Source organism: Thermobia domestica, chromosome 3 (genome assembly GCF_964235325.1).
Source record: "Thermobia domestica chromosome 3, izTheDome1.hap1.1, whole genome shotgun sequence".
In the NCBI taxonomy this organism is placed as follows: domain Eukaryota; kingdom Metazoa; phylum Arthropoda; class Insecta; order Zygentoma; family Lepismatidae; genus Thermobia; species Thermobia domestica.
This window is the reverse complement of record NC_137456.1, coordinates 122,028,295-122,290,540: the sequence shown is the minus strand read 5'-3', so window position 1 is coordinate 122,290,540 and position 262,246 is coordinate 122,028,295. Positions and strand designations below refer to the sequence as shown.

Sequence of the window (262,246 nt, the reverse complement as noted above, 5' to 3'; positions counted from 1 at the left end):
CTACCGTCATATATCTGTAGATATGATGCACATATATGATTAAATTTTGTAAATATTGTGCCCCGTTGATGTATTTTGGCTACTGCGTAGTGTAATGCTAATATAAATAAGGTCGTTGAAAGTCCGTCTCCTTGCTTAACCCCGGTATTGATTCTACCTTGCGCTTGTGAGTTTCTCATAGTCATTTCTATCAATATGATTAATTTCTTTGGTATTCCCATTCTGGTCATGGCTGTGAGTAGCATTTTTCTGTCTAAGTTGTCGAATGCTTGTTTGTAATCCACAAACAACATGTACAGATCTGTGTCATGCTCTATGTATTTTTCTATCATCTGTGTCATCACAAAAATTTGGTTTGTAGTACTCCTATTTGGACGGAACCCACATTGGTATTCTCCCGCTATTTTCTCTTGTGTACCTTCATTCTTTTGTGTATTATTCCAGTCCAGTATTTTGTATGCTGTGTTTAGCAGTGTTATTCCTGTGTAATTTTTACATGCTGTTTTAACTCCTTTCTTAAAAATTGGGCAAATAATTCCGGTTGTCCAATTTCCAAACATTCTTTCATCTTGCCATATTTTTACTATCAATCTGTGGATCGCGTTGATTATGGTGTGCCCCTGTATTTGAGTAGTTCTCCCACTACTTCGTCTTCTCTATTCTTGAGTTTATCTATGCAGTTCTGTACTTCTTCTCTAGTTGGTGGGTGTGGGTTACCTCTTGATTCCCCTCATTCTTATCTTATCTTATCCACTATTCCCTTGCTTGTTTTGAGGGATGGAATCTGGACCATTATCTTTGCAATTATGTCTGTATAGTCTATTTTATTGTGCAAAAGCCTGTGTAGGAAAAGGAGGTCGTTCAACGTTCATCTTTGTTCAGGTGTCTGAAGTGTAAAGTCCCAAGTAAATTATCATACCGTTCATATTTGGGGGTGAAATACGGTCCTTTTGTATGTTACAAAACATAATAATTTGCTTTGTATCTGCTTCATTTGTTGACGATGTGTTTTCACAGAGGTGTTCCAAATAAGTGAGACATATTCAAGTTTGAATCTTACGTAAGAAAAGTAAAGCGCTTTCAAAGTGTTACCATTCATAAATTCTTTGGTTGCTCCGGTAAGGCTTGTTTCTATATGTATCCTTGGTTATAGTTGCCATATGTTGCAAAAATGTTAATTTTTTGTCAAATATCACACCAAGATCTTTAATTGTATCTAATTCTCCTAAACTTATTCTATTGATCGAGTAAATGAAGTCATACGTTTTTTTACGTCTACTGTATGTCGTCGTTTTACATTTATTAATATACTTCAAGTCTATTGCTAGCACACCATTTTAGTATATTGGTCAGATCTTGTTACAAGAGTAGACAGTAGGGTGGAGCGAAAAAAACTTTTTTTCACCAAGCAGAACGCCTGGGGTCCAAAAAGTTGCGTAGTGGCCTGTTGACAACGGGTGTAAAATATTTCCTTGATCGGTTATCTTCAGGTTGCGCATGCGCACTGAAGTTTGGCGAAAATGAGGGAAATTTGAAAAAATAGGATATTTTAATTTATTTTCTTTTTTTGCCACCAAGCAAAACGCCTGGGTCCAAAAAGTTGACAACGGGTGTAAAATATTTCCTTGATCGGTTGATATTTTCAGGTTGCGCATGCGCACTGAAGTAACATCCTTTTTTGCTTTACCAATAAATGCTATTATTCCATTAAACCCAATTCCTGCACTGAAGTTCTGTTAGCAACATTCATGTATTGTTTGTAAGAGTAAGTTAAAAAGCAGTTAGTTAGTTATTCATTAATTAATTAATGATTAACAGGGGCGAAAGTCTTTCTTAGTTTCAAACTTCGGCATCAGGAGCCGATTCAGAAGACGTGCCCGGATGAAACCATCGCGCCTGTCCTGTCCACAGACTTGAGTTACAGCTTCTGTCACCACACGAATGCATCGTTCGACTGCTTGCGTATGGCACGGTAGATCCTTCCACCACAGATTTTGAAGTTGATCTTGATCCAGGCTATCTTCTGGCAGTCCAATAACGAGTGGCGGTTCGGTGACAGCAAGGTCTTGCCAAAAGATGATGTCTGTGTAATCCTTGGCGCTGAAGTTCAACGGCGGAACTTCGAAGGTTCGAATCGAGCCGCCAGGACCAGGAGGAGTCTCTCTTGCCTTCAGGATTCGTTTCTTGGCCAAAGTACGAATATGAAGTCTCTCGTCATGCAGCATCGCCAGTAGGAGGTTTTCGGGATGTGCGGCGAAGGCGTTTCTCTGCATGGTGTCGTAAACGACCTTCTTCTGTTCCGGATCGAGGTACTGCGACAACTGCATGGAATGCCATAGATTCTTTGGTGCATCCGTGATCTTCCAATGGCGCTTGATATTGAACCACATTGGAGCGTACACGCGGACCATGAACGTGGACAGGATGACTAGGTTTTCAGGTGGGATTTCACTCGCCACATACAGCCGCAAGATTCGATTTGCAGTAGTCAACCATCGTGAATGGGACAACATACCAGGACTTCTTCCTCCCAGCCCTTGCGGGAATTGCCCGGTTGCGACAGCCCGACAGATGTCGAGTAGATACTGCTGGTCGGTGCTGAGGTCTCGGACGATGTCGGGAAAACTGCCTTGGATAGGCTGGAGCTCCAGGACAGGAAGGTTCTCGCAAATATGAAGGTTCTTTGCGAGTGGTCCCGTATACCCTCGTGGGCTACTCGTAGGTCCCTCTAGATACTCGATTAGATGACGTAGGGTAAGCTCATTGAAGTGGAGTTGACAGGCTATCCACTGCAACGGCTTTTTTTTTTTTTTTTTTTTTTTTTTTTTTTTTTTTTTTTTTTACATTCGCTCAGTCGCGTTACTCTTAGTCGGTTACCTAGAGCATTCGAAAACCGACGAGTTATCACCATTGCGAATGATTTCTATAGTAGTTTTGTTTTTTTCTTTATTTCCATAAGTGAAAAAAGAAAAAAAATAGGAAAATTTGGGAGGGAAAGGATAGGGAAGGAAAAGAGACCAAAAAAAGGAAAAATGCAGCGCTTTTAATGAATAGTTCTGTTTCCTCCTGTCTTAGTTTTCCTGTTTCTATCCGTGTTGTAATTGATACTGAACTATTCTCTTGCGAGCCACGGTGGCTCAGTGGTAGAGTTCATGTCTGGTGTATAGGGTCCTTGGTTCGATCCCAGCTCACGCCAGGTGAGCATTTATGGTGGACAAACACTGCGTGGGTTTTCTCTGGGTTCTCCCGTTTCTTTCCACTTTCTTCATTCCACCACATTATTTATTTCTCATCATCATCGTCTCACAAGTGGTTTGAATAGCGAAAAAGGCGGACAAAAGAGGAAGGAGTTCTTGAAATGTTTTGAAACTGTGTATATGATGGTTTCCAAGGTTGGTGATATGAATTTGATATCAAAAATGAAGAATTCAAAATGTGGGTCCAATGTGGTGGACCAAAAAGTGACAGATCCATGTTATGGATCTGAAATTGGGTACAGAGGGGTTTGCACGGTCACAGATAACGAATTTAATAATAAAATTGTAAACTTCAAAATGAGGGATCCAATATGGCGGAAACAAATGTAAAAAAAAAAAATGCAAGTTACGGAGCTGAAATTAGTATGAGGCAAGTACGAATTTCATATTATGTGTAAAATTAAAAATAGAGGATTCAATATAGCGGAGCAAAAGTAGAAGTAGTTGCAGATTCGTCATCTTGTGTTTTTATTTTCAGTAATGCAATCACATCCTGAGACAGCTTCTTGGTTTTCTTCTTTGGGACTCCTATCAAGGTGGAAATTACTGGATTCGAATTTAACACCAGCCTTTGAAAGAGATCCGAATTACAGGCTGCTCTTGATGTTTTTCGAGTGTTGTGTTCTTTGTATTTCCGCACATCCTTGGTCTAGATTCAAGGACCTCGTTCTGAAAGGTCCCGAATCGGTAAAAGAGTTACCTGCATAATACTGATCTGTGAATAAGAACTTTGTGCACGGTAGGTGGCATGTAGTACTATGGGTATAATCGCACAAATAACTGAGCAGTTTCGATGCAGTACGTATTGAATTTTGCAGTACCTATGTCATGTTTGCAGGAAATTGTTATCAAGATAGTTCCGAAACGCATGATTAACTGCTGATCCACACCTGTTATCTCCGAAGCTATTTGAGGAATTGCAAAAAACCTGCTGGCGATATTGAAATCATTGGTAGTTCCATAACCAGGCTTGGGAGTTTCCACACTGAGGCCTAGTATACTTATGAACCCCTCTTGGATGATTTGTTTCCTGCTTTTCGAACATTTGACGGGTTTTATCTTTCGCACTCGCTTTTCACTTTTGAAAATCTAATCTATAGGAAATGTGCAGGATACACTCAAAAAGTGGAATGTATGCATGGAGGATGGAAAGTCTGAACTCCAAATGGGATAGATCTTGTGGCATGTGTGTCATTCTCTCAAGTTCATTCATTTGTGAAATTTTCGCGCCACAGATATAACATTTCTGGCTTGTTGTGTTTGTGAAAGCATTGCATATTTTGCCATTAACCATTGATAGTACGAGGGAATAGTGTATGGTCACGGTATTGTTTCTTAATGGCTGTAAGCTTTCTATCTGTTTGTTCATATAGTCCCTTTCTTCCTGGGCAACAGTAGTGGTTTCATGACTCCAACGGAGACGAATCGGTCTGCAGGAGCGTCTTGATGATGGTCTTTCATTTCTCTACATGCACTTCTCTTGTTTCATTATCAACCAATCGCAAGGGAACAATCGTTGTCATAAATAAACTTGCCTCACTCATGCCACTTTCAGTCCATGTCTGTTTGTATTGTAAGTGGCCAGAACTCCCGTCGAAACCCCACTTGCAATACAATATATACGTTTTGTCGCTTAATAATGGCTCATGGACCGACAAAAGTTGCAATATTCTGTTTGCGGTATGGTCTAACAACGCTTAAACTTTCACTTCACATTTACTTTCACTAACATTTATATTTTTCGGATAGGTTGCTTCTTTTGCTTGCAGATCAACGTAGTAGCTGGGATATAGCGTGTGACTATGTTTAATTGCCATGATTCTAAATGTCTGATATTGGTGTTTACTTAAATTTGCAGAGACACAGTCATCGATAACGCTTCCTCGTCTGATAGCTTCGTTCCTTCTTGTGCTTTTACCCACAAGTCACGAATTCTACTGCCTCTAGTCGGTGTTGTACTTACTTTGCAACCATTTTGCGGTGTATTCATCCCCGTCAGATCGCAACTTCATCACCGTAGCATGTGCAAGTTCGGGCTTACTTGCATTACTTCTTAATGATTGCGTTTTCGTCCTTTACTTCTGTCACACACTTCGTGAATTCTTTGGAAGGACGACAAAGGGGTGGAAGGAATATCCGTGATTGGAAGGTGTACTTCTTGCTTCAACCAGACCGAATATTTACATAGAAAATAACTTATTCCAGCGTCAATAATATGAAGCAAAGAAATGCGACCTCATTGCATGATACGATTTTGTGTCTTGGCTATCTATATCTAATCCATTGTTCTTACACTTGTCTTCTTTCTGTTTTCTCGTATTTTATCATGCAACTCCTGACACGATACATGTATATCCATTGTTTACTTCGCCACACTACACAATGCTGAAACACACACTGCAAACACTCGACAGCCTTGTGATAACTACCGTACACACGGCTATATCGTTTCCATCTCACACCGCGTGCTTCCACGGTCAAACAAACACAATCGTGTATGTGCTTATCTCCTGTTTGTCTCGCCACCTCAGCCAGACACGTTCAATGGCATGATTCCAAGGTCATATTTCCAGCAATAGACGGAAATAGACAATTAAACTTACACAGCATATTGACAACTATCGACTGTTATCTGTGCTTAAATTTCGTGGTGTACATGTGTATCCTTTTTTTTAAAAAAAAAAAAATCTACAAGTAGTCTGTATTGGTCCAATACACACGAGTACTAATATGTGTATTTATTATAACTACTATGATGCAATACACATTGCTCACTGTGTCACGTACACAATACTATACCCAGTGTATAATAATTACAATATTGCCCATCGTTCTCATGGTTGCTCGGAAACCAACAATTTCCCAAACTCAGTTCACACATTTGCTATTTCCTGCAACGAAACTTCCGCCGCCGCCGTTTTAGGACGTCTGCAATTACCGGCACTATGAGATAATTCAGTCAATATCTCGTGTCATTCTCATGAGCTGATTCTCGGACAATGACTGTTACAACTCTTTTGCGTCTGTAACTTGCATTTCACAAAACGACTTTTGTCCACTTTTTTCGCTATTCGGACCGCTGTGCGTCTCCTTTAGCCTAGCCGGCATAACTGTGGGACGTAAAACTCTAAAACAAAATTCATTTCATTTCAAAACTCTCTTGAGTAATTAACTTTTTTCTACGTTTCTGTGCACCGCTTGCAGAAACGCGTTTTCTTCTATAATTGCAATTAATCAAATAACACGATAGCAACAGTAATTTTACACTAGACCTTAAGAGGCGTGTATATAAATTTGTAATTTGTCAGACAGTAATGTTTGCTTTTTGTAGGTTTTTTTTTTTTTTTTTTTTTTTTTTAAACTGCTCTTTGGCCATGACAAAACACTTTCTACTAAGAATTCTATCGCTTTTCGTGCTTTGTGTGAAAGCAGTCTCGTGTATAATAAAATAGAAATGACTGGATTATTCTTTTGTCTGAGGGAGGCAGTAGCTTCAAGTAACTTCATATATTGTTCTGCTTCATTTTATCTCAAGGTTAAACGCGAACGTATCTCTCTTTCTCCTCTCAAGCCGTCACTGATATTTGAAGCTTCATTGTGTGCTAAATACATGTATATTTGTACGTTCAGGTTCAAACCTTTACCAGGTTCTGCACCAAACTACTAAAAACTGACATTTGGAGACAGATTTATTTGAAGCAGACCGTCAAAGGCTGAAAATTACAGTTGGTCAGAAATCCAATACCCTAAGGCCATTGCATATAATGGTTTATATATGGTAGACTATACCCTAACCTGTTACGTGGCAATATTTTTCATCCCTTGTTTTCCCAGCATCCTAATCTTCGTCATTTTCAATACTGAATATGTGCAAGTGTACAATACATACGCACAATCCCATGGTTCGGCGCTCAATAGTTCCGGAAACCTGGTGAATGAAATGAAAATGAAAACTTCTGTTCCTGTCTTAAGGATCTCATTTCGCGAACTCCCGTCTAATCTAGAGCCTAGGATGCAAAGAGAAAATTTATAGAAAACTTCAAGGCTTTTCTCCTGACACTTTTCGGAGATCTGGCGAATGGCAAAAAAAAAAAAAAAAACATTCAAGCCCATTTCAAAGAAAGAAGAGAAAAACTTATTTGAGGCCTAGATGCAAGAAGAATATTTGTATAAAATTTCAAGATATTACCTGGTAATTGCGGAAATTAGTGAACGCCAAGAAACTCATTCAAGCCCTCCTACTCGTAGCATTTCGCAATACTCCGACTTATCTACTGCCAAGAGTGCAAGGACATCATTTATATAAAATGTTAAGTCTTGCGTATAATAGTTTCAAAAATCTGTTGGTGAGTGAGTCAGTGGATTTACTCTTTTATAAATGTAGATTACGTAAAAGGAATCAATTGGACTTGCTAGGTTACTTCAAATATACTGCTATTTGTGGAAATTCCAAGATAAGAGAGATGCGATTGGAATTAAATTATGCCACTAACGTATCTCTACGTAACGTAAAATCATAACATGAATATAGGTAAATTTCAAAACTGTACAACACTTCTAACTAGGTTAGTGCAATCAGAGACTTTACATATAGAATAAATTGCTGTTAGCATGTTCCTAAGGAATTGTCCTACCCTGCTGTGCTTGGTAGAGGACCGCGACAAGGTGTTGACCAATCATATCCACATATGTTCAATTATAGACATTCCACTTAAAGGAAATAACGGCACCATTTTTTTCATCGAAAAAAGCTTTCACATTCCACGGTGAATGTGACCGAACACTACCCTGAAATAATTATTTGAAGTAAAGATACGATGTCAACCTCTTGAGGTTTAAGAAACTGGTAACTGGTGAGGTTGCCCCAAATGCATAGCAGCGAGATCACGTATTGCATATAATGACTGAAAACATTATTACACTTACCATTCAGTCAGCAACGGACGTTGGCAAATTTTGCTCACCACCATGGCATCTAAAGCGTATTCCACCGTCACGTTAGGACATTGAAGCGCGACGATCGTCGTCTACCACTCAACAGCCAGCAACGTTCATAAGCCCTTTGTAGTTCTGAGTTAATGAAAGCCGACGCAAAGGGATGCGTACCGCCAGTTCTGCAGACACCGTCGAACTATCGTGTAAGTTCATACCTGTCACCGTGCTCAAACATTGAGCTAAAACTGTGGACGACGCGGGACGATCCATGCGGACAAGATGTCCGTCATCCTGTAGTGAGGTCTCATTTGGGCAGTGCACTGCCTCATCGTTGGTGCATATGGTTCTTTTATTTCCATAATGCATCAGTGTCGAGTCATGTCCTACATAAGTGCCAGTTTTTCGGTACGACAAGCCACCTTCCCAAAGACCGACCTTGCAGCCTATATGAACGCAGTCATTACACCCTTTGACGTCAAGAAGATATTGGCATATGTCCACACATTTCTTTTTCCCTTGTCCACACTCCATTATTTGACTGCTGTGTAAGCCGCCCCTAACGGTACTACGCCACCCACCGAATCGATGTTACTCTGTACCCATCGTACTCGTTGAAGATGTAATCGTTACCCCCTACTCTACAAATCCTGTTGGCTTGAATGCATTCTCTTAATTTGTTCTTGGTGAAATTTTCACACAGAGTATAAAGAAATTTATTTTCTGCCGATTAGCTGCAGTTCCATGTTTTAGTCCTTCTGCCTATTCATAAGTTTTATGTTGTGCGTGTTTCTTTCCTGATGTTGAACATACAAAAATTTTGTATAAATAGTTTTGTTGATTGTCAAGGAAAAATTCGAACTTCGTAATCCAACAACTGCTGATTTAAGTTCTTTGTTAGTTGCTATAAACACTGACTGAACTGTCCTATTACCATTTGAGTCAGCTTCGTCTCCTTCCTATATCTGTCGACAAGATTCTGTCGATATCTTTCAGTCTTCTTCTATGTTATGCTCGCTAATTTTTAACTTTTTGTGCGATCGGTATTTGGGTACCTGCCGTCAGTAGTTTTCGTAACTGTCCCTTTACTTGGGCCAAAAACACTTCCTTTACTAAAACATAGGAAGTCGACCTTTGTAAAGCGAACATTCCAATTGGAAAACCATTAATAAAATTACTTGATACTACGTGGAAGTAGAATATTGTTTTCTTTTCGCTGCCACGTGCTTTCATATACAATAAAAAAGGAAGTCTAAATATGATATAGTATTGCGATCTCAATCGAATAAAATTACAAATCTTAGTTCTAAAGTATGGTATTCACACTTTCTCTGGCTATAAAAGTTCCATATAAAAATGCATTAGTTGGTACAGGTGGAAGACGCAATTAATTTTTGTTTAATCTAATAAATGAATCGCGTCTGTAGAAATTAATAGACCTACACATTTGAATAGCATGTGGTCAAAATCGTAAACATGTCATTGCTTGAAATTTATATTCTAAAGTAAATCTGTTTTTAAAAATTGCAATTCAGTAGCAATTCTGGACATCAGAGAGTTCAGCAAATTCCGGATGGGTGAATCTACGTAATATACTAAAATAATCCATGAACCTTATTCTTGTGGCAGATTTTAAATTTTAGTGTACTCTTTATTGGATTGGATTTGATTTTAGCGTCACTTTCTGCAGTGAGATCATTTGAGACGTGGACCTATAGCTTAACGTTGAATCGGAACTCCTGCCGGCAATCAAACCAGGTCTTCCGCCCCAAAGGCGCGTATACTAATTACATAACCATGAAGGAGTTTTGATAGAATTCATGTTGCTAAATATGAAGTAAGGGAATTATTATGTTCAGTGACTTGGAACTGAAATTGCTTCATACAGAAGAGCACAAGGCTGTTATAACAGTAGGTTAAGTGTTGTTACACATTAGAGATGGATAGGCATTCAAAGAAATTATTAAATGGAGTTTTTATTGGTAATAAATAAAATACCATTCATTCCAGTTTGTATCTTTTGACTGTGAATTTGCCGAAGTTGGCTACTTGAACATGGATCTTTTTCGCATCAAAATTGATAGATATGCACTACATGTACTACAAGCTAATCATAGATCTGCTTGTAGTAAGTGAATTAAAGTGTTTTCTTCTTTATTTATCCTGTGTTTAAAAGTACCTTGCTGGAACAAAGATTTTTTGTTGTTTTCTTCGACTGTATAATGGTAATATGTAACATCCACTCCTTAACATGTTGCTGCTTCTAATTCAGTGAGATATAAAATAGGAAATCGTACAAAAGATATTAAATATCTGTTCAAAGTGAATTAAGACAACTGGTCACCTAAAGTCATTAACTGATTAATTGAAATTTCGTTCACGTTATTACAGTATAACGAGAACAGCAACGTAGATTCTTAAATTCAATATATGTTTGTGCTTGCTTAGTGTGATATAGGTTATCGCAGATGTGGAAGTAATCGGTTATATCAGTAAACATAATAAAAAGTATTATTGTTTCTGTAAGTACAAAGCAACCACTTTGACTGCGCGCCGTTTATAGGTTATTGGAACGCGAAAAATGCCTAGGTAAGTGTTCCGAATTTATGTCATTGTGTTAGATATTATATATATCACTGTAAGTTCTTCGTTTCCAATATAGTGAATTCAAAAATACTCCTGTAAATGTTAAGTTAATGCTAGACACAGTGCCAGTTGTTACGCAATTCCCAGTCTAAAGATTTCTGAAAGGGAATTAGTAGCATATATAAACATTATATGTATGTATGTATGTGTGGTGTGTGTGTGTGTGTAAAGATATAATTTACAGTTATGTAATATTTTTTTAATATTGAGTTAGTTGTGTCATAGTTAAGTTTTGAGAAATACATTAATTCTGCTAAAGAACTTACGATGTTTCTAAAGAAATACAATAAAAATGACGTCCGTTTATCAAATGAATCTCCTGACACTTTAGTTCCTAGTAAAATACACTTTTTGTTTTATAAGCTCCATGCTGGGTTATGGAAACGATAGTTACTCCTGTGCGTGAGACAATGAATTGACAAGTATGTACAAAATCTTAATATATATTATATATACACATTAAAGAAAAGGTAACAAGTAATATAACGTATGTAAAACATTGCCATAGGATAATTTATTTACGTTTACCGAACAAATTTCGAAACGACAAAGTATATTTAATTTTTGTGCTTTTTTTTTTAATTTGTTACAAAAATAATATTTGTGACATGATGTGAATATGTGTTCTTAATGTAAAGAGGGACACTGGAAGTTCAAGTTTGCCGTAGATCTAGAAAGCCACTGTTTTTGAAGAATCTGAAAAATAGACCAAAATTAGATTGAACCCGGGATAATTGTCATCTTGTTTAACATCGAAAGTTAATTACTATCTGCTTGTTCACATCGAAGTGTATCCTTTTTTTTCTGGAAATCAATCAAACTTTGTTATTATTTTAAATAATAGTTTAAAACCATATACTTTTTACACACGAAAACACTAAATACGTTCTATGTTTCAGATTACTGGGTATAGAGAATGTAGTCATTTCTTCGAAGACATTGAATCAAATTAAAGTATACAATACTATTTATGAAATTATTGATATTGTTTGTTGATTTCAGTGTGGAAAATAAAATACTTTAAAATCTGTGGCAACTTTGAAGTATTTTATAATCAATTATTGTTTTTTCTTAAATGCTTTTTTATGGAATAAATAATAATTCTCTATTATTTACAATCGTATTAACATACAATGTAAAACTGGTAGAAAAAATTAACATACGTACACCATTTTTCAAATGTAAAAATAAGTTGAGAAAATAGAATTAAATTAATTGGTATTAATCAATCGAAAACTAGTTATTGTTGATACATATATAGTATATATATATATAAATATATATAAGAAGTAGAGGATAGTAGTTAAATCATTTATACAAGAGCCAAATAAGAGTAGTTGAAATGCTTTTTTAATATATATATCTATAATTTATAGTTATTAATTTTTTTATTTTGCAGTTATTTCTTTTTCTTGAATTTAATATTTTGTTAAATTTTACATAGAAAAATTGTATTTCCTGCTGTCAGTATAACATACAAAAAATTTAAGCTGGCACTACTGTAAGCTTTGATGTGTGCAATACCTTATGATCTAGAACAATTAAATGTTAAGTTAAAGAATATAATGGTAGAAATATATTTTAAAATAATCTCTATCTTGTTTATATTTAATGTCTGTTAGTCACAATACTGTAGTAAAAGCTTTATGTATTTTGTTCTTTGTCCAGTGGCAGAATGTGACATTTTTGTGGCTGCAAATGAGATTGTATGATACTTAATATAATGTTGTATTAAAGAAAAGTACTTAAGTGTGTATAGTTGTTTATTTTTTAATACCAAGATTTGCACTTTTTAGGTAACAGAACAAGTGTAAAACACTTAATAGCGTAAAATTTCAGGAGGGAAAATACATTTCATGAACAATATTTAATTTCAGGAAGGAAGTTGTAAGGGAAAATAATGTTCTCGTGTCACTTTATTTATTAATCTACTTCGATTAATATTGTTCCGGTGTAGGTCATTATACCAAGGTCAGTTCGTAATAATAGTAAAGAGATAACAAGATCCAGTTTTCTTGAAATAAAAGCTATTATTCTTATTGTTCGAAATTAATATATTTTTTTATATATTAGAGGATATTCAACGTTTCAATAGGACAGCCTACGATAATAGGTGCATATCCAGAATGTAATTTTAAAGATTACTGACAAACATATTTTCGGTATTGACACAAAATAATCAAATAAGGAACAAAAGACAAATATGGATATACTTCTTTCCATTGCCAATACTGTAAAAGGGTATGCCCTAATAGAGCTGCAGAGAACTTTGCTATTCATTGCTTAACACTCCCAAGTCTCCCAACACCACATACTAAAACATTTTATAAAGTCTTTCTGTGTCATGAAATTATTACAGATATTGCAGTATACCAGTGTTTTTATCTCTGCATTGATTTACATATGACAGAAGTCTTCCTCAGTGGTGGCTTTAGTGGGTAGGCTCGGGCCTATCCAAAAATTTTGAAAAATACATAACGCTAAAAGATACAATAAAGAGTAAATATATTTTCCACTAGTTATATTAATGGTAGATGATTATTTAGGAAATAGCATCAACCACTTCTGTAAAAATAACTTCCTACTGTCATTAATCAATCAAATGTATCAATTATATGTATCCATAATTAAAATCTTCAAGCCGCCTCTGGTCATCCTATCAAAGAATGTCATAGTGTTTAAATAATACGAAAAATTGTGTTAACTTTGATTTCTAGCCAGTTACATTCAGTCTTGTTGGTTATGCAGTATGCCTCTGGAATTAATAAGACTGGCACCACTGTTGCGCGTAGGCGAACTTAAGGAACCGGTGATTGGAGAAGGAAGACGCAACTTTTAGTTGTGCATTGTTGGCACGTTAGTTGATAGGAAGTAGTGAGAGTGAGTCGACATCCGGTGAACCAAATCTAGATGCGAGACCTGCGTCGCGGAAACAATGGAGAGGAATGTAGAACAGCATTACATTGCACGGTGTCTATCGGTCACGAAAGAGAAGAAAAAATCACAAAATTTAGCTTTGAGGTCACGATTTTTTTATTTGTACAAATAAAAAGTACAGAGTGGAAAATTTTCTTCTGTAAAACATCAAAATTCACCACCAAAAATTTATATGGTCGGCCTTAGACGCTACCAAATCGCAAGCAAAGCACGCTTCTATCGCATGCATGAAAATTTGGCCTAATTCGCACCCAAATTCATTTTTGAGAATGTTAGGAAATTCTATGGTTTGGTAAAGAAAAAGTTACGAAATTTAATTTTTGAATTTCAGTAGACACCTTGCATTGTCACGTTTTGCGTAAAGCTCAACAAATCAGAATCGGGAACGGAGGAAATGATAAATGCAGTCTGTGGTAATGAGTGCATGTCCATAGCGCATATTTAAAACTGGTACAAAATATTTAAAAGGAATGAGTAAACGTGGAGGACAAACAGCGACCCGAGCAGCATGTCACACACACACCAAAAAAAAAAAAAAAAAAAAAAAAAAAAGGAAGAAAACATGGATCGTGTGCACCATTTGTTGGATGCTGACCGACGCCTAAACATCCTTTTAACAGGAAAGCAGTTGGGTATCAAAAAATAACAGTTCACATGATTGTAACCAGTAACTTGTTGATGCAAAAAGTGTATGCAAAACTTGTGCTCAAGGTTCCCTTCCCCTTTCAATTGAGGGAACGTTTGAGGATTTTTGTGAATTGTTGGAACGTTTCACAACTGAACCAAACTTTCTACAGCCTGTGGTTACCTGAGACGATACATGGGTCTTCCAATACAAACCAGAAACAAAACAACAGTGCAGAGTGGCACACATAAGAACCACTCCATCCGAAGAAAGCAAGAATGTCCAAATCTAAAGTGAAAACCACGTTGATAGCATTCCGTGATTCTAAGGGGATTGCCCATTAAGAGTTTGTGCCATAAGGATAGACAGTAAATTGATATCCCTTTTCACAAGGAAGACCTGGAAATACTAAGAAAACGCGTCGTCCGCGTCAGTCCTGAGATAACAACGATGGGTCCTGCTTGACAATATTTTAGGCATAAATTTTAAATTCCCCTACCCATTTAGTGTTCCCTTTAATCAATGAGACAATAAAAACTCTTCAGACAAGTACTACCTATATTCCAAAATTCATTCCAGTCGGGTAAGCTATATTCTATGTACAATCATAAAAAAGACAATATCAATTCAAATGTGGGGGAAGATATAGAGATTGCCCTTTTCTCCATCATTGAAATCGAAATTGTGGAAAATAAACAGTAAAAGGCACATTGAATAAGATGGAATTGCTGCTTTGGATCACCTGTTCAAATGAGGTCCAAATTATATGTAGCTTCAAATTCTAACCTTGTAAAGAAATTCAAAATAGTTTTTCAGGATTTCTTGCAGATAGGACCGAAAGAGAACTATAGTGTCATCGCTGACGTTTTGAAAATTTGATTTGAAAACTCGCATACACTTAGTTTACTAGGTGTATATCTGTTCCTAAGGCGGTTAACTTATTTGCATTTCTATTCTACGTCCCTCCAGGTTGGATCGATTATAATGAATTCATTGAGAATAGGGAAACGTGATGCGTTCATGGTAAAAGGTAAAAGTACAAGGATATATAAAAATGAAAAAGGAGAAAGTAATCTTGAATGGACCTTCCTACAACATGGAATAAAATGTTTGTATTACTACTTTGTGCTAATATATCATGATCGAGAAAAAATGAACGAAATAAGTGGTTTAATTTTCGATTAAGAATTAAAAAATGTTAATTTGCATAATTCTTTCTCATTTTAGTATTCTTGTTATCAAAAAATGAATTAAAAACATCTTAGTATACAGTTCATATTTTAAAAACAAATGTCTTTTAGTTTTAAACCTTTATTTCATAAAATGTTTACAAAATTTGGTTTACTGTTTTTTTGATTTGTAACTGTAAATTTCCTTCAATTTATCTGTTTGTAAAAGAATTACCTGTATGTAAATTTTTGTTTGGGTTTTTCTTTTGCTTCAATTTTTCATACCTTTAAGATAAAATTTTTAATGTAAGAAAGTTCTTGTCTACATAGAAACTTTATTTTGAAAGTTTAATTGACAATTTTTTGGTTTTACGAATTATTATGAGAAAATACCTTAAGAAAGAGTCTACTAGAGTCTTAAATACTATAAGAAATTCAAATTTTAAGGCTTTCTCAAGAAAAATACATTTTAGACAAGGAATAAGATATATCAAACACTTAAAGAAAATAAATCAAAAATTAGTATTATATATCAAAGAATATAATGTATTAAAAGATTGAAGCTAAACTTGCCGTAAAATTGTTGGATGTATTTAGAATTTAGTTTTTTATAAACTGTTAGAAGGCTTTTTTATATTTAGAGTTAGTGATTTTTCTGAAATGAAAAAATAAAATCCAGAAATTACCACGTTGAAATAATATTTCACGACTGATTTTTAATATATTCGTTTCGTTCACTAAGAATTTGTTTGAAATTTTCAGTTTCACAAATTTTGTGTAATAAACTTTAGTTTGTAGATTAAAGAATTTACAAAATAAATGTTTTTGTTTAAGAATTTGTTTCACAATTCGAATTATAAAATGTATTAGGTACACAAGTATTTCTCATTTAAATCTTTTCAATCACTTTTTAAATTTTTAACTAAACGAAACTTGTATTGAAGTATTTTCTATGTTAAATTATTGCTAAACAATTTAGTTTGCCAAAAATTACCTATAACAGAAGTTCGCTCAAGTGCTCTTAATTTTTATAATTTTTTTTATTTTCATTATAATTTTTTTCTTAATTTTTTCTCAAGCTTTTGTTTGACTTTATTACACTTCTTTTTAAACGTGGTATTTTGTTTCCATAAAAGTATTATTGCAAATTTTTAGTTGATACACATTTTACAAATTGTTTAAGCATGTGCTTCAATTTGTATCAGATTTAGCATATAATATCTTCCAATTAAATCTTAAACACTGTAAGACGTTTAAAATTAACGGTTCTTTCACAAAAACTAAATTTGAGACTTAGCAGAGACTTCACTAAAATGAAAGTCAAAGGTTAACTTTGTATCGTAAAGAATTAAGTTTATTGAAACGTTTGAAACTTAACTTACCAGAGAATTGTTGGATGTCTTTATTAGATATGGTGCTTTGCAGATACACTGATTGGAAACGTTTCTCTTATATTGCAGAATTGATGGTTTTGATAAAACTAGAAAACAAAATCCATAAATTAATTTGTTGTCGATTACGGAAGAGATTTGTGAAGGTTTATATTTAGAAATGCATTGCGGTTATTTTAAAATGTTTACCGTCAATGAAAGGTTTCCAACCTGTTGTTCCTATTTTGCATTATAGCGACAATAATGAAATGTATTATTATCCCTATTTTCGTTAAAAAAAAAAAAAAAAAAACTATTTCAATGCTCGTGAAATACATGGTCTACTGCTACCATTTAACATCGCGAGAGTGAAAGATGTGTAAAAGTTGTGGGCCTTATGCAGAATCGTTCTCACGCGTGATTAGTGCCATACTAAAGAGATCGACTAACATAAGGCCAGTTTTAGACGAAAGTATTTATCGTCGCGTTTCTCGTAGCAGATGTGCCGCCAAAAATCTCGTATAATATTCTATGGCATCAAAAGTATATTGTTCTTTTACACGGTAGCATTTTGATAAGCATTTTGTCGTGACGTAGCAAACAAATCACTGGAGAAGAGCGCAATTATGGCTCCAAAACTAAAAACAGATATTTCAGTCACTATTTCTTTTAAAGCCCTTTTTTGCATATGCTTATTATGACACAAAGGACTTTTAACGGTGCAGTTATACTATACAGATCCATAGATTTTAAAATTTACAGAAGAAATTTCTAATATTTTAATAGAGTAGTGTATAAATAATGGAAATGTGGTGTGCACTTACATCTGAGATGCGTATTTACGTGGAAATATAGAAATTAAAGCAAGGTGACCAGACGTCCCGTTTTAGCCGGGACAGTCCCTTATTTTCAACCGTTGTCCCGTTTTTTTCTGATTCTCAAACGGGACGCCTAAATGTCCCGTTTTTAAGCAAACATGACCAAGGTGTCCCGTAATTATTATTCAAAATATAAATGGTCAATGCTAATACTACACTCTTCCGTACCAAGACTCATTGCTAAGGTTCAGCCGTGCCTAGAATTTCTGAATATTCAAATGGGAATTGAGTTGTTTGTGGTTCAAGTGGGAATTGAGTGGGAATTCTGAGTGTTGAAGTAGTTAAAAGTATTCTTGGGTAGTACTTAAGTTAGAAACGCTGTGTTATCATTCTTACTTGTGTATTTTGTAAATTGAAAACACTGCTGAGTCCCAAAATGCAATGTGGAAATCCTCCCCCCTCGTCGCCGATTCGTATGCGTCCCGTTTTTGAAAGTAAAAGTTCTGGTCACCTTGAATTAAAGTCGAACCTGAAATGCACGTAATCTTCAATAAGCTGCCATAAAATTATGGCAAGTCTGTAATTTACCCATTTTGTATCGAGAACAGAACCCAACAAACCCCTTCGGGGCTTCTAACCCGTTCCCACTGCTGCTACTACTACCACCACTACTACTCCTACTCCTATTCCAACTACTAGTACTACCCGTTCCTAGTCCTACTCCTATTCCTACTACTGCTACTACTACTACTCTTACTATTACTACACATACTGCTATTGTTACTATTACTAAGTACTCCTACTTCTACTCTTACTACTACTTACTCCTCCTCCTACTACTACTTACTTCTACTACTATTACTCTTACTACTACTACTCCTCCTACTACTACTACTTATTCCTCCTCCTACTACTACTACTACTACTACTAATACACCTACTACTTATACTATGGATCCGTATAGTAAAACTACACGTTGCCATCTGTTAAAATGAACCTGCACCGGAGATTGCAAGAGCACACCTCGGAAATGACTGCTGAAGGTACAATAAATGAAACGAAAAGTATTTTTTTAAAAAATGAATTTCTGTGTGGATCCGTATAGTGAAACTGCACGCTTTTAACTTTGTACAAATAAGGATGTTCCTCATATTTTTTTAATCAACATAATCATAGTATCCCTACTCCCAACTCATTTTTCTTTACTACAATTCAATTTCCCACACAAAACAAAGAGCATGGATATTTGACACAAAATATTTCGCTTCCTTTTAACACACCACGGCGCTGCAATCGGAGCAGAAATGCTGGGGAAAATGCTACGAAATAGAGCAGGTTCTATCGACAAGAAATGCCATAGGATATGCCATGGCATGGGAAATGCTATAGCATTTGCTACTTTACACAGTAGGATACCGATGATACGATTTTTGCTACGATAAATGCTTCCGTCTAAAACTATCCTAAGTTTCCTGCAATAGTCAGGTCTTTAGTATGACACTAATCATACGTCAAAACGACTTTGCATAAGGCGGTACAAGTCCAAGACACAAAAGAAAAATTTCAACTAAAACATGTTCATACCTTCTGTTTGAAGGAAAAGGCGATAGCCTGCCTATCCACTGATGTTAACTGCGCAATTACTGAGATGAAAACGTTTATCACAATAGTTGACTAGTGAATGCCTTTGATCTGAAAGGGCTCTCTTATATAATAGCTCTCGAAATTTTGCATGGTAAAAGAGGAAATTTCATGAAAGGTTCACAAAATCGCCTTGTTCTTCAAAGTTCGGTTGCCTGATAGGGTCCTTATTTATTGAGAAGTGTAGATCAGTTATCGAGAGTAAAGAGTACCATCAGCAAGGTAAGATATGATAAAATATAATTTCCCGATTTTTCCGTTATAAAGCGGTTTCAATGCTCGGGAAAATACATGATTTCTTGGAGCTATTTATCTTCCTGAAAATAAAGAGAAAAATGATGTGTGAAGAAATCTAGCCCCGTAAAGAAAAAGCAATCTCGCATGCAATTTATGTTCCGTTCAAATGATCCTATTTATAGAGTCTAAAGAAATTCCCATGTTATTCAAGTAGGCGTTTTGTTGGGATTCAAATTCTTACCTTTTAGATATTTGAATTACGAAAAGGAACTTTAAATTTGATAGAATTGTAGATCTAAGAGGTGCGAGGCCATAGGCACAGCAATCGCGGGGGTCTAAGGGCGATGTCCCCAGCTAGCCAAAGGCTAGTTGTCTAAGTAAAAGTAGTAGAAATGCTCGCAATTTATGGTGTATTCAATTTATATCTAAAAATTCAATCTTCTTACTCCCTCGGACAGCCTATAATAAATTATATTCTATTGGTGATTTTAGCCAAGAATGGAAATTTACTATAACACCGCCAGTGGCGTATTTACGATTTTGGTTCGGGGGGCTTAGCTAAGTTTATTCGTGGAAATTATGCAAGATATTTCATTACCTTTAAAATACCATATAAAATTTCGGGGGCTTAAGGCCGGATGCTCCCTTAAATACGCCTCTGCCGCATACATTTAAACAAAAGTCACGAATTATAAATTTGTTATTAGCCATTTTAAATACTTGTATATCTATAGCGTATTGATAAATAGATGGCGACATTTCGAATGGATTGTGTATGAAAACTATTATTTATCCGACGAATTCTGATCCATTTTACGCATTCACTAGTTTTACGTGTAAAACTCGTGATTGAGATTTCATTATATTATATTCTTATTCCAATACATTAAAAGTTGCAACTAGGGTTCAATCATTGGATAAATATTTTTTAGCAAATGTCCAAGAATTATGAAGATGAGTACATTCAAGAAGAATATTTAATTTACATTTAACACACTGCACGGGATGATTAGGTAAGTATGCATTTATAGTTTTAAACAAAATCCACTCTTCAGTACGTAAAACATAGTCCAATACCAATGGGAGCACAAAACATTGTTTTAAATCCGTATCTCCTTACTCCATTTCAGTCATTGAATACAAAAATGCTTTATAAAGTTTATTTATTAAAGGTTCAGTAATGTGCAACTGTGTATAAACGTAAAATAGATAATCCAAACTAGGACCTAATGTACTCGATGCATTGATTTCCCAAAATTTTGGATTTAAAAACATACAATTATTTGTCCCAACTTGATAAACTCTAAATGTACATCAATCACATATTAATGAATATTCAAATTCTCATCTATCAATTGCTTCCTTTATACAGCCAACATCTTCATAATTTGATCTACACTTACAAGTTATGCTTAAAAATATTTTTGCATACGCCTATGGTAATGGAACAAATGACGCGATTTCTCGAATAATATTAATTTCATCTTGGGTTGATATAAATATTTGTTTTCGAAAATTTTGCAATTCTGTTCTTTAAACTGTCTATGACTATGTTACACATATAACAATGTTATTTTAAGATGATCATACGATTAGAAACAAAATTGACATATTTACGAAATGCTCTACATATTTAAGTTAGCAGCTTTCTTCTATGGTAAACTGTATAATACTTCATGCACAGATCAGGAGCGTAATTTAGGGGCCAGGAGAGGGCAATTCTCCCCAAGAGTATGAAAAATATTATACTTGAATAGATTGTCTACTAATATACTAGTACGAAACATGAAAGTCTTATGTCATTGGTGCTGTTGTCTCCCTCACGCGAAGTCTGAAATGACGCCCCAGCTACAGATACGCCTTCTCCGACAATTTTAATTTGTTTGTTCTCAACACTCATACAGTACTGATGTCTTATGATGATGCACGTACATTATATATATATATATATATATATATATATATATATATATATATATATATATATATATATATATATATATATATATATATATATATATATGGGGGGCGTGAAACGAATATAGAGCTTTTTATATATCTCCATCTGTTTAAATAATAATTGTAATATTTTATTCACGTTCAAAATACAATTTAAATTTAAAAAAAAATACTTATGTACCGTAGATGCGGGCTACTTGGACCCAATTTTGCAATAAATTCGTTCTTTCGGCCTGTTTTCATCCACGAAAACTCGAAAGTTATTGTCATAACCCATCTTAAGTGGAACTACAGGCTTTATTGTACATATCGAGGATAGTTTTAGTTACATATATTAAAAACAAAACACAGGCGATTATTGTAAAAAATGGGTCCAAGAAAGACTCGCGTTAGGGCTACTTGAACCCACCCCCATTTTTTCCTACAGAAAACCATTAAAATCTGCTCTGAGACTAAGTAGGATGTAGGTGTTCCATAAACAACACTTTTTATTTACTGCAAACCACAAAGAGAACTTGTTAAGAGATACTATCAAATATAATGATTGTAATATCTGATTACGTTTTCTTCTACAGCTGCACGAGCCCTATCTATATTAGCAGCGAATCTAGTCGTTGACTGGAGGTGCAGTTTCTAAAATAACTTCACCTAATCTCGACTGGAAAGATTGTCTTAGAAAGCAATGACAGTTCTTCCGTGCATGGCTAAATAGGACTTCACAATATATCTGAAATCAAGTTAATCAACGAGGAATCCGAAATCACAAACTTTATCAAGATGACTAGCGAAGGCTAATTTTTCTTCTACAGTGAACACTTTCAGATGGCCCGGATTCTGCCTTCATCTGTTTTTTAATCTTCCTTCTATGGTGGAATGACTTATCTTGAAGTGAGCTTCTGTTTCTATTTGCGACATTTCCCCCGACTGAATTGCTGCTAAAAATTCTTCAAGCTGTTATGAAAAATCAGTATATTTTCGACTTCCAGGCAATCTTTTATATTGATGTACCATTTTGTGACAGTATCCTTAAGGAAACAATGAAAAGTCCTTACTTGTGTGACACGTGACAACAGACCTCTACTTTTCATTGATAAAGATAACAAAGGATGAGGTGGGACAAAATATCTATGTTTTCCAGGTCATGTGTACACACTTCATAAATAATGCAATTACGCACACATCTTACTGTATATGAGAAAGTTTACCATGTCAGTTTCATTAACCTATATGTAACTACTTATGCGTTTGCTTAGCATTGGTTCCACTTCCTTGCAAATAGTGTCCACACCTAAAAGTTTGGCGGTCAATAAATACACTCTTTTTGTCAACGACCTTTGTCACCAATGCTGCTCCTTCGTAGCCTACCACAGAACTAGTTTCAATGTGTGCACACCTGCATTATGATCCCATCTAATGGATCTAACTCTGAACTCACTCAATATTGCATTGTATATGGCACTTTAAACGAGTTTTTTTGTATGGGTCCAAGTAACCCGCAATTACGGTACTTCTATAGTATTCACAAGTTTTCACTTATAATTAATACTAAATTTTAAAGATGACAAGACAATTTTAAAACTGATACAAAGCAACTCCTAAAAAGACGATGCAAGTAAAAATAAACATCACAATGTGATTTTAGATTGACCTGGCGTACATCTGGTTACTACTGTCACCGTCAGCTACCATGAATACCAATATGTCCTAAGGGCATAGCGGTATTTGCCCGGAATTTTGAACATTTTTCTGTTTATTACTGAACTGATTTGTCAGTTCTACGGCAGATTCTGGAAGTGCCCCCGTTATGATTCAATGAATAGCAGTGTTGCCGGGTGCATGTGAGTAAAAGTTTTATCACGATAATTTTAAAGTTTCTTTTTCATGTTTTCAGGAATTGCATAATGTAGACAGATCCTTAACACACCTTTTGATGTACAGAGGCATCAGCACTGTTGCCAATTCAGAATGTTAATTTATGAAAGCCACGTTTTCCCTAGTAACTCCTTACAGAGGCCTCATCCGATTAGTTATCAGTGGAAATGAAAAATTCTTTTTCCATTCCATAGTTTCCAAGCTACTCCAACTATACAAACTGAAAATTAACGACAGAACATATATACGTATGAGTTATGAGTCAGTTTACGTGACTTGTAAAAACATTATTTGCACCTTCAGTTACATCTGGCAACACTGCGTGGTTCCTGGTGTACTTCAATCGTTGCTTCCTAGTTTAAAAATGTATGCATGAACAAGGATTCATTTTGGTATAACCATTATTTGTGTGCCGCTTCCGGTTCAAAAGTTCTACTATCCCAAACTCCGGGTTGCATTGTGTATTGGACACCCTGTATAATGAGTTTACAGTGCAATATATGTGGGTGAAACGTGATGGGGAAGAATGTCGGAAGAGTAGGCAGAAGCGACAAAACGATTGGGGTGGTCAAGTGGAAGAGTTTTCAGATAGAGGGAAAAAAGCAGAGATAGAGGGCAAGTGACGAAGTTAAGATCGTAGTTGCGGTCGATGTCCATTGTGTCCAGAAGTAGAGGATGTCTTTGCTGAAATCGGGTGGTAATTAATTTGAGCCGTAACTTTTCTATGTGATGAAGTATGGTAGAAAAAGTTACGCGGTCATACAACTGCGTTGGACTCGGAAGCTTGATTCTGTAAGCTGAGCGGAAAGCATGGCTTTCGAGTACTTTCAATTTGTCATAGAAGAAAGGCAAAGCACTAACCCAAGCAGGGTGGGCATACGTCAAGATGGGACACAAAAATACCTTGTAGGTATTCAGGACTGTAGTAGGCTGTAATCACCATGTGGTGCCAATAAGACGTTTAAGTATATTTAGACATTGGTAGGCCTTGCGAATGATTTCTTTCAAATATGGCCACCAAGTTAGATGATGATCGATAATGAGACCTAGGTAAGTGACCTGTTTTGTGGGTTGAATTTGTGTGCCGTCAACTCTGATGATAAGAAGATTCGAATTTTTCTGTACTCGAGAGCGCTTGCGAGGTGGAATAGACTATTGTCTGTGTCTTAGTGGAGTTGTGTGGAGTTGCCACTTATTGCACCATCGAAAGAAGGAGTCAATCGCTATGCTAAGAGAAGAATTAATCTGTTGAATGGTCCGGGCTGTGCAGAGGAGAGCAGTGTTATCGACATATTGAAAAGTGTGCACATTGAGAGGAAGTTCTGGCATGTCAGCTAAAAACAGAAGATATAATAGGGGTGAGAGAGCAGAGCCTTGGGATACACTAGAGTGAATAAAAATCGGATGAGAGAAGGAGCTATTGACGGGAACATAAGAGAGGCGGTTAGAAAGAAAATGAAATATGAATCAGATAAGAAAGCGGAAGCCGGAAGCGGTGTAGCTTGAACAGAAGAGCTAAATGCCAAACTTTGTCAAAAGCTTTTCCGAGATCGAAAAGAGTGAGACAAGACGGACGAGTAGTATTTTAATGATTCGTAATGAGATTTAAAAGTCTGAGCAGTTGGTCATTGATGCTAAAATTAGGTTTAAATCCTGAAGCACAGGTAGCAAATTATGGGTAGAGAGATGGAGATGAAGTCTGGAGACAATGATGTGCTCAAGAATTTTACTAAATACGGAGGTTAGCTGTATTAATCGATAAGATGCAACAGGTTTGTTAGGTTTTAAAAACATTAGAGTAGAGGGTGTTTCCCAATCTGGGGGAAGTAGCCGAAGAATAAATGTATATATATATATATATATATATATATATATATATATATATATATATATATATATATATATATATATATATATAAGAAGAAGAAGAAGACAGTTAAGGTGCTTCTTTGATGTGGCGGTAAGTTATCCGATCGAAACCAGGAGCTGTATTACGCTTGCAATTCACGACAGATGAGATATCGACAGTACAGATAGGAGCCGTGAGAGGACTATTATCGGGAACGGTTTTAGGTAAGGTACTGATAGGTTAAGATGTCCGTAGGATGCTTTCGGGGAAAGTCTGCTGAAAAGGGGTTGAATGTAGTTTGCAGGTGGTCGGCAAAAGCGTTGGCTTTCTCTTCATCTGTATGGAGCGGACAGTCATTAATAAGAAATGTATAAGGCGTCCGGGTAAGCTTGCCCGTCAGCAGATTAAAGTGCTTCCAGTACTTTGGAAGTTTCTGCTAAGGTGTTGCAAGTCTTTACCCAGTTCTGGAGTTTATGTGCCTTGACATAGTTGCGGATGTGCTGGAGTTTGCGATGATGTAGCAGAGCTTCCAAATTCCAAGTGCGCGGAAACTCTCGGTGTATAAGAGGTAAATAACTTGATGGTAGGCGTCGTTGGTATCGTGAGGTTTCAGTGGTTGGTATATGAAGCTCAGACGCATGTCGGATAGAGTAGGTGATGTCAGAAATGCAATTATACAGATCTTCTTCTGTGGTAGGCCACTGAAAGTTTGCTAAATCGGCAGTGATTCTTAAGCGATAATCATCCCATTTTGCTTGGTCAAAACGTGGGATACGACGAGATTCTGGTAAAATTCGAGGAGTATGAACCTATGGTTGATCAATGTGAAGTTTGATGGGTAGATGATCGCTTCCAATGGAATCTAGTACCTCGAGAGTACATCGTTGTGAAAGGTTGACAGATGAAACCACTACGTCTGGTGTGATTTCAGTGATAGGTGGAGTAGGCTTTGGTATATCAAAGACATGGCCTGTGGTGTGACTGGTGATAAAGTTAAGGAAACGTTGTTTCTGGTTATCCGAACGGATATGAATATTGATATCTGCCATGTTGATATAATATTTAAAGTTATTAGAGATATACTGGAAAAGGAGAGGAGGTTTGGGTGTCCAGGGCACACATATATGGTGGCTAAAGTGACGTAAAGGGAGTAAAAAAATAGAGGGTGATAGTGATGTGCTCTGGTATATTATGTAAGGCAGGATGATACTGGCGATGACTAATGGAAGGATGACTAATGGTCACTCCCCCATTCGCTCGGCGTGTTGCTACCATAGAATCACAACGAAGTAATGTATGTCTAGGTATTTTGAACGACATAGATGGAGTGAGATGAGTTTCGTTAATGAGGAAGGATTGTATGCTTTCTTCTAATAGAAGCTGTTCAAAAAGGGTATACTTAGTGGCGAGTGATCGGATATTAACAAATAATAGCGAAATACCCATGATTAAGGTGCAGCAGAAGTCTTGGAAGTTTCGGGGGATGCATGTTCCTCAAGTAGGGTGACATGAAAATATACGTGCGAGCCATAATAGGTGGCTTGAAATGAACATTTAAACAGGCGAGCAGAGTGGTTGACCACTTCGAGAATGTGTTGGCGAAGAAAAGGATGAATGTTTTGCATAGCGATAGTGAAAAAAGATAGTAGTTGTTGGATAGTAATAGTTTCGTCGGTAGTTGGTGCTGGTAGAGGTTTCTAAGCTGGCGGTAAAACAGGTCGCAACGGAACAGTTAGCTCCGGACTTAGAGGCTCAGCTGTAGGCTTTATTTTGCAGCGATAGCTATAAGTCGGGTGTTGCTCTGGACATGTAGAACATTGAGGTGGCTTAGCTAAGTTAGTGCACCACTACATTGTGGGCACCACTACAGTAGCCACATTTGCTAGGTTGTTTACATTTTGAAGTCTGATAAGAGTTTACGCTTGACAGAGCTCACATCGCAATGGTAAAGGCGAAGGTGATTTGGATGTCTCTACTCGATGCAGTTTTTTATATATGAGAGCGCCATAAGTTAGCAATTCATCAATGGTAATTTCAGAATTGGTTAGAACTCGTACCATGTATGTGGCTCCATGATCACTTTTAATGCGAATACATTTAAGTATGGAGTGACCCTCGAGAGTGGGTTCTTCCTGAATCTCATCGTCTGTTAGGGAAGGATCTACCCCCCTAATAACAACTGAGAGAGCCGGTGGTTTTCCTGGACGTAGTGCCTGTTTAAACGCTTTCGATTCAAATCGCTTCATTTGAGCATGCTTGCCAAAAATTTCGAAACTACACTTGGCACGTACAGTGGTTAAGAAGATGGAATCGTAGGACTTGAAGATAATCCCATTGTGTGTACGAACAATTTGCGCGACTGAAGCGCGTGGTAGGTACCTGATAAGCTGTTTGAAAGCCAGCTCAAATTTGGCTGTTCTCAAATTTGGTATCGAAATCGGTAAGTAAGGGAATGGGAAATGGCGGAAACTTCATAACGAGGAACTACATAATTTATACGGTTTACACAACATTGTTAGGGTTGTCAAGTCTAGGAGGCTTAGGTGGGCAGGTCATGTAGCTAGAATGGAAGAAAGTAGAAACGCTTTCAGTCTTGACTGGAAGACCTAGGCGCAGATGGGAGGACAATATTAAGATGGATCGCAGAGATAGGAATACAAAGTAGAAACTGGATCCAATTGGCTAAGAATAGAAGTCAGTGGAGAGCTTTTGTGAACGCGGCATTGAACCTCCGGGTTCCATAGGCCATAGAGTTAGTTAGTTAGTTATCGGTAAGTAAGAATGGATGAAGACGAGTTTTGGAGGACTCCTGTAAAGTTGGAAAATCATTAGCGTCGTTGTGGTTCATGGATGAAACAGACTGTTCCGATCCACGAACAGTGTGATGACGCTTAGGCGGCGGCTGAGTTGAAGAAGCGTTATTTTTGTCCGGTGAGCGTGATCGGGATCTACCAGTATTTTTGCTTTGAGTAGCAGATGTGTCTTCGGACAGTCCCCTCGCCCACCGACGTTGGGTTCAGATACGGCTCAGGAGGCGGCTGAGGTAGTCCCGGATGTCCACCTGACTATCCAGATGGATACAAGAGACTGAGACGAAGAGTATGGTAATATAACCGCCACCAGGTTATAGAAGTATTTTTGTGGACGCTCTGTATATTTCGTAAAGACAGTAATTATTTTTCGATTTATACTTCATTCTGCGACGCAAATAACTTCTTTCTTCGATGGGAACTGTTTTTCTTCTCACGCAACAGGACAAAGAAGTCTTTTACCGTTTATATAAACCTGATTGCTTTTTGGAATGAATTGCCAACATTAACCGGGTGATCAGTGCAGCTCGTATCTCGAACCTCTGAGTTCGAGGAGTGTTACTCCATATTTCGAGGCAGCAACCACGTACGTTGCATCGGGCTTCAAGCATAATGTCGTACTAAGGGGCATACGTTATTAGCCAATCAAGGACCTAGTTATGGCTAGCCCCAATCAGTGAAGTGCCAGGCTCACATACCTAGTGCTTATTAGTTGTAAACGCGCCCTCCAACATTCTCATTCCATTTTGGTAACTACATACTTTTGTTGAACACTAACGTCGACCTCTAAGGACTTTTTGGATAGTGTTGCCACGAGACGAGACGAGACTTCAGGCTGTCTCGTCTCGTCTCGTGCAAAGCATGTCTCATCTCGTGTCTCGTCTCGAAAAAATGTGCTCGTCCCGTTTCGTGTCTCGTCTCGAGAGGTTCTGTCCCGTCTCATCTCGTCTCGTTTGTCTCGTTTTGTCTCGTCTTGTCTCGTAAAAATATAGCAGCATACCATGGGAACGAAAGTAAAATGTAGCAGGCTGCACCATGCTAATCAAGATACAACTAACAAGGGAAGAGAGGGAGATTATATATCGAAGTGGAAGATGGTTTATATATCAATCGAGAGCACTAATGACGCCTATTACAAAACTGTAATAAAAATTTTCCGAATGCATATACTGTGCGAGTTATATGAATATACAGGGTGTCCAGAAAATCCATTTCCACCCCTTGAAATCGCAAACGATGAGACAGATGCCAAAACTGGAAAACACGTTCTTGATCATTATAAAAGTACAATGTATCAAAGCAAACATTGTTGTCCCAGGGCCACCCGCAGAGTCCCAGGCAGGATCCAACTCAAAAATTACAAAAGGTAAGGGGGTCAAGTAGTATATCGTTCGAAACTTCTTGGGAAATGAAAGAAGACGAACAAGTCCCAACTCTCTAAAATTACCCTGTGCAAAATGGCGGCCGATCAAACTGTCAGCAAAAACGTCATTGTAGAGTCTATGACCACCCTCCAAAGAAAGAAAAAAAAAACTGAAACGGTAAGACAGATGTCAAAAAAGAAAAAGATGTGTGTCATCTTTTCAAAAGTACAATGATTGAAAGTAAAAATGTTTGTCTCAGGGTCCTCCACAAGGTTCCAGACGGGATCCTACTCAAAATTTTCAAATGGCAAATATGGTCAAATAAAGCTGTTGAGAAATAAAAGAACACGGAACAAGTCTCGATCCTCTAAAATTACCCTGTGTTAAATGGCGGCCGGTCAAAATGTACATCTTCATTTCGATTTTCTGAGCACGTTCACTTTCCATTTTGCAATCGGCACTTGTATTCATTCTGAGACATTTGTACGTATTTACTCTTCCTGGTGCAAGGAATTCTTTCGTTTGAATCATTTTATAATTGATAAACTAGAGAACGAGCATAAGTACCACTGTTGTGCAGTCATAAACATAAATAAGTAGAGGTAAGAGTCTTTACTTCTGATGGCTTCAACCTCTACTTATTTATGTTTGTGGAAGTACATTATATGTTAACTAGTCAGTTCTATACTTAAAGATGTCAAATGTTGTCGTTTCTTTTCTTTATGTCTTAATTTGCTTTTATTTTATTTTTTCTTTATTTAGATATTATTGGGCTCAAAGAGCAGAATCTCACAGTAGGGGCATTTCCTTTCTTTCCGTTGAGTACAAGAATTAAAGTGAAAATAAACTAAAACCCGGTTACAGAAAGAACAACTAAAATGCAAGATGTTTGCACAGTATTATCGTAGAGCGTCCATACTTGTTCTATCTGCTTTCATTTAATAACAGCTTTAAACGATGTGCTACTTGACCTCCCTTGCCATTTGAACAATTTGAACATGACCCTCCTGGGACATTGTGAAGGACCCTGAGACAAATATTTTTACTTCCAATCATTGTACTTTTGAAATGATGACACACATGTTTTCCTCTTTTGACATCTGCCTCACCGTTTCAGGATTTTTTTGGGGGTGGCCATCGACTTTACAATTACGTTTTTGCTGACAGTTTGACCGGCCGCCATTTTGCACAAGGTAATTTTAGAGTATTGAGACTTGTTCCGTCTTCTTTCATTTCCCAAGAAGTTTCGAACGATATACTACTTGACCCCCTTACCTTTTGTAATTTTTGAGTTGGACCCCGCCCAGTACACTGCGGGTGGCCTTGTGACAAGAATTTTTGCTTTGATACGTTGTACTTTTAAAATGATCAAACACATGTTTTCCAGTTTTGGCATCTGTCTTATCGTTTGCGATTTCAAGGGGTGGTAACGGCTTATCTGGACACTCTATATATCCATATAACTCGCACAGTATATGCATTCGAAAAAAAAAATTATTACAGTTTAGTAATAGGCGTCATTAATGCTTTCGATTGGTATATAAACCATCTTCCACTTCGATATATAATCTCCCTCTCTTCCCTTGTAAGTTACAAGTATTACCCAGAACACACAAGACAAGAAATGTCACGGTAGCTACACCGTGAAGCCTTCACCTCTGGTGTATATGGTAGTCGGTTCGATCTCGGTTAGTGCCATGTGAGCTTTGTGGTGGACTAACATTGAATGTGTGTGGGGACTGCGGTGGCTCAGTGGTAGAGCGTTCACCTCTGGTGCTTCGGGTCTCGGGTTCGATCCCAGCCCCGCCAAGTGAACTTTGTGGTGGACAAACACCGTGTGCGTGGGTTTTCTCGGGGTTCTCCCGTTTCCTCCCACTTTCTTCATTCCACCATTTAATTCATTACTCATCATCACTATCTCCTTTAGCCTAACCGGCATAACTGTGGGACGTAAAACTCAAAGATTTCATTTCATTTCATTTCATTTTTCGAATGTGTGTGTTTTCTCGAAGTTGTCTAGTATCCTACCACTTTCTTCATTCCACTAATTTTCCCATTATCATCCATTCGGCCAAAGTTACCTAAAGGTCTTAAAAATAAATTCAAATAAGCTCACAAGGCAAGGATAAATAGTTTACAAGATAATATATCTCTGCTGTTAGTTGTCTGAGGCTTCTCGACCCTGGCTTCTTTTTATTACATTCTAAAACATTGAAATTTGTTTCACCAGTTTCAATACATGAATATACAGTAAATTGCTCATAGGTACGTCGAAGATGAAGACACTAATGTTAAATAATGTTTACACGACAAGCAAAGTTCGATGTAAAGGTGTCATCATCCCCGACACTATCGTATACTATCAGCCCACTTGCTTTATAGTGTCTGTATATATATACAGAGAGAGAGAGAGAGAGAGAGATGGAAAGATATATAGATAAATAGAGAGATAGATATGTGTGTACACTTTGATTTCATATATTCCAGCCTTTAGGTTTCACAGTGTTAACCCATAACAATCCAAAAACTACTTTCCATTTTAGCATATTTAGATTTGTTGCAATTATTTTTTTTTAAAAGCTCGGAACCAAATAATTTTATTGAGTAATGGAAAGTATTTGATTGAAATTTTATATGTTACTGCACACTAAGCTCTACTTAAAGTGCCATAGTAATGGGAGCTGAACGACACATCGGACGAAAGAATGCTTGAGGCCAGTCTTCACCTCTATGGTTCAAATCTGTTCCCATAACTGCGGGGTGTGTGCTACTATGTGGTGCTTGCCCCGTTTGTGTAACAAACTCATGACAGTACACCCAGATTAGCTAATGTCTAAAAAAAAAAAAAAAAAAAAAAAAAAAGGCAATTTTGGATTAAAGTTCCTTATATTGTCGGGATCTATTCTCAATCATACAACGTACATCTTCATACCAAGCCTAGCGGTCTGCGGCGATAGACCATCGGCTTGAAGGCCCCGGGTTGAGTCCCGGAAGGGTCATGTGTATGGATTTTAACAACATTTGTTTTTTCGTACTGTGTCAGGGGGGGGATCGTACGGGATAAAAGGATTTCAGTCTGAAAAAATGGAGAGAATATCCTCCCCACCCAGGATACTTTCATGGGAGTAAGGAATTAGTAAAGATATAGGATATACATTTTATAGCAGGTTTAAAAATATGGTTTGGGTATCCTATTTCATTTCTGTTAATTATGTTCTTCCTGTCCGTGTAACGTGGGTTCCTGTCACCACGGCATGGCGCGTCCTCAGGTTGCGGATCGAGGAGAAGGCCTCTAGATATAGAGGTTAGCTGCGAATATACTGAATAAGCAGTCGCGGACAGACGACTAGGAGTGGTCCTCCAGCTTGGGGGTTTGGGTAAGGCTAACACCCTCATTCTGTAAAAAAAGGTACTTGTTCAGAAACATTCACAAAAGCCTCGGACAAGGACTGATAACTTGGCACGACATCAGCAAAAGAAAATGGACATGAGATTTGGAACATGGAATATTAGAAGTCTTTATAGGGCAGGCGCGTTAAAATCTGTAACGAGTGAGTTAGAGAAATACAGGATGGACTTAGTAGGAGTTCAGGAAGTTAGGTGGGAAGGAAATGGATCTGAGAATTCCGGAAATTTTACGTTCTTTTACGGGGAAGGAAATAAAAATCACCAGTTAGGAACAGGGTTTTTCGTTCACAAACGAATATTACCAGCAATTAAACGGGTTGAATTTGTTACTGACAGACTTTCTTTTATTACTCTTAAGGGACGGTGGTGTGATATTATTGTTTTAAATGTACATGCTCCAACTGAAGATAAGGGTGACGACATAAAAGATTGTTTTTACGAAGAAGTGGAACGGATATTTGACCAACTCCCGCGATACCATATGAAGATTCTATTAGGGGATTTCAATGCGAAGGTAGGACGAGAGGATATTTTCAAACCGATTATAGGGAACGAAAGTTTGCATAAGGAAAGTAATGACAACGGTGTTAGACTCGTGAACTTTGCAACATCCAAAAACCTAATCGTGAAGAGTACAAAATTCCCACATCGCGACGTTCATAAATACACTTGGACATCACCAGACGGAAAAACACATAATCAAATTGATCACGTTTTAGTAGATAGAAGAAGACAATCTAGCATAATTGACGTCCGGTCGTTTAGAGGGGCTGATTGTGACACTGATCACTACCTGGTAGTAGCGATAATACGGGAGAGATTATCGTTGAATAAAGGTAATATTCAATGTCCGAAAACGGAGAGATTTAATTTAAAGAAATTAGAAGAGAGCCACGTAAGAGAGGAATACCAGATCGAAGTTTCGAATAGATTCGCGGTTTTAGAAGACTCGGAGTGCACTAGTGTTGAGGATACTTGGATTGAAATTAGAGATAGCATTAAAAGTTCAGCAATAGAAAAATTGGGACACGCGGAAATACTTAGGAACAAACCATGGTTCGACCAAGAATGCATTAAACTAGCAGAGAAGAGAAAACAGGCAAAATTACGGTGGCTACAAAATCCGAATGAAACAACTACACAAAATTTCGCAGATATCAGGCGGGAAACTTCCAAAACTTTTAGAACAAAGAAACGGGATTTTTTGAAAGCTAAAATTAAGGAACTTGAAGATAATAGTAAAAATAAAAATATTCGGGACATGTATAAGGGGATCAGCGAATTTAAGAAAGGCTATCAACCTCGTGCTTATATATTAAAGAAATCTGACGGAACAGTTCTCACCGATACGGATAGCCTCTTAAATAGATGGAAAGATTTCTTTGACGATTTGCTGAACACGCAGCCAAAAACTAATGTGCGTGGAGAAAAGGAGATACACACCGCAGAACCGTATATTCCAGAACCCAATCGAATAGAAGTGGAAGCCGCTATAAAGAAATTGAAGAAACATAAATCTCCGGGTGTAGATGAAATCCCGGCTGAGTTAATTTTAGCTGGAGGCGAAAAATTGTGGAACAAGATACACAAACTCATTCTCCTTACCTGGAACAAGGAAGAATTGCCACAAGAGTGGAAAGAATCAATCATTGTTCCAATTCACAAGAAAGGCGACAAAACTGACTGTAATAATTATCGAGGCATTTCTCTTCTGTCAACATCCTATAAAATACTTTCAAATATTCTGTTAGCAAGATTGACCCCATATGCAGATGAAATTATTGGAGATTATCAGTGCGGATTTAGACGAAATCGATCAACTATCGACCAAATATTTACCATTCGCCAAATACTCGAAAAGAAGTGGGAATACAATACCCCGGTACATCAACTATTTATTGATTTTAGAAAGGCGTACGACTCGGTTAGGAGAGAAACATTATACAACGTTCTTACAGAACTTGGAATACCGAGAAAGCTAATTAGATTAATTAAGATATGTTTAAGTGAATCCCAAAGTAAAGTCCGGGTAGGAAAATTTTTGTCCACGAGCTTCCACGTCGAAAATGGCCTGAAACAAGGAGATGCGTTGTCGCCATTATTATTTAACTTTGTGCTGGAATACGCTATAAGGAAAATCAAAGATAGCAACCAGGGCCTAGAGTTGAACGGCATTCACCAGGTTATGGCATATGCTGATGATGTAAATTTAATAGGGGATGATAGGAGAACAGTAGAAATAAATGCAGAGATCTTATTAAACGCTTGCAGGGACATGGGTTTAGAAGTAAATGCAGAGAAAACTAAATACATGGAAGTGCGTCGGGACCGTAATACGGCAAATTGTGGAGGCGTTAAAATATTAAATAATGCTGTTGATAAAGTGGATACTTTCAAATATTTAGGATCAATATTAACAGACGAAAATCATATTCACGAAGAAATTAAATGTCGACTAAAAGCAGGGAATTCGTGTTACTATTCGGTTCAAAATCTCTTGTCGTCGCGAATTCTGTCGAGGAATTTGAAGCTTAAAATATATAAAACTATAATCATGCCTGTTGTTCTGTATGGTTGTGAAACATGGTCGCTTACTCTGAGGGAAGAACATAGACTGAAAGTATTTGAGAACAGGATCCTGAGAAGAATATTCGGACCCAAGAGGAACGAGAATGGGGAATGGCGGAAGCTTCATAACGAGGAACTACATAGTTTATACGGTTTACCCAACATTGTTAGGGTCGTCAAGTGTAGGAGGCTTAGGTGGGCAGGTCATGTAGCTAGAATGGAAGAAAGTAGAAACGCTTTCAAAGTCTTGACTGGTAGACCCATAGGAAAACGACCATTAGGAAGACCTAGGCGCAGATGGGAGGACAATATTAAGATGGATCTCGCAGAGATAGGAATACAAAGTAGAAACTGGATGCAATTAGCTAAGGATAGAAGTCAGTGGAGAGCTTTTGTGAACGCGGCACTTAACCTCCGGGTTCCATAGGCCATAGAGTTAGTTAGTTAGTTAGTTATGTTCTTCAATGTTCGAGTTTTGATCATTCTCATGATATTTTCTGCTTTCAACGGAGTTCCATGAATAGTATACCAAATGTTCTTTACACTTATCAAGTTCGAGAGGTTTTATGCGCCTGTAAGGAACAATTTCTGAAGATAATTCAGGTCCTAATGAATATTATTCACTAGGAAAGGGAAGTATTCCCCTTCTCTGAACATGAAAGCAGAGGGCAATTTCGCACTCTGGTCAGATCAAACATTTCCGCGTAACAAAACGAAGGTCCCCCTGTAAAACTTCTTTACCTAAAGTGTTATTATTAGTATCATAAATTTGCTGAAAGCAAACAATTTGAAGGGTTCGTCGATAATATCTTTGCTTCCTTTGTCGTCCGCCCGCCTTCCAACCGAAGAGGTGAATTTTACAACATGACTGCTGTATAATAAGTGAGCGATTGGTAAAATGGTAAAAGTGTGTTTTTATGTGTGTGTGTGTGTGTGTGTGTGTGTGTGTGTGTGTGTGAGAGAGAGAGAGAGAGAGAGAGAGAGAGAGAAGACAAAATTTTAGTTGCAAGATGACATACTTCAATTGCCGTTTTCGGTTCATATAGCAAAAGAATACCGCCACCAGAGAATAAAGACAAGTGTAGACCTTACCCAGTTTTCAAATTGAATAGATGGTAGTGGTAGTTCGGTTTCTTGACCTTGTAAAAATCTTCCCTGTCTTTGATTTTGTTTGTCATTATTCCAGCCAGAAATAAAAAAAAGAAAGAGAATTCCTCAGTTTACAGCAAGGGGAATTGGGGAAAAGACATTAAGGATGATATTTCTGGAAGCTCATGTATCACGATTGTTTCATTCAATAGACAGAGGACACTTTTCTATGAAGGCTTTTCAACATGTTTTCTCACAAAGGGGATTTTCCTTTTGCAATCTATATGACCACTGGCAATTTCAATCTTGGCCATTCCCGCCAGCGTTTTCATTTTCGAGACACGAGACAAGACGAGACATTTCACGAGACGTCCCGTCTCGTCTCGTGTCTCGTCTCGTTTTCGAGACGGGACAAGTAGTCTGTCTCGTCTCGTGTCTCGTCTAAGAGGGTTATGTCTCGTGTCTCGTCTCGTTTACGAGACGAGACGATACGACACACGAGAAATGTCTCGTCTTGTGGCAACACTATTTTTGGAGCAGCAACCATACTACTTCGTTGGATCATCCCGATGTTACTCCCACAATGCTAATCCCCCATGTGCATTAATGGTGTGAGGAAAATATCTATAGTGAGATCCTAATCATAATCTTCCATACAGATATATAAAAGTAATAAAGGGCTATAGTGTAGTGAAAAAGCAAAGTATGATTTTATTATTGAAAATAATTATATATATTCAGTGTTGAGTGTTGTGATTGTTTTCTAATACGTTATTTTTTTAAATAGTATTTTAAAAAATAAGCATAATGTCTTTTAATCCAGTGTGTTTTTGTTACATGTATGAGTAATGTTTGTGTGCGCTGTGGTCTGAGTGACCTCCGATCGGCCGTGAGGTTTTCGAGACGAGACATCCGAACCTCTCGGAGTCTAATGCTCATCTCGTTATTGAGACCGGCGGGCAATTTGGAATGGAGATGTCCTTCAACATCTTACCCAGGTAAGTATAAGTCTCCTGAAAATACAAATTGGCAGGACAAGGGAGGACAGGTCCCGGAAAGCGGTTGTAAGATTTTTGGCGCCCGAGCGCCTCGAGCCGAAACTGTTGGTGCTCGAATACTTATAAGATCAATATTCTAATACATCATTTCTCTTTCAGCTTAGAACCCCCAGACAACGCCTATAGGATTTTTGGCTCCCGAACTAGCGAAACGAATCGAGACTGTTGGTGCTCGAATACATAGTGAATACCCTTACAGATTATATGACATCCGAATTAGCAACACGAGTCGAGACTCTTGATGCCTGAATATTCACAAGATTCATATTTCAGTATATCATTTCTTTTCCAGATTAAAACCAGTAATCTGAAAAATAATAATAATAATAATAATAATAATAATAATAATAATAATAATAATAATAATAATAATAATAATAATAATAATAATAATAATAATTTCTCTTTCAGGTAAATTTGGTCATAAGTTTTAGCGGTAGTTTATTTCATTTTGTTCAAGATGGCACACGAGGAAGTAGATTTGATTAGCCTACTGAGATAAATTTATTTTTAAAAAAGAACAGTGTTGAGATTAAAGCGAGGCTGGATAGATTAGAAAAATAAAATAAAGAGACCCGTGCTGAGAATAAAAATAATTTTGTTGAATTAAAAAGTGAATTAGGTCAGAAATTAAATGCCGTACAAAAAGAATGCCGCGAAAATAATCAAAGATTAAAACAAAGTAGTAGGACGGTAGAAGCCGAAAGTAAACGTAGGAACGAAATGCTCGAACAAAAATATGATGGCATAACATTTAAGATTCATAGCAAACTTGTAATGTACCATTACAGTAGGGGTAATGAAATTTTTGTTTGGAGATGCCCAATATTTTTTGAACGTACTGTATAATATAGACTTTATATACATATTCTTCGGTCCATGTAGTATATTCATTTGTTCCTTATTCAAACCAAAATTAATGTGGAAGCTTTGAATAACCCAGTAGGAATTATATTTTGGGGAATAATATCTTTATACATTATTTTAATGTAAACCCTGTATGGGCATTTCAAATGGATGAGTATTGAAATTATACACTTTAATACTATACAAAAACATATGCCCGCAATTGGATAGAAATTCTTGAAACTATCCACCAATCTGATATTTGGCAGAATAATTTGGACCTCCTTCGTCCCTCTGAGATGTCCATATCCTCCCACAAATCCGGTTTCATCCAGTTTTTACTATTTTCTATTCGCTTTATATTTTCCTCCACCAAAACTCTTTGTTCTGATTGGTACTATTTCCGAAGCTCCAGTGTTAAGGCGCGCTTCTTGTCACTTTTGCTAACTGGAAGGCATGAAGCAACAACCAGCTAGTCTAGCTTCCGAAATAGGAGTCTGGGATAGAAAAGCTGTAAAATCAAGGTAAAATTCAAGTATCTTATAAAATAGAGGATCTGCCCTTATAACAAAATCTTGAAGCCATACGTCACAGTTTCGCCACCCCTACTCTGGTCACCCCGCCCAATAGGATCACAATGTTTTGAGCCAACAATCATGGCGGAAACGAAAATAGCCAATCAGACGATGGCAGAAACGAGAGTAGCCAATTAGATGTGCCGATGCTTGGTTGTTTTTTTGGCTTCATCGATTTAATAGGATGATACATATGGGCAGATCGTCTATTTATAACATCCTTGGTAAAATTAGTCTTATTTAAGAAATGAAACATCCAGGAAGTCGTTGGGAGTCTCACAGTGTTGAAATTTCATTCTAGACAGTCAGAAAACCTTAAAATAGGAAGTTTAAGTCAAGAATGCTATGTTGGTGCATATGGATGGTGATGGACAGGATTTACAGTGTAGTGTATTAATTCTAAGTTGCAAGTGATTTTCAAATGAAGTTTCAGTGATTTAAACATTTAGAATATCCTTTCTACCCCTCCAAATTCGCGTTGTGTCCGATAGGCCTATCCACTTATAGTTCTGTATGTGTAGTATAAGTGACATGTAGGTAGTATAGTATGTGTAGTGACATTTTTTTCTATTAGTAACATGGTGGTAGGTGTAGGTTCCTTTATAGTTAAATTGAATTTCACATTGTCCGTGTAAGTTAGACATGGGACTCTCACTTATTCCTGAGCTGATCACGGCTTCCAACACATTATGGACTAAATAAAGGATCAAAAATGGACTCTTTTCCCTTCAGGAAAAGGACCCTTACCATTAGTAGCTTGAATGTGTCCTTTCTGGGGCATTGAAAGAAATTGGAAAACCATGATTTAATTGGTAGAAGGGCCATTGGGCTCTGATTATTCCTTTCTTTTTCATAGTGCATAGAGCCGGTTTAGGATAGTGCTTTCAGTAATTTGTTTGATTTGTGTGCAGTTGAACTGGGTGATCAGATGTTTTAATATGTGTAGTGATGTGTATTAATATTTGTGTTCTTGGTCTATGTGGCATGTAGCATGTATGTGTGTGTGAGAATAAAACGCCGGTCTCCTAATAAGGAAATTGGTTAAGCACGTATACGTAGAAAAGAGTTTGATCTTCAACTGAGGTATATCTTAATTAATATGAACAGTGTTTTATCCAATATTAATATACTTTGAATAAATATACATAAGAATATGAAAAAGTCGTTTATATTATTATAGTTTTTTTTTCTAAAATATATAATTACACTTGATATAGTTGTAATTTCCCTAAATACAACTCAGTGTTGCCACAGTCCTGGCTCTAGAGTGGGCTGAAAAATAGTACCAAATTTATTTTTTGTCAAAAAGTAAAATATTTTTGCCTACGTATGATCGTCGCTGATCTAACTTTAGGCTTATACATAAGGTTTGTTACAACGCGTCGATATACATCTCTAAAACGCAGAAATGTTTTGGTATTTTTATATTCGTCAATATGGCGTCACTAGTAAACAACTTAGCCCGGTAAGCCGGCAAGTAGGTCAATGTATTTTTTTGTGCTACACCATGCCGTTGGGGGGGATGGTCCCGGGCGCCGAAGTAAGGAGGCGCAAAATTCGGAAGGAAAAAGTAATATATATATAAAATTGAAGGAAAAAGTAAGAAAAACTGCGCAAAATCAAGGAAAACCAGGGTTTACTTTTTAAAATTTTATTACGCTTTGCGCCAACCATAGTGGCGCTTTGCGGCTGGTCTATCGACCTGTCATATGTACGGGGACGCCGTCGTATATTCTCGCCCTGGCGCTGATTTTCCACGGGACGGCACTGGTGCTATTATTGTCTTGATGTTGCATAATCTTTTCAACGACACATAAATTATTGGCTTACTTCAGCACCCGCTTGTCTTCAGAATATGCAACACTTGATTCAACGTGTGTGTACTTAAAAAAGAAAAAAAAAATCAAGCTAAAATTTCCACCACACTGCTTCTTTCTCGTCTCCTTCCTGCGCGGCCCGGATGCACACATCTAGCGTCATTTGTTTCCTGGTATAGTTCGAATTACAAATTTTCCACGTGAAGTTTGCAGCGTTATGCGGTGCCACGTCACAGAATGAATGTTCACCAGCATTTCTTAAGAGTCCAACACAGTATGAGTAACGAGAACTTTTGAAAATATGACAATATTTGTTAAATGGTGCTGAATTGGTTAGAATTGTACCAACTTTTTCACAAAAGGGGCTGAAAATGCCATCGTGGTACCAACGGGCCGATGAATGACAAAAGGTTGAATCTGGTACAATTGTACCAAGTGTGGCAACACAGATACAACTACTAAAGGCGCTTTTGATAACAGAAACGCTTGAACTGGAGAAGAACGCTCCACTCGCACAGTTCGCATGAACAATAGCAACATTTTGTGACCATTCGTACTCACGGACTTCGCAATTCGCAGTCACATTTGGACGGAATGGAGGCATCTCCTAGTATATTTTGTCAAGTACTGTACATTTTATTTATTATTCCAGAAATCCCATCATTTCAGACATTTCGCTAAAATATTCCCTCAATCCCTCTCTGGGCCAAAAATTTCCCTCAATCTTGTCACATTGAATATCTCAGGTTGGCGGGAAATTTTGCTTCTACTCTTTAAATTCGATTGCATTGAATCAGTGTTACCAATCTAAAGTAAAAATCGCTGAATGTAGGATATTCTATTTCCTAGCTATCGACATTCATTTTTTAAATTGGCGGTTTTCTAATGATGATTTTGCTAGTTGTTTAGGTATCTAGCGACTATTTTGCTGCGAATAACTCGTCCTTCTGTAATCAACCATTACGTCTAATTATTTCGTAACAGATTCTCCTTTTTTTAAAATTCATTTTAATAAGGAAAAAAAAAAAAAACATTCGCCGCGATCACTAGTCAATCTTGATTTGTTTTCCATTACCTTTCTCCTTCTAATAGAGAATAATCCCAACCTTCAAAGTTCCTTAATTAACACTGTTTCCGTTGGGAGACAAAGTAATGCAGCTTTAATAGGAAGAAGATTAGCTATAGAATGTAAAGTGAAGTAGATGTCACCGGTACGTGTTAATTTTTTCTTGGTGGACTTCTAATTTTTGTGCAATTAAATTTAAAAACATTAAGAAAATACAATATCATACCATAGCAAACACGTATTACTAATCTGTATTATTGTTTTGGGAATATATTATTTTCTTCATCAGAGATATTATCAAATATATTTACAAAACTGTAATACAGAGTAGTAATAATGAGTGTTTGCTTGCTCACATTTGATTTTCATTTAAGTTATACGTAGTTTCAAAGCTAAAATGACCAGCATTATTTGAATTGTATAAGTACTCTATGGTGTCAATTTTCTTTGGCAGTACTATGATTGCGATTTCTTTGTCGACTTTTCGACCGAAATTGTAGTCGCTTCATCTCTCATTTAGAGGCTTTTCCTGTCAGGCATTGCGTACACTGCTTGGGGCGAGAGATTTGCAGCTACAAAGTTGACAAGACTAAAGCCTGTATTGTTTTGTGCCGCGTTTGAGTAAACTAAGGGGTACATATTTGTGCACTCGCTTTGATGTTTTTGATTCTTTGATTATTAAGGAAGCCAAAATGACGCTAGATGTGGTTTTGGTTAGCCAGCTCAGATCTCGAAAAATTGGTAGTGATTATGAAACATTATGCAGATTCTGCTTGTTGCAAACAAGCATGAAAATTAGTTTATTTTCCGAGGAAAGTACACGGCGCAAAATTCCAGACTCGCTAATGAGTTGCTTGTCAGTCTCAGTAAGTGTCTGTTCTTGAGTTTAGCAGTTATATTTTATATTGTGCGGTATATACATTTGTTAAAGAAGTGTTTGCTCTGATGGATAACTTACGTAAAGTATAGTTTTTAGTGTGAAAGCACTGCACTCACGTTTTACTATGTGTAAAGCACTGCAGTCACGTTTTACTAGGTGTTTACTTAAAGTCCCAGTAAAGCTTCAAAGCTGACGTTCATTTACAGTTTATGTGAGATTCATGTATGTAAATTACAGGCATCGAAGCCGACGTACAGGTTAAGAATTCACGAACAAATGTATGTAGCTGAAATTCAGATTTCTCAGCAGGGCATTTGTTCCGAAATGGTCATCCGCCTAGTTCACCGAAAGCCCAATAAAAGCTATAAAAATTCTAAATTTTTCAATTTTTACTTTGTTTACTGACTTTCTGTTCTCTGTCGTTGCCTCGTGAGGTGAGGGGAAAGGTTAGCTCCCGTTTGGTTAGGTGGGGAAAATTCTAAAATATAGGTTAGTAGCTAGGTTGATTCCTTTCTGGGATTGAGTATAGCCCGCTCCTCCCAGTGATTTTTAACGATTCATAGTGATTCTAACGATTCATATTAGTTCATAATGAATCGGAATCGCATGTTATAAAGATTTACGATGTAAATCTTGTGGTGAGGATGCTTCAGTATAAGTAGTAGTAGTAGTAGCTGTAGTAGTAGGAATAGTTAGTAGCATTAGTAATAGTACTAGTAGTAGGAACGGGTTAGAAGCCCCGCAGGGGTTGGTTGGGTTCTGTTCTCGATATTAGTAGTAGTAGTAGTAGTAGTAGTAGTAGTAGTGACGACTCTTTCAATTCCAGTGACAAAGAACTGGGGGAAGCGGGCTATACACAAGCCCCTTTCTGTACCAAACTTTAATTCACATAGTATTGCCGAGAGAGCGTTAGCGAGTGAAGACGTGTTAGAGCCCCGCAGGGCACGTTGTTTCCTGTCTTTATTACAACTAAATGGGAAGGGAGACATTGAAAAGTATAACTTTCCCCAAGCATCTTCGCACTTACTTACTTATCACATTTTCTGCAATTTGTTTTTAGATCCATTAATCCAAGGTTTAGTAGATTTTTCTTACTAACGCATTGCTTTACAAGTTCTATTACTGTTAATCACAGCCACAGCATGTTGACAATACAAATGCTCGTTACTTTACCACAATGCAACTATTCGGTAACCTTGCGTGAAGTAGTTCCCTCCGCTTGCCAAAGAGTTACATGTTTACAACCGCTTGTATATAAGAAACAAAATTTTCGATTTCCTTATATATTATCAAGCACACAAACGAACAAATTATCCATTTCTTTCCGGTAAATTTTGAAAATTTTGCTAGAAACGAACGTCCAACTTTGGATCTTAACCTCTCAGCGGATCGTGTTGGCACATGCCAATACCCAGCATTGAACAGGTAAAATTGTGAGGCGCCACAAGAAATAATTCAATTTAAACCTGTTCACTAATTATGTCTTAGTGACTTCTACAGTCGGTCTTTTGTTTTTATTATTGATGCCTGCACACCAACTGCGTAAAATTGTATAATATGCATATACACTGCATGTTATAAATACTATGTATACAGAACTAGCAAGCTTACATGGTTTTAAAACGGGGGAGCTGCGGTTGCTCAGTGGTAGAGCGTTCCACCTCTGGTGTTTGGGGTCCCGGGTTCGATCCCAACCCCCACCAAGTGAACCTTGTAGTGGACCAACACCGTGTGCGTGGGTTTCCTCGGGGTTCTCCCGTTTCCTCCCACTTTCTTTCATTCATTACTCATCATCACCGTCTCCTTTAGCCTAACCGGCTTGCCCGTGGGACGTAAAACAGAGATTTCATTTCATTTTTTGGTATTAAAACAATTACTTATGAACACCTACCTTTGCTATGTGGTAACAGCAAACATAATGTAAATATATTTTGGTTCAGGTTGGCTGGAAGCTGGTAATTTCCAGCGAGGGTGCGTCCGTAGGGAACGCGCTAAACAAAGACAAATGTGCGCGTAGAGGAAAAACTGGGAGGAACTCTGTGTTCGTGTCATTCCACTCTTTTGAACACTTCTTCTTTGATGGGTTACGTTTTCGCGTCCAGGTTCACTTTAGAAAGGCTTTTAGTATAAATACAGCGTAAAGACATAGGCACCCCATTCAAAATATTACGAAGTTTATGATTTTAAGATTAACGTCCCTTTCAGCAGCGAGGGTGGACATTCTAGGGGCCTTGTGGAAAGTTGCCTGGTATAGCAGTATGGTTGTAGATATCGCAGATGTGAGTACTGTATGTTGTTTGTAATAGTTTTCGGCTGGTAAGACATGCATGTTGATGCGCTATTATTTCATTACAGATTGAACCATAGTCCGAAAAGGGATATGGCGTGTGGCGAAGGGGAGATATTAGGTTCTGGCGTGAACATAGGTATACCCTGCGGGAGGTGGCGCAGTTCGGTGGCTTGTCCAAATCCACGGTCAGTACTTCCAGGGTTTGAAACAACCCGGGCTTTTTTGAAAAAGCCCAACCCACCTGGGCCCATATGGGTTTTTTGGGGTTTAATTGTGTTTTTTCGGGTTTTATCGGGTTTTTTCGAAATCTTTCAATGTCTTTGGGGTAAAAGTGTTAAAATAAGATTTATATTTGTGGTTTATATTTCAAGATTGTCATTGTCACAACTTGCAACAATTTTCTACTCACTGCCGTTTTGAAAAAATGGCCGCCATTTTGAAATTTTACATTCGATCGTCGAGAAAATCTATACAGCAAAGTTAGCATATCTTGTGCTTCCACCGTCAAAATATCAACTTAAAAGATTGAAGATTGCGCTTCGTAGCGTAAATACTCGCTGTTTTGAAAAAATGGCCGCCATTTTGATATTTTACGTTGGTATGCCGCCGAAATCTATACAGGAAATTTAGTGTCTCATGCTTGTACTCTGAAAATTTTAACTTAAAAGGCCGAAAGTTGTACCTGTAGTGTGTGTGGTAGAGGCAGACAAACGAGTTGAGTTGATCTTGTGTTTAACGTCCCTTTCAGTAGCGAGGCTTTATGATACGGGACTTACTGATTAAATTTGAATCTGAACCACATGAGCTCCCTCCGGGAAGCAAACCCAGGTCACCCACGCCGAAGACGAAGGAATAGGAGCTGCTGCAGGAGTACAATGCAGGATGTAGTCATCAAGTCTCAATGAGGGATCTCTGCGACGAGAACTTATGGTGTAGGCATATTCAGTCGCGTTGGCATGATAAGCCCCAGGCTGATTGCCAAGCGGAAGAAAAGTGCTTGTCGTGGGCGAGAGAACACCGCCACTGAACTCGAGACCACTGGCGACGAATCCCGATTCTGCCTCTATTCCAATGACACCCGGTTCAGGGTGATTCGGCGGGCTGGAGAAGAAGCCTACAAAGCGGGAGAGTGTGCAAAGGGTTGTACAGAAAGAGGGTGGTAGTGTCATATTGTAGGAGTGTATTTCGAGTACTGGTGTGGGGCCCTTCATAGAGGTGGCCAATTTCATGAAGGCTATGAATTACGTGTCCATTTTGGATAAGGAGGTGTTGCCATTTGTCTAGTTTCTGCGAGTTGGTTACATCCGAGAGTCCCAATATCAAGACAACTGCATCGAGCCAGGGGTTTTTGAATAGTTGCTGAACATGAAGTAGATACTCTACAACTCACCTGGCTCGCGAATTCACTTGGTCTCAGCGTTATCAAGTAAGTTTGGAACGTGTTGGATGGGCCGTGAAGAGGAGACATTAACCTCCTTTTACGGTGGCCGCTTTGCGGGACCAGTTCTTCCAGGAATGCGCCAAACTGGAGTTCAAAACGTCATCCTCTCCCACATTTACAGCATGCCATAGAAAATCAAAGCTGTAATTCGCGCTCGCGATGATGTAACTTTTTGTTGACCAATAGTATATGTATTACATATTTTTTTGCTAGGGGTGCTTCTGGCAAAAACTACGGTGGATAAAGCACGAGCGAACGTATAGTAAGTGATCACTGAAAAGCACAAATGCGCGCAATTTATAATTCTAATTTCAGTTTTTGTGACTCGTTGAATATTAGTCTTCATTATTTAAATTTAGATTTTTGTGGCGCTTTTATGAACTATATATATGCCAGTTTGTTTTGAATGTTTTTAATGCTTAAACATCCAGTTTCTTAGTTATCATGATATTGGATGAGCGTCCGGTCTGAAACAAGGTTCCTACTCAGGGAGGTGAGATTACTAACCATTTTAGCTAAGGGACTTAGAAAAGATTTGCAGAATTTTCACTTTTACGTAATTCTGGTAGCGGCCAGGACGTACATAGCATACGTTCAGTAGCGCCAGTGCGTGCATCTTTTTAACCACAACTTTAAAAACGAATAATATTTGAAGTATGAAGATTCGAGCTTAAAAAAAAGTGTAGATTTTATTTTCGGCTTCTCATCAAATACAAGGTACCTTTATCTGGGGCTTCAGTGCAGGGTGAAAAAAAAAAAAAAACATTTTTTTTTTTATTTAAATCAAATCTTTCTCTTCGTATAATACAGTCGTGAACTGAAGAACATTAGGAACTACTATTAAGTGTTAATTATGCCATTTAAGTTAAAGTATTGCGGTTGAATTTTGAATTAATCCCCAATCGTTATCCTATTTCAATCCCACACAATGTTTCTTGAGCATTAAGGAAATAGTACAACAACTTTTATCAAGACGACACTTTTTTTTTTCTCTTCACAAAAGCTACTGATATTTGGCAGGGACATATTTTTAAAAAACCGAAACTAGCTTGCGGCACGAAATACCTATAAAATGTAAAGAAATTTTAAGTTTCGGAGAAGGGGTCGGACCCCTCTAAATACGCCCCTATTGTCTGGGAACAAACAGACGCGCACACAAATGAATTTTCGGCTTAAATGTTCATGTTGATTTCCCCGTTCGAATAGTTAACAATTTAAAAACCCTATGTTACGAAGAGAAGAAGGCAGGATTCCCCCGTTCCCGTTCAAAATGCGATTTTGCCCTAATCATCTACATAACACTCGTTTTCATACTGTGCTGTACATACATTTGAGTCTCATTTGATATTCCATAATGGAAATAACAGAAACGGGATTTTAGTAATTTTCACTTTAATTTAATTTATTTCGGAGTTAAGTTATTTGATTTAAATCAGCAATTTTTCTTTAAAAAATCAAGCAATTTAAATCAATCCACCCTGGTGCTTGGGTTTTTCCGGGTTCTCCGATTTTCTTTATTCCACCAATATCTTTCATTCTCATTATCATCTTCTTCTGTAGCCTACACGGCATAACCATGGGATGTAAAACTGAAAGACTTCATTTTCAATCTAATATAGACTGAAAAGGTGACAGGTTACCGAAACTCTTGACTTTTACGGAATAAGAGATAGGTTATTCACAGTGTAAATTTTACTGCATATTACTGTAATTAAATTCCTAGCGCAATACAGGATACAGAAACTTACAACTCATCTTAAAATAACGTTAAAAGTTTAGAAAATCATTGACAGTAAGCTTACTTTTGCGGATTATATAAGCACAATATCTTGTACTGCTATGAGAAAACTGGGACTCCTTTATCGCTTCACTGACATAAAAAATCCTAATTCCTCAAGCTTGTTCTATAAGTCATATGTTGCTCCCACTATTGAGTACTGTTCTTCTATCTGATCTGTGGCCTCCCTACTCATTTAAAAACAATTTCTTTTTAGCCATTGTATCCTACCGAGTACCTCACCTCCGAACACTTCCAAAAAATGACGTTTTAAAGTCCCTCAATATCAAACCTCCCCTAGTGAGAGACAAAATTTCTGACCTAATATTTTTGCAAAAAAATGTAAATGGTCATATATCATGTGAACAGTTAAGTCAGATCAATTTTCGCGTACCCACTAGAACAACACGGTCTAGTGATCTCTTTTACACTCGAGCTGCGAGTGTTAATATTGTCCAAAGGTCCCTTCTAAACCGAATTGCCACTGCTTATAATCAGTTACCAGAAACTGTTTTTTCAAATGAGTATGCTTTCATATCATCTACTAATAAACTGTTTTAGTAATGTCGCTGTTGTGTTGTACCATCTTGAGCTCAAATTGTTATGTTACCAAAATGTTAAAATGTTTCAGTGTAAAATGGCCTAGTGCTGTATCTGAAACCTATCATAAATAATCCAGTATTCAAACCTGAATAAATGACTGGTTCTTTGTAGAAAAAAAATCTTGTGATGCTAGTCTGCCTTACACTTCTTTCGTCTTTCGTGGAGCTTCTTCACGTAGTCACAGATACCCAACTTTGCTACTTAAAGGGCTGTGGAACTTCCGTGAGAAAAACAAAACCTGTCATCAAATTCATGACACAATTGCAAGAATTAATGCCACAAAGGGAGAGGAACAAAAAATGAAAAACATAAGTGTCGTAACGAATCTTTGAAGAGAACAGATAAACATGCGGTCATTCATACATTTAAACATATACTGTAATTACTAATTACAATAATACAGTAATGCAGAGGCGGTTCTATAATGTGGTTACAAAGTCATGTGCCTTCCCAATTAATACAAGGAATAATAGTTAGGAAAAAATATGGACATTTATTCCTACATTCGAATGAGGAGTGACCGAACTAAAAGTTCAGTTATTTTAGTATGGAGTTCGCAACCGTAGTTGTCTAAGAGATTTGACAAGTTAGTGTAAGTCGGGATGCGTGATGTTACTCTGTTCACGTGTTCTCTCTTGCTTGGCTCTTTATAGCGATCGCCTGCCTCACAGAACAGCCTCTTTATGTACAGTGTAATTACATTTTTCGTGAATGAGAAAAAAAATAGCTTTGGTTTGCAAACCTTACTGCAAAAGAAGAGGAAATAGGGCGGAGCGTACGGCTCTGACAAACATTAATAGGAAAGAGTGGTTCAAATCAAGAACGATAGGAATCCACAGTGGAATTTCAAATCATTCTTTGCGACTCTTGTATAGAAATTATTATGAAGAAAGGAAGAAAATAATATATTTTAGAATTTCGGAATTTATTTAGTATTATCAATACGTGTTTAAGCTTTTTCGTCGCAGACATTTGAAGAACTGTTTGCACCGTACAGATGTTAGAAATTATTAAACTCCATCTGTTATTTGACCACCACATTATTTCAAAGAACCTGCTTGACCAGTAGAAATCATTCAGCGACTTAAAAAAAAAAAAAAAAAATGTGGTCGTCGAGTTATATGAACTGTGGACATCTCGGGAGGCGAGCTAGCAGGATTTTCCTGTACTGTAATTAATGTTTGTACGGACTGACATGTCTTACTGTTATAAATATTATTTCATAGTGATCATTTCTGATGAATGCTACTGAGTACATGATGAAAGAACTCAAATGTAAACACCTTCTTTTGTATCGAAATAGTTGTACTTCAGTCAAAAAGTTGTCGAAGACTCCTAATAGTCGCTGAACTGGAAACATAAGTGAATGTTTCTGCCTTTTTCTAGAACCTGACTAAGAAGAAGAAAAACATACAAAGCATAGTGACTTCTTGAATAAAGTAACATGCACAAAATATAACCTCATGACTGGTTTTAATTTATCTTCCTTCCTGTAAGCAAAAATTGAAGTCAAATTCCTGATAAATTATAATTCATTTTTCGGCCAGTTCAAAGCTGTGATAGTCTTCTTGGAAGAAGTGCGATACATAATTAATGGACTTCTCATTGTTTTTATTGGCTTTCCTCTTTGTGAATAAAAACTGGAATGAATTTCTAGGTAACTGTGATTCGATTAACCGCCATTTGTAGAATGAAGTTTTTTTTATTTATTTTAGTTTAACATTGTTCTTATTTCACATTTTTTAAACATTATGTTTCACCTGAAAATTGGGGAAGCTAGTTTTATTAGTTTTACACAAAAATCTATATATCAGGTTATATTATAGTAAAGTCAACCTCTTATTAATTTCGAACGACGATAGGTGACAACAAAGTATGGGAATTGTGAATAAAATCGATTTTAGCGAAATTTACGTGTCCTATGGCCTCCACATACCGAGAAAGTTATTTTTAGGAGCCTGTTCTTACAGATGTTACCGTTTAACTTTTCCGGACTGAGTTTTAAGCTTAATTTTTGAGATTCTCCAGCAGGGGTTTTTCGAACTTACTTCCCTTCCTACTTCCAAAAATAAAGGTAGTTTACGTAAGGGTGAGAATAAGAAATGTGAATTTTTTTGGAACTTGCTCTATTTCATATACGAATATTTCATTAACATAGTGTGACATAAGTCATTTTTCTAAAAAATGAGAAGAGTAGTAATTCTTGGAGCTAACAGTAGAAAGAAATGCGGAGGTCTTATTAAACGCTTGTAGGGGTATGAGTTTAGAAGTAAATACAGAGCAGGGTTGGCAAAAACTATGGTCTTTATTGAAAAAACCCGGTTTTGTTTGTTTAAACCAGTTTTTTTTTTTTTTGGTTTAAATAATTTGCTCTATGTATTTATATCACATATGGCCAGAAATAAGTTTGTTTCGCCTTGGTGTTATTATGCAACAACCGGGTTATGCTGGAAGAGGTCACATAAGCTTAAAGCGGCATCCAAACCGCTTCTCAACTTACATCCGAGAAAAATTGTTCTCCATTTGGACTCGAAACCGGGACTAATTGGCCACAAATGCGATACGTCTGCCGACTCACTCACTCACGAAGGACTCCTGATAAAGATACGTTGTACTGACCTTTACATGCTTGATAATATAATTGTCAAGAGTCATTTCAGAAGGACAAAAAGATAAACAGTTGCACAAGGGAAACCATTACACAGAATTAGCGTATTTACAATTTCAAAGTATTGCAGAGTACGGAAGAACTAATTTAGTCCAAGTCAGTTCACTACGACTTTTATTAGTTTAAGTTAAAGAAATGCGACGACTTAATTTGCATATTAGTAAGAAAAGTGAATAAGGATACAAATTATTTAAGTCCACTTCGGCTCTGACTCATTTATACATAAATAGATACCAAAGACATTTCTGATTTCAATGTCTCTGCGGGGTCTGTATGACCCTCCCTCCCAAAAAAAATGTACGGCATTTCGATGCATTTTATCAATAGTAATACAACGAAACAATATTTAGAATTTTTCTTTGATTGCAACGGCATAACAATAACAAACTAAAAAAAAAAAAATCACAAAAGAAACATTCATAAACTTCTATAAAGAAAAAAGTTGCTTTTGTAGTATAATCTCTTTGAGTAGTGAATGGGGAATTTAGATCTGAATATAATGCGAATAATATAAGGGAATGAAACGTGATAACTAATGTCCGAATTTGTATGTAATTACAATTTTTTCCTTCATATGTAGGTTCGTCAAATCCTTAAATGTTTGATTCACACCTGTAGGGTGCTTCAACTCAAGTTTCGTATTACATACTTTTAAATATTTTGACCAATATTACATATTTCTATGGTTTCTACATATTTTTACATAAAACTGTCTTAAAATTTTGCGTTTACTGAAATTTTAATTTAAAATAAATAAAGAAAGAAATAAACTCCAACTGTGTAAGGCTTGCATCTAGATTCAATTCTGTCATGTCTATCTTTTCGTTTATTTACCGAAAGAGAAATCTTTCTTTTTTTTTATTTTTCAAACCATGTTTCACAGAATTTTCGCCGATAACAAAAGAAATATAAGAGGAAACAAGTAAAAATCCTCCCTCCGGGGTACATTAGCAGCGTCCTGTATTCTCAATTCTGGAGGAAGACAGGCGACAGATCACGTGCCTGACAGGCGACTGGCCAGAAAATTCCTAAAATGAAGTCTATTTGATTGTTATCGGAGTTTGGGCGGGGAGAAAGATGATGCAAATCCTGTAATTCAAGTTAAAATTGTATGGTAGTATGCTTTCAGGAGTTTACTGCAAGAGTTCGTTCCAAGAAACTGGCGACAATGGCAATATCATAGCAGGTAACCTGAGCTTTCAAAGAACTTCGCTTATTCAACTGAATGACAGGAGGACAGTACTCTTAATATTGCAGTTGCAAACGCACGTGTTCTGTAATGACCGTCGAAGTTAGAAATGGCTCCGGTTGCCTCAACTTTATCCGCGAAATTGCGGTCGTGGGTAACTATCGATGATGCGTTTACTACGGACGGTAAAGTGGTGTTGTGCCAAGTGTGTGATAAAAACAATTGCCTGTTCAATGAAATCTCAGAACAACATGTATGAAGTGCACTCCATTAAAGAAATAAAAATTTGTGAACTGCAAAAAAACAAACCCTCTTGACATAAATGCATCAAGATACTTCAGTGAGTGAGTTAGCTTCAAGCAGTGATAGCAGCTAACATTCTTTGGAACAAAGTTCAAGTGCCAAAATACCGTGCTTTTCTGGAGAAGTACTGCGGCCGTCGAATTCCCGACGAATCAACTCTTCTAAAGTGTTATCTCGAAGTTTGTTATAGGGAAGCTATAGATAGTTCATATATTTGGATTTCTGTGGACGAAACAACTATGTAGCAAATTTAGTGATTGGAAAGTTAAGTGAAGATGCTCCATCTAAATCCCATCTTATTGCGAGTAAATTGCTGCAATGCATGAATCATTCCACATTTGCTCGCTTTGCAAACGATGGTCTTAAAGTGTTGTGGCCGGGAGGAGTTCAGGAAGAAAAAGTCCTTGTTCTCTATACAGACAGTGCAGCGTACATGTTAAAAGCGGCTAGGGCACTTACAGTTTTTACCCTCACTTAATTCATTTCACCTGTATGGCCCATGCTCTTCAGCGTGTTGCTGAAGAGGTGAGAGACAACTTTTGCGAAGTAAATCAACTAGTTTCTTCCACGAAAAAAGGGTTTGTTAAGGCGCCACAACGTGTTCAAGTTTACAGAGATCAACTGCCAGACGTGCCACTTCCTCCGGAGCCTGTGCTAACGCGATGGGACACTTGGGTACTGGCAGTACATTTCTACAATGAACATTTTCAAAAAGTTAAGCCTGTTGTTCATTCATTTCCATCGGAGTCTGCTGTGTCAGTTGGCATTGCTCAGAAACTGTTTAATGACTCAAAAGTAGCTTGTGATATCGCATACATAGACAGCAATTTTGGTTGGCTACCTACAAGCATTAAAAAGCTAGAGACTGTTGGGCGGCCTCTTAGAGGATGCAAAGAGACTGCTGCAAGGTGTGTGTGGAGATGTAGGAGAAAAAGTTCGAAAGAAACTAAATGCAGTGCTGGAAAGAAACTCGGGTTACGACAGCCTATTGGCAGTGTGTGAGATTCTCAGTGCTGAAACAAGAACCCCCCCTAAAGATATTTCCCCCAACTACATCCCCTTGTTGAAATACGCCCCTGTTACCTCATGTGATGAGAGATCATTCTCTGCTTACAAGAATATTTTATCCGATCGCCTATAAAATTTTACTTCTGATCATTTGGAAATGTACTTTGTAACCCATTGTGCAACAACACACAGTTGAACTGCAGGCACATCTTTTTTAAGTACTTTATTTCAAATTAAAAATGTTCATTAGTGAAAATATTCTTCAATCTTAGTTCAGGCGGTATTGTTTAAAAGATATAGGATTGCTTTTCCCTGCTTGAAATAAATATATATAAGAGAATACATTTCGTCTTAAGTTGCTTTTAGTATTTAAATTTGTATATTGCGTATAATTCATTTCAAGATTGGGCCGTGGTGACGGATGCGCATTTAGTGTAAAAGGTTTCAGATTTGAAACGGGACCACCTACACATGAGATTTCTGACGTACATATGCCGTATGCATTGCTTTTTTCGGGGCTTTCCTGTTTCTAGCCGATTCACATCTCCCTTCATTCGCATCTGATTTTTATTATCCTGCAATCAGTCACGTGAGTGACGTATGGCTGTCTCAGCTGTTCAAGCATTTCACTTCATTGGGGGACTTGCATTAAGCAGGATAAAATGTAGTAGATTTTCCTTTTTATTTTCATAATTCGTTAAAATATTGCATACTCATACGCGTGTTAATATTACGTTTTCATAAATATGTAACATATGTAATATTACATGTTCTTATATAATGTTACATATTTCGTACATTTTTAAGCGATTTTTGTTATATATTTATGTACATATTTAGGGGGTTGATATTACATAAAAATCCATACTCTAGTGATAACCCACAAATGTATGTTCATCAAGATTTTACGAACACACACTTTTACGACCATTTTCGTTTTTTGGTTTAAACCAGTTTTTTTTTCTTTTTGAAAAAAAAAAAAAAAAACAGCTGGTTTAAACCAGCCAATCCTGATGCAGAGAAATCTACATACATGCAAGTTTGCCAGTATCCTAATACTGCAAGTTACGGACGAGTCAAAGTATCAAATAATTCTTTCGGCAAAGTGGTATACATTCAGATATCTGGGATCAATATTAAATCAAATCTATTTCCACGAAGAAATTAAATGTCGACTGAAAGCAGAGAATTCATGTTATTGTTTAGTTCAAAATCTTTTGTCGTCGCGAATGTCGAGGAATGTGAAGCTTAAAATATATAAAACGATAACCATGCCTGCTGTGTTGTATGGTTGCTATGGTCTCATACTCTGAGGCAGGAAAGCTGACCGAAAGTATTTGAGAATAAAATCCTGATACGAATATTCGGACCCAAGAGGTTCGGAAACTGAGAATTGCGGAAACTTCATAACGAGGAGTGCATAATATATACCGTTTACCAAACATTGTTAGGATTCTCAAGTCTAGAGGTGCGGATGGGCAAGTCATGTAGCCAGAATGGAAGAAAGTAGAAAAACTTTCTAAGTTTTAACTGGAAATCCAATCGGAAAACGAACATAAGGAAGACTTAGGTTCAGGTGGGAGGACAGTATTACGATGTATCTCGCAGGAATAGGAACACAAAGTAGAAACTGGATCCAGTTGACTAAGGACAGAAGTCAGTGGAGAGCTTTTGTGAACGCGACATTGAACCTCCCGATTCCATAGACCATAGTCAGTTAGTTATTATTATTAATTTGACTTAGGCCATTTTGTTCGTTTCATTAATTGCCTTATAACCTTGTATAACTTATTGTTTGTAAAAACTGGACAAGTCCCCTTGAGGATGAGTATTTTTCTGTCCATTTTCTCATACTCTCATGCAGTTGTGTTCATATATCATTAACAACCCTAGAATATGGCATAATCATTTCTCATGAAAGAAATATTTGTTTATTCTTAGGGGGTCAGACTTGGTCGAAAACGCTTACATTTTTCATATTTGGTAAGTAAATGTTTCAGTAATCATTTCAGCGTGAATTATTTAATTTAAGAAATCAGAACGAGAACGTTTAATATGATGGCCTTGTGAGTTTTATTTATGTTTAAGGGATTTCCTTCTGCATTTTAATTTATTTCTCGTGGCAAATATATATATACACTGCATAAAATTTCTTGCAAATGTCTAATTGATCAAATAGATAGAATAAAGCTCAAACTAAACTGTTTAGATTAATGTTCTATAATATAAAAATGAAATTATCTTGTTTGGGGTTGAATCACGTGAAAGCGGCGTTTTTTTTTTTTTTTTTTTCAGTCTATCTCGAACGGGGTTTTTATCATGTTACTTGATTAAAATGCATATCCTAAGGGGAGAGCGGGATCACCAGCGTTTTTTTAAAAAAAAATATTTTAAGAGGAGCAAGGGATACTCATATCTAAATAATAAAAATGAATATATGTACGTGTGTTGTAACGGAACGTTTGGTCCGCCACATACTATTTCGTTTATTCAGCGCTCTTTGATCATCGGAAGATTTACTCTTCCCACGGTGATCTACGTGTGTGAAGCAACCAACATAATCTATTCAATACGCTGAGAAGAGAATAGTATAGCCAGCAGATGGAGTAGGAGGAAGTGGAATACAAATAATCATAGTGCAGTGCACTATAAGAGGTGATGGAGAAGACGTGTACAATTAATAGCAGTGTGTGCAGGGTCTGAAAAAACCTGGGTTTTCTTGGAAAAAATCCAACCCACCTGGGACCATATGTTTTTTTTTCGGGGGGGGGGGAGATATTTTCGGGTTTAATTTTTTTGAAATATTCGAATATCTTTGGGGTAAAAGTGTTAAAATGTGATATGAAGGGTAAGGGGGAAAAAAAGGAATGTCACAAAACTGCATTTTCCAGAAAATGGCGTTTTAATATTGAAAACCACGTAAAAGGAATAGGGTTAGTTATATCTTTTGCCCGTTTTTACATGGACATTTCTGCATCTACGCATGCATGGCATATACTGTCAAATAGTATCAAGAGTCACCAACAGATAGGGCAAAACACCCGATAAAGCACATATATGGAAAATCCTGGTTTTTCCCCTTACCCTTCATATATATTTCAAGATTGTCATTGTCGCAACTTGTTACAATTTTTCTCTTCACTGCTGTTTTGAAAAAAAGACCGTCATTTTGAAATTTTACATTGGATCGCCGAGAAAATCTTTACAGCAAATTTAGAATGTCTCTTTCTTCTACCCTCAAAATTTCAACTTAGGAGACCGAAAATCGCGCTTTGTAGCGTGGATGCCAGTTTTTTTTTTTTTTAATGGCCACCAAAATTTTATATTGGTATGCCGCCAAAATTTATACACGAAATTTAGGGTATCTCGTGCTTGTACCCTGAAAATTATAACTTAAATGACCGAAAGTTGAATCCTGTAGTGTGTCTGGTACAGGCAGACAAACGAACAAATGTGGATCGAGTCCTCCCAGGAGCCTCACTGGCGTTCCCCAAAGGGTCAGTTCATACGAAGTGGTCCAGAGGTGGTTTCTCAACCATTTCCGAAAATTATAAAACTTTTAGTGTGACGAACCTTGTGTATGAGAAGGTCAATAACATCATTCACGATTTCATGTATTGGTTTGTATCCCTGCAGATTTATTTAGAAGCAAGGGTATATGTTCTGCGTGTACCTCAGTCTCTCCTCTAAACATTCGTTCTTGATTGGAGTTTGTCTGATATGTACGTCCTGAGCAACTGTAGTTTTCGTAAACGCTTGCAAATGCAAAAAATGGTTTTCCGTCGACAACAAAGATGGCCGTCATTCAGAAACACTTGCACATACGACAACGTGAATGATGTTATTGACCGTTTCATACACAAGGTTCGTCACACTGAAAGTTTTATAATTTTCGGAGATGGTCAAGCAAACATTTTCCCAATCTTTGGACCACTTCAGATGGATTGACCCCTAATATATTAATTTAAAATAAAGATAAAATTCATGTTTTATAAGGTAAATGTTTCAAAATGTTTTATATAAAATAAATATTTTCCAGGGTAAAATAAATGGTTTTATTGTTGATATTCACTTCCGATACTTTATGCGTTCAATTACGGGAATTTCCCCGAGGACTTGTTGCAAGACGGTTCTTTCCCGAAAATTAATTTGAAACAATTAACCAAGATATAACTCATATTTTATAAAGTGAATGTTTCAAAATGTCTTAAATGAAATTAAATATCTTCCAGCGTAAAATAAGTACTTTTATTGCGCTTTCCGACGTTGTGTGCGGTCAATTACGGGAATTTCCCAACACTTCTTTCACGACGGGTTTTCCCGAAAATGCAACTTTCTTTACTGTACATCGAAACTTCCACTAGTACGAAAGTTTGAATTCAGCACTTGAAATAAATAGAAAGCGTTACGTAGTCTTCGGAACTCCGAGCATTAAGCTTTGTAAATTTGACAAGAATTTTTACGCTATTGCTGGTGTTGATCCTACAGAATGCTTATTTGAAGAGTAGCAACAAACGACGGAACTAAACTGTTGTTGGAAAACCAAATTTTACTGAAGAATACTTGTGTTACCATCAAAGGTAAGAAATAATACTAATAGTTACTAATGTATTTACATATTTATTGGTAGTACCGGCAGCTATGGCCTTAAATCCGTCAACGTATGAGGGATAGCGTCATTCGGCGTCGCGAGTCGGCGAGCACAGTATTCACGGAAAGTATTTTGTAAAATATAAAATTGCATATTGTACTTCAGATATGTTATGAGCATAATCCATACATTCATTTGTTCTATAATTATCTCAAGCTAAAGTAAGCTTTTTAAAATTAGTATTCATTCAGTGAATTCAGAACTTTATAAAAGTCTTACGTTGGATGTTGTATACCTTAACGTGAAAGCATCTAATTCGCTAAAGGAAAGTCCAAAATCTGATAAGAATCACTTTCAATGTGATCACCTTAGTTGTACCAATAATAGAGTAACAAAACGCTCAAAAACCCAGGTGGGTCCAGCCTGAAAAAGCCCAACGGGTTCTTTTAGGCTGGATCCACTTGGGCAAACCGTGAATGTGTGACAACGATTGTGTGAGTGTCTACAGAAATTAATTTCTTTCAGATTTGCGACGTTTCTTCGTGTGATGTAGCCATGAGACGACCCTCTGTTTGTTGTTGTTTTTATTACTACTTAATAATAATATCAGGTAATAACAGTCTTTGTATTACTTGTGAGCGTCAGATGCTCTATAACTATTTTGATTTGAAGAGATTTTCATTATTTTTATGCAGTATCAATACGTATGACTGGAATTGCGTCACTCCAGAAATACGAAATTGTTGCTTCTTTTCATCGGAAATGAAGCTCGTAGTCTTAACCAGTATGTGAATTGCTATTTCCACTTTTCATCTTCCTTTTGAGAATGTTGACTACTATTTTAGGAATCCTACGAATAGTGCCTAACGTCGTGTTTGTACTGAAGCAGAATACTTTTGTCATCAGAGTTGTTGGAATTTTTCCCAACGCGAAAGGAATCCAGTGGATTTTATTCGGTAAAACCCCCAGCAAAATAAAACTATTAAGCTCCCCCCCAAAAAAAACTTCCAAAAATATACTTCAAAACTTGGATTGAAATAACCTTAACGTGATCATTATGTTTCTTCAATCGTGTTTTTTAGTATACGCATAGTCTCAGAATTTACTTCAAATATGAATTCATAAAATGATCATCTCCAGCTAGAACACAGTACTTGTGAAAAAAAAAAAATGTTTGGAAGTCATTCACAACGAATTTAATTCGTGTTCGATCGAACGCTGTGACAGTGTTCAAAACTATATTCTGAGACAAAAAGAAATGAACTACTATCCACTGCAGAGAAGAAAACAAGTTTGGGGTGAGGAAGTGGGGAACGGAGGGTGTAGTCTTCGCCCTCTGAAAACTGTCATAATTGTTTATAATTCTCCAAAGACACACATTTTTACAGAGTTGCCAGGGATACGGCGAATGCCATGTTTGTGTAGAAATCAAAAGAAATGTTACCCTCTGACCATTTTCTGTGGGGCGGAGGTTTAGTGAATCAAGCTTCACTGACTACCCAGCAGTTAGCGAACAGCGGCATTCCATCTCAGTATGGTCATTCAAAGTAAAGAATGAAAAAAAAAAAAAATCATTTGACAACTTATCAATGAATTTATTGTATTTGTATTTGAGAGTAAATGTGTTACTCTTTTTGCTGTAGTTTAATTACAAGATCCCAGGTAGAATCTAAAGACAATATTTAACTAATAATAAAAATTTATTGACATAATTCTTTTTTTCAGTTTCAATACCTCCATCTCTAACTAGAAAATAATCTTGTAAATCAATTCACCTTGCATAACCACTACTGCAGTTCTCGCGGCTAGCGTTCATTATCAACTTATTACCATTAGCAATATTATTATTATTATTATTATTATTATTATTATTATTATTATTATTATTATTATTATTATGTGTAAATTGATATATAGAAAGTTAAGAGAATTCGTGTGTAATAACGTCAAAATGCCATTGGACTAGATCTTATCTCTTTCTTGTTAGCATCTTGCACCTATGCTTTTATCTCAACTCCAAATATTTGCTTACATTTTTATGCCATGAAATGGGGAGAAAGCGCCTCCAGCTTTTTAACTGTTAGTCTCAGCACTTAACTCATACCAAAGAGAAAAACACGAAGACCTCGGTCCAACAAAACAAACAAGGTCCCGTTGTTCTGTAGCGTAGGGTATTATGTATGAAAACTTGACAATAAATAACTAAAAAAAAAAAAAATATTCTTCATGCTGGGAATGGACAGTGCACTCATTTAGCACCGCATCCGTTGCTTTATTTTCCCAAAATTCTTCCATTTCAAGAAATATATTTACCTAGTGGTGGGTTCGTCTTAGTGGATAGCATGTGTTCAGACTTAGTGCAATGTTCGAAGTGTTTACTTATTTCCACCAAGGCAGTTTCTTTCACTATTATTTTTAAGAAGAGCAGAATTTCGTGAAACTCCTGTTTGTTTTGCAAATTAATTTTGAATAAGATAAAAGATAAATAATCTTATTAGATTTTCTTTAGTGATAATTTAATCCATTTAAATAATGGCTTCAGTTCGTAGGAAGGGACAAACGATTCACAGTAAAACTAGAGAAGTTATGAAAGAAGTTCTAGATAAATGTGATGAAAAAGCAAGTGGGATGTGATTAAAATACTTATTACATCAAATTAATTTACAGTGTGTCTAATTATATTAGAATATTCTAAAATTCGGAAAGATGAACGTGAAGCTAGTAATAATCTTTATTAACTACTTCATGTAAGAAACAACCACATTCTGTAAGATACAAATTGGATTGTGATGAATTTGATAAACGTGTGTTACGAGATACCATTCAGAACTTCCATTTAGATTAGACGAAAGTCCAACAGTACCAAAACTGTTAGTGGCAATTGAAAAATATAGTTTTTGAGTTGCAATTAAATCGTCACAATAATTCTAAATGTGCAATTGTCTGCACACTACCGATATCTATTAGCATTTGTTTGAGACTGAACTATTAGGAATTACCGTTACTTACAAACTCAGAAATTTCCTTTTTATAGTAAGGATTAATTACATCAACGAACTTCGCTTAAGAAAGTGAATTCAGCTAACTGCAAGGATAGTTTCGAAAAGAGTTATCTCCAACTTTAGACAAAAAGGGCTTTATGCAATGCTTCCGTCTATTTCAACAAAATTAGCTTATGGAGACTGAAAATATGAATAGAAACTAAAGAGTTGAAAACCATTAATGTATTAAGGATTAGTTACTTCACGTAATGGATTTAGTTTCTGGTGTTGATTGAAAATATTTATACCTCTACTACTATAATAATAATAATAATAATAATGGAATTCTATTCTAACCATTTCGTTATTTGCTCTTTTGTTTCCTTGATTTGTGATTTCTAGAAGGAAATTTAGATATAAGACTGGCTATCCTGTAAAGTGTGTTCAAAGTCGGGAGTGGATGGAGAAACTCAGCTGGAAGGGTCGCGAAGATCGAATTCCGTGGCCTTGCAACCTTCGTAAGGTAAAGACATAACGAAGAGACCTCGCGATCAAGGTTTGAGTCGCGGTCGCAACCTGGATGTCTAGGTCACGATGAATGGAGGTACACATAGCGAGGAGGTCGCACCATCGCTGTAGGTTCTCAGTTTGAGGAGAAACATTACTGTGACGCATGTGAAATTATTCCGTCAGTGCAAAAAAATCACTGCGAAACCACATTTTGAAATTGATAGGACCAAACAGTTTATATAAATAGGGGTGGACTCGAAACGAGATATAAGAAATTCCAAAATCTCTTTTCTTGTTCCGCAAAAATATGGACAGGAGTCTCATCTCTTGTCCATCTCTATCAATAATTAAATAATTTCATATTTTTCAATTTTCTGTGAAGAAATGCTCTCTTTCAGCACTGAGGCGAGAAATATATATATTTTAAAGATGTCTTAAGGTTTCGAGGTAAAGGGGGGTATTAACTTCAGCAAATGAAGTTTCGTCACTGCAGTTCCATTACCCCATGGATACGTGCCTTTCTTTACAGGTATTTACCTTGTATCAGTAACAAATTTAGAAGAAGCCATTTAAAAAAAAAAAATCAATCTCGGAATTGGGAGGGGGGACGTGAAGTTTTTAAGCATAGATATTATTAACAGTAGCTTCCTTTTTTCTATAAATCCACAATTTACGGACTTCAGCCTGAAAGCCCCTCCCTGTAACCGCCATTGCTTTATGTAATAATAAGCTAAAGTATAATATGAATAACTTATCTGACATTCCCATTTCAGTTGCTATTTTCTTCTATTCTCTATTTAAAACGTGCCTATTATGTTGTTTGTGTTTCTTATCCCATAGTGCTGGAACATTCCTCACTAGTTCTATTAATATGTCTTTCATAATCAAATTCAATAGTGCAGCAAAACATCTTGAACATAGACACACACAATACTCTGCGGAGGAAATTCTAAACAAATGAAGACTTTATTCCGTGCAGCGCTTCAGGGAGAACCAATGAGCACATGAGCCACAGCGATGCTGCCGCTGAACATCGATGTAAAAACAAACTCGGTTGTTTATCATCGCGACCACTAATTCACCCTCGCAGTCGACCTCTAGGTCGCGATGTAGCGTACATCTTCGGCATGCGCTTACCCATTTGAATCCATGTGTTTGTGCCAGTATCGAGGTTGTGACCGCGACTTAAACCTCGACCTCCATCGCGAGGTCTCTTCGGTATGTTTCTATCCTTAGCTACAGACATTACCTTCCTTCATTCTTGAAATAGATACTTGCGTATTAGTAGAAACAAATAATAATTAGTCTTCCTCCATGTATCAGTTAATTACAAATCTAAAATACTTCATTTAGAAAAGGATTTCTCAGCACAACATTTTTATAATTACACACAGTATGAATGAAAGAGGCAACACGAATTGAAAATGAAACAAAATCTTCTTATGGTTATTACAAATGTACAAATCAATAGTTTGAACCAAGGATACCAAGTGCTTCTCTTAAGAAACGAAATTACTAAAGATCTACTTACATTTTCTCAACTCTATACCTGGATAATTACACACACACACAAATGAAAAATAGTTGCATTAAAGAGGAGATCGGAAAACTCCTGATTTCATCTTGAGTATCTCTTGAAATATGTGACATATAGTGCGATTGTCGCATGTTACAAAGGTTCATTGATCGCAGAATATATTGTAAGAAAGCAAATTGGCAACTGAAAATCAGATTTAGAAAAAGAAAAAAAAAAAAGAAATTCCAACACTCCAGTTCTTCTCTCCCGTCCCCCTTTACCCGCAAAAATCTAGTAACCCTTGTAGGTTTTTTTCGAGGAAAATGTTGAATTTATCAAGTAGCTACTCTTTCAGTACTATTTATCTGAGTGATCATGCCTGATAAGTCATTCTTTCAGTTTAACGTCCTACGTTTATGCCCTTGAGGCTAAGGGAGGCGATGAGTAAAGCAAGGAATGATTGAAGAATTAGTGAAATGAGAAAGTGGGAGGAAACAGGAGTAACCCGAAAACTCCACGGACACTGTGTCCAACACAAACTTCACTGGGGATCGAGCCAGGGACCCCAAGCATCAGAGGTAAGCGCTCTGACACTGAGCCACCTTGCCCCCCTCTTCTTTAGATTGAAACAAGCTTTCAAATGATGTGCGCATGTATGCATAACGTACGAGAAGGAAATTTCTCTCCAAATAATACCTTTTTTGAAATTCGTAGTGTCCCTGGAGCGGCCGGACTACAGGTACTCTTAACATAATCTGCCCTGAAAAATACAGCAGTCTACGTGTAATACGTGTTGCAAATTTCATTTGCATATCTACAGTAAATCTATGAGAAAAATTCTCTCTCAATCCCGTTCGACAATACCAAATTTCGTATATAAATAGGGAAAAAGTAGAATATACAAAATGAAAGTTTCCAAATACAGTACTGTTTATCCGAGTAGTGGTTAATATGTCATTAGCGTTTTTTTGTATGCTACCCCAAAACACGCGGCTTCGTTTGAATTCCAAACTTGAAGACACGTCGAATGCAAAGAACAGAAAATGCATTTTATTACAACGTTACACACTTTGGACATGCGGAGGAAAAAAAAAAAAAAAAAAAACTCTCCCCTTAAAATTGAAATTTTCAAAAACCAGAAGTGAAGTGTCCCCCCTCTTTTTTTTAAATGAGGTGTTTATATACCGAATTTCATCATCGTAACTTGACATGCTCATGAGATACTGTAATTTTGGTTGAAATTTTCAACCCCTTTACTTCCATTACGATGCGCCCTTTAAACAATGATGTGCTCTTTAATCAATCTAACACAATAAATAAATAAATAGATTAATAAACTACGTTCCAAAATTCGTTTCAAACTGTTCAATCGTACCCCCGTGATGCGATCAGAAACAACAGGCAACATCTCTTTCAAATTACATAAAATGCTCCCCTTACCCATTTAAAATGGAAATTCCCAAAAACGCTGGGAGACAGGTGCACCTATTTTTAATGGAGGGTGTATATAAAATGTTTCATCTTCATAACTGGACAGGATTGCGAGTTACTCCGCTCCCTCTATTTTCCGTAGAATACGCATTTTAATCAAATTAACGTGGTTAAAAGCCGAGTTTGAGATACGTGATAACTACATCCAAAATTCTATTCCAAACGGTTTAACCGTTTCCCCGTGATGCGAGCACAAACAAAATCCCATTCATTTTTATAATAATAGATTACAGTTGAACACAGTTACAGCGAACTTGGTCAAGCAAAAACAAAATTCGTTGTGCGTGATTTCAAAACCTTTTGTTTTTTCAATGGTATTCTTTTCTGGTGATAAATACATGTTTTAAGTCAATTCTGAAACTAGGCATATCCTAAGAAGCACGATTAAAGAAAGTAATTATATTCGCATTAAGGTTATTTCAATCCTTGTTTTGAAGTATATTTTTGGAAGTGTTTTTTTTTTTTGGCGGGGGGGTTTGTAGATTATTTTATGTGAGCCCTCCCCTCCGCCCCAAAAATGAACACGGGAATTTTGAACTCTGGAAGGTTCCAGCAACCCTATATATCAAACTGTCTGTGAAAATATGAACATACTAATGTTGATTCTAAGAAAATGCTTCTCATCTGTTTTTGTTATTAGAAAGTAAGCGTTAAGATTTAATTAGACGCCCATTTTACTAAAACCAAATTTAATTTTTTCACTATCCTTCAAATAACTTCAAATAACGTTCCGCTTTAAAACTATTTAAATAACTTGATGAACTGTGTTACCTGTCATGAAGCATATATTCATCCACTTTATTTCTTGTGGGAGAGAAAAAATGGATATGCATTTTATTCAGAAGAATGAATTCTAACTATTAATCAAATTTTATTATTTTCCTGCATTTTGGAATATTAGCTGATAAGTCGAGTTTTATAAAAAGTATTTATGTTCGGTGACATTACTTGCGAGTAATCGGAGTATTATATAACCACGAATACATTGGTACGTTGAGGGAAAGGACCTGACAAGTGCGACAATGGTCATTAAGAAGTTTTTTTTTCTTTTCTTTTCATATCTTTCTTTCCTGCACCCTTCCTTCATTCAGAGTTGGGCAGTCTACAGTCAACCGCAGGAAGGGTTCAGATTGGTTATTTACATACTAACTCTTCCGCGTAAAAATATATCGAAGCCATCCATGGTCAGATATTGTTGTTGGTCCTATTTCTATTTCAAGGATGGGACGGTATAATGTATGTTCCAGTATAATACTCGATCGTCTGGAGCGATTTTCCAGATTTGGTACACATATGACTTAATATCTGGAAGCAAATACTATAGGTGTACGACAGACTTAGGAACAGGAAGAGGAATGTAAAAATAGTTTTCGGAGTCACTGAGATGAATAGTTGCACTCTCCGCTTAACTCCACATTCAGCTCCTCTTAACATGGAGGGTGAGAAGGGATGAAAAATAGTGTACAAAATGACTGAGATAGTGTCAAATCTATAGTTTTGGCGTCGGGAAAACATCCGACTAGTATAAAATGACTGTGTGCCCACCTCAAGGTAGGATTTTATCATGTTACTTTGATTAATGGGCGGAATATTTTGAACGGAGATTGAATGCTAAAAATTTAAGCCAAAAGTAGAGTATCTTTTGGGTTTTTATCATTACAGTTTCTTTGAAATGATTCTCCAAGTGGAAAGAGGATTCAAGTATTTTTTATCCCATTTTTCATAACCTAAAGAACGGGCAATTCAGCTAGTCTTTTTTAGAGCTTATATTTTAGTCAGATTCTATTTTTCTCTAAACTGCTTGTATAGGCATGTTCTCTGCCCAGGAAACTGCATGGATCCTGCTGTTGACGTTCCATTCGCAGAAATTTGAATGAACCATCCCGGCATGTATTATCATTTTGCTTGTTTTGATTTGTCTTCACAATTAGGTTGGAAGCTGTGAAGCTATTGGAGCATATTTATTCATGCTTTAAAATTCATATTGGTTGCAATAGAGGCACGTTCTAAGTGAACGAATCGACTTTCCGCCAGTTGGGTAAAGGTTAAATTTGGGGAAACCGCTTGTAATCATTAAGTGGAAGTTCTAATTCAGTACGATTCATGTCTCAACCCCTTACAAAGTCTTCAGTGGACACGATATTACGCGTGATGGATATAAGTTAAATTTCGGTGAGCGACCATTAACATTGTTGCCAAAGATAAAGCTGTAACAAAATGAATCTATTAGTACGAGGCGGTCATAACAAAGATAGTTTGCAGCTAGCCCGGTTTACTCACTGCATTACTGGAAAAATGCTCATGTAAGAGTTGGTATGTTAGTGGTCAGGAATATGCTTAATTAAAGTCAGGTCAAATTAAGATAAGCATGTTTTCCACGATGATACTATTACCTGTAAATCTGAGTGTCACCGTTTATTTTAATGTGATTTTACACTCATTTTTGTTTTTCGTTTTTCTACCAACTTATTTGTGATAAATTTACAGGAATGCACAGGCACGAGCAGTGAGCATGATGGGTGATGTGAAACAGTACTACTTTGTGACCGCTTTTACCGTAGTTTCCCCAGTGTTTCCAAGTAGTAATTTAATAAAGGACTGAGCTGCATTTTGGACGAAGATAGAGTGAGAGAATAAATTCTTCCCTACTGAAAAGCGCGTGCGCCTTTGGCGCATGTGGTCTTAGATTCGACTCCTGGGGAAAGAGCACAAAAAATAACTTTCACAATCATTTGCTTTCATTAATCATTCATGTCCTAAGGGACATACTAGTGGGACGTTAAACTATTTTTTTTCTTTCATTTCCACCAAGAATTGACCCTGGGTCATCTGATTGACGGATAGATGACTACGTGATTGTTACTGCAACAGCACGACTTTTAGATGACTCGTGTAGAGGAAACCTTCACAGCTTCAAATTACGCTGAAAGTACGAACTTGTTTCATCTTACTTACAACTTATTTCTCGTAACTCGTACCTTCTACATGTAGAGAGTATTGCACTTAGAAGCGAGAGTTGTTTCGTATTATGATTATCAGGTTTTCTGTTAATGTTATCACGTATGTGTAACTTACTTTCTACACTTACATGCACTTAAAAATTAAATGACATTTATTAAAATTGGAAGAAAGTGATTTTCTATCACTAGTAATGCAGCAATTTTTTAATGTAATTTGCTCTAATAATGCATATTTATTTATTTTGTAGATATCTGAGAAGGATAATCTCCCGAAGTACATATGCCATATTTGCGTCTATAAATTAGAGCAGTTCAACAACTTCCGAGATGTTTGTAACCAATCACAAACACTATTAAGTACTTACGTATCTATTGCACAACGACAGTCTTCTAATGAAGATACACTCCAGGTTAGTATATTCTTTTACGTATGTTAATAACACGTAACAAGTTCAGTATGACTTCAATGTAATCAGCATGGTATAAAAAAAAATTACGTACAGTTGGTCATTCAGTGATAATACGATGAACAAAACACTTTTCCTAGTTTGTATGTACACTCATGTCCAAAATGATCGTCGCATATCTATAACTGTATTCTTGTAAGAATATAGTTTGATAATGATCTTTCAGGGTACTTTTAATACTAATACTATGTGTATAATCGGGAAATGTATATTTGTGATAAATTTCATAGGAAAAGAATTATAAATATGAAAATTAGAATAAGTTAAACAAAATGTTGCTAAATTGACAAAAAAGTTTTATTTTCGTTTTATTGTTCTTATTTACTGCTCTTTTGACATGAAATTTGCCACATACATGTCTTTGCCGATTATACACATACTAGCATAAAAAATACCGGGCGAATTCGTTATCAAATTATATTTCTACAATATATTTATAGACATGCGACAATAATTTTGGACATGAGTGTACAAGGTCACATTATGTTTGTGATAGAAAACATAATTCTTAAGGGAATCTTACTCTAAAAGAATCTTTATAACAAAATGTTACCTTTAGCCACATTGATGATACTACATTAGAACTGCTAAAAAAAGCCAGTTTTTTGGGGTTGGAGATTTTTCCGGCCATAAAAAGAGGGATTTCGGAGGGAGGGACGTAGGGAAGATTTTTCGCCTTTTTGGCGTATGATTTTCTTTGTAAGTACTACTATAGTTTTCCTGTAGTAGATTCTACAGTTAGAAAGTGCGTGTACAATATTTATTCAGTACTTGTCAGTTCTATCTTCAGTCCGCATTCTACGTGTCTTGGTTGGTTTTCAACCTACCATTCCATTGGTTGCCAGCAAGTTTAAGTTATGCAATCCACATGACACATTGTAGTTTTGGTTGCCTAATCCTCTTACCAAGTGCTTTGAAATAATACATCTTGATATCTTGATATGTTTATTTGTTGCGTAAATTCGAACTGCCAGGCAAGAAAAATAGTATCATAAACCGAGAAACAAATACAAAACAATGTGTGGATTGGTATAAATTTGTTAATAGCGTTTTAAACATCCTCCACATCAAAATTAACGACCTTGTACATATATAGTAACAATGAAGTTTTGGTTTAATCATAAATATCCAGTGATAACTTTGTTTCACAAAATCCATTACATTTTCAGAACGGTTAATGCTAATACTTTTGAACTTTTTACTGAAACATTTTTGTCTTAAATGTTAATGTAATAACTCAACAAAAAAGTTCTATGAAACTGGAAAACCCATTGCTTTAAGACATTTTTTTTTTACTTAGAGAATTACCGGTTTTCTTTGATTCTAGGATTTTGACCCCCTTTAAAATACAGTAATTAAATGTATTCTCATGTTATAATGGGGAAAGAAAGGCGGAACGTACTGTTATCTCTCCACAAAAAATGATATATATTTAATGAAAAGGCCAAGAATTTCTCAGGCAGTAAGCCGTGAAAAAAAAAAAAAAAAAAAAATTCAACCTTAGAGTTCAAAAATAGTAAAGGATGTATTTAATAACTGGTAATTTTCTTGAAAAAGAGAGAATTACAGATATAAAAACGCAGTAAACTATATTCCTATGTACATAAATATTAGGTTTACACATTATTTTTTATTATAAGGTATGTTAATTGGAAAGAGAAAAATATGTAGATTACGATGAGTAAGTAGGCGAATAACTTCTAATATCTAAAAACAATATAGAAAATCATTAAACTTAAGGGCAGAGATGACCCAATCATATTTCTTCGCAAGTGGAACACAAATTTCCGATGTTCAACAATTTCAGTAGGATCATAGATGATAAAAAATATCTTTGGAACAAGACTACTTGGAATGACACTACGTTTATTCTATGTAAATCCGTTAGGGAAAGATCAGTAATGTTTCTGTACATAGAAACTGCTTTTGATTTATAGAGGAGAGAGAAAGAAAATATTCATTTATGCCCGCGTTTTCTTTCTTTTTTCTTTTCTTTTCTTTCTTTCTTTCTTTCTTTTTTTAATATTCAGACTTACGTACGTAATGCAATAGTGCACTAAGTGTCTGCTATAATGCTCCCGACATTATGAGTAGCTTATTACAGACCATTTTACATAATTTTAATTATTTGCTTATTTCCAGTCTTTTTGCTGCATTAATTGTGATGTTTAAGATACGTGAATCTATCTCACCCCTATTTTCTACCTAAACTCAGGAATGCATATAAACACACATTCAGAAAATCTAACATTGGCGAAAATATCGATAATGAATTAGCAAGATAGTAAAAGACTACGAACAAACGTTCCAGCAATCAAAATATAAAGGTAATTGAAGAAGTTCTGTCCCTTTTTCACCGACCACATTCAAACATCGATATATCATCTAACACGTACCTGGAAGATCAAAAATAGTCCCCATTAGCATTGACGACCTTCTTCCAACATTTTGGAACGTCATGGATTCCATCGCGGTAGAACTTGGTAGGCCGTGAAACGAAGAAGGTATCAAGTTCATTTTGCAGCTCTACTAGGAATTTGAACTGGTGTTCTCTAAGGTGATTGTCCAAGGAATGGAATAGGTGATAATTGGACGGTGCAATATCCAGGGAGTATGGCGGATGCAATATTGTTTCCCATCCAAGGCGTAGAATGGTGTTCCAGGTCATCCTGGCCACGTGGGGCTTAGCGTTGTCCTGTAACAGGAGGACTCCTTTGCGATTCAGAAGTGCTGGCTCCAGGGTTTTGAGTTTTTCATGAACACAGCTCAACTACTGACAGTACACAGTTGCATTGATGCTCTGACCAGCTGGTAGCAGTTCCCGATGCACGATGCCGCGAGCAGTACACCAAACATACAGGAGGTTCTTCTGGTGCAGTGTTGGTTTCGGCTGTTTTGGAACCGGTTCATGGGATGCTAACCAATGATGACGGCGCCTTATAGGTTCGTACAGGACCCATTTTTCATCACATGTTAACACCCTGTTCAGAAAGGGCTCCTTCCTCAGACGAAATAGCAAAGAAACACAGGTGTCTGTTCGTGTTGCCTTCTGGCCCGGAGTCAAATCATGTGCGACCCATCGACCCAACTTGTAGTGCTTTCCAAGTTAATGGAGGTGCTGCCAAATGGTTTCTCCACTCCCATTGAATTGTAGTCTCAATTCCTCACATGTCTGGCCACTGTTCGCCTCAATTGCTGCCTGAAGTTCTTCATTTTGTACATGTGTTTGTCTTTTGGCACGTGGTGCGTTTTCGAGTGTTCCGTCACCGTCCTTAAACTTGTTAAACCACCGCTGCGCTGTCCGCGTAGTCACGAAACCCTCACCAAGGGCCTGGCATATCTTCCGGCCCGCTATAGTGGCGTTTGACTTCAGTTTGAACTCGTACAGCATACACGCCCTTATGACGCTCTTTGGGGTCCTATTTTCACTCTGTCGTTAGGTAAGTTCAAGGTGTAACTGAACTGCCACAACCAGGTAGTATGTTGGATATATTCACACCAACAACTGACCTTCGCCTTATCTCCATTCGCATTCAATTCACGGTGTGAGGGTCAATGGAACACAGACCTCCTCAAAAAACAACAGAACTTTCTATCAAATTTAACTACGTAAATACACACACACAAAACTAAACTTTCGAAAAGTAGAAATATTATATTGGTAAGAAAGAAAACGCGTGTTGAACGAAGAATCATCATCTATTGAGATAGTACTATTTATCTGAACTCCAAATAAGTATCTATTTATTCAAGCTGCAGTAAACTGTAACTATGAATTCTCAGTAAGTAGTTCATCGGTTTAGGGAAGTTTCTAACCCCAGCTCCACAAACCACTGAAAGCACATAGCATGAGTAACATTGATTAATTTTATATTACTCTTTATCAAAATTCGTAAATTTGGAATCATCATCGTATCATCTTTTACAGTATTTATATCTATGTAGAGCACCAGTTATCTTTGTATTGTATGTGGCAACGTCCTGCATCTTGTTATTAATTGTCTTATCAAAAATCTAAGTTGTATCTTAATAATTATTAGGAGTAATTACCTGAGTCAATGAATAGTATCCGATTAGGCTGTCACTTCGTCTGCCTCTGTGAGAAAAGAACACAGTATCAAAATATGATAATTAAATAATTGAATTTATAATAAAGCGAAGTAGCTCAAGTGGTAGAGCGTTGGCTTCGCATTCGGGAGGTCGTGGGTTAGAGTTCTGCTGCCGACCATCCTGACTGGGGCTTTCCTCAGTCCTACCAGGCAAATGCCGGGATGGTACCTACTAAAAAACAGGCCCTGGCCGATACCTTCCCAAATTCTTCCCATTGTTGTTGTTGTTGTTGCATATCCAATATAAAATGGACTCTGAGCTGTATCTGGTGATTGTTAAATAAATAAATAAATAAATAAAGTAGTTAGCATTCAAGATATCGAATATACCTAATTATTTCATAAATATTGTCATATATTTTGACCGCCGTTTGACCATACTAACGACGTATAAGGGAGTACTGCCATCTGGGTATTGTGGGTGAAGTAGGTCCCTGAACTGTTCATTCCATGGTGAGACTAGTGGCAGTGGAAACGTGTAACGATGGAGTGAGGGGACTGCGATAATCGTGTTGTCATAGAGCTACACAAAGTGAGTGTGCCATCCGCACTGATCTTCGCCACTGTGAAATTCCTGGAAATAAGTGAACAACTTGTCTGTCGCATCATCCAGCGTTGCAATGAAACGGGAAGTATAAATGACCGATAGCGTAGTCGCCGACTGTGCACAGTGAGGACATCACTGGCAGTTAAAGCTGGAGCTGTAAGGATTCGAAGAAATCCCTTCAGGACTCAGTGATATCCTGAAAGATGTTCATTTCGAGACCACCATGTTACGAGGGCTCATTAAAACGTGGGATTCAGATCCTACAAACAACGCACAGGTCACTTTCTGACTGATCCATTACGCCAGTAGAGAGTTGAGAACGTCTCAAGCGTTACGCAGAAAATTGTGACTAGATAATTCTCTTTACTGACGAGAAGCTGTTCACAGTTACACAGTTCTTAAACGCTCAAAATGACCGTGTGTGCTCATCATCATCAGTCTAAGCTGTTGAACGTGTTTCCAAGGTCTAAAGGTCCCATCATCTGTCATAGTGTGGTGGGGTGTGAGCTTTAAGAACGGTACAATACGGCTCCATTTTGTGGAACAAGGGATGAATACATTGGCTATCGTGTACCAACCCATGGTGTTGGAACCTGTTGTGAAGGCATTAAGTGTCACCATATTACCCAACCAACAGGATTCTGCTCTCTCGCACAAGCCATGATCAACACAGGAGTAGCTATGTCCCAACGTCCCGGATTTCTCCACATCAGACTGGCAATTGTTGCGTGCCTCATTACTAGAGACACGATTTTGTGGTAAATAAGAATTCGTAATTTCGTTATAAAAATATGCGTAAAGCAGGATAAAGTCGGTGAATAAAAATTTAATAAGAACTATATTTTCCTTTGCAATTACAATTAATTACCTTTTGTTTCACCTTAATTTCCACTCATCAATCATGATACGAGCTCATGCATGACTATATTAAACAATATTTGAGTGTTTTTGAAATAACACTAAGCAGTCTTATTGAATAAAAGTATCATTTAAAGGGAAAAAAAAAAAAAAAACAGAGAGAGAGAGAGAGAGAGAGAGAGAGAGAGAGAGAGAGAGAGAGAACATTAATTTAAAAAAAGAACTTCAGTGTTGACGGTTTACTTATGCAAATAACACGTAAGCATTTTTCTCAATGTTTTCTGGTGTTAAATTTATTGTTTGTCGGTAAGTATGTCATTATAAGAAGACAGAGCCCTCTTCACATCAACATTCGAAACATATGTACATTAGATGGAGCCACTTTCCAGCGATTTGTGAATGCTCACCTAATGTACCTCGCTACACTTCTTCCACACTATCCATTTTACCAGTAGATACAGTTTGGAGCTTATTTTAACTGGATGTAAAATTTCAAAAATTCATGGTGGTCTGTTTTCTCAAAAATGGGAATTTTCATCACATTGCTAGAGAACTTACCATCAGGTTTTGCAAGTTTGAGCTAGGGAAGATGAAATAATGATGTCAATGTATTAAAGATCTCACCAGCTGGACTCACGGTCAAGTATACAGAAAGGAAAGATAATGGTAATGAATAAATTGTAAAAACGTCGAAAAATTGTCACTTTCGCATAAATTTCGTGGAATATCGAGAATAGTTGCAAATTTCGCTAATTCAACAGAATTTCGCATTTAATCGCGAGCGTTATATGGCCTAACAAATAGTGAAAAGATATATATTTTAGGTAAACAAAATTTTCATACAAAACTGACATTTCGCGTTTCCGCATGTCACCAAAAAATCGTGTCTCTACTCATTACCCAGAAAAGGGAATATAAGGTAATTGCGGGTTTAGGCTTCTCGATGCAATAAGACGCATATAGTCTTAAATCAAGTTAGACCAATTAAATAGAAAAATAAAATTTATTATATGTTAAACAAATCAAAAACTAAATATTTCGCTTTATTTCTGAAATCCGCATAATTTATGGTAATATGTGGCAGGCAGTCTTTTGTACTGAAGTTATCACTGATTGTTATAAGAAGCCACAAAATCCAAATTATTATAATTTTTATAACTAAACTACAATATTCAGCCATCATAATAACTCTATATTAATTTGATCCGAAAAACATTTAATTTCCGCTTTAAAACATTTTATGTTTATTATATTGTTGCCTGACAATTAATGCATGATTATGTTTCTACTTCATGCATATTTTTATACTTTTTATTAAATGCAATTTCAATTTCCATTACTCCATTAGCAGTTAATTCACTTGAAAAACTTCCCGAACTTTACAATTTTGATGCCCTATTGCAATATTAATATAAACTAATTCAATATTGACAAAACATTACATAATTTTAAACACTATCTGAAAAATATTCATATCTAAAAATGTTCCAATTTTTTTTGAGGGTTTAGTTTTCAACTATGCTCCGGACTCTGTCGTAGTGCCTTGAGGCGAGCTGAATCAACATCATTGTGCGAAATTACCTCGTTTTCAGCAGTCTCATTGATTACAATTTCATCCCATTTCCTTTGCGACTCCTCTGCAACCAGAATTGTGTTGTAAATGCCTCTCCATATCTAATTCCTCTGTCAGATGAGGAATCTTCACTTTGTCAACTGGAATATTGAGAACTTTGGAGACAAGCGACAACACCTCATAAGAAGAAGAAAGAATGCAAGGAGACTCAAATCTGAATCTTTGCGTACTCCTAAACCTTCTAAATGAATGGGTAAGCTTGCTTGTGCCCATTGAGTTTCATTTAACTTATAATTGAGTATTGATTGCAAACTCATTTTCAAAATGTCATCTAATTGAAAAATTTTAGTTGGCCTAAACCATGTTGGAACGGTACGTAAAACATAAGTCAATTTAGGGATACCTAAACAATTTTTGAAAGGAAAAAAGCTATATGTGCTGGTACTTTTTTCAACCTCTTGGTTATTTTTTTGAAACTGTTTAGGTGATCCTCCAAACAATTATCATATCCATCTTCGTGTAGTGGTGCTCCCAATAATGATATCTTATGAGTTGGTATTTTTCGTATTCCAGGTAGCACAGCCTGAAATTGAGCTTCAATAATGGGATCTGGTGTTCCCGACATAAAAAAGTAGCTCACACTTTAATGGATTTATTTGTAATCCTATCTTACGTGATTCCATAAGTAAAACATTTAAGTCGTTATGACTGTCTGTGGTGACACCTAAAGTACCATCATCAAGATAAAACTTTAGTTCTGAACAAAACGTACTAATTATAGGATGAATTGCTAAACTAAATAGCATCGGTTCTGCGGGATCACCCTCTTGACATCCGACCTGTGATGAAATTGTTGTCTCCGAAAAATAGTATGGACGGATTAGCTTTGCCAAAACTAGGGATATAACTGGGGTATAACTCGTTGCACTTCTTTTAACATAGTGTCTCTTTCCACAGCGTTAAATGCGTTTTTATAATCTATTTTGAGTGTTATATTGTTAAGAGTTCTGCTGTGATTTAATGAATGCACGGGTTGCATGTAAGATTGTTTGATTTAATTTCCATTTCATGTATTTGTCATTATGCTCCAGTGAAAAGATACTTATTTTTCTTCAAGAGTCCATACATAAAATAATACCTTTGATATTCATTTTACCCATTTTCTCATTGTTTTACTTTTCATAAAAGCACTAACATTAATGATATTAACTTTTAATGTCAAACACGCATATATAATTTTCACACAATTCAATTTATATATTTTATTTCCTATTATTTGTTTTGCAATTCAATACTAATTCCAAGGCGTGGTACTTCTTATTACTTCGTCCTTTTATCTGACGAGCTGTTTAGTTTCTTTTCTATACTTAAAGCACATAGGTGGGAGCATACAACTGACCTACATATGCCGGAAGATATGAACAGTTTTTCAAGGTCGTCAACTTGAGAAACTCATAATCAGCATTACCTTTAACAACTCTTATGACAAAATAAAATCACGTAACATAAAATTTCGGGTCAGAACAACTTATATTTAAACTTAATTTAAGATATTTTATTTAGTTTGTCCTATTTCTTTCAATAGTCCAGTTTTCCCTCAAATAGTTTGTTGACTCGACACTTCTTCATTTTTGTTCCAAGTAACGGTAATGGGTCCATGGAAAATGGGAAGGATGACTCACCGTGTAAACTCCATTTTAGATACTATATATTGTTTTGCTGATTTCTGGGTCCGTCTGTACAGGATCGATCTGATGGTATCTTCTTTAATGTTCTATAGTAATCCGATGTCCATGATGATGGTTAAGTTCGTTATCTTATCACTTTTTGTTAATGGCATTAGGATGGGTTGAAATCTCATGGATGGCTCATGAAACAATGGTATTTTTCGAAATTATGGGAAAGCTGTAGAATAAACGGATAGGGTGTAGAAAAGACGGAATAGTATCTTATTTGTTTACGTGTAATTACATTGTTCTTATTCTTGTGATATACGTATATATATTTGCTCTTTTTCTTTCCATTTATATTCTTCGAATATAATCTAGAGTTAACAAGCAATAAGTTTTCTAACATATAATGATAATGGATACGTACGATTAATTTAATGTAGCTACATTGCAAGTTTTCATAGATGCTCTCTTTTTTACCTATCATTGACTTGGCAAAGCTCTTCGTTCCCAATACTTTTTAAGAAACATTACATGTCTTTTAAATTAGGGTTTTCGATGGATTTTATCCAAACTTTGTTTCGAGTAGGAAACCAAATAATTTCTAAAGGACCCGAATAAGAATAGGATAACTTAGGATTTATCTTCTTAGATAATAATGCTTTCTGCATTTGTTTACCATTACTTTGTGATGGATTTGAAAAGATAGAACTATTCGTTTGTTTTTGTAGCCCTTTTTTTGCCAAGATTTTAAAATGTTTTCGGTAGCTAATCTGACTGTTCTTTCTTTCTTTCTTTCTTCACCAAATAATCCTAGATTAATTACCCATTTACAATCTAATGGTGAATAAAATTTACGACCTGTTCAGTTTCTGAAACAATTGAAACGTTTGAATTTAATGTAAATTGAACTTTAACAATTTGGACCATTTAGGTTGATCAGTTGAAACATAGGATTTGAAAATTATCTTTAAGAATTAGTTTTGTCTTTCAGTAAGATTAGGCCAAGGATTGTAAGGTGATAAAATATGTTTAATGTCTTGAATAAAAAGAAAATTTCAAACTTTTGCCCTGTAAAATACGATGCACCATCTGTCAATATTGATTTTCTATAATTATGTAAGTTTTTCTAGCTTATTTATAATAATTTTAGAATTTAATTGCCTTAATGGTTCTAATATAGTGAATCGACTAGCATTATTTACTACAACAATATATATATATATTACTAGATGGTAAGGGTCCTTGTATATCAAGATGCCAAACTTGATTTGGAATTGTAGTTCTGTAATAATAATAATTACCGTATAATTTAGTATTTCTACTCTTACTCCAGACGGATTAAACAACTTTTTACATAATTTTTGATACCTTCAAACATTCCTGACCATGTAAATTTGGATGCATTATAGCAGTGGTATGTGTAATTTCCTGATGTGAACCTATTTCAAGTTTGTCAGGATAATAGTCGATACTCGTATTTCTCAGTACTTTAAGAACTACTATTCGTATACCCCCATTTAATTTACCTTTCGTTATCTTAAGTAATATCTTTTAATTGATAGGGATAATTTCTCCTTTTAGAGCATTTATGATTGGTTTTAATGCGATATCTTTACGTTGATGTTCCTGTAAAGACACATTTAAATCAAGTATTTTCCATGGATTAAGAAAAGTTAGTTTAGTAGTCGTACCTTCTATCTCATTAACCCTTTTAACTCGCAGGGTTTTTAAAGGAAATTGTAGACTTTCAGTTAAGTTGTTCCTGCTTTAGAACTATTTATCCAACAGTCTTGGTTCGTACGTTATTTTCTTCAGAATTGAACCAGCTTTTAGATGGTATGATACCCATGCCCCGTGACGTACGTGGAAAAGGATATTGAGAGAAAATCGGGAAAAATCCCACTAAAAATAACTTTTCGTGAATTAGGGGCCCCCTAAAACGACCCCTCGTAAATCTACGTGACTATAATACCCTGTAAAAAAAATTAGTGCCAAGCACCATTTCGTTATGCCTCATAGTTTCGAGGGAAAGAATATTTTCCAATTTTATTCGAAACCGTGAAATTTCATAGAATAAATGAAAATGTAAACTTTTAGTTTAGTTGTTACTGCTTCAGAACTGTTTATTGCACGTCATTTTCTTCAGAATTGAACCAGCTTTCGGATGGTATGATACTCATGCCCCCATGATGTACGTGGAAAGATATATTGAGAGAAAAATCAGGAATAATCCCTCCAAAAGTATCTTTTTGCAAATTTAGGGCTCCGTAAAACGGCCCCAGTTAAGTGTACGCGACTATAATACCCTGTAAAAAATGCGTGCCTAGCACCATTCCGATATTCCTCATAGTTTCAAGGGAAAAAATATTTTCAAATCCTATTCGTCTCCACTTTCTCGTCCACTTCTTTTCGTCTGCAGAAGTTAGACATGGTATTGAGTTTTTGAGGCGTGAACAGAGATGTAAAACATACAGTATGTAATTGTTTGCTTTATAAAACACAGCCGAAAACCAGTGCGAAATAAAATCTTCCAAACAACACAGACACGTAACCGCGAAGATCTCTATTACTTCTGCGTAGAAAAAAATCTTTCGTACGCATGAAAATTAACACAAAAGAATGAGAGGGAGAGAAAAAGCGAAAGAGCGCGATAAGAGGTTCATGTTACTGTCGGAGACACTGTCATGACCACATAAATCAGTCCACTCCTAAAACATGTGTACGTTCTCTATGAGAAGGCAAATGTAGACACATGCCACGTGCAAGGCATTTAACACAGGGTGATTTAAAAATGATTAGTCATCGACTTTGTGAAGTGAAACCGTAAACTTTTTTTTTTTTTTTTTTTTTTTTTTTTTTTTTTTTGCTTCCTAGCACATTCTTTTTTATACAATAGAAGAGGAAAAGAGAGTTTGAGTAAAAAAATTGTAGTCCATGTAAGGTGCTAATTAAGTGTAATAATGCATGAAGTGTGACATCCGAGTAGAAAGGTTTAATTTCCTGAAATTCTTGGTTAGGAGGGTGAAAACAGTTCTACTAATAAAATCAGCTTGGACGTTAGGTGAAAATATCTAATTGAAACCTACAATCTTCTTAATCATAGTACCCTATTTTCATTGTATTTTGTGATTACGTAATATCCAACTGAGACTATGAGAATTTGTATATCTCTAGATACTGTGATTATGTAGAAACAGTTCAAATTTTGAAATTGCCAAAAATAATTAAATTCAAGCTCGTATACATTTTTGTTCCAATCGGATTCTGGTACAGTTCTGGAATAGAAATATACAGGTTTTAAAATTCCTTCATGATGACTAATATAGAGCTATAGGGCCTTATGTAGAGTCGTTCTGGAGCGTGATTAGTGCCATACTAAAGTGTTCGACTAACATGAGTTTCATGCAGTAGTCAGACTTTTAGTATGTCGCTAATCATACATCAAAACGACTCTGCATAAGGCGGATAAAGTTTAGTAGAAATATCAACATGTATTATGAAGGGAACATTTAGATTGAGTATTTAAATTATTCCATGATCTAAAGAGCTGTCATAATTTTACTCAACGCTTCATCCTCTGTGCTACTCCAACAAAATGGTATTTTATTAGATCGTAATGTGGTAAAGGTGCTAGTAATTCTGAATAAGAATCTGTGGCATTTTGTAACGAGATTCTGGATGCTATTGCCAATGATAACACTTTTGCACAACGCGTGGGCCGCGGTGGCTTAGTGCTCTGATGCTTGGGGTCCCGGGTTCGATCCCAGCCTCCGCCAAGTGAACTTTGTGGTGGACAAACACCGTGTGCGTGGGTTTTCTCGGGGTTCTCCCGTTTGCTCCCACTTTCTTCATTCCACCATTTCATTCATTACTTTTTATCACCGTCTCCTTTAGCCTAACCGGAATAACCGTGGGACGTAAAACTCAAAGATTTCATTTAATTTAATTTTTACTTTTGCACAACGCATCGTGTTCAGTGATGAAGCGACTTTCCGTGTTAGTGGTCAGGTAAACAAACAAAATGTTCGAATTTGGGGCCTACAGAACCCACATGCAGTCATTAAACATGTACGAGATTTGCCCAAAGTCAATGTGTTTTGTGCGATATCCCGATCATCTGTTTACCGCCCATTCTTCTTCAATGGAAACACGGTTAACAGTCAGCAGTATCTCGCTATGTTACAAAACTGGTTGTTTCCGAGGCTGCACGAAGACAACTATTTTTCAACAAGACGGGGCACTCACTGGAGTCGTCAAGGAGCTGGCGACTTAGCATGTCTCAGCTGGCCTCCACGGTCACCGGATTTGTCATCCTGTGACCTCTTCCTGTGGGGTTTCGTTAAAGACAACATTTATGTACCACCACTCCCACAGAACCTGGAAGAGTTGAAGAACCGGATCCCTACTGCCATAACATCAGTGACGCAGGACATGCTTGCTTGAGTATGGGAGGAATTTGAGTATCGATGTGATATTGTTCGTGTCGCTGATGGAGGACATATTGAACATCTGTAATTTTAACTTTGAACTGTAATTTGAACTTGATAGGTTCGTAAATATGTGTGTAAAATTTCATATTCGTATGTCTTAAAGTTTAATAAATATATGCATTCGAAATACTTATATTCTTTTTGAAACAGGATGTACTTTTTCCTATTGATGAAAACATAATTTCGACAGCTTCTTTCACCAAAATGTCACTTTGATTTGAAGGTTTCACTCGAACATTAATTGATGTGGTTTTAGGTTTGCATTTTTTCCTTAATTTCCTAAGAAAGTTCCGATTAAGTCTGAACTAGCAGTGTCTATATAACAAGTCACAGGAATATGCCATACGGAAACTAATTTACATTACATATTGTAATTCACTTGTTTGCAAAGTGTAACATTTACCCGAATATTTTTTTTTAAGAATAAGATTTTCGTAAAGAAATTCGTTCATTTACATTTGGATTAACACGACAATTCCTCCAGAAATGTTCTCTTGAACCACACTTAAAGCATTGTTTCGGTTTATACATAGTTTTCTGACTTACCATATCAGGTTTGGAAGAAGACTGTGACCTCTTGATAATCGGTTGGATGTTTACGATTTGAATCACACGATTCAGCAAAAACAAGTAGTTCCTTTTTATTTAACGGCAAAGATGTTAATACAAAGATATTCTTATTCTTGGGCGTGAATAATTTGTTTACTGATGAGCAAAATTCTTTACTGTCTCATCTCCATTCTGATCAGTGTTAAACTATTTTTTTCACGTATAAATTCAGAAAATGATTGTTCAGGATTCATTACTTGATAGTAGTCTCTTTTATAACTTGTGATTTTATAACACTACATACATATTTATTAACTAAGCTGGAGAGAATATATTCCCAATTTCTATTACTGTTCACCAATCGCTGTAAATGTGTGAAAATCTTGCCCGTGATCCATCCTAACAAAAGTACTAGAATGACCTCTGATGAAGCCATTTTTTGTTCAATTATCTTTATTAACTTTAATGAGTATATTGTAAGTGGCTGAACCGTCTTTGGTATTTAATACAAGTATTTCATTGATGTGGGATTCTATTGCTTTATATGCATTTTGAGATATATTTTTACCAAAATTATAACATATGGTTTCTCCCCTGCCTCTAATATGACTTGAGTGTCATGCGGAATATTCGTGCCAATGAAATCAAATTTTCTGCAGATGTAACTTGGTTGATCTCGCTCCAGGCCGTGTAGGAGGGGAAGGGGGAAGGTAGAAGTTAGGGGGCCCGATCCAACAATATTAAAGTTCATCACCATATTATAGTTCATTTGCAAGCCTACTGTGAAAATTTTAGCCTAAGGTACCACCTGGAAACAGGTCTATCATATGATCGTTGCTTTCCATCACTATCGAACAATATGTAAAAAATACAGAACAGTTAAAATTAATAATCCCCCTATTTTCACTACCCTTGTTAGCTGACATTTTGTGAATTTTAAAGGCCGTCGTTTGTTTCACAGTGTTCGTGCTTTCTCTGAACAAAATTTTGGAGGTTAATCTATACCAAAAATGTTTTATAGAACGAAAAAACATTTCTAATTTAGCATTCGACATTCTGTCTCTCTCTCTAATATTTTATCATACAATATGGCTTATTTGAGAAGAACGAAGTACTTTTTGTTTTTATGTCCCGTACTTTATTACCCACAGAAAGAGAAATGTAAAGTAGCTGCGGATTTAGGCTTCTCGATGCAATAATATATACACAGTTTTTAATTAAGTCAAATAGAAAAGTAAAATTTATTATAATATGTTAAACGAATCAAAAACGAAAGATTTCTCTTTATTTCTGAAAACAAAAATCCATCGGGATTATATTTTGATCAGAATATTTCTGTTATTATACTAGTAGCATGGCTTGCGTAATATCACATCTGAACGTTATCCAGCCACTGTAGATAATATTGGAGAAGCCAGAAGACTCTTCCCTCCAGAAACATTACTGGTCTTTTACAAGAGAAGTAAGTCGATAGTCTTGGCCTAGGGTTCCCAGACATCTGGGTTCTAGCAAAACTTCTGGTTTTGAAGTATCAAAATTGATATCCTTCCTTGTAAGCCGACGTGTTTTGCTTTCCTTTTATGGCTTAAAAATGATTATTGTTAAAAGTTGAGGATTTCAACATGAATAAATTCTATGAAGAATATCGTTCAGTTAAAGAAAGTATTGTCATCTAAGAAGCTGTAGCAAGTTTCATCAGACGAAGAAAAGCATACATTCCCTTTTAAGAAATGTATTTCTCTAAACTGAAAAATACAAGATAATAACCGCTTACGTTTTTCCATATCCAACTGCAATGCTGAATGTAAGAGATTGTTTTCAAAAATGAAATCTGTGTGGACAGATACTAGAAATAGACTGCTGAAAAGCATAACTTCAAATTTGTAGAGAATTAGGGGGAAAATAGTGATAATAGTGACCGTGATCTTGAAATTTGTTTGTATGCTGCAACATATAGTAAGTTTTCAAGTGACAAACCTATAATCAAACCATCTCAAAGTGGCAAGATGTATCACTAAACCTGCTATCTTTTGGTGAGAGAAGTGTATACGAATTTTCCTGTATAATACCTTTGCTGTTCCTTTAAGATAAGATAAAATAAAATTTAATAAATAAATATAAGCAATCGAAGAGCATTTTTGTGATGAAGACGTAAAATGTCCGTTTTGATTAGAGAGCTGGTGGCTTTATCTTAACCACTGAATAGAACTTGGATAAACCTTTCCTAGAAAAAGTTACTATTGTAGTCAGTCAAAAGTAGTTCAACTCCGTAAGAATGCATGATTATTCGCCAGGTTCTCCACTTTGGTTTTTCAACCCGTGTACCGTATATCACTGTTTTTTTTTTTCCTTCTAGAATGGTGTAACATTTTATATTTTATACGTTATCTTAATACATTTACTTTCTTTATATTGACAGAATTCAGATGTCGCAAGAAAACTGAGTCAATTTGTATCAGATGAGATTTCAGAAGAAACAAGAAACGTTGTTGATATTACACAAGCTGTTTCCAATTCATTAACAGGAGAAAGTCGAGAAGTGTCTGGTGTGAATATAATTGATGATACTACTACTAAGACTTATGGAATACGACGAAGTACGAGTAGTACTTCTATTTCATCAGTGGAGTCTGTGGAGTCTGTTTATGAAGTGCCAAAAACAAACGAAAACATTGTTTCATCCTGTGGAAACTATTCTGGTTATCAGGCAAATGACGTTCAAATTTTAGATGATGCTTCTAAAAGTGATGATCGATCCGTGTACCCCTGTACAGTAGAGGAGCCTGTTTTAGAAGTGCCAAAAACTAACGAATACGTTGCTGTTCCTTCCTATGGAAACAGTTCTGGTCATCAGACAGCTGACATTCATGTTTTAGATAATGCTTCTGAAAATGATGATCAATCCGTGTACTCTTGTACGGGTGAGACTGAAGAACAAAATGTACGTGGAAGCTCTTTTGTGGAAAGTGCACTAGATAGTAAGTTCCTTCTACAGAATGTTAAGGTGGAGCCACAAGACAATATTCACACTATGACTGTCCAGGAGACCACGCAAATAAATTATACTACATTATTCCAGGGTGTAGCACCATTTGTTCATATTAAATTAGATGGAGAAGATGACATCAGTGGATTCGGAGTGATGAGGTAAGAAAAGTTGTTGTTGCAGGTTCTCTTCTGTCGTAGCTCTGTTTTTTTTTTTTTTTTTCCTTCTTTCTATTTTGTATACTTCTCAGTATTTCTCTATGCGGTGGTATTACCGATTTAATTTTGTTGTTTAGACGAGAACATACTCATAATCGTTGATTTTGGACTGCAATAATATTGAATAACCTTTAAATAGTTCTACTGTAGATATATGTATAAAGCGATTGAACTTACAAGAAGAACATTATAAACTGGATTTGCGCTCCTGTTTATATTAACGCCAAATTTCCTACCTTTCAAATAGCTCCCCAGGAACCTACGTAAACCCATAAATTTCAAGTTAAAAGACTAGGTGAGTGATACGACAAACAGAAACTTCTAACACGTCCAGAAAATGTGTATCATTAATTGTTTCGACCCTAATTGCGACTCGTGACCCAAATCATATTAGCTGTAAAGTAATACATTCAAAGTATCGTACATGCTTGGATAAAACCGATAGGAAGTGCACTCAAATACTAAAATAAATTATTAAAATGCTACCTTTTGAAACTTAAGTTTCGGGATCCCGGTGGTACAGAGTCCCACTTAAACTTAAAAGATTCAAATGAGAGCATTAAGTGAGTGGTGCCTCAAACAAAAACTGACCACACCTGAAAAAGACAAGTTAGTTTCGTTTCACAGTGTGAAAGTACGGTAGACATCCAAATTACGCGAGTTCAGTACTAAGGCCTGAAATACTACATCTATAAGTACTGGTTGCAGTAGTTTATTAAGATCAAGATCTGTTCCTCGGACGTTGAATCCATATGTATATATATAAACGTTATTAGCAAATTCGGTATATTTTACTGTTTTTGTTCTATGGCGATATAGACTGAAACAGGAAATCGTTAATTTGAACCAGTTCTGGTTTGAATTTGAATTTGAAGGGAGCTGAATCCATTGCAAGGAACACTTCCCTATATCTTAGTTTCTGCCCTACGGAAGTCAGTATTGAAATCGGAAATACTAGTAAATTTCAACCACTTCCGATTTCGGTAGTCTTGCAGGTGGTGATATGTTCCCTTAGACCGTGAATGAAATGCAAAAAGCCGCTTCTTGGTATCTATTACCTTTTTGTTCTGTGGCGATAAATGATGAAACCGGAAATGGTTAATTTGAACTACTTAGTGTGAGAATAGTGGGTTAACGGGAGATGGAACCTACTATTGGGATGCTGAATTGATTAAAAAAAAATCTCTATATCTCGTACCATTTTTGCTCTGTGCAAATCAGTATTGAAACAGGAAATAATAGTTAATTTTAACTAATTCAGGTTTTGGTAGTGTTGCGGGTTGATATGTTCCTTAGTCTCAGAATCAATTAAAAAAAAAAAAAAAAACTCGTTATGTTACTGATTTCATTCAATGGCGATAAATTTTGAAACCGGAAATGGTCAATTCCCACTACTTTGGGTTTGAATAGAGGTTTAGTGGAGGAGACGGAACCCATTTTTGGTACTGGATCAACTGCAAAAATCCGCTTCTCGATATCTCTTACCGTTTTTGCTCATACCTGTTGATAGACAAATAGGCAGACAGACGGACGAACATAACCGTTCTGTAAGACTTCCGACCTTTATGCATAGCATAATTTGGAAGTTTAAAACAATTAAGCTGTATTATTGCTTATTTTGGTCCCATTTGGGACTAGGACGAAAAGTTCTACAGCAAATGTTTGTCCCTATATTTGTCGAGTTTCATTGAAGTGGTATTAGTAGATATGAAGATCAAGTTTTCCCAATCAATTACATTTTTCAGTTAATACGACTTGCAATGAGAGATAAACTTTCCCTATGTAAATCGTAGCACGTGATTATAATTTTATGAATAAAGTCGGTCTCAAAAAAAGGACTCCCTAATTAAATACGTGGAGTTACGAGTTAAATGCACATTTATCCTCAGCTATTTTTACAAGGATTTTAAGAGTTAATCCTTGTTTTATTTCCATTAACAGCTGTGTGTTGTCTTTCGAGAAAGCATTGAATTGTTTTACAGCTTTCAGTGTTTTACTGTTTATTGAAGAAAAGAAAGAAAAAAGTAACTTTTTAATAATAAGTGGATAATTAAACAAGTCATCCTTGTTTCATAATTTCATTTTTTTATCGTATTATATTAAACTATAAACTACAGTATTGAAAGAAAAACAGGCAAACTTAAAGTGGATATGCTTATCTATCTACCTGAGTTGTCCCATCGATTATCTCTTCCCCTTTAAGGCTCGCTCATAGGTGGGTGTCAGCTGGGTATGCTCTGCTTTAAGTTTTAAATTTAAATGGGGTCTCGGCACATTCTTTTATTGGCTTGATGTAATGTACCATTACAGTTGAAAGTAATGGCAATTTTTTTTACTCACCCTGTACCTAGTAAATTTTTTTTATTCGATTTCGGTTTAATTACACAATTTATTTATTCTCTTTACTTCAAATTAAATGTAATGAATCGAAAGGTCTCATTAGGAATCACATTTTAACTGAATAACATATTTATTTATATTTTGATTAATTGTAAATCCCATTTTCGCATATACAAGTTGAATAGTTACAAGGTTTACCATGCTGACGTCATACCGAAACATAGTTCCGTCATTGGATATAAATTTTCTTAATTTCAGACCAATGTAGAATTTAGTCAGGTAACTAAACCTTCCCTCACCCCCTCTCACTAGTCCATAGTCACTTTCAGATCCGGTTATATCTGGATTTCACCAAATTTCTATTCGCTTTGTAATTTCCGCGGCTGGAAGACTCCGCCCTGATTGGTGGAATTCTCCAATCCCTGTCGTTTTCGGCGCAATGTTTTCATTCTCAACACAGACGATTCTACAAGCACAGCCGTGGACAGCATCTACTCTATATTTGCTGGTAAGGACTTAAAATTTTTTAGTGAAAATCCAGTAAAAAATCAGATTAAATGCCGTAGTAAACGCCATATGATCATTTAGGAGCCCAAAATATGCATTTTCATTAAAGAAAGTGGATAGTTTGTGAAATTCCGGATTTCTGTTTATTAGGACGCCATGTTGCTGCCCAGATAGAAAAGACAGAAAGGAGAGTGATTTTTGATCTTTTAAAACTCAGGGAAATACGACCTGGTTTTTCGTACATTCTATAGTGTATACTGTGAATGTGATTTGTTTTTTTTTTTTTTTTTTTTTTTTTTTTCAGTAGTTGCATGTACTAATACTGTAATACTAACTATCAGAATGGCAGCTTAATCTCACTAAAAGGGCTCCTATTCCTTTTCGGAATTGAACCATTTCTAGCAGGGAATGGGTTGGTTATTGTTTGTTTTAGGGCCTTTTCCCCTCTCAGGGGAAAGGTCCCTCAATAAACCTTGTTAAGGTGCCCCCAGGGCATCAAATTCTAGTAAACATGCTTTAAACAATTTGTGAGGTCAGATGGACCTAGGGTTTACTCTTCTCATTTTGTCCCCCTAAAGTTCAATAGAGCCAATTTCATATACCGACAAGGAGTAATGTGTTTGAAGGTACTTGTCTTCAACATGCATGTAATTAAATGGTGCTTGTTTGGTTTAGTAGTTTAGTATATATATATTGTTATGTGTAGGTAGTTTTGTGTGAATGTGTGACGTTACTGTGCGAGGACAGTGTAATTACTTATGTAAACTCATTACCATTTTTCTAACTAAAAGTAACTAAACCAGAATAAATATTATAGATTTGATTAGCAAGTGTAAGGCTATATTTTAGTACACAGCGGATTATTCCTTACTACAGCGCCATCGTGTCCGTTTCCGGTAATCAGTTGTTTGTTGACATTACGTCATTGCATGAGTTAGCGATCTAGGTTGTTTGATTTTGGCCCCTTATTCTCAAATTACATCCCGTGGACATGGTTTTCGGTTCATATGAGTGTACGTTTCGATGAAATAGCATGAGATCTCGTAGTTCTGAAAATTACAGCTTGCTATGTCAATTAGCAATCGAAATATCCACTGAAATCAAGAATGCCTCTTTTCTTAATAGAAGCAAAGCCCACATGATGTTACTGTTTGTTTCAAAATGTAATATTAAATTCTCTTTTCCCGTGGCTGTAGAAAAATTCCATTGTTGCTTTAGTTCTATCAGCAAATCAGAAATAAATTCATCGTTGCAATTTAACTTTCAGTGAATACACGTATGATTTTTCTTTTTTACTGCGAAGTAAATATAATTTGGGTGCTTCGAAACAAAGAGTCCGTGGTTCGATGAATGTTATCGTGTAGTAGTTTAAGCGTGACAGATTGTGATAATTATATATTTATTAGTGCGAAATATAAATATGTGTATGGCCTGCTTGTAAATGTATGAAATAGGGTGTCTGTAAAATATTACTTCGTGTGGAAATGAGTAAATAATAAATAAATGTAACGATATAATAATAATACGATTATAATATGAAATGAACGAGATGCTATGACACCTATATTTAAATGGATAGGCCCAGTGTATATTATATATGGAGAATATGAATATGTTTACTAAAAATCTCTCGCGTTTTGACTTCTACATCAATACATTCATCCAACCGAGTTTGCTATTGGATAGTAATGTGTAGTTGGGAACTGTATGTTACTTCGCATTTAAGTACCTCATATCAACAGCCCCGGATCTTAAGCCTTTCATCAGATAGGGTAGCATCATGTGGGAATTACTTTTAAAGGTTGACAGAAATGAGAATTAAGAAAAATAACTGCTATATCCTGTGATCATCGAAAAGTACAGGTTTGGTCATTTGTACCTTTAACATTCATTGACTCTCCGAGATTTTTTTTTCGTTGCTTACCTTATTTACTGTGCAGTGTTCATATAGCTAACAGCTCAGGTCAGGCTATCCGATTAAATCAACCGCTACTAAATTAATATTTATGTACATTGCGTACCCGGATGTCGACCCCTGACCCTCTTAAGTATTTTCGTTTCTTTTCTTAGTTTAATTAGATGATGGAAATTAACGACATCCCAGACCTTGGCATGTCTGCGCAAGGTAGCCATCGATGTTTGGTCACTGAAATCACCGATCCAAAATTCAGTTTATTTATTTTTATTTTTTATGTTGGCAAATATCTAGTTAGGAATATCTTAGCTATTATTTTACTCTAGTTTCATTACTATTCTGGACTTTCTTAGTTTCTAAAAGGTCGGATTATTTTTTTCTTTTTTTTTTTGAAATTCTAAATTAGAGCCTTCTCTAACCTTCCGGCATGGCCGGGGTTTCCAGGGACTCAACCGGATACAGCGAGGAGGGTAATTTCCTTAAAGCTTTCGTCTTTCTGAAAATTCCCTTGCGGGCACGGACTCGTTGTGTTTTTGGAGATAACTTTTGAGTTTACGTATTTAAGTAAACCACCTCTTTCGGCATATGTGAACTTTTTGGCTGAGAGTTGTTATATACATAAATTCGACCACTTAACTTTCGTAGTTGTAGTGTTCTGTCTCCTCTCTTTTTACCTATTCTTTCTTCTATTCCTTCTCTAAAGTTTTTTTTTTTTTTAAATTTTAACCTCCCCCCCCGGTTTTGAAACTCATGAAAGCATACAATGTTCATATCACTTATTTCGATCGTATGTATTAACTGAGACATCGAGGGATACAATTCGCGGGTATTTCCCCGTATTTCAGACCAATTTAGTGCCGTTTTTCACGATACTCGATCCACCATGGGAGGGACTGACGAGAAGGTACACTACGATTTCAGATACCCAGAAACTTGATTGTTGTTCATCGATCGTACAAACTATATCCATTGATTACTGATTTCTGGTTGCTTTCTATTGATTGGTTATATGGTGTGTATGTATTAGTAGTTTGGGGCCACTAATTTTAAGTAATCTTGATTTTTTTCTTTTTTTCCTTCTCTGTATATACATTTATATATGTGTGCTTACATAGTTTGGAAACTTACGTGCCTGCTATATTTGCTGTATTTCCACTTTTGTGTCGACTTATTAAATAATACCAACCATTTCTCTATACGCGGATCTTAATAAAATTGAAATTTTATTGATTATCGGGTTTATATATGCATTGCAATGTTACAACCTTATTAAAAGAAAAAGATTTTTGTTTGTCAGTTTTTTTTTTTTTTTTTTTTTTTTTTGAGCCAAGAAAATGTGAATACTCATTAAATATGAAAAGGTTATGTAGAGAATTAAGTGTCGATGAAATACTAAGATTGATATCAGAATAAAATTTATTATATTGAGTAATATGAATATATATATATATATATATATATATATATATATATATATATATATATATATATAAGCGAATATGTATGTAAGGGCTTGATATTTACCCTGGTTGTTTTAGGTTGCCATAGATTTTGACACCCGATATTTGACCAACTATTTGTGTTTGTAAAGTATTACCGCGTAATTTGTGATAAATGACACCTTACTGATTTGTTATTAATGTTCGTGACTATTAAAGTTTAATACTATGTTAAATATTGCATGTAAATAGAACAAGTAGCAGGTCGTAAAAAAAAAAAAAAAAAAAACCCTAATCCGTATCTAAAGTTATTTTGTAAAACAAGTGAAATCAGTAAACTATGAAACAGTGCGCCCCAAATCCTTCCCCTACGATCGGAAACCTAACTATTTGTCATTCGTCAGTTCAGTGACTCGAATCTCTTGACTCCATGATCTAGACCAGGAATAAAATTTAGCGCTCTTAATTTGAACTGAAATGTGGTTAATAATTTAGTGATATGAATACAGGACCTGGGATGGGTCCGGAGACCCAGCTCTGTGGAAGTGTCATATAATGGAAATATGTTCCCAATGTCTGGGACTGGGTTCGATAATTTTTTAAATCTTAATAAATTTTGAATGTTTATACCAAATGCGTCAAGTGACGAAATGGAATATATATATAATATGAAGAAACTATTTTTTTTTTTCGTCGGTAGTTAAGACAAACGATTAAATACTCTCATGGGCACCAATCACTGTGTATAAAGAGAGTTGATAAAGGAGTTATTATCGACGTGAGAAAAGGACTCATAAAATTGTCGAAATTTCTCCTCTTGAGACAGAGACTCAATAAAAATGCTACCAAAGTGTTTTTTTTTTGTTTTTTTTTTAAAAAGAAAAATGATTAACCAATTATATTTTTTTCTTTCCTCTTTCACATTGATATGTATTCTTTGTACTGAATTTTAAATATGTTCAACGTTGACCTTTGATTTTTTTTCTTTCTTCGTCTTTCGTTTTGTCGATTTTTTTAAACGTAATTCAACTTTTAATATTTCTACAAAGAGAAATGTGTTATTAGATATTGAAAAGTAACAAATTTCTATGCATGTCTATAAACCATATTGTTATTACTAGTATTATTTTCTTTTCGTGTATCGAAATTTCTCCTGTGCTGTCGAATTAAGTTTTCTTGAAATGTAATAAATGTCTATGGAAATGTAGTTAGGTTAGTTTAATTCAACTAAATGCAACCTGAAGTATACATTGTCCTGTATGAATGTGAGTGTGAGTGAAATGTAGATTTAGTATTAAGTGCCCCAATTCTTTTGACATATATGTTTGACTTACTATAATTAATGGTAGTTGGCAATTAAAGTCGTTGAAAGTCAATACTAACTCAATTTAAGTTGGCTCTATAAAGGAAACAAAAAGACCGAAGTAACCTGAACGAACAATCATCATGGGAGAACTTTGAGAGTCAAAATCTTCGACAAATATATGTTACTCTGATCTTTTTTTTTCTGCGGTCGATTCTAGCATGCCATCAACTTCATCGTTTATCCTTCAAGTATTGGATACTAGTCGAAAACTTTCTGAAATATTGAATAAACTGTTAAATTAAACTTTCTCATCTATCTCAGAGCTAGATTGGGATAATTCGGTAGTTGGGGTTAAATGGATTTAGGTCTGGGAGGTATGAGTTAACATGTGTCTACCTTTGATCACCTTAATACCAAATAGTCACCCAGTAGCTATTGGAAATGATCCCAATTCGATAATTATTCACTTTCCTTTACCATATTTCTCAAAAATATCCAGTAACAGTTTCCCTCTTTTCTCATCTTCTTACTTTCCCTCTTTTTCCTCTCTTCCTATCCCAACTTCCTCTTGTCTTCTTTACTCCTTCTTCTATTTTAATAAAACTGAAAACGGGGTCGTGACTGGGAATTCCATATATAATAAACACGGTCATGTATTTATTTTCTTTTATTTTCTTTGGAAGTCCGATATAAAAGTCTTTTCATTTGGATTGAATCTTGTAGGTTCGAAAGTAAGAAATGAAATATATATATATATATATATATAATTAGACATAAGCTGATAGCTTCATGAATATTCCCCCACCAGGGGTGAAGGGTTCCCAATCACGACTTATTCCATGCATCTCATTTGTTACAGAGCGAGCTAAGTATTCTTTCTTTTTTTTCTTTCCCTTTTTCATTGAAAGCCAGAGTATTTTAATTAATTCATTTGGTATATCGAGTGTATTTCCTATCGGTTGTACCCAAGTATTTCTTTTTGAACATATTACTCTACAACAAACATGTTTTGGGCAACGTGTCTTAAAACAATCAATGACAATGTTAAATCCTTTCTCTGCGTGTCTTAAGCTTTTGATTCAGGTATCACTCATTTTATCTTCTTATTTGAAATTTTTGTATTCAGGTGGGTCCTTGGTCCCAGGAGCCTACCTTTTCCTGCTTGCAAGGTAGGATATCCGCGTTAATATGTATTGGCGCACAAATGCAGTTTCTATTATTGTTCTACGTGCAGTCGCTTTGTAGCACTCGAATTGAATCATTCTATTTACTGACAAGGGAATATCTTATATTGATAGTAGCGTTGTCCAGTCAAACAATGTGCAATCGATAGAGGAGTGAACAAAAGTGAGAAATCCAAAGTTTTACGGGCTGACACCCAAAAACACAGGAGATACAGAGGAAAGAAGAATCTAGAATGATATGAAGATAGCAATGCAAAAGATTCACTGACACAGAAAGAACTTCGAAATGATTAATCAAAATGACATTTACACAACAGTATAGTAAGCAAACATTGTACCCACAGACATGTTCAATAACATCATATGTAATGCAGCGTTGCCAACTGAGCAAAATATGAAGTTTCGTTAAATGGCACCGTACACAAATTATAAAATGTAGAAAATCTAATTATGAGTATAATCATACCTGTGAAGTCATGATGTACGATGTTGCCACATTTGAAGATAGGCCTATATGAATCTTGGATGTAGAAGAGTACATACAGTACCAACATACTGCGGAACGCTTTATCAACAACAATACTAAAAAAAATGACTACCAATAATGTGTGAGGTGATACAATATCACGTGTATCAGAAAAGTGAGCCTGCTAATCAATCCAAGAGCATGCATCATTTCAGTTTTATGTGCTGTGTTTGATACTATTCTAATTTTCCACTTGGGCAAACCTGCTTCGACACTGTGCTTCGTCCCTTATTTTCGTACTTCAGTGATTATATTCTTGTTTGTGGCTCATATTTTGGTTTTAACTAGTTTGAATCGTGTACTGTATGTTTTCTTCTGCATCTGAGATTCATATAGGCCTTCTGCATGTGAGATTCATATAGGCCTATCTTCAAACGTTGAGAACACTGTACATCATGACTTCACAGGTATGATTCTATTCATAATTAGATTTCCTGCATGTTATAATTTATGTTCCGTGCCATTTAACAAAACTTCATTTTTTGTTCAATTGGCAACACTGCATTACATATGATGTTATTGAGTATGTCTGTGGATACAATGTTTGCTTACTATACTGTTGTGTAAATGTCATTTTGATTACGTTAATCATTTTGAAGTTCTTTCTGTGTCAGTGAATCTTTTGCATTGCTATCTTCATATCATTCTAGATTCTTCTTTCCTCTGTATTTCCTGTGTTTGGGTGTCGGCCCATAAAACTTTGGATTTCTCACTTTTCTTCACTCCTCTATCGATTGCACATTGTTTGGTTGGACAACGCTACTATCAATATAAGATGTTCCCTTATGAGTATGGGCCAAGTTCAAACTACGATCTCAGAACATTAGTTTTAATTCAACTATTTTGATTTTCATTTACAACGTAGCACGTATTTATAAGTGTGTCCCGTCACTTTTTAAACTGCTAAGTCGGCCACCTAGTTAAACTGCCCAGAAAGGAAGAAAAAAGGTACTTTTCGTGGAATGGAAAAATAAACATGTTAGTTACCACTTAGTAAGTTCGAGCGAGTTTTTTCGAACTAAAAGTGGCCACTAGCGCGGTGTCATACAGTAGATGCAAATGTGCGGATTTTAGGCTGTAGATATCCTAATAGGAGTACGCGTATCACTATTACGAGAAAACAGTCAACAATAAACATGAAATTAGTAAATAATAGTATACTTTTTATATACAGAGTTCATAAATATACAGTTTCTTCTATCAAAATAAATACTACCACTTCTTATTGGGAATAAACGACATACTTTATAGCACCATACAATTTTGTTTTTGTAGATTTTCCCGAAAACTACAAATGAAAATTTACACTCAGACATCTTATTTTCTTCAGCTTGATGTGATTATTCCATGGATATATATCATAGCTAATCAAAAATTAAAGTTTAAGTTAAGCATAGTTTCGGGCTATATCTTATTAACCTGTCACCGGGCTATATCACTGTGAATACTGTCATCTTGCTGATTTCGTAACGGAAAGCTTGATGAGAGTATATTTTAGCATCAGTTTCACCTTAATATGTAGCATCCTTATAGTACACAAACAATTTTTAGGTTTACTAATAAATAATTTTTCTCTACTTTCCTCGAAAATTGCGCATGAGGATTTGTAATGACGCATATGTTGAGCTCGATGAGATTTGTCGATTGGCATATATATCATATCTTCGGATAATACTTTCTCTGTTAAACACTAATAATATTGATGAATTTAGGGCAGGTGCAAGTTGAAAGAGGAAAGAGGGTCGAGAGCCGTACGAGATAATTTAACATTTTCACCTGAAAGTGAATAGTCAGTCATTCATTTAGTAGAAAAACTTACTCATCGTGAACTAACATCACAGAAACGCAGAAAGTGTTACTATAGCCAAAATATCTACTTATTAGAGGAAAGCAGAAAAATCTATTTACTTATCATTTAAGTGGGGAAACTTAACCCTTCATGTACTGAATTATCTTTGAATGGTACCGTGACCCTTCATGTACTGTGTTTGGTAGCGTACTGGATGTTCCAGTGCGGAGACATTTTTTCAAGAAGGACATTCATTGTCCAGGAAAAATTTTTAAGTCATTTTAAGAGATTACGTAAGAAGTATATTTTTAATAACTGGTCAGGCGGGCCTATGAAAGGGTTCAGTGAGCCAACTGTTGCTCATGATTGATTGAGGGGATGTTACCGTTTTATCCTTCTGAAACCTCAAAGGACTTTCATATTTTGGGAAAGTCAGATTATATATGTAATATATTAGCATTTTATTACGTTGGAACTTTTTGTAGTTGGCGAGTTCGCCCTTTTATTCGTTCAACGCCAAGTCTAGGCCTCATTAGGAAATCTTAAAGTAAGCCCACAATGTTTTCTGTAAATCGGAGAATTTGTACAAATGATAACCTTTTTCTATGAAAGAAATTTCACTCCTTTGACACTGATATCAAACAAATCAGTAGATTGCGGTAGGAATTCACAAACAAAGCACATACTCTACATGAAAACGTTGTAATCATTAAACATGTTTTTCAGGATGAGGTGAATACATCTGTTGGCCTCTAATTTGAGCCCCAAGAAATATAGATAATTCTTAACTCTTAAGAACACACATGTTGTGTTTTCTCAAAATCGTATTACTTTTTAGGGAATTTATCGTGAGACATCTTTTAAGCTGGAGTGGCCCTCCTCTCCTTATTCCTGGTCTATTTCAACCCAAAGCAGTCGAAGAAAATTACCCAATATTGCGTGAGCATTGGATTTTTTTTATATTCCTTTTCATTTAGCGGATCATCAATGTAGGGAAGGGATTGGAGCTAAAAGAGCAGCTTCATTTATTATTCATTTGATCCTCCTTCATCTGGATATTCTTTGTCAGTCCTCTGAGTTATCAATACGATTGCAGGACTCGCGGGTGGTTCGTTGGAGTCTTGGAAGAAAATGATCAGAGAATATCTTCCTCTGGTTAAAGTGGACGTGCACATTCCGTACTATCTTGTGTGTGAGTCAGTGTTTTTTTTTTTTTTTTCGTATAAAACCTATAAAAAACTATATATATATATATATATATATATATGTGTGTGTGTGTGTGTGTGTGTATTTTCTAAAGCCGTGTGCTTTTGTCGACGAGGATGGTGGTTTGGTGCACTTCACGTTCTCCCTAACCACGTTGGTCTCATGCTGATCCATCGGCATGCCTACGCAATTGGTAAGTAGTAACGTTAGTTCTTGTGAATGCTCCGGAGTGGTTTTGTAGCTATCACACATTGGACAGTCCCCAGAAGACTAACGGAGTGCAAGAGGAGTGCTCCGTAGTTTTCCCCTTGCACTAAGTCATCGTGTTACCATGAATAATACTACTGGGTTTTAAATGAATGAATGCATAAGGTGAGTCTTTGTCTTGTTATTAAATACTGATCCGGTTTATACTTGGCACTATAAATTATTATTACGAAAGTTACCTTGAAACATTTTCTTTAAGATTCGAATTTGAGGATGAATTTATCCCTTACCTGCATCTTAAATAACAAGCAATAAGCTCCACTGGAAAGCCTTGAAGAAAACATGTGCCATACTTTCTAAAAAGCATGTATTTTTTGGCAAATATCCTGTTAAACATAGTCAGGGCGGAGTGAATATATATTTCCTTGCAACTGACTGTTGACAACCTGATTCAGAATGCAAAAGAAATCACACTATGTTTTATGAATATATATTTTTTAATTTGGGTCAAATTTATCCTAATTCTTGACCGATGTTAACACGCAGTAATGAAACTGATTGGAAACCTGAAAGAGTATATACACCATATATGAAAATCGAGTAACTTCTTTTGAAAATTATTTTGGTACCAGATTATATGTAGAAACTTCCAAACTGGGTTGAATCTGTCTTGACCTCTTACCTTTGATTGATATTAACTCAAGAGAGTGGGTAAAGTATTTGAGAAAATATACACCATATTACATCAAAATCAAATTATTTTCATGGAAATTTTAGATTTTTTTTTTTTTTGTATCCCAGTCAGGGTTGGCTAGTTTAAACGAGCTCAGTGCTCATAGCGAGTCAGTTTTTTTTTTTTAAACTAAAAGTTACCTTTTTTCAAGTTGGTCACTAAAAGTTACGTTATTGGGGACAGTTTTCTAAGAAAAATATTAAAAATAAATGGAAAAAGACAGAAACTTGTTACTCATTACTCTTCTGAAAGCTTCAGTACTTGCTGCCACATGTGAAAGTCAGCTTTATTCTCACTTCAGCTTTTATTCTTTCTAAAGCACAGTGGATGGTTGGTGGATGCTTAAGCTCTCAAGGTGGAACCCTTCTTGTCTATTCTTTCTTCTATCATAATAGTCTTTTAGTTTTCTCTCGTAATAGTTAACGCTTTGCTCAATGTTGCGTGTGTGTTTGTGTGGTTCATCATGTTCGTCTTGTGTTATGCTTCTTGTATGTTCTTAAGAGTAGGTGATGAATTTGAATATTTCATGGCTTTGAGAACATTAAGTTAAATATAATGTCTGGGATGGAGAAATTCGAAAATAGGCCAGAACTGGTTCCAATTACATAGAAACTTCTTACATCTGCTAAGTCTGATTACCGTAACTACAAAGCATACTTATAAAACCTAAGAAAGGAGGAAGCTCAAAAAGAAGTAAAGATGAAACAAAACAACAACCAAAGAGAGGTGATGGAGAAATTGCCAAACGAAAAAAGGGGCATGATGATTTTTTGGTCACTTTTCGTGTGCTTTTTGTCACTCTTCAACTATTTACAAGAGACCAGACCTCTATGAGCCGTGCCAGCTGGTTTAAAAAATAATAAAAAAACAGACAAAAAAAAAAAAAAAAAAAAAAACTGGTTTAAACCAAAAAATGAAAAATATTCGTAAAAGTGTAAGTGTTCGTAAATTCTTGATTAACACATGTGTAGGTTATCACGTTTCACTCCCGTATATTATTCGTATTATATTCATACCTATATCCCTCATTCATTACTCAGATTATACTACAAAAGCAACTTATATATACATACATACATACATATATATATAATATAATATAAGTTCATGAATGTTTCTTTTGTGATTTTTTAAATAGCTTGTTATTATTGTTATGCAATTGCAATCAAAGGAAAATTCTAAATATTGTTTCGTTTTAATAATGTTTACTATTGATAAAATACATCGAAATGCCGTACTTTTTTTTGGGGGGGGGGTCATAAAAACCCACGAGAGGCATTTATTGAAATCAGAAGGATCTTTGGTGTCTATTTAAGTATAAATGAGTCAGAGCGAAAGGAGACTCAAATAATTCTTATCTTTATTCACTTTTCTTACTGATATGCAAATTAAATCAGTGTATTTCTTTAACTTGGACTAATAAAAGTCGTAGTGAACTGACTTGGACTAAATTAGTTCTTCTGTACTCTGAAGTACTTTGAAATTGTCCATATGTAATTCTGTATGATGGTTTCACTTGTGCAACTGTTATCTTTTTGTCCTGCTGAAATGACTCTTGACAATTATATTAACAAGTATGTAAAGATCAGTACAACGTATATTTATCAGGAGCCCTTCTTGAGTGAATCGGCAGACGTATCGCATTTGTGGCCAATTAGTCCCGGTTTCTAGCTCAAATGGAGGACAATTTCTCTCGGATATAAGCCGAGAAGCAGTTTGGATTCCGCTTTAAGCTTATGTGACTCCTTCCAGGATAACCTGGTTGTTGCATAATAACACAAAGGCGAAACAAACTTATTTCTGTCTATATGTGATAAAGATACATAGAGCAAATTATTTAAACCAAGAAAATCTGGTTTAAATAAACAAACAAACAAATAAACGGGCTTTTTGTTTGTTTAAACCATAAAAAATCATGGTTTTTGCCAACCCAGATTCCAGTACATGCAACTGTAGAAGCTTAACACACCCAAATTTCAGGTAGATAGATAGAGAGAGAGAGAGGGAGGAGAAATAATTTTCTCTCTCTTTCTCACTCAGACACACAAACACACACACACACACACACTCAAACTCATACACTCACACTCACTCTCTCTCTCTCTCTCCCTCCAATTTTTATTGATAATAATACTGAAGCAATCTTCTACTATCCGACACAGGTGACTACAACTTTTCATATTATTTAATCGATTTGAATGAAACAGCTTGTGCCTTCTTCGAACCTTGAGACGTAAGTGCAGTGCTCGCGGTTGATATCTGTCAAGGATGAGGTAATAAATTCACCTCATCTTGGATGTTTCCTCATATAGATAATGTAATAAAATAATTTTGAATGATCACTTTCGTAAATATTATTCAATTTTCATAGAATATAATGTACATTTTGTGTGAAACTTCTCAATTATCCGTCTGCTTGAAGTTAAAATCGATCAGGAATAAGGTGGTTAATTGATCTCAAACCTGAATAAAAAAATCGACTACACAACCACCTTAATAAAACTATCCGATTTTGGTGCAACGTATCGTATATTTTCTATTAGGCTTTCTAATCATCTCTACTGTTCGAGGTTAAGTTTGGTTAAGAATGGCGAGTAAATTTACCCTGTCTGATTAAAATCAAGTTTTATGGTAAATATCGTGAGAAGTCTCCGATCTGTAATGTGGCGCGTGTTTTGTTTGAGACGACTTGTATTATTTGAGAATGAAATTAGTCAAGAGGAATTGGAGTATATGCACTGTGCATATTTAACTACAGTTTTCTTATAAAATTATAAAATTTCATGAAACATTACGTGTGCTTTTCCTAATGTGACCGATTACCTGGTTGATATTAGCAGGACAAGGGACGAATTCCCCAAACTCTCAATTTGAATGTGTGTCAGGGTAACTTCCGTAAAAGAATCATGATATATGGCATAAGCTTTCGTGATGTTTTAGTTATTTCTCTTGGTTGGGATTGAAACTAATCAAGAATAAGATGGTTAAGACCTCCTGCTTAAAATAGATATATTTATATCTTAAAAAGGTTAGTCAATTTTGTTTAATTTCAGACAACAGAGAAGTCACATTTTGCAATCGAACAATAAACAAGCTGGTAGTAATGAGCCAAATGACAAGGAGTGCTCAACCAACAAGGTTTCTGCCAATGTCCAGATGTCCGACAGTACGGGTAAAGTGAACGAGGCTTTTAAGTTTGTGTCTACAAAGCATGGCATAAGCAATATATATCACTGCGATAAATGTAACAAAGAATTTTCAAAGAGACGTTCTCTACTTACACATCAGATGCATCACAGTGTTGCGAACAGAAAGAAAAGAAAAAATCGCTTCGGAAAGAAAAACTTGCGTGTAGGTAGAAACACGTTTATGAGTAATTCAGAAATTCAGAATGAGGATAATTTGGTTTCTCAAGTACGTCAGAAAGGTTTTTCTGATCAGGACAACTTGGAAGCACACACGTCTGTTCATAATGGTGAGAAAGTGCGTGAGTGTTCAGTGTGCAAGAAGTCGTTCCGCTCCGTTGCAAATTTAGCTGATCATTTACGTATTCATACAGATGAAAGAAAGGATGGAGGAAAATCGACGAAGTGTCGTGTATGTGATAAAGTTTTATGTTCTTCGAAGGGTTTGAGATTGCATATGTCCGTTCATGATGAGGAAAAGCGTTACAAATGTTCAATATGCGGAAAGAGATTTCGCCATTTTATTCATTTATCTAGACATTCACGTGTTCACACTGGTGAAAAATCTTATCAGTGTTTAGTGTGTGAGTTGAAATTCCGCCACTTTAGTACTTGGTCTGTTCACTTGCGTGTTCACACGGGTTCAAAACCTTATCAGTGCAGAGAATGTCCGAAAGCTTTTTCTCAAAACTCATTACTTAAAATGCATATGAAAATTACGCATGAAGTGAATCAGTAACAATAGCATGATGTTTTTTTGGCAAACCATAGTAACTGTCTGTGTTGATTTAAGCAAAGACTTAGGTCAATTACTGACGTGCAGATTCTGTATTTAGTAACAAATAAAGTTTGTAATGGCATACATGTTTTTCAAGAATTTTGGTAGAATCGTAGATTATTTCTCAGAATCAGCGTTCATAGCGTCAATATTGTCTATCAAGTATTTGATGTGTTTTTAATCGTTAACACTTGCCTATCTTTAATTATTGTGTATTCTATTGTGTCTGGGAAGACGTACAAAAGTAACGTTTACTCTTGTTCTCTGGCCATACCATAGAAAATAATAAAGTATAAGATTTGTGACAGTATTATTGCTTTAGAAATAAAATTTATTTCATATGTTATGTGTAATTTCTTGGATCACGTCACTGGTTCTAAACGGCATAAGCCCTAAAGGGCACAAGTCCTAAAAATCTCTTGTGCATAGGTAGCGAATACCGCTGTATTTTGTTGAATATTAACCCCTTACACTGAAATGACGAGTCTAGCTCGTCATGGCCTCCCCGTGCCAAATCGCACGATGACTAGCTACACTCGTCATAAAATTTAAACTATTGTAGCATCACGTAGGGCTACTATATTGATGTTTTGAAAGTTATATAATGATAAACAATCTATAATACACGTTTATAACTTATACTTCAAGAAATTTGATGCAACGGAAGGAAGGGCAGGAAATTCAGAAAATAAATCGTAGTGGAAGCGGTTAAGTTCATAGTTTGTAGCAGGTGTGTCAGAGTGGGTGAGCGGATTACAATTCTGTGCGACATTAAGATTTCAGGGGATTCTTTCAAAGGTAACATAATTGAAATTAATAGACCTAAAAATACACTCAAAACAACTGAGTATCGTTTCACTGTGTGAAACTAAGATTTCCAAACTATACGAATTCAGTACTCAAATTTGAAGTACAAGGATTGGATTTTTATTAATAGCAACACTGCTATACGTATACTCGGGGACAAAGCAATCCATTATAATTCATACCAGCGGTAGGTTAGATGCCGACCATCCCTCAGAGCACATGATTTCGCCTGCCCTCACCTCCATGCGCGCGCAGCGCCAGCAGTTAGAAAGCAGTTCTGGGTATGAAAGTTGAATGCACTAGACGTAGAAATGCAAAACAGTGCCACGAAGTATTGCAAAATGTTTGCGGTGCAAGTGTATTACCATACCGTACAGTAGCAACGTTGGTCAAAGCCTTTAATGACGAACGACAAAATGTCCCAGACATGCCTCGCTCCGGCCATCCTCCTGTAAGTGAAGATGATGTGCAGAACGTGAACGCGTTATTGCTAGTGGATCGGAACGTCACGATTCGTCAATTGGCCAACGATATAGAACTAGCGCATTCTACTGTGCTGAAAATTCTGAAGAGCCTGGGATTGCTTAAAATCGCCTCAAGGTGGGTTCCACATGATCTGACTGATGTGACTGAACAACACAAATGGCTGCGATATGATACTGCTCGAACACGCTTGGAGCGGTATCAACGTGAAGGTGAGTCATTACGGCGGATCATTGCTATTGATGATACCTGGGCCAGAGCGTATAAACCACAGCTGAAACGGCAATCAAACGAGTGGCATCATTCTGGGTCACCGATAAAAACAACAGTTCGGAATACCCAACCACTGTGAAAGCCATGTTCATCATTGCATACGACTGGGATGTTGTAATCATAAACCATACCGTCTCCCAATGACACGCCGTTAGTGCAGAGTACTACTGCAATTTTTTGCAGAACAATTGCGAGCAGCTGCAAGACGAAAACGACGCCACTTCTGACGAACCCACCCATCATTCTACATGACAATGCAAGGGCACATTCAGCAGGTGCAGTCACTGATTTGTTGCATCATTAGGGCTGTATCACCTCCCGTATTCTCCAGATTTAAGTCCCTGCGATTACGACCTCCTCCCGAAGATTAAGGAACCACTTCATGAGACACGCTTCCCTACAGTTGATCATCTCCAGGCGACCGATCGCTCCATCCGCACTATCCAGATTTAGGCACTGCCAACGGTATCCAGCGGCTTCCACATCGCTGGGAACGCGTGATTCACAATGCTGGTGATTACATCGAGGGCCTGTAAAACTCGGACCTTGTAAGTCTACTTCTCAAGATATACCGTTGTTGCCATTACTAAAAATCCAACCCTTGTAGTACATCTATAAGTACTGGTTGCATTCGAGTAATAAGATGAAAGATAGAACCTGTTCTTGGGACGCTGAATCCATATCAAAAAGTGATACTTGGTATTCCTTACTGTTTCTCTTGTATGGCTATAAAGGTTTAAACCAAAAATCGCTAGTTTGATCACTTCTAGTTTCAGTAGAGGTTAAGGGAGGAAATAGATCGTATTCTTGGGACGCTGAATCAATTGCCAAAAACAACTTCTCGATATAGCTTTTGCTCTATGAATACCTGAAACTAGAAGTTCTAGTAAATTCAACCACTTCCGGCTTCGATAGTGTTGTGAATTGTGGTGATATGCTCTTTTGAAATCTTCAGCCGATTGCAGAAAAATATTCGTCGCTACCTATTACCATTTCTTTTCAATGGTGATAAATTTTGAAAGCGGAAACAGTTTGAACCACTTCCGGTTTTGATAGTGTGCAGTGGATATTCATGATACGTTCTCTTGTGACGCTGTGTCATTTGAAAAAAAAAAAAAAAAAAAAAAACCTACATCTTGCTATCTGTTACCTTTTTCGGTCTATGGCGATAAACGTTTAAAACGGAAATGACTAGTTTGAACCGCTTCCAGTTTAGAGTTGACGAAGAAGGTGGAACCTATCTTGGAACGCACGATTCATGGTTGCGAAAAACCGTTTCACGATATCTCTTAACCGTTTTTACTCTTATACCTGTCGACAGACGAACGAACGGCCAAAGCCGTTCTGTAAGACTTCCTACACCTATGCTTACATAGCATGAAATTCTAAGAAATATTATTAATATAAGAATAGTACCTTTTAATCAAGGCTGCACCCAGAGTTGGGAAGGAGGTATTGAAATACGAAGCATTGAATTACGTTACAAACAATAGCTGAGTTTGTGTTGTGCGTCAGTATGCAACATCGTGCTTACGAAGGACGAGACCTACTAATAACAAGGGCTCCTAGCCACGACTAGAGATTGAATTTGGTACAGCTGGAGTGTACATACCATCTGCAAAATTAAATCATATAGTGGACTTTAGGATGAGATCTTCATATAGACCATCAACTGAGGAACGATCCAACAAAATGAAGCTATATGGGACTGTATAAAAGTAATAAGTAGCAGAAGTTTCTAAGAATTGAAAATATGTATGTATACCACAATGAAAATAGTAGTACTACATCTAAAAAGTCTTTCGGTACGACATAGGTTAGATGCAGAACGAAAATATCCTTTTTCTGATACAGAGATATTTCTGTGGACAGCCTATTGACAAATTAAATAACAAAATATCTCCTCTTGGTGAGACTTTGACTACATCTTTAGGAAGGTAAATCTTATTTTATTGATGGAATTTAAATTTAAAAATAACCTTCGAATAGGGAAAAAATTGAATTAGTTCTCACAAGGATGCAAACTATTTTATATAATTCATATATACCTACAATAACTAACTAGAATAATAACTACAATAATAACAATAATTTTAGCGTTATTATTATAGCTCTTGCTGTTGGAATTCCCTACGTTCATAACAATATTGTGGTAAATACTAAACTATCGCAGTTCAGTGTGATGGAAGCAAATTTCAGAACTAAGGCAAGTGAATGAAACAGACACGAATCCTATAAAAATACGTCACAAGCAAAAGATTCTGGGTGAAAATCAAACCTCTTTTATAGTGATATGATTAACAGATTCCAAGGAGCGGACACACATTCGTACGGCATTGAGAAATGCAAAGTAACGAGTAACATATGTGTATATGCATAAAAGTGCAATTTCCACATGAGCAAATTTATATATGTAGAAATCAACTTCAAATAAATTATAATTAATACAAATTAAATTTAACATTGCTCCGTTCTCTATACTACATACTTACGATGTTCCTTATATTTGGGGAGTGGGGTGGGGAGGTGGATATAATTTAAAACATACATTATGCAGTTCAGAACATCGGACGCGTGAGTTAAAACTTATGGATACTACACAAAGTAGGCTGCACAACTTGCAATGTGCGGTGTGCGCGCGAGCTTGTTGCTCTACACATTATTTCAGACCCAGAGCGTTTTCACTCTAAAAACCTATCTCTACTACCTCAAATTATGCAGTTTTTATTAAAGCATCTGCAAGTGTGTTACTATTGGCTAGACTGTTCGTCCACCTGTTAAGACCAGCCTGAGGTGAGCAGTTCGAAGGGTTTCCCACAGTCTGTCTCAGAGAAAACTGAGAATAATGCACTATTATAATCTGTGAATAAAGAAAAATAAAGGACGAGAGTTTCACTACACCACACATATATATATAGGGTGTTAATGAACTATACAGACAAAGGTGATCCCTCACATTAAAATAAGAGAAAAAGTTCATATGGACCTATGGCGAAAAGTGCTTATTTTCAGAGCTAGGGCTGTCCAAAATCAGGAAAAAGCCAAATTTTAATAGGTCGTATTTCGAATTCCAGAAACTGTGGATGTTGGTTCTTATTAGCGTACAGGAAGCTACACATATACAATCCAAAAGTGCATATTTCGTCAATAGGTATAGAGGGTATTCCCTACAAAGTGTAATTTTCAAATGTTTCAATAGATTTTTCAGATATACTCTGATTTCAAGAAGGGTCCAAAGTAGGCAGGAGGTAAATCTTGACAACAATGGATATCCAATGCTTTGGAAGAAAGGCAGAAGTGTTAGAAAGTGGCAGCTCCATGTTCCTTGTGTTCGGGATAACGTGTGATGATACGTATTTCTCACGGTATATTTCACGTTTTCTTCACTAATAAGCATGAAAAAAAAAAAAAAAAAAAAAAAAAGGAGCATGCGTTTTCCCGAGTACAAGAGACTGCTGAGAGAGTGCTGCTGATGATCCTTAACATTTACGACATACCGTCAAAGGATTCCGTGTTCATTGCTGTCAAGGCTTATTTTTTTGCCTACTTTGGACCAATCATAAAGTCAGAGTATATCTCAAAAGTCTGTTATGACATGTCTGGGAATTTCACTTTGCAGAGAATAATCTGTACATCCCTTGAACAATAATGAAATATGCATTTTTGGATTGCGTATGTCTGACTCCTTTACGCTGATAAGGACCACCATCCACAGTCTCTCGAATTCGAAATAGGACCTCTTGAAATTTTTTTTTTTTTTTTTTTTTTTTTTTTTTTTTTTTGCGATTTTTGGCAACCCTAGCTCTGAAACTATGCACTTTTCGTCATAGGTCCATATGAACTTTTTCTCTTATTTTGATGTGAGGAATCACCTTTTAAAGTTTGTCTGTATAGTTCATTAACACCCTGTATATTGTGTAGTGAAACTCTCGTCCTTTGTTTTCTATGTATTTATATTCTAAAGTTAGTTTCACTAAAATAATAGAAATGTTCAAAATAAGGTAAAATAAACTATTATAATCCTAAAAGCTTAGTTGTGACTGTTGTGACTCGGAGAACCAGTGGCACAAACCCAAAACGGTAGAAGTCCTGAAATTTAGGGTTTGTGCCCGTATTTTTAGGCCATGCGTTTAGGTCATATGACTGTTACCGCTTTCTTGGGTAACAGCGTTCCTATGAGCATCATACTATAATGAGTTTTATTTATGATTAGTCAGATTAATTCATTTTAATTGACTGACTATACTTCCGTAGTTGCGTTCGTAGAATCATTATATTATTTATAAAGATATGATTTGTATTGGTGTAGTACATGTTAAATCATTAGTACAATAAATGTACAAAATAGTAACTGTAATTTACAATAATTTTACATGTACTAATGGAAATATCAGTATGTATTAACAAAAATGCCCGACCTTGTAAAAAAAAGTAGAACCCGAAGGACAAATGACCACCTTCAACTCAATACCTTCAAATAACATTATGTGAGCAAAAGCTTAAACAAAAGTCTGACATACAGAGTAAAAATTCAAGTACAATTGGCTCTTATGGCTCCAGGTAATACTGGTGGCCCAAAACGTATCTGTTGTAGAGGAAATAAGTTCAAACATTAATGCAAAACTAGCTAAATTCACTCGAAGTTGAGCTAATTAAAATCGCCTACTTTTCAAACTAAAGTTAGGACGCAAGGTCCGATATTCCACTGATTCATCTCAATTCCAAATTCCAAATAAGATCACTCGATGAATTGTATCTCAAACAAAATCTTGCAGCAGGTATAGAACCAATAACACATTGTCACTACCCAATTTGGTGTTGTTGGGACTGACGACGGAAAAAATATCTTTTTTAACTAATGTTTATTCTAGGCTGCTTGAAGTTTTGTTGCGAAGTAATTTAACGATATCTGTGTACCAATATGAATTACAAAATGCACCTTGCAAAGTGAAACGATGTGTAGTTGGTCAGTTGAACTAACAGATTTCAAATGAGAACACCAGAGGAGTAATATTTTAAAGTACAACTTGGGATACCAATAGATACATAAAATGTTCCATTGCTTGTTGTGGTTCTAATTGCAATTAGAGGCGCGAAAAACATCTGGTTGAGCGAACACAGACAGCATAAAGAAAGCTTTGTTCTATCTCTATAAGTTCAGTGTGACTTTATGTTGGCTTCGAATGCCTTATTTCCTATGCTGAAATGTACCACCGACCATTGGAATTTTTCTTTTCAAGCAAGAAATTGATTGATCTTTTTATGTAAAATGAGTATGCTCTGTCTCTCTCTTTTTTAACTAATGTTTTTGTGTAATTACCCAGCGTTTCCAATAGTAGGAATTGTAGTACGTATTGAACTTATCAAAATAATTAACTTCCAGACTTTTAGTTGTCGGACATAAAAAAAAAAAAAAAAAAAAAAAACCTTTATGGAAATAGAAGATTATAAAAGAAACTATTATCTGTTTTCCTTTGATGAATAAAATTAAGTTGCTAATTAACCATTAGTTCTGTACTAAGGTATAACAAGATTGAAGTATAGAAATACTGAAGATTTACGACTGGAGCAAACTTACTTTTAAATGCGTTTTGTAGCTCTAAACATACCTTCCAAATGAATGACGAATCCTCGAAATTTGCCCAGGTGTGTAAATCCACTGAATATATTGACGGTACTCATACTCTTCTGCTTCTGCTTGCTATCCTTAATGAGTGTGTCCGCTACGATGAATTCATTATCGCCACTGTTTTAAACAACTGACAGACGCAAGGTAACTTCGTGCTTAAGACGGACAAATTAGATACTTCGGCGTGTTAACAGAATGTTAACTGCTATGGCTAAATAACTACGTCATTGACTACAAATAGTCGCTGTATGTGCTTGGGGAACCAGGCCACCGCACGGAGTTCAATCAAGCAACAATGTTGCGAGGTGGATGCCATCGAAGTCGTGGACGGACTTATGGGCTTACGCTTGAGTGCAAAGCAACGATGAAGCTTGGTCTGCAATGATTGGCTGAATCGTCCATGTGATTAATAGTTCTTTTCAGATATCACAAAAATTAACCAATGATCGAAATCGGTTCGCAAGGTTTCCCAAGTTCGAAGTTAGAAGTACGTGGGATTACTACCTTTTCAGAGACACTGAATAACACAACTATTGTTTTAAGTACTATGCACTGGGCTTTATATAGTTTAATTACCAGAATTACTGTTCTCCTAAAAATGAATTTTTATATGAAACTGAAATGCATGTTTCGCCCGTAAAGAAAACATAACTTTGAATAAAATTTTTATAAATTTTTTGCCGTTGAAAATTTTGACCTTAGGGACTATATTAAATGCACATCAAAATAGTATTTAGTTCAGTTGTTCTCACCTACTATTACTAAATGATGGCCATTGTTGGGGTGTTCAGGCTACGAATTCTATATTATAGTGAAGGGTAGTGACCAGACACGAACGAATGTTCTACAGCGTAGTTGTATTCGTAAATGTCATATTATATTTCAAGTAAGCCACTTTTTTATAAACTGTGACATGATCTATTGTACATAATATGAAAAATAACAATTTTAGAGCTCCATTGTGGAAATTTGTTTAAATAAATAGTTTATTGATATTATGTCCACTATTATTTAATTCTGTAAATAAAATTTATTGATACTATGCCAACTATTGACAAGTTCTGTGTATGAAGTTTAAATATCTTATAGATTCAAAAAATCAAATGGCTTTAAACTTGAAGTTAAATATTTCTCGCCGTAGTATATGCCACTACATGTCGAAAAGTGTTAACATATTAGTACTATGGGGCAAATGTAGAAGAAATTACTGAGATGCGGCTCTGTGTAATATTCGCTACTCACTATATTATTCAGCGACAAAGCATCGTTTACTTCGACTTGGCATGTCAACCACAAATTATTTGTCTCTGGAAAGTCATCACTGACTGGGCAACTTCATCATCGCCGCTGTGGTTAAGTGTCTAGTGTGGGGTTGTTAGCGATCAAGTAATTGGTCTCCTAATTGTAAATACGTATACTTCAAGAAGTTATTCTGCTTGCTACTCATATCAAAATGGGGTTTCAGCATGGTGGTGTTCCACGCATTATTCGCATCCGGTTGGAGAACTATTGAATATGCCTATGACTGAGAAGTGGATTGGACGTGGAAGTACAGTTCTTTCACCTACTCAACGTGTTTGTATATCTTTTACGTTATGTACACTATGGAATGTACGCGAATCTCGTCGTCTAGTTCATGTCTATGGAAATAGTGGCTTGAAGATGTACATTACGAGAATAGAACCTTCGTATGGTTGATTATGTAAAATAATTACAAGAACAAATGTTCTTGTGTATTTCCATATTGTCACGTAAGTTTAAGGCAATATTCTTACTAGAAAAAAAAAAAAAAAAAAAAAAAAAAAAAAAGAATTGACAACTACTGCTAAATTCTTCCCTGGATGTCATTTTTGTGTTACACAGTACTTACCTAGTGTTCTCACTTAAAATTTTTAGTTTAGGCATGCCCTGGATCTAAGCTGTTCCAGCCTGAAATGTAGATATTTTTATTAATCTATATTTGCGCACATATACAATTTCTGCTGTCAGTCTTATCCGTGCAGTCTTTTTTCTTTATCCCTTATCCGTGCAGATATCAAATTGATGTAAACACCATAATGATCTTTACATTTACTGATAACCATAGATATGATGCTTACCTAAGCAGTTTTTTTGAAATAAACCAAAATTTCAATCCCTTGCTGCTTTACTTGTGTTCTCTTGAAGTGCATCGTACGAATATAGTATTCGACGCTAAGGTACACCCATAGGCAGAAAATTTTGCTCGTATACTCTAGTTCACTATTTTTTGCATTTATTACATTTTTCCCTCCACCAGGTGGTTAAAGTTGAGTGATTAGTAAGTAGAGATAATAGAAAACATACTCTGTGTGAAAATGTTCTCAAGAAAGTATTAAGAAATAATAATATAAGCAAGAAACAAAATTAAGCTCCATTGAGCGTATCCTGACAGCCATGCTTATGAGGGATTTTTGTACTTGATTTCATGATTTCCGATAAAGGAGCTGGTTAAGGGCCAGAAGGCAGCAAAATATTGAATCTATTGGTTTAAACCTAGTACCGTATCTAAATTGTCTGCCAAGCGTATATTGGATTCTGTAATCAAAATATCGTACGCAAATATAAACAAGCAAAAATATTTCTTTGAAGCTCGAAGCGACTTACTATGGGTAGAAAAAATGTGTATGCTTCTCCAACGGAGTTCCCTGGATGAATAAGTAGATTGGAACACTATAAACTCGCATCGCATTTTGACACTTGATCGAATCGCATTTCCTTGTATCATTTTCGTTCTTATTTTAATTTCTTTAGAAAAGTAGGGCACTTGTAATATTTTCATATAAGCAAGAACTGAAACAAATAATAAAAAGTAACTTAATTATTATTATTTTTTTTCATTAATCCACGTATCTATTCACAACATAAGGGCTATTGGTAACAGCCCTAGTATGTTTTGTTTTCCCGTCCCTTTTTGCAGTGCAGACAGACTAATTTCCAACTCAAAGAAACAGACAGACAGAGACATACAAGATGTATGAGAAAAGTAATGAGACTGGCAACACTGCGGGCGATCTGACAACATTGTGTCTACCAGCCTGTGCTAGACCGGTTTGTTTATCCCTTCCACTTCCTCAGTTCGAATTACAACTCTATACAGCTAACACATTATTTTTGACAGCGCCATCAATGAAGTTTTGTTATGTGTTACAGAAATGGAGCATTGGAATTTAGAGCAATGTTGTGCAATGAAGTTTTGTGTTAAACTTGATGAATCTGCGAGTGTGACTTTTAAAAAGTTGAAATAGGCCTGTGAGGAACATTGCTTATCAAGAGCGCAAGAGTTCAGCTGACACAGATCATTTTTGGAAGGCCGAGAACACGTTGAAGATGAACCTCGCTCAGGGAGACCTTCAAATTGAAAAACTGACGAAAACGTTGGACGTGTGAGAGCTCTTGTGAGATCAGACCGTTGTTAAACAATAATGATGAAGAGTAAACAGATAAATGTAAACTTTCACCGTACATCAAATTTTGACAGACGATTTGAACATGCGAAAAATTTGTGCCAAAATGGTGCCGAAAACCCTCACAACTGAACAGAAGGACAATCGAGAAAACGTGTGCGTTGATCTTCTTGAGAGGATTGCCAATGACCAAGAATTCTTCAATTGTGTGATCACAGGTGATGAATCCTGAATATTTGAGTACGATCCTGAAACAAAGCAAAGAGTGGCACACTCCGTCATCTCGGTCGAATAAATGTCGAATGAGCAAATCAAAGATCAAGACGATGCTGATTTGTTTCTTTGACAGTAAGGGTAAGGGTTTGTTCCACCAGGACAAACTGTCAACCAAGTGTTTTATAAAGGTGTCCTTGAAAGGCTCAGGAAAAGAGTGATTCGTGTGAAACCAGACATTGCAGACAAGTGGATGCTTCATCATAACAATGCCCCGTGTCACACGACCATTTCCATCAGTGCATTTTTGATCTCAAAACACATTACTGTTGTTCCTTAACCCCCATATTCACCTGATTTGAGTCCTTATGACTTTTTTCCTTTTCTCGAAATTGAAACATGTCCTAAAAGGACGTCATTTTGGAACTCTGGAGAACATTCAAAAGACTGTGATCGACCAGTTAAAAGCCATACCAGTTGAAGACTTCCAGCGCTGCTGCCAGGAGTGGGAACAGCGACTCCGCCGGTGTATAGCTGCCCAAGAGAACTACTTTGAAGGGGATAACATTGTTTTTTAAAAAACATAAAAGCTTTAGTTAGTACAAAATAAGTCTCACTACTTTTCTAACACACTTCGTACGACACACCATACAGGATCGTTTGCAATCTTACCACTAAACGTGATATTCAAGATAGAAAAGGCTATCAAACTAGTCGATGGCAGATTATTGTAGTAGGACTTTTTAACTTTTCAGCAAGGTTTTAAAAAATTGAGAATATACTAAGCAAGGAGAATGGTCATACTCACGAGTTTGGCTACGGAGTGAAGGATATTTCTGTTCTTTCTTTTTTAAACCCAAATTCAATACTTCAACGTGCTCGTGTTTCACGCATCTAGAAGGATATTATACCTGCGAACCATTCTAAAACAGTAGAGTGAAATACTGATATAACGAAAAGGAGTAAGCAACTAAGTTTCTAGCGTGAGAACACATTATCAACATTTCATTAAATTCCTTGGGTTACAATTATTAACTTATGTGTAATACTTCACTCTTTTTTAAAACATATTTTTGAAGTTGAGTCCTGTTCGCAATATTCCTAACGAAACTAAAATGAAAAATTTCATGTACCTCGTTGTGGGCAAACGACTAATGGCATGGTTCTAGGTTCGATTCGCGGTGGGAGCTAATATATTTTGATCTGTCGTTAAGAAGTAGATAGCGCAAGAAAGGAATATTAATTGAACGAAACCCAATTAATCAATCAGTCAAATGAAATAAAAGAAAAACAGTGGTATCGAAATGATGGGTATCAGTGTTGATGGGACTAAAATGTCCAAATGGCATGTGCCACTTTCAAAGGTGAAAAAATTGATAGATACAGTACCAGGGTAGTCAGTACTCTCAGGCTACAGCTACACATTTTTACAATTTCTTAACTAACGATTGGATTTCATGACAAAGTAAATCTGAAGTCTGTGACTCGAAGAACTCGCGAACCGCTCGTTACACCGCCGTATCATTAGGGAAGATTTTCCTCTCCAAGGATGCCAGGAGAAGGATTTCATACTGCAGATCATGACTATGCACTGTTCTTTAAGAGCGTTAATTGAAGTGCATGAGCATTGAGGAACAGCGTGAATCCCCCCCCCTTTTTTTTTTCTTTGGTCGAATTGGGAACCTTTCACACTAGGGATAAGCTCTATCACTAAGCCAACGATTGGTTTAACGTAATTAATGAAGAAGTCAGCGCCGTTGCTATTTGTCCTCGTCACGAAAAGGCCAGTGGTCGATAGATGCTTCTCATAAAAGGACTCACAATACAGGAATAATGTTGAAAAAAAGATGTATAAATAATGTATAAATCTAATATAATCTTTAAAAATTAACAGAATAAAATGATGATTCTGATAAAAGTTAAGTAATGTTAGAAAAAGATTTAAAAATACAGCTGAAAACAACAATAAAAGTAGCTAAAGAATAAGAACAAAATTATTGTAAGCTTAAAAATTATTATTATTATTATCATTATCATTATTAAAAATGTAATGAGCTTGATAGATCGCTAACAAATTCAGTTGCACGACAAAAAACGCAAATATGGTCAATTATAAAGAGGTTGATACTAGTCCAACGGTAAATGTTTACATGCGAAATCAAAAATCTCAGATCCACACTTGTGAAGATGCATTTCATACGATGCATGTTAGAAAAACGAAATAATGTGACATCAGTGAGATGCGCTACGTTGATATGAACGTGCTTCTTATAATGAATTCACAAAATAAAGCGATAAATGGTTTCGAGTGTCGTTAAAATAATCCTTAACGATTAGGTAAGAGCAAGTGAAAGTCCGATTTTTCGTCTGATGGGAAACCATCCTCTATAATGCAACCAATGGCGACGCATACTATGTTAAAACTCAATACATGTTCAGAAAAGAGGATGAAATCCAGTCAGACGAGAGGAAGTGTATTGTTGATAAGATGTTCAGTATTTTTTTTTTTTTTTTTTTTTTTTTTTTTTTTAACTCGCAGCACAGCATAAATCTGATATATCTCATGCGTAAGCAGAGAATCTCTCTTCGAAAATAATTTGTTAAATTTGTTGGAATGATATATATATTGTTTATGCCATACTTTGCAGACACACTTAATATCCTAGTTTACTTTAACCATTCTATTGGACATCTCATTACTGACAGAAATCTTATTGGCTGAGAACAGCTTCTTGTTAATTGACACATTACTAGTAGCTTATGTATTATTCCATTTTGAAAATACTTCTTTGTTTTCTGATAGTATTTAAATAGAATTAACGAAGCTTTTTAGAATATAAAATGAATTAAATTAATAATATTTAATTATGTAAATGTATAGGCTTTCGGCCCAAACCAATAGAAACAACTCTTTGGTTCCAAGAAGGCGTACGCCACATTTAATGAAAATTGTGTGTGCTTTCCTTGTGGCTTTGGAAATGAAATTATTGATTTGTGGTTGAAATATTACGATTGAGTGATTAAATGCTATTCCAAGTTGAAACTTTGTACATAATGTAATAAAAAAGAAAAAGAAAAGAAAACAATTGATTTTGATGCAGTGCGGCAGATATTCTTAAATATGTGGTGTTTCTAAAAGAATAATGTAATTTCACAAGATTACATCATGTACATGAATGAAGATAGAACCTCGTGGTAGTTTTTAGAACAAACATCGAAACTAGAAACATGACGTTTAGAAGAGTCGGTGGAGTTAATGCAAATATCACTAAAATATTTCACTTCTGGACACCAGTGTGCCATTTTGCATAGTGGTTATGCATATATGAAGAAATACATAAACCGCCAGGAGACACTTGATCAGAGGTCATGAACCTTTGTAGTGACGTCATCAAAAGGGTCGCTGTATCGCGAGACATAGGTTCATTTAAATGACCGTATCTCCATTACCAATCATAATATTGTGATGTTTCAATGCACCATTTGAAAGATCTTCAATTAAGGTACAAAAAAGACTTAAAAAAAAAAAATGTAATACAAACGGTTAAGAACTTGTAACGAAAATTTGGATGTGTATGATATACTGGTGAACATTTTAGGAAAAAAAAAAAAAAAAAGAAAGAAAATCTCTGAAACTATTTTTAACGGCATTTTCTGCGACATTTGGGCAACGTGTATTTTTTCGGGAAACTGAGACCCTGCTGAACGTGAATCTGAATATTCCGAAGTTAAATTTCGCTTCCTTATGAACGAAATCCAATTTGGCGGCCAAAAAAAGGTGTTGCATAAGTTTGTTTTTTGAAAATAGCCAGAAATATTGCCACGTAATATATCATTTTTTAGGTTATCGGGGTCAATATATTAATTTGTGACCTCCGAATTACAATCCGACCACCAGAAGTGGCTCAAACCACCATGAAAGCCAAAATAATGGCCAGATTCGACGAGAAATAAAAATGCTACGTATTAAGAGTGTGAGACATCGTTTGCCATGTTTTCAGGGTTAAGAATCTCAGGGTTGCTATTGCTTAAATTATGAATCTAACACAAGAGGTGCTCAAAAACTCAAGATAGGTTCAAAAATAAATAAATAAATAAATAAAATGGCTCAATTCATAAAAGAATTCAATCAAAAGCAATAATAGCACAGCTTTCTTGTGGGAATAAGCTGAATACATCTCTGATGATTAGTCTAATTCACTTGTGGCTCCTCTTCCCTTACGTAGGAACTTCTTCGTCTCGAACCCAAATCCCCAAAATTTCCCTTACGAGCGGTTTAGGAGTTAGTACGACAGAAATTTGAAATGTAATGAAAAACAAGAAACATCGTCTACGGTTGTTTTAATATCAAAATTGGGCCTCGCAGGTACAAACCAAAGTACAACTTCAGCCAGATTTTGCACATTGATAACAATTGCACCTCTCTTTAATTTGCTTGATATTAGGTCTTCCAGCTGATTCGTACTGATCTCGGGGTTAGCTGATCAGAGGGATGTGTATCATCTCGGACTTTTTTCCATTCCTGCTCACACGAATCTAGACGCTAAAAATTTCTTTAGAGACGTTTGTCCACAAAGAGCACTGGACGATTGCGCTGTTCAAATGGTGCTGCAGTGCATTACTTGTCAGTGGAAAATTTTCATCTGGCATTTTCTGCTGCATAGAGCACACGTATCGTGGCCTGTCACGGTCTGCACTGAACTTGAGAAATAATACATTAGAACGATGAAGTGCTGAATGAGTAAGAATAATTTCATCTTTCGAGATGTCAGAAACTTTGGAATAACCCGAAAGAGCTTTGTCTACGTCTCGAAATGCCATCCACGTTTTTCAGGAAGTAGCTTTACCAATTCTTGCAGAAGTAAACACCGTGTCCGCTTCTGTAAAGGCATGGAAAGAAGTCAGAAGGTTTAAAACTCCTTACGAAACTTTATCCTTTAACAAGTGAGTGGGGACGTATTGGAGATGTTCGGATGGGATGGAAAATAATTGGGGATAACTACGAGCCTTTCTGATCAGCTAAAGCCGAGATCATTATCGACAAACTAGAAGACCTAATATCAGCAAATTAAAGAGAGGAGTAATCGTTATAGATGCAAAAAATCTTATTTAAATTGTACTTAGCTTCGTGCTTTGAGTCTCAATGTGGAGATTAAAACACAACCATAGAGGGTACGTTTTTTGTTTTCCACTCCCTTTCAAATTGCTGCTGCAATAATTTGTAAGTTCTTTGTCTGAGAAAAATGTGAGATGGCCTTCTTTGTAACTTAATTCAACATCTTTCAGATGGTGTATGTAAACATGACAAGATCCTGCCCGTAATTTAAGGGAATATTTTTGGGAATTTGATTTAGTTCTGAATCCATCCCTGCGTAAAGAAAGAGAAGTCAGGGAAGAATGACAGGCACCATTAATGATCTATTCATCCCATTTTCAGATGGAAGCTGTGCTTTATTTCTTTTGATTGTAATTCTTTTTATAAACTTGAGTAATTTTTAGGAGTTATCTTGAGTTTCTGAACATTTTCGGTGTCAAAATTAGAATTAAGCAATAGAATAAGATCCTTGACAACGAAAACATGGGAAACGATGCCTCAGACTGTAATATACTGCACTTTTCATTTCTCATCGAATTTGGCCATCATCTTGACTTTCATAGTGGCTTGAGCTACTTCCGGTGGCCGGATTATAACTCGGAAGTCACAAATGGATTTCTTGACCTCGACAACCTAGAAAATGATATATTACGCGGCAATTTTTCTCGTTATATTCAAAAACAAACTTATGCAGCACTCTTTTGGTCGCCATCTAGAATTCTAACTATAAGGAAGCGAAATTCGACTTGGAAACATTCAGATTTATGTTCAAGCGGGTCTCAGTATCCCGAAAAATACACATTGCCCAAATGTAAAAAAAAAAAAAAAAAAAAAAAAAAAAAAAAAAAAAAAAAAAAAAAAATCCTGCTAAAATTGTTTTACAGTTTTCCTGAAATGTTTCCAGTTTATCACTCACTTCCAAATTTTTGTGTCTGTAACTTGTTAATCATTCATTTTTTAAAAACTTTTTTTCTGGCTTAATTCAAGATCTTTCAGATAGTGCAGCGTTTCCCAACCTTTTTCAACTTGCGGCACACTATAGGTGTAACTTGAATTCTCGCGGCACACCCATATATATATTACTATATATATATATATATATATATATATAATTACTATTATTATTTGTAAATATAAAATACCGTGGTATTTTTATGTGATTACTGATCTCCTTACAGAGAAAAAAGCTCGATCACTGATTTTCCCCCGTGGTAAATCATTATGCTTATTTTTCATTCTAATTTTAAAATAGAAAACAATTGCAATGAAATATAGGACTCGGGTTTTTAAAAATCTACTTTTTCTTTAGAAAACTGTATCTAACTTTAACTAAAAGGGAAGATCACTAAATAACGAATAAACAGACAAATCTCCTATACTTTCAAAACATAAATGTAGGTAATTTGTATGCATATTTGCTTTGTTGAATTTATTGAATGATATGTTAAAATTTCAAGTTACGAAATAGTCTGCAACAATAAAGAAGCAATAATGGTCATGACAATGATAAATACGTTTTACAACATTAAAAATGTACAGAAAAGTAACACAGTATGAAACTTAAAATTGTAGATTTATAGTAGAGGTTCATAGTAATGTGAAATACAAATATACATTTTCCACTATGTCTTGCAATTTGATTCCTATAGAATTAATAATTTGTTTTGATTTCCTCGCGGCACACCAGCGGCCCATTCGCGGCACACCAGTGTGCCGCGGCACACCGGTTGGGAAACGCTGAGATAGTGTGTTGAAAAATCATAATATTAAGATTGGTAATGGGGATATGATCATTTAAACTGATCGATGGCTGTCGACACGGCGGCCATTTTAATGACGTTACTAGGATTTCATAATCTCTGGCCAAATGTCCGCCGGCAGTTTTTTTAATTCTCTGATATGTACATAACTATCCAAAATATACCAGTATCCGGAAGTGAAATATTTGTACACTAACTGCACTGACTAGAAGAGAAAGTGTGGTCACTACCGTCACGCTATGGTTTTTGTCATTTGCCGTTTGTCGTCAGTTGGGAGTAACATAAGCAACGGCGTGACGGTCGCTTAATGCTTCCAGTTTCATTCGTGCATTGTGCAGAAGCGCGTTTGACGTTCCTTTATTATTGTAGTTTTCAGTAATGAGTGATTTTAAGCGAAATTTAGTCGATAAGATGCCGTGCTGTTTTGTTTCTGGATGTAAGTCGGGGTATGAGTTGTAGTGAAATAAGAAGTTTCTTTTTCCCCTCTTCAAAACAAAATTATGTTTCGTAAATGAGACATTGTTTGTTAGATTACTGTTATGTTACTGTTTTGTTCACATCAGAAAGAAAAAAAAGTTTTATGCTTTTTTGGACCACCATTTATTATTATTATTATTATTATTATTATTATTTCCATGAAATTTAGTATAGAGACAAGATAAATAATTCTATCAATTGTCAGTTTTATTTTGAAAATAGTCGAAGATGCAGGCAAAACCTAAAGTAGTTATGAAAAACTGCAAGCACATATAGTAATTACAAATGACCGTAAGTTCTTTCCTAATTGGAGTATAGCAAAAATTCAGCCATTGAAAAGCTAATGAATAGGGCTTTCCAGCCGTATCGTGCATGATATCACTGCCCATTACATTTTCAAGGTAATTCAGTATAACCTTTACCCTTGAATCTCAAAACACATCTAAGAAACTTCTGAAAAACTACACTTTATTACCCCAGCATTCTTATACCAAGTATTAGGCTGACACCGCAATGGCAAGGCAATGCAGGATAAACTGGAATGACATGCTGGACACTGCTGCAGGTAAGGCACAGAGTACTGCATGTATAAAGGTAACCGAGAAAGTTCTGTCGCTTTTTATGGAGGTCTGTGTTCAACATCGTGAGTTAAATGCGAGTGGAGATAAGATGGTCAGTTGTTGGTGTGGATATATCCAACGTACTTCCTAGTTGTGGCAGTTCAGTACACTGTGAACTTGCGTAAGGACAATGGACATGGGATCCCCACAGAACGTCATAAAGGTTTGATGCTGTACGAGTTCAAACTGGGGTCAAACGCCGCTATAGCGGGAGGGAAGATATGCCAGGCCTTTGGGGAGGGTGTCGTGACTACGCGGACAGTGCAGCGGTGGTTTAACAAGTTTAAGGACGGTGACGAAATACTCGAAGACGCATCACGTGCCGGAAGACCACATATGTACAAAATGAGGATCTGCAGGCAGCAATTGAGGTGAACAGTGGCCAGACGTGAGGAACTGAGACCACAATTCAGTGTGAGTGGAGAAACCATTCGACAACACCTCCATAAACTTGGGAAGCAGTACAAGTTGGGTCGATAGGTCCCACATGATTTGACTCCGAGCCAGAAGGCAACGCGAGCAGACACCTGTGTTTCTTTGCTGTCTCATCTGAGGAAAGAGTCATTTATGGACAGGGTGTTGACATGTGATGAGAAGTGGGTCCTGTACAAAGCTCCATGGCGCCGTCATTAGTTAGCATCCCATGAACCGGTTCCAAAAAGGTCCTCTTGTGTGCTTTGTGGACTGCTCGTGGCATTGTGCATCGCGAACTGCTACCAGATTGTCAGATTATCAATGCAACTCTGTACTGTCAGCAATTGAGCCGTGTTCAAGAAAAACTGAAACCTCTGGAGCCAGCACTTCTGACTCTTAAAGGGGTCCTCCTGTTACAGGACAACGCTAAGCTCCACGTGGCTAGGATGGCCCGGGACACCATTCTATGCCTTGGATGAGAAACACTATTGCATCTGCCTTACTCGCCGGACATTTCACCGTTCGATTATCATCTGTTCCATTCCTTGGATAATCACCTTCGAGGACGCCAGTTCAAATCCCTAGTAGAGGTGCAAAATGCACTTGATAGGTTCTTGACTTCACAGCCCAACAAGTTCTACCACGATGGAATCGATGGCAGAAGGTCGTCGATGCTGATGGGGACTATTTTTGATTTTCCAGGTACGTGTTAGGTGATATATACTTGTTCGAAGGTGGTGAGTGAAAAAGCAAAAGAACTTTCTCGATTACCTTTATATGAACTGTAATGGTTTTCCGGATGCATATGTGATAATTGCTCAATATGTTACAGCTTATACCGATAATTCGAATTGTATTAGTTGATATATATAATGTTTCGGTTTCACATTTATAAGAAATGAAACTGTGCAAGTGAATAGCTTCGTTAATAATCAAATTACAAATCTTAGGAGAGAGATGCTATCATGGTAACGACCATCCCCATTTCTCTCTGCTCCAAAAATGTGTTCGACCTGTTGCTGTTTGTAGATCAACATTTGTTCTAACTACTGTTTTGTTAACATCAAATATACTTGGTTCCTATATAGATCAATGAGTGGATGTTATGTGGATGCAACTTTAACTTGTTCTGTGAGAATTCACATCCAAAACACACACAACACCATACACTGATTTTCATATACAACAACGACATAGCCACGAATATCCTCTAGGTCAATTTCTGATGAATTTAGAAACATTGACTCAATCTTGTATTTAATTGAGAGCTTGAATACATTTTCGTTTTCACAGCTGCGTGTCATACTGGTACGATACAGTGAAGTTTTTGAGTACCAAGAATTGATTGATCACTTCTATGACGTTTCTCAAAGAACTCTATTGTTCTCCTACTCCTTGTTTCTGCTGTATTTGAAATAGCAAAAAGCAATGTTTGTGGAAGCCCAATCATACAACTGTCACGGTGTCATAACGTGCTCATTAAATGAACACTGAATGCTGGCACCTGCTGCTTACTTCTAAATGATGCTACGCAATCACACGTTCAGTGTCAAATACCACAGCTGGGACACCAAAATCTACGTCGTGATGCTAAAATTGACGAAGTTCTTCGTGTTCTTATATTGTGAAGTTGCACCATCTAAGAAGTTATAGGTGTGTTCTACTGTCTTGTTAAAATGTGATGATAAAAACTGCATTAATTGACTCTGGAAAAGGTGAACGTTGACAGTGTCATGCTTGAGATACTCTAAGATGACAACAAAACAAACATGAACTAGCTGAAGTCTGTTGAAATGTTTTAAGTTCACGACAAAACTGCATCCTGAAGTACAAAGGAATAATTATTGTCAAAATCACATATCACTATGCACTGATTATTGTCAAGATTTTCTTTCAAATTTAAAATAAAGCTTGACTGGTGAATAGCGATAAAAGAACACACGTAATTCTGCTCACACACACGCAATTCTGGTTGCTCCGTGACGCTTAAAACAGGGTTTCAGGTGTTCTGTTTACTGCAGATTTGTGATGTTGCCTGAGCCGCAGAGAACTCTGAACGTTTTTGCTGCTAACACTGATTTGCCTCTGAAGAAGAAAAATTGATTGCTGAACTCGGCGTAAGCACGTTTTATGAAGAAAGAGAAGATTCGAGATTAGAATATAGAAAAGGAAATGATGAAATAGGAAAATTTCGACATAAATGAAGTCTCACTTTAACCCGAATTGTTTTGGGTTAAAGTTGATCAAAGATAAGGTGCCAAAAGGAAGTAAACTTAGCCCAATTCGGGAGTTTCCGCATATCATTATCTGGTGCATTTCTGTTCACAAAAACTTTGCCTTCCAAGTCCAAAAAATTGAACCTAGATTCTCACGTCCATCGGATCTCATTGCAGAAGAAATCTATTTTCTCTTCATTCTGTTACAGAACAATATACATATTTTCTAATAGAAGTAGACCATCTGCACATTGTCTCCAAGTAAATATTCAAGTGGCATCTAGAAAACAATCGTAAAATATGCCAAAAAGAGTATAAAAGGTCAAAAAGTGGCATACTCCATGATACGATATTAAAGCTTGTAGAAAGTACACCGCAAACATACGCCTTTGGTCTAGTGGATAAAGTTAAAGGATTCGCGTACAAATGTTTATTTTAACAAAGGTTAGAATTCTGTGTAAATAATCTGCATTTTACTGATAAAGAGCATTCATGTTGAATGCAGGTTATTTGTAAATATATCACAACTGTCTAATATAGTAAATTGCAACACACACACAGAGACATATTTTATGATTATATATATGTCATCCGGGGAATGTTCTTCATCATATGATCTCTCGTTTCGGAGATGTTGAGTAACCTCCACGTTCGCCTGATTTATCGTCATGTGATTTGTTTACCCTATGGACGTATTTAAAGGGTATGGCCAGAAGTACTTAGGAATAAGTTAGAAACCAGTGGTAAATTGTTACATGAACAATTTTCAGTACTGGAAAGATGTGATGGAAAGGATTAAACTATATTTGAGAAAGGTAGATAAAATATAAGAAAATATTAAAGAATACGTGAAAAAAATTTGACGTCACTGTTTTGCAAGCTATTGGCAAAATGGCTGGTGAGGGAAGGAACAGAGAGGTGAAATTGAACAGTGTTTCAGCATTGAAGATTGAGTCTGTACTTGTGTGACAGATTACACTCAATTTAAGACAAATTTTAGACAAAATTCCCAGTTTGACTGTTTATAACATGGCAAACATGGTGAAGTGGTCAGCATATTACACATAACTCATTTTTCATATCGACAAATAACTTATGCATATCTAGAAGAAACCGCAAGTTTACTAATTTGTTGAAAAATTATAAAAATGATGTCGACAGTTAGAACTGGTTTCAAATTCAGACTAGTTCTATTATGTTTGTAATTATTTTCATATCGTTTTCGAAATTTGACTTGAGCTCCTCCGTGGCTAAGCGGTTAGCGTACGCGCCTTTGGCGTGGGAGGCCCGGGTTCGATTCCCAGCGGGAGCTCATGTGGTTCGGATTCCACGTTAATCAGTAGGTCCACGTCTCATATAGCCTCGCTGCTGAACGGGACTTTAAACTCAAAAAAAATCAATCGAAATTTGACTTTTAACGATTCACCAATCAGTATTTAAAAGGAATAGTTGATTTCCTATCATGATTTTAAAAATATATTTAAGAGCTTTTTGAGCTGTATCAGGAACCTAGAAACAATTGTTAACTGTCATACTTTGGTACATATCTTCAACTTCATATGCATTTTTCCAAATAGAATATAAAGTTTTAGGGTACACATTGTCTATCCACTATGTAATAATATTAGTTTTTTTTAACATATATTAATTAAATGGTTAACAGTTTTTCCCAGAATGCTGAAGAATTAATAATACGTAGTGTCACAAGTATTGCAAATAACTATTTTATTTTCTTTCGTTTAACCCTTTTAAATCCATTTTCTTAAGAAAATTGTAGACTTTCAGTTAAGCAGCTACTGCTTCAGCACTATTCATCCAAATTTCTTGGTTCGGACATAATTTTCTTCAGAATGAAACCAGCTTTCAGATAGTATACATCCTATACCCTACGTGATGTATGTGAAAATGGATATTGGGGAAAAATCTTGTAAAATCCCTTTTCGGGATGTTTGACCTCCCTAGAAGGGACACAGTGAATGTATGCGCTCGTAATATCTCGTATAAAATGCGTGTGGGTATTCTAAACGTTTTTACCCAGCACCAGTCCGATATTGTTTGTAGTTACTAGGGAAAAATATTTCCCATTTCTTTTGAAATGTACAAAATCGTAGATAGAAATAGGAAAAAGATACAATCTGGAATAATTTCTGGACAGGATAGTATTGATACGATTATCAGGTTGACATGTACTGGACCAATCAACCAATCAGAATGAAACTAACTTTCAGATAGTACGATGTCCATGGCCACATGAAGTATTCGAAAAAGGAAATCAGGGAAAAATTCCTTTTCGGTAGTTTTGGACCCCTTAGAACGGCCTCGGATTAATGCACCTACTCATTAATATCCCGTGAAAATTCGTGAGCTTTTGCAAAACACAAGCCGGATATTGTTGATACAGTTAAAAGGGGAAAAATATTTTCCAATCTTGTTGGATTGTACGAAATGTCATAGGACATAAAACATACGTGTTGCTCTCGTAAAAATACCTTACACGCCTTTCTTATGAAGTTCTCTCCATCATGTGCCATCTCCGTAACACTCAACCGCCGCGAATTTCATGCAAACCAAGAGTATTTAAGATCTATACTATATGTACTGGAGACCTTTTATTGAAAGAATAATTAATTACTTTTTTATAATCAGCAAAGTTTAAACAGTTGATCTATTGCGTCTGAAGCCATATTTGAGAATTGGACGAATATATAGAATACGATTAAACATAATTTTAGAAAATTGCTTCAAATATTTTAGCAGGAGAAAGTATCAGATTAATTGGTCTATGATCTTGTATAAATCGTACTGAATTAAATTTAGGAACCGAGCATACCGCTGATATTTAAAATGTCGTAACTTTTGCCCTGGTTCAAAGACAAACAAATAAATTGTTTAACTAGGAATTTCTTACAAATATAATGATATGCTATCTTGACCAGACCATCTTTTTCTTTTCATTTTGTGTATTGCTTCTCCAACTTCATAGATTTATTTAAAGCCATTATATCTAGAATTGAAGGAATTTCAACTGAATATATTTCATGAAAATTTACATTGAGTGGTTCAGCACTATAAACTGATTGAAAGTACATAACGAAAGCTTCACATTTTAATTTATTGTAGATAATTTTTTGGTCGTTATACTCAAGAACGAATTTATTCCTATTCAGGTTTGAACTTATTTATATAATTCCAGAATTCCCTAGGCTATTTAATAATGCTTTCTTGAAAAGCCAGTACATTAGTTCACTTAATTTGCTTTCTACTATTAATAAAACACACATAATTAGAGTAACGTTAAATTTTTTACAGTTACGTCTAATACGATTTTTCTCCTTTAAATTTCTGATTATTTCAACAGTGTACGATTGCGGATATGAACGTTTTCTCTTAACCTTTTTTAAGTACATATTCATAAGTACATTATGTAATTTAGAATAAAAGAAATTAACACTTATTTGCATCATTAGTTACGTACAAGGAATCCCAATTTTTGTACTTTCAAGAGCTGATATAACTCAAGAAAATCATAATTTTTAAATTTAAAAACTGTCACGAAGTTCGTTATATATTTTACAATGTTTTAAAAACTGGAAACTAATATTCAAACACTGGTGGTTTCTACTTTGTTGGACAAAGAAGACATCAGATTTAGGAATTTCAGGGATAAGTATAGTTAACACTACATTTAAAATTATTTTGCTTTCGTTTTTAATAGTATTTAACCTTGAAAATTTTTAAAAAATCAGTTTATGCAAAACATTAATTTAAACTAGTCATGCTACGGAATAAGTCCTATTCATATATTCTATTAAGATCGCAAGATTGAGATCACAATAATAAAATCATTTTGGGATATGATAATTCTTGAAATCTTTCAGTATTTCTATTTTTTTTTTAACCCTCTACTATATGGTGGGAAATACATTACACAAATGTGTATACGTATAATTTTAACTTCGTAACTCAATCTTGACCCATAAATCATCATAATCCGGTAATTCAGAGTTATCTTTCTGAAGTATAGCTATCTTTAACCCCATTTGAGACTTCCACTTTGTTAGGTATATTTTAGACTTCCAGTCAAGCAGCTGTTGTGTCTAGACTATTTATTACAGGATAATGATTCATATCTCATTTTGTTCAGAATGAAGCAGTGTTTCCAGTTGTACCAGTCAAATTTCTCTAATTTGTACCTAAAGCAATAAAATTCCCTCCCAAAGTGCGAAAAAATATTTTAAAGAAATATCCCCGTTTCCGGCGAATTTCTCTCCTCCGGGCTTCATTCCGAACAAAGCGAGGTATTTACCATGATCCTGAGGTAAATAGTCTTGGTGCTAAAATTCATTTACTATTTTTCCCCACCCATTTTTTTTTCCCAATAATACTAATCTATTGCTATTCAATAAGCTCTAGTGTCAAGACTCTTTATTGTAGGATCATAGTTCGTACCTCATTGTGTTTGTATTGAAGCAATGTTTCCAACTGTACCACTCAAATTTCTCTATTATACCAGAAGTGGAAAAATCCCTCTCAAATGGGAAAAATATTTTTGTCAGGAAAAAATAACTTTTTCGGAAATTTGTTCCCATAGGTAGATGTTAGCACCACGTGAGTGGTACAGTTTGAAACATTGCTTCATGACAAACAAAAAGAGGTGCGAACCATGATCTTACAATGAACACTCTTGACGTTAGAACTTATTGAATAACAATACATTAGCAATTATTACCCAAAAATGGGGAGGGAAATTTAGTAAATCAGCTCTAGCACCAAGACTATTCTAGAATTATACTTTGTACCTAATTTTGTTCGTACTGAAGCAGCGTTTCCAATCGTACCACTTGCATGTCCCTATCGTGTATCTGAGGGAAGGAATTCCCCCCCAAAATGTATAAAGAAGTAGCGTGAAATTAATAGTTTCAAAACTTCCCTTTTTCGGAAATTTACCTACTCAGGTACATGACAACGCAACGGTATTGGTACCGTTGGAAACGTTGCATCATTACGAACAAAATGAGGTACGAATCATGATCCTACGATAAATGGGGATGACACTGTAGGTACTTTACTAAACACATTGATTAAAAATGTGTAATAGGGGAAAAAATCAAAAATTGAAAAATCTTTGTTTGCCCTACGATCATGGTTCGTACCTCGTTTTGTTCGGAATGATGCTAGGTTTTAAACGATACCACTCACATGTCCCTCTCGTGTACCTGAGCGAAGGAATTCCCGAAAAAGAAAAAAAAATGAAAAATTGATATTTTTTCCACTTTGGGCGGGATATTCCCGCTCCTGGTACATAATAGGGAAATTTGAGTGGTACAACCCGCGGCAAAAAACCTGCAACATGAAGATGTAAGTTTATTGTGAAACTACGCCTGACAGCACAGGGAATGAACATAACGTCTAAGTGGAACGAATCACGCCAGGATAAACTTTGGCCTCCTCCCGTGCACACTTATTTTGGAGCAAAAGACTTCGTCATTTCACAATAAACTTATATGCTCATGTTGCAGGTTTTTTGCCGCGGATTGTACAGTTGGAAAACATTTCTTCATTACAAACACAATGAGGTACGAACCATGATCCTAGGATTAATAGTGATGTGTGAGGATTTTTTGTAAAAAAAAAAAAAAAAACTGCTCTAGAATTTACCCTTTTCTGTTTTCCTTCGTCCATGTTTGTGAGATCACTGCCCCCAGGGCATCGCACACGTGACTACAAAATGCCCATGAAACATATTCTTTGATGCTTTCCCGCTTGAATGAATGCAAAAAAAAAGAAAAAGAACTTTACTAGAGATTTATAAAGCAAATTCCAAAGGTCGACGCCATAGTACAGGTCTGTACCAAAAAATCCCCAAAGGGTTAACAACTAAGAGCACACGATCCCCTTCACACATTCTACGACGTTTCAGATTGCTACCCTTTGTGGAATGGATGGAATCTGGATACCTGTCATCAAATAGTTCAGTACTAAGTATTTCGTTTTTTAACTATGACTCAGTAATAGCCACACAATAAAAATCATACACTGTTTAAAGTTATAATTTTGTTTTTTAAACCGTTAACATTTTGATGAAAAATATCAAAGCGCTATTAACTAGTGTAATATTAGAATAAATTTTGGTTCCTACTAATTAAATATCTGTACTTCCGCCACAATCATTATTTTCATTTATCCACTAATACCCAAATATATCACATTTAACAGGCAAGGCGTCGCCTTCATTGATAGAATTAGGAAAACCTGACACGTCATCTTCAGTTTTTATAACCGTGACGGACTGTTTTCATTTATACTAATTTATATTTCACAGCATTAACCGAGCAATATTATGTTGACTATTTCTCGCAGAGTTTCTTGCCTTCCAAAAAAGTGGCTTATTTCTAGGGGATAAATTTACATTTATAACAATCTTTTGATCGTTACTCCCAGAAACTATGTTTATTACTAGCCAGTCCTAAAACCATTTTTCTCTCACTGATCGCGTCGTGAAATGTAGAATAGACTGAAATAGCGATGTCGTCATTTCCGTTCCGTTGCCATGGTGATCGCCATGTTTTTTTCTATACAAACGCGTGAAGCGAATAGTGTATTTTAAATTCTAGTACAAACAATGACAGCAGCTGTAAATTTATTTACAATTATAAAATGTTTTAACGGCTATAAAGTTGGTGAGAAAGGATACAGATTTAGAATACGGGTATGCGTTTAGGAAACTACGAATAAAATCAAGAAAATTCAAAAAGAAAGAGTAATATGTAAGGAACTTATTTGTAAAAGCTCCACATTTCTAAGTGATAAGGTAGAAATCAAATAATTAATGAAAACGTCATTATCATGTAATCCACCTTAAGAAGCAATTATACACAAAATAAACTTCCTAACGTGCAGATCAACAAACTGTCGGCACAAGGAAAACTGTAAAAATATACGATTTTAAAAGAAAACAATGTTTTAGAATAATGTTAATTCTACTGGGACATTTATTTTTCTTGTGATCACTTTTGATTATGGAAGTGCACAATATTAATATCTACAATATTACAAAAGAAAGGGGAGAAAAGAAGCCTTTGGAGAAATTTTCAATCCGGACTATCAGTAGATATAGGTAAGATCTTCTCTTATATTCCCTATCAATTTTTAAAGCATTTAGAAACAGTTCAATAAAAAAACATCCAATTATCAATGGTTCAGCATATATTCTAAACAACTGCTAAACATTAATCCTTTTCACGTATGCAATGTTATGATACATATATTAATGAATCAAAAAATTTCCAGAATTACTTAAGGTTAATATCTGATTATGAACAACATGAGTACACTTGTTTTCTGTTTTTCTTTTCTGTATCTCTTATTTTTTTTAAGTTTCATTGATTAGAAATATTTAAAAAGAAACATAAATATTTCATTCACTATAATGTTTGGAATTCCGAAATATTTCATCACTGTTTCCGTTTTGCATTTAGGTCTTTAAGTATTTAAGCTACTTGTTGTTTAGAAAATAAAATGGCGATCACCATTGCAACGAAAAGGATGTTACGTCACACTATTTCAGTCTATTATAGACTGAAAGTGTGACGTCACATCCTTTTCGTTGCCATGGTGATCGCCATTTTATTTTCTATACAAACTCGAGCGAAGGTTGAAAAATAACGCAAAAATGGTGATGTGTTATGTACCTGATTGTAAACATTATAGCGAAAGGGAAATTTGTAAATATTTAGATTTCCCATGAAGCAGAAAAAGGGAGATGAAAAAAAGAAATCAGGTAAATAATATTTTGTTTCATAGAGAGAAAATTATGTATTGACAAGTATTAAAATGAAATCAGCATCGACGTGTACCATGTCTCAAGAATCAACAACAAATCTATAGCTAGCTTGTAGTATCCATTTGGTATAGGTGGGTACGTTTTATGCAGGACTGACCATTTTTATGGCGTATCAGCTTGTAGAGGCATATTATAAATCTGTACCTGTTAAGGCATGCACTAAGGTATTTTTTATACAAAGGGAGTGATGTTAAATTTTTTCCAAGTGGTTACGATATTTTTAATCTGCGCGCCTAACATATGTACTAACAATAATGTAATTGAGCAAAATAGAACAAGCAATATCCTAGAATTCTTTACCAGAGAGTTTTGATAATCTGTAAGCAACATAAAATTCTTTATTGTAAACGTAAAATTACTAAGGCAAAATAAATGAGCAAGTATGATTCGATCAGAACACACAATTGTAATATTACATGATACAGACAAATCAGCACGATGCTTACATAAGGTTTGATCGACTTCTGTGCAATATATCGAAGCATTTATATTAACAAATAACGGATACAAACTTACCTCTACTTCGTATGTTTCGTTCTTCATGCTTACCTCCACTCTGCCTCTTAAATATTTAAATTCACCATCATAACGAAAGAAATGTGATTTGATTCTAGAGGGTTTTCGCCTTTTCCCATTAACTTTACTTCTTCCTCAAAGTATTTAAAAATTCTAAATAATTTCACAGCCCTTGTTCGTATGTACTTCACACCACCTCATTTACTTTACATTCATGTTTATATAGAAAATAAAATGGCGATCACCATGCTAACGGAGAGGAAATGATGTCAGCACTATTTCAGTCTTGCTTTTCTTCTATTTTTATAATGCTGTTTGGTATTCGGTGTATAACATCTATTTCTTGTTCCTCACAATTTAATCTTAATTTATGTGCCTAATAATTACAAGCTTTTAATTTCGTGACTTCTTTAACTTATCCCGTGTGATGTTCTCCCTAATCTCTACTTAAAAACTTTATAAGTAATTCATCATATTTATTAGACGTTAATTGAACACTAGGTGTCAGCTGAGCAACTTGAATACATAACACTTCAAGCGTTGTTCCTATCTCTGTAATATTAATAGGATTTCCAAATGACTCTAAAGTGGTAGATACTTTAACCCCCGTTAAAGCTGTAGTAATCGCGGATTCTGCCTCCGTGTTACTGTGTTTTCAAGTACCGTAATTGCGGGCTACTTGGACCCATAGCAAAAACTCGTTTAAAGTCCCATATGCAATGCAATAATGAGTGAGTTCAGAGTTAGATCCGTTAGATGGGATCATAATGCAGGCGTACACACATTGAAACTAGTTCTCTGGTAGGCTAAGATTGAGCAACATTGGTGAGAAAGGTCGTTGACGAAAAGAGTGTATTTATTGACCGCCAAACTTTTATGTGTGGATACTATTTGCAAGGAAGTGGAACCAATGCTAAGTAAACACATAAGTAGTTACATATACGTTAATGAAACTGACATGGTAAACTTTCTCATATACAATAAGATGAGTGCGTAATTGCATTATTTATGAAGTGTGTACATATGACCTGAAAAATATGGATATTTTGACCCACCACATCTTTTGTTATCTTTATCCCACCCCATCCTTTGTTATCGTTATCAATGAAAAATAAAGGTCTGTTGTCACGTGTCACACAAGTAAGGACTTTTCATTGTTTCCTTAAGGATACCGGTACAAAATATTACATCAATATAAAAGATAACCTGCAGGTGGAAAATATGCTGATTTTTCATAACAGCTTGAAGAATGTTTACCAGCAGGTCAGTCGGGGAAAATGTCGCAAAAAGAAACAGAAGCTCACTTCAAGATAAGTCATTCCACCATTGAAAGAAGATTAAAGAACAGGTCAAGGCAGAATCCGGGCCATCTGAAAGTGTTCACTGAAGAAGAAGAATTAGCCTTCGCTAGTCATCTTGATAAAGTTTGTGATTTCGGATTCCTCGTTGATTAACTTGATTTCAGATGTACTGTGAAGTCCTATTTAGCCATGCATGGGAGAACTGTCATTGCTTTCTAAGACCATCTTCCCAGTCGAGATTGGGTGAAGTTATTTCAGAAATTGCACCTCCAGTCAACGACTAGATTCGCTGCTAATATAGATAGGGCTCGTGCAACTGTAGAAGAAAACGTAATCAGCTATTACAGTCATTATATTTGATAGTACCTCTTAACATGTTCTCTTTGTGGTTTGCAGTAAATAAAAAGTGTTGTTCTTGGAACACCTACGTCCTACTTAGTCTCAGAGCAGATTTCAATGGTTTTCTGTAGGAAAGTATGGGGGTGGGTTCAAGTAGCCCGAACGCGAGTCTTACTTGGAACCATTTTTTACAATAATGGCCTGTGTTTTGTGTTCAATATATGTAACTAAAATTGTCCTCGATATGTAAAATAAAGCCTGTAGTTCCACTTAATATGGATTATGACAATAACTGTCGAGTTTTCGTGGATGAAAACAGGCCGAAAGAACGAATTTATTGCAAAATTGGGTCCAAGTAGCCCGCATCTACGGTACATTAAATATGGAACAGTTTATTACACTTCTTTGAGCATTGTATACATAATCATAACGACTAATTTTTGAATTACATCTCGAACGGGACGATATAATAACTATTTCAAACAGAGCTCAGGATTCAATAAGGCTGGAATGACTAGTTATCAACTTGACTTACAGGAACTGGTACCGTGCTCATTATAATGTTAGGAACTGGTATCATGCTCACTGAAACATGACACGGTGGCTTTTCGTATTTACCAGATTAATAATGTAATTATATATATATATATATACTTTAATGCACCGGGTATTTTTATTAGACCTCCACTGCCAAGCAACTACTCAACCGAATATTTTGTTACAACCTGAAGTCTTCTAGTTTTCAGTTTCAGAGATTATTCACCATCTCTGTATTACAGTTTAATACTGATACCATTATCAATAACATACATATTTATCCCAGTATTGTCGAAAAGCGACAAAATGTAGTAATTCTCCGACACATATCCAGAAAGAGACAGTCCTAATTATGGTGCATATGGACTCCCAGCGTCACTTACTGTCAGCAGTGGGTTCGAGAGTTACCGGCATGTAAAGTTAATATAGAAATCCGTAGGAAATACAATGTTTGGACATTTCCTTAACGTCTCTTTCTGCTAACCTTAGGTAATCTACTACATAGAAACCATACTATGTATAAAGTACGAGAGGTAAGTGGAAGATAGCATTCAGACAGACAACAAGAATGAATATGTTTTAAAAGGATTGTTATTGAAGACACGTTGGAAACATTTACAGCGAACAATCGATGTGTAGATTGAGAAATAGAGCATGAGAAGCACAGAAGGTTTGCTCATTGTGTGCACACTTGACAAACGCTAACTCCTTACATTTTGAACACGTGCCATTGTTGATTGAATCAAAACAGTAATCGAGAGGAGAAATCTACATTCTAGGTGCTTCGCTCAAGTAACCAACTTTGTAGAAACCGTAGCAAATCAAGTTCCTGGACCTGGGAGCGCTGAACTGATACAACGTGAACAACAGCAATGCCAGGAATCGGTCACAGTGCCAGATGTTCACGTCACTCATCAACACCAGTGTGAGACGTAGCGGATGAATGACGTACTGCCTGTAGAAGTGCACATCCAATGGTTGCCTCTTTCCTGTGCATCTTTCAGGAATCAGCCTCTTGAAATTAACATCTGCGGGTTTATTTTTATTTCCTCACTTTTCTTTTTGTTTTCTCTTTTCCATATGCAGCCGAATGTAACTGCTATACATATTCCAGCCAAGCTCTTGGAATCACCCTGGGATATTTAGATTTGTGATGCGTCTTCGTCCACAGCGTTAACTATATTCAGATTAGCAGAAAGAGATGTCAAGGAAATGCCTAGACGTATTTCCTATGGATTCCTATGTTAATTTTACAGGCCCATAACTCCCAAATCCATTGCTGACAGAAGATCGGAATCCATATGCATCTTAACCCGAGATTACTAACCCTTATATTTTTTACCTCTTATTACTAACTATGCGTAAAACTGACGCATACATCCAAAATGTGTTAAATACAAGGAAAAATGGAATAATAAAGAGATATTAAAATTCAATGTATTTTATTGCATTACAATACTAACATAAACAACTTACTATGAGATATGCATAAGCAGTTTCTTTGATTTATGCTTTACACTATATTGCCATACAAAATTATGTGCTAAGTATAAAAGCTAATTTAATTTTATGCTGATATCACGTACACAAAATATTCTACGAAAACAGAAATATTTGTCTTACATTAAAATTAAGATTTTCAGACTGTCCATACATTATCAGATTCACTCACTCTTCACGATCATTTTAACAGTTTGGACAAAATTTCCTTTGATCCTCACCACATATTGGCTTCTTGCATTTTGTACAGTATGTTGTAGTGATTCGCCGTTTCGAGTAATGACACAGAAAACAGTATTGGCGGTTTCCTTTTCCAGTGACTGGCTGGGCTTGCTGTTCTTATGTTTTCCCCAAGAGCTTAGTTATTGTAACTTTAAGTTCTCTGCTTATAGACGGTGTAGCAAGTCGTTACTCTTGCCAAGGTGAAACGAATTGCTTGTGTAATTCTATCATGAAATGTACTCTTGAAAGAGGACTTGTAGTTTCTTCTTTGGATCTTCGAAAAAACTGATTATCCTGCAATATTTAGCATGCCATAAAACATGCAAAGTAGCCAACATCTTGTTTTCCTGCTGCCATTCATGTCTCCACACATGTGGTCAAAAGTGTCTACTGCCCCTTTTGTTTGTTTGTATGTCAGTATTATTTCAGGTTTGTTTGATGTCTTATCTACGGACAGTCCGTCGTGCATGGTTGACAAGACCAAGACTAATTTATTTGACTTAGGTTTAAAGTATATTGCTGTGAATCCTTCCGCGAATAAGAACATAGAACTATTCACTTCTCTGTTAGGGAAATGCACATCAACAAACTCCGGTGGCAATTCGAGCTTATTGCTTCTTGTGGTTCCAACAGCAGTTAACCCGTACTCAGAAATAAATTTCTGGAAAAAAGGCACGCTCGTAAACCAATTATCCATTGTTATGTTTCGGTTGGTATTTTTGGCGCATTCGACAAGAGATTTTACAAAATATCTGGCAGCTTCTTCTCCAGAAGGTGTGGTTCTCTTACCTAAATAGGGTATAGCCGTGACCATGTATTTAGTTGAATTATCACAAAGCATGATAATTTTAAGCCATTCTTATTTGGTTTATTACTCATATAAACTAGAAGTGGGCATCTACCACGAAACCCTAGTAATTGCTCATCTACATTGCAATGAGCTTCGCTTGTAAGTCGTTTCGCAATTAGACACAAAAATATCCCACACTGTCTTAATGGGAGCAAGTTTACTTTCAGCCCTCCTTTGTTCCCTTGTTGCTTTGTCATCGAATCTGAGACAATTTATTAAGAAATCAAACCTTTCACTACACATCGTACCCCGATATCTGTCACCACAATAATCACTGTTAAATAGAAGTCTTGATGGCAAATGATTGTAATTGAGCGCTGCAGACAGTATGAGGATTCCTATTAAGGCTTTAGAGGTGTTTTTAATGGTAGCATTACTAACTCGGTACTTCCTTCTTTTTATTTCAATTTCTTCATTTGTTCTTGTCACTATTTCATTAATTATATCGTCTGTGAAAAACAAATTAAAACACTCTTTAAGGTCGGCATTTACTTTTTTCGTAGGTCCAGGACAAATGTGAACTATATTTTTACTTGGAATTTTCCCATCGGATTTGGTGTGAGAAGTTTCCCATCGAAAGCCACTTTTACCTATTGATGCCCCTTCCTCAAGGAAAAGAACCATTGAAGGACTCACTCCATCCGATTGTTTTGAACTTGAAGACTCGTCTTCTTTAGAAATTTTCCTCTTCTTTGCATTGCCACGAGTTTCTACACTTTGCTTCATGGATCGCTCTGTCTCACGAATATTCTCCACAGTTATGTTTTCAGTTTCTGATTCGCTGGTAGTAAGTCGGATCCACATCACTATCGTCAGTCCAAAATTGTTTTTCAAGACAATCCTCCTCGCTTCCATCACCGTCATCTATTTTATCAAGCATACGAATTATTCGTTCTTCCTCACTGATAGTCATTCGGTAATCTAAAAAATGAAAAATGGAAAGGCATCATAATTATAGCTTTTCAACTTATGTGAGGATGTTGCACCTGTTTTATGCAGAAAGATTCACTGTTAATCATATACTTGCATAAACATTACGTATTATTTATAACCTCTTGAAACTAACCATGAGTAAACTATACGTACAACATTTTTCTATAAATACTAACCATGCGTAAAATCGACGCACTAACTTAAAAAAATAAGCACCTGTGGCAAGCTGTCCCGCTGCAAAAATAAACCACCACTTACACGGTGGGAAATAACACTAAAATTTTAGTGACTATGCGTAAAATTTACGCAGTGTTAATAATCTCGGGTTAATTAGGACTGGTTCTTTAAAAATATGTGTCGCATTCAACCATTCCGGATTTAGAGGAACGAAGTGTTCGTGAAACCTTCTTCATAGTAAATATCGTAAAAATTCTTCGATTTTCATGATAGAGCGGGTTTTGTTTGAGATATATGAGATATATTGTTTGAGGATAAGATTAGGGAAGAAACATTAGTTTTTTTTTTTGTTTGTTTGTTTGTTTGTTTTAACTTGTTCAACTGTCATTTCTTAAAATTCACAGTTTTTCATGAAACATTATGTGTGCTTTTATTCAAGCTTTTCGGTGGGGCCAATTACTTGATTGACATAAGCAGGACAAGGGAATGAATTCTTCTCACCCTCAATTTGAACACTTTCCTGGGTAACTTTCTTAATAAACGTGACGTACATTTTTTTGATTGGTTAGAGTTGAAATCGATCAAGAGTAAGGTATTAAAAACCTTCAACATACATAAACTACAGTCAAGATAATCACTAATTATCGCTTTATTTAATTTGTTAATTATGTTCTTTTGATATAAACATCTTAGTTAATTCTGTTTAATTACTTTCAGAAAACAAAGAAGTGACAGTTCTCAGTTGAATAATACACAAGCTGGTATTAATGAGTCAGATAATAGAAAGCAGCTCTCAGCCAATAAGGTATCTGCTAATGACCTGATGTCTGACACAATGTTTAGAGTAAACCAGGATTTCAGATGTGTTTCTGAAAAGCGTAGCATAAAGAATATGTATCATTGCGACAAATGTAACAAAGAATTTTCAAAGAGACGTGCTCTACTTACCCATCAGATGCATCACAATAAATATATAACACCCAGAAAGGGGAGAAAAAGAGCATACTCTCGTTTCGGAAGAAAAGATTTACGTGTTGGTAGAAACATGTTGTTGACTAATTCAGGAATTCAAAATGAAGAAAAGTTAGTTTGTCAAATGTGTAATATAGCTTTTCCTTCTAAGGACAAGTTGGAAGAACACATGTCTATTCATCATGATAAAACACCACATCAGTGTTCAGTGTGCGGGAAGTCGTTTGGCTCGCTTGGAAATTTGACTAACCATTTACGAATTCACACAGGTGAACGAAAGCACGGAGAGAAATCGTCGACGTGTCATATATGTAACAAAGTTTTGAGTACACCTTCCAGTTTAAAACTACATATGAACACTCACGACGAGGAAAAGCGCTACAAATGTTCAGTATGCGGGAAGAAATTCCGCTCTTTTAGTTATTTATCTATTCATTCACGCCTTCACACCGGCGAAAAACCTTATCAGTGTTCAGTGTGCAAGAAGAAATTCAGCTTCTACACTAGTTGGTATGTTCACTTGCGTATTCACAACGGCGAAAAACCCTATAAATGCAAAAAATGTCCGGAAGCTTTTCTTCGAAGTAAATTGCTTAAAAAGCATATGAAAATTACACACACATGAATTCAGTGACGATAATATTAACACTTTTACATGTATATTTTGGGAAACCATATATGTGTCTGTATAAGAAAGGATTCGGCTTAATAATTCTTGACTCTACTTTGTGTTTAATAAAAATGAATAGAAGTTTATAGTGACAGACGTTTGTAAAAGAAATCACTTGAATCAGAGATCATTTTGCAGAGTTAAACTCCATAGCGTCAGTGTTATCTATCAAAGGTGCTGATGTATTTCTCAACCATTAACACTGGAATGTTATTTTTTCTTGTGTTCTTTGTCTTTGAATAGTAGTGTGTTACGCGTCAAATATTTGTTGTGTGGAAATACATCGAGAAATGCCATTCACTTTTGTTACCCTGCTACAATTGTACACCTCATAGAGGATAATGAATATTTCTTATTACTAAAATTTGTAACAACATCGTATAAAATTGTAAATGATATTTATATTGCATATTTTTGTCGATATTTTCATGAATAGGTATGTCAGCGTTCATACGAGCATTATACTATATAGAGTTTCTTATATGAGTAGTAGTGTATTATATTTTTATTGATTGACTGTAATTCCTTAGTTGTTACATCACTAGAATCATTACATTATTTATAGAAATATTAACAGGCTGTAGAACATGTAAAGCCATAAGTACAATAAATATATATATATATATATAAAATAACAATGTAATTTATTTTCCTTTTCGATAATTATATATACACAGGATGGACTATTTATTTTGATACACCCTTGTAACTAATAGGTGTAAAACTTGGAAATTTTGTACCATGAAAGTATCGACAAGAGGACATTGTTTGACATGCACTGCAATACAACCTAGATTAACCTAGATTAACAGTCATTCCAACCTAATATAAAGTTTATTTCTTCAAATGGCAGTACGTCAGGTTGATACATATTTCAAATCTAAGGTGTGCTTAAGCATAAGTGTCGCGAAATTGTAATCAAGATAGAAAGCGCCATACTCACGATAAACTATTTATTCTTTCTTGCACGAACAGAAGGTACAAAACGCTGCAAGAAAATGTTACAACTTGGTTGACATGGGTCCATGCCTGTAGGTCTCCACCAGCTTGCTGCGGAACCTCATGAACAGCCTTTTTCCGGACTTTTCTGCCACTCGCTTGGAAATGGTTGCCCACACGCGCTTGCAACCATTCAAATTCTTTGGAGGCGTCTTCCTTTTCTTGTATTCAGCCTTGCATAGTGCCCAATATCTTTCGATAGGTCGATTTTGGGGCACATTTGGGGGGTTAATGTTTTTGGGAACGAAGTTGATGTTGTCCTCTAAAAGCTTGGTCACTGTACCCGCATAATGTGAAGTTGCCAGGTCTGGCCAAAATAATACATTACCCATGGTCCTCTTCTTCCCCAAAATGGCAACAGCCGTTTCTTGATGCACTCTTCTCTATGTATATCCTGGTTCATGGTACCAGTGGTAATGAATGGTTCAGACACATCACAGTCTTCAGAAATGGTTTGCCAAACCAAGTATTTAGCTGGAAATTTCGTTTTTTGTTGCACTCGAGCTTCGTATGGGATAGCATGTCCTGGAACGAAGCTATAGTACTTAGTTCCAGTCGTTTCTTTGGGATCCGCGAACACGTATGTTTCGTCATCCATTACAAAAAAATGTTCTCCGCCACTAGGAACACTCATCTTGTAGAGTTTTTTTTGTGCCCCTTTTGACTCGCTCCACTTGATTTTTCACGTACTTTGGTTTATGCTGCTTCTTCCTAGTGACAATCCCAAGCCTCTTTTTTTGCTCGATTCACTGTAGATTGCGACGTTCCCACGCGCTTTGCCAACTCACGTTCTGAGCATGATGGATTTTGGACCAATAGTCTTTTGAGCCTTGCATCTAGCTTGGTGTTTGGTTTCGGTCGGTATGACGGCTTTAGATCAGTGCTTCCAGTATCCACGAAACGTTTTGTGGCTCTCTGGGTTGTCCTGTCAGACACACCTTGCTTCCGGAAATGCTCTAAAGTTGCTTTTTGATTACCGTTTTGGCTCTGGAAAAATTTGCCTATCGCCTTGCTCAGGTATTTTGACTCTTCACGCTTCATTCTGCATCCACTCTTGCACTACAACTAGCTGGCTAGAAACTGTGATAAACACACTTTACAAGGACCTATAGATGGCGCTTCTCGTGCAATTTGTTCCGTGTTGGCATGACGTTACACCACATGACACTTATGCTAAATCATGCCTTACGTACTAAACGAAAACTTACAATACTACATTGTTGCGAACTAAGAACACTGCAGTATCACAAACATTGAAAAAACAAATTTTGGAGTGTTATTATGAAGTGTTAGTCGTAGATCGATTGGTTTAAATTGTGAGATTTTAGACACCAAAAATATTTTAATACAGTTCACATTTCTGGGCCACAACTAGACATCAAATATTCTATTTCATACACCTTTACCGAGTGTATTGCCACAAAATTCAACTGAAATATGGCCAAATCGTACGTACTCCGTTCTGGCTACTTTTTCTTCACAGTATTTACCCAGAATGTAATACAATTGTGTTGCCATTTACATTTTACAGGTTTCTTTCTATCTACCACTTTTGCTAAAATATAATATACTACCTCTTGCGATTTCACATATCTCAGTAAAATGTTGCCATTGTCTACTTCAACCAAATAGTACTTTCCGTTGGTGTACTTCGTTTCGGTCTTTATACTTTTTACTTGTACCCAATCTATTGCTGCTGTACTGTCTGTTTCTATCGTAACACACACATCTAAACATTCTGTAACACCAGTTTCACATATTCCCTGATGCACTTAATATTACACACAGCTTCACAGAGAGCAATGGTCCCAACTTCACATGTCGATAAGGCAACTAAATATTATTGTTTACCCTTCCGTGCAACTAGTGAAGTTTCTGTTGTTATTGCATATTCGCTAAATTATTTACTCTCCTGTGTTGAATTGTAAGTTGCATCAGAACTGTCCGATAATGTGCATTTTTCGTACAATATATTGAAGTATAATTTTCAGTAATTTCAGGTACCTAAGAATTATCCTAACAGCAGCCAGATGTATTTCTCTTGGATCACTGTTAAATTTTGACAGATAACTGACATTGAAAAATATTAGGTCGTATACATACAGCTAATTACATTAATAATCCTAACGTTCCTAGATGTTTTTGGGTATAGGTTTAAATTGTTCATACAAATCTTGACTAACACTCGCCGGCGTTTGAACAATATTAGTCACGCATTTTATATCTAACAATTTACAAATATGCCCTTTCTGAGATAGTTCAAACCCCTCTTTGCGTTTCCTTATTTCAAAACCTAAAAATTTAGTGAAGTTGGAACTTTCTTGTACGAGATCGATATTCTCTTGCATTTTCCCTATTGTTGCTTCGATTACCTTTGTATCTTTACCGATTACTAAAAGTCATCAACGTACATTCCTATATAAATATATTATCCATTAACTAGCATTTTATAGATACAAGAATCAACTCCAATGTTTCAAAGCCTATATCTAACACGATCCTTTTGTAAATCCTTCGAGTTGCTCCATGTAAATCTTTTGAGTTCATCATACAAATAGCCAGGTTTCACGTTGTATACTTTGAGACTTCTACTTCACATTGTGCCGCCAATTTTAGTAATATTCGCAGCGATTCCATCTTCATGACTGGCGAAAAGAAAGTTTTATAGTCCACTCCTTGTTTTTGTCCAAATCGTACGGCTACTAATCTTGTTTTTCTTCTGCTTATTGAGCCAAACGTATTTTCCTTTGCGCTATGTACCCATTTATTTCTTCCGTTTCATATTTTTTCTTCCGGTACTAGGGTTCATGTCTTGTGCTGTCTTAAGTATTCTAGTTGTTCTTCCACTGCCTGTTTCCATTGATCCCTACATGGTGAACTCATTGCTTCTTCGTACGTTTTCGGTACATCTGGTGTGATTAGGTTTGCTTATTTCCATCTGTTCTTCTCACTTTGCAATTGTAACTTTCGTTCGTCTTTTTTTTTTTTTTTTTTTTGTATATATATATATCCATTCTGAAAACTGTACACAGATAACTGTAGAAAGCATTACCACTGAACGACGTAGAATAAGAAAGAAACCCAAAGAGCACTCGAATGATTTATGGATGTAAATAATGCTCCAAGTCCATGTAATGTAGTTATGTAAAATAACACTCTGGAAGTTAATGTATGCTGTCTCAGTGTACAAGGGCTGAAAGACAAAAATGATATTCTCATGGAGTTTTTAATAAAATTCTACAAGTGTATTATGTATAAGTGAGCACTTCGCTTTCGCATTATGAACTTGATTACTACAGTATAGAAGCTTTTAAATTAATAAATAGTTACAGTCGAAAACATAAAAGGGGTGGGACTACAATCTGGGTAATGAATAGTTTGTGAAAAGCTAGAGTTAGTTCTTATGTGAGGAAATTAATGTTGAAGTAACTAGGATAATCATAGAGAATTTAAAACTATTAATCGTATCATTATATAGGTCCCAAGATGGAGACTAATGTATTCCTAAACTATCTGGAACTCGTATTCACATACTTAAATAATACGAAAAGCTATAAAATTATAATAGGAGGTGATATGAACTCTCAGTTTGATGTTACTACCGATAAAAGAAGTGTAATTGATCTTGTAAATTTATTAAAATAGTCTAATTTTTATGGTACGAATTAGGAGAACCACATGTTTAGATGATACTTCTGATACATTGAAGTAAATACTTGGCGTGGTTCCTTTCGTATATTCTGATCATGATTCAGTATAGGTAGTGGTAAAGAGATATATGAGAAATGTGTATGGAAATAATCACGATTGTACAAAATTAGTCCGAACAAGGTCAATCACACCAAATAAGCTAGAAACTTTAATCACAATGCTCACATGGGAAAACTCCTTTGCAATATATTGCTGCAAAATATGCAAGCTTTGATGCAAATGATGCATTCAATTATTTCTTAACATTTTTGAATAGATATAACATGTGTTTCCCTCAAAGAACAGTCAAAATTAAATTTGATAATACAGCAAGTAAATACAATAAAAGTTCGTGGTACACTCCAGAATTATCCAATATAAGAAAGGCAGTAATGCCGTATTATGATTCGTACAAAAGAGAAACAACTGAAAACAAAGTTATATCAACGCAAGAAGAAAAGTACAAAGCAGAACTAAATTGTATTATAATCAAAATTGTATTGAAAAAACTACAAATAAATTTAAAGATGCTTGCAAAATAATTAAAAAGTTTAATAGCAAAAGGGGGAAAATGTACCTGTTTCGTCGGACATACTAAATACCTTTTTCGTTAACTCAGTTGAAGAAATCAACATGAACAATACAAACACTACTGATAATAGTCACGATAATACACGTATCACTTATCAATACATATTCATATTTCAATATGCGACTCCGGAAGAAACCATTCGAGTAGTCAACAAAGGAGGTGGGCGGATAAGGGCCATTTTTCGCCCATCAGACAACGGAAAAATGAAGTGCCCGATTCCGACAAGTTTGCAATGTATTTATATACTAGAAGATATGTTGCATATGTAAAGATAATAGATACGTGATAAAGAAAATAGTAAGTCATAGAAATGAGTGCCCAAAAAGAGTTCCTTTCAGCGTTTTGCGACATTTTTGTAATGTTTGCTGTCTTTGATGGAGGCTTATAGGAAGAAGGAGTCGATGAACCAAAATAAATCTGACTCGTCATAATATAACGCTGTGTAACCTTTGATATGAGTACTAATTGATTTTGGTTCAGTGTGTCCTTCTACCTATTAGAGAACAAAATGTATTGCGCGAGAGTATAGAGCGATGACTACCGTTTATACGCTGTAATGTACGAGTTCAACTGGAGACTCCAGCTCTGATGTTATTTACCGATTGTGACTGAAAATACATGCTCAGCATGTCAATAAAATATATAAAGAAAATGTATTGTTTGCGCGGATGTGTGTAGGGCAGCAAAAATAGAGACAGCACGTTATGGAGTATTGAGAAGGTGTGTCATTTCTGAAAGTGGTATGAGTAAAAGTGCGAGCAGGAAAACTAGTCGCAGAATGGCATGAAATTCTGCAATATATATATATCGAAGAATCATACATACCACGCGTCAATGAAGTACCTATGGGAATTCATTGATACGTTATATTGCAATACTGAGGGAAAGATGAAAAACAACTACCAACAATAGCTACCTGATGTATCCGATCCAAGCTAATACATACCCATACCCACAAACACCCCCCCATATACATCATCATCATCATAGGTATTCTGCCTTTATTGGCAGGTCACTTGCCGCAGCTGAGAAGCTTCCATGCTCCACGGTCCTCCGCTAAACTTTTCGTCTTCGCGTATGATCTTTCTGTTTTAATATCATCCATTAATTGTAGTCTCCTTCGCCCCCTCCCTCTCTTTCCCGCCACCATACCCTCTAGGACGTCCCTCATGATACAATCTCTTCTTAGGCAATGTCCCAACCAGTTTCTCTTCCTCTTCCTAATAATATCTAAAAGTGTTCTTTTCTCACCCACCATTTCTAACACTCTCTCATTCGTTTTCCGCTCGACCCAACTAACTCTTATACAGGGTAGGCCATTTTAATCAATCCACGGAAATATCTGAAAAATGATAAAACATAGAAGAAATTTTTGAAGTACACGTTATATATTGCTAAGGGGGAAAACCAGTTCCTTCAAAAGTACCCCTCCCCGCCCCCCGTAAATGGGGGTAACGGGGGATACTTTGAAATGTCAAATGGGAACATGGGTCGAGTAATACCTCGTTTGAAAGGTCTTGGAAAACTAAGTAACGCTGTACCAAAAGATGTTTCATATTGTGCACCAGTTTCAAAATGGCCGCCATGATATGGTTCGGAAACTCCAGTACCCGTAGTATGAAAACCATGGAAGGTAAATGAATGGAACAAAATTGAAATACGTAAATATCATAGGGCATATCGAATGGTGTGGTCCCTGTGATCCCAGCGGCCTTCCTGAAGGGGCAGATATACGCGAGCTCGTGTGTGTGTGTCAAGGTGTAGAAGTGTGGAGTCTGCGTCCTGTGCACCTAGATAAGCGCCACTGGCGGCAACTATTGGAATTACACGTTTCCATTCCCCTATTTGCTGCGCTGCGATCGGAGTGTTCAGTTGTGTTGTGCCGCAATCAAACCATAGGTAAGAAGTGCAGATATCAATCGTGAGTTTGCAACTGTTTGTGCAAACATATATTGACGAACTGAATAAGACATAATGCCGAACGGGGACAGTGTGATTGTTGTAAAACCTGGCAAAGAAAATCTACGGCTTTTCGTACCTGTTCTAACAAAAACATTATATCGATTCTGAGAAGTTCTAACAATTGCGATATACAGAGTGGTGCGAAGTTGTGCTCGAAATGCAGATCATATGCATGTCGTGTGCTTCGTTCTCGAAGCACTCCTATGCCTTCGTCTGTTGTACAAAGAGATCGTGCATCTACGAGTACTGCCGTCGACACCAACTGTAAGAGTCCTAAAATAGAGTTAGCAATACCTCGTTTTCACAACTCTAATAGCTGTTGTATAATATGTAAGCGTAAGTACCCGTAAGCGTGTAAGTAAGTAACCGTGTACTTAGTGGCTGTACCAAAAGCAGCTCGAACGCAGGCCTTTACAGAAACGGGAATCTATATTTCGTCGGGAAAACGCATCTTATGGAGTCAGTATTCCGTGAGGAGGCTCTGCAAGCTATACGCCCTGTCAGTGAGAAGACAACAATGTCTGCGAAAGATATTGAAAGTCTGATAAACTATATCAGAAAGGTATCGATTTCGACTCACCGAGACGACTTTCCGACTCCGATTATTATACTCTTATGGGTATATCAATGTCTGATTTTAACTATTTATGACCTAGTAAAGGCCAAAATGCGTTCCTCAACACAGAGATCCTCTCGTACTTGTTTGGCAGTGTTATTTGTAAAGCTTCGAACGGGTCTCTCGAATGGTGTTCTGTCCACATTATTCAAAGTCAGAAAACGAAGAATATCATCTGTGCACTCTGCACGTGAGGCTTTGATGCAGAGCTTTGTTCCACTATATCTTGAAACGGAACACATCACCAGAACGCAGGTTATTGAAAACCATACGAGGCCTTTAACACGACGATTATTCATTCCCGACGACGGCAATGATACTACAATACTTGTTGCTGATGGCACGTACATTTATATCCAGAAGAGTTCCCACTATTCCTTTCAGCGACAATCATTCTCGTTACACGAAGGAAGACCTTTGGTGAAGCCTATGATGTTGGTCACGACGACAGGTTACATTTTGGATGTCTGTGGACCTCACTTCACGGATTGAAAGAACAATGACGCTAACATACTCACTCATATCTTAAAAAATGATGCACACAATGCACTCAGAGAGTGGCTGCAGCCAAAGGATGTTCTGATTGTTGATAGGGGCGTGATTGGCACTTCTGGAAGAAATGGGTCTTGTACCAGAAATGCCTATAGAGCGTCCCACTCTTAGATTGCAGTACAGAGTAAATGGAGCGCGCTGTTGCCACATTTCTTCCGCCGTATGTTTTATTTCGAAGAAAGAACAAGAAAGACAGAAAGAGTGATGAGTCTGTAAATAAATCCTTCTTAAATTCATATATTTTCAACTCTGTCATTCCATTCGCGCAAATTCATTTAGAACAGCGAATTAGAGGGTACGAAATAACAGTCTAACAATTGTGTGTTAGCAGACTAAACACTTCCACACACAAATTTCCTATACCGATTGTGCGGCAAACTAAGGAATAGCAATGGGTAAGATACTGCTACTGAATTTGGATAAGAGTGAAAACTGGAGTAGGGTGATAGTGATAAGTGACGAGAAAATGTGATGTACAAGAACGCTCATTCGTCTGTGTAAGCAAAATATTCGCTAATCCAATTCTATTTGTCAAACAAGTTACATCATAAAGTATATTGTGAAGGCGGCTTCTCCCCACTTCCGATGTTTTAAGACTGTATCATGAAGGACGTGCTAGAGGGTATGGTGGCAGGAAACAGAGGGAGGGGACGAAAAGAGACTACAATTACTGGACGATATCGAAACAGAAAAATCATACGTGAAGACGAAGAGGTTAACCGAAGACCGTGGATCGTGGAAGCTTCTGAGTTGCAGCAAGTGGCCTGCCAATAAAATATGATGATGATGATGATTATGACAAATGCAATGGTGAATAGGAACTGAACCTCCCTGGTATCTATACTCACTTCTGACACCTCTATCAGTCTGGAAACAGAAGAAGAATGAAAAGAAAACCCATTATGTCCGTTCTAAACAAACGCGCAAGTTGTGACTTTAAATCACGTATAGTGACAGCCAGATCCTTGGGTGAGGAAACAAAAGCAAACAGAATTATCAAACCCTGCTTCCTAAAGAAGTATGGGGGTAGGGAAGCATAAAGAGGCCTTTCATTCTGCTTTGTGAGCTCATAAAGTTATTTGTTATGAACGCTTTTGTCATTTTCATCTGTGTATTCAAAGTAAATAAGAGAAGTGGAATTGCAAACGAAACCAACTTTTATTGTTAAAATTGTCAGCATCTGAAACAGCATTAAGAACTACATGCGAACCATAATGAATCAATTACAAAACTAATAGCTTTTTATCACCAGGAATGAGGAGATTTATTATTAACAGATATTTGTCATATATATATATATATATATATATATATATATATATCTGTGTGTGTGTGTCTGTTTGTTTGTGTGTGTACGTGCTTGCGTGCGTGCAACTCAAGGAAAACAAGCAAAGTAAGCAGTGGAACGTAAGATTGAGTGGAGTTGACGCAATGTTTATCGTAGGTGAGGTCCAGGATTCGATTTTGCGAATATGCTTCCGTTAAGCAGTAGATTCGTGCTCGCATACCGTCAACAGTAAACACTCATCGGTATAGCACAATATTCTACATCAGCAACTTTAAAACAAACATTATAAGGAAAATATCATCGGCAAGATTTATCACTGCTTTTCTTCTGGTCAGATGCGCGGCTTGGAAAGTTGATGCTTAACACTAAAAGTCATAAAACCTAAATAAAGAAAGATATTGACCTGCGAATTGTTTTAAAAATAATTTCAATCTTTCTCAATATTTTTCTCGCTTTGCACCCCCATCTAATCTGAAAAATAAAAAAGTTTCTCACTAGTCAACTTTTTAGATATTGCATTGCAATAGTATATGCACTTTCTCTTACATTTTATTTTTTATTTTAAAATTCAAAAAGTTTTTTTGAATGCAAACTTTTCCAACATTGGCACCAAATATGGTATTAATAGCTGTATAAGTTTCATCGTTGTATCTCTTAGAGTTCCGAACTTATGACGTGGTATATTTAACGCGACGTTAGAATTTGCCATTAGCAAGATTTTACTCTTTCAATTTATTTCAATACTTGAAAATTGTTCTTGATGTGAGAAAAACAGATTATTTGATAGAGAATACAATGTTCTACAATAATTTATTCATACCTAGTAAAAGAAACTATTTCTAAAATTCAGGCTAAGTTTGGCAACAATGGGCATAAGGAAAAGCATTGCCATTTACTCCTGTACTGCAATCTAAGGGTGGGACGCTCTATAGATTCCTCAATAAGCAGCCGCAGTTTACAACAGCGGATGCTAATGAGGCGCGTCTTGTGACGAAAGTTCGATGGGTCGTCGAAGCCGTTAAGGGACAGTTGAAAAACTGGCGCACATTGGATAAAGTGGTACCCAATACGCAAATACCTTATATTCGTGACTATGCGAATTATATGTGCTCTTCTCAATGCTTTCTATCCTACAAGGATTCACAACACCGAAGATGACGAAATAATCGCTCAGCGGATGCTAATCGAACAGTGTGAATGGGGACTTCTCACAAGTAGCTAAACTAAGTTATGGTGTACCTCAGGGCTCTGTTTTAGGACCTTTAATTTTACCTTAATAAATGATCTACCATTAAGTATTGAAGCGAAATCTATCCTGTACACTGATGATACAACTTTCCTGAACAGAGCTAATAATTTGACTGACCTAGAGGATCAATGTAGGGTTACACTGATGCAAGCCACAGAATGGTTTAAAAACAATGGCTTTCTGTTAAACTAAAATAAGACTTAACAGATAATATTTACACTTAAAGATTACCCTAACATTAGTATGGACAACAAAATTTCTTGGCATTATGATAGATAGTAAGTTGACCTGTGAACCACATACACAACACGTCTATCGTAAATTATCAAGAACAGTATGTTCGTTGCGATCCTTAAGAACTACAGTGCCAAATAATTATCTACGAACTGCATATTTTGCATGTTTTCAAAGTATAATTATGTATGGTTTAATATTTGGGGATAACAGGAGTTACATAAATAATGTGTTACTATTGCAAAAGAAGGTTGTTAGAATAATTAGTAGTGTGTCCTTCAATGAACATTGTAAGCCATTATTTGTTCAACTGAAGATAATGACTGTAATTGCTTTTTACATTTATTTAGTAGTGATCTACACAAAATAGAATGTTTCGTTTATGTTATATAGACAATATATACATACATATAATACAAGATCGAGGAAACTAATAGATACATCTTACAATAGATTATCTAAAGTTAAAGACAGTTATGTTTTACTTTCATAGTATTCTTACTATTATTATTGCCTATAGCAGAGGTATCCTCCCAATCACAATAGGCGTACAAGACTTGTTTCCAAATGAAGGGTAAGGGAAGAAAAGAAGGAATGTCACAAAACTACATTTTCGAGAAAACGGCACTTTAATATTGAAAAGCTGTATAAAATGAATAGGGTTAGTCAAATATTTTCCCCGTTTTACATGGACATTTCTACATTTATGCATGTATGCATATACAGTCAAATAGTACCAACAGTCACCAACAGATAGGACAAAGCACCCGTTAAAGCACATACATGGACATTTCTTGTTTTTTCCCCTTACCCTTCAAATACAATTTCAAAGAGAAAAAACTAAAATAAAAATAACAGAGAAGAATAAGAAGACATATAAGTGCTCATTACAGTATTGACTACAGTAAATAAAAAAATATTGCAGTATGTACAGTCATACAAAAAATACTTTTACAAATATTACACTTTTACAATTTATATTTACAAATAAAAGTAATGTCAAAGAGTGTTGCATCTTGCTACTACAATTGAAACTTCTTACTTATATTACAGAGAATTTTAATTATATTTACCCAAAAATATTAAAAATAAAACTTTTATATGCAATACCATCAAAAGTATTAATTTAAACCATTTCCTTAATTTTTGATACATATAATTTAAATGGTAAGGAAAATCAATATTTGTTACATTGTATCAATTCGTTATGTCTTTTACTAAGCCTTATGACTGGTAAAAATTGGTTTAAATTAGCGCGTAAAATACCATAATAAAAGGGTAACCTATTACGCAATATTTTTATTTTTTTTATTTTTTTTTTACATTAAAACAAAATGAACCCAGAAAGTAACGATTATCAATAATACCATTAGCAATTTTATAGAGAAAGATAGTTGACCATTTCTCCCCTGATAATATAATGAAGTGATACCAAATTATTCTAATGAAGTCTTATAAGAAATCTTTCATGATACGAAGATTTGTTATATTTTTTATAATAAAGAAAACGTAGAAGCTTATTTTGCACCCGTTCAATTTGATCTATATTCTTTCTAGTGTAAAGAAACCATATAACGCGAGCTTATTCCAACTTAATTCTGATAAAACTATTAAATAAATTAGCTAAGACGAATTCATTTTTCATCTCCTGAGTATTTCTAAATATAAATCCTAGTAATTTGAAAGCCTCATTATACTTTTGTCAATATGGAATTCAGAAGTAATTTATTATCCAACAAGACTCCAAGATCTTTTACGATATTACATTTTTCGAGACAATTTATAATTGTAACATAATGCTTTTCTCTTTCCAGAAAAAGATATAACACAGCATGTATTTGAATTAAAATATAATTTATTGTCCAAACTCCATTTATATGCCCTTGATAAGTCAGAATTTAATTCATTGCAGTCAGTAAGTGTTTTTATCTCATATATAATTTGACATCAGCAAATAAATCCTAGAATATTTGAAGATTCTTGGTAAGTCATTAATAAATAGAAAAAAAAAGTCCTAAATTGGAACTATGTAAATGTGGTACCCGAGAATTTACCTTATATGTGTACGAGTTTATATGTCTGTATGTGACGAATTGTCGATCACTCAGATAAGAAGTCAGCTTTAAAAATTGTATCAAAATCCTTTGAAAAAAAAAGAAGAAGAAGAAGTGTCAACCTTATTTCCATCATTAAAGAAGTTGAATATGCATTGAACAAAATTAACCAAATTTGTTACAGTAGATTTTCCTTGACATAATCGTGTTCATTAGTAGATATATATGGTTTACCATGGTAATGTATTCTTCTGTATAATGCATTCTCAGATAGTTTTGACGGAGCCGAAATAATAGAAACAGATCTGTAGTTTACTACCTCTAAATTATTACTTGATTTATGGGTTGGACAGATTCTGGAAATTTTTTAGAGCTTAGGATATATTTTTGTTTTCAGAATTAAATTATTTATATGATATAATGAAATTTTTACACTGAACAACAATCTTTAAAGATGTCCCCTGGTATCAAATTAGGCCCACTAAGTTTTGAGGTTTTTATTTATTTATTTATTTATTTATTTTTGGGAATATTGTACAAAAATGTACAATATTCGTACATTGTTTGTAGCTTAGGTTTTGATTTTATTGATTTTGCACTCAAACGTCAACTCGGAGTGCGTAGTTTTCAAATTTTTCGAAACACATGAGTGTTAAAAGTTTTTGAAAAATGTAAAAAAAATGTACTAAATTATGAACTGGTTTAGTTTCGGATTTGGTGATTACGCATTTCAAGTTCACGCACTTTATGATATTAGTTTTGCGCTAGTCCAAGTATCGTGCAGGTCATTTCATGACCGAAGAAAATTGTTAAAAATTTCATGAAAGAATATTAAATATTACGATTCGGGTTGTCCCAGAGTTGAAAATTATCTTTTGGATTTATACAGGAACATGCATTGCATTGAGTTATGCAATATATAAGGCAAATGTAGATACATCAGCCTGAGACAATTAAACAAATGAAGGTAACTATTAAATTAAACATGAATGTAATTATGAACTAATTTAGCATTGATCTACGTCGCAAAAGACAAGGAACGAGAAGCAAAGGTGCAAAATTTCTTAATTGTTTTTATCGACGTAAGTGAGATCGTTACTAAGTGCAAAGTGACGTAATATATATATATATATATATATATATATATATATATATCGGGTGTTGCAAAATAAGTGTTACAACTCTCGGGAGGTGATTCCTGCCACTGAGACAAGAAAAAAAGTTATCTTCAATTTTCTGCTATCGGACATAGTTTCAGATCTACAAGGTGCCGAAAGCGTGGGAAAATGACTTTCGGACGCTAATAGTTCGGAAACTATCCAACGTAAAGAGGGCGGGTAAAAAATTCACTGAAGAAGTCATACCTGCTCTATTGAATTTTGCATGTTTCACAATCCTACCGTGCATGCGCAAGGGATTCCCGAAAGGAACTTAGGGAGTCCCGGATAATCTGCCAAATGAAACTTGGTTAAATGGATATGAATTGATAGGTTTTCTCCCAGGTAACAATAATTCGTTTGTCTTAAGTCGATATCTGGAACAAATACAAAATGGCGGACACCTTTATGCCCGTTGTGTGTGGTTGCATAATCGCCAGATACGGATGCTGGCCAACAGTGACGTTCTGAATATTAATTGTAGCGAATTTGTACTCAAATGTTCTAGAAAGACATCTGGAGTGTCGGTAGAGCATAACAGATGAAGCAGGGTGATTCACATGTGTGGAAACACTTAACGAAAAGCGCCCAGAAATGCACTCATACTTAGTAAACGTGAGTTCAAAGCGTCGGAAATGTAAGGATTAGCGTCAAGAACATGAAAACCATTGCCAATTCACCAATAATATTCTCTCAAACCAACACAATATGATGTGCACGGTTGCATACCAACAAGGATGCAACAACTGAGTCCAAGTTCAAATTGTGCAATGGACTCACAAATAAACTGGGTATACTAAAGGAATGCCACTAGTGGGATCGCATGATCGATACTGAAATGTGGCCAATGTGTGTGTTGATATCAACATGTAGCTAATGGACAAATGTAAACATGTCGCACTACTGCTGGGACACCATCTCACGTGCGAAAACGAGGAAAATAACGTTGTACATTCTGCTATTACATCTGGTGCACCTTTTGGTTGAACGTAACTAGAACACGATTGTATCAATGTCCCTCTTTGTTTGGGACATTGTCCCACAGTCGACACATATGGAAAGAAATTTCTTAATGCATGATTCAAATTCTGATAGAGCGTGAAAATAACAATGTTGTATCATGTCCCACGTCTTCTGAGACATATGACGTACTCGAAATATAGGAAAATACTTCCAGAAATTCGTATCTTACACACAGTGCACATGCCAAGACAAAGACGAAAATGAACCGATTTGGCACATTTAACACTACAGCTGGAACACCATACATATGGAAAATAAAACGACATGAGAAATAGGAAGAAACGTCTTAAAGCTCTGATTGTTTACAACTGTGCAGTAGGAGTAACAAAATGAAATACACAAGTATGTCGGGAGGCTGTACAAGAGGGCTTGCCAAACAAAGTGGGTACTCCTCAAAGAAATGAATACAGAGAAAGTGAGGCTCCTTCGAACCTCAGGACTAGAGCGCTCGCTTTTGCTCGCGTGGTCGCAGTTTCCAATCCTACTGGGAGCCCACGGCCTCAGATTCAAGACCTGAGTAGTTATTTTCCTATTTTTCGCACGTGGGACGATGTCCCGGCAGTAGTGGGACATGTTGACATTTGTCCATTAGCTACATGTCGATATCAACACACACATTGGCCACATTTCAATATCTATCATGCGATTCCACTAGTGACATTCCTTTAGTTTACCCAGTTTATTTGTGAGTCCATTGCACAATTTGAACTTGGACTCAGTTGTTGCATCCTTATTGGTATGCAACCGTGCACACCATATTGCATCGGTTTGAGGGAATATTATTGGTGAATTGGCAATGGCTTTCATGTTCTTGACGCTAATCCTTACATTTCCGACGCTTTGAACTCACGTTTACTGAGTATGAGTGCATGTCTTGGCATTTTGCGTTAAGTGTTTCCACACAGGTGAATCACCCTGCTTCATCTGTTATGCTCTACCGACACTCCAGATGTCTTTCTAGAGCATTTGAGTACAAATTCGCTACAATTAATACTCAGAACGTCACTGTTGGCCAGCATCCGTATCTGGCGATTATGCAACCACACACAACGGGCATAAAGGTGTCCGCCATTTTGTATTCGTTCCAGGTAACGACTTAAGACAAACGAATTATCGTTACCTGGTAGAAAACCTATCAATTCATATCCATTTAACCAAGTTTCATTTGGCAGATTATCCGGGACTCCCTACGTTCCTTTGGGGAATCCCTTGCGCATGCACGGTAGGATTGTGAAACATGCAAAATTCAATAGAGCAGGTATGACTTCTTCAGTGAATTTTTTACCCGCCCTCTTTATGTTGGATAGTTTCCGAACTATTAGCGTCCGAAAGTCATTTTCCCACGCTTTCGGCACCTTGTAGATCTGAAACTATGTCCGATAGCAGAAAATTGAAAATAACTTTTTTTCTTGTCTCAGTGGCAGGAATCACCTCCCGAGAGTTGTAACACTTATTTTGCAACACCCGATATATATATATATATATATATATATATATATATATATATATATATATATATATAAAAGCTGTTGAAATTCTAAGAAGGAATGCTTTTAGAAGAATCCCACCTCTCTTTTTAGCCTTCGAGTACTATTAATTTAAAATTCGCAAGGGTTATTTTAACATAATGAAACGTCATCCATCTTAATTTAAAAATTCAAACTTCTCTTCTCTTGCAAAAAATAGAATTGTTATGAAATTAAGCTTAAAATTGTTTTTTGGATCTAATTTAAAAATAGAGGAGAGATTTTTGTTTAATTTAACGACCCACGATTATGCACCGGGGCTAAAGGAGACTATGATATTGAGATGAATGATAATTATGGAATTAATGGGAGAAAATGAGAGAACTCCGAAATCACTCACACTCACACTCACGGTGTTTAGTCCAGGGGTCCCACAAGCCAGAGAGAGAAGTAACAAAGCAATCTTTATATATATATATAAGTAAAGATTCATAATTTTAATGGTTCTCATCGTGTTTGTATGTTTATCTTGAATACTAATTATAGAGGTACTTGTTGAAGGACTTTACAGAAAATAAATTACGAAAGTATTTATATGTTTTCCTGAAGAGAACGTGCATCGTTCTAAGAACCCAGCTTAAAGAAAAGAAACAAAGAAAAGTGACTCGCCTCATGTGTAGCAAAATTTATTCAATTTTTTTTCTGCTGTAGTATATTCTAACATAAGGGAATTTTACTGTGGCATGACGCTTATAATACTGACATAGTAAATGTGATTTTAATTTATTCTTGAAATTTCCAACCCTTTCAGAAACAAAGACTAGTTTCCTCTCAACCTCTTATGCAAAAGACATTTCACATGAATTACGTATTGTACCAGAAAACAGCACATTATTTTTAAATATTCTTGCTTTTACCCTGTTGATATTCTTTATTTTATTTATTTTTTTTTCCATAAATTTCTCCCTAATTTTGGCTCCAAGGAAGGTAGCCGGACAATCATGTTTCGGGGGCACTCAAATTGACACTGAAACAATTAACCAATCTCGTACAACAGATGGATAATTATTGTAGTATATTTCGAGTTATATTTCCCCTGCTTCCATTTCTTTTTACATCGTTCTAGATGAACAATATAAATAATGTATCAAATTTGCCACTTATAGTTTATATACAAACAAAACCGACCTTTTTCTTTCAAGATCAAGATCTATAGTTGACATTCATCAAGGGAAGAACAGGTACCTGCTCCTCCCCCACTTCGGGGACAATAGTAGGTGGCTGATTATTTCTAATGGTGTTAGCATTTGATACATCGACAGTCTACGCGTGGCCTTATTTGTTTTTAACAATTTTACTGGTGATAAAAATTGGTTTAGTTTATAACTATACTATATAATTACGGCAATTTCCTATATTGTAGTTATTTTGTTTACATCATCATCATCATAGATATTCTGCCTTTGTTGGCAGGTCACTTTCCGCAGCTGAGAAGCTTCCATGCTCCACGGTCCTCTGCTAACCATTTCGTCTTCACGTATGATCTTTCTGTTTTAATATCATCCATTAATTGTAGTCTCCTTCGCCCCCTCCCTCTCTTTCCCGCCACCATACCCTCTATGACGTCCCTCATGATACAATCTCTTCTTAGGCAATGTCCCAACCAGTTTCTCTTCCTCTTCCTAATAATATCTAAAAGTGTTCTTTTCTCACCCACCATTTCTAACACTCTCTCATTCGTTTTCCGCTCTACCCAACTAACTCTTTCCATTCTTCTTCACACACACATTTCGAAAGCTTCCAGTCGATTTTCGTCACCTTTACGTAATGTCCACGTTTCCGCCCCATACAGTACAACACTCCACACGAAGCATTTTATGAGTCTTTTTCTCAACTCTTTATTCAAGGTCCCACAAAACAGACTTTTCTCCCTCCTAAAGGCTTCTTTCGCCATTCCTATCCTTGCTTTTATTTCACGTTCGCATTTCATGTCATTACTAAGAATACTACCCAGGTATCGAAAACTATTCACTTGTTTTATTTTCTCCCCTCCTACTTTTATATTTGACACAGACCCCTTCGTTCCAATCACCATGGATTTTGTCTTTCTAACATTTATTTTCATCCCATATTCTTCAAAGCCCTTAACTACAACGAAATTTTCATATACAAGTACATCTAGGATATTTTTGGACATAGTCTCTGAAAGGGTGTCTAAGTTTTAGTGACGATCTGTAGAATGAGTAAACCAAGAGCCATTACTTTTTTCTCTTTCTGGCTTTTCATTATCGTGCCTATTAGTAATATACAAAATTTGTTTTTATTTTTGTTATTTCATGTCTACTTAAAACCGTGAAATTAGGAAATAATTTCCATTTCCAATGCTGCCAAAAATACTTTACAAAAATCATAAATTGCGATTCAAATTTAAATTTGTTTGGCAAATTGCTGCGCAAAACCGACATTTAAAAAAAAAATCGCTTATACAGTAAAACCTGAACTGAACGGATCTTTAGTAAACGGAAACTTATGTTAAACGAAATTTTTCAATGTCCCATGGATTTACTGGCGAAAACCGTGTTAAATTCCCTTCATTAAAAGGAAACTGTTTTCCGCGCACAACGGAAATCAAAACAAGCCTCTTAACGAAAAAGTTTAAGTTTTGGAGTGCAGCATTTAAAGATATTAGACATGTTATGAGAGGTTAGATATATATATATATTTTTTTTAGCAAAACAGACAGTGATGTGCAAACTGAAGCAGACACGACGAAGACATGCATTAATTGAGAATTATACGGAAAGTCTGAAAGGAGAAAAGGAGGTGGAAAAAGAAGAGAAATAAGGCATTGAGTTGGAAGAAAAGTGTACGATAAAAATTTATCAAAATTCTGTCAAAAGCTTAAAGGAAATGCAACATTTGCCTTACGTTGAAATGAGACTGATATGTTGAATGTGGTTTCTCAGACTAGTCTCTGTAGAAAGTTGAGCAGACAAGCAGCAATGTGTACAGAAAACCCTCCTTGATTATTGGAAAAATTAAGTTAATGTGTGTACAGCATTTTTTCTGTTCATTGTAAATTTTGTTTGTATTAATTCCTAGTAGAAATAAATACTGTAAATTGACTAAGGTACGTACAGCATCTTATTTTTATATCAGTATGTCTGTTGTAATCATGCACTTTTTTTTTCATCATAAATCGACCTTCGTTAACTCGTAACCTATCTTTAACGGAATTTTTTGCGAGTCTCGTTTGATTCCGCTAAAGACAGGTTTATATATTATTGTTCCCCATCTTGAATGAATAAATAGGTTTCATGGTAAATATCTTGTAAATTTTTCAATAATGTATCCTAAAATTTAGCATAAGCTTGTTTAATATCTTAGATTACTCCTATTCGTTAAAATTAAAAGCGATCAAGAGTAAAGTATTGAATTAAAGAAAAAGAAGGAAAAATCTGTGCATCACTATTTATGATGACTGTTTAATTTGTTTTATGTTTTAAGATGCTTAGTTGATTTTGTTTAATTACTTTCAGAAAAGAAGAAAGTCACATTTCTGAATTGAATAGTACCCAAGCTGGTACTAGTAAATCAAATATCAATATGGAAATCTCTACCGACAAACTTTCTACTAATGATCAGATGGCTGACGGAGTGATTGGAGTAAACCAGGATTGTAAGTCTGTGTCTGAAAAACATAAGGGAAGAAATTCATATCATTGCGATAAATGTAACAAAAAATTTGGAAAGAGACGTTCTCTGCTTATGCATCGGGCCCATCACAATAAAGACTTTCCGTATAGAAACAGGAAAAAATCATACTCTGGTCTCATAAGAAAAGACTTTCATGTAGGTAAAATGTTTAAGAGTAAATCAGCAGTTCGTAATGAAGATAACATAGTTTGTCAAATATGTAATAAGGGTTTTTCTGCTAAGGACAGCTTGGAAGAACATATGACTACTCATAATAGTGAAAAGTTGTACAAGTGCACAGTGTGCAGAAGATCGTTTCGCAAACTTGCAAATTTGACTAATCATTTACATATTCACCAAAGTGAAGGAAAGGATGGAGAGAACGCGACTAAATGTAATATATGTGATAAAGTATTGAGTTCTGTTGCAAGTTTAAAAACACATATGTTCATTCATGATGAGGAAAAGCGTTTCAAGTGTTCAATATGTGGGAGGAGATTCCGCCACTATAATTCGTTATCTTGTCACTTACGCATTCACACAGGGGAGAAACCTTATCAATGTACAGTGTGCAAGAAGAGGTTCCGTCAAACTAGTGCTTTGAATGTTCACTCACGTATTCACACTGGCGAAAAGCCCTATAAATGCACAGTGTGTCCGATGGCTTTTATTCAAAATATAAATCTTAAACACCATATGAAGACTACACACAGAGGACCTCAACAACGATAGCATGAATACTTCTTCATGCTATATTTTTAACAAACATTTTCGTGTACAAAAATTACTGTATATATTATGTAAGAAATATTTTACTTGATAAATTATTGACCAGCATATTCTTTGTATTTAATAACAAGTGAATAGAAGTTTATAGCAAACATACATATTTCTTACGATTTTCACTAGAGTCACTTAACGCTTCGCAGATCTAAACTCTGTAGCGTCATTTTTTATGTACAAGCGTTTCACTGAGTTGTTACTACTTAACATATTTTTTTTCTTGTATGCTTTGTTTTTAGTTGTTGTGTGTTATATACGTGTGGATTTATATGTAAATGATAATAATCCCATAGACCTGGAATTTCAATATTTGAAAAAGCAATGGGCAGCAGTAAATTTATATTTACAAAGAATTACTTAAACATTTTTTCAGTTGTCATGAAGTTTATGCATTTCGGCAGTAAGTTGAAACTTGCACATTAATTTAACTCCGCCACAAGACGAATAAAATTTCTGAATAAAACAAAACATGACACATATAAATCTAAAATCAAATATAATGCAGAAAAATTATGTATTTTTCTAATTAAGGAGTACGATATTTGTATTAAACAAAACAAAATTAAAGAAAAACTCAATACGAAATGGAAAAGCAAAAATTCAAGCCTAATTCTTTAATTTTACTTAAAGATATTTCACTTTTATTATTTTAGAAACTTTTTTTTTTTTTTTTTTTTTAAAGAAAGGGTATATTTATATATGCTATACATAGTTAAATAATTTTTTTTTTAAGTCTCATAAAATCGAATATTTTTGCATGTTACGGAGTTGAGAGTTTGGAATATTCGATGTCGTTTACACGTATTATTCGTAAGTTACGCCATACGCAAACATACAGAGAAGAACAAACACACACTAAAAACTAAAAGATTAATACATATTTCCTCAATTAATGTATCTGAGTTACTGAGCACATTCGAAAATAAGAAGCCAACTTGATTCACCAAGACTATTCACTTAATGTACAAACACATACACAAAAACGCAGACATAATAGCTTAAAGAATTAATTTCACATTTCTTAAAGTATTAGTTAATAGTAAACACTTCTGAAAATGAACCAAATTTGATTCGCCAAATTATTCCCATTATTTCAAAGAATTCTGAATGTAATCTGTTGTTAATTTCCACTTTGTTTTCTAAACTTAGTGGCTTCTGCGGGTCAGTTGAGTCGTTTCCTCAATTATAGCAACAATGTTTTCCACCTTATATCAGATATTGTGTTTAGGCTGTATTTTAACGAACTTATTATCTCCTATAGGATACCTCGTAACTAGTTATCATCGAAAGCGTTGGTGATTTTCGAATAAAACTATTCTACATTCCATAAGACACCAATGGCCCGCGAACTCAAAATAGTTAGAATTTGTTTCAAACAGGATCATAAATTGTGAATCTGCTATGGTCTTGTTTGCCTTCTCACAACCTGGTCATGGTGCTATGTCTTGATTTATGTGAAAATAATGAAAACCTGGATCCCAGCAATTGCACTTTTGGATCGACCATTTGAAGAAACTAAAATTTCAATATTTCACTTTGCCTTGATTTTTCAAAATTTTACATGATAGATTTTCATTGTAGATTAGATTGGTTTTAAGGTGTCCACAGATTTCAACAGATTATCCATATCTTATATCCTCTGTAAATTAGAGCTTAATAGCACTCGATTTCTCAAGTATTTGAAGAATGTCTGGGTATCGGGAATATCTGCTTCCTTTGCCAACATGAAAAGAGAAAGAAGTTGCTCTTGATCTAGTATTGACTCGCTGAAGAAACGGATGTTTTTAATGGTTGGCGTTTCATTTTTTATGTAAAGTTTTATTGGCATTAACTATGTCCAGATTGCAGCTGTGTCATGTCTGCGATAGTTTGATACTGTTGAAAATAGCTAAATCATTCGGAGTCAGGCTCACTGACATATCGTAAACATAACACAGTTGTCAAGGGTTACTTGCTGCCTGCTTCTACTGAAGTGCATGACTTGGGTTTCATGCTGAGCTTGCATGCGTAATTTTTGCAAAATCCATGTGTAGGATCACTTCATTAGGTATAAATTTTTCTCGCAATCTCTATTGCGTGTACTGGTGTCTTACATTATAGACATAGTATAGGAAAATTAGTTCGAAGTGCGGAAAAATAGTATAACAAGCTGAATATCGGTGGATGTGTTCTTTGGATACCCCTGATTACATACTCAAAATCCCAAAAAATCCCACCTGGGCAACATGCCGCCATCTTGGAAAATGGCCGCCATTGAAATTTTTTTTTTACTTAGGTTCCTTTTGAAGGCCATAACATCGGACACAAGAGAGATATTGATGTGCGGTTTGCGCGAGTGTTATCGCAGACACTCCAGACTATTCACTGAAAACAACATTTAAACCTTTAATTGGAAATCTATGTAAACAAAGTATATAAAAATTACAACTGCGAAAATTTTTCGATACATATTTTCAATACAACTCGATTTTCGCTCTTTTCCGTCCGTGTTATAAAAAAAGTAATAAAGCAAATGTTGTAGAGCACACAAAAATAAACAAGAATATATCCTAGTTTTGTCCAAAAACTCAAGTCTGAATGGTTTAATAGAGCGCGCAGTAAACGCAGTGTCACTTGCTTAGCCTTAGTTAGTTGCTGCACAAGAATGTAACAAAACAACTTCCAGATGGGCAATACTTCCAAATATTTTACTTCGCGCATTTTCTTTTGAAGGAACCTACGGATTTAGAGCATCCACGTCGCTTGCTTGCGGTTGATATCAGGTTCGGCATTTCGTTGTCGGTCAGGTCTTCATGTTCTTCTTCATACATCATTGAATCTGCAGTATCCTCTTGATTTGTACATCCCTCAATTGCACAGTTGCTGCAAAATGGTGAGCATCGAAGCCCATCTTTCCGACAACCACAATATTTTTCACACCCTACGTGGCAATTGCAGCTTACAAGGTTCATCAGCATATCTGGAGCTGGAGGTTGAGTGCTAGGGACAGGTATTAACTCACCATTACTGTTTTTCTTCCAGCCCCATTCGACTGGAGGAAGGGATACACCACGCCATTCCTGAACCTGATGATACACTCTTAAGCAATGTTGCTTCGCTGCTGCTGATGTTGGAGGAAGGGTTGCTAAATCGAATGTTGCACCTATTTTCTGTTTAGCAACAGTCCTGACGTAGCACTTATATCGAGTTTTGTTAAGCCCATCGGAAATTTTTCCACCGTACATAGCGACAAGAAATTCTTCACCAGCCGTCACGATCTCATCAACTGCTGCATTCTCCTTATTAAAAATATCCACTTTCTTGCGAAGGTTTGGAGATGCTTCCAGTGTCTTAAAGGCGAGTATTTTTCTTCTTTTGAAAGGTGCCGATGTGGTGTCACAGCCAGATATTGCGTGAAGGAAAAGCATATGATTATACATGTCACTCAGGGCCAGCTGCAATTTCGTAGATTCGAACAATTTTGGGGGGTGCGACTTCGAGCCCGGTATAAGCAACCGAATGTTATTATTTGTTGGTGCAAGTGCCGTAAGAAGTACTAGCAAGTCGGTGTCTGTGCCCACAATGACAGGGTTTTCCTCACTTTTTCCCAGTTCGATAGCAATAACTACTATGAGACGGTCAGCATCACCCGAAGCATTGATCACAGTAATTCCGTTGTCTTTTAATTGTGATCCTAGAAGCGCTATGAAGCTTGCCTTGTTCGCCTCATTTCGTAAAAATTGATGCTGTGAAGTACTTGCTTCAGTTTGCAGCTCTATCAGCACTTCTGAAGACGAAAGTTGTGATCTTCGTCGCATACGCTCTGTGGCTTTTGTTGTACATTCCGTATAACCATCAAAACTATCGTAACCTGTCCTTTATAATTTGCTTTGATGAATGAAACATAGCTCTGACATACATCACTGAAAGTCCCTGGTCTTGGCCAGTGAACTCGATGCAGTAAATCTCCTCCGTCTAGAACAAAGCTTGAAGTTTCAGGAAAGGTTTCAGATGGGGGTCATATTTTCTCCATAACACCTCTTGAATTTGACTTTGTGCCTTTCCTAAGCATAGTTGCGTCGAAGAGTGCTGGTGGCATCGATGCCAGTTCGTAGTTCATACAACCTTCTAGTTCCTCTTCACTTCGAACAACGCATGCCATTCGATGGAACAGCTGGTTAGGATTCACAGGAATCAATTCACCCCGAACAACCATGGCATTCGTCATTGCTGCAAGAGTGACTACCTTGTCCTTCCGTTGAAGCTTGATGTCCGCAAAAGATTTCCCATCAAGCTTCTTTAAGGTCTTAATTCCCTGCTCGTAAGCTGAATCACTGTTCACTGTTTCGTCTGCTATAACACCACTGTGCAAAGAAACTAGAAGATCGGGAGGTTTCTCAAAAGGAGAATGCGTTCGTAACCACATTGCGAATATTTCTATGTGCCTTAAGTCCCTTTTTTGGCAGGCTTGTCCAAGTTCTACATGCCGTTGTGATATTGCGATAGCTTCACCTGCAAAATCTTCCAAAGCATCCAGTACCTTCATTGATGCCGGCATAGAATGTATCCAGCGTGCGAGAACAGAGTCGGATATATCACGACCACGAGTTAAACCTCCGGTCGTCTTTATATTCTTCATCAAAACCTGCTCAATGGTCAAGTCTGACCAAACTCCGCTCCAGAATTTCGATTTCCGTCGTACAGTGAAAAATCCCTTCTTCACGAATTCTTCATAGTCGGAAGATGACAAATATGATTTCAGCTTTGTCATCTGCTGCAAATACATGTGAGCAGATTTCGCATAATTAATATGGCCACCGGCATGCAAATAGGGTAGCATTTTTTGTACGCTGAATAAGTGCAGTGCCCAATCCCCTGTGCGTTCTGCTCTAACAAAATTACGCATGATTTCTACCTGCTCAAAGTACTGGACCCATAGTTTGCCTGTTCTGCTTTTCAGAGCTTCTACTTCTAAAGCTGTTTTAATCGATGAAATAAGCTTTCTCACTGCATCGGTGCGTAGAACATCATCTACTTTCTTCTTCCCCTGGAATAAAAGTTCATAATCTTCTTTAACTTCTTTCAGTCTTTCTTCACACAGGACTTCATCGTTAATGATTTTGGTCACAAGCAATAAGCAGAGAGCATTTTGAGTTAAGAAGTGAGCTCGTAGTGCTCTAGCGTAAGAATGTCCTGTCAACATATGTACTACAGAGTTTTTCGCAAATAGTTGCTGCCAAAGCTCTTGTAAGCCACTGCCTTCCATAATTTTTCCAACGGCACCCATGAACGACATTAACAAATGGAATCTTCCAAGACGCACAATCACTTTTGAGAGCGGGCTGTCAACATTTACTGCTAAAACGATGTCCATAGCTTTAATGTAAAGTGGCTGGTCAAATGTTACGATACATGATGACTGATTTTGTTTCTTGCACTGCTCCGATGCAAACTCCAAACAGGAGTATATAGTCGACATGTTACTGGGGTCGAGGTTCACTATTGGAAGTGGTAGTACATAAGATATTTCCACACACTCCTCGGATTGCATTAATGTTTCCATGAATCCGCTCCATCCTACAAAATTTGACACTTTACAACTTGGTCCAGACATCCATAACAAGTCGATATTTCTAGCGAATTCAACATTCTGTGGCTTAATGTTAAGTATACTAACATCATCCATAGAAAAATGCTTTCCACTTTTGTAGTGCTTGTTATACGTCCTGATCTTTGTGTAACCAAACCTCCCGATATTGTTGGAAGAAGGCACTGACGCTGGACGAAGAACCTCATTTTCAGCTTTCACGAAAGAAGCTGGCGTTGCACAGACGATTCCACCCATTACATGAAAATTACCATATCCGTCAACACTGCTAACGTTGTGATCTATGTTATCGAACACATACTGAACGAAAGCTCTGTCGTCTATTAATGTCGGGACATGTTCCGTTATTGAAGATTCATACTTAATCGCTTCACTGTAAGATGAACACAATCCCATGGCATGGAAAAGGTCGATAATTGAGCGGCACCGAAACCTTCTATGCAAATAAACTGATACACCCAATTGAATTGGTGACACGAATGATCTTGGCCGTACTGCTGATATAATTGCATGGGCTATGGTCAGTGTTGTTTGTGATTTGCAGTAATGTTTCTTCTTTGTTACTGTTTCCAAAAACAGTTTTAAATTTTCTGGAACCATGTCAGCACCCCCTTTTCGAATGTCTTCAGCTGATGGATATGTATCAGTCGTGTATACAACAGAACAAATATCTTCTTTAATAATCTCTGCTGCCATTTGCACTATTCTCTTCTTTTCATTCGAAAGATTGATTTTCACTCTTTTAAACCATTCGTCCGTTTGTACACGGCTTACTACACTTCTAAATGACACTACGATACCCGATTTGCTTTTGTTGTGTGTGAAAATTCTCTTGGGTCAAAATGTTGCTGCAGTCTTTCTTTAAGGCGCCTTTCACTGTACAGTTCTACACCAGGAGACAACTCACTCATTACCCGATGAAGATCAGCTAAACGATATTGGCACTCATCATCATTTTCCATGAATTCACACAGTTTTGCAAACGCTATATCCTTTTCCAACTCAGCCCCCTGCTGTGATAACCCACAGATGGACGATTTTGATTTTTCGCTGCAAACGTAGAAAAACATTTTCGGTGATACTTAACTTCAACTGCAACAAGGTCAATCACAGAGCAGACCCGTAGAAGAATTTCGCTTCCCCATTCGTCATTTCTTCTTTTTGCCTGTGCAATGATATTTTCTTTAAATGGCAATGTAGTAACACAACTAACTGGGGGAAAACGTTCGGGATGTTTTCTCGATTCGGCAAACTGGGTTGGTTTTCCACACAGCAAGCAGTGTGCCTTGAAATCAAACGCATCGACACTTTTACGTAGGTTTATGCTAAAATCTTGTCCCTTATCTGTAACTTTCTTAATTCGACGTTCTTTGTCCACTAAACTCTTATGCAAGTCATCTCCTCGAATTAAGCTTATGGAGCGAATTGTTTCTAACCCTCTAGTCACGATCACAGCCTCATTTTCGGATATCGGGTCCTTGCATATCACACATACAACACTCTCCATCATATCCATTGTAAACCCTATTCAACACGAAAATTAGCACAGTTTGGTACTCATTTTCAAGCCAAAACCACTGATCCCACCAAACACTGTTCACTAATCAATTTTTTTTTTTTTTTTTTTTTTTTTTTTTTTTTTTTTTTTTTACACGCTGTCGAAACTGCATATAAAGACAGAGTTACAAACAAAAACTTCGAACCGTTGTAGATACAACAACGCTAACATGTGTTAACGCTGTTGCCAAATTTACGCGTTGCCAGGTATGCACTATTAAAGAACCTAGCTTATCAAATTTTCTTTTCCATATTTGGGAAAATAAATATACTCACATACTTGGTTTTCTCGTACGTAAGAAACTAACGAACTTATAATTTGTGAAGATATAGTTTTGTACTTTCAAGTGCAAATATTTTGATTGCTTTTCATATAAATGAAAAAGGCACATAACAACCGGAGAAAAAAATACTGCACTACACATGGTGTCGCGTTTACTGCGCGCTCTATTAAACCATTCAGACTTGAGTTTTTGGACAAAACTAGGATATATTCTTGTGTATTTTTGTGTGCTCTACAACATTTGCTTCATTACTTTTTTTGATAACACGGACGGAAAAGAGCGAAAATCGAGTTGTATTGAAAATATGTATCGAAAAATTTTCGCAGTTGTAATTTTTATATACTTTGTTTACATAGATTTCCAATTAAAGGTTTAAATGTTGTTTTCAGTGAATAGTCTGGAGTGTCTGCGATAACCTCGCGCAAACCGCACATCAATATCTCTCTTGTGTCCGATGTTATGGCCTTCAAAAGGAACCTAAGTAAAAAAAAATTCAATGGCGGCCATTTTCCAAGATGGCGGCATGTTGCCCAGGTGGGATTTTTTGGGATTTTGAGTATGTTAATCAGGGGTATCCAAAGAACACATCCACCGATATTCAGCTTGTTATACTATTTTTCCGCACTTTGCCCAATTTGGGCCTAATTTTTCTATATAAACATGCGGGGAAAGTTCTTCAAGAGTTTTCTGAAACAGATCACATAATTCCTGAAATGTCTCTTGTCGTTTGACCTTCTCATCGTCCTTCCATCTCATCTTTTCAGTAGTAGTTTTCCACTCCCACCACCAGATCCGTATGGTTGAATATGCAGAAACCAACTCGTATTTCTTCTGCATACATCATGTGCAGAATGAAAGGATTCCATTCGTTTAGAATCGGCATGCGATGCAGTTCGATGAATTAATTTACTCTGATGAATCCATTTACTCCACTGGGGGAAAGTTTGTCACTAATTAACTGAATTATATATTTTCTGCATGCATATGTATCCCGCGTTCCACGCTTGGAAATAATCTGGAATGGTTTTATCTTCTAGAAAATCACATAGAACATATTGTAAAATTACCTTGATAGGTAGAACGTAGAACGATTACCCACGGGATTCGATTTTCTCAGACCAAAATCCAGTAAGCAGCTAAGTAGGTATCCCAAGGTACATGCAACCAAGGGAAGAATCCCCAGTCCTCCACGATAGCAAATAGAGACTGGAGTTCCGCAAAGCTCCACTCAAGCTAAAAGAGCGGTTTTAGTTCTTAAAGTTTCGAGTTTCCGCTCCAGTTTCAAACCTACAAAAAAAAAAAAAAAAAAGCATTTAAAACATTAAAAATTATTAGGTTAGGTTTGCTTAGTTTAGATTAGGTTAGGTCACCTCGTAAGACTTCAGTTAGACTAGAGCAGTGACTGGAACCAGTTCTCATAGAAGCTTCAATTATCAGTTAAATTAAGTAATCTGTGGTTCTCATAAAAATTTAATAAATTCTCTTCATTATTCGTATATAATTCTGTAAAATTCAATGCGGAAACATCACATTCAACGTACCAATATGCCATCCTATACGATTACCATGCTGCTGAATCATCAAAACCTTCCGTGTCTTGCACTTCTATATATCGTTTCTCGTATTAAACTTAACTTTACTGCCGAACTTACACACCAAAACATAAGAACTCCAAATCATCATTTTTTACCTCATTTCTGCTGTAAATTTTCCTAATTTTTACAAAAAAACGGAGGGGCAACTCTAAACTTAACCTAACCCCAGACATCGTATAATACAGACGTGTATCGCATTGCTATAAAGCTGTTAATAATTATTGCAAAACATAATGAGTTTTAAGTGGTTGAAACTAGTGTGTAATTCTTTAAATAATCTCTAGAGTAAGCAGTAAATAATTTTAGATGAAGTATACTACGAGAGTTTTGACAAACTGAAGTGTGGAAGTTAACGTTATAGTGGCATATAGGTTGTAACAGTTATTTGATATGTTTAAGAGGGAAGAAAACAGTCTATTTTACTTCTTGTAAGTTTCTAAGTCCACTTTCCAGTCGATAATAAAAGTGTTCTGTAGAGGAATGTCTAGGTCAATCTGTTCGGATTGAGTCCGACGCTTCTACCTTGTTAGGTAGAAGATAGAGCAATTACACAGAGGTTTCGATTTTCTCCCACAACCTTTTTTATTGTAAGAAGTTTGTTATGAAACAATATAACACAGAATCACTATGAGTTAGGTCCTGAGACTAAAATCTACTAAGTAATTAAGGTAAGTAGGTGTCCCAAGGCCCAGGTAGCCAAGGGGAGGATCCCTACAAAGCTCCAGACAAGCTATTTGGAGATAGACTAGGATTCTAAGTGCTCCACACAAGCAAAGAGAGGCTGGAATCCCACAAAGCTCCAACCAAGCTGAGTGGGCAGGAGGCCTCTGAGTTTAAGGCAAGCCATAATACTTGGGTTAGGTTCCCAAGGCTCCAGGCAAGCTAAGAGATGGGAGTTGACCAGTCGAGACTGAAGTCGCTTTGGCGATATTTGGAATTTTATACTTCCTTCTGAGCGACGGTGGTAGTGGTGTTCCTCATATCACGTGACCAAGTGGTGACGATGATTCCTGTCGTCTGCTTCGTGTACTAATTTGTAGTAGAAGAGTACGTTATGTTGTTTTACAAAATAAAAGCACGTGGTGGAGTTTATTTTAAAGTTTGTAATATTATGTAACTTTGTAAATAATATGTATATTACTTTTGGATAAGCATGTACTTTGAGGATAAGTATGTCAGCGTTTATACGAACATCATATTTTGGGGAGTGTTATTTATGATTATTCTGTAAGATATTTTAATACGAGAGAAAATCGAAAGATCTTTGCCGCTACTGATTTATTGCTCGATTACAAGCCGTAAACGAAAAGCAAATTATACACAATATACTACAAACTTTGTCTATTTTTCACATAATCGCCAACGAACTTGTTCCACTGTACCACAAGGGACCGAAATTACGATTAAAACTGGGGAAAAGGTCTTGACTGTTAAGGGTATTTTCCATAATCTCCTAACCCTAAGAGTAAAGTTTGGCGATTATTTTGTTCGCCATGTGCGGTTATGCGTTGTTATGGAGGAAAAACACAAGTAATATCTCGAATACCCTAACGCTTTTGCCTAATAGCTGCTCGCAGATGGGAGAGTGTGCGACAGTATCGTTCTGCGTTGATAGTTTGACCTCGTAGCAGGAAATCCTATAGGAGTAATCCCGATTCTACGAAAAGACGGTGAAGATCAGTCTACCGGTCGATTGTGTTCGGAATGTCTTCGTTGTGGTGAGCCGGAATGTTTTCACACCATGCAGTGCTGTTTTGACTAGGAAGTTTAATGCAGTACTCACGTTTCGTCTCCAGTGACTATGTGGTTCGGAAAACTGTTGCCTTCCTCCACGTAACGCTGCAAATTATTCAGTGGCATGACACGACCATTCGCATGCTCTTGTTGACATCATTCAGAAGCTTAGGATCCCACCGAAAGGACACCTTGCGGTATCTCAACAAATCGTGGACAATATCGTAGACACTACCAAAAAAAATATCAAGCTCTCTGGCAATGTCATTCAGATTGTAAGTCGATTTCACCATTTCGTCAATACGCGTAATGTCCGGTGACAGCGAGGAACTAGTCGACACAATCGGAAATTGCCCTGAAGATTTTCTCATCCATTTTCAAACTCCTTGCACCACACTACACACTTCGCACTGCCAAACACTTGCCATCATACACCGGCTCCATTTCCCTGTGAATATCTGTAAATATGTGCCCCTTGCACTATAGAAAACGAATGCTCATGTTGCGTGGACATCCTGAGCATTCTGATTATCTTTGGCAACTGATAACAGCGGCATACGGTGGGAGAAATCGGAAGTTACACTGGTCCCGTTCTACTAAAAACCTACCGCATCGCTCGGAGGCTTTAAGAGTAGAGTAGAGTAGTCGCTAACGTTTACGCCTTTGGTGCGAGCAGTTCCAGGTTCTATCCCTGTTGAGAATATCAGTCGAAGAACTTTTTCACCCCAACCATCCTGAACAGTGTTTCTCATGGGTTTTCCAGATACTAGGCAAATGCTGGGACGGTACCTAACATACAAGTCCCAGGCCGCTTCTTTTCTCCATTCGTGGCGTGGGAGACCCGGGTTGGATTCCCGGCAGGAGCTCATGTGTTTCGGATTTCACGTTAATCAGTAGGTCCCGTCTCATATAGCCTTGCTGCTGAAAGGAACGTTAAACTCAAAATCAACTCCACTCAACTCTTCTCCATTCGTTTTTCTATTCCCCTTTCCCGAATAATATGCTTGCCGAGGAACGCCATTCTTCATACAGAACGGGCTTAAGGACATAGATGCCAATAATACCCAGAAATATGTATAAAGAAATAAATCGATTTTGTATTATACACCTATATTACACACTAGAAGAAATAAATAGATGCAAAGACTGTTCGATTTTTTCCCTTGCTATTGTTTGGCCATAAATCCTTCATTGCGTTCGTAGAATCAACATATGGTATACCGAAATATTAACATGCTGTAGAACATGTAGTCATTGTATTAGATAAGAGTAACAAGGTAATTAAACTACTTACAATCGACAATAATTTTATATGTATTAACACAAATGCCCTACTTTACAAGCAAGAACAGATAGGTCCCTGGACGGTCTATGGTCCGCCTAAACTCAAAAATTTCAAATGAGAATACTAGACAGTAATACTTACATAAAGGCCTGATACGTACTGCAAGAATTTAACAGCATTAGCGATTCTTTGGGTCCTAGTTGAAACCGATACCGTATTTTGTTGTATCCTCTTTTTTCTGAAAGCTATCAGTAATTGAAGTTTACTCGAATATAAACATAACTATATGTTCTTCGTCTATTAAATGAGAATATTTAAGAAAAATGAGGACATACTCCCAGGTTACACTGTTTATTTACATTTATTGCCAGAATATACGTGTTATCGATTTCGTTCGGAGACAATATTTTCTGGACAAATATCTCTTTACAGTTTTGTGGTAGCTTAGTTACCGGGGCCTATTGTGAATTTAAGTGGGAGAGACAACCACTGGCCTCTTCCCACATCCTAACCAGGGATTGTGAATGTCGTGATATATTTGTGCGTTGAAGGGAGCTTGACCATTGGAGCATCGTGTAAGCTTCGATTCTGGCAACAACTACGACTGTTTCGAACTGGGGACTCGACAAGGTTGATTTCTAGATGTCTGGTTAAGGGACTTCTCGGTTAAATGTGGTCGGTCACTAGGAGGCAGTGTTCAACTGCAGGACTTCCCGAGTAGGTCTTCACCACCACGCTGCCACAGCCGTTTGTTATGGAATATAAAGGAACTAATAAAAGGGGTATCCAGCCACTGGGACCTTTCTCTTTACTAGCTTCGGTATGAACAAGAAAAAAATCCCTTTGTCGTACTAAGCAGCGACTTATACGAGAGGAGTTAGATGTTTCCGGCCTAACATGAACTCATATTTCAAAATACCTATAGTATGTTATGTAACTATATTTTAGTGGATGTTTTGGAAAAAATCGTAACTGTATTTCAAATAACTACTTCTCCTTTGTTGAGATTTAAGTGACCATGCCAGAGCACATTGTGACTTTTAGCAAATATTAGAAGAGAGTAGTTATCAAATACCTTCAGTCATCAAGTACGGAAGCGAAGGAAATTTTTGATGAATTGACACGGATAATGACAAATGACTGTCCATCATATGGCACGATGTGAAATTGTGGATAGCCGAGTTCAGGAGGAGCAGAAGAAGTACCGAAGATGAGGAGAGGTGTGGAAGACCCAAAACAGTGGTGACTGTGGAAACTGTCGATCATGTGCACGACATTATCCTTGCAGACAGGCGAACTGGTCTGTCACATATTGCAAAGACCCTAGGGATCAGTGTAAAGCGTGTTATTACATCGTGCATGAAGAACTTGGTATGAAAAAATTGTTGGCAAAGTGGGTGCCCAAACTCCTCATAGCTGATCAGAAGCGGAGAAGACGGGACTGTGCACAGTGTGTGTTGCTTCGTTTTTCAGTGAGTGCTTCCAACTTTATTAAACAAATTGCTACTGTTGATGAAACGCAATTATATGTGTATGATCCCGAGACCAACACTCAGTCTATGCAGTAAAGTGCCATAGTAGATCACCAAGGCCGAAAAAATGTTGCAGAGAAAAATCTACCGGGAAAGTAATAGGTGTCACTTTGGAATTGTGAGGGGGTAATACTGAGCGAATACCTGGTAAAAGGCACTACATTGAATGCTGAAAGATATATGAACCTGCTGGAAAAATTACATACCGCATTGAAGGAAAAGAGGCGAGGAAAACTGTCCGAACGCATCACCTTCTTGCAAGACAATGCTTCTTACCACAAAGCAACCATCGCAATGCACAAACTGTGTGAACTGAAGTTTGCTATCATTGACCATCCCCCTATTTCCCAAATATCTCCCAGTCAGACTATTATATTTTCCCAAACTTAAGATCCATCTGAAAGAAACTGAATTTAGACACACTAATGACGTCATAGCAGCTGCAAAGACATGGTTTGCAGCACAAGACAAAATATTTTATCATGGTATAGAATTGCTGCATGATCGTTGTTAATTATGTCAACCTACAAGGCAACTACGTTAAATAAAATGTTATCACCGTGTACCTGGCCACAGTTAGATATGTTTTCACTCTGAGGCCAGAAACATATCTAACCCCGCTCGCATACTGCCTTCGTGCCCCTCAGAAGGGCTAAAGTTGGCCTCTGTTACAAGGTTCTTAACTTTCTCTCAACGCGGAGCTATTATGTTATACGTTAAAAGTAGTTTAAACAAATATATTCAAAAATTGGAAATTTCCTGTATTAAAAAGAGAGAGAGAAATAAATAATAATATAATAAGTACATATAATATATGTATTTAGTTGTAGTTATATGTATGTAAGTATGAAAAATGAGGTTACAGTAATAAATAATGAATTAAATGTTGTAAATGGGGAAAAGATTAAAATTTATTTAAATGAAGAAAGAAAAAGTGAAATGTTATAAATATGTAGCTACTAGATATGTTGTTGTTGTTTTCATTATCTTACACTCATTGTTTAGAATAATCGCCCTTGTATGTACATGACCATTCTTATGATAAATCTGGTTTTGTTTGTCTTATGCTATATCCTCTGTTGTGTGTTGTGATTGTGACACAATACAATACATCTTTTGTAATTTTCTTGCGTGTTTCAGCTATTGTATATACACCTTGTGTTCTGGATCTATCTAGTATTGTGATTTCTTTTAAGTCTGTATATTTGCTATTATATATATAGTGCTACAGAAATAAACCGCCAAACCTCATGATTTGAATTTTATTTGCTAGTATAACTTATTAGAAATGACAGGAATTTGAAACAAAATTCTATATTTCACTAAGTAGGTTGTCAGTGTCCGAGGAAGGTGATCTGAGCTAACCAATCTTCACAGTATGTTATTAAATTAGTATCTCTAATAATTGAATATTGCATATGCACAAATTTAGAAACGGGTACTTTGTATGAGTCTCATTATTGAATACCGATTTCTTTTATCACCAACGTCTTAATACGTAAAAAATTCGATGAAAATTAAGAGCGAAACAAATATAAATTGAAGGAAGATTGCTTAACTGAATCATTTGGAGGAAGACCTCACAAGGCAAGTTCTGTTTCAAATTAAAGAAAAAACTGCTTTCCATAAAACAAGGCATGTGTATTCTTGGAAGCTTCAGAATTTCTAATTGCATTTGAATTGAATTGACAAAGAATGATGCGAATTAATAGGTATAGTAGGTCCATTATATGTAAGGTGCTTCGAAGCAAGGTTGGAAGAATTCTCAAGGAAATTGGCAAACAATTGAAGATAATTCTACTTTTATGTGTTGAAATAAAACAACAGTATATGTTATTCAATGGTAGAAGTCAAGTTGTGAAATATGATTGATTTGAAACTGTAGTAACTAAGTGAACATTTTTCTTTTTATTATTCATAGTTCTGAATTTAGTAAATTATGGTAAATTAATTCAGAATGCTGTATTCAAAATTGCCATTCTAAATTAGTACATTACACTCATTGAGTTTTTCTAAACAGACAAAAACTTCCTAATGTGATATTAGATATACAACACAGTAAAATACTGTAATAACGTTACATAAATCGCTAAGCGACTTACCTCATACTAAGGGTAGCATATGATCTAAACACCGGCTGCGGTAGCTGACGTAAACGCGTTAGCGAGAGTGTATGGTCACTAACACAAGTGAAAGTTTTCAACTCATACCTCTATTTATGCAATATGCTACCCCACATATTATCTTACACATCAGAAGTGAATATTCATACTTTTTTGCACGTTAGGCTGTTCAGTTTGGGATTGACCAAATGATTCAAAGTTAACATAAAAGTACGTCTTTGACAGTGACAACTTAATTTATCTTTCAAATATTGTAAATATGTCACATTTTATGAGTTCGTCCAATAGCAACTGAACATTTAACGTATTGTATTCATTGGTGTTAAAAACAGACAAACTTACTATAGTTACATCCGAAAAATTAACATTTACTGTAGTTTCAGGTTCGTTTGAATTTACATTTTCACTACTTTGTTTTACTGAATCAAATTCCTTTTCATCTATATGTTTTTTTTTTTTAAGCCAATTCTAACCATATATTTCGAATGTTTTTTAGTAGGTCGCCAAACTTTCATACGATCAGTGGAATGGACACCACAAGATTCACCAGTCAATGGACCAATCAACTCAAGTACTTTCTCACAAATTTTACTTTTACAAAAAATGAACTTGTATATAATATGAATAATTTACTGATCTTTCTATCAACAGCAAAACTAAGATGAAACTGCAATAAAAACACCAAATTATTTTCTGGGATTTTATACTTTCCTTCTGGATTATACATTATCAATTTTAAATTATTGTTCTTTAACTATGGAACTGTTAAAAGAAATAAATTTTAATTTTTAATATTACCAAAATAATCGCAGGTGTCTGGCATTGCGGCTAAACGAAATTTTGTTTTCAGCCTACACTTACTTTAGGCTTTTTCACCACAATAACTATTTTAAATAATTTCATTTGCTAAAATAATATGGATGTAAATTTACAAGCAATTAGGTAGTTTCTACTAATTGTATTTGCTTTACAAAACAATAGAGTGGAACATGCACTTGATTTCTTAACATCACAGACATTGACATTGCACAACAATGAAGGGTAAGGGGGGAAAAACAAGGAAAGTCCATGTGCGTGCTTTTTCGGGTGCTTTCTCCTATCTGTTGGTGATTCTTGGTACTATTTGACTGTATATGCCATGCATGCGTAGATGTAGAAATATCCATGTAAAAAGGGGCAAAAAATTGGACTAACCCTATTCTTTTTACGCTGTTTTCAATATTAAAACGCCGTTTTCTCGAAAATGCAATTTTGTGACATTCCTTCTTTTTTTCCCTTACCCTTCATAATTCATTTGCTTATTGAATTTTAATTCACAGGGTTATTTTACATTTATTTCAATGCCACTAAAGTTTACACCGCTTTTCCTTTTTTGTGATTTTTGGAAGTTTGAGTACTGTACTGACTTTTGTATTTCATTCGGATTTTCGATTGATCTGTATGATTCACCTTTTTAGTTGTAACAACATCAGCTGATAGCTTAACGCTGAAAGGTATTTGTGACTTGGATTTAATTTTATGACTATTTTTGACTTTGATTTTTATAAGTATGTGTGGTTTGCTCACCGAATGAGTGAAACTTTTCCGAAAGAATTTACATTTTTTTTTTCTTTTATTTACATTAATAATGTGGTTAACACTTGATGCAATCACTGACTTGTTACTCAACGGACTATTATGGTCACTAGATTTAGAATTACTATAATCATTCTCGCAAGAATCAACAGAGCGTTGTTGATTTACATGCATAGGAACAGTTTTAAGTTTACAGTTAATTATCATTACATTACGCAGATCGTCTCATCTACTTTTTGACAAAGCTTTTTGAATACTTTTTTTGGAAATTTATGAAAAGCATACAACATGTGGTACATTTTCTTTATATTTTTCCGTACTTTTCGTTTTTTTTTTTTTCTGAGAGTTTACAAATGATTGTATTTTTTGACAATTTTACTACAAACGTGTTTTAGCGTATCGAAATTGTCTTGACACATTCCCACTCTTTCTCTCCATGTTACACTGTTGCTGTTACTATTATGAGGCCTACTTGCTTCAAAATTATTATTGCTATTCTCTGACTTTATAATTAGCGTGCAGATGAATACACAGAAAGTTATTTGCTCAATATGCTGTACTTGTACTTGCTCAATTACTAACTTACAGCTAATAAAACAGTTTTCCCTGTGACCTAGTTTAACAACCATTACACTCACAAAATATAAACATGTATTGCAAATGGGAATGCGTTCTAACTTATTGATCAGTAAAGTGCGTGGGACACATTCAAGGTCCAGCGGAAATAACATGCTACTAATGTGTGTCGATGACTTATTTTTGCCTTTAATTCTATTACAAAATACAGAAATATCAGTGCAGTTCTTCACTAACCGGCACATACAAACCTGAAAACGTCAATCAACCCTTTACACAACATACAATTTACTTAAGCAGCTGTTACTTATTGGTTCTCCTCATTTTCACTACTAGGCGTGTCTGTCAATAATTAGGCGACTAAGACTTTCATTAACAGCTGGGACACATATGCTACCTTTTTCTTCATCAGCACAAGTTCTAATTAATACTGTATCACGTAATCCACTTTTTCTTTCATTTGCAAATTGAGCTTTTCTTGAAACTGAGTTGAGAATTCTTTACAACTATCTGAGCATGCACGACTAATTTTATTTATTTCACTACAAATTTTGTTTTCAAATTTTGAACGAAAGTCACTTACATTACTCTCAATTTTTTTAAACTTAACTCTATTGTTTAAGTCTTTCAATATCGGTAAAAGCATTCTCTATATTTTCCTGTAATTTAACTGAAGACTTTAGTAGCTTTTCTAATTTATTCGTAATTTCATTCAAAAACCTTTCTAATTTTTCAGTGTTCTTTGCTATGACAGTTTTTGTTTTATTAATAGCCTTGAGCAACAATTGTAGAGTTACCTTTTCGTTTCCAGATATATTTATACTCTAAAATATACAACAATACAATAAATTTCTGCAATATGTAATATTTCTTGTTTTCTGCACATTCCAACATATCATTTTACACTTATCATTTTAAGTGTTGTAATGCACGTCGACCAGCTTTCAGTTGCTTTGTCCGCAAGGAGCTACTTAATAATAATACAATATTATTATTAATCAGTCCATGGTCGAATAGGCTTGATTGTATTACTGCATTGTATTCACTCCCGTCCAGTATGTTATAATTATTTATCACTTCCCAGGAATACCAGCAAAGCTCCGCCCTACACATCTTTTAAGTAGTTGGTTTTGTACTGAACTAATGAGAAAGCGAGGAGAGGCCAAACAATGTAAGCGAGTCCTCACTAAGTAGCGATTTTCTAGGGAATAAACCCAACGCCGTAATGCCAAGATTCGGGTACTTTACAACTGTGTGATGGTCAGTGGTTTATGAGATAAGAATAAGTAATGTAATTATCCATTCATAACTATGGCTACAACGCTTAATACTACCATGCATGTAATATACTGTATATGACAGTTAACTGTGAACGATTAAAATCAAAAAGTTATGTGAATCTTTTCCTTATTTATTGAAGATTTAAAAAAACATACTTAAAAAATTGATATGATTCACAAGCAGTTCAAACTTACTTAATCTTTTTGACTCCATGACAAGCTTCTATTACGTCCTTTCTGTGGACATCGCGTAATTTATCACGGAAAACGATACGAATAAAGTTCAAGTTGATCAACTTTATACTTCCAAGTATTTATCACTTGGTGGTAAAGTTATTTGATATACACATCAACAAATAAGTGAAAGTTTCAGGAGGGTTGAAGGTAGTCGAAGAGGAGAAAATCTCCCTGGCCATCCTAGCTACAGACCTGGTTTCGATGTGAACATTGGTTAAAACACCTGGGCGATATGTATCTTTTTAATTAATGCTAATTATTTAACACCTATCCCAATAAAGCATTTAAATTTCTTATCGCTAAATCCAAAAATTCACCAAAATTACTTTCAAAAGAATATAAAATTACTGAACAGGATGAATTTTTATCGAGACGAGGCGGAAAAGAATTCTTTGAGAATCGAGACGATACTTCTTCAAACTTAACAAGACGTCTCTTCTCGTGAGCAACACTGAATTAACTCGTTTTCGCACCTCCCAAATCAGTAGCCTTAAGTGAAAAAAGACCACATATCAGAATAATATACAATAAGTCTAAATAACATTTCTTTAATATCGCCCATTTATTGGCTTCAGTGATGAGAACCATAAATCTAGTCCAAGCCACTAACCTTAGGATACGTTTTCATGTAAGACATTTGATAGCGATTGAATTATATTAATTTCAATACAATAGTAGAGTATTTACATACATCATTTTCACAATATCCTGTTTTAAATTTCGTTTTAAGATCAGTTTACTGACAGCTTTATCAACCAACTGCTAATCAAATCTGCAACTTTCTGATATTTTGCATTAATGTTTGTTTTTAATTACCTGAGACTTTTCTCTAATAAAACTAAAATTATACTATAATATTATAGAAAATGGTTCTATTTCCCCTTCTCAGCAACGGAATTAAAAAAAAAAAAAAAAAAAAAAAAAAAAAAAAAAAAAACTTCAAGGATTCGTGAGATACTTTATTCTTAGCAAAGAACTATTTGAATCCTCTTTTACTTTCCTATAGGACACATTTCAAACAAATCTTTCGTTAGCTCTTGATTTTGTGACAAAGGAACATTCTTACAAATTCATGTTTCTATCTATAATAGTTTGTCTTAGTTATTGATGAGTAAGTCACTTTAATCCTTTTTATATATAATAGTGTAGATAATATAGTAGTGTATATAGTAGTGTAGTAAATATAGTAGTGTATATATCTTTTTAAAAACTCATAAATAATTCGTGTTCAGTTTTGGTATTTTCGCCCTATTTGAATTATGTTGTTGGCACTCGATCATTTAACATTTTTCTTTTTGTTAGATCACTTTTTATTACACAATTCACGAGTCAATACGTTTCTACTACGGTTTTCTCAATGGCTTTCTCTAGAAGAAAGAACATATGGTGTCCAGACATTTTCAAGAAAAAATGTGACAACCTTGTCCCTCAGTACGTGCAGAAAACACTTTTGTGGTCACTTGTGCTCATGCTTGCGGAAGGGGCTGTTTCTTACGAAGGATATTAGTAAGGGTCGCTTATCGGTGGCCGCGACTGTAGTAATTTATACAAAGACTTCGTAGAAAAGCAGTTTAGTTCACTGAAATCCCACCTTTATGATCGTAAGAAATTTTGGTAAAAATCAGAGCAGTTACATTATTCAGCTGAACAAAATGGCATGCGTGAGCATAGAAACTTGTGTGTAGTTTTCGTGAAAGTAGAGATAAACCAATTAACTTGTAAATCTTCAAGTTGATGCTGTGTGAGAACCAAGGCACTTATATAGGTGAAGCTGATACTAAAATATACCCTCATTAAATCCTTCATTATGACACTAGCAAGATGACAACACCTACTATGGCTAATGATGTATAGCCTAAAACTATCATTAACTCTTAAATTTTAATTTCTGTTTGACTACAACATTGTACTGAAATATAAAACAATATATATGAAGGCAAATTGTCGTGTGTAGTTTTCGAGAAAATCGAAAAAAGCAAACTTTTGTGATTTTAAAAAATATTACTCATTGTAAATGAATAATACGGAATGTAGTTTTCAGTTTTTTATTTTGCTGGATTTATTTTATTTTATTTTATTTTTTTATGTACTGTATACAAGGTCTGAGGACGGGCCAGGGAGTGAAGACGAGCCTGTCTGTGAGGGTTGTTTTTTGATCTTGTGCAAGTGAAAATGCAGCGCTCGTTAGAAGTCGGCCATTAAACGAACACTTAATCGTCTTTCTGAGTTCAACAGTTCCCTCACTCGCATCACATTGTCAGCCGTGGTAGTCGTGGATGGCCGTCCGGCGCGGTCCTCGTCGTTGACCTCTTCCCGGCCTTCCAAAAAGGCCTTGTGCGATCGAAACACTTGCCGATCGGATAGGGCATGTTCTTTGTAAGCAGTCCTGATCATAGTAACAGTTTCCGTAGCGGTCTTGCCAAGTTTCACACAAAACGATAACAAATCTTCGTTCTAACGAGAGCTGCATTTTCACTTGCACAAGATCGAAAAACAACCTCACGGACAGGCTCGTCCTCACTCTCCGGATGCTCAGAGCACAGTGAGCGACGGAGCGCTGCTTAGCTCGCCACTACCAGTTTCAACCGGTTAGACCGCGCTCCGACGTACAGTCGCGTCACAATAATTTCACTGACATTACTTTCAGGACACACCTTGTATGTAGCAAAAGGCACTAATAGCTAGCAGTTTTGATTTTTTCTTTCCGTACGGTGGGTGACACATATTTTTACGTGCGTACTTAATTTTAAAATAAATCATAACGTAATAATTACCATGTGAAAATAATTTCTCACAAACCTGGATGTGCGTAAATTTATGCATTAATCTAAGTATGACATTATGAGTTAAGTATGTTGATGTCAGTTGCAAATATTCATTAATAAAACACAATTATTTTCATTCGACACCTTAAATGATAGTAAATAAGTGTGATATCAAAGACAATTTTACTAATAAAAGGTATTTCGAAAAAGTTTATTCAAACATACAAAATATGCAAAATACAGCTACATACTTATTTAAACTGTTTCCATTAGTTAAAAGTGAAATCATGAATAATGATATGAAATATTAACCAACTAAAAAATCCACTATGTTATTTACATTCAGAATTCGTAGTCTTGCAAAGTAAAATTGATGTGATTTATTAGAACCTGCTTTCTTTGACTAAGAAGACGTAATAAATTATGAAATAAAATATTGTCCAATCAGAAAATTTGTTAATTATATGTATGGTTCATAATTCATATAAAGAATAATTGATATACTTCGAAGTGTTATGGTGTGTTATTGTGTTACCATTGTAGTGTTTCAAGGAATCTGTCTATTACTGCCAAAGTATCTACTTGTTTAAGAGATTCGAATAACCAACATACAGAAAAGTTCATTAGTGTTTGTCATTTAGAATGTAACGTTGAATATATTGTACTACACGCAGAAGTTCTAAATACAAAACTCGGGGAAAGATTTTCGTTGTATTTAGAAAAAAGAATCAATATAAATATTCCGAAAAGAGTTTTTCAAGATGCAAGTGGGATGAACTCTGTAGGGTTACGCGATAGGGTTTACACAAATGAGAATGCTTTTGGCAGAAATCAAATGTAAGTCGACCTCCGTCGTTCATTTCTACTGTCAAATTAGTAGTTGTGGAACATTTCACTAGAAAAATTGAGAAACCGTTAAACGTGGATTAAAAATAATAATAATAATAATAATATGTAGAAGCATATGATCCCTTTTGAAAATATGCTCCTTATATAATAAAGTCAAGAAGTGCAAGCTGAATTTTTTATAAGGGAAAAAACGTTTTATATGCACACACCGAAAAGATTTTTTTTGTTAATTGATTTCATAAAGTTACATGTAATTAATTAATATGTTTTACATTAGGGCAATCATCAGTTTTTATACAGAAAAATGGTGATTGTATTTATGTTTCACGAATCAGTATAATCTAATAATAAAGTTCTACTCGTAAAATACTAAATTTTAAGTTTATTTTTTACAATATGTTTTTATTATTATTATCTATTTATGGAATACTTATGACAGTCTTCTAATACATAAAAAATTCTAGTGCAGATAGAGTGTATACGTTAATGAGACACGGATACAATATGTTTTCAAAATTACTTTATTCCCGTTAAGAAGTATTGGATTTTGATTTTGAAACATAACATGATGACGCCCAACCGAAAATAAGGCGTGTAGCCATGATATGGATATGTGTTCCAATACATCTTCTATGTACTGTATTGCTGTGGTATCAAAATATTATTCATTGATAAATATTTAAAAGGTATAATATGTATCCTTAATATTAATAATGTAAATGTAGAAAACCAGATCTGGGCAGAATAATACAAGTATGTTTTATAATTAACGCTATACCAAATTAAGAGTTCTTTTTATGTAGGTAATATATACAGGATATGTCTAATCTCTTTGGTTACATTTATACAGGGCTGTTATAAATCCATGTTATGAAACAAATGCTTGTAACTTTCCTTAAAAAAAAAAAAAAAAGATTGCAGTGAAATACGTTTTAAATTGTGCGATGATCTAATTTTTGGTTGGCAACACTATCACAATGAGGAGGTTGGCAACACTGGTGACAACAAAGGTCATGAAAGTGACGATGGTACAAGAGAAAGCACAGCGTGTGTGTTGATATGCAGAACTGAATTCAGGTGTGTTCGTGCAATGAAACTTTAGACGAGTGTGCAAAGAAGTACGTCCTGATGTCAGGAGTATAAAGAGTTGGCACAGCGCGTTTCTGGCTACCGGGAGTGTTTGTGATATGAGAAGAAGTGGTCGTCTGTCAGTGAGCCCAAACACGGTGCGAAGGGTTACTGACAGCTTGGTCCCCTAGGTCCTCGATTTGTAACCCTGTGACTTTAGGTTATGGCTTCACGTTAAAACACAGGTGTATGCAAAAAAAAAACCAATGACTTGCAGATCCTGAAAGCAAATATTAGTGAAGTGATCAGTGACATTTCTGACGACGCCACACGGAATAATATTTACGGACTCCGGTGGAGGTTGAAGGCAAGGGCACCCATGTTGTGGTTTCCAAGGGGGGTCAAGTATAAGTGACGTTTCAAATATAGTTTCAAATTTTGCTGTAACTAAAGTAAAAATTCTATTGGGTTTTCAATATTCCCAAGTACAATTTCCTCTTGGGGGGGGGGTAATCGCCCCACCTGGCCCCCCCTGATGGGCGCCCTTGGTTGAAGGAATGTATGGATGTCAACGGAATCCAGCTGAAGGTGTGGCGATGATGGCGGTGGTATATCTATGGATGATGATACAAAATGTAAGTCTCAATAAAGATCTTAACATTTATTTCATTGCAATACCATTATTTCAAGAAAGGTTATAAGCATTTGTTTTATAGGAAGGACTTTATAACAGCCCTGTATAGGTCCAAAACAAATATTTTGAGATTGAGAATCTCAAACAGGATACTCCTATTAAAGCGTCACGCCGTCTTGAACAAGTAATCTACTGCAGTAATTATTGTGTTTATCATGTCTATCTAATCTGCCTGTTTTTATATCACAACGAAACTATTAATTAAAATCCAAGCTAGATCTGCTTGTTAGGATTTTAGCCGCCTGCTTGATTATGAAACGGACAGCGGGATTATTTGCAAGTATGTTGGAAAATTTCATGCGGTGTTGTCCTACATGTATCGAGGTTCGTGGTCGGAACTTTAAGCAGTTGTTATGTGTTATTTCTACGTAGAATAGAGCATTGATTTGTTTTCCTAATGAAAGATGAAGTAAGCAGTTAGATATAACTTTATGAGAAAAGGAACCGGTTACGACATTTATAAACACAATACTTGTTGGAACTTCTTACTTGTTCAAGATGGCGTTGCGCTTGATATAGCGTTTCCGAACTTAGGTTCCCTATTTCAGAATATTTATATTTAACCCCTCTATCATCTGTGTAAATTTGAATCGGGGATAATATATAAGGTGTTAATGAACTATACCGAGAAACTTTAACAGGTAATTCGTCATCAAAGTAAGGAAATTGTTTCTACAGTGCACGTCAAAACTTACTATTACTAGTGGCTAAGTCAAAATAATGTTCCTGATTTCACTAACTATTCCATTTCAGTGGCACGGAAGCAGATAGAGATTACACATGCATTAAACAACTGATTTTTTTTTTTTTTTTTGACTTCATATAAGTGTCCAATGTGTTGTTCACGTGTTACACGACACAAATCAAGTCTAACATTAAGTTTATTTCAAACATTTTAAGAGACCAGGATGAACTTCTGCCACAGCTGTAGTGATGCGTATCACATAATTCAACCAATATCTGAGGATGTCATTATACAAAATCTAAATTCTTTTCTAAACCTCATACGAAGAAATCACAGGGCACAATCTGGAAATCGTGGTGGCCATTTAATCATTTCCTGATCTCCTGTCTTTTCACGGCCAATCCAGCATTTAGGAAGTCGCTTATTAAGGTAGTCACTTATTTGGCAATGGCAGGAAATCACATAAAATACATTTAATTTTGAAGAATCATGTTCATGCTGCAAAACGGCATGTAGTTTCTCAGTGCTACAAAGCCGCATATTGTGCCTTTTCATTTTGTCGGAAAAGCTGAATGTTGATGCTTCACTAAAGATTAACTTCCCTGATAATCCATCCGATTTCATGCATGGTTATAACTTTTCATAGAAAGACATCCGTAAGCCTACGTATGTTGGTTTCAGAGCTTGCGTCAACAGTAGACGTTAAGCCTTCGTGACCAGACAGTTCTGCAATATTCGCTAGAAACTATACTGTGAAATGCTGAGGTCTCGGCTGCTCCATACCTAGAATTTTAAGGACTCCTCGAGTAGGCTGCGCACAGCTTGGCCGCTTCTTCCCTCACAAGAATAGCTGATCGATTTTTCCTTACTAAATTTCTTTAAATCTCGCCTATTATTTTGCCAGACGGTGAGTTAATCTTGAACCTTGTACGGAACTGTCGTTGAACAATCACCTCAGATTTACTTGTATGAAAATCTGCAATATAGAACACTTTCTGCTGTCAATAATAGTCCTTTTGCTTATTTTGACTAAATTATCAGTTAGTGCGCGCCAGCATAATTACAACTCTGCAATAACAGGCAAAATGTGAATATATATATATATATATGTTACACAATTGCAAAAAGTTGTTTTTCATTTAGGACAACAAATGAACGTAATCGGGAACATCATTATGGCTTAAGTTGTGTAATTGGTTTATTATGTTCGTTTTATGTTTTAAACAGCTTGATTAATTCTGTTGGATTATTTTCAGAAATCAAGGAAGTCATGTTACCAAATTGAACAATACGGAATCTGGTGTTAATGAGCCAAATAATAAGGACCTTTCAGCTAACAAGATTTCTGTCAACAATGAGATGTCTGAGAGAGTAGTTATAGTAAACAAGGATATTAAGTCTGTTTCTGAAAATCATAGTATAAAGAATAAATTTCATTGTGAGAAATGTAACAAAGAATTTCGAAGCAGATGTGCTCTGCTTACGCATCAGATGAATCACAATGAAGATTTTCCATACGGAAAGAAAAATTTGCTTGTAAGTAGAAACGTGTGCACGAATAATTCAGTAATTTGGAATAAGGATAACCTAGTCTGTCAAATCTGTAATGAAGCTTTTTCTGCTCAAGACGACTTGGATGCGCACATGTCCATTCATAATAATGAAACACCGAATCAGTGTTCAGTGTGTAAGAAGTCGTTCCGTTTCCTTTCAGATTTGACTTCTCATTTACGTATTCACACAGATACAGAAAAGAATGAAGAGAAATCGACAAAGTGCCATATATGTGGAAAAGTTTTGGCTTCCGTTAATAGTTTGAAATCACATATGTGCATCCATGAGAAGGAAAAACGTTACAAGTGTTCAATATGCGATAAGAGATTCCGCCGTTTTCCAGAATTATCTATCCATTCACGCATTCACACCGGCGAAAAACCTTATCAGTGTTCAATATGCGAAAAGAGGTTCCGACAATATCCTGGTTTGTATGTTCACTTACAACGTGTTCACTCTGGTGAAAAACCCTACAAATGCACAGAATGTTCAAAAGCTTTTTCTCAACGTGTACTTCTTAAAAAGCATTTGAAAACTACGCACGAGAAAGTAGCATAACAATAGCAGTAGCTCTATTAGATTTTATGATTTGGCAAACCATATTCATTGTTTTTATTAGTGTAAGATTGGATTTGGTTTAATTACTGACCTACGTACTCCTAATATTTAATCAATGTAATTAAAAGTTTGTAGTAACATTCATTTTTTTAAGTATTTCGTGTATCATTACTCATAATTAATTTCTTTTAGCGTCAATGTTATCTATTGACTATTTTGCTCTAGCGTTTCTAAACTGCATGAAATTTCCTGTGTGCTTTGCCTCGTATTATTATGTGAGATACACATCAAATTTTTATTGTGTGAAAAGACATCTAAAAATAATATTCCATTTTGTTCCTCGGCTACGGCAGTACAAATAATAGAAACGATTAAATGTTTTTTTATTATTAATGTTTATGTTGTTTTCTAAGAGTAGTACATAGATTTATAAATAATATTTATATTATATATTAGTTTTATGTGTACGGCCATGGATTCATACGAGCATCTTACTATAAAAAGTTTCGTTTTTGATTAGTCCATGTGCTATTTTTTAAAATTGATTGACTATAGTTCCTTGGTTGCATTCGTAGAATCGATACATTTGTGTAGAAATATGATCATGTAAAGTCATGAATACGTACATATAGGTAAAAATTACATGTTTATTTAACTAAATTTTCAAGGATAACTTTAGTGTAATGACACAAACACGAGTACGATATATATTAAGAGAAATATCGTACCTTGCAAACAAGAACATAGCAGATCAGTGTCCTGCAGCAAATTAAAAAAAAAAAAAAATCAAATGGGAACACTAAGTAATATCTCTAAAAAGCCTGACATACACACGAAGGATATAACAGTCATTGATTCTTTTGGTTCCAATTTTGACTGAGAGTGGCATGAAAAATATAAATAATGGCAGGATAAAGAATTAAGAATTATATTGAATGATATAATGAGAAAATAATTTAAAAAATATTAAATAACGGGAGATAGGGACACTAAGTTTTTGTTATATTTAAAACTTAATGTCCGCTGTCCATAAAATGTGTAGTTTGTGAAATTTTATGTATTTTTTAAACTTTAATATCTGTGTTTCAGTGTTTTATCGTAACGTTTAAGCTTTGGTAATTTATTATAATGCTTGCAATATTATAATGTTATGCAAGGAACAAACATACCAATATGGCTGACTTGTTTGAAAATTCATGTCCTGGGTAAATATTTATATCCATGGCAAATATATATATATATGCAATAATTGAACAATTGTTTATTAAAGTAGAAATAGATTTGCTGATTTCTGAAAATAACATCGTCATACTGAAATTAGTTATTGATGGGTTTATTTTTAAATAAAAACAAAAGCAGATAATTAGTTTGAGAAAGTCTAACGTACAAGATTCAAACACTTAATCTGATAGAATTAATAATTTCTTGACATCGACATAATGAAGTGCTAAGTAAGGAATCATCCCCAAAACAACCTGTCTCTTACGTTATACTGATTCTTACTCTATTACTACAGAATGACATAATTTTGCATTCGGACACCACTTCACGCAATGCTATATAAATAATGTAATTACGTGAATGGTGTTATCTTAGTGAAAGCGTATTGGCGAAGTATATCTTAGTTTAGTAAGTTTAGAATATGAGGTATTTACATTAGAAATTAATTCTACGAAACTGATTAAAGATGATTACGAATGATAAATAAAATTGTCACAAAGAAAGTTAAAATAAATGTTAATAAACTAAAACAATGATATTGTGCAACGTCATGCCTGTATGTTCTTATCTATGTCCATGTTAGCGTGCCATCATTTAAATTTTAATATAGCGAAATAAGAAGTCTGTATACCGCTCATTCTAGCTTTGGAACTTCTTGTATAAATTAAAAGACAAATTCTGACCAAAGCATATATTAACTAATTAATAATAGCGTTACAGTTTTGGCAAAGTTAATTTGCCGAAACTGTAACGCTATTATTTATTAGTTAATATATGCTTTGGTCAGAATGTGTCTTTTAATTTATATAGGAAGTCTGTCAGTTGTATGAGGAGGAGGGCATAGCGCCTGTATTCCGTATCTGGAAAAAGCTTCAGATTGAAGTTTTCCGTTTTGCGCAGTTTACAACGTGGAGGCCCAAGATGTAAACCAGAAAATAAATAAATAAATAAGAAGTTTGCCTACTCATGTATGTATGATTATCAAGGTCCGTCGACCACACTGTTCGGCGCTTTTACAGGTCCCTTCATAACTCACTGTTTCTGCGCAGCTACTTTCTCCAGCTGTAGTGTGAAATCACCGCGGTGAAGCAGGGACAAATATCGTGTGCTAAGCCAATATTTCGCCGTAGCGATTTGCAAAGGAAAACAAATTTTTAAATGCAATAAAAATAAAGACTACATATAGATACAATATGTACTCACTATAGCATTGAGCAGCACTTGAAGAATAGCTTTGCATCCACTATCTTAAGAACATTCCTTCTTCGGAGTTTCTGTGTTTTTCTATTCAAAAACCGAATTCTGAAGTATGTCTTAGCCTTGTTGAATAGTTACAGCATCGAAGTGTCTTTCTTAGGACATCAAACGGTCGGCCAATCACATTCTTTTCTTTCTTCGTTTCACAGTTTTTTGTGAAATGTTCGAAATATAACTTCATGCTATTTTATTGCTTCCATCCACCTGGAAGAAGGTGAAACGAGACCACCACGTAGCCTCATATTGCCACCATTGAACGTAGAAAGAATTGCAACTATCTTGAATCCTGAGACTTCAACTTTCGATATGATTTCGAAGAGTAACTTTTTACTTTTCATAGTCTTATCGAAATCATAATACACTGGCTGTTTCCACACATCTATCAAGCCTCGAATCATTGCCACCTGGACATTTCTGTGTGGTCCTAAAAATAAATAAACCTCTTGGTCATAGTATACGCGCCTATTAACATTCATTTCATCAAATATAAGCACTGAAAATTTCTCCACACTCTTTAAGTAGCGCCCTTGCTAAGTCAACATTTTCAAAACTGGGATAAGAATACCAGGAAAAAACGGTGATTTTTGCATACAACGTCGAAATGTTGACATTGGGTACGGGGATTCGAACTTGTAACCGCAGATGATTGTATAATTTATCACTGAGGCGTGTTGTGTTAATGAACGAATGATATCTTAATCAATCCCTCTTAGTTTTTTCTTGCCATTTATTAGCATATTTACTTGGCCCAGTGTAAAACTTTTTCGTAGTATATATCATCACCCGGTTATTAATCACTCTATTGAAACGATCACAATATTATATTTTAGAACTGGCCTTTGAAATTAATTCTTAATTATATTTGCTTTCCAATTATTTTAACTTCGTTTGTAAACATTATTTTGGCTTTGTACATACTGTTAGATTTCAGTTTTTCGTTCTCTTTACGCAAAAACGAGAGCTCTTCTTTTGGTTTATACCCCTCACTCTCCACAGAACAAACGGAAAATAACATAAACAAAGACTTATTTTTTGTTTCAGTCACAATAGTTATTTCATCTGGCTGCACTCCAATGTCTGAGTTGTTTTTTCTTTAATTATTCACATCAACACGGTTCCATATGGTAATAGTAAGTTCAGTGAAGGCATATCTCGTTTAAGCTTTTTCTTGAGTGGAATATTTAGAAGCTTACATTTTAAATTATGTTCATAAGCTTCGGGAATAAAATGATCGGGATAGACGCTGGCATTTTCAACTTTAAAGATGTCTTTCCGACAGCATTTCTTTTGCCAAACTTTCCACAAAGGATCCGAGGGAAATACATGATAAATAACTTTGGAACCCGTAGTATTTCTACTATAATTGCGACAAGTACTTAGTGTACAATTTGACATGCTTATAGGCTAACACAAGCACTACAGTAATTAATGGTTTGTTAATATAGGAAAGCAAGAATCACTCATTTTCCTTCAAAAATCAAAGAAACAAGCAAGGGTGAATGACAAGGACCTTGGGCGAAAGCTGTTTCTGCTCTCGCCCTGACGTCTCAATTTTACTGGATCTTCGGTTTTCAAGGAAGGGTAGTTATGACGCGACCTTAAAAGAGGAAAGGAACAGTAGAGTCGACGGACCTTGTATGATTATTGTTATGATAAGTCTGGATTGTTTGTCTAGTCCTATGTCATCTATGTGTTACGATTTGTGACATATTCGAAATATCTTTTGTAATTTTCCTCAGTATTTCAACTATTGTATGTAATATACTTTTTACACAAATTAAATATAATTTCTTTTACATATATTAGTCATTATTGTATGCTAATATCTATCTATCTATATATATATATATATATATACTTACTGTTTCCAATAATTAATGATTATAAGATCCTACTGTAACCTCGAACTACAGAATACTGCAAGAATAAACCTCCAAAGAATACAATTTGAATTTAATTTGGTAGCATAATTAATTACAAATAACAAGTATTTGAAATTAATTGCTATATTTTTCTAAATATCTATATGTCGACGTCCGAAGAGAGTATATGTTAGTCTTGATTCCAAGCCAGCCAATTACCGTAGCAGTCCTTTTTGTTAGACGAGTAGCAATAACAATATACTATTATCTACATACAAATTGAGAATGAGTTATATTGTTGAATTCCGATTTCTTTCTTAATCGAAGTCAATCTATATAAATAAAAATAAATGTAATGATGTATGGTAACCCATTCTTCCTAGACTACTGTACGGATTTTAATGATTTTTTCCACGAGTTGAACTTAGGTTTCTATAATAGTTGTTTTTCCTAGAGAAAAAAAAAACCTCCTAGAATCAGTATTTTAATGATTGTTACGGTAGTCTGTCGGTTAACGAGAGTACTTTCCCCGATGTCATTTGCCGAAGTTGTCGGAGACCATCGTTAGTTGGAGAGTTTTGTATATCTATCCCATTTCCCTGAATAACCGCCTTCATATTCATATTTATGTGCGGAAAGGGATCGGTTTGACCCTAGCACTCGATGTTAATCTTCACAGGTCCTTCCAGTTTTCATGTGCCCGCACCCACTAAATAATAGTACCAGTTTATATTACTTGGGATTGGTAAGACGCAGAAGTGAAGATACCCGTAAAATTCAGTTACACATGTCGCAACCTCCAAATGTAGTCATTCAAGAGGTTGGGTAGATGATGTACTCCTACGAAGGAGGAACGATTGTGCACCATAACAATTACACAATACTTACGAGAAGCACATGACACTAATCACTTTGTATAACATATTTATTTTATCAATCAGACATATATAAAACAATTTTTTTTACATTGTTCGTATTATTAATTTTAAATTTTTGCTTTTGTCCCACTAAGTATGCGACGCGAGCAAATGACGGAACGCGAACATTTTATGTATAATTTTAATGTTGTCTGGCTAATAAAAATATCACAACTCACAACTATCGTTTCCTGTTAACGTTCGAAACCTTATGAATGTTCAGTATACTGCAAAAGATTCTGCCGCCTTGATGCTTTATCTAATCAGAAAGGTATTCACAGTGGCGAAAAACTCTGAAGTACAGAAAATATGCAGTAGCTTTTCCTGAAATTAGAAATTTTAAGAAGAATATAAAAAATACACATCAACGCATTCAAGTAACGATTGTGTGAATACTGCATGGTATGCTTTGGAAAAAAAAGTGTTAGTTATGTATATAGTGTAAGGAAGGATTTGACGTAATAAGTATTATCATAAATGTTATTTGTATTTAATGACAATAAATACAAGTTTACTGTGACATACATATTCTTTTTTAAGAATTTCACAAGAATCATTTATCATTTCGTAGAATTGAACTCTAGCATCGGTGTAATCTGTTATGTAATTTACTGAGGTGGTTCTAAACAGTTCACGTATTATTTATTTATTTTTTAAGGCTTTCTCTTTGACTATTACGTGTGAGACACGTGGAATATTTATTGTCTAGAAATATATCCGAAAATGACATTCACTTTTGTTCTCAGGCTACGATACTACATCTTATAGAGAATAATGATTTTTCTTACTAAATAACAATTTATAGCTTTATAAATAATATTCATATTACTTTTATGCGTATTTTTGTGAATAAGCGTGTCAACATTCTTACGAGCATCATACTAGAAACAGTTTTGTATTGATATCAGTGTAATACGTTTTAATTGATTGATATTACTTACAGTTCGTAGAATCATTGCAAGAATTATTAACAAAGTGTTCGTAGAATTACTAACAACATGTAGAAGCTTGTAGGTCCGATATATCGTACATAAAAATGAGGTAGGTGTAAAAATTATTTTTGTTAAGATCCGAATTTCATTTACAGTTTTTCTGCCACCTACAATGAAACTACAAAAGAATTAAGGACCATTAATGTAAACTACTATTATTTAATCGTCCTTCATGATTAATTAGGCTGTTAAGTCTTTGAAGGTCAAAATTGAGAATACATTCATTGTAATTTGAAAATATTATTATGAAACCACGTATGCACCATTTTGTTGAATGACTTCCTGCCATTGTTTCGGCAGTATCATAATCTCGTTGCTATAAAACTGTGGTTTTTGGTTTTAACATTGTGACACGTAATTGTGAAAGAGCTCTTTCAAAACTAACTTAACACTATTCAGAAAGCTACACAGAGACTAAAGCAAACGCTAGTCTGCCAGTGCCAGGCTCTACCTATACGGTGAATGCATTAAAAACTCCCAGCCAAGTTCTCTCAATTTCTGTCTGGTTGTTAAAGTCTATGCGATCTGCCATTGTCAGCATTATGTTAAACGGCACCCTTTATGTTGACCAGTCCCGACCCTTTCTTTTGAATTAGTAGGTACACTCTACAGGCAGCAGCAGATCGTGATGCCCAATGTCATTCCAACTCCACCAAACGGACAATATAACGTTCGTGGACGTCAGTGTGGGCTCTGCAACACACTGTTGAGCTTTACCGCACTTCGACCGCGACATTTTTCGCACATTGCCCACTTTTCATCATTGATGATCAACTGCTTCAGAAATGGCTCGAGATATTTTTCAGTAGAGACTCACATATGGAAATTCGATTGAAAAAATATTCTTGAGACAGATCATGCAGCACCCAAATGTCAAGATTCTTTTGTAGATAGCTTTCTCCAAATAATTTAACACTGTTTTGTGATGGATGTTCAGGTCATGAAGGATGTCATGGTTGCGTACATGTCGGTCGTCTTGGTCGACTTTTGCCAGATTATCATTCACTTTTTCACTTTCAGGAGCAACTTGGACATCGAAATTTCCAAAACGAAACCTACTGAACCATCTTTTGGCTTTGCTTTCGATAATCTATCACGCCCATAAATATTACAAATTTCTTGGTGAACATACGCAGCATTTACGCCTTTATCGAAATCAACTTGTAAAATGTATCGCGATTGTGCGGAGAATTCACTCATCTTCACGTCGATATACCATGTTACTCTGATTATAAGAGTTTCTTTTCTTTTCTTTTCTTTCTTTCTTTTTTTCTTTTTTTTTTTTTTTTTTTTGACAGATATTAGATTCAACTCAGCTGTCAAATGATATTATACCTGTTCCTCTGCGACTTATATACCCTGAGATGTAGAACACTAACCTCATCTCGTCTTCAAGAAGCTGAATACATTTTAGGCTGATATTTTTGGATAGAGTTTCTGGGAATATTTGATAACGCGATACATCAAATTTGAGGTCATGATTTGTTCTTTAATTGAAAACAGGTGATTTTAAGTAAATTACGGGTGCTAAATCATTATATGAAGTCCGTTTTCTGTGGAAAGAAGTTCAAATAGAGTCCAAAAAACATAAGGACACATGGCATCCTATGTTTTGGAAGTAGTGCACCATATCACTAGCAATAGTTTCATAATTTGGTACTTTAATATACCAAGATAATTAGAACACAGTAACTTGATTGCTTAATATGCTTTCTTTTCTATACCATTGGGACGAATGGATAAGTATTAATAATATGGAGCAGCACTGTCACTAGACGTATCTTGTACGAATCATTAAACAATAGCTATTCTGCTGGATCGTGTTCGTGGTCGAACTCCTGAAATAAACCATTACCATTGTTACAAAGGCAATTTTACTAATAAAAAGTATTTCAAAAAAGCTTATTCGAACATACAACACATGCAAAATACAGCTACATTTTTTATTTAAACTATCTTCATTGGTTAAAATGAAGTCATAAATGATATGAAATATTAGCCAACTAAAAACATTTTTGTTCTTATTTAGATCAGAATTCTTAAGAAATCAATTTGATGCGAAGTAAAATTGATGTGGTTCAATAGAATCGATCTCTATTGAATAAGAAGACATGATAAAATTATTATCCAATCAAAAAAAAATAGTTAATTATATCTATAGTTCATAATTCATATAAAGAACAAATTCATATACTTCGAAGTGTTACGGTGTTACTGTTCGTAGTATTTCAAAGAATTGTCTATCACTGCCAAAGTATCTACTTGTTTAGGAGATTTGAATAACCAAGATACAGAAAAAGTTCATTAGTGTGTGTCATTTAGAATTAGTGTTGTAAATAAAAAAAACCGTTCGTATTTTTTCAGAAATGTACGTTTTTATTAGAAAAAAAACATTGCCTCTCGTTTTTTTCTAAATTTCGTTTTTTTTTTTTTTCAAATAGTCATTTGTAATGCATCTTACGTCTATTTAAGTATAAAATATTTTTATGTAGGTGTAATTATCGTAAAATGCAACATAAATTAAACGCTAGATATTGATACGCTACAAATATTTTACAATTTATATGAATAGCATACTTACTATCAATTCGGATTTCAGCAGTTTTCATCAATATAAACTTAGAAATAAAAGTAGAAATGAAATTTTGTTTTTCCGTGAAAGCAGGTCTTTAATAAGTATAAAAATAATGTCACGAACAGTATAAAATTCAAATAACTTGCCTTAAGGTAAAAGCTAATACTAATTTGCCTACTAGTATTTTTCTAAATATAATATATAAATAATTTGTCAACTAGATATGTATGTATGCAGAGCCGGCTCTACCATATGTGCAACATGTGCATTTGCATGGAGCGTCAAGTTTGGAGGGTCCGGCAAAATCTGTTGTAAGTATATTATTTAAATTAAATATTTCTTGTTGGAAACAGACTTCATGATGATGGTAGTCACATTTACTAAGCTGACCTAATATTTGAAAACTACATTCATAAATTATGTTTAGGTCGCATTAGTTTAAGGTCACAGGGACAATGCTGAAGCAAATGGTCAGATAAATCCCAGCACAAATTGCTTGATTGTTGTCAAATGCAAGAACTCAATTCTCGAATAGTAGCGAATATCTGTTCCATTTAGTTAGTTGTCACAGTTTTGATATGACAACAAATCGTGTTTTTGTCACATACAAATTCCTTATCATTGAGAATAGAAATAAGTTTTTTAAAAAAAAAAAAAGTTAACAGATGTAGAAGAAATAAAGATAAAAGAGCTAGTTGCACTGCAATTGCAAACTGATACATTGAGATTGAAGCTCGATATTGAATTCTGCAAATAGGATTATCATCTTTCCTCTGCAGGTGTGTTTCCTTTATCTCTCACTAACATTACAGATTAATATTTAAAGAAAAAACAGACACAAGGAGATTTTACTTTTAGTAAGTATTTAAGCCTTTCTGAGTGCGACTGCACTTACCCTTCCCTTCATTGTTCATGCTGAAGTAGCATACTTAAAATCGTGAGTTTTAAGATTTGTTCTTTCAGGAGAAAGGGGAAGGCGGCAAATTATGCCATTGCACGGGGCGACAAATTGCCTAGGGCTGGCCTTGATTCAATTTAAAGTAATGCAGGGTAATGAGGTAATGCAGGGTGTTTCAAAATGAATATTAGAGTTTTGAAACTTTGTAGTATATATTACAATTAACTTACAATTATAAATATTATCAAATAAAAGAGCAACTCAAACAGTTTTGTACGCACTTATGCACATGCAGTGTTTCCTCTGTCTGCCGTTAGAAAGAGCTAGTAGCAAAGATGAAGACTAGAGAGCAGAAAGCTGTTTGTGTTTTAATAAAGACTGAAGCTGTAGTTACAGTGCAACCGTCTGCGTGAAGAATATTAAGGAAACGCTTGCAACTACATCCTTATCGTTTGCAATTGCTAAAGGTAGAAAGCCTACAGACTACGGTTTACGTGCCAATTTCGCAAATGAAATATTGCTGCATAACAATGAAGATTTTCTAGATCGTGTCGTCTTCAGTGATAAATCGTCATTTTACCTAAGAGCTAATTTGAATACTCATAATGTTCGCATCTGGCGGTCAGCAAATCCTCAGGAGATGGTACAGTTGAAACGGGACTCCCCTAAATTGAATGTGTTTTGTGCCATATGGTGGAAAGTTTATGGTCCTTTCTCGCCTATCGACTAGATGTGTGCCGTGTGACGAATGAAGCTCACATCGAACGCTTGTAGCAAGGACTGTTTGAGGTGCTCTTTTATTGATGTATTGTTTATAATTGTACGTACAATGTAATAAGTACTACGTAGACTTAAAGCCCCGATATTCATTTTGAAACACCCTGCATTTCTCACCAACAGTATTGGAACTAATAGACAAAATTTTCCTTATAAAGTTATTGTTTACAACAACGATATTATTACTAGTCGAGACTATAACTACTACAACAACACCAGTTAGTAGTCAAAAAAATGTAATCAAATGTACACTCGAAACCCTTTTGGACCCAGGTGGCCAAAGTGGCACACACAGGTGTGTCACTTTTTTAATCCGCTCCTCCGTGGTCACTAATTAAAATATCGAGATATTATTTTTGCAAAATATGGTTGGAGCATAGTTTATCATATTAATTTATTTTTCTTCTCGGGCTCGAATTTCCTTCTCAAATTTCAGCCCAGTTACAAATTCGAGAATTTTCGAATTTCCTTTACTTCTTTTTTCCTTGTAGCTTCCTTCATTGTAGAGAGACCTCCTTAAGACTTGCCAGGTAGATACCTCGGATGGATACCTAATTGATATTAATTGGACGGGCCTGCGCGCAGTGTTACCAATTAGGTAAATTAAAACTTCCCTGAATGTAGTCAAAAAATTCGAAATTTTTTTTATAAATCCGTATCTATACGTCCGAGTGCAAGTCAACCTACGCCAGTCGAACATTTGTCCTTACTGAACAAACGCAGGAACAGATCATTACAATCAAGGAATTAGAGGGCGCACGGAAAATTCGTATTTAGGTTCTAACCCTTGATTTTTCTAGTTTTTCCCTACTTTTCTGTTTACCGAAAGATATTTTTGGTAATTAGAAACTTTGTTCCTTAAATATCGGCATGATACTTGTAGGATATATTAGTGATGTACCAATGTTTAATTTAAGATAGTTTGCGTCTGTCTGGTAGCAGTGTTGCCAGCTACAAAAATTTTAATTCCAGATTTTAGGGGGAAATTTTGGGAAAATTATTTGTTTTGTCTATTATTTCCATCTTGTTCACTACACCGGAACAAACGTATCTAAAAGTCTCGTCTTTGCCCTACACAACGCACTATAGAAAGTTTTAATAGGATAATTAGGGGAAGTACAGTTGAGGTTTACAGTAGACTTTGTTCTCTAAGTTGAAAGATAACTGTGATTTTTTTTTATAGGTAGAATGATATATATTTTATTGACACGCTTACTTTATTAGATATCATCACAATACTTGTAGGATATATTAGAGGGATACCAGAGCTTATTTTAAGATAATTTGTGTGTGTCTGATAGCAGTGTTGTTTTAATTCCAGATTTTAGGTGAAAATTTTGAAAAATTCAATTTTTGTCTCTATTATTTCCCTCTTGTTGGTTACATTCAAACAAACGTACCAGTGCCTATAAGCCTCGTCATTAGACTACACAGCGCACCATAAAATGTTTCACTCGAGTAATTAGAGAAAGTACAGTTGAGGTTTACAGTAAACCATGTTCTGTAAATGAGAATATAATGGTGAATTTCTGAGGTAGAATGAGATATTAAAAAAAAAAAAAAATCATACTTACTTTGTTAGATATCGCCATGATACTTGTAGGATATATTCTTGGAGTACCAAGGTTTATCTTCAGAAAGTTTTTGTCTGTCTGATGGCAGTGTTTCCAGCCAAAACAATTAATTCCAGATTTTAGGTGAAAATTTCGGAAAACTTCCCTTTTTCCTCTGTTATTTCCCTCTTGCTGGCTACATTGAAAGAAACGTACTACCACCTGAAAGCTTCCTCTTTGGCCTACAGAACGCACCATAAAAAGTTTCAATAGGATAATTAGAGAAGCTGTAGTCCTGGCTTATCTGTTGATTTTTGCTTCTGAGGCGTAAAAGTGTCAAAATTTCATGTGTATGATGAAAGAGAATTTTTTGTTTTTGTCTTCGAATGGAAGCCAGCGACTTCAGAATTTCACTGTACCTTGTCAACACACCAAAGAATTTTTTTTATGTGACTTGAATTCATATGGCAGCAGTGGTGCTAGATACAAAAAAAAAAAAAAAAAAAATGAAATTCGGTAAGGGAATTTTTTTTTTTTTGTAAATTTTCAACCCTACATTTCCCTTAATAATTTCCCACCTGTTGGCAAGACTCCAATGTGACTTACACCAAAAAATAGCCACATCCATTTTCTAAAAAAACAAGGCTTTAACCATATCAATCGAGTAAACGGTTTTTGAGCAATAATTCACTAACTGAAAATGTAGGAAAATGCCAAAAATTACCTGGGTCCGAAAAGAATAATCACACAATTTTGCTAGTATATAGGTACAAAGAAACAAACGATTTGTAAGTTACGAGGGCTTCAACTCAAGTTCTGTTGATTATTTCAATAATCTGCAACATAAATCAATAAATAATAGTTGCCAGAAAAAAAACAGACATTTGAAAAAAAACATGAAAAAGAACGGTTTTTTATTGAAAAAAACTTCACAGAAAAAAAACCGTTTTTTTACAACACTATTTAGAATGTAACGTTAGATATATTATACTACACGCAGAAGTTGTAAATACAAAACTCGGGGAAAGATTTTTTTCAAGATGGAAATGGGGTGAACTCGGTACGGTTACGCAAATGAAAATGTTTTTGGCACAAATCACAATGTATAGTTAGTCGTTTATATATATGTTCATATGTTTTTTAAAATTATCATCTATTTATAAAATTAACGGAAGTTAATCATCATCTATTTATTAAAAGAAGTATGAATTCTGATTTTGAAGCATAACATAACGCTTCAGCGAGAATAAAGCCTATGGCCATGATATCAATGTTTGTTCAAATATGTCTTCCAAGTATTACTGTGGTATAAAAATATCATTCGTTGATAAATATTTAAACTGTATGATATGTATGCTTAATATCAATAATAATAACAAATTTAGAAAACCAAGTCTGGGCAGAATAATATGAATATATTTTATAATTAACAGTATACCAAATTAAAATTCTATATCTTTATGTGGTTAATATGTACAGCACATGTCTAACCTCTTTGGTTAAATTTATACAGGTCCAAAATAAGTATTTTAAGATAGAGAATTTAAGACAAAAAACTCCTATTCAAACGCCACGCCTTCTTGAACAAGTAAGAAATCACAGTAATTACATATGGTGTTTATTGTGTCGACGTAACCTGCCCTTTGTGTATCACAGCGAAAATATTCATTCTAATCTGAGGATCTGCTCGGTAAGGTTTCAGCTCCCTGCTTGATTATGAAACGGACAATGGGATTATTTGCAAGAGCGTTGGAAAATTTCTTGGAGCGTTGTCGCACGTTTATCGAGGTTCGTAGTCAAAACTTGCTACACGCAGGCAGAATGTTTTTACGTAGAATATAGCATTGATTTATTTTTCTAATAAAAAAAATTAAGTAAGCAATTAGATGTAATTTTATGCGAGAAGCAACCAGTTACATCGACATTATAAGCACAATATTTATTCCAGCTTCTTGTTCGAGATGGCGTGGCGCTTGAAATAGCGTTTCCGAACTTAGGTTCCCAATTTCAAAGTATTTTTATTTAACCCTTCTACCATCTGTATAAATTTGAATCGAGGATAGAGACACCTTTAAGGGTTAATGACCTATACCGAGAAACTTCAAGAGGTAATTCGTTACTTCAAAGTAAGAAAAGGGTTCATACGATTTGTGAGAAAAAGTGCATGGTTTCAGAGCTAGGGTCGTACAGAAACGTGGAAAATATAAATTGCTGCATGCGTTATTTCGAATGCGAGGAACCATGGAGTGGTGGTCTATATCAACGAAAAGGAAGTTACACGTACGCTATACAGAAATGCATATTTCCGCAATGTGCAATAGTGTGCAGGGGACTTACTCTATGCATAATTCGCAGAAATGCTCCCAACAGAATTCACAGATATGCACGCACTTAAAGGTGAGTCCAACGTAGGCAAGAGTAAACTTTGACAGCAGTGAGTACGGAATGCGCCGATAGAAAGTCAGAAGTGTTAGAAACCGCAGCTCCTCTTGTTCTGAATAACGCATGCTGCGATATATTTTTCCCGCTGTGGAGAGCCCTAGCTCCGAAAATTAGAATTATGATTTCGATTTCTGGCTTTCGGCAGTTATGGCCATGTCACCCCATCACCTATGAGGGATGACGCCCCTCGGCGATCACAGTACCCGGGGAAGTGGGGAGGAAGAAGGGGCGGCCTGAGATCATTATGTTAGGTGCCATCCCCACATTTGCCTGATCTGAATGAGGCAAACCTAAAAAATTCCCACTTGAGATGGCTGCCATGAAAAGCATTTTTACATTTTATAAGACTGAGTGTCCCCACCGGGAATCTAATTTGAGACCGTTCGTACCAAAGGCGAATGCGATAGCGTTTGAGCTACGAGGGCCACAGGCGTAGCGAAGAATTTTCGACATAGCCACATCAACATTTCTCTTATTCTGATGTGAGGATTCACATCTTAAAATTAGTCTGTATAGTCCATTAACTCTCTCTTTTTTCTCTCCACGTAAGCGCTTAGAGGATAAAGGTGTTATGTAACAAATTGAATATAACAGGAAAATTCTTTCACAACTTTGTCGGTTAACATACCGCCTTCATCGTTTCTAAATATCTGCACTCAGACAAGGATTCACTAAGTTATGTGTAGCATGATTAATATTTAACACGTGCATGAACCGCCAGAATGCAACGTTTCTAAAAATGTAAAATAACACTTTTAGCCTCTATAATATACTTCCTTCCCGCTGACTGATATCGACCCACTTGAGAAGCCTAAAAGAAATCATACCTTTTTTTGAAAATATCTTTTAAGATACGGCAAATTCCCCTATGTTCTTAACCGACTTTAATCCCGAGTTATGGAGACGACTGGAATACTTGAAGAAAATACACTCCATGTATTGCATCAAAACCGAGAAGGTTTTTCCTAGCCATCATGGGGGATTCTTTTTGTGCCAGATTATAAGCGGACGCTCCCAAACAGGGTTTTATTTACTCCCATTTTGCTCTTTATCTTTTTTTAACGATTTCAGCTCAAAATAAGGAGGAAAGTGTTTAAGAAAATACATGTTGAATTACATTAAAACAAAGTAATTTTAATACAATACTTGAATATATCTTTTTATCACATTATGTAGAAAACTGTAACGAGACATAGCTTTTATTTCCATTCATTCTCTTTTTCGCATCATTTCAGCCAGAAACGATAATCTTATTTTCTAATTTGCAAACCAAACACTAACATCGGTTAACTTTTACGAAAATTAGCGCGGAACACAGAAGACAGAAAGATGGAGTGACACATTGGCTTTACTGAGACTTCCATTAAAAAAAAAAAAAAAAAAAAAATCTACTTCTATGGAATAGGATGTATTTTCCTCTGAGGTTTCCAGTTATCCCTATTGCTAGAAGTTAAAATTACCCAGAAATATGGATGAATTTACCTCAGTCCAGATATTTAATACAGTATTCTAAAGCATCTTGAATAACATTTATTTGGTTTTGGTGCAAATTATTTATACTTTTTCATAGGCTTCTCAGTTTGAGCATAAAATCTTTTAAAAATCGTAGGGAATTTACCTCTGCCCTGATTTTAAAAAAGAAAAAGTTTCGTGAAACTGCAAAGAAACAATTTCAATTTTTATGACTGTGTGTTTTGTTTGAGATACCCTCTAATTGAGGATAAAATTGCAGATGATGAGTGATCACCTTAGTCTTAGAAGGCACATGTTTAACTATAATTTTCCCAAATAATGCAAATTTCCATAAAACGTGTCTTTATTGAGTTTTCTCAATTGGGTCAGTTAGTTAGATGACATGAGCAGGGCAAGGGGTGAATTCCCCCACCCTTACTTTGAAAGTGTTTCGGGATAAGTTCCTTTAAAAAAAATGTAATGAAATATGACGTTACTTTTTCGGGATATTGAAGTGTTATTCTTATTGGTTAAGGCATAATTTATTCAAGAATAAGATGACTAAAACCTCCAATTAAAAAGGAAATCGTTTCTACACTGTACATCATCACTTATTATTACTAATGACTAAGTCAGAATAATCTTCCAAATTTCACTAAGTATTCCATTTCAATGGCACGGAAGCAGACAGAGATTACACACACGCATTAAACAACTGAAAAAGTTTTTTTCTGACTTCATATATGTGTTCAATGTGTTATTCATATGTTATACGACACAAATCAAGTCTAGCATTTAAGTTTATTTAAAACCTTTTAAGAGATCAGGATCAACTTCTGCCTCAGCTGAAGTGATGCCCTCACGTAATTCAACCAATCTCGTAGGATGTGATTATACAAAATCTAAATTCTTTTTAAATCTCATAGGAACAAATTATCGTGGACAATCTGAGAATCGTGGTGCCATTTAATGATTGTTGATCTTCTATCTTTGCACGTCCAATCCAGCATTTAGGAACTCTCCCATTAAGGTAGTCAGTATTTGGTGATTGTAGGAAATCGCATAAACGACATTTAATTTTGGAGAATCCTGTTCATGTTGCCAAACAGCATGTAGTTTCTCAGTGCTACAAAGCCGCATATTGTGTCTCTTCATTTTGTCTGAAAAGTTGAATGGTGATGCTTCACTAAAGATTAACTTTTCTGGTAATCTATCCTCATCCATGCACGGTTATAATTTTTCACAAAAAGATGTCCTGATTCCAGAGCTTGCATTAACACTAGACGATAATGTTTCAAGATGAAACATTTCTGCAACATTCGCCTGAAAGTTTCCGTTGGAATGCCGAGGTGTCGTCTGCCCGTTGCGTAAAATTTTGGAGACTCTACTCGTAGGCTGCCTCAGTTTCACTGCATCTTCCCGCACTGAAAAATGGCTGATGGATTTTCCCTTATTAAAGCTAATTTTTAAAAAAATGTCAGCTACCATTTTGTCAGACGGAGGAGTTAACCTCAAATCTTGAACGGAACTGTCGTTGCACAAACATGCTAGATATTTTTATATGAAAATCTATAATATAGAACACATTCTGTTGCCAGTCACAGTCTTTGTTGATTTTGACCAAACTGTCGCTTGGTTGGCGCCAGCATAACTTCGACTTTCCAATACATAGGCAAAATGTGAACATGTATATCTACAATTGCAAGTTTTTTTTTTCTTTTTAACATTTAGAATAACAATTGAACGCAATCGAGAACATCATTATGGCTTATGCTGTTTAATTCGTTTATTATGTTCTTTATATGTTTTAAAAAGCTTATTAATTCTGTTTGTTTACTTTCAGAAATCAAGAAAGTCATGTAACTAAATTAAACAATACGAAATCTAGAGCTAATGAGTCAAATAATGAGGATCTTTCAGCTAACAAGGTTTCTGTCGATGATCAGATGTTTGAGAGAATAGTTACAGTAAACCAGGATATTAAGTCTGTTTCTGAAAAGCATGGTATAAAGAATATTTATCATTGTAAGAAATGTAACAAAGAATTTCGAAACAGACGTGCTCTGCTTACGCATCAGATGCATCACAATAAAGATTTTCCATACGGAAAGAAAAGAAAAAGAATATACTCTCGTTTATTAAAGAAAGATTTGCGTGTAGGTAGAAACGTGTGCACGATTAATTCAGTAATTGGGAATAAAGATAACCTAGTTTGTCAAATCTATAATGAAGTTTTTTCTGCTCAGGACGACTTGGATGCGCACACACCCATTCATAATAGTGAAAATCCGAATCAGTGTTCAGTATGTAAGCAGTCGTTTCGTTTCGTTTCACATTTAATTTCTCATTTACGTATTCACATAGATGCGGAAAAGAATGAAGAGAAATCAACAAAGTATCATATATGTGGAAAACTTTTGGCTTCCGTTAATAGTTTGAAATCACATATGTCCGTCCATGAGAAGGAAAAACGTTACAAGTGTTCAGTATGCGGGAAGAAATTCCGCTTCTTATCTCGATTATCTATGCATTTACGCATTCACAATGACGAAAGACCTTACCAATGTTCAGTATGCGAGAAAAAGTTCCGCCATTTTCGCGATTTAAAAAATCACAAACTCATTCACACTGGCGAAAAACCTTATCAGTGTTCAATATGCGATAAGAGGTTCCGCCAATATGGTACTTTGTCTCTTCACTTACGTTTACACACTGGTGAAAATCCCTACAAATGCACAGAATGTTTAAAAGCTTTTGTTTACAGTTCATTTCTTAAGAAGCATCTGAAAACTACGCACAAAGGAATAGCATAACATTAGCAGCAGCTCTTTAGATTGTATGATTTGGCAACCATATTTATTGTCTGTATTAGTGTAAGATAGAATTTGGTTTAATTTCTAACCTACATACTTTTTATATTTAATCACAATAATTAGAAGTTTGTAGTAACATGCATTTTTTTAAATTTCGTTTATTATTTCATCTGTTAAATTTTTAGTGTCATTTTTTAAATTAAATTTTTTAGTGTCATAGTTAATTAAATTTTAGCATAATTTAATTTTTTAGTATCAAAGTTATCTATGAAGTATTTTTCTCTGGCAGTTCTAAACTATTACCACTTGCATAAATTTTCCCATGTCTTTGCCTGAAATTATTGTGTGAGATACACGTCAAATATTTATTATGTGAAAAGACACATAAAAATAACTTTCAATTTTGTCCTCCCACTGTCGTAGTACACATACTTGTAATAGAAATAATGAAACTTTTTTATTATCTTTTTTAACATAGAATGTAGATTTGTAAATCATATTTATATTACATATTAGTTTTATGCGTACTTTTATGGATTCATACGAGCATCTGACTATAAAAATTTTCATCTTTTATTAGTCACCGTTCTTTTTTTTTTTTTTTTTTTTAATTGATTGATTCTTTGATTGCATTCGTAGAATCAATACATTTGTTTACGAATATGATCATGTAAGGTTATAAGTACGTACATATAAATAAAAAAAACATAGTTATTAAACTTAATTTTTAAAGATAACTTTTCGTTTATTGATACAATATATATTAACAGAAATGTCATATCTTGCAAGCAAGAACGTAACGAACCAGTGGCTTTCATTAATTAAAAAAATGCAAATGGGATCACTAAGTGAGTAATACCTGTAAAAAAACCTGACATACACATGAAGGATATAACAGTCGTTGGTTCTTTGGTTCCAATTAGGACTGAGAGTGGTATGAGAATGTATCAACAATTGCAGGATGATGTAATAAGAATTATATTAAATGATATAATAACAAAATAATAGATTTATTAAGTGACTGGAGACAGGGCCACTAAATTTTCCTTTTATTTAAAATTTGTCTGATGTCCCAAACTGTAGTGTGCGAAATTTTGTATATTGTTTTAACTTTAATATCTGTGTTTCAATGTTTTGTTGTAATGTTTAAGCTTCGATTAAGTGTTGTAATGTTTGCAATATTATAATGTTTTCCAAGGGATAACTATAAAAATATGGTTGACTTGTTTGAAAATTCATGTCCTCGCGGAATATTTATATCCATGGCAAAACTAAAATAACGATAATAATAATTAAGTATGTATTTATTGTTGGGTTCTAACTCTTCAAATACCGAGTGTTACTCAATTAACTGGGTCACTATACAAGTAAATACTACTGAACATAAAGCTTCAATTCTTTTTCTATCTATCTTTAATATCCCAATAAACTTCAGGTACTAATCTGTACCCTATCGCAACCACTAAGGTTAAACAACATTTTTCTACAAGCGTATTTGTTGTAGCACATTATTCTACCACTTCCGCAATCAATCTACTATATTTAATACACTCTCTATTACTATAACTTCAGCCGCTTTTGGCTCTTATTCCCTTTAACCACATCAGCCTCTTCTGGCTCAAATCCTAACATCTACAAGGGTTTCAGTATAAACTTCATACATATAATAAACACATTTTAGTAACGCGATTCACTTGTTTCCGCAATTACTACTCTACTCACTCAATACTTTTTCCAACTAAACATGGAAAACACTGTCCGATTAAGTACATTCCCAATATTTTCCCGAGTATCGACACAAACAAACTGATAACCCAAACAACCTCCCGAGCATTACCAAAAAGAAATAAAATCGAACTTCAACATTGTTTTACTGCCTCTCCTTAGAGTTTCTTCGTCCTTTCTTCTTCAGGCTTCTTATCTCCTCTAAGCTTCCCAACCGATGTTCCATCTTCATAATCTTGTCACTCATTTCTTGGATCTCTTTCTCCCTAGACAAACTCTAGGAACATACAATGTAATACCTCCTGTTTTTGTTTAAATATCTGCTCCTTTTCCTTCTCTCCATATCGTTTAAACCTTCTAGATGTTTTGTTCCCTCTTTGTTTCCAATCCTCCGCTATTGTTTCGACTTTTAAGATGGCTGACAATAATTAATGATTAGATCATACTTTAGCCTCGAAGTACAGAATGCTGCAAAAATATACCTCCATAGCACACAATTTAAATTATATTTGCTAGTATAATTAATTTACAAATAAGAAGAATTTGGAATTAATTGCTAGATTTTTTCTAAATATGTTAACGTGCGAAGGTATATTAGTCTTGATTCCGAGCCAGCCAGTGTCCATTGCAGGTCCTTTTTGTTAGATGAGTATCTGTAACAATAGAATATTACCTGCGTACAAATTTGGAAAACTTAGTATGAGTTTCATTTTGAACTCCGATTTCTTTCTTAATGAAAGTCAATCTATAGAAATAAAAATGAATGTATAGTAGCCCATTCTTCCTAGACTACTGTGCTGATCTTAATGATTTTTGGTACGAGTAAACCAAAGCCCAACTTAAGTTTCCATCCAGCTAGTTTTTCCTAGAAAACAAACAAATGCTCCTAGAAACAGCACTCCAATGCTCACTGCGGTAGTCGATCTGTTTACGATAGTACCTTTCCCTTATACGCGACGCGAGCTAATGACGGAACCTGACAGTTTATGTAAAATTTGATGCTGTACGGTTAATAAAAATATCACAATTCATTTCACTCGAAGGTAAAAGTATGTATTCTTTAAGTAACGCTTCACTTAAGAATGTGTGTAGGTACTGAAAATTGAACTTTCAGTGAACACACACTTTATATCGTGTCAACTTCCGTTTCTTGCCTCACTCAGAATGACGCATTTTGCTCGAAGAATTAAGCAGTTTGTTGGGAGGAGAATTTCTCGAACACTTCTCCCAACATTTTTATTATAAATTCACCCCCCCCCCCAGAAAAAGTTTGAGATTGGGTAATAGCTTAACGTACATTAAAATATTCTTTTTTTTCAGCAAGTCATCACTAGATAAGAATATTTTCCACGTTTAAGATTTTTACATCTACTCTGCGTTCGAGGCTGCATCTTTCCGTTCATCCATTTATGATAATATCTTCTGTTTCCACTCGCACTTACACACTCTCATCATTTTTGGTTTTTCGTTTTCCCTTCACACACTAGGCAGCAGCACCACTCTAAGTTCCAAATCAACATCTGCTATATTACCAGATCTGGAGACAAGTGAAAGAATCACCAAAATGGGCATAAATTTTACTGTTTTGATAAGGGTTCAAAAACTAGAGTGTTACATAGGCAGCCGTAGGGAAGAAGAGTTTTTTCAGTTACGGGAAAACCTGCAACAACTCTGGTCCCCTATTTTTATAACTATACAAAGTTCGATGCGATTCGTAACCACAATGTCACAAATCAGTATAAATTTTTGAGAATGTACTAAAATTAACTTAAAGTTTAAAATTCTACGTTGGGCGTTACTGTTTTACATATCCGTGTTCACTAGAGTTAAATCTTGGAAAGCACCATTCACACAAACACCTAGGTAGCTCTGGGAGATATCCAAATTGATGACTAAGAAGAGGCTTTCGCCAAAAACTTCATCCAATGTTTTGTAATGTCCTCCAGAATAAAAGGTCTATTCGCAATTGTATAAACGAATGTGGTGCTATTTTTGGAAACGAACGGTTAGTTTCATTGTTGAACTCCGATTTCTTTCTTAATCGAAGTCAATCTATATAAATAAAAATGAATGTAAGGATATATAGTAGCCCACTGTTCCTAGACTACTTTACGAATTTTAATGATTTTTGGTGCATAAGATAAACTTTGGTTTCTATCATATAAATAAAGTTCCTAGAAACAGCATTTCAATGCTTGTTACAGAAGTCGGTCGGTTTAGGTTTACAACAATGCCTTTACCCAATGTCGTTTGCCGAAGTTGTCAGAGGCCATAGTTGGTTGGAGAGCACCCAGCAAATAATATTACCAATGTTGTATTACTTGTAGAGAATGGCAAGACGCAGAAGTGGAGACACCGGTAAAACTCATTTACACCTGTCGCAACTTTCATTTCAGAGGTCGGGAGGATATTATACTCCTACACAATTTCATACGAAGGAGAAACGATTGTGCAACATAACAATTACACAATACTTACGACAAGTGCATGACACATAACTTTTTATAGAATATTTGTTGCATCGATCAGATATATATTATTCGTATTATATACATTGTTCGTATTATTAATTTTAAATTAATCTTTTGCTCCAATAAGTAACGTGACGCGAGCAAATGACTGAGCGCGACCAGTTTGTTTTAAATTTTAATGTTGTCTGGTTAATAAAAATATCACAACTTACAACCATCGTTTCCTGTTCATGTTCCAAACCTTATCAGTGTTCAATATACTGCAAAACACTCGGCCGCTTTGATAGTTTATCTAATCACAAACACATTCACACTGGTGAAAAACTCTGAAGTGCAAAAATATATACGATAGCTTCTCCTGAAATTAGAAGTATTAAGAAGCGTAAGGAAAATACACATCAACACATTCAAGTAACGATAGCGTGAATACTTTTGCATTGTATGCTTTGGAAAAAATATATTAGTAATGTAGTATTAGTATAAATAAGGATTTGACGTAATAAGTATTAACCTATATGTTCATTTTATTGTTCGACAATATACAACAAGTTCACTGTGACATATGTATATTTGTAAAAAAAATCACTACAATCACTTATTATTTCGTTGAATTGAACTCTGTAGCATTGGTGTAATCTATTGTTAAATTTGCTGAGGTGTTTCTAAACCGCTCACGCTTACACATTATTTCTGTTTGAAGGCTTTCTCTTTGACCATTATGTGTGATGCACATCGAATATTTATTGTGTGGAAAAACATCTAAAAATGACATTCACTCTTGTTTTCGGGCTACGATACTACATATCATAGAGAATAATGATTGATTATTTATTTATTTATTTATTTATTTTATTATTGTTTTTTTTTACTGAACAACAATGTAGCTTTATAAATATTATGCATTTTTCTGCCTATTTTTGTGAACAATCATATCAACATTCGTACGAGCAGCATACTATAAAAAGATCTGATTTGTTTATGATGTCAGTGTAGTACGTTTTAATTGATTGATTATTAGTTGGCGTTCGTAGAATCATTACAAGAATTATTAAGAAGGTATTCGTAGAATTACTGACAAGGTGTGGAACAGGTAAAGTCGTAAGTCCAATAAATATACATACAAACGAAGTTGTTATTAAACTTATTTTTGTTAAGATCCGAATTTGCTTTACAGTTTTTCTACCATCTACAAATAAAATAAAGAACCATTAACATATAACTTATTATTATTTAATCCTCTTTTATAATTAAATATTAGATTGTCAAATAGTATTGAGTGTTTAAAGGTCAAAATTGAGAATACGTTTATTGTGATTTAAAAATAACATTATAAAACCACGTATGCACCATTTTGTTCGATTACTCCCTGCCAATGTTTCGGGAACATCGTAATCCCGTTGCTATAAAACTGTATTTTCTGGTTACAACATTGTAACGCGTGGTTGTGTCAGAGCTCTTTTAAAACTAACTAAACTATTCAGGGATCTTTGCAAAGACCGAAACAAACGCTAGTTTGCAAGTACCAGGTTCTAACCATACAGTGGATGCATTAAAACTTCTCAACCAAGTTCCCTCAGTTTCTGACGGGTCGTTAAAATCTATGCGATCTTGCGTTGTCAGCGTTATTGTATACGGCACCCTTTTTGTTGATCAGTCCGGACCATTTCTCTTGAATTAGTAGGTGCACTCTACCAGCAGCAGCATCTCGTGGTGTCCAATACTATTCCAATTCCACCAAACGGACAACATAAATTTTGGGGTGTCAGTGTGGAAAAATATCGCGGTCGAAGTGAGAAGCTCAACAGTGTGTTACAGCACTGTTGAGCTTCTCACTTCGACCGCGATATTTTTCACACATTGTCTACTTTTCATCACTGGTGATCAAGTGCTTCAGAAGTGACTCGAGATATTTTTCAGTAGAGACTCACATATGGAAATTCGATCGAGAAAATGTTTTTGAGATATATCATGTAGCACCCAAATGTTAAGGTTCTTTTTGTAGATAGCTTTTTCCAAATAGTTTAACACTGTTTTGTGATGGATGTGTAGGTCATGGAGGATGTCATGGTTGTGTACATTTTGGTCTTGGTCGACTTTTGCCAGATTATCATCCACGTTTTCTGTGATGGATCGCCCACTGTGAGGAACATCTTGGAAATCGAAATTTCCAAAACGAAACCGACTGAACCATCTTTTAGCTGTTGCTTTTGATAATCTATCACGCCCATAAATATTACAAATTTCTTGGTGAACATACGCAGCATTTACGCTTTTATCGAAATAAACTTGTAAAATGTATCGCGATTGTGCGGAGAATTCACTCATCTTCACGTCGATATACCATCTTACTCTGATTATAAGAGGTTTTTTTTTTTTTTTTTTTTTTTTTTTTTTTTTTTTTTTTTTTTTTTTTGACAGATACTAGATTCAACTCAGCTGTCAAATGATATTATACCTGTTCCTCTGCGACTTATATACCCTGAGATGTAGAACACTAACCTCATCTCGTCTTCAAGAAGCTGAATACATTTTAGGCTGATATTTTTGGATAGAGTTTCTGGGAATATTTGATAACGCGATACATCAAATTTGAGGTCATGATTTGTTCTTTAATTGAAAACAGGTGATTTTAAGTAAATTACAGGTGCTAAATCATTGTATGAAGTCCGCTTTCTGTGGAAAGAAGTTCAAACAGTCCAAGAAACATAAGGACACGTGGCATCCTATGTTTTGGAAGTAGTGCACCATATCACTAACAATAGTTTCATAATTTGGTGCTTTAATATACCAGGATAATTAGAACACAGTATCTTGATTGCTTACCATGATTGCTTTCTTTTCTATACCATTGGGACGAATGGATAAGTATTAATAATATGGAGCAGCACTGTCACTAGACGTATCTTGTACGAATCATTAAACAATAGCTATTCTGCTGGATCGTGTTCGTGGTCGAACTCCTGAAATAAACCATTACCATTGTTACAAAGCCAATTTTACTAATAAAAGGTATTCAAAAAAGCTTATTCGAACATACTACACATGCAAAATACAGCTACATTTTTTATTTAAACTATCTTCATTGGTTAAAATGAAGTCATAAATAACGATATGAAATATTAGCCAACTAAAAACATTCACGTTCTTATTTAGTTCAGAATTCTTAAGAAATCAATTTGTTGCAAAGTAAAATTGATGTGATTCATTAGAATCGATCTCTATTGAATAAAAATACGTAATAAATTATGAGAAAATTATTATCCAATCAAAAAATTAGTTAATTATATCTATAGTTCATAATTCATATAAAGAACAAATTGATATACTTCGAAGTGTTACGGTGTTACCGTCGTAGTATTTCAAAGAATTGTCTATCACTGCCAAAGTATCTACTTGTTTAGGAGATTCGAATAACCAACATACAGAAAAGTTCATTAGTGTTTGTCATTTAGAATGTAACGTTGAATATATTATACTACACTCAGAAGTTCTAAATACAAAGCTCAGGGAAATATTTGTTTCAAGATGCAAATGGGATGAAGTCGGTACGGTTACTCAAATGAAAATATTTTTGGAACAAATCACAATGTATAGTTAGTCGTTGATATATATCTTCATATGTTTTTTAAAATTATCATCTATTTATAAAATTAATGGAAGTTAATCATCATCTATTTGTTAACAGAAGTATGAATTCTGATTTTGAAGCATAACATAACGCTTCACCGAGAATAAAGCCTATGGCCATGATATCGATGTCTGTTCAAATATGCCTTCCAAGTATTACTGTGGTATAAAAATATCATTCGTTGATAAATATTTAAACTGTATGATATGTATGCTTAATATCAATAATAATAACAAATTTAGAAAACCAATTCTGGGCAGAATAATATGAATATATTTTATAATTAACAGTATACCAAATTAAAATTTTATATCTTTATGTGGTTACTATGTACAAAACATGTCTAACCTCTTTGGTTAAATTTATACAGATCCAAAATAAGTATTTTGAGATAGAGAATCTAAGATCAAAAACTTCTATTCAAGCGCCACGCCTTCTTGAACAAGTAAGAAATAGTAGTAATTACATATGGTGTTTATTGTGTCGACGTAACCTGCCCTTTGTGTATTACAGCGAAAATATTCATTCTAATCTGAGGATCTGCTTGGTAAGGTTTTAGCTGCCTGCTTGATTATGCAACGGACAAGGGGATTATTTGCAAGAGCGTTGGAAAATTTCTTGGAGCGTTGTCGCACATTTATCGAGGTTCATGGTCGAAACTTGGTACACGCAGACAGGATGTTTTTACGTAGAATAGAGCATTGATTTATATTTCCAATAAAAAAATAAAAAAATGAAGTAAGCAATTAGATGTAATTTTATGCTAGAAGCAACCGGTTACATCGACATTATAAGCACAATATTTATTCCAGCTTCTTCTTGTTCGAGATGGCATGGCGCTTTCCCAATTTCAAAATATTTTTATTTAACCCCTCTACCATCTGTATAAATTTGAATCGAGGATAGAGACACCTTTAACGGTTAAAGACCTATACCGAGAAACTTCAAGAGGTATTTCGTTACTTCAAACGAAAGAAAGAGTAAGAAAAGAGTTCATACGATTTGTGAGAAAAAGTGCATGGTCGTACAGAAACGTGGAAAATATAAATTGCTGCATGCGCTACTTCGAATGCAAGGAACCATGGAGTGGTGGTCTATATCAACGAAAAGGAAGTTACACGTACGCTATACAGAAATGCGTATTTCCGCAATGTGCAATAGTGTGCAAGGGACTTCCTGCATGCATAATTCGCAGAATTGCTCCCAACAGAATTCACAGATATGCACGCATATAAAGGTGGGTCCAACGTAGGCAAAAGTAAACTTTGACAGCAGTGAGTACGGAATGCGTCGATAGAAAGTCAGAAGTGTTAGAAACCGCAGCTCCTCTTGTTCTGAATAACGCATGCTGTGATATTTTTTTCCCGCTGTGGAGAGCCCTAGCTCCGAAAATTAGAATTATGAATTCGATTTCTGGCTTTCGGCAGTTATGGCCATGTCACCCCATCACCTATGAGGGATGACGCCCCTCGGCGATCACACTGCCCGGGGAAGTGGGGAAGAAGAAGGGGGTGGCCTGAGATCATTATGTTAGGTGCCATCCCCACATTTGCCTGGTGTGAATGAGGTAAACCTAAAAAAATCTCACTTGAGATGGCTGCCCTGAAAAGCATTTTTACATTTTATAAGACTGAGTGTCTCCACCAGGAATCTAATTTGAGACCGTTCGTACCAAAGGCGAATGCGATATCGTTTGAGCTACGAGGGCCACAGGCGTAGCGAAGAATTTTCGACATAGCCACATCAACATTTCTCTTATTCTGATGTGAGGATTCACATCTTAAAATTTGTCTGTATAGTCCATTAACTCTCTCTTTTTTCTCTCCACGTAAGCGCTTAGAGGATAAAGGTGTTATGTAACAAATTGAATATAACAGGAAAATTCTTTCACAACTTTGTCGGTTAACATACCGCCTTCATCGTTTCTAAATATCTGCACTCAGACAAGGACTCACTAAATTACGTGTTGCATGATTAACATTTAACACATGAACCGCCAGAATGCAACGTTTCTAAAACACTTTTAGCCTCTATAATATACTTCCTTCCCGCTGACTGATATCGACCCACTTGAAAAGCCTAAAAGAAATCATACCAATTTTTTGAAAATATCTTTTAAGATACAGCAAATTCCCCTATGTTCTTGACCGACTTTAATCCCGAGTAATGGAGACGACTGGAATACTTAAAGAAAATACACTCCATATATTGCATCAAAACCGAGAAGGTTTTTCCTAGCCATCATGGGGGATTTTTTTTGTACCAGATTATAAGAGGACGCTCCCAAACAGGGTTTTATTTACTCCCATTTTGCTCTTTATCTTTAACGATTTCAGCTCAAAATAAGGAGGAAAGTGTTTAAGAAAATACATGTTGAATTACATTAAAACAAAGTAATTTTAATACAATACTTGAATATATCTTTTTATCACATTATGTAGAAAACTGTAACGAGACATAGCTTTTATTTCCATTCATTCTCTTTTTCGCATCATTTCAGCCAGAAACGATAATCTTATTTTCTAATTTGCAAACCAAACACTAACATCGGTTAACTTTTACGAAAATTAGCGCGGAACACAGAAGACAGAAAGATGGAGTGACACATTGGCTTTACTGAGACTTCCATTAAAAAAAAAAAAAAAAAAAAAATCTACTTCTATGGAATAGGATGTATTTTCCTCTGAGGTTTCCAGTTATCCCTATTGCTAGAAGTTAAAATTACCCAGAAATATGGATGAATTTACCTCAGTCCAGATATTTAATACAGTATTCTAAAGCATCTTGAATAACATTTATTTGGTTTTGGTGCAAAATATTTATACTTTTTCATAGGCTTCTCAGTTTGAGCATAAAATCTTTTAAAAATCGTAGGGAATTTACCTCTGCCCTGATTTTAAAAAAGAAAAAGTTTCGTGAAACTGCAAAGAAACAATTTCAATTTTTATGACTGTGTGTTTTGTTTGAGATACCCTCTAATTGAGGATAAAATTACAGATGATGAGTGATCACCTTAGTCTTAGAAGGCACATGTTTAACTATAATTTTCCTAAATAATGCAAATTTCCATAAAACGTGTCTTTCTTGAGTTTTCTCAATTGGGTCAGTTAGTTAGATGACATGAGCAAGACAGGGGGTGAATTCCCCCACCCTTACTTTGAAAGTGTTTCGGGGTAAGTTCCATAAAAAAAAAAAAAAAAAAAGTCATGAAATGTTTCGTCACTTTTTCGGGGTATCGAAGTGTTGTTCTTATTGGTTAAGGCATAATTTATTCAAGAATAAGATGACTAAAACTTCCAATTAAAAAGGAAATCGTTTCTACACTGTTCATCATCACTTATTATTACTAATGACTAAGTCAGAATAATCTTCCCAATTTCCTAAGTATTCTATTTCAATGGCACGGAAGTAGACAGAGATTACACACACGCATTAAACAACTGAAAAGGTTTTTTTCTGACTTCATATATGTGTTCAATGTGTTATTCACATGTTATACGGCACAAATCAAGTCTAGCATTAAGTTTATTTCAAACCTTTTAAGAGACCAGGATGAACTTCTGCCACAGCTGAAGTGATGCGCTCACGTAATTCAACCAGTCTCGTAGGATGTGATTATACAAAATCTAAATTCTTTTTAAATCTCATAGGAAGAAATCACCGTGGACAATCTGAGAATCGTGGTGCCATATAGTGATTTGCTGATCTTCTATCTTTGCACGTCCAATCCAGCATTTAGCAACTCTCCCATTAAGGTAGTCAGTATTTGGTGATTGTAGGAAATCGCAAAAACGACTTAAATTTTGGAGAATCCTGTTCATGTGTCAAACAGCATGTAGTTTCTCAGTGCTACAAAGCCGCATATTATGTCTCTTCATTTTGTCTGAAAAGCTGAATGGTGATGTTTCACTAAAGATTAACTTTTCTGATAATCTATTCTCATCCATGCACGGTTATAATTTTTTACAGAAAGATGTCCTTAAACCTAAGTATATTGGTTCCAGAGCTTGCATTAACACTAGACGATAAGGCTTCAAGATGAAACATTTCTGCAACATTCGCCAGAAAGTTTCCGTTGGAATGCCGCAGTGTCGTCTGCCCGTTGCGTAAAATTTTGGAGACTCTACTCGTAGGCTGCCTCAGTTTCACTGCGTCTTCCCGCACTGAAAAATGACTGATAGATTTTCCCTTATTAAAGCTAATTTTTAAAAAAATGTCAGCTACCATTTTGTCAGACGGAGGAGTTAACCTCAAATCTTGAACGGAACTGTCATTGCACAAACACGCCAGATATTTTTATATGAAAATCTACAATATAGAACACTTTCTGCTGTCAGTAGTAGTCTTTGTTCATTTTGACCAAACTGTCTCTTGGTTGGCGCCAACATAACTTCGACTTTGCAATACATAGGCAAAATGTGAACATGTATAACTACAATTGCAACTTTTTTATTTATTTTTTTTTATTTAGAATAACAATTGAACGCAATCGGGAACATCATTATGGCTTATGCTGTTTAATTCGTTTATTATGTTCTTTATATGTTTTAAAAAGCTTATTAATTCTGTTTGTTTACTTTCAGAAATCAAGAAAGTCATGTAACTAAATTAAACAATACGAAATCTAGAGCTAATGAGTCAAATAATGAGGATCTTTCAGCTAACAAGGTTTCTGTCGATGATCAGATGTTTGAGAGAATAGTTACAGTAAACCAGGATATTAAGTCTGTTTCTGAAAAGCATGGTATAAAGAATATTTATCATTGTAAGAAATGTAACAAAGAATTTCGAAACAGACGTGCTCTGCTTACGCATCAGATGCATCACAATAAAGATTTTCCATACGGAAAGAAAAGAAAAAGAATATACTCTCGTTTATTAAAGAAAGATTTGCGTGTAGGTAGAAACGTGTGCACGATTAATTCAGTAATTCGGAATAAAGATAACATAGTTTGTCAAATCTGTAATGAAGCTTTTTCTGCTCAGGACGACTTGGATGCACACATGCCCATTCATAAGAGTGAAAATCCGAATCAGTGCTCAGTGTGCAAGAAGTCGTTTCGTTTCATTTCAGATTTAACGTCTCATTTACGTATTCACACAGATGCGGAAAAGAATGAAGAGAAATCGACAAAGTGCCATATATGTGGAAAAGTTTTGGCTTCCGTTAATAGTTTGAAATCACATATGTCCGTCCATGAGAAGGAAAAACGTTACAAGTGTTCAGTATGCGGGAAGAAATTCCGCTTCTTATCTCGATTATCTATGCATTTACGCATTCACAATGACGAAAGACCTTACCAATGTTCAGTATGCGAGAAAAAGTTCCGCCATTTTCGCGATTTAAAAAATCACAAACTCATTCACACTGGCGAAAAACCTTATCAGTGTTCAATATGCGATAAGAGGTTCCGCCAATATGGTACTTTGTCTCTCCACTTACGTTTACACACTGGTGAAAAACCCTACAAATGCACAGAATGTTCAAAAGCTTTTGTTTACAGTTCATTTCTTAAGAAGCATCTGAAAACTACGCACAAAGGAATAGCATAACATTAGCAGCAGCTCTTTAGATTGTATGATTTGGCAAACCATATTTATTGTCTGTATTAGTGTAAGATAGAATTTGGTTTAATTTCTAACCTACATACTTTTTATATTTAATCACAATAATTAGAAGTTTGTAGTAACATGCATTTTTTTAAATTTCGTTTATTATTTCATCTGTTAAATTTTTAGTGTCATTTTTTAAATTAAATTTTTTAGTGTCATAGTTAATTAAATTGTAACATAATTTAATTTTTTAGTATCAAAGTTATCTATGAAGTATTTTTCTCTGGCAGTTCTAAACTATTACCACTTGCATAAATTTTCCCATGACTTTGCCTGAAATTATTGTGTGAGATACACGTCAAATATTTATTATGTGAAAAGACACACAAAAATAACTTTCAATTTTGTCCTCCCACTGTCGTAGTACACATACTTGTAATAGAAATAATGAAACTTTTTTATTATCTTTTTTAACAGTAGAATGTAGATTTGTAAATCATATTTATATTACATATTACATTCAAATCCACCTTCATTTAAATGATTTCATAATAAAATTCGTATAAACATTCTATGCGTACTTTTATGGATTCATACGAGCATCTGACTATAAAAATTTTCATCTTTTATTAGTCACCGTTCTTTTTTTTTTTTTTTTAATTGATTGACTATAATTCTTTGATTGCATTCGTAGAATCAATACATTTGTTTACGAATATGATCATGTAAGGTTATAAGTACGTACATATAAATAAAAATAACATAGTTATTAAACTTAATTTTTAAAGATAACTTTTCGTTTATTGATACAATATATATTAACAGAAATGTCATATCTTGCAAGCAAGAACATAACGAACCACTGCCATACATTAATTAAAAAATACAAATGGGATCACTAAGTGAGTAATACCTGTAAAAAACCTGACATACACACAAAGGATATAACAGTCGTTGGTTCTTTGGTTCCAATTAGGACTGAGAGTGGCATGAGAATGTATCAACAATTGCAGGGTGATGTAATAAGAATTATATTAAATGATATAATAACAAAATAATAGATTTATTAAATGACTGGAGACAGGGCCACTAAATTTTCCTTTTACTTAAAATTTGTCTGATGTCCCAAAATGTAGTGTGCGAAATTTTGTATATTGTTTTAACTTTAATATCTGTGTTTCAATGTTTTGTAGTAATGCTTACTCTTCGATTAAGTGTTGTAATGTTTGCAATATTATAATGTTTTCCAAGGGATAACTATAAAAATATGGTTGACTTGTTTGAAAATTCATGTCCTCACCGAATATTTATATCCATGGCAAAACTAAAATAACGCTAATAATAATTAAGTATGTATTTATTGTTGGGTTCTAATTCTTCAAATACCGAGTATTACTCAATTAACTGGGTCACTATACAAGTAAATACTACTGAACATAAAGCTTCAATTCTTTTTCTATCTATCTTTAATATCCCAATAAACTTCAGGTACTAATCTGTACCCTATCGCAACCACTAAGGTTAAACAACAATTTTCTACAAGCGTATTTGTTGTAGCACATTATTCTACCACTTCCGCAATCAATCTACTATATTTAACACATTCTCTATTACTATAACTTCAGCCGCTTTTGGCTCTTATTCCCTTTAACTACATCAGCCTCTTCTGGCTCAAATCCTAACATCTACAAGGGTTTCAGTATAAACTTCATACATATAACAAACACATCCTAGTAACGCGATTCACTTGTTTCCGCAATTACTCTACTAACTCACTCAATACTTTTCCCAACTAAACATGGAAGACACTGTCCGATTAATTACATTCCCAACATTTTCCCGGGTATCGACACAAACAAACTGATAACCCAAACATCCTCCCGAGCATTACCAAAAAGAAATAAAATCAATTTCTTCGTCCTTTCTTCTTCAGGCTTCTTTTCTCCTCTAAGCTTCCCAACCGATGTTCCATCTTCATAATCTTGTCACTCATTTCTTGGATCTCTTTCTCCCTAGACAAACTCTAGGAACATACAATGTAATACCTCCTGCTTTTGGTTAAATATCTGCTCCTTTTCCTTCTCTCCATATCGTTTAAACCTTCTAGATGTTTTGTTCCCTCTTTGCTTCCAATTCTTAACAGTTTCGTCTTCTTCGTCATCTGAGAACCGTTTCCTTTTATCACCAGATTTTGTTACATTCACTTTGTAACCATACTGGGTGTACTCCAGAACTGCTTTCCTCGCTTAATTTCCTGTGATCGATTACTACCCATAATCTTTGGCCACTGTTTTTCTAGTTGTTAAACCGCGTTTGACTGTTTGTTTGTTGTTTTGAAGGTCTTCCTCAGATTGAATATTTAATGTGCCCATGGTATGGATACACTCCGCTACTTTTTCGACTTTTAAGATGGCTGAACTTGTATTGGAATTCTTGATACAATCTTTTCTGGCACTGTTTACTCTTTCTTCGAGGCCCTCCCTCTTTAATCGCTTCACTTTCCACTTTGTTGGTTGAAAACAGACGCCAGTGCAAAATGATGTAACCCAGTGCATCGGATATAAAATGAATATCTATTTATTAAAGTAGGTACCGACTTGCTGTTTTCTGAAAATTACATCAGCATATTGAAACTAGATATTGATGATTTATTTTGAAATTAAGACAAAAACAGATAATTAGATTCAAAAAGTCTAACGTACGAGATTAAAATTCTTAAGTTGAGTGGATTAATAATTTTACGTATCTAGAAATCGACAAAATGAAGTACTAAATAAGAAATCATCCCCGTAACACACTGCCTCTTCCATTATACTAATTCTTACTCTATTAGTATACAATAGCATAGTTTTGTCTACGGACACTACTGCATGTAGTGGTGTATATATAATAATGTAATTACGTCAATGGTATTATCTTAGTCAAAGCGCAGTGGCAAACAATTTTAGTTTAATATGCTTGAGAAAATTAAGTATTTACATTAGAAATAATTTTTTCGAAAATGATCATGAATGTTAAAATAATTATAAATAATGTTGATATAAAGAAAGTTAGAATAAATGTTAATAAACTAAAACGATATTATGCGACGTTGCGCAACGGTCTTCAAGCGCTGTTTCTTCATCGAGCTTTCTAATATATACAGGTAACTCCACCGAAAAACTGGGAGGCGATTCCTTATATGAAATGAAAGAAAAAAGTTCCTAATAAACATGGGCCTAAAAACGTCTCCTTTCAGAGTTATGATCCATTGAACATTCGAAAAATCACTTTTCAAAACTCCCTAACTTAGAAAATATAGGATCTATCCCAAGCGGTTTAAGGAATTACACAGGAATTAGTATGTGCTCTATCTAAATATCCATGTTTTACTATCCTCCGTTATCGGTGAAAGGAACTGAAAAAAGGAAGTTTGAAGTATAGGGATACTCCTTTAAGTACTAGTGGTGCGTTCGTTTCGCTGGTACTGGTGCATTCTGAAACATAGATATTTAGATAGAGCGTATACCAGTTTCTGTGTAATTCCTTAAACCGCTTGGTATAGGCCCTATAGTTTCTAAGCCAGGGCGTTTTGGAACGTGATATTTCGAATTTTTGGTTGTTCATAACTCTGAAAGGAGACGTTTTTCGACTCATGTTTAATAGTGTACAGCCCAAACGGCTCGTCCGATTTAAAACATATCTTCATTTAGATTGAAAATATCATATTTGGAGACAGCTTACGTTTTGTTGTAACTCTGATAATAACAGAGTTGCCCTATGGCAGGGGGCTTTTGAGATACTCTGTATTTGCAGGGTGTAGGTCCTTAAACTTCAGTGAATTCGACATAAATCCTTTTCTTTTCATCCTTCTTGTCTTTCCCATCCTTTTTAGTAAATAACAATCATATTCGTACTTCGTATTACCACCTCCTGATCTAACCAGATGTAGCCTATTGAAGTTGGCAATAGTATATTAAAATATACGTGACCTCTACACTGCAAAGGCAAAAAAGTAGAATAAAACCAATCTCAATCAAGCCCATTTCAACCACCAGTTCAACCACATTTTCTTTTGCGTTTAATACGAGAGGGAATGAATAATGACCATCAGAAATTTTAATTATTGTCAAATGTCTGAGCTGCGTCACACGGAAACTATTACAGCTACTGGTTTAACCATCTTTAAAGAAAGATAACTTTTACCAAGATTTCAAAACAAGTTAAGGTCTCTATGTTCATTTAGTGGGAACGGCCTGCATCATAAGGCCATCATTACGTTTTTGAAGTAGGTCGCAAAATAAGTGGAAAATATCCATTCAATATGGTTTCCCGAAAGAAAATTAACGTTTAATATTTTAATCGTTTGATCATTTTTAACGATCATCAATTAAAAAGTAACTCCAGAAAATTTAATTTTTTAAATTGAATAATTTAATCCTTAATTGTTAATGGATAAATTACAAGCCTGATTGTTTCTCACGGGACCGCGCCAAGGTTGGACGATGACAAGGTTGGACGACGACAAGCCTGGACACTTTTTGTGTCCAAGCTTGTCGTTGGCCAACCTTGTCGTCAACGACCCAAAATAAGATGTGTCCAGGCTTGTCGGGATCGACCACGACAAGCTTGGATACCCTAGGAATGTGTCCAGGCTTGTCGTCGTCCAACCTTGTCGTCAAGGGCCCAAAATGAGATGTGGCCTGGAATCGACCGCGACAAACCTGGACACTTGAGGAATGTGTCCAGGCTCGTCGTCCATGACCCAATTTGAAATGTCTGTTCCAACAAACTCTACCAGTTAAGGCGTTTCCAGTTCATACATACATGCCCTTCAATATAGAGTTGCATGGCTCGCATCTATATCGCTATGGGCTGATTCTCGCCAGTCAGCTACTGCCCTCTACTAGAGGATTTTCGAATTATTTAAATTTATTTATCTTTTATTAAAAGAGATTACTATTATTTACAAAATTTTCGTTTTACTTAAAAAATTACAAGCAGTATTTAGCAATCGTTGCAAAATTTCCGCCAAAAAAACATGGTAAGTACGGACCGTGCGACTCTGCCGTGAAAGCCACGTTTTCATGCACCGCTGACTCTAGGGGCGCGTTCTTAAACATCGATCAGGTCAAATGCTTTCTTTGACCAGGTTAAATGCCCAGTGTTATGAAATTCTTTTCGTGAAAACGGAGGTGAATCAAGTATTAGCGTGAGTAGGCCTACACTTCGAAAAAAAATTTGGACTTTTTTGACGAACAATTATGGAAGTGAGTTATTTGGGGAGATGATCTGGTGAGCAATCGTAAGCAAATTAAGTATATCTGGTTTCTGGAAGATTATCTGATAGAACAAGGAATATCTAAAAAATCATTATCTATGACCATGTAGAGCATTTTTGTTTGCGTGCCTCTTAGTAGGATGTTCAAAAGCTGAGAATGGGTTTCGTCTTAAAGAGGGCCGTATTTAGGATTTGTTTGAGGAGGGTATAGTCCATATCTAGAATATTTTGAGGAGGGTATAGACCATATTTAGGATATTTTCATAGGTGCATCACTGTATTTTATTTAAACTAGTAACTACAATAAAGGAAACTAACAATGTCATAGCAGCATTAGGCTGGGACAACAAGTATTTCTGCTAATCTTGATGTTATTTTCGGACTATGAGAACATGAGCAATTTTGAAATATAAACCAAGAATATTCCAATATCGCACAGTGTGTTTTTCTACGGACGCCATTTCGATGGAGAACAATGTTACAAGAAAGTGTGGGTTTCCAAACTGCAATGTTAGAATTGAATCAATCGTTTGAGCTATACAGATGTAGTCTTGAATGGTAGAGAAAATTATGTATGGAACTCTCTTGCTTGACATCAGTGTATGAAAGAGTGGATAGTTTTATGACTCTAATCTAAGGAAAATGAGACAGACGGGCAGCTAAATGCTGATACTTGCTTTTCGTACAAGTGTTACAGATTTGATCTGAAGAGTCTGTATTAATACTAAGCTCCTTTCTCGCTCCCCCTGGCCTATCCCATTCTTCAGTTAATGCGTAGTCTTACCCATTCTACTTCTCTTTAATTCCATCTTTTTAATATTGCTGTTACAGCACTTAATTTCTTCTGCTCTCCTTCATTATATATTTTGACTGATAATTTACCTTTCTCTCTATGCCCACATTTCGAAAGTTTCCAATTAGATTTCATTATCTGTTCCTGCAGGCCCAGATTTCCCAATAAGCCTACTAAGCCCGGGTCTAGGAATTAAACGTTCTGAGATGCGCACGGAGAAAAATTGTATAAGAAACCGCCAGAGTGATCATAGTTTAGTTTTATATCCTTATTGTCGAAGGATCGGAGAATGTACTAACAACTTTCGATCAAGATATCTTGCAAATCAAATGCGTAACACTGCATTTTCTTAGGTGATCGCGTGTGAAAGTGAACATGATTTAAAACATAAATTGAAAGCATGTACAAAACCGTCGCCATTCTACATTTCAGACGCGAAAAATCAATGAATACGTTAGTTGGAAATTGATTCTATTTTGAATTGGAACTCCAAAAAGTTCACCACGTAATACGATCACAAACACTAGAGGTGAACACGTTTAAAGTTTCTGCGATTGCTTTTCACGGCGAATAGCCGCAGTCTTAGCGTTCTCTTTTGTATTAAATGCATGTGTGGTTAATTGTGACTAGGTACTGCGTTAAAGCCTGACGGACCCGCTCAGTTCGGCGCCACCGTTTCAGCTCGGCGCTTATGTTAATCAAATGGGATGTGTGCCCTTCTACATAAAATTTTCGCCGAACTGAGCTGGTACCGAAACGGTGTCGTCGAAACGTAGCGGGCCCAGATCCTGATGGCTTGAATATGTTTGAACCCTATGCATTTTTGGGTTTTAATCCTTTTTTTTTTAAATTTTAAACCGGGTTTTTATTTTTCAGTATTGATATATGATATTGTAATTGAATAATCATGTCTGTGGTATTTCTTACGATTTTTATGAATATCACGGTGGTATAAAAATAACACTGCAGTATAATCAGAGAGAACAGCTGCCCTAGTACATTGATAACACTAACTGCCCTTGTACACCCGTACAAAGTGAATAAACAGTTCCATTTGTCAGATCATTTAATTTAGAAAACGAACATCTGGTTGCTTAGTGGATTAATACCAAGGTTCTTCGAGACCTTTCGTATTCACCCACCAAGTGACCACAAGTGATGGTTAGTTGTCCAGTATTGAAGGATATGACGAACACAACTATATATCCATTTATTTATTTATTTATTTATTTGACGAGTGTACATTTAATAAAATCCCACGTCTGAGTTTAAACCCGGTTTAAAACTTTGGATTTGAAGCCAAAAAATTAAATGTTTTTTTCCACCACTGGTTGTGACTAGTGATGGGGAAAAATTCGGGTTTTTACCTTTTGGGTTTTACCCGGGTTTAAACCCAGAGGTGGGTTTTTATCAAATGTACAAAGGGTAGGTGGAGTTACCAGTGTACAAGGGCAACGCTACTCGTAATATATAGTGTAGTGTTAGTTTTATTTATACCACATTAATGTTTCATTATATTTGGTCTAGGAATTAATTCGTGCGGTTTTACAAAAGATGGCGTAACTGGCTTATTGTCCCATAGTTTCGTTGATCCAAACATGCGTTGAAAACTACTGTCATTGAGCATCTTGTTTAGTATATGTCAGTTGCTTGAAGCGGAAACAACAACATTTTTTCTTCAATTGAAAATGGCGCATTTTGTGCCTGATAAAGTGTTTTTGCGGGGAGTTATTCTTCATTGCTTTAACATGAAGAAAAGTGCTACCGCAAGTCATCATATTTTAGTGGAAGTGTTTGGTGACCATGCTCTAGCTGAGCGAACGTGTCAGAAGTGGTTTGCACGGTTTAAAGGTGGTGATTTCAGCTTGGAAGACCAAAAGCAATTTGGACAGCCAAAAGAATTTGAAGATGAAGAATTGAGAGCATTGCTTGATCAGGATTCGTGTCAAACGCAGGACGAACTTGCAGAAGCATTTGGAGTTGAGCAAACAACAGTTTCCAAACGTCTCAAAGCCATAGGAATGATTCAAAAGATGTCTTATTGGGTTTCACATGAATTGAAAGACAGAGACGTTGAAAGAAGAAAAACCGTTTGCGAATTGCTGCTTCAAAGACAGAAAAGGAAGGGATTTTTGCATCGAATTGTAACTGGTGATGAAAAGTGGATTCATTACGAGAATCCTAAACGAAAAAAGGCCTGGGTGAAGCAAGGTGAACCAGGTCCTTCACAACCGAAACGAGATATTCGTTGTGCAAAGGTTATGCTGTATATATGGTGGGATTTGAAACGTGTGGTGTACTATGAACTTCTAAAACTTGGTGAAACTATTAATGGACACCGCTATCGACAACAATTAATGCGTTTGAAGCAAGCTCTGGCCTGAAAACGACCAGAATGGAATAACAGGCATAATAAACTTATTTATCAAGATGATAACGCTCGACCACATGTCGCAAAACCGGTCAAAACCTATTTGGAAAATGTCGGATGGAAAGTGTTACTCCATCCGCGATATTCACCAGACACTGCTCCGTCTGACTACTACTTGATCGATTGCATGAATAACGATTTGATTGGACAGCGGTTCACTTCTTCAGAAAATATCGAAAAATGGATCTTTGATTAGATTGCGTCAAAAGATGAGGAATTCTTTCGACACGGAATCCGTAAATTGCCTGAAAGATGGGAGAAAGTAGTGGCTAGCGATGGACAATATTTTTGTTAACGTATTCATTTACTTTGTTTTTGAAATAAAGCTTCAATTTTTATTAAAAACCGCACGAATTAATTCCTAGACCAAATATCATGTAAACTGTTGTAAGAACCAGCACAGACAATTACTATAAAATTATTGAAATTTATTTATTTATTTATTTAATATACAACACAACAGGCTTAATACCCAATTACAGTGTTGTGTACATACAGCAAACGTTACATATATAAGTTTCTTAATTATTACTACAGAAAATTTCTTGTTTCACATATGATCTGAATCTGTTTTCTGAAAGACTAAATACATCCACTTTATCAAGCTTATTTACAATATCATTGTATAATTTACACAGCCTCCACATAGGGGATTTATATAATAGATTGCTCCTGGCTTTTGCACAATAAAATGTCCCTGTATTTTCTACTCTTGTTTTGCAAGTGGGAATCCGTAATGATATTTTCGAGACCAACTCCATACAGTCAATCTTATTGTTTAATAACTTGTATAAGAATAACAAGTCCAACATCCATCTTCTTTTTTCTAGAGTTTGAAAATTAAAGTTGTTTACTAGATCATTGTAGGAATAATATTTGGGATAATAATTAGTTTTTTTGTATGTAAGCATTTTCAAGAATTTTGTTTGGATGTTTTCTATTTCTTGAGAGTATTTTTTATTATTGGGGGTCCATATTGTAGAACAATATTCTAATTTTGATCTAACATACGTAAAATAAAGTGTTGTAAACGTTGTCTCACTGGAGAAATCTTGCCCTATTCTGTAAATTAAACCTAAGTTTCTATATGCGCTGTTTGTTATCATATCTATGTGTTGATTGAAATTTAGTTCAGGATCAAAAATAACGCCTAAATCTTTGACAGTACTTGGATTAGACAATTTAGTGTTTTTCAGTGTATAGTCAAAAGTGATGGGGTTTCTTTTTCTCGTAAAAGACAGAGATTTACACTTGGATACATTTATTACTAATTTGTTGTCATCGCACCATGTTTGAACTCGCTGTAGGTCTTGTTGTAGTTGTATGCAGTCTTCAGTTGAATTAATTCTAGAATATAATTTGAGATCATCAGCGAATAGGAGAATCTCAGAGTTTTCAATAAAAAGTGGAATTTCATTAATAAGTAGGAGAAATAGCAGAGGACCCAGATGAGATCCTTGAGGAACCCCAGACAGAGTAACAAACTTTTCGGTGACATGCCCCTTGTATAGAATAGATTGTTTCCGGTTACATAAATACGATACAATATATTCTATTGCCGACTTTGAAAAGTTTAGGTTTGTTAATTTCGCCATTAGAACATCATGATCCACGACATCGAATGCCTTACTGAAATCGGTATAAATAACGTCTACCTGGCCGCCTTTGTCTAACTCCGTTGCTATAAAATTTGTTACAACTGCTAGGTTTGTTGCACTGCTAGGTGCCTGTTCTTATGGACATATTGAATATAGTATGGAGCGGATGCTTGAATATATCAATACAGCCTCTGACAACATACGGAGGAATACCATCCGGTCCACATGACGCTTTTGGTGTGAGTGCCTTTATAGCCACTTCAATTTCTCGCAGTTGTATTTCTCCAAGTTGAAAGTTGTCCAACAGGCTAATGCATTCCGTCTTGTTAGATATAAAACTGTCTACGTCATATTTTGCTGAGACATTGTTATAAACAGATTGAAAGTAATGCGCGAAGGCCTGAGCAATCTCACTGTCCTTATTTAGTTCTTTCCCATTGTAAGTAAAGGAGGCTGATGACATATGCTTGGTTTTGCTTTTGACAAAACTCCAAAGTTGGCCCGGATCATTATGCATAGAAAGTTCAGATTCTAGAATGAATGTTTTATACGCAATTGATATGTCGGTCTTTATCTGTTTACGTAACTCATGAAATTTTTCACGATGATATAGGCTTGCAGTTGTTCCACTTTTCCATTTTTTATGATGATATGATTTGGATTTTATTTTTCTAATTATATTATAAGTGAACCAGCTCGGATAATTTCCATTAACATGTTTCTTACGGGGAATACACATACTAAATACATTATTAATCATGTTGTAAAAGTTGGATAGCACATTATTGATATCATTCGTTTGCGAAAGACAGCCCCAGTTTATTTTGTGCAGTTCCACGTATAATTTTTTGAAATCAGCCTTCTTAAAGTTGAAACCAGATACTTTAGCTTCTCTGTTTTCTTTCTTTGTAACGTTTAATGGGATAGAGACACTTATTGCGGGATGGTGTCTGTCTTCCTTAGTAACAAGAGGACAGTTTCAATTCAACGAGAACCTTATCAATATTTGATAATACCAAATCTAAAGTTCGGCCGTTACTGTTACGAATATTATTAAATGACGCTAAATCATATAAGGACATAAAGTTATATAATTTTTTACAATTTGTTGTTGATGATAAGAAATCAAAAGTACAACCTGTTATTTCAGGAATATTGAAATCCCCTATGCAGAGAATGTTGCTACCTATTGGGCAATTAGTCTCAATAAATTGATAGAATTGTTCATATATTACTAAACTTGATTCAGGAGGAATGTACACTGCACATATGAATAATTTAAAACCGTGAATTACAAGTTTGACAAGAACACATTCAAAATACAAGTCATACGAATTAACAAGATATATATTATGATTATAGTGTGTTGCTATTATTACACCCCCTCCCTTACATTGATTAAACAGTTCGAGATTTCTATCCTGGCGGAAGACTTTGTATCTATTATCAAAGAACTCTGTATCGAAATGATTTTCGGTTAAGAAACTTTCAGTGATTATAATAACATCATAATTATTTGAGAGTACATTTGTATAAAATTCTTGAGCTTTGGAACGCAAACCAAAAGTATTTTCATAAAACACCGAAAACATACATATTTGGTTCAGAGACTTAACTTTCTGAGAGGAGGGTTCATGCATGTTATGTTTACAGAATCCGGATCTCGAATTACACTCAGTATTTCCTGGAATTTCTTTTGGTGGAGGAACGCTATTTTGGTTGCTACAGGTGATCAATTGTTTTGTTCTACTTACATGTTGCAGTTCCTGAGAACACAATTCTCACTGGTTTCTGCAACATCTATACTGAAAAAGAAAAACCCGGGTTAAAACCCAAAAATGACGAGGGATAATGACGATTGGGTTTTAATCCAGTGCCCATCTCTAATTCTGACTAGCGCCTTTCTCCAATAACTTTTAACATGTATTATGGTAAAATAGTAATTATTATTATCATTATATTTAAAGAAAAAAAAAATAAGTTAGTTCACTAATCACCGATCAAGATTTTGAGTTTGTAATCGATAAACGTGAACTGAGACTAATATTTTCACATTTTAAAAATAAAAATCCATTTTTCGGGAGGGAAAATATGATTTAAAAAAAAAAAAAAAAAAAACGGGTTTAAAACCAAAAAGTATTTTCCCTCCCGTCGGATTTTTTTCCCTTCGCCCATCACTACCTATTATTACATATTTTAAAACTGCTTACAAAACATACTCAAAGATGAGAGGTTGAATAGTTGCAGCCTAGTCATTAATCTTTAAAGTTTGCAGTTTCGTGTGCTCTGTTGTCTGGATTACAACAGAATTAGCAGTTAAATTCAGAGCATTGATAATCTTATAATTCTATGGGTTCTGCCAGTGCTCTTCAATCGTTGTGGCCCACATTGAAGCCACACTTAGCTATTGCAAAGAGTTAGTGATGTGCACTATGTAAAGACAGTGGAGAGCCTCAAAATAATTTCTACTTTTATTATTATTATTATTATTATTATTATTATTATTATTATTATTATTATTATTATTATTATTTCACACCCATGCCTTGGGGGGTAAATCGGACAAGGGTGTAGCTAGAAAATTACAAAAGGGGGTTATCTAAAAGTGAAAATTGACGAATACGAATGAAACTTTCGCAGGTTTATCACGAGGTCTACTGTTCGTTCACAGAGTGTTTATTGGTTCAAATGACAGGTCGAGTTCGTTGGGAAACAAAATCGGACCAGGGGAAGGGGGTGAAATTCTCTCTTAATAGTGCGAAAATATAGAAAAATGAAGAAAACCACAATTAAAAACGAATTTGATGAACTCCTCTCTGTTACAAGAGCTTAATAAATAAGCAATTATGAGCTATTGGTTCGGAGGAAGGGGAGGGGGTAAAATCGGATAAGGGTGTAGCCAGAAAGTAGAAAAGAGGGTTATTTAAAAATGAAAACGGACGAATCAAAACGAAATTTCCACAGGAAATGACCAAACATATTTTTGACATTACAAGCTGTTACTTCACAGGTGTGTAAGTATTATATGTGGTGGATCGGATAAGGGTGTAGCCAGAAAAAGGAAAAGAGAGTCTAAAAAAATTAAAACTGACGAATCAAAACAAACCTTTCACAGGAAATGAGCAAACATATTTGGGGATTACGGCCTATTGTTTCGGAGGGAGCGGGGTAAAATCGGATAAGGTATAAAATCGCAAGAATACAGAAACGGGGGTGATCTAAAATTGAAAACTGACGAATCAAAACGAAACTGTCACAGGAAATGAACAAACATGTATCGAGGATTACGACCTTTGTTTCCGGAGATGCATGAAATCGGATGCGGTGTAGCCAGAAAATGAAAAGGGGGTGATCAAGAAATGAAAACTGACGAATCGAAACAAAACTTTCCACGCAACACACAATGTATAATATACGTATATTAAACGTATAATAAACATTCTAACGTGTATTAGACGTTTAATATACGTATATTATACATTATGTGCTGTGTGGGTTTCACAGAAAACGAGCAAACGTACTTCGCGGATTATGGCATATTTTTTCGGAGGGGGTGGGGGTAAAATAGCTAAGGGTGTAGCCAGAAAATGAAACAGGGGTGATCAAAAATGGAAACTGATGAATCGAAACGATACTTTGACAGGAAATGAACAAATATATTTCGAGAATTACTGTTGTTTCGGAGGAAGGTGGAGGGGGGGGGGGTTGAAATCAGATAAGGATGTCGCCAGAAAATGGAAATGAATTATCCAAAAATGAGAACTGACGAACCTAAGTAAAACTTTCAGAAATTTATCGCGAGGTCTACTGTTCGAAGAATCTTAATACTAATTAACTTAGTTTAACTTTGTTCACTCCAAAGGTGGCGCTCCAAGCAATTTGACGTGTGGGGCTTCAAAGCATTTGTTTTTGACTGCACTTTGATGTTTCATGTGCAAAAGTAGATTTGAAATTTCATAATTTGATTTTAAGACATTTTTATAAATTAACAACAGCATTTTTGAGAGTGGCAGATGAACAGGTACATAATGTCTTGAGTTTATAAACCATAACCACGTGCCAAAAAATATTGCAAATACCCAAATGACCTAACTGAAAAAGCTAAAAGGGCATTATCATTAACAAACTAACGTAAAAGATGTGTTAGTAAAAAATATGACATACCCACAACAGTTTTACAGAGACATGTAAACCAATATAACGTGAAGTCTCAAGATCGCATACTGTAAATAAAAATACAGAAGAAATGATTATTGATAAAATTGTGGAGTGTGCAGAGTAGGGTTATTCCGTACAAGAGTATGACATAACACTGATGATCAAGAGATATTTTAACAAATAAGGGAAAACATTTCCAAAGTTCAAAAATAATTTGCTCGTAAGTTTTCTTCAACGTCATTCCGAAAAATCTCAGATATCGATTTCGTGTGTGGCTATCCCGACGTTTCAGATGTGTTCGATTTCCATTTTGGGCAGGTAAAAAGGAAATTCTCGCAGCCAAAGCCTTACTGTAAGGGAATGATGATAATTCATGTCAGTTGCAATGCAATAGGAAAGTAACACAAAAAAATTAATGCTTGTTCCTATTCACCCCACCTGTTAGTTGAATAGAAAAAAAAAAACATTTTAAAAAATAAAAATATATAACTAAGGAAGAGTATTTTAACTTAATATTTGCAACAGTTTCATTGCCTCAATAAAGACTGTCATTTTAGACCAAAACTTTATTTTCATTGGCCAACTAGTTCTAAAATAATTTGGTTCAAATTTGCGCAGTGCTGACCCCACGGCCATCACCCAGGTGGGAATAATTGCACATGCTATTGGGGGAGGCTCAGGGCCGCAAGGTCTGTCACGCCAGTGAACTGCCGATGTATCTGAAACGGAAAGTTTTCAATGAATGTATTCTTCCTGTTTTGACATACGGAGCTATGACATGGACACTAACAAAATCAGACATTCACAGTCTGCAGACTACACAAAGGAGTAAGGAGAGATGTATGCTCGGAATAACCCGAAGAGATAGGAAAAGAAATATGTGGATCAGGAAGATAACAGGAGTGACGGATATTATTGCGAAAATAAAGGGACTGAAGTGGCAGTGGGCGGGACATATCGTAAGAAGAACTTATGACAGATGGACAAAGGCAGTTCTCGACTGGATACCTAGAGACAGGAAACGCCCAAGAAAGCGTCCTAATACAAGATCGAGTGACGAAATGAAAAAGCACTGTGGAATAGCATGGAAAAGAAAAGCAGAAGATAGATGGTTATGGAGAAGAGTTGAAGAGACCTTCATCCAGCAGTGGATCGACATCGGTTGAAAATGATGATGATGATGATGAAATGATATATATATTAATATTTAAAAACTATTTTTCCTCAATGCATTATATCATTGTAAAATGTTCTAAACTGCACAAGAATTGCTAGGAATGATGGATTGCTGATACAACAGGTCCAGGGTCTGGAAGCGTTTATCTTATGTCCAGGGCCTGCACCGAACTTCCCTACACCGAATCTTCCATATCCCCGCAAAAATGCCCTTTCTTGCAATTTGTCCTATCTTTAAAGGACGGTAAAGTCCCTGGTCCTCAGAACCTTCGTCTTCTATATTTCTAGGTGAAGTGGCTAATGCTAGAAACACCAAAGACAAATGTTGATTATGATGAATGGGAATGAGAATGAGAATTAGAAATACGAAATTTGATATAAAAACCTTTCACCAAACGTGTGTTACGAAAATAACTTCTTTAAAAAAGTTCATGAAGTCGCCATCTTGAATCCAATATGGTGGATGAGAATGTATTTCACAATCGCTGGGGATAGAAATACCAAATGAAATACACATATTGATTATCAAGATGTGATCACGAAATGATAAATAAAGTGTGAAAAGTCGTTGTCTTGAATCCAAAATGGCCTCCTAAAATAAAAATCGAAGGTACTAAATTTGGTAGAAATGTTTATGAAAATGGGCAGGTAAGGTAAGTATACGCCGAATACCCTCTTATTCCCTCCATTACATTCTTGGTATTATCCAATTTACCTAATGGATTTACCAATTTATCATAATGCACATTTATACCAAACTCTGTGTTTCTATAGCTTCAGCCATTTGCTTTGTGCATATACACTCCTTATTTTATTTAGGCTGTCAAATAAGATCCACAATGGCAACTTTTTCAAAATTTGGCATTGTTTCCTTGATTTGCTCATTCTCAAAAATATTTCTACCAAATTTGGTACATATAACTTCAGCACTTTGACTGTACATATAGCTTTGATTTTTATTTTAGGAGGCCATATTGGACTCAAGATGACGATTTTTTCATACTTCATTGCGTGATCACATATTGATAATCAATATTTGTATCACATGAGGTGTTTCTATCCCCAGCGACTGTGAAATATATTCTCGTCCGCCATATTGGATTCAAGATGGCGACTTCTTGGACATTTTTATGAAATATCTTAAGAACGACTGCACCGATTTGAACGAAACTTGGCACACATATATCTTATAGTCTGGCGGATAATAATGTTGGAGTGGAACACCCCTAGCGCGTCCAAAGGCGGAGGTGGAGGGCTGAAATGTAAAATTTGTCGAAAATGACCAATATTAGTGTCGTTTATATAGATTTTGAGGTCACTTAGATCAATGTTAACACTCCAAAAAGGTAGTAGTAGTTGCTGTTCTTGTTGTTGTTGTTGTTGGAGAAAAAAGTAGTAGTAGTAGTAGTAGGTAGTAGTAGTAGTAGTTGCAGGTAGGTGTAGTAGTAGTGGTGGCAGTAATAGGTAGTTGTAGTAGTAGTGGTGGTAGTAGTAGTAGGTAATTGTAGTAGTAGGTAGTAGTAGTAGTAGTAGGTAGAAGTAGTAGTAGTAGTAGTATAATGTAGTAGAAATAGGTAATAGTATTCCAATATATTTTTAAGAAACCAGATCTCCCCGTACGAAGTCGGGCGTTAAGGCTATTAGCCTTTAAAAAATAGAAAAATACTGGGATAAACTGCATGTAACGTAAGACCAACTACAGGGTGGGCTATAATGTTTCAAACGAAAATTGGCAAGTGCACCACGAAAAACGTTACCCCCACCCCTATCACCGAAACGAAGGGGAATAGACCCTATGTTTACATAAGCATTTGTACTTAGCATGACCTTCCCGATCCCCCCTCCCCATCATATCCCAAAATCTTTGCATTTCCTCACCGGACACCGTGTATACATTATAATATTTCCAATAAGGGTGATGTTTGAATATCAGAAGTGATATTCGAAAAATCTGCATAGAAATTTTCTAGAATTTCTGGCATGAGGATCTCTAATAGTGGATTACCACCTGTTCTCACTTTGTGTGGGGTAGGATACATTAAAGAGACTGTTTATGTTGTTCCACTGCGAACTACCGTGGATGAAATGGGGAATCAGTATTTTGCATATCGATAATACTCGGGAAGAAGAAGAAGACTAGATCCACAGATTCCACTCTATAGCGTCTCACGGTGCCCCCTACACTATCTATCTTCTTGCGTAAACCGAATTTGAAAATTGTTCTTCGTTCCAAAGATATTTTGATTTGTCAAATTAAATGTTCATAAAAAAACCTTGTATATAAAAAGTGTATATACCTTTTTTTTTAACTTTATGAAAGTAATTTTTAATGCTGAAATTTTATTCAAACCGCATTTTATATGGTTATTACTTTTAACAAACATTAAGAAAACACCAATAGCTCAATACCCGCGAACTTGTACCTTTTCATACACACCCACAAATATATTCATTTTCACAAAATTTATATTTGGATTGAAATATTTTTGGTAAAAAAGAACAAAGCAATTTTAGGGAGCCTGCGGTGCTACTTTCCGGGGTATTTATCATCTCCCGAACCTGGAAACGGAACGAAAGTTTTCTGGTGGAAATTCACGCAATGCTGCTCTTTCAGCGCTAAACAAACTTATTGCTACGTGCTTTGAATGCACCAAATCGGCCCATTGGAATGTGTCCAGGCTTGTCGTTGGCCAACCTTGTCGTCAGCGATCCAAAAACGATCCCGACAAGCCTGGACACCTCAGGAATGTGTCCAGGCTTGTCGTCGTCCATCCTTGTCGTCAACGACCCAAAATGAGATGTGTCCAGGCTTGTCGTCGTCCAACCTTGTCTGCGTCCCGTTTCTCACATACTAGCTTAATCTTAACGGGACGCCGTCAAGGTTGGACGACGACAAGCCTGGACACTTAATTTTGGTCGCTCCCGACAAGGTTGGACAACGACAAGCTTGGACGACGACAAGCTTGGACAACGACAAGCTTGGACAACGACAAGCTTGGACACTTCTCAATTTATCCTCTTGCACCAGTCTCGAACGAATTCCTGAGGTGTCCAAGCTTGTCGTGGTCGATCCCGACAAGTCTGGACACATCTCATTTTGGGTCGTTGACGACAAGGTTGGACGACGACAAGCCTGGACACATTCCTGGGGTGTCCAAGCTTGTCGTGGTCGATCCCGACAAACCTGGACACATCTAATTTTGGGTCGCTGACGACAAGGTTGGCCAACGACAAGCCTGGACACATTCCTGAGGTGTCCAGGCTTGTCGGGATTGATTTTGGATCGCTGACGACAAGGTTGGCCAACGACAAGCCTGGACACATTCCAATGGGCCGATTTGGTGCATTCAAAGCACGTAGAAATAAGTTTGTTTAGCGCTGAAAGAGCAGCATTGCGTGAATTTCTACCAGAAAAGTTTCGTTCCGTTTCCAGACTCGGGAGATGATAAATACCCCGTAAAGTAGCACCGCAGGCTCCATAAAGTTGCTTTCTTCTTTTTTACCAAAAATATTTCAATTCAAATATAAATTTTATGAAAATGAATATATTTGTGCGTGTGTATGAAAAGGTACAAGTTCGCGGGTATTGAGCTATTTGTGTTTTCTTAATGTTTGTTAAAAGTAATAACCATATAGAATGTGGTTTGAATACAATTTCAGCATTAAAAATTACTTTCATAAAGTTAAAAAAATATACACTTTTTATATACAGGGTTTTTATGTATATTTAATTTGACAAATCAAAATATCTTTGGAACGAAGAACAATTTTCAAATTCGGTTTACGCAACATAGTGTAGGGGGCACCGTGAGACGCTATAGAGTAGAATCTGTGGATCTAGTCTTCTTCTTCTTCTTCCCGAGTATTATCGATATGCAAAATACTGATTCCCCATTTCATCCACGGTAGTTCGCAGTGGAACAACATAAACAGTCTCGTTAATGTATCCTACCCCACACAAAGTGAGAACAGGTGATAATCCACTATTAGAGATCCTCTGCTAGAAATTCTAGAAAATTTCTATGCAGATTTTTCGAATATCACTTCTGATAAAAACATCACCAATATTGGAAATATTATACTGATATTTCCAATAAGTAATATTACAATGTATACACGCTGTCCGGTGAGGAAATGCAAAGATTTTGGGATGTGATGGGGAGGGGGGATCGGGAAGGTCATGCTAAGCAAAAATGCTTATGTAAACATAGCGTCTATTCCCCTTCGTTTCGGTGATAGGGGTGGGGGTAACGTTTTTCGTGGTGCACTTGCCGACATTATAGCCAACCCTGTAGTAGGTCTTACGTTACATGCAGTTTATCCAAGTATTTTCCTATTTTTTAAAGGTTACTAGCCTTAACGCCCGACTTCGTACGGGGAGATCTGGTTTCTTAAAAATATTTTGGAATACTATTACCTATTTCTACTACATTATACTACTACTACTACTACTACTTCTACCTACTACTACTACTACTACTACCTACTACTACAATTACCTACTACTACTACTACAACTACAACTACCTACTACTACCACCACTACTACTACTACAACTACCTACTACTACTACTACTGCTACCACTATTACCTACTACTACTACTACTGAAACTACCTACTGCTACTAACACTACAACTACCTAGTACTACTACAGCTACATACTACTACTATTATTACTACACCTACTATTATTACTACTACTACTACTACACTTACCTGCAACTACTACTACTACTACTATTACACCTACTATTACTACTACTACTACTACCTACTACTACTACTACTTACTACTCCAACAACAACAACAACAGCAACTACTACTATTACGGCGTTTGGAGTGTTAACATTGATCTAAGTGACCTCAAAACCTATGTACAAGACCTATGTACAGGATGTATTGGTCATTTTCGACAAATTTTACATTTTAGCCCCTCCACCTTCGCTAGGGGTATTCCACTCCAACATTATTATCCACCAGACTATAAGGTATATGTGTGCCAAGTTTCGTTCAAATCGGTTTAGTCGTTCTTAAGATATTTCATTAACAACATTTATGCCATTATTTATATTTCAACCCCTCCACCTCCGCCCCTGGAGGCGCTAGGGATGTCCTACTCCAACATTATTATTCGCCAGACTATAAGCTATACGTGTGCCAAGTTTCGTTCAAATCGGTGTAGTCGTTCTTAAGATATTTCATTAAAACCATTTATTTATACTATTATTTATATTTCACTCCCTCCACCTCCGCCCCTGGACGCGCTAGGGGTGTTCTACTCCAACATTATTATTCGCCGGACTATAAGCTATATGTGGGCCAAGTTTCGGTCGAACCGTTCTTAAGATAATTCATTAAAACCATTTATGCAATTATATCGCCATTTAAAAAGCATTGTGTAGTGTTCCACCCCCTCCCCCTCTGCAACGGGGTGAGTATGGGGTAGCTAACCCCGACAGTGTTGGTTGCCTAGTAGCAAGAAATATTTGTGCCAAGTTTGGTCAAAATCGGTTCAACCGTCTAGGAGGAGATGTGGAACATACATACATACATACATACATACATATATACAATCATTTTTATATATAAGGATAACCGTTACTTGGTTAATCTACAAAACTGGAAATACAATACTATTCTCAAACATACGAAAGCTCTACATTTCCACGTAGGAACAGAAGTTACAATAAAAATTGTGACAATAATAACAGTAACAATTAAAATAAGAGAAGAAATTATAATAATCATTATTACTAAACAAGCAAAATTGTTTGTTTCCAGTGGAAGTCATTATTTAACAAATAAACCGATTAGTAAGAAGTGTTTATGGCTTCTAAAGAAGATAACAACTTGACACCTGTGTATAGTTTTCCCCAAATCAGAAACAGTTTCTCTACTGACAGAGTTTCTACTCAAGAGCAGTGAAAAATTGTGTTGCAAAAGAGAATTAAAAAAAAAAAAAAAAAAAAAACTCCGTTACTTCCCTATTGTATGCAGTGTTGAGACAAATTGCAGATCTCCTAAAAGCCTGTTTCGTTAGCTTTAAAACAAGCTAATGAAACATATGTAATGTAAGACCAACTACAGGGTGTGCTATAATGTTTGAAACATGAATGGGCAAGTGCAAGATGCAAAAAGTTATCTCCACCTCTATCTCCGAAACCCTATATGTTCACATAAACATTTTTGCTTAGAATGACCTTCCCTATCACCTCCCAAAGTCTTGGATCCAATATGGTGGCCGAAAGCATTTGTCATAAAAATACAGAGCCTAGACGCTGAGGCTAGAGACACCAAATGTGGTATAAATAATGACCATCACGAGGAGGTTAGAAGCAGAAAATAAATTTGGGAAAAGTCTCCATCCTGAATCCAATATGATTCCTAAAATATAAGCACAGTATATGCACAGCCCGAACTACTGAACCTAAAAATACGAAATTTGGTATAAAACCCTTTCATCAAACGTGCATTAAAAGAATAATAAAAATGTTCAAGAAGTCGCCATCTTGAATCCAATATGGCGGACGAGAATATATTTCACAGTCGCTGGGGATAGAAACACCAAATGTAACACAAATATTGATTATCAATATGTGATCACGCAATGAAGTACGAAAAAATCGTCATCTTGAATCCAATATGGCCTCCTAAAATAAAAATCAAAGCTATATGTACAGTCAAAGTTCTGAAGTTATATGTACCAAATTTGGTAGAAATATTTTTGAGAATGAGCAAGTCAAGGAAACAACGCCAAATTTTGAAAAAATTGCCATCGTGGGTCCTATTTGGAGCCTAAATAAAATAAGGAGTGTATATGCACAAACCAAATGGCTGAAGCTATACAAACACAGAGTTTGGTATAAATGTGCATTATGATAAATTGGTAAATCCATTAGGTAAATTGGATAATACCAAGAATGCAATGGAGGGAATACGAGGATATTCGGCGTATACTCATTTTCAATTTTGAGACACCATTGTATGGCTACCTAAAATTTATGAAGTCTATATACCGCATCTATAGAGTGTGTAATAAATGTCAGAGCGTATCCCACCTAAAATTTTAGGATGACATCACTGGAAACTTTGAAAATGTTGTCATCTTGAATTCAATACGGCAACCGTACATACAATTTCAAAGTAGCCACCATTTCCGTACAATGTAAGCGTAGTTTGTTTTCGTCCACTTTTTCGAGGGCTTTTCAGACATCTTCGCTTTTTTTCTGTGTTTTCATTTTGTTGGTAAAATTCAGATGGCAATTAGTAGTTGTTTCGATTAAAGTCATATACAGGGAAAAGTTCCTATTTCGTGATTGCGACCATATTGAATCCAAAATGAAAACCATTTCAAAGTTTCATATTATCCCATTTACGTAGTCATCATAATGCACATTTATACCAAATTCAGTGTTTCTGCCTTCATCCATTTATTGGGTTGTGCATATACTTTCGTTATTTATTCAGGGCGCCATACTGATCCACGATGGGAACTTTTCTACATTTGGTATTCTTCCCTTTACCTGCCCATTCTCATGAATATTTCTACCAAATTTGGTACCTTCGATTTTTATTATAGGAGGCCATTTTGGATTCAAGACAACGACTTTTTCACACTTTATTTATCATTTCGTGATCACATCTTGATAATCAATATGTGTATTTCATTTGGTATTTCTATCCCCAGCGATTGTGAAATACATTCTCATCCACCATATTGGATTCAAGATGGCGACTTCATGAACTTTTTAAAGAAAGTATTTTCGTAATACACGTTTGGTGAAAGGTTTTTATATCAAATTTCGTATTTCTAATTTTCATTCTCATTCCCATTCATCATAATCAACATTTGTCTTTGATGTTTCTAACTTTAGCCATTTGACCTAGAAATATAGATGAAGGTTCTGAGGTCCAGGGACTTTACCGTCCTTTAAAAATAGGACAAATTGCAAGAAAGGGTATTTTTTGCGGGCATATGAAGATTCGGTGTAGCCCCTGAACATAAGGTGGACGCTTCCAGACCCTGGACCTGTTGTATCAGCAATCCATCATTCCTAGCAATTATTGTGCAGTTTAGAACATTTTAAAATGATATAATGCATTGAGGAAAAATAGTTTTTAAATATTAATATATATATATATATATATATATATATATATATCATTTTCAACCTATGTCTATCCACTGCTGGATGAAGGTCTCTCCAACTCTTCTCCATAACCATCTATCTTCTGCTGTTCTTTTCCATGTTATTTTACAGTGCTTTTTCATTTCGTCACTCCATCTTGTATTACGACGCTTTCCTGGGCTTTTCCTGTCTCTAGGTATCCAGTCGAGAACTGCCTTTGTCCATCTGTCATAAGTTCTTCTTACGATATGTCCCGCCCACTGCCACTTCAGTCCCTTTATTTTCGCAATAATATCCATCACTCCTGTCATCTCCCTGATCCACATATTTCTTTTCCTATCTCTTCGGGTTATTCCGAGCATACATCTCTCCATGCTCCTTTGTGTAGTCTGCAGACTGTGAATGTCTGATTTTGTTGGTGTCCATGTCTCAGCCCCGTATGTCAAAACAGGAAGAATACATTCGAAAACTTTTCGTTTCAGACACATCGGCAGTTTACTTTTTAATATGAGTATATATATATATATATATATATATATATATATATATATATATATATATATATATATATATATCTCACTGGCGTGACAGACCTTGCGGCCCTGAGCCTGCCCCAATATCATGTGCAATTATTTCCACCTGGGTGATGGCCGTGGGGTCAGCACTGCGCAAATTTGAACCAAATTATTTTAGTACTAGTTGGCCAATGAAAATAAAGTTTTGGTCTAAAATGACAGTCTTTATTGAGGCAATGAAACTGTTGCAAATATTAAATGAAAATACTCTTCCTTAGTTATATATTTTTAATTTTTTAAATGTTGTTTTTTTCTATTCAACAGGTGGGGTGAATAGGAACAAGCATTAATTTTTTTGTGTTACTTTCCTATTGCATTGCAACTGACATGAATTATCATCATTCCCTTACAGTAAGGCTTTGGCTGCGAGAGTTTCCTTTTTACCTGCCCAAAATGGAAATCGAACACATCTGGAACGTCGGGATAGCTACACACGAAATCGATATATGAGATTTTTCGGAATGACGTTGAAGAAAACTTACGAGCAAATTATTTTTGAACTTTGGAAATGTTTTCCCTTATTTGTTAAGATATCTTTTGAACATCAGTGTTATGTCATACTCTTGTACGGAATAACCCTACTCTGCACACTCCACAATTTTATCAATAATCATTTCTTCTGTATTTTTTTTTTTTTTTTTTTTTTACAGTATTCGATCTTGAGACTTCACGTTATATTGGTTTACATGTCTCTGTAAAACTGTTTTGGGTATGTCATATTTTTTACTAACACATCTTTTACGTTAGTTTGTTAACCATAATGCCCTTTTAGCTTTTTCAGTTAGGTCATTTGGGTATTTGCGATATTTTTTGGCACGGGGTTATGGTTTATTTAAAGACATTACGTACCTGTTCACGTGCCACTCTCAAAAATGCTGTTGTTAATATATAAAAATGTCTTTAAATCAAATTATGAAATTTCAAAACTAGTTTTGCACATGAAACATTGAAGTGCAGTCAAAAATCAATTCTTTGAAGTCCCAGAAGTCAAATTGCTTGGAGCGCCACCTTTGGAGTGAACAAAGTTAAACTAAGTTAATTAGTATTAAGATTCTTTGAACAGTAGACCTCGCGATAAATTTCTGAAAGTTTTACTTAGGTTCGTCAGTTCTCATTTTTGGATAATTCATTTTCATTTTCTGGCTACATCCTTATCTGATTTCACCACCCCCTCCACCTTCCTCCGAAACAAAAGTAATTCTCCAAGCATATTTGTTCATTTCCTGTCAAAGTATCGTTTCGATTCATCAGTTTCCATTTTTGATCACCCCTGTTTCATTTTCTGGCTACACCCTTAGCTATTTTACCCCCACCCCCTCCGTAATAATATGCCGTAATCCGCGAAGTACGTTTGCTCGTTTTCTGTGAAACCCACCAGCACATAATGTATAATATAAGCATATTAAACGTCTAATACACGTTAGAATGTTTATTATACGTTTAATATACGTATATTATACATTGTGTGTTGCGTGGAAAGTTTTGTTTCGATTCGTCAGTTTTCATTTTTAGATCACCCCCTTTTCATTTTCTGGCTACACCGTATCCGATTTCATGCATCTCCGGAAACAAAGGTCGTAATCCCCGATATATGTTTGTTCATTTGCTGTGACAGTTTCGTTTTGATTCGTCAGTTTTCAATTTTAGATCACCCCCGTTTTTTTATTCTTGCGATTTTATTCCTTATCCGATTTTACCCCGCTCCCTCCGAAACAATAGGCCGTAATCCCCAAATATCTTTGCTCATTTGCTGTGAAAGGTTTGTTTTGATTCGTCAGTTTTAATTTTTTTTAGATCTTTCTTTTCCGTTTTCTGGCCACACCCTTATCCAACCCCCCCCCCACACACACCTGCGAAGTAACAGGTAATGGCCGAAATATGTTTGGTCATTTCCTGTGGAAATTTCGTTTTGATTCGTCCGTTTTCATTTTTAAATAACCCTCTTTTCTACTTTCTGGCTACACCCTTATCCGATTTTTACCCCCTCCCCTTCCTCCGAATCAATAGCTCATAATTGCTTATTTATTAAGCTCTTATAACCGAGAGTAGTTCATCAAATTCGTTTTTAATTGTGGTTTTCTTCGTTTTTCTATATTTTCGCACAATTAAGTGGGAATTTCACCCCCTTCCCCTTGTCCGATTTTGTTTCCCAACGAACTCGACCTGTCATTTGAACCAATAAACACTGTGAAACGAACAATAGACCTCGTGATAAACCTGTGAAAATTTCATTCGTATTTGTCAATTTTCACTTTTAGATAACCCCCTTTTGTAATTTTCTAGCTACACCCTTGTCCGATTTACCCCCCCCCCTTTCCGAAGAAATACCTCCAGATCCCCGAAGTATATTTGCTGATTTATAAAGCTCTTGCAACAGAAAATAGACCATTAAATTCGTTTTTTTTTTATTTTCTGTGTTTTTCTACATTTTTGCACTTTTAATGGGGTTCCACTCCCTCCCCTTGGTTCAATTTTGTTCTCCAACGAATGATCTGTAACTTGAACAAATAAACAATCTGTGAAAGTTTCATTTGAATCGGTTCACGCGTTCGACTTTTATCGTGCGACATACACACAGACAAACAGACAACACAAATGCCAAACTTTCGACTAGAAGACTTCGCAAGCTCGGTCAAAAATTGTCAACAGTAATGTAGCTAAATATAGTTGCAGAGAAAAAATGTTAAAGCAAGTCGCCAATCCTATTATTGCATGCATAGCAAGATTAGAGTATGAAGAGTACCTCAAACAATTAATATAGGGTTTCTCTTGCATTTATAAAACCTAAGAGTGAACAAATTAAAAAAAATGAAAGTTTTGTTCGTATTCACCCCACTTGAAGGTATAAAGCATTACCATAAGATCTGCAGGGCAGGGATTTTTCTATATTCCTCAAAACTCCCCCTAACATCCCTTCAAAATTATTGAGAAACCCATCCTTCTCACTTATAGCTAGGAAGTTTCGGCGCAGGAACCTTCAATGCAAGAAATTATTATAATAGTTGTATTTCCACAAAAAACTATGAGACATGCATGGTATAAATTATTTAAGTCCTGCAGTAGGCCTACTTTTTTTTTTTTTTTTAAAAAAAAAAAGGCATGTTTTGATATGTAATGACATATATTATCTCTTGCAGGTCCTATTTTACCCTATCATTAGTCTAGACATTATTATGAAGGTAGGATTCAAATGAATACATTTGCTTCTAAATCCATGAAGTATCTGGGTTGTATAAAATATTTTATGGATACAAAAAATAAAATAAAAATATGGATGATGTAATGGAAAATAATATTATGGAAGCAACACATATAGACAGGGTTGGAAATGGAAATTTACAAGTTATGGAACACTGTAGTTCGCTCCGGTCCGTGTCGATCCCTGATTATAGGACAACCTACTTTCGTGCATGGCAAAGTTTTTACATTTTAACCAATAAATATCAACATTTTTTGTTGTTCTTATTGGATCACACAAACTGCTGTAGATGATGAATCTAAATTTAGTATGAATATACACAGTGGCGGCGATTGGACGTTAAAAGTGGGGGGGGGGGGCAAGATATGATCTGAATATGTGTATATCAATGTTAGTATTTCTGATTGTTTCTAACACTTTGAAGAAATGTTGTATAACTAATAGGATACTATCTTTTTCAGTTAAAATGCCGTATATCGTGTTTCATATTTAATTAAATAAATTCACAAGAGCAACGCACACTGGTACTAACCCTTGATTCCTTACTCATGAACATCTTAAAATTCTGTCTGGAAAATTGTGTGATCAGATTATTTAACAACATATTTGTAAAACAAATAAATAGAAAGGATATTATTAATCAAACTAATGAATAATGAGGCTTGTTTTGTAGAAGTTATATTGAAACTGGGGATTAATGAACAACTTATATTTTTAATTCCAGCTTAATACCATACTTGCCATTAAATGTATGTTATTACTGTTATTGATCTTGTTTCTGAAAGAGTTTTTGGTGTTGTGAATGCTGTTCACAACTTCAAATGTTTGTTAGGCGAACTTTACAAGGTGTTCAGTAAGTCATCTACATCTGCAACACTTAAAAGTATCACGACAGTCACAGATGTCGCAGGACTGCTGAAAATCAAAAGATTGTTTCAGATACGTTGGATTTCAAATGAGAAGGATGCATTATTGGCAGTCTTTACATAATTTTCTTGTATAATGCAATTCCTACTTTTGGAGTATGAAAATACTGACCATTTGAACAGAGGCAGTTTTAAACTGAGTGGTATTTACAAATAATAATAATAATAATAATAATAATAATAATAATAATAATAATAATAATAATAATAATAATAATAATAATAATAATAATAATAATAAACTGTCGGGGAAAAAGAACATTCTATTGCTCGCTTTTCTTCTGAATATTGCGTCCATTCTGTCTAATATTAGTAAAATGATGCAAAAGGAAGCAGTTTCGTACACTGAAATAGAGAAAAAATTGGCTCTACAATCCAAGCTCTGAGAGAAATGCGTATAAAAGATGATGTCAACCAAAGTCTTTGTAAAGATAAGTATTTAGTGCACTGCAGATAAGCATCTGATACAGGGAGTGATGATAGTGAGTTTGATCAAATAAGGGGGCAGGTAATCCAGGGTTTAATAGACGAAGTGGAAAGAAGGTTTCCTTTTAAAGATATGCTAAAGTGCTTTTCAATGTTTGAAAATAAAGATCGTAATAGCCTGAATGGTTTATACGGTAAGGTAGGCGTACATAAAGCAGCTTAATTGTTTGGATTGAAACTTGATACTGCAGTGTCAGAATGATTTTGTTTGATTTAGTTTAACGTCCCACGGATATGCCTGCTAGGCTAAAGGAGACGTGGACCTACTGATTATAATGGAATCCGAATCACTTTGGTCGTTCAACTGTATCCCACCGTGGAACCAGGGACCACGCTAACCGAAGTCAAGCGTGCTAGCCAATAGACCAAGCGGGGGTTCTACAATGTCAGAATGGAGAGAGTACAAGTCAATTTCTAAGTCGGTAAATAATTTTCAAGTTCTTAAAGCCTTAACGCGGAAAGTTCGTTCTGTGCCATTATCAACTGCTGCCTGTGAACGTGGATTCAGTGTTGTTCATATTAAAAGTTCCGAAAGAAACCGTATGTTGGCGGGTACCTTGAAATCTTTATTGATAATTAAACTCAGTGGGTTTCCTTTAAAATTATGGGATGCTATTACTGCTGCTCATACGTGAGTTTCTTTTTGGCCATCACATTTTCAACTCCCGTTACACACGGAAAGAAAGTGAAGTTTAATCTTAAAAATTTTCTCTAATGTAAGATACGTTATTGCAAACCATATTTTAGAGGTCTATATATACAGTAACACAATCATTCAATACTCGTATTATTGTGGCTCTCTTCGGTGGTCTAGTGGCTAGCACGCACGCACCATCTTCGGTGCATGGGGTCCTGGGTTCGATTCCCGGTGGGAGCGCCTTAAAAAATTTAAACGATTACGATGGTTCGGATTCCACCTTGAACTGTAAGTCCACATCTCGTAGCCTCGCTGCAGAAAAGGGTCATCAAACTTAAATCAGCAAATCAATCGTATTATAGTGTTTGTGCTTTTATTTTCTAAAGTTTAACGTCCTACGAATATTCAGTAAGGCTAAGGAAGACGGTCATGATGAGATGAATTATAAGGGTGGATTAAGACAGAAGGAAGCGGGAAGACCCCGAGAAAACCCCAACACAATTGTTTGTATACCACAAGCAGAATTTGGTGCGAGCTAGGATCCAACCATTGATCCCACGCACCTGAGGTGAGCGCTCTACCACTGAGGCAACACGCCTTTTTGTTGTCTATCAAGTATTTGTATTGAAATCATATCTGTTATTTATAATAATATATTGTTGCTAATAATACAATATAGATACATAGTATTATTTAGACTTACAAAGGTGACCGTATATCTGAGCGACCAAACTGAAACACTACGTACGTAGCGAAGAAACGAGGATTTCATAAAAAATAATAAAAACTATACTCTGACTCTACAGCTCATGAGGATCTATGGTTGGCCAGGTGGAGCGCTTCAAGTTAGTAGTTCTAATGCTTGGTTAGGACATCGGTTCTCAGGGACTATTATTTCTGACTTATAGATCTCTACCGCTATTTTCGTGAATGCAGTCTTCAATATGATGGTAAACACAAGGGTACTGTGCTCCCACGAGAGTCTAACCCTGGATCATATGCACCGAAGTGTATATTAAATGCAGTAGATAAGTTACCAATTTTGGGTAAATGAATAAATAACATTAAAGTATTTTTAAATAACAATGACGACTAGTTTGATCATTTATTATTATTATTATTATTATTATTATTATTATTATTATTATTATTATTATTATTATTAGTAGTAGTAGTAGTAGTAGTAGTAACAATAACAATAATAATAATAATAATAATAATAATAATAATAATAATAATAATAATAATAATAATAATAATAATAATAATAATAATAATAATAATGTTTATTTCTGTGCCATGAACAGCCTAACGGCAAAAATGCAGCACTTTATCAGACAATATAAACACATATTACATACAATGTAAGCTATATACTGAAACAATAAAACATAATGATAAAATAAAGTAAAATAATATCGGATTAATAATTCCTTGTCAAATTAACACCATTTTTTTTAGTATCAAAATAGTCGTCATAAATAGTAACAATAATATTTGTCAAGCTCAAAAATTCATGCTTTTATACTGATAAAAATAAATTAAACAAAATTAAAAGAATTGGTCAGTCTTCTTAAAATTACAGATTTCGGATTCAACGGAACTAATGTTGATATATTTCTTGTATTATACATTGGTACCCTTATACCTATATTATGCAAGCAATATTCACTATGATAGCTATTGTCTAGTAATTTCTTAATAAAATCTCTTTCAATAACTTTTCTCCTGTCGCTCAATGCCTGCAATCCCCAAAATTGACACCAGTATTCATAACTACGTGAGTAGTAATCTCTATTCATTTTATAGCAGAGTAATAATAATAATAATAATAATAATAATAATAATAATAATAATAATAATAATAATAATAATAATAATAATAATAATAATAATCCATTAATATTTCAATTTTTTGGAGGCTCCACGAAGCATTAGTGTGGATCGTTGAACTTCTTCCCCCCCCATTTTCAAATGATTTCGCACCCTGTTGAAGGGCATGTATGTATGAACTGTAAACGCCTTAACTGGTAGAGTTTGTTGGAACAGACATTTCAAATTGGGTCGTTGACGACAAGCCTGGACACATTCCTGGGGTGTCCAGGTTTGTCGCGGTCGATCCCGACAAGCCTGGACACATCTCATTTTGGGTCGTTGACGACAAGGTTGGACGACGACAAGCCTGGACACATTCCTGGGGTGTCCAAGCTTGTCGTGGTCGATCCCGACAAGCCTGGACACATCTCATTTTGGATCGCTGACGACAAGGTTGGCCAACGACAAGCCTGGACACATTCCTGAAAGTGTCCAGGCTTGTCGGGATCGACCCAGAGATGCTTTGGCATATCTCATTTTGGGTCGCTGACGACAAGGTTGGACGACGACAAGCCTGGACACAAAAAGTGTCCAGGCTTGTCGTCGTCCAACCTTGTCGTCGTCCAACCTTGGCGCGGTCCCAATCTTAACATATGTCTTGTTGGTGAACTCGATTAATGTTGCTTCTGTAAGAATAAATATAGCTATAGTTGTTTACGTGAAAAGCTTTGCAACAATTTAATCACATCGTGGCTAAATATTCTTGTTATCTATTAATCTTATTTATTTATGCTGAATTCGTAAAAGACGATTATTATTAGGTTTGAATGAAACAAAACCGAAACTGGAACATTAATATTATCTTATTCAGCTGAACAAAATGGTAGCGTGACATAAAAGCTTATATGTAGTTTTCGAGAAAGTAGAAAGAAGCCAATTAATTTGTAAATCTGAAAATTGATGCTATATGAGAACCAAGGCACTTATATAGGTGATGCTGATACTAAAATATACCCTCTTTATATCCTTCATTATGATACTGGCAAGATAACAACACATAGTACGGCTAATGATGTACAGCCTAAAACTATCATTAACTCCTAAATTTTAATTCCTGTTTCACTAAAATATTGTACTGAAATATAAAACAATATGTTTGAAGGCAAATTGTCATGTGTAGTTTTCGAGAAAATCGGAGAAACTGAACTTTTCTGGTACTAAAAAGTATATCACTCATTGCGAATTATTAATAATTTTTAGTTTTTATTTTGGTGATTTTTTTTATTTATGTACTGTATACGTAGGAAAATGCTCTATTATCTAGCAGTTTTTTCCTTGCGATGACCCATATTCTTTACGCGCGTACAAATTGTCAATAAATCATACTTGTTATTATTTACAGCCTTGGAGTTAGGCGTTGGTGCTCGTAGTATTTAGAAGGCAATTTTCAGAGGGAAAAATAGAAATAACGAATATTTGAATGAAAGGAACTTCGCAAAAATAATCAATGATCACAATTTTGAATTGTGCCAAACTACACACAAAAAATGCACACAGATTGGCATTACACACAAAATACACACACAGGACAAAATTGCACACATTTTGTGTAATTACACACACACATTGCAACGCTGTTTCAAACGTCTGCTAAAGCTGAAGTGATGTGCTTAGCAATTCAACCAATCCCATGGGAAGAAATCACCATGCCACGATCTGGGATCGCAGTGGCTATTTAATTCAGGCACGGCCAATTCAGCATTTAGAAAGTCACTCATTAAGGTAGTCCCGTATTTGTTGATGGCAGAAAATCGCATAAAAGACATTTACTCGTAATTTTGGAAAATTATGCTCATGTTGCCAAACAGCATGTAGTTTCTCAGTGCTACAAAGCCACATATTGTGTGTCTTTACTTTGTCTGAAAAGCTGAATGTTGATTCATCACTAAAGATTAACTTTTCACGGTTATAATTTTTCACAGAAAAACGTCCTTAAAAGTTTCCTTTGGAATGCCGAGGTCTCGGCTGCCCGACACGTAGAATTTTAAAGACTCCTCGCGTAGGGTTCGCGCAGCCTTGCTGTTTCTTCCCGCACTGAAGAATGGCTGATCCATTTTTCCTTACTAAAGCTATTTTTTCTTTGAAATCTCATCTACCATTTTGTCAGACGGTGAGTTAAGGCGGATTTTCATGCCCGCGTTAGAACGGAAGCATCACATGTAGCGTATTCACCGTAAATTATTTTCGTTTTCATACATCCGTGCGTGTATTGCGCCAAATTACTACTCCCTAGCTAATGCGCATGCGTAAAATAGAAAGTTTGCGACTTCCGCCATGTTAGTCAGTGAATACAATAGTGTACGCGCGCTACTTCCGTCAGAATTGAACAAATTTCTACTCTGACGCGAGTGTAGCGCGCCATCTCCGATGCGTGATTTCATTGGCTGTTTAGCACAATCGCTCGCAACTCACGGAGGTAAAGGACACATGAAAATCCGCCTTTAACCTCGTCTTGAACGAAACTGTCGTTGAACAAACACACCAGATTTACTTATATGAAGATCTACAATATAGAACACCTTCTGCTGCGAGTAGTAGTCCTTTTGTTTATTTTTACCAAACTCACTTGGTTGGCACCACCATAACTTCGACTTTGCAATACTAAGGAAAAATGTGAACATATATATATATATATACAATTGCAAGATAGTTTGTTATGCATTTAGAAAAAAACAATTAAACGCTATCTAGAACATCATTATGGCTATTGCAGATTAATTCGTTTATTATGTTCGTTATATATTTTAAAAAGCTCATTAATTCTATTCTTATTCTTTCAGAAATCAAAGAAGCCATGTTACGAAATTGAACAATACGGAATCTGGAGCTATTGAGTCAAATAATAAGGACCTATCAGCTAACAAGGTTTCTGTCGATGATCAGATGTCTGACAGAATAGTTACAGTAAACCAGGATATTAATTCTGTTTCTGAAAAGCATGGTATAAAGAATATTTATCATTGTAAGAAATGTAACAAAGAATTTCGAAGCAGACGTGCTCTGCTTACGCATCAGATGCATCACAATAAAGATTTTCCATACGGAAAGAAAAGAAAAAGAACACACTCTCGTATCTTAAAGAAAGATTTGCGTGTAGGTAGAAATGTGTGCTCCAATAATTCAGTAATTGGGAATAAAGATAACCTAGTTTGTCAAATCTGTAATGAAGCATTTTCTGCTCAGGACGACTTGGATGCTCACATGTCCATTCATCATAGTGAAAAATCGAATCAGTATTCATTGTGCAAGAAGTCCTTTCGTTCCGTTTCAAATTTAGCTTCTCATTTACGTATTCACACAGATGCGGGAAAGAATGAAGTGAAATCGACAAAGTGCCATATATGTGAAAAAGTTTTCTCTTCAGTTTATACTTTAAAATCACATATGTCCGTCCATGACGAGGAAAAGCGTTACAAGTGTTCAGTATGCGATAAGAAATTCCGCCTCTTTGAACAATTATCTATGCATTCACGCATTCACACTGGGGAAAAACCTTATCAGTGTTCAGTATGCGATAAGAATTTCCGCCGCTTTCAACAATTATCTATGCATTCACGCATTCACACTGGCGAAAAACCTTATCAGTGTTCAGTATGCAGGAAGAGGTTCCGCCGTTATAGTAATTTAACTATTCATAAACGCATTCACACTGGGGAAAAACCTTATCAGTGTTCAATATGCGAAAAGAGGTTCCGACAGTATCCTGGTTTGTATGTTCACTTACGTGTTCATACTGGTGAAAAACCCTACAAATGCACAGAATGTTCAAAAGCTTTTTCTCAACGTATAATTCTTAAGAGGCATTTGAAAACTGCGCACGAGAAAGTAGCATAACAATAGCAGTAGCTCTATTAGATTTTATGGTTTGGCAAACCATATTCATTGTTTTTATTTGTGTAAGATTGGATTTGGTTTAATTACTGACCTACATACTCAAAATATTTAATCAATGTAATTAGAAGTTTGTAGTAACATTCATTTTTTTAAAGTATTTCGTGTATCATTACTTATAATATTTTTTTAGCGTCAATGTTATCTATTGACTATTTTGCTCTAGCGTTTCTAAACTGCATGAAATTTCCTGTATGCTTTGTCTCGTATTATTATGTGAGATACACATCAAATCTTTATTGGGTGAAAATACATCTAAAAATAATATTCCATTTTGTTCCTCGGCTACCGCAGTACAAATAATAGAAACGATGAAATGTTTTTATTATTATTATTATTATTAATGTTTATGTTATTTTTTAAGAGTAGTACATAGATTTATAAATAATATTTATATTATACATTAGTTTTATGCGTACGGTCATTATTCATTACTATGAAGATATCTGTTTTTGATTAGTCGATGTACTATTTTGTAAAATTGATTGACTATAGTTTCTTGATTGCATTCGTAGAATCGATACATTTATGTAGGAATATGGATTGCTTTCATGTAAAATCATAAATACGTACATATAGGTAAAAATAGCATGTTTTTTAAACTTAATTTTTTAATAATAACTTTTGTTTATTGATACAAATACAACATGTATTAACAGAAATATCATACCTTGCAAACAAACACATAGCAGACCAGTTGCCTACATCAATTAAAAAATATCAACTGGGAACACTAAGTAATACCTCTAAAAAGTCTGATACACACCAAGAATATAACAGTCATTGATTCTTTGGTTCCAATTAGAACTAAGAGTGGCATGAGAATGTATGAAGAATAGCAGGATCATGTAATAAGAATTATATTAAGTTATATAATGAGAAAATAATATTTTTTTTAAATGACTGGAGATAGGGCCACTAAATTTTCCTTTTATTTAAAATTTGTCTGATGTCCCAAAATGTAGTGTGCAAAATTTTGTGTATTGTTTTAACTTTAATATCTGTGTTTCAATGTTTTATCGTAATATTTAAGCTTCAATGATTTTTTGTAATGTTTACGATGTTATAATTTTATGCAAGGGACAAGCTTACCAACATGGCTGACTTGTTTGAAAATTAATGACCTTGGCTAAATATTTATATCCATGCAAAAGTAGAAAATAATTGAATAATTCTTTACTCAAGTATTTATAGATCTGTTGTTTTCTGAAAATATAATCGACATAATGACATTATATATTGATGGGTTTATTTTGAAATTAAAACCAAAATAGATAATTTGGTTTAGAAAATCTAACGTACAAGATTAAAACTCTTAATTTGATAGAATTAATAATTTTATGTGCCTTGAAATCGACATAATGAAATGTTAAATAAGGAATCATCCCCGAAACAACCTGCCTCTTCCGTTATACTGATTCTTACTTTATTAGTATACAATGGCACAGTTTTGTATACGGACACCGAATCACGCAGTGCTGTGTAAATAATAATGTATTTACGTGAATGGTCTTATCTTAGTCAAAGCGTACTGGGGAAGTATATCTTAGTTTAATATATTTTAGAAAATTAAGTATTTACATTAGAAATCAATTTTTCGAAAATGATTAAAAATGATGAATGTTTAAAGTAATTATAAATCATGTTGATGCAAAAAATGAAAATAAATGTTAATAAATTAAAACGATGATATTGTCTGACTTTGTGCAACTATCTTCAAACGCTGTTTCTAAGTCTAGCGTTCTAATACATATATTGCCATTTTGCTATAGAAAGTTATTTGTGTATGGATCATGCCAGTATGTTTTTATCTGTGACCATGTTAGCGTGCCATCATTTAAATTTTAATATAGCGAAATAAGAAGTTTGTTGATTGTATGCGGAGGAGAGCAAGGGGCCTGGACTTCCAAGATGTAGATCTGGAACAAAGAAACGCGATTTGCCTACTGATACATGTATTACCATTGCTATGGTAAGTCTGTTTTGTTTGTCTAATCCTATGCCATCCATGCGTTATGATTCTTGACATAATCGAAACATCTTTCTTAATTTTCCTGCATGTTTCAACTATTGTATGTAAGTTGTGTTTTATACGAATACATTTCTCATTTCTTTTACATTTATGAGTTATTATTGTTTGCTATTGTAATATATATTTACTGTTACCAATAATTAATGATTAGATTCTACTCTAACCTCGAACTACAGAATGCTGCAAGAATAAGCCGCCAAAGCAGACAATTTAAATTTTATTTGGTAGCATAATTAATTACAAATAAAAAGAATTTGGAATTAATTGCTATATTTTTCTAAATATGTTGACGCCCGAAGAGAGTATATGTTAGTCTTGATTCCTAACCTGCCAATATCAATAGCAGGTCCTTTTTATTACATGAGTATCGGTAACAATAGAATATTATCTACATACAGGGCCAGATTAAGGGAGGGGTTTAGGGGGCTGTTGCCCCGGGCCTCAGGATCTCAGGGCCTCCACTGTGATCAAAATCTCAACTGGCTACCTAAAAGAATCAGGTTCAGTGGTCAACACTCTCGACCAGTAATCTGCAAGTACTCGGATCGCAACCACGATGTATATTTTACTTTAGAATTTTTGTTGGCAATTGATCGGCGATAACAAACGTTTTATTATCTTCAGATATTTGAATACTCATTTGTTTCAGTATTATCAAATCTTCAGTAATAATAATAATAATTATCTCATAAAAGATGAAAAGTAAGGAGCTTATCATTGCTCAGGTTATAAGATTACAAGCAGAAACGTGACATTTAGCAAGAATATTGTGGTTTTGTTTAGTGTTGCCCACGAGAAGAAGAATTTCTCATCTTGTTTCTAAAGCAAAACAAAATCGAGACGAGAATTAATATTTTAGATTCCAGACGGGATACGGCTAACTCAAATTATCATCTCGCTTTGAAGATGAGAATCGAGACAAGACGAAACGCATCGTAAAAATTTCTCGTCTTATCTCGATTCTTGAAATAGTATATGTTTATTCTTTAATTAACAATTGCTCTATAGACTGAATCTTATATGTTATTTTGTTACTTTGTATTTCGGAGCTCATCGAATTATGGCCTGTGGAAGTATTTTTTGTAGTAGGCCTAAAGCTTTTATAATTCTTTCTGCATATCCTAAAAATCAGTTCATTATGCGCCTTAATTTTCAGTGATATTCAATTATTTTTATTAGTTATTTTTTCCTTAAAACGTATAGGAGGATAGTTTCTATATTAAACTTTAGTGGAACGCCCAGAGATCCGGATCCCTTTCTCGAAATCTCGACTTTTCTTTAAGTTTTGCCTAATTTTAAGGCAACTTTAAAAATTTTAATACCATTATTATTATTATTATTATTATTATTATTATTATTATTATTATTATTATTATTATTATTATATTAATAATATAATATAATAATTCAAAGACTTCTACATGTGTCCATTCGCTCATCGTTTCCGTGGCGCAATCGACTAGTGCATTCGGCTTACCAGAAAATTGGTAGATCGAATCTCCCTGGGGTGCTTATTTTTTTCCCACAAGATTGTGATGCTTAATAAACCAATATGTGTACCAAGAATGTTTGAATAGTGAAGCAGTTTCATTTATGTCATATTAGAAACAATTTTACGTTAATTTGAAACGACGCATCCACTGCGTCAACTTTTGGAGTATTCCATTAGTTTGTCGATGTTGCGCAGCGACGGCAACAATACCCGAAACATCGCTCAGAGCAGGTCCATTAATTTTGTTTTCTATCTAATTAACGACATTTTCTGTTTTCCTGCTTTCAATATAAACAGGCACAGTTGTCTCGCCGCAGTAAGAACTAATTCTGCCATGACGTCATTAATAAGGCAGAAAACAAAATTAATGGCCCTTGCTCTCAGCGACGTCCTAGTTTTTATTGCTGTCCTTGTGGAACGTCTTTACTAAAATCGGAAATGGCAGAATTCAACCACAGTCGGTTCTAACGTTGAAAGCTAGAGAGTTAAAACCGTAAGAGATAAGAAGAAGAAGCTTTCTGCAATGAATTAATGTCCTAAGATTGTATTCCTTTTCGGCTTTAATCTCTTTGCTAAAACCGGAAGTGTAAGAAATCAACTACACTTTCTTTTTTAACGGTGATCGCTATAGAGTAAAAACAGTAATAGACAGCGAGACAAAGTGGTTTTCTGTAATCATCTAAGAGTCCAAAGAAGATATTCCATCTCGACTCTTATCTCTCTACCAAAACGGGAAGTAGTAGAAATATATTACTATTTCAGGTTTCTATATTAATTGAGAAAATATTGTGTAGTCCTATTTATGTCTTTGCCATGGTTTATTTATTTATTTTATTTTTATTGTTCAGGAAGTATTGTTCTAATTTTTATTTGCATTTTTATTGTTCTCAAGAAACAGCCATAAAGAAAAATTAAATGAAATCTTTGTTTTACCTCCAACGGTTATGCCGGGTAGGCTAAAGGAGACGGTGATGAGAATGAGTGAAATATGGAATTAAGAAAGTGGGAGGAAGCGGGAGAGCCCCGAGAAAACCCACACACATTATATTTGTCCCCCAAGCCCACTTTGCAGGAACTGGATTTGTTTCAGAGATTGCCATTGAAACAACCATAAAAATGCGCATAACTTTTCGGTTCAGGATGAACCATTAAATTCACAAAATTTCATTAATAATAATAATAATAGTATTAAAATTTTTGAAGTTGTCCTAAAATTACTCCATGCCGTAAGCGTCGGTGGTCCACCGATGGGTAACTAGCGACATCTCGCCAAAAATTAGCGGCCTCGCAGCGACGATCTGCGGTGATCCAACCTCCGTTTTGAAAATTATACCACCTGCGGCCCACCAGTGGCAGAGACGCGACGAAACGTCAATGAACCACAAAATTATTCCTCCCAAATATGTTAAATCATCTATATACATGGTTTGCTTACATTAAGGTGAATTTGAAAAACACCAGAAAAAAGTACCCTGGGGTGGGCGCGAACCACCAACCTTATAATTACTAGGCGCGTGTTCTTCCAATGTCGCCATGGATAAAATGAAGAAAACCTCACTTGTGGAGGGATAAATCGTTGAGGTCTTTTTAATTTGACCAATCAGAGTGCTCCTTTAACTGTGCATGTTCGAAGATAACCGTTTGGGATAAGATAAATGAGTTTGCCATGTAATTTTATAACAAAATGACGCGCGTCTATTTATTTCATAGTTCTCACATACTCACTTTCTAATGATCGGCTATAGTTGCCATCTCAATTCAAACAATTATACGCACTCATCTCACGATTTTTCACTGCATGATGTAGAGGTAGGGGTTACTCTTTGCTCCAGGAGCTCACTTTAGGAATAATCCGTCAGGAAAAAGTAATATATAATAATAACCGGCGATAGTTCGTGGTCCCTTCGCGTTTCTCCGCGACAAATCAAAGTCCTCGCTCAGTAGCGTACGCAAGAATTTATTTCAGGGGGGATCCAAACTCAATGAGGTTAATTTATATTAAAATCCCTATAATTGCCCCTAAAATTAGGCTAGAAAAGTCGAAATTTCGGTGCGTCCGGACCCCCAGGACTCACCCCCTGCGTAATCCCTGTCCTCGCCGCTACGCGGTGGCAACTTCAAAACTCCGAAACTTCAAAACTCTAGATATCTGTTTTGACTCGAGGAATCCCTGTCGCCAGTGGCACACTAGTGGGAATCCTTCGACGCGTCGCTATATGGACGATCGACATTTACCGCCAAGTGGGCCACTAGGTGTTGGCGATGTTAACGACATAGGGTAGGCAAAATTTATTGAAAAGTCGGGATTTCGGGGACGTGGTTCGGTCCTCTAGGACCCACCTCTTCGTACGTCCCTGCAAATACTCAAAATTAAACGAAAGTGTTCTACTAAAGTTTCATGTAGAAAGTATTCTACTGTACGTTTTAAAGAAAAGTAACTACTAAAAGTAACTGAATAGGGAGTCTCTGAAAACTAAGGCATACAATGAACTTTTTTTTAGGGTATTAGAAAGAATTATAAAAGCTTTACTACAAAAATACCTACACAGGCCATAATTCGATGAGATCCG

General features: G+C 35.5%; 2 protein-coding genes across 7 annotated transcripts; both read left to right on the top strand.

Annotated features, from left to right (window-relative positions):
- Window positions 1-41,957: 41,957 nt before the first annotated feature.
- Window positions 41,958-258,387, top strand: LOC145680688 (uncharacterized). Of its 6 annotated transcripts, none has more exons than XM_081751582.1 (4): window positions 41,958-42,059; window positions 68,371-68,532; window positions 84,808-85,535; window positions 255,042-258,387. In XM_081751582.1, exons 1-4 carry the CDS (start codon window positions 42,051-42,053, stop codon window positions 256,093-256,095), a joined length of 1,953 nt encoding a protein of 650 aa, XP_081607708.1. In that variant the 5' UTR covers window positions 41,958-42,050; the 3' UTR covers window positions 256,096-258,387. The 6 variants fall into 6 exon arrangements, with proteins under 6 accessions (XP_081607708.1, XP_081607706.1, XP_081607711.1 ...); XM_081751580.1 differs by lacking the exon at window positions 41,958-42,059 and adding an exon at window positions 42,447-42,780 and having other exon boundaries at window positions 255,042-258,370; XM_081751585.1 differs by lacking the exons at window positions 41,958-42,059; window positions 255,042-258,387 and adding exons at window positions 42,448-42,780; window positions 188,023-193,213.
- LOC145680689 (uncharacterized) lies at window positions 197,931-208,180 on the top strand. The gene is made up of 2 exons (XM_081751586.1): window positions 197,931-198,013; window positions 206,668-208,180. The coding sequence occupies exons 1-2, from the start codon at window positions 197,934-197,936 to the stop codon at window positions 207,635-207,637; spliced, it is 1,050 nt and encodes a 349-aa protein (XP_081607712.1). The 5' UTR covers window positions 197,931-197,933; the 3' UTR covers window positions 207,638-208,180.
- Window positions 258,388-262,246: the final 3,859 nt, after the last annotated feature.

Coding starts and splice junctions, on each gene's coding strand:
- LOC145680689 (XM_081751586.1), top strand. CDS start 197,934: ATGCAGAGCCGGCTCTACCATATGTGCAACATGTGCATTTGCATGGAG. Junction 198,014..206,667: donor AGGGTCCGGCAAAATCTGTT/GTAAGTATATTA, acceptor GTTTACTTTCAG/AAATCAAGAAAGTCATGTAA.
- LOC145680688 (XM_081751580.1), top strand. CDS start 42,607: ATGACGCTAGATGTGGTTTTGGTTAGCCAGCTCAGATCTCGAAAAATT. Junction 42,781..68,370: donor TGAGTTGCTTGTCAGTCTCA/GTAAGTGTCTGT, acceptor TTTATTTTGTAG/ATATCTGAGAAGGATAATCT. Junction 68,533..84,807: donor CTAATGAAGATACACTCCAG/GTTAGTATATTC, acceptor TTATATTGACAG/AATTCAGATGTCGCAAGAAA.